This window comes from Fundulus heteroclitus, chromosome 4, assembly GCF_011125445.2.
Source record: "Fundulus heteroclitus isolate FHET01 chromosome 4, MU-UCD_Fhet_4.1, whole genome shotgun sequence".
NCBI lineage: Eukaryota > Metazoa > Chordata > Actinopteri > Cyprinodontiformes > Fundulidae > Fundulus > Fundulus heteroclitus.
The window spans coordinates 39432848-39716143 of record NC_046364.1 but is presented as its reverse complement, the minus strand read 5'-3'; the positions used below and the strand labels follow the sequence as shown (position 1 = coordinate 39716143).

Genomic DNA, 283296 nt, shown 5'->3' with positions numbered 1-283296 from the left:
TCTCGCGAGCTTTCAAGGTTTCACTGGCAGATCAGTCTGGCTACCCTCCGTTAAAGAAAATTTGGAGCCGTTCACCAAACGAACGTCCAATCAGCGTTGGCTTTGAGGCGGGTTGAGGTGTGACGCAACGAGAAGCGCGACAGTTCAGTCTAAAGAACATGGCGGCTTCAGCCGATGAAACTAGCGTTAGCGTGGCTATCGAGCAAGTTTTATCGGAATTACAGAGTATTTCTTTGCTGAGCTAACGAGCCTTTACCTGCAGCAGCAAGAGTAGCTTGGCTTGTGGTTGTGTTTTCGTGGTCGCTCTGTTACGAGCGACGACGAATCTGATTGGTTCATTTGGCCCGTCTATCACCAACATAGGCCAATCAGCTAACCAGTATTTTCGCCCCTTCCCAAAATTACTTCAACGGAAGGTTTCCAGATGGATATGCGGAGCAAATCTATCTGGCGGAGTCAGGTAAGGTTTTTACAGCACTAGTGGCTAGTTTTTCATATAGCAGGCTGACAGGAAAGGGGGTGTGAGAGAGAGGGATAGACATGCAGCAAAGGACCACAGGTGAGTCGAACCCGGGTCAGCCATGTCTCGCTAACCACTGCGCCACTGAAGCACACCCAAAAGTCTGTTTTTACATACTTATTCCGACCTGGAAAATCTTTAAATCAAAAACTTAACTCGATCCAACGTTGCCAGACTGCAGAACTGTGTATTTTTCACAGAATCGACTAAACGGTCCTTTGCTGTGTTGTCTGTGCACTGTGGACACAAACATCTCTCTTTCTTTAGTTTAGGAGCCGTTACATGCCTGAATGACTCATAGGACAATTTTAAGTGACTAATTTTTACTGAAAATAGTCAGGCTGGGAAAAAAAAGTATTTTTTTTTTTAAGAGTCTATTGATTTCCACCTCAATAAAATATCACAAGAAAGTCTGGTTCCTTCAAAACGAAGTGTATAAAAAGACTTTTGCACAATACTGGACCTTAGACATAAATATTAGCTGTGTTTGTAGCTCAAGACAAACATTGAGATTTTAAAAAGTTCTCTTAAGAATTTCCATACTTCATCAGTGCATACATGTGTGTGTTGTAAAAATAAATTAAAAAAAAGAGCTAAACATTACAGATAAAAACAGAAAATCTAGATCTGGTTTGTAAAGTGAAGCACTTAAAAGTTTCCAGCAGAGGCAGAATGCTTTCACTTCAGCTGATTATCTGACTGACGCTGGATATTTGGTACTAATCCTCACCTAATCCAACTTAAAAAGAGGCACGGATAATAAAAACTCCCCACCAAATAAGCTTCAGGTACACTAAATTTGTTTCTTTGATAAAATTAATGAGTGATTATTTTTTAAGGAGGTCCATGACTTGTAAAGGAAAAATCAGCAGAAATTTATTTAGCTTCAATTTTGTTGTGGTATTGATTTCATTGGCAAATTAATCAATTAAATGATCTATTTTCTTATGCTGTAACTAAACAAGGAAACAATGAGATGTGAGTAAAATTTATATCAGGTTCATGATTTTATGTCTCAATTATGATCTGAATGTATTTAAACAGAATAGCAACAGTTATCCCCACTGTTGCTAAAATGACATTGACTATTAGATTTCAGATTTTATATGAGATTTATTTATCATTATTTAAATACATAGTCCGTATGAAAGGTTTTAATGTTACAACCATTTGCTGTATATTATTGGGATTTTATGAAATTGACCAACACTAAGTAGTACTTAAAAGTATAAGTGATGTGATGCACGGGTTTCTAATTTTCTTTAACAAAAAAAAAAAATAAAAAGTATGGAATGCCTTTGTTTTCAGGCCCTTCAATTTAATACCACAAAATAAAGTCCAGTGCAACCAACTGCCTTCACAAATCAACAGATAAAGTAGATAGAGGACAACTGGGCGTTCTGTGAAGACCTCACTGCAAAAACTGAATTAAAAATAAGTAAAAAAAATTCTTGAAATTAGTGTATTTGTCCTTAATTTGAGCAGGTAAATAAGATGATATGCCAATGGAATGAGTATTTTTACACCTAAAATAAGATAATTAGGTAAACTACACTTGAAATAAGATGATGGAGATGAGTTGCTCCTATTTTAAGTGCAAAAATCTTATTCCATTGGCAGATCATGTAAACTTGCTGCTCAGGTTAAGGACAAAAACACTAATTTCAAGAAAACTTTACTTATTTTTAGTCATGTTTTTGCAGCTCAGAGGTTTGTTAGAGAACATTAGTGAACAAACAGCATCATAAAGGCCAAGGAGCAGCAGAAGAGGTCAGAGAACGTTCTGGAGACGCTCAAAGCAGAGCTAGAGTTATAAAACTACATCCGCAGCGTCAAACATCTCATGAAGGATATGTTTAATCCATCCACTGCAACCCGACCGAGACATGGCCGTCCACCTTTGCAAAGTTCGTCAGATACTGCAAATAGGAACCCACCCGACATCCAGCTGGCAAACATGTGGAAGAAGGTGCTCTGATCAAGTGAGACCATAATTAAACCTGTTTGGCTGAGAAACCACAGCTGTGTGTGGTGGAAAACTAGACATTCCCTTCAACATGCAGTCCTCAAAGACAGACAAGGTGGCGGCAGCACCGTGCTGTGGGGATGCTTCTCTTCAGGAGGAACATGGAAGCTGCTTAGAGTTGATGGGCAGATGGATGGAACAAAAATCCAGGAAAATCCTGGAAGGCTGCACCTTCCAGCAGGACAATGTAGCCAGAGCTGCCATCCAAGGATGTGGGTGAAAAAGTGGCCTAGTCAAAGTCTAGACCTAACTCCAACTGAGAATTTGATGCAAGACCTGACAGATGCTCTCCATCTAACCTGAATATAAAGAATGGACAAATAATTTACTAAAAAAAATAAATCACAACACGCTTTAAAGAATTTATTTTAACATATTTTAAAAATCATTTAACATTTTCCTTCTACGTCACAATTTTGTGCTACTTTGCGTCGGTCCATCACATAAAATCCCAGTAAAATAAACCAACGGCTGCAATGTAACAAAATGTAAAAATGTTAAAAGGAGTATAAATAAATACTTTCTGGTTTTTTTTTTTTACCATTCTGCTCATATTAGCGGGTGAATTAGCTGGGCTATCTGCTCAGGTAGCCAGTCTAAGGTTGGAGCTAGCCAGCTGTAGTTTTAAAACAGTATTACCTTAAAAAGAGTGATGGGAAGGCTCTTATTTCTGCATTTTAAGACCAAGGATGTTTCTAAACACTCGTTTTTATAACCTCTCTCCTGACAACCAGTTTCAACAGAAATGCAACCTTTTCAGGAATTGACTGGAAACAGACACGATCACATCACATTTTAAAAGACTACAAACTAAGCTACAGCTACGGCCCAACACACCGGCTCTGACGGCGTAACGTCGGACTTCGCTCGCCTGAATTCCCACCGCAGGGACCCCGCGACACCTGGACAGAGCCTCCACCGGAGAGCGGCTGTGGCGCGGCCCGCAATGAGGCACGCTCTTCATCGGGGGGGGGAGGAAGAGGAGGGACACATTGGAGCACTACTCCACCACTATCAAACAGCTACAAGGGCCACAGCCGCGCTCAGACACACTGCCGCCGCCGCCACACAGGCCGTCATTCACTCTCCTGGCGCCGGGGATCCCACATCCACACGGACCTCTGTGAAAACCCTCGCACGCTTCAGAGCTACGGCTACACACAAAACAACTGGGGAGCAGCTGAAACAGAGCAAGCCGGTGACATGACAGCGATGAGCAGCCAATCTGTGACATGAATCGTGTATTTACAGACAGCGGCGTGCAAAAGTAATCACACCCCTTGGACGGTTCCTCTGCTTCTGTCTTCAAAAGATGTGATTAAGACGTATTTTATTGGGTTATTATGCGATAGGCCAACACAAATTGTGAATTTAGAGAAAAACTATGCAATATTTTCTAAGTTTGTCTCCACCAACATGGCACACTTAGAGAATAACATTTCTCAGTTGAATCTCAGTCAATTTATAAGTCGAGAGACTGAACGGATATGTTTAGGATTTGCTCCAGATTCTAAGGTCTGCACTTTGACTAGTCCATTGCAACACACGAATATGAGTCGATCTAAACCACTGAAATGTAGTTCCAGCAGGTTTTCTTTCAGGTTTGCCTTGCGTTTAGCTCCATCCACCTTCCTGCGTGCCCTGACCAGCTTTCCTGTCAGTGCTGAAGACAAGCGTCCCCACAGCATGACGCTGCCTTCACCGTGCTTCAATGAGGGGACGATGTATTCAAGATGTGTAGTGTTCATTTTTATCCTCGTGTAGTTTTGCATAATGGCCAAAAAAAGGTAAATGACGGTCCCGTCTGACCACAGCATGTTCTACGCGGTTTGCAGTGCCCAGCATGTGGCTTTTTATGAATCACAAACGCAACTTAATTTGGTTTTATTTCTTTTTTCCTTCTTGCCACCAGCTCACCAAGACCACTTTGAGATCTGTGAGACGTTCAACGCTTGGGATACTGTTTTATCACCAAACCCCGCTTTAAACTTCCCTCAACTTTCTCCCCGACATGTCTGCTGTGTTCCTTGTTCCTCACAATGCTGTTTATTCACTGATGTTCTCTAACAAACTGATGGAAACTATTCTTTTAAACCAATTATTTATTCTCCTTTTACACTGCCTTTTGTTCTTTTACATAAAATCCCAATAAAATACAATGAATTGTCTGGTTGTAATGTAACAAACAGCTTAAAGGGACATATGATGTCTTTTAATGGCTTCCGTTTCACGTAAAACTCATTCAGTTGTGGTTTATATAAAGTGGAGTACTGCAATGTTAGGGCTCTTCTTTTCTCTCCTGTTCTGAGGTCTGTCTGAGAGCAACTCGTTGTGGCGCCGTCTCTTTAAATGCAAATCAGACATTCCACTTTACCCCGATTAGCCATTTTTTGTAGTATGCTGGGGGACGGCGTAGCTAACAGTTTGACTTATCAACTTGCAGCTTCTGTATCAATCAGCATGGGCTACAAAATTGCGGTGAACAAAAAAAAAACTAAAAAAATGGTGGATTCTAAAATTGGGTAAGCTGGAAGTCCATGACCTTGTTTAGCAGCTCTATGTCAAATACTGTAATCTAATTGTACAAAACATGTAATAGAGATTAGACAAAACTGAATGGATTGTATAAGAGTATCTATGCAGCACCTAACTACATACTTTTAAGTCTAATCTTAAAACTTTCTTTTTGACAAAGCTTATAGTTAGAGTGGCTCATGTTACTCTGAGCTATCTCTATAGTTATGCTGCTATAGGCTTAGGCTGCTGGAGGACATCAGGGCCTATTTTTCTCACTCTACTGATTTATACTGTTCTCCAATTATACATTGCTTGTTGTCATTTCAGCTTTTAACTTTTTGCTCTCTCTCTCTTTTTCTTCATAGTAGGTACACCTGGTCTGGCGTTCTGTTAACTGTGACATCATTCAGAGAAGACAGATCACCCGCTATTACCATCTAATGTAGAACAGATTACTGGATCAATGTGTGCTTCTGTGCTTTTTTGTCTCTCTTGTTGTGTCTCTGCTCTGTCTTCTGTAACCTCCAGTCAGTCGAGGCAGATGACCGTTCATACAGAGCCCGGTTCTACTGGAGGTTTTTCCTTCCTGTTAATGGGGAGTTCTTCTTTCCACTGTCGCTTCATGCTTGCTCAGTATGAGGGATTGCTGCAAAGCCATGTACAATGCAGACAACTCTCCATGTGGCTCTACGGTTCCCCAGGAGTGAATGCTGCTTGTCGGGACTTTGAAGTAATCAACTGGTTCCCTTATATAGGACATTTTTTGACCAATCTGTATAATCTGATCGAATTTGACTTTGTAAAGTGCCTTGAGATTACATGTTTTATGAATTGGCGCTATATAAATAAAATTTAATTAAATTGAACTACATTTAAAGTTGCACAACAAAACGGGCTAGAAAAGTGGATTTTGATATGTCCCCTTTAAAAGAACTAAATGGAGTGAACACTTTTCTGAGTCACTGTATATAAAGAATGTAAAAATCTGGTTGTCTGTTGGAAGCAGAAAATCAAAATGAAGTTCAAAAGGACTCACATAAAAGACCTGCTCTCGCATAGACGGCGTGTCAGGAGGGCTCTGATTGGACAGCAGTCGTTTGGAAACCGTGCTGGACGAGGACGTCTGGTCATCCCTATCAAACGGACTGAGAATAAAAAAAAAAAAACAACGTAGAGAGTCAGACTCTACATTAAAAGCAGCCGCGCTAAATGGACAGGTGATGCTGCAGGTGTATGTATGACCTCCAGGTGACCTCCAGGTTCAGCTTCACCGTCCCCAGGTCGTTGATGTCCACGGCGAGCGTCTGCGGCAGCGGGCAGAACAAATCTAGCATCTCGCAGGAGACGCTGCCCACCACCACATGATTGGCCAGGCTCTTCAGCTCCGTCACCTTGACAACCACAAAAACGAGCAAACGTGTGAGGCGCAGAAACCATTCGGCATGACAGACAATTATATAAATGCGGGCTGATTTTTCCTGTAATGTCTCACTGCTACAGATTATTTAGTACCCTGAAACCTGGGAGGACGGTCTGCTGCTCCAGTGTCGTCATTAAAAGGTCTTATGTGATGGACCTGTTTAACATTTCGACTATGATGTCTCGTCTATCCTTCAACATTCCTGTAAATTACCTGGAGTCATTTTATTTCAGGGTGTGCAACCTCTAAAAAAACAGGCATATTTGCTTTGACTGGGCATTTATTCGCCACTTTCATGAAACTTATGCACAATTTCAATAAGCGTGACCTGTTCCCTGTTACGTCTTCATTCCAGTTCGATGGTTATGGGTTATTCCAGCAGGTATTTTCTGATGAAATCAACTTCCCTTTTCCCACGCTGTCAAAGCACTTCCCGCCATGTCCTCTTCTTTCACTTTGCTTCTCTCTGGAGTCGTTCTACCTGAACTATTTCAAGAGTTTCTGTTTGATCTCTCAGTATTAAACCATAAATCAATAGGCCATATCATGATGATTTATAACCAGTCGGCAGCAAAAGCTTCAAGAGGAATAAAGAGATACTTTTCTTTACAAATTAAATGGCTTGTACAATATAGCACTTTATTAAGTCCAACGACCACAAAGCACTTTACACTAGCCAGTCATTCGCCCTTTCACACAAACATTAAATAAACACAGTTAAAAATAAAAACAGCCTTTTTGATGTTTTCGAGGCGAGATAAAATCTGATTATATTTAGAGAGAGAAAGACGTACGGCGTAGAGAAAAAGGCGAGTAAATATTTTTCAGTTCTGGTTTAATACATTGATGACATAAAAAAAACAAACAAACAAATAAACGCAGCTGTTCATGTTTGAACCTGTTGGAACATGAGGCAGAAGGAGTCGGCCTCGCTCCAGTGACTTCCTGTTTGTTACAGGATCAGTTTAATTGTTGGTTTCTAAGGTTCTGTATGGAGGATCTGGAACGGCATTGTACTCCAGTGAAAATAAACTTCATGCTTTAGATGTGCCAACATGTTTCATCAGCCCTTGGCTGATTTTTTATTTTTATTTTTTTTAGTGACTGCACTACAAAAAGAGAATGAAAAACAAGTAAAATTGTCTTGAAATGATTGTATTTGCCCTTGATTTGAGCAGGTAAATAAGATTATTTGCCAATGGAATGAGTATTTTTACCCCTAAAATAAGATTATTAGATATATTGCACTTGAAATGAGATGGAGATTAGTTGTTCCAGTTCTAAGTGCAAAAATCTTATTCCATTGGCAAATAGTCTTATTTACCTGCTCAAATCAAGAAAAAATACTTTAATTTCTTATTTTTAGTTCTATTTTTGCAGTGTAATGGACATAGAACCCTGAGACCTTGATTTAGTTTGAATGTTATTCTACTTCTTTTGACAGGGTTTAATAACTCATTGGCCTCATTACAAGAGATCTGCTATGTTTGATGGAATGTTATGATAAAGCTAATAGTTTGCTGGAATCCTTAAGTTTAAATCATGTTTTATGGATGAATAAACATGTCTACAAAATAGCAAGAAATAAAACAGAGTGATGATCACTAGGTCATAAAATAAAGGTAAAAACAAGCCCTGAATAAAGTGAAAAGGAAATAAATATATCCACGTCATTATTTACTTATTACTGGAGAAGCTATGTTTACTCTAATTGCTTCTGCAATAATAATGAACTATAACGGGATGTACCTCGTTTACACTAAGACTATTAGTAGTAAAACAACATCATATTTCTGCTGAAGTGTCCCTACATGCAGTGGGGGAAAAAATTCATTATAAAAATCAATAAAATAAGATGAGGTGGAGGTGCGCCTATGTTTTTATTGCTGAAAATGTATAGATCATGCAACTCTGGTTACTTAAGGGTTACTTAAGCTTAAAATTTTTCCAGACCTTTGGCAGATTTAGCTTTAAAATAATTTTTCATCAACAAACAAGTTTGTTTTTGACAGGAAACGAGACGGGCATCTCTCAAAAGTTAATAAAATAACGTAAACCCTAACGATATTTTCTTTCTACTGGTATTTTGAGGATTTATATTTGAAGTTTAACTAACCCTGATGTAAAAGCATAACCCCACTCCCAGACAAACTGAAAAATGCCACCAAAGTGGGCGGAGCCGAGACAGCGCTGTGGTCAGGATGAGGGAAAGCAACATGAAACATGGAGTGACTAGGGAGACACAGGTAGATTCAGCACAGATCTGCCCACGAGCTGTTTTAGTTCACGATGAACTAAAACAGCTACACCCTCACTAAATTTCAAATTACTTTTAAAATGTAACTTTTACAGGACATTGGAGGCATTATTTGAGAAGAATATTCTATCCCTCTGTACCCAGGCAGCAGCATTTCAGAAAAAGCAGTGTGAGTCGGGAAGCCAGTGTTGCCAGCTCTTGTGAGAGAAACAAGCAACCAGCTGTATGAAAACAAACAAGTCCAAAACCAGCCCAGCAACCCACCACACCGTAGTACAGAGGCTACCAGTAAACAGTGTAAATGAAGAAGGTCATGGTAGCGCAGGACTGAGCGTTTGCAGAGGTTCCTTTCCCCCTCTGTTTTCAGACTCTTTTTTTAACATACAATATTGCACTTTATCAGGTCCTGAGGACCCCGAACCACTTTACACTACAGTCACTCATGCAGGCAAAGCGGGTGAAGCGTCTTGCCCAAGGACACAATAACAGAGACAGTTGGAGCAGGGGTGTTAAAATATATTACACATGGATCCATTACACACAAAATGTGATTTTGATGATTATGGGGTACAGGTAAAGCCATCATTTTACACTCTATGTGATGAATCTCTACACTTTCTGAGGTCCACTTTCTGAAATGAGTGACAAGAAATAATGACATTTTTCCCTTTATTCTAGTTTTTGGAGCTGTACCTGTACATTTTTATTCCCATGCAGGCAAAGGTTATTCAGCTATGCATTTCTTGTATTTTTCATTAAGTTGAATCCAAATTAACAATTTTTAACTTTCAGTTTAAAACTTGAATTTGACATGTGGCCCATATGGCACTTGGTTTGGTTCAAAGTGGATGAAAGTATTGTTAACTTTACTAAGGCCTTCACTGACAACTATATCCTGCCTTACTATAAAAAAAAAAAAGCTGACACCAGCAAGTCTCCTTCCTGGATTGGGTGGTTTATTGTTCTGTCCCCATTTCGGAGAGTTATTTTCTGCTTAAAAAAAAGAGAAATGTACCAAATATTGACTTTACTATAAAAAAAATGTGTAACGTGTAATAGTTTGTGCAATTACCTTGATTTTTTTTAATTATTATTATTAATGAATTACCTTGATTGACAGAAGTTCTGTTACGAGAGGCTGGAAAGTGAAGTCCTCGCTGTCCCATATCTGCTTGTTGCTGACCTCCACGCGGCCTCTTAGCCTCCAGCGCTGCCGCCCATACCGCATCAGGACCTACCAGGGCCAAATATAAACAAGCAGATAATGCTACCGCAAGCAAAACCAGGGAGGGGGGCGGGGGGGTTGACCGTTTCCGCTCGTGACGGCGCAGCTTACCTCATACTGGTCACCAGCACAGAGCCGAGCAAAGCCAGCGAGGCCTGAGACAGCAGAGGACCAACAGAGAAATGAGAACTGGACCGGGAGCAGGAAGTCACAAAGTAAGTGCGAAGAGTGACTCACCCTTCATCTTGACATGAAATTCTCCCATCTGGCTTTCTATTTCGTTCTCGAGGGAGCACATGTGCTGCACAGACAAGAGGACGCAGACTCAAACTCCCTGGCATCGAAACAATTAGTTGCTACAGTAACCGATTAATAATTAAAACAACGATCTTTCTTTAAACTCTCTTTGCTTCTTTCTGCTGAACAAGTTTAGGATCTGTAAAAATGAATCAATGCTGACGACTTTCATCCTCAGCCGAGTCTGTCAGACGTTCAGCAGAGCTGTAAGATCACACACTTGCCTCTGTGTATTCCCTGTAGCCCTTATTGGCTTCACTCAGGCTCTCTCGGGCCTCCTTGCTCCCCGTGGCCAAGTTAAAGGCTGCCACCATCTTACTCGCTCCGTCACGCAGTCGTCGCTGTATACAGTACGCCTCATACAGCTCCTCCACCTGGGAATGTCAGAAAGATTTCAGCACACTTTTCTGGCTACTAATAAAACAATAAAATCAGAAGCTAATTTTTTTGTATCGCTAGATTTTTTTTTTTTTTTAATGGATTCCATGGTATAAAGTGAACTCAGGCAGGAAAGAACAAAAACAAACAAACACTCCAGCTTTCAATTAGAGCCATTAATTGATAAAAAAAAAAAACAGCATCTGCTTTTCAGCTCTGTATTAACTCATCTCTTTATCGGCTAAATGCTTCATTAGGTCCTCAGAACACAGAGATTGCATTTAGTGCAAAGTGAGGTTTTAAAGAAGGCTACATGCACACTGCTGATACATCTATTTAAAAACACTTTGGCCATAAAATATAGTAGCTTTTCATTGCAGGAGCATAATCGTACACTGGAAAACTTTCTACAGCTTTGGACAGGTTATTTTTATGCCTTTAATGTCACTCTGTGCTTAAGATTAGCTTAGGTACCCATTTGGTCTTTATTTGCCACACTTTCCATTCCTTCAAACTGTTTATGGTTTGGACTGCAGATACAAGCACATGTAGGCCAGTAACTAATTTTTGTAAGCATCCTGTGCGGCCAACACGTCTATCTTACTTGTTTAGCCTGTTCTCTTGTCTTTCCCATTTTAAAGGGTGGATAAGAAGAGAGGGCAAAGAAAATTATTAAATCAAACCCTTGCTCTGAATTATATTTATACCCTAAAAGAAACTATAAGTCTTAGAAAGCAAAATTTAATTGATCAAAAGACTGAAATAAATGGGAAAAAATGACCATACGTGGTTTTGCAACAATAACAGCAATAATAAAAGGATATTTCTGCCTCCTCAACCAATAAATCTACTCAACTACAACGAGAAGTGCAATATTTTAATGCCACAACAAAAAAATAAATTTATTTTCAGGTTTCTTCGACATATAATTTTGGCTGCAAGCATATCTGCCGCCCGCCGCAATGAAAATTAGGAATTTAAAGCGTGAACATTAAAAATGTCGGCCAATAATAGTACAAAATATGAGCCGAAAGGTGATAAAATTCTCCACAGAACCGTTGTTAGCGAATCTGTTTGTCTTTGCAGGCATTACATTTTGTATGACCTGGTGATTTGCTGTTATTACGCCTATTAAAAAATGCTCTTGTGTATCTATTAAGCAAGAAGTTATGATACTTACTCATGATACACAGAGCAAGACAACAAGTACACAGGCTTTCAGCTCTGAGGTTTAGGGTATAAACAAATACAGCTGCTTCTGTTTTAGCATGACCCATAAAGCGTGATCATTTAACGTGTGTTGGTCTCGCTCCAGATACTTCCAATTGATTGATTCCAATTGATTCCAATTTGAAGGTTTTAACGGTTTTAACATCTCTACAAAGATTTTCAAGTAGAGAATCAAACTGTAGCTAAAAATATAAAAGTTGGCAAAAACAGATTAGATCAAAATTACGTTAGTGATGAAAATGAAGACTTCAAAGTCTGAACATTTGACTATGTTGGCTAATAAATCTATAACAATGAGCTGAAAAGTCACACATTTCTCCACAGAAGACAAACAGCAAACCTGGTTAGTAAATCTGTGCATTTCTGCAAGTATCACTTTTTATTACCAGTTTTCTTTGCACAATTTCTCAAATCTAAGAGGTTTAATCACATCTACACACAAACCTTGCTGAGGTGGAACTCCAGGCGACGCATGAACCTCTCGATGGCTTTTACTTGCTGTAACATAAGAAAATATATCAGTTCTCTACGTCTAGTAGAGAGGACAGAGGTTTTAATGGCTTGTATGGACCAAATAAAACCCTCATGTGATGCTTTTTGTTATACTTATGATCAGAAAAGACCTATTAGAAATTCAACTCTCATTTAAAGAGTGCTGGGGCCAAACAAACAGCAGGCTATACATAAAAATCTAAAACATTATAAAAACCATAAAAAGCCAAATGAAATCAATGCCGATTTACAAACAATCTGAGCATTTCTACAGTTTAAAGTTTGTTTTAGTGCATTTATCTCAACAAGTTCCTTCAAATCCAGCTGATTTTGGAGCCATTTCCACAAGCGAGGTGCATAATATCTAAATGCCCCCTCAACACAGTACAACATACATGAGATTGCCAAAAATATATATATGCATACCCATCCAAATCCACTGAATTCAGATGATGGTGTATGAAACCCAGCGTGTCGGCATGCAGACCGTATTAATATAACATATAACCTATAAATATTTGTGAAAGAACTGCTCGCTCTCAGGAGCAGTACCATGATGGGGTGCCACCTGTGCAATAAACCCAGTCAGACGTTCCCCAGCTTATAACCGCAGAGCTGCTTCATGAAATGCTTTTCTATGGCCAAGCCGCTGCATCCAAGCCTTACGATGTGAGACGTTTGATGCAGCGGTGAGAAGCGTCCTACCACGGGAATCCAGAGAGGTGGAGGTGAGTCTGGAGGTTTTCCTCCCTGTTAAAGGGGAGTTTTCCTCTCCACTGTCGCTACATGCATGCTCAGTAGGAGGGATTGCTGCAAAGCTGACGATAGTGCAGGCGACTGTCCACTGTGGCGACACGACACTTTCAGGAGGAGTGAATGCTTTGGGTCTACAGCTCGATTCAATCTGCTAGGTTTCCTTAGATAGGAAACGTTTGAGCTAAAGTGCCCTGAGGTGATATCTTTTGTAAATTGGTGCTATATAAATAAACCGATTTGATTTGTCAGCAGTGACAAATCGTGCCTCTCTGTCTGATGAATCTGGGTTCGACATTTGCCAGAACAGCGACTCTGCATCGCGTCAAGTTTGGTGCACTGCAAAAACAGAACTAAAAATAAGTTAACTTTTCTTGAAATTTGTGTTTTTGTCCTTGATTTGAGCAGGTAAGTAAGATCATCTGCCAATGGAAAGAGTAATTTTACCCCTAAAATAAGATAATTAGATATCCTGCACTTAAAATATGTTGCTGGAGATGAGTTGCTCCTATTTTAAGTGCAAAAATCTTATTCCATTGGCAGATTATCTTATTTACCTGCTCAAATAAGGTACAAATACACTAATTTCAAGAAAAAAATACTTATTTTTAGTTGCGTTTTTGCAGTGTAAATGGACCGAACTCATTTAGCGCTTTTCCAGTCATACTGAGAGCTCAAAGCTCTTTTACACTACAGCCACATTCGCCCAATCGCACTCAGTAACGCGCACACATACGCAGATTGGGGTTAGGTGCCTTTCCTAGGGGCACATCGACATGTGACAGGGAATTGGACCCACAACTGTCAGATTGCAAGACTACTCTACCCATTGAGCCACAGTCGCGACTTAGAAAGGACTTTGGTTTGAGTTCTCCCATTGAACCCGGACAGACCTCCTTTATGGTGAATAGGAGCAGAAGAGGCAGCGAAGCCTTCACGTCTCACATCACTGTCTGACCTCACTAATGCTCTTGCGGAACAACGGTAAAATGTAAACCTCGTGGGGAGCCTTCCCAGAGGAGTCTAAGCTGTTACAGATGCAAACACAGACCACTGAATACCTCTGACAACACGGCGGACATCTGGTTCAGCTTCAAGTGTTCAGGCAATGCCTCAGATACGCATAAAAACAGATTTGAGTGAAACTCACCTTGTCACACTCATACAGAGACCCCTGCAAAGAGATAGAGCATAAAAAAAACAGTTAAAACATGAAGCGCCCGGCATGATTAACGGCGATAATCCACTCTGATACTGAATAAAACAGAAACTGGAGCTGGTTTGACTGCGGCGACTCTCACCAGACGACTGTTCTTCTTGTTTTCTCTGATCTGCTGACCCAGGCTGTCCAGCTCCAGCTGGTGGACCTGCAGGTATGACCTGACATGGAGGGGGGGGGGCGAAAAGCAGAACATAACAAATCTAGCGCCGGAGGACGTCCCATCGGGGAGCTTTCCACTGGAATCAGCGTCCGGTACTCACTGTAAGCCTTTGCGTAGGGCGGCGTAAACTTCATCCAGCCGCTCGGGCTGGGGGGTTTTGGCGGGGGGCAGCTTGGTGGAGCCTGTGAACATCCTGCTTCCTTACAAGGCACGTTTTCTTTTTCGGATCAAACTGGGCCGGTAGGGGCGGAGGAAAAGGAAGAGGGAGCATTATCTTCTCTGACAGAGGGGTGTAGGGTTTATTCCAGCCGAAAGCACCGGGGCGACGGAGACACGGGGCAGAAAGAACGCGCCACTCACCTGCTGAGAGGAGAAATGCTATCGCTGCACGCTCGGGGGGGGGAGTTGAGCGTAAGCTTTGCAGCTCTAACAAGCCCAAGTACATGTCCTGTAATCACACAAGAAAGGGCCGCATTAACGGGAAAAGCACGTCTGTCTAGGGCTGAACAATTAATCGCATTTTCAATATAATCGCGATTTAAAAAAACGCAATTTCCAAATCGCAGAGTCTGCAATTTTTGGCTATGTAACAATTAGGGAATTAGACACGTCCATTAGGTGTCAGTAAAATGTTTAAAGTGGGTTTGCCTCCACATGGAAGGGAAGACAGTTGCAGCAGTGAGATAATCTAATTTTATTTATTTTTATTTATTTATATAATCATACATAGCATTAAGTTCTGGTCAATCAGTTTAATACATAGACTTGCTATTTGGTTGCACTTTATGTTCAACAAGGATTGATGTCCAATTAAATTAAAAGCTGTTCTCTTGAATAATATTCTGATTAATAGAAACATTAAAAAATCTTGTTTTAAATAGTCCTTGTTTACAAACATCTTTATTTAGAAGCCATTTTTGTTGCTTGTGGTTAATGCAGAGAAAAGTCAAAATTGCAATTTTGGTTGAAATATATCGTAGGCAGAACACAATCATTACTGCACCGAGTTTAGATGCTGTGGGTCTTTTAGCAACTAATCCACACAGCGAGGAAACAAGTTGATTTATTGTTTGTATATGTTTAAAAAGACATGATAAATTAAAGTGGAAAAAAAAAAAAAAAAAAAAAAAAAATCGCATTAAATCGCAATATTAAGAAAAAAAAAATTCGCAATTAGATTATTTTCCAAAATCGTTCAGCCCTGCGTCTGTCCGTATCCAACATGTTTATTCTGAGACTTTTTTTTTTTTTTTTGCAGATTCTGCTAATTACAAGGGTGGAAAAACGGAGGACGTGTGCAGGGTTTCACTTCCTCAGTCTGCCCAGGCCGCTTTGTTCAAACGTGTTGAGATGGCGAGCGGCGTGTCACTAGCAACCACAGAGGCCACAGCTGACAGCAGCAGGGGGGGGGGAGCACGGTCTGCTTATGCTTCTCTTCCCCTTCCTTTCCCCCGGCCCCCACCGCGTCCAGCGCCGGAAGCCTCATGGCCGACGCCGCACAGGAAATCCTCCGCCGGAGAGAGTTTGGCCTCAGAAGAAGACGGCCGTCCCTCCGCAGAGCTCAGGCCTCCAGCTCGGCAAAAGAGCAGGCGTCATGGAGGGAGGGGGGGGGAACTACAACAGGAGAACTAATAATCTACTCGCAACAGAGATTAGAGACTTAAAGCACGGCAAATCTGTCCAGCAGGAGCCGGGGAACGGGACGCGGAAAGCGTGGCATCTGCTCGGCATTGTCGGGGAAAAGTGTCACGGCTGCAACAGATGGATGGAGGTCGCTCCACCTTAGTCGCAGTGGAGAGACACGACTTTATGCTTTTTACCCGATCAAAGCATCATTAAGCTTAGTCGGCCTACTTTCTCAAGCTCAGACCGTGGACATGCCGACTCTCTATAACCAGCGACCTGAGCTTCATCCCTGGAGGGACAGGTTGATCAATAACAGCGTCCCAGATTTAATCGTCCCCTCACAGACAAACTCTGCCGTGGAACCACCAACACGCCACTGTACGTCCAGCCCTCCACGTCTAAACAGCTTAGAGCCACACCATGTGCGGCTCTTATATTAATAATGATCAGAGCTAATCGCTGCATTCGCTCCCCGTTAGATGTGCGTTTATCCCTCTCTTCACACCGAGGTCATTAGCTGGATTAATCCTCTCTCTCTCTCTCTCTCTCTCTCTCTACGGAGCAGCACACACAAAGAGGACACTGTTCACAAACACCTCACAAGACTGGAGAACTTTTTTTTTTTTTTTTTTTTAAACAGAAAAGCTTTTTAATAATCAGCGAAGGATCAAGCCAGAGTTTAGACAGCAGCTTCAGCGGGAAGAAACGCCGGGTTTTGTTTCTTCTCCACGCCTTCGTGAACAGATGACGCGCGTCAACATCACAAACCTTCCTCGTCTGATCTGTATCTGAACAATTTTGGAGAATAATCTAATTGCGATTTTTTTTTAATCTTAATATTGTAATTTATTGCGATTATTTTCTTTCTGTTTTAATTTATCGTGTTTTTTTTAAACATATACAAACAACAAATCAATCTGTTTCATCGCTGTGCAGATCAGGTGCTAAAAGAGCCGCTGCGTCTCGACTCGGAGCAGAAATGATTGCGTTCTGTCTTTCAACCAAAATATATTGCATATGTGGTTAATTTCTCTGCATTAACCACAAGTAACAAAAACCGCCTCTAGATAAAGATGTTTGTAAACAAGGACAATTTAAAACAAGAACTTTTTTAATGTTTTTATTAATCAGAATATTATTCAAGAGAACAGCTTTTAATTGATTTGGACATCAATCCTTGTTGAACATAAAGTGCAGCCAACAAAAAAGTCTATGTATTAAACTGATTGACCAGAACTTAATGCTATGTATGATTATATAAACTCTAAAACAAGTAATAAAATTAGATTATTTCACTGCTGCAACTGTCTTCTCTTCTATGTGGAGGCAAACCAACTTTAAACATTTTACTGACACCTAAAGGACGCGACTGATTCACTAATTGTTACATAGCCAAAAATTGCAGACCTCTGCCATTTGGAAATTGCATTTTTTTTTTTTAAATTGCGATTATATTGTGATTGCAATATAATTGTGCAGCCCTGTTCTGATGGTTCACGGTTTCATTCATGTTTGAAAATAAAAAGTTTTTCAGAGTACAGAGTTTTATATTCTTCTGTGCCAGAATGGCTCAAGCTCAGTCGGCTTGGACCGATAGCGTTTTATCAGTTTTTAAAGTCTTGCCTCAGATTCTCATAAATTAAATTTAGCTATGAACTTCGACTGGTCCATATGTTTTGATCTACACCCCTCCATTGCATCGCTGCTTGGTATTTAGGGTCGTTGAGCTGCTAAGCCTGTGAACCTCCATCCCAGTCTCAACACTTGGAGCCTCAAACAGGTTTTTTTTTTTTTTTCTTCATATCAGAAGGAAAGCCTCCCCTTACCATGAGGCTGCTGTCGTGTTAAGAATTAAAAAAAAAAGGTTAAAAAAATAAAACAGCTGGACTTCTGTTCTGAAGCAGAAGACGTTTTGCTTCCCATCCAGGAAGCTTTTTCAATTGTTTTTCCTCAGCTTCAGAATAGAAGTCCTTTCTATTACGTATAGAATAGAAGTTGTTTCATTTTTTTAACCTTTTTTTTGGATTGATCGTAATCTGGATGAGTGAGAATCTCCAGCAGCTTGTTGTGCTAAGCCTGACGTACAGCGTTCAGGTTTTCTGCCACACACAGCATTGTGTGAGTTTGATCTGATCTGACCAGAGCGGCTTCTGCCACACGTGCGCCGCTTTGCCCCGCAGTTAAAAAAAACAAAACAACGAGCGGTATTTCTGACGTCCGTCTCCGTTCTGATCAAAGATCATCGTTCGATAACCTAACCCTGCCTTAAACTTCTCCAGGACTTCATAATGCTGTTTGGTCACTGCTGTTCTCCCAAAAAAAAAAAAAAAAACCTTCACAGTGTAGCTGCATTCATACTGAGATCTAATTAAACACAGATGGACTTCTGAAGGCAAACACTGACTTTTGTTTAGGCTCATCCTTTCCTTCTTTCTCGCAATTACGCGCAAGACCGTGTTGGTCTAATATATAAAACGGGTTTAAACTGTTTAAGATGCATTTTAATGTAAATGTGTGCATTTAATCAGGGCTTGAACTCTCGTTTTTAGTCCATATATTTCCTGTAGCAGGGGTTGCTGCTGCTTGGACAGGTTTTCCCTCCATCCCAGGACAACCATGCACACACACTCACACCTAAAGGCATTTTAGAGCAACCCGTTAACCTGACAGTCATGTTTTGGGGCCGTGGGAGGCATGGGCGGTTCTAGACGGGGGCCAGCAGGGGCCCAGTGCCCCCCGCAGAACTGGTCCTGTTATGGCCCCTGTACTGAACACATAATACTGAATCAGTTTCCTACGATGATATGTGCTGGAACGGAAACCGTAACTGGTCGGTCCCATTTCATTTTTTTTTTACTCTTTACATTTTTACTTTCATAATGATTTTAAAATGAAAGCGTTTCACTTTTAGCTTCAGCGGCATTGCGACAGGATCGCGTTTTTCAGGGTTGTGCAACCTGCAGTTTGGCTCTGTAGCTCGCTTAATATATCAAACGATTAAATTCTGCCCATTTATTTCTGATTTAATTCTTGTTTTTGTTTTTTTGTTTTTCTTCCAGTGCCCCCATGAAAAAAAACAACAACAAAACATCGGCCTCACCCTGGCAAATTTGGTCTATAACCACCACAGGTGGGAGGAACCCAGGGTACCCGGTGAGAGCCCATCCACGCACAAGGAGAACATGCAAACTCCACCGCAGGCCAGGATTTGAACCCAGGACCTGTTAACAATGTCTTTCTATAATAAAAACATTATTTCAACTTTCTAGTCAGTAATTTACTTGTGACGGAGTTTGTTTTTTCCTTCTTCTTTTTTTTTTTTTTGGTAACTTTTAAGGGCGGATACATGCAGCCATGTCTGCTCCAGAGCAGCAGTCATCCTGACTTTTGGAGGAAGAGGAGGAGGAGGAGGAGGAGGTGGAGAGGAAGGGGAAGTGGTGTTACAACAAAATGCAGCCACCTCTTCCAGATTACTGGATTAGCTTTACCCGGCGGCAGCAGCAGGCCAGTCGGGCGGATAAACGCACACCCTGACCACAGGCAGACCCCCCCACCCGCACTAACACACAGGGATGGAGCTCAAAGTTGTGAGCCTCCCTCTTCACACGCTTCCTATTCCCTTCATATCCCACCGCACAGCCAGCCGGAGGGGCTCATCACAGGCCACAAAAAGCCCCCCCTCTCCCACCGACGTCCTCACAAGGAGCCCCGCCGGCTCTGAACACTGAACACAGGGAAGGGAGGGGATAAGACAGGCTAACGGAGCCCGCAGCCAGGCTGGTGTTATGTGGGGAAAACATCACAGCGAGGCAACTTCTTCACGGCCGACGGACAAGACTCCTGTCCGGAGAAAAAGCGCCAGGGCTCCTGCAGTGACCTTGGTGGTCCGGTGAGCGAGCAGCGTCCTACCTCTGCGGTGATGTCCGACGGCCCGGAGGGTCCACCCGGAGTCCCATTCTCCGCGAGATGCTGCTCCCACTTCGCGGAGGTTTACAGTTATTCTGGGCGCTGCCCTTCTCCCTGATTTCGCAGTTTTTTGTGTCCAGAGCCAAGCTGGCCGCGCGCACCCAAAGCTACTTCCGGTGGCGGGGTTTCAGCATAAAAGCTCGAAAAATTCTTCCATATTGTGAGATTATTATTATTTTTTTGGTATTATTTATAGCGTTTCCTAGGTATGTACAAAAGATTCAAACTATTGTTATTTTTTTTTTTGTACTTTCCATGTAGCTGCCAGTTTTTTTTCTTGTAATAATTTACTGTGAGATTATTATTTTTTTGGTAAAAAAATGACAGTTAAAGGGTTTAAACGGCCATTATTACTGAATCGGACAGTTGGATGTTTGACTATATCAGCGTTTCCTAGGTATGTACAAAAGATTCAAACTATTGTTATTTTTTTTTTGTACTTTCCATGTAGCTGCCAGTTTTTTTCTTGTAATATTTTACTGTGAGATTATTATTTTTTTGGTTAAAAAATGACAGTTAAAGGGTTTAAACGGCCATCATTATTGAATCAGACAGTTGAATGTTTGACTATATCAGCGTTTCCTAGGTATGTACAAAAGACTCAAACTATTGCTATTTTTATTTTTATTTTTTGTACTTTCCATGTAGCTGCCAGTTTTTTTTTTCTTGTAATATTTTACTGTGAGATTATTATTTTTTTGGTTAAAAAAATGACAGTTAAAGGGTTTAAACGGCCATTATTACTGAATCGGACAGTTGAATGTTTGAGTATATCAGCGTTTCCTATATGTACAAAAGATTCAAACTATTGTTATTATTTTTTGTACTTTCCATGTAGCTGCCAGTTTTTTTCTTGTAATATTTTACTCTGAGATTATTATTTTTTGGTATTATTTATAGCGTTTCCTAGGTATGTACAAAAGATTCAAACTATTGTTTTTTTTTTTTTTTTTTTTTGTACTTTCCATGTAGCTGCCAGTTTTTTTCTTGTAATATTTTACTGTGAGATTATTATTTTTTTTTTGGTTAAAAAAATGACAGTTAAAGGGTTTAAACGGCCATTATCACTGAATCGGACAGTTGGATGTTTGACTATATCAGCGTTTCCTAGGTATGTACAAAAGATTCAAACTATTGTTATTTATTTTTTTTTTTTTTTGTACTTTCCATGTAGCTGCCAGTTTTTTTCTTGTAATATTTTACTGTGAGATTATTATTTTTTTGGTTAAAAAATGACAGTTAAAGGGTTTAAACGGCCATTATTATTGAATCAGACAGTTGAATGTTTGACTATATCAGCGTTTCCTAGGTATGTAAAAAAGATTCAAACTATTGTTATTTTTATTTTTATTTTTTGTACTTTCCATGTAGCTGCCAGTTTTTTTTTCTTGTAATATTTTACTGTGAGATTATTATTTTTTTGGTTAAAAAAATGACAGTTAAAGGGTTTAAACGGCCATTATTACTGAATCGGACAGTTGAATGTTTGAGTATATCAGCGTTTCCTATATGTACAAAAGATTCAAACTATTGTTATTATTTTTTGTACTTTCCATGTAGCTGCCAGTTTTTTTCTTGTAATATTTTACTCTGAGATTATTATTTTTTGGTATTATTTATAGCGTTTCCTAGGTATGTACAAAAGATTCATAGCTGCCAGTTTTTTTCTTGTAATATTTTACAAATGTTTACTAATCAATAGTTTATGATCTCTTAAGTTAGCTAAATGCCTTTATTTGGATTTCGGCTGCTTAGACCTGGGCAGGGCAAATATGTAAAGCAAATTGTCGAGTAGAGGTGAAAGAAACGTTATGCAAGTCTTGATACAAGGACAGAGAGCTTAAACACCTTGTTGGTACTAAATCTTTATTTGATATGTGCTTAACTCTGTCAACTTTCGTTAGTTTTTTTAAAGAGATGTCGTGCCTCCCATGAAGGCACAGTGTTTCTTTAATATTAAGCCCTGGATCAACTCAATAAGTGGTTCCATCCCTGCTGTATTTTTGCAGCGGGGATGGAAACATATTTTGTACATTTTTGAAAATCACCCAACCTAGTTGGACACTTGAATTTCTTGAGTATGCTATTTTTAGTAACAATAACTGCACAATATTTTCTCTTATGATGTAAATGTATATGCTTGTATTTGCATTTCGCTTAGCTGCTGGTAAACCTGAAATTCTCCACTGAAGAATAATAAAATATGTTTGTATTCTTCTATTCTTTTCTATTCTAATCTTCTTTTTTTTTACTTTTTGCCCTAGTTTCTATCACATTATGGAGATAGACAAACTCATTTACAGTCACACACTTTTTAGTTTTGCAATAATAAGTTATGTAAGTCAAATTAAAGCTTCTATAGTATGTTTAAAATCATCCAAGGTTGGCTAAAAGTGCTTTACAGGCCATACATGTGAGTGCAGTGAGGATAGATGGTGTTATGTTTTTGTATCACATTGTATCATCATTTTTCAAAGTTAACAATTATAATTGTCACCATTTGTTGTTACAGATTTGAGGCATATATCTGAGCCGTTTTTTGATGCATACCCAAACACAGCAATACCAGCGTAATCCTGGGGCCAGTGTGGCACAGCATGGTTCATGTGTAATTAGTCAAAGCAAGAGAAAGAAGACAGAAAGGGTGGATCTTCTCTATCCACAGCCAACATTTCCACCCACTAAGGTCTTTTTAATGTCTGTTTTGAAGAATATACTTCATCAAGATATCTTCTACTGTCACAGTGTTTACTATTTTCCTCTGAATATGGAAGCATAACTCATAACTTGCCTCCAGCGGCTGACTACTTTGCCTAACAACTATGGCATTCCACCATAATAAACACCTTGAAAACACGAGGAGAGGCCAAGTTAAACGCATATCTGTGTGAATACATGGCCTTGAACAGGTTTTCAATCCCTAAACAAGGTTATCAAAAACAAAAATGGCATTTATATGTTTTGTTTTTTTTATCAGTACAATGATTACATTTTGTTGTTGTTGTTCACACAGTTGTGCTTTATTAAAAAGTTCAAGCTCATATCGCTTTTTTTTAATAACTCTTATTTTGAAGTTCGGCTTCCTGGACCGGAAGTTGGGCCTGGCTAGTTGCTGTGGCAACAAACGTGTCCCTCAGCCTCAGTCACTGTTTTCTCCGTTGCTACCTTTTTTCTGTGCTGGTGGTGACACCACCGAGGAAGCGGGGGGAGAGAAACAGCCACGATGACTATTCCGAGAAGGAGGAAGGACCGACGGACGCGTGTTTTATCCGGGCAGCCGTCACTACAGGCCCGCCTGTTGAAACGTGGGGGTTCGGTTATGACAGATAAATCTGAGCTGTAGTTGTTGCCCCCGGGGGTTGTTTGCCCGAGTTGCCCCAGCGGGCTGGGACGGATCATGGGACGATGGGGGCGAGCGTCTGGCGCTTTTTACTCAGTAAATACTGCTGGCAAAAAGCGACAAGCTCTGTGTCATTTCGCCTAATTATTAAAGAACACAGAAAATGGGCAGATTAAAGTTAAAGGTACTCTCCAGCTGTTGCTGGATATATTATTCTTTAACCAAGTCACTGTGATGGTTAAAGTACAGCTGGGTAAGCAAGTCTGGAGCCTCCGTGCGGGAGTATACGTTATGTTTTTTTTTTTTTTTTTTTAAGGTGGGTAGAGAAGAGGGGAAAAAGGCCAAATCTGCTTTGTGTTTAGTTTGGTTGATGACGTCACAAGAGGCCATTGAACCGGGCTGATCAGCTGGCAGTAGTAAACACTATTGGGACTTTTCAGGTTCTAAAACCAGTCAAGGTCAATTTGAGTTGCAAAGAGGTCACCCTTAGGTTTTAGAACCAGTTCGACCGCGCCGGCCTGCGCTGGACTCATTCTTGGCGCTCATTTTTGGCAGAAGACAGAATCCTCGTCACCAAATGCATTGGCGAGCGCTTATGGTCTTCTAAAACGACTTGGCTCAAATTGATCGCTTCCGATCTTTAACAACGGCATTGGCAAATTCCTAGACTGCCCTAGTCCTCTTCACAAGCGTGCTTTGGTGGTGCCAAATTTCCCTAAAATCCGTGCAGCGTTCTTACACAGCGCATTTACTGCGTCCATGCACAGTACAAGGAAACGGCTTTGAAGAGGAATTTGATTGAAAACATGCAAATGAAGATAATAATAATAACAAGACTTTAAAATATGTGTGCTTTATATGATGTCAACAGAGGATTGTGCAATTTGAGGCTTGTTTAAAGAGTAGATTTTTATCTTAATATAAAATAAAACCGCAAAAACTGTCACTAGAATGTTTTCTGTAGGGAGTAAACTGTTACTAATGTGAGTTTGATATATTTAGAAGAATTATATCAATCATTCATTCAATAAATCAATCAAACACTTGTATTCAGACACAATGTCCATAAACAAAAAAAGCTTGTAGTTTAAACATTTTTAACCAATTTAGTGGTTTAATACATCTGCTCCTCATATATTCAGTTATCTGCTGAAAAGCATTTCTTTAGTGTGTTTGATTTAGCCTTAATTGGCTTTTATTTACAGTCCTGCATCACTGTTGTAACTCTAGGTGGCTCCTGTGCCTCGGAAACCGCCTACAATAAAAATGGAATTGTGTCTATTTATGGTCACACCCTGGTGTGCGTGGATGATTTTGAGCTATGGCTATTAAACGTCTTTCAAAAACAATTATCAGTCTAGACCTGGTACTTTCAATAAATGTATTTTTGTTTGAATTATTCACGCAAATGAATAAATTAATAAAAAGCTGCAAAGCTCCAAGGATGAAAAAGTGAGGCACAGGTGTAGTAGCACTCTTTCAGCCAGCTGACTGGCAGGAACAGGAGGGAGGGGTAGTGCTGCTTTACCCTTACAGACACCCTGAAATGTTTTGCCAAATTGTGATAAAAAGACTTTAAACCATAGGCACACTTCACCTTAACCTAAATAGGGAAAACGTTTAAGTTTTACCTGTGCTCACAGATACAGGTTATAAACTTCAATGTGGATGTGAGAACTAAACAACTAAAGAACAAAGGCCACCAGTGCCCCAAAAGCTTTTTTTTAAAAAACAGAAGAGTTATTTGTTATTTATTTATTTTTGACTTAGTGGCTGGGAGAAAATATAACACCTGTTATGCCTATATTTAAGAAAGACGCCAACCAAGCATTTCTTGGCCCATATTGAGTTTTTATTTTAATTATCGGACGTAAAAGCAAAGAAGTGCTACAGGTCTTTTGAAAGATGTTTTGAACCCACCAGAAAATAAAGAAATTACAGGAATATCCCCGTGTATGCATCAAAGCACATGTCCCTCAACTCTTCCTGATTGTCATCTTTAAATGAACGGTTCACAGTAAATGCTGTTGGTTGATTCGTGTTTGGGGGGTTAAAATAGTGAGAGCGCTTTGCTTTGATGCATTAAATTAATAGGAAAAAAAATCTGATTTATTCATAGTGTCTGACCTGCGGAATACAGATCAGATGGGAAAATTGCCCCTATCTATTTTATTTACAAGGCACTTTACAAAGTCAAATTCAACCAAATCATACAGATAGATTGGTCAAAAAGTTTACTGTCTTAGGAAACCCAGCAGATGGCATCTATTGCTGCACCTCTAATTCAGAGTCTTTCTGGAAAATCCATCAATATGAGCTAACTGAATTTTTTAAACACTTTTTCTGCTAAATATATTCTTAGTTTATAACAGTTCAATGGTGTATTCTGTGTATTCTTCCCAATTTTAAAGCCTAACATTTCAGAAGGATTTAAAGCAGATCTGCTGGTGTTCTATGGACCAGTGTCGATTGTGTAAAAGTCCACTATCCGTTTAACCGAGGCCTTCAAAGAGCTGCAGGCCATCTTCAAAAGCTTTGTGACGGGAACTCTCCTTTACCTTTGGGTCAGCTCTAGTAGAACATTTCGTTGGTCTTTAACAAACACGTCACCTGTTCTTTTTACACATTCATTATATAAAAGAGAAGTACTCCCTCCCCTAATTTCAAGGTTTAACATATTACGAACAATTTATTCTTTTACCAGGTTCTGCAAATTATTCACCTAAACCTGCATTACGAGCAGGGAAAAAATGAACAGATTCCTTTCATGAACAAAGGGAAAAGCTTCATATGAAAAACTAAGTCCACCAATGATGCAAAGGCTTGTAGAAACATCTTTAGCAACAAGTTGATATAACTTACCCACTTTTCTTTACATCACTGCTTCAGTTTTCTGCACACCTCTTCAAACATTCTGTAACGGTATACTTCTGGACTTTGACTGGGCCATTGCAGCATGTTAACAGTGTTATTTTTCACTCATTCTGAAGATCAGTAACCGCATGAAATGTGAACAATCTCTCTGACAGTAGACGGACGGATTTCCAGTTGTTTGGAAACGGCTTTATAACCCTTGACCAAACATTCTCAGAATGATTGAGCAGAAATAGCTCCTCATCCGTCATTCCTGAGGCATTTCCACACTGGCATTGTGTTTACACACACCTGTAGGCATGGACCATCAAACACCTAAAACACCTTTTATAAAGATGGCCACACTTACTGAGGATCGCTTAATCAAAACTTTTGATGAGCAGCAGCTGCTTCCCACTTTTCCCTCTCAAATAATATAGTAGCTTGTCTGTGTTTTTGCCACTGCCAAGCCAAAATTTCCCCATTGTGGGACAATAAAGGTATTTCTGTTCTATTCTATATAGACCTTTAGTCCAAGGAAATATCTAAGACAGCCTTTGAAGCATGACTTTGGGCAACATTTCACTAGATGGTTTGTAAATGGCCTGAATTAGCTAAATTATCGCTGTCAGAAATAGTAAAACTTGCTGATTTTACAGTAAAAATATTTGAACTTGTTGGGAAATGATACAAAAGCCCTTTAAGACCAATGATAATTAGTCCAGAGTCAACCGAAGCAAGCAGAGCTATACAAATGATCAAATTAATCTCCTTAGTTGAAACATCTTCAGTTTTTATGTTTTTCACTTCTGTGACATGTAGCCGATCGCTGCTGATTCATATAGTTGGCCGATTTTATAAGGGACAATTTCTGTAGCAAGAACATGAATTTTCCACCCCAGTAACACAAAGAGCACATTAAAAGTGACACTGCTTTGGCGTCTTCTTGCTAATTAATGGAATCAAAACTATTAAATGTAAACTTAACCCACATGAAACTGAGACACAATACATTTTGTTAGACGATAAAAAGGTGCTGAATATTACTAAAGGTACTGAATCTTGCACATAACTGATGGTATTTTGTCAGACATGCTTTGCTCATGCGAAAAGTTAGGCAAATTAAATCAAGCTTAAGGTACATTAAGCCAATTTCAGGGTTTCTGCACATTTTTCATGCAAAAAAAAAAAAAAAAAAACCTTACCTTTCCAGAGTTGTTACCCGTCTAACAAACATTCACAATGAATTTATACCAGATATTTTTATAGTGGGCATACTTCAAATATGAAATGGGAACAAAAAGCAGCGCAAGAGCAATGACACAAGGGGAGAATGGATAAGAGGAGAAGAGGGTGGAAATAGGTTGGGAAATAAAAAGGAGGGATGAGCAACAAGCAAGGACAGAAGTAAAACATGGCAAAGGACACAAGTAGGTAAGGGAAGCAGGGACATGAGGGGGGGACTGATGTCATATGCAAGGAAAGCAGTCATAGAGACAGAGTAAGGGACTTTGGATACAAGGACTGAATCCGAAAACGTGTTTTTGGTAATGACTCTTTAGCCAAAGCAGAAGTGTGTCAGCAGTCGCCATGATAAGTGCTGTCTGAATAGTGCAGGCAGTAAGGAAGGAGGTAGGAAAAGGAGACTGTGTGCTTCCTATCATAGTTCCTTTAGCCTAGGAACCTCTTGAAGTCCTTTAAGGAGCTGTGAGGAATCCCACAATCCTTTGTGTGACATGATGTATCAGCACAGCCCACCTCACGAAAAATAATGAAAATGTCCAGAGAGAAGAGAGCGTGCACTTCTAAGTAGCGCCATTCACCCTTTCACATCTTTCATGACTTGTTGGTCATCCATGTGGATAAGAGGCTTTTAATCATGTCTTTGATGTCTACAGCAAATAAGATCTGATAGATGGCGAAACAGCAAAGTTTTTAATCAAAGAAGCAATTAAATCATCAGCTACGATAAAACAATGTATATATATATACATGTGTTAACCTTGTAATTTAAACTATTGTCTTTTCATCTAAATCTGATTTGTTTGGTTTACACATCACTTATGTGTATACACTATTTTCTGTTGAAAACAAAGCCTGCTCATGAAACTACTGTACAAATAAAATACACGAAAAATAATCGGCAGTTAAAGAAGACCAGTTACTGTTGGAACTAGAAAGTCTTTGTAGGTTTACCTTCGCTACGTTTGTCCTGCAGCCTTGAGAAAAGGCGGCAGGACTCACATCATCCATGTGTGTTTCCGTGGCATAGTGACGGTTAGATGCTGTCTGAAATCGGTTCACCAGCCTGAAGCTCCTTTCCTCCCCACGATGGAGTTCTCATCGTTGACCCCATGACAGGTCAAGGAACAGGAGCTAGGAGCTATAATTAGACGTTTTCAGATGTAGCCAATAAAGGAGGAGCCAACAGAGGATGTTAAGACGAGGATGGAAGGACAGAAAGAAAGGAGGAAAGACAAGAAGGGAAGGTAGTACAGGACAAAAGGGTATGAGGGAGGAAGGACAAGGAAAAAGGAGGGAAAACATTTGACTAACAGTATAGTTTTGTCTGAAAATATAAATATTTTTCTGTACTCTGGTTTTGTTTTTCCGTTCTTATACAGAGCTGTTAAAAAAGATCAAATTCCATAAATTTTCCAGACTAAGTAAGAACTGTGTTATTGGATTTTAAGCTGCATAATTCTACCATTGCCTGGATTTTAAACTCTTACATCGCTCCCAGTTTGTGAGGGTGGGCGACAACTGTTCTGATATAATTTTAACAAAAACCGGTTTTATCTTTTTTAATTCCCACCATGAATTATTCACATCGTACACAGCCAACTATAGGCAGCGTTTTCCATATCGTCATCCACATAAGTTTTCAGATGTAACTGAATAACTTACTATAAAGCTTGGAACTCCACACTACTCCAGACATTTTGGAATTGTGAAAGCTTTCTGGATGGGAAGCGAGACGGCTTCAAACTTCAGAAAAAAAAGTCCAGTTTTGTTTTAACTTTTTAGGAAAAGTTTTCAGATGACACTGCCCTACTAGGCCTGACCTCTCAGAGTGATGACCTGCCTTTCCTTTGTTCGATGGTGTGAGGCCAACTTCCTGCAACTTAATGTTGGCAAAACAAGTTATTGATTTCAGAAAGAAAAAAAGAAATGTGGTCATCAAAAGTCAAACTGCTGAAATTGTTGAAACATACAAATATTCAGGGGGTGACAGTAAATTAAACTGGAAAAATAAGTTAAAAAGGCTCAGACCAGATTGTTTTTTCTTAGGAGGCTGAGGTCCTTTGTCAGAAGCAAGACTCCTGAATGTGCCGGAGAATCACTGCTATGGGGAAAAACAGACAAAATTTATCAGAAAGGCCAGCTGAGTGGTTGGATTAAATCTCAACTCAATGGAAATTATCATGGACAAAAAGCTGATTAGTAAAGTTAAGACCCTCTCCGGTGTCTTTAATGAACTCAGGAGCGACTGGTAATGCCTCGTTGTTCAACTGAACGCTTCAGAAACTCTTATTCCTGCTGCAGTGCCAATATAATGAACACTTTGTATGATCTAATGATTTATAGTGATGTTATGATGATGCAGTACTTGTAGTCTATAGCATAATCCAGTGTAGGTGTAAACCTTAACCTTAATTTAGAAATTACATGTTTCTAATCAAATATCTCCACAACATAACGTCGCTTCAAGACCCACTCAAAACTAAAAGACATCTCTCCACCCGTGCCATTCCTAGAATAAAATCAAAGAAAACAAACCAGTTTCTCCAATTTAATAAAATATATTTGCAAGCAAAATATGTGGACATCGTCATTTTGTTTTTCCCTAGCCAATTTGAACAAAATGTGTCAAGCGAACTCTTGCTGTAACTGTACCGATAACATATCAGAGGAGCCAAACCAGTCCCTTTAAAAAAATACAGATCATTCCAACTGCAGGAAGCTAAAACATCAGTCCCATGACTACTTTTTATTGGTGGTACAGTCGTACATCTGTTCTCATCTGCCACACAGTTATTCAAAGGTCATTCAAGCTGCTACGTAGCTTCGCCAATGGTACAAAAAAAAAAAAAAAAAAGGAAAACATTAACCCAAAGTGGAATGACTACACATGAGAGCAAAACTATTTAGGTTTTTTTTTTCTTTGCACTCATCTGTGACAATGTAAAGTACATACACGTCTTCTACAGGTATTACAGTAGCAGGAAAAGAGCATGAGATAAGCAGTCTATCAAGCTTTTAAAAACTAGAACATGGTTTAAAAAAAAAAGAAAAAAAGAAGATTTACTAACCACAGCAGAAGGGGAAGAAAATTCAAGATATTTTCATGGTTCATAATTTGAAGTGGCCGTAATTAGAGGCAGTTACTTGTTCATACAATTGCCTCTCTCAATTTGGGCTTTAAATATTCTATTTACACACTCCTTATCAGCCTAAAAAGGCAAAAAAGTTCTACAAAAGACTAAAAAGATCACCCAGATCATTTTGAAGATTCTTACTAGGGATTAACAAGCACTCTTTTGTTTCTCCTAAACCAAATCACCCAAAGATAATAAAAAAAACTGCTACAAATTACAGCCACCCCAAACGACAATGTACTAAAATTTTGGTTTGATAAATCCTTATTAACATTTTCTCCCCCATCAGGTCTTTATGGACAAGTACATTTTTTTAAATTACAACAGTGATGCGTTTTCTGTCTGTGCATGGTACAGTTTTGTTATCCTAAATGCCAAGAATTAAAATAAAGATTTAACCAAAAGGTCTGGGTGTTTTTTTTACAGATTCCACCTTCACATAAATCATCGGTCCATCATGCTGAGGATCATCTCAGGGGTCAGGTCTCCATTGGGAGGGGCCTCGGTCAGCTGCACCTCCTCGGCTGCTCCTTCTACCTGAGACAGCTCCTCCATCTCGATGGCCGACTTGCCGCCACCGACCACCACCTCCTCGGCGGCGCCCTCTTCCTGCTCCGCCCCGACCTCCTTCTTTACGATGATGTCGTCCACCTCTCCTGTGACCTCATCCTCCACGCGGATGATGGCGGCAGCTGCAAACAGTTTCAGGTCAGACTCTGGTGTCTCAACGCGGGGCTCACCATCAGCAGCCTCTGAACAGCTCAAATGATGCAGAAACTTACCGTCGGGCCTGTTCTTAGGGGGGCGCCCACGTTTCCTTTTCACCGGGGGCTCCACTGGTGCAGGAATCGGAACGACTGGTTCCGCCTGCTCCACCTCAATGTCGTGCAGCATTTCGTCTTCCTCGTCTTCATCCAGATCGCCCTCTGCGTGAAAGAAGGACGAGGCATAAATGTTAAAGCTTCCCACATTTGATGGTCTCAAGGGAACATTTTTATTAGTCTGCTGCAGGGTTAAAGTTTATTCTGACTCAAGTAAAAAAATAAAACATTGCCCAAATGTTAAAAAAGAAAAAAAATGGAACAATAAATTTAGAATTAAGAGGAAATGTGTACTTCATCTCCTTTAGTAAAAGTTCCTTAAATAGAGAACCAAAAGTGCATTAAACCCCAGTTCCACTGCGCACCACTCAGCTACATCGAGTGTTTCAGCAGCAACATTTTCAGGGCCAGCCCGGGTTTCTCTGACCCTACAGGGTAGAGCCGGGCGATATGGATTAAAAAATAAATCTCCGATTTTATCATACCAAATCCGATTAATCGATTTTTTTCCTCCTTTTTGTTTCAGAAAAAGAAATTAAAGAAATTATTTTAAAACCTTGCTTTTTATGTCAAGCATTTCGTCAGGGAGTTGACCTGAATTCAAAGTGCAACTAAGAACAAGCTGTTAAACAGGCTTGTAAAACAAGATGGTAGCCGTGCCATTATAAACAATGAAAATATAACACAACATTTGCTGCTAGTGGTATTACACATTGAGCTAAGAACAGGCTTCACTGCACTTGTGAACTTCAAACTAAGTAAAAAAAAACTAAATAAGTAAATTAAGTACCTCGTATTATGGTAAAAAAAAGTTTCCATTTAACAATATTTTGACAATAATGAACATATATTCAGCATCACATGCTGTTCTCCTCATAGAAACCCAATGAGTGTATTGGCAAAATAAAATCCAGATTTTCCAAAAAAGAAATCTTAAAGAATTGTAAATTCGAATTAATCGACTAAATCGATTTATCGCCCAGCCCTACTACAGGGTCAAACCGACACGGGAACTTTGAGCGAATCTCACTGCTTTTCAGTGATTGGCCGAGGGGCAAGAGCAAATTAAGTTTTTCTCCAAGACTTAAATGGTAGAAGGCAGCGGCTGTTATCTTTCAAACACAGCAGTGCTTTCGCAGAGTTGCCTGTTGAAAGCAGCCTGTACTCAGGGAACGCCTGAAAACTCTCCCCGCTGACACAGCAGGCAGTGAGTCGGCACAAAATCCAATCTAAACAAATCATTTCACTGCGGTTAAAAAAACTTTTGCGTTATTAATGTTCCCGTCGATCCCGCCATGGAGGCAAAAGTCTCAAAGCTGTAAATCTTAACTCCATGAGGCAAAGTTAAAGCCACATCAGGAGACATTTCCAGGTCGGTCAAAACAAAAACCACGCAGGGAAGAGCGGAGCTAGGAGAGCCAAACTGGGTTGGTGAAAGAAAATCAATCACGACTTTTTTGGGAGAATTTGAAAGAAACATATTTGATTAGAGGTTCCCAACCACAGGGAACACTGAAAATGTGTAAATGTTTCGCCAGCATTGACCAGAGGTTTTATTTGGAAAACGCCAGAAGTGTCCGCCTGCTTCCGCTGGTTTGCCCGAGAAATACTAAACACCAGATATTATTAATGCAGTTCTGACAAATAACCTTATAAATTTCTCTCTCTGGCTATCTTATCTTTAAATACTGAATCAGATGTTATGATCAAACTACTTGAGTAACCATTTCACCAAATACTTAAAAAGTAAAAGTGACCGTAATCATGTTTGCTAAAATAAGAACATTTACTCAATTTAACGAGCTCCCTTAAATTGTTGGCTGCTGGACTCCAGGTATCCGAGTGTTGGGATCAGATAAGCAGATCTGACTGAAAGCTGTCGTCTCAGACCATTCACAGCGATATCAGCGCTTTCTAAATGCTGAATGTCCAGATATCCAGCATTTTATGTTATTTTTTTTGTTTTGTATTTACAGATTCTGCTTCAAAGTTGCTGTTTTTAAACAGACTTTAACTGAGCCTTAAACTGGTTCTTTAGCTGCCAAGTGTTGCTAAATTACCAGAAGTGGAGCGATACGGACTAACCAAAGCTGATTGGCTGGCTACGTGTTTTTAGTCGCAAATACATTTAATAATAATACATTTTTATTTGTCATTGCAATTGTACATTGCAATGAAATTTGTATTGCATTTAACTCATCCCTTTGGGCAGCTATTACAGCAAAGCATTCTGGGGCAAAGGGTCTTGCTCAGGGACCCACAGTGGCGGTCTGCAGGGATCGAACCGGGTACTTGTAACCTTCTCAGAGCACAAGCGCGCTGCTCTAACCACTAGGCCACCACCACCCTAACAGAAAAGACATTTAAAATGTCAAAAAAAATAAAGATTTTAACATGATAATTCTATGAATTTAATTTTTTCGTAAAAGATTTAAGGCCTTAAATTCTGAATTTAAAATCTAAGACTTTTTAAGACCCCGCAGAAACCGTGGATTAAGACGCTGAGTAAAAATGAGAATCTACATGGAGTCTAGTATAAAAGCATGTTGCTGCTCTTGGGTTGTAAAGCATGTACATTAGCTTAATACGTTTACAATACCTGTGTTTTCATCTTCGTCATCATCATCGTCGTCTCTTCTGCTCTGCATCTTCCTCTTTCTGCCACGGCGACCCTTCCTGGGAGAAGGAGCTCCATTTTCATCCGCGCCAGCTTCGCCTATGCAGTTCTCAGCGTGACGCAGCATTGTGTTCTGGTGAGCACAGCAAACTGTGAGTTTCTCGTTACCAACAGACATACAACAGAGGGCATGTCGAAACCTCGGTGTCCTACCCTGCGAGTGAAGGTCTTACTGCACTTGTTGCAGACGAAGGCCGTGGGGACAAAGTTTGGATCGTGGTAACGCTTGAAGTGCATATCCAGAAGCTGCTTCTGACGGAAAGTCTTCTCGCACTGGCTGCAGGCAAAGGGCTTCTCCCCGGTGTGTGTACGCTTGTGCATTATCATGTGGCGCTCCTGCACGAGAAAACACCAGCATCATACAGCCGGTAGTTTGCAAGTAAAAGCACAATTGCAGACGGGACAGACGTTTGTAACAGACCTGCCTGCAGCAGTAATCACACTGGTCGCACTTGAAACGCTTCTCGTTCTTGTGAGTCTTCTGGTGTTGGATCAGAGCGTAGCGCTCGTGAAACACAGCGTCACAGTAGCGGCATTTCTTCCCCGTCTCGATAAACGAGTGCTGCTTTCTTAAGTGAACACCTACAGAAAGGTTGGCCAGATTATTATCAGTACACCACACAACCACGGTCTCAATCTATTCCAACAGCGGGTCTGATTGTCTTCCTGCACATCGACTTCACAGAAACACAGACAGGACCTACCTAGGTCGCTCTTGCGTGCGATCACAGTATCACAGTGCGGGCAGTGGAACTTGGCCACGTTTTCTGTGTGTTTCTGCAGAATGTGCATCTTCATGGTACCGCTCTGTGTGAAGCGAGCATGGCAGATGTAGCACTCGTATGGCTTCTCCCCTGCGACAAAAAGGAAGTAAAATTTGAAACTCAGTGCAAAACAAACAAACAAACCCAATAGGCTAAGCATCTTTTACCTGAGTGTGTCCTCATGTGCCTTTTCAGCTTGTAAGTGTCTCTGCTGGCATAGCTGCAAAGACTGCACTGGAAGGGCCTCTCCCCAGTATGAGAGCGGATGTGCCTCTTCAACTTGCTCACCTAAAAACAGAACAATTACAGTAACTGTCTGACTATTTTATTTTAAAAAGTAGTGACACTCTTGAATAAAAACAAGTACCTCCACGCTGGAATAGTCGCACATTGAACACTTGAAGGGCTTCTCATGCGTGTGTTTGTAGCGACGGTGACGCACCAGCTCTCCACTGGTCACAAATGCCATGTCACAATCCGTGCATTTATGTGGCCGAGTGCCTAAAATTTAGGAAAATAAGATTACATGGCTGAAACTATGTAAATTAATGAATGTACTTAACAGAACAAAGTCATTACTTTAAATGGGCTTTTTAATCCAGCTTCACCTATTCTGAATACTGGACTTGGTACTGAGGTTGCACCATATTTCAAGTGTGATAATGATCTTAAGAAAAACACTTGATACTATTTTAGAAACCGCAGCAACGTTTAAAAAAAAAAAAAAAAAAGGCACAGAACTCTTTTGAGAGCAAAAAAATACAATGTTTTAACTTTATCAGTGTTGGCGCATGTCATCTGGCAAGTTTACTTCTTCACTGTTGCAGATACAGGAGCTTTAGTGCTGTTTTAAAATTGCGCTCAAACATCAATGTCGTAGCATTAACACAAGCACGTGGCATCATTCAGCCGTTCCCGTCCATCTGCCTCATAAGGAAAATAGCTAAGAGCAACGCCTTTGTGTTTGCGTTGTTGACAAAGAGATGCACACACTTTCTTCTGGCTGTCCTCCACGTGTTGGGAGTTTAAAACTAAAGTTATTACAGCTCTTCTGCCATAAGAAGTGCGACAATTTATGCAATTGTGAACTGCTAAGTTTTTAATCATTTGTGAAGCAAATAAGTAGCTTTGAATCATTCATTTTAAGTACAGATTTGGGATGGGCAATATATTGAGATTGAGACTACACCGCTTCTATGTTGCGTTATAATTATACTTTTACGTATTCCAGTAGGTCATTTTTCCGCCGCTTCTCATATTTATCGACAGCTGTCTGTTACAAACTGTGCATGTGAGACATTTGGGATAAATCCTTGATTCAGAGATGTCTTTTTATAATTGATTTATAAAAGAGAAATGTTGTACATCTGTATTCAGCCTAAAAATATCGAGCCTGATTTTACCTGTGTGTGTGTTCAGGTGGTTTCTCAGCAGCGTGACGGTTCTGAAGGCTCTGCCACATAAGTGACATTTGTGGGGCCTCTCGTCGGTGTGGCTCTTCATGTGTCGATCCAGATTAGAACGCCTTGGACAGGTGTAGCTACAGAGCTCACACTGGAAAGTTTTCTTCACACCTGAGAAGAGAGAAATTTTAGGTTAAACAGCAAAATAAATACCAACACGTAACAATAACAGTATACAAAGTTGAAGCTTCACCTTTTTTCTTGATCTTGGTGGGCTTCGGAGGTTTCATGTTGCCCACAACCTTCTCAGCGTTGACCTCCGACAGAAGCCCCTCCTGCTGTTCTTCCTCAAAGTCATACACGGAAACATCCATGTCACGATCTCCCTCTGCATACCGAAGTCGGCTTTTTTTGCCCTTTTTTCCTTTGCGAACAGCAGCAATGGGCTGGTAGTCTGGATCCTTGGACCATTCTGGGTCTTCTTGCTGAGGGACAACAGCTTCAGGTTCTACCACTTCCTCTTCTTCCTCTTCCTCCTCCTGTGTTGCTTGGAGCTCATCATGGGCTGCCTGGAGCTCTTCTTGCTCTACAGTCTCCACCTCACCATTTGCCCCCACCTTTACAACCTAAAAGAAGCATGAAAGATTTATAAAACAGTCTCAAAAGACGGTTGGAGCAAAAGTCTGAACATGAATGACTTAAAGAAGTAGGAAGCCATTCCACACCTGGAAGCCCTCAGGCAAGGGAAGGGTGTGGCAGATAACTGGTTCGGCTTCCTTGTTGGCTCCTGACGCTTCAACATAAGTGGCCTGGAGCCCCTCTACAGTAGTTGTTGTGACTGGTACCTGCACCAGCTGAAGCTGACCAAGACCTAATGCGCCACCGGACTGCTCTTCCATATTCACCACCTAGAGCAAAGAATCCAACGTTACAAACAAATTCACAAGTGCAGTTACTTGCTATCCACCTCGGTACACACCTGAAGTGTGATGATCTGACCCTCGTCTCCACCTGTAACCGTCACCGTGCCGCCCCCCTCCAACACTTCTGTTTTCATCTGCAGCAACGTCGGGTCCAGCGCATCCATCACCATCATGTCCATGTTGCCGGCTACTTCTCCCTGCACCGCTTGCATCAACGCCTCTCTGCCCTCGGGTAGGACTTTTCCATCAGAGGCCAGGGCAGCGGCCTGAGCCGACTCCATGGAAACGACCTCGCCCTCCATGGCAATGGGCTAACCACCGCTCTACAAAGAAAGTTTATGAACGGTCAGTAATTAGATCGCCAATCACTATCCACAGGAGAAAATGTTTTGACAAAAAAAACAAACAAAAAAAAACACAACCTTTCATACATTTTAGTATCTATTGTATTTTTAATCTTGAACTTTGTATTAATGACAGTGCAGTGTATTTGAAAAACAGTAAATGTAAAACAAAGATTTAAACAACTGGACAGTAAAGTGAGGTATTCAGATACACCAGACCATCTGAAAACTGAAACAGCATTTCTTTGAATAATGTCAATAAGAAACAATTATACAATGTCACCCCAGCAAAGACAAGCCACAACGTTTGAAGGTGCATAGCCACGCTATTTGAATTATTTTTATTTATACGCCAGTAGCTCACTCTGGTTGCATACAAGGTTTTTATGAAAGATTGTCATGTCCTGCTGCCGTATTAGTTACTATTTTGAAGTTTTATGCTTTGTTTTTGCTTAATTTGTTAGTAAATAGAGTCTTTCATGTTTATTTTTAATAACTGAGGAAGTACGTACTGCTCATGCACAGCAGGGGATAAAACAAGGAAGCAGCTAGCGGCTATTAGCAGCTCCCAGCGAAACAATGCAGAATGGTCAAAGATCCAGTGAATAAATTCCCAGTGGGAAAAGGCAGGAATGTCGCTGGGAATATAGTATGGCTGCCGGTGTTCACTGAAGCTAAATCTGCTGAGGCTCAGACGTGACCGCTGAGTTGATCAACATGAGAAAATGCTCTGATATAAGGCTCTTAAAGTTGCTGTTAGATCAGTGTGTTTAATTAATAATGGTTGCTCTTCGATCGCACCGAGCTGCTGCTTTATTGCGAGGCATTGCAGAGGATCAGGCTCGGTACGGCATTATTTACAAGTGATTCATTATTTAAGCAAACTGGCATCATGATGGTTTTATGATACTGCCGGTAGCTGTCGACATGCCTGTTTATATCTGTTGATCACGCCCAACGCTGGATTCTTATCTAGCCTCAAAAAGTACCATCAAAACACTATCAAGATGGAGGCATGATGTATATAGCTTTAGTTTATCATGATCAAGCAGTTTTTAATAAGCATTTAACGTGGCTGTATAACTTTACATTAGCACAAAAAACAGGTAGTTTTATAAAACTCCTCTTCTGCTTCCACTCTGTGTGTATGCATTATTATTATTAATAATAATAATAATAATAATATCCCTTTAAACAGCAGCACCTGGTGTTAAGTAATGATGTTGCAACCAGTACAACATTTGAAATTACACAGCACCCCCCTGGTTTAGTGTCCAATTTGGCTGGCTTTGCAAATAGTTTTTTTGCACACATTTCCCCAAAATGCACTCAAATGGAGGGTGCCATCATTTCCTGCATTAAAAATCAAGACTCCCAGGATAAATGGGGCACAACATAGTTTATGGCTTTAAACAGCACATCTGCATTGGCGAGGCAACAACTGGCGTGCTTCATTTGCCAGACATTAACCTTTGTTAGCCAAATTACCTTCTGAAAAATCACCTTTACAGAAAGAACTTCAGAAAACCCCTTCAAGCCCCACCAAGAACGTGTTTCTGTCAGATCTTAGAGACAAGGGGAAGCACCGCAAGTTAACCCATTTCAAACGAAACAACACCTGAATTTGACGCCTTGATTTTTTTTAACCTTTTAAAATGTAGAAGTTAGAAGGTATTGATCATTTTCATTGAACTTTTACTACCCTTCACCCCAGGAAAAGATCAATAAATAAAATATTTGAAAACTGTAAGGCATTTACTTAATCAGTAGGCTACTTGAAAAAAAAAAAATAAATCTTCTCACCAAGAAACTGTTGTTTTACATTTTCAGTCTATACCGCCCACACCCTACACATTGCCTCTGGGTTTTCTTGCCCTTTGGTCTGGCTGTAATACTCTAAAGGACTTTCAACAAATCAATGCTTAGACTACATAATGGTGGGGGGGGGGGAAAACACGAAAGCTAAAAAAAAAATAACATAAATAAATGCAACTTCGCACTCTTTAATCCACATTACAGCTTTACTTTGTGCTAGCAGCACAACCGGGCGAGTGTAAATGCCTCTTAAATAAGACAAGAAGCCATGATCCGGGCTGTCTCGAAGCTCTGGGCTCGGACCGCAGCAAAACTACGGATAATGGAGGTCATACGGGGGGCTGCGCGTTTCGCTGGGTGGCGTTGAACGATCCCAGGGAGTTCAGATCAAAGCGACTTCAACGGTTGGCTCGCGCGGCTCCGTTTCAAAGTAACCGCGAAGCCGACGGTTTAACTGACAGACAGGAGAAAAAAAACGGTTAGCGCCCGAGTCAGTTCACGTCTTCCTGCGGCGATAAGGAGACGTTGATGGGGTTTGTCTGATTGCCAATCACCATCGGTCGATAAGCCGAGCCCCCCAGCCACACGCTTGTCTGTGTTAAACGCACGAATTGCCCATATTCTGGCTCCCTTTGTTTTAGTCCTAAAAAAAAGGGTGCAAGTTGCGCTTTTGAGCCGACAACTTGGTCAAGCTGCGCCGCGTTTAAGTGGGGAAGCGCGACAACGTCTGAAAACAGGAAACAAAGGGCACGATAAGATGGACGTCAGGCCTGAAAAGACTTAAATCAGAAATACCGATAAACACGGCCATCCCCACCAAATACGCCATTATATCGCCCGGAAGTCTCCAAAATACTTGACTGGTTCGCCGACTGGGGGTTTATAGAGGTATTTAATGTATTTTGGATAACGATAGAGGGAGACAAACACCCCCCGCCAGCCGCCAGGACGGTAAGCCCTACCGTGACACCTAGAGGCCGTAGACGGCTCCTACAAAAACCTCCCCTTGTCTGGGGTAAAACTGATACTTTCACTTACTTCTGGTTGGCTCTTTTTCCCGTTGTAGTCACTTTGAAGGTCAGCGCCGGCGGTTGCTTCTCTCAATCCTGCAGCAGACGGCGGCGTGTGCTCTGCGTCGAGCTCTTAATTTTCTCCCGCTTTGGAGGAGTAGGCCTAACACAAAATGGCGGCCCATTAGAGGAAGGGCGCGTGCGCGCTTCCAGCGGCCCGAGGGAGTAGAGGGGAGTGGCCCAGCAGCTGCTGAGGGGTGATGGGCGCCAGATTTGAAATGAGGCGTGGGCGTGGCGACCACAGACACATAAGCGGAGACACGGCTTTTTATTCAATAGAAAACGGGGGTAAATAAACAAAAATCTTTCTAACAAAATGTGCATAGGAGTTTTTGTGTAAAAAAAAAAAAAAAAAAAAAAAAACTACCCCAGATAAGCACTCAAAACTAAGTGAAAAACAATGGCTTAGGTTGGAGCAGTACATAAAGTTACCCACAAGAGGGCAGTGTGAGGCTTGTTAGAACCGTGGTCCATTTTAAATGAATGGAACAAGTGGCAGAAGTTAAAATAAAAGCATTTATGGACATCTGTTTTGTGCGTACTAAAACATGTTACATAATTGGAGTGGGGATTTGTGTGTTTCCCCTTGGTAAAGAGTTTTTAAAGAGTAAAGAGTTTTTCTTTAATCTCAGTGGGACTTTACATTTCAAGTGCACCATGTGTTGTTTTGATCCATTTTCATTGCAAGGAGAGGGGTACAGATACATTGGATTTGAATCAAGGCTGTATCATGTAGCCTATGGTGCGTTGTTGGTTTGTGTGGGTGGGTGAGGGTTCTCAGGGTAAGAGCAACATTTCTTAATTTTCGTTCTAAAATGCTCATGGAATGCATATGGAAGTCTGACTTTTCTGTCAGATTTATGCTTCTGCTCTGGCACAAATTTCCTCAACTCTTTGTTTGCGTTGTTCTGCCTGCTCTCAAACATTTTCACTGTGCAAGTTAAACCTGCTCCCCAACGTCTACCTCTGCTTGCAGGTTTTGTGTTCTCTCTTTAAATAAAGTGGTAGTCCTGTTTACCAAAGGGTCCTAGCTAAACAGAATGATAGAGTCTGACTGTCATGCGACTGCCTTCTTTTGGATGGGTGTGTTTTAGGACAGAGTTTAGCCCTGATGATGGCAAACTGGCGCAGGGATTTTGTTTGGCCGACTCGACAGGGTTCCTTGACAGGGTAGCTGTGCAGAGTAGTTTCTAGTGGTGGCATAACACCAGTATCCCTGGCGCATAGTGGGTACAAAGTGTCCCATTGGCAGACAGCTTTTTTTTTGTTCACAAAAAACTTACAAATGTTGGGCTGGAGAGGTTTCAGGTGTGTCTCCTTGGGTCTCAAGGCACTTTTCAAAGTCAACTTCAATCGGATTATACAGATTGGTCAAAAGGTTTCCTATCTAAGGAAACCCAGTAGATTGCATCAAGTCTTGACAAGCAGCGTTCACTCCTCCTGAAAGAGTGTAGAGCCACAGGGACAGTCGTCTGCATTGTCCATGGCTTTGCAGCAATCCCTCATACTGCATTGACATTATTGTGCAAACGGATGAACTTGATTTTTTACAGTTTTTCATACAGTGGGCTGACAGGAAAGGGGGTACGAGAAGACGGAGTCAAACCTGGGTCGGCCACGTTGAGGACAAAGGCCTCCGCACATGGGTTGTGCACACTAACCACAGCGCCACCGAAGCATGCCCCAAACGGATGAACTCGGCCAAGAATCAGACTACTTTGTTTCATTAAAATATTGTGCATTTAGTTTGTTGTTCAACAGGTGATAAATCACATTTTTACTATAAAATGTTTGCCATTTTGTGGCCTGTGTGTGTACTTTAAAGTGGACAGTTTCGGCCTGCAGAGCAAGAGATTGGATAGAACTGCGTTACACACATTTAATTGATTATGGTTTTAATCCCAGTTTAGGGAGCATATATGACAGACTATGACCACCATTCAATCAGGAAAGCTCTGATTAACCTTCTGCTGGTATATTTTACTTATGTGACAGTGTCACATCATAGGATTTCCTTACACACAATACTATGACTAGATTGGCCAAAATTACTTTATATTGTGGGTTTTCAAAGAGGATCTGCAATGGCAATTTTGATTAGTCCGTAGAATGTTATTTTCTCTTCTGTCGTTGAAGAGGTCTAAAGCTTCTGCTTCAAATGTGTTGTATAGAACTCATTAATTAACTCTAAATTAACTCTACTTCCCAACTTTACCGAACTCAAACAATGACATTACTTTGACCAGATGATGTCCATCAGCAAACCTGTGATTACCATTGACTGAACTGAATTAATGGATTTCCTTAAAGTTTGTATGTATGTTGCCACCTGGGACACATAGTTCTCCCTAAAACGCTCATACAAATGTTTATTTATTTATCTTCTAATGCAAAGATCAGTCGTGGCTCGAGTGAATCTAACTGTTTGCAAGGGAACGGTGAGCTCCTGGACTCTGTCACACTGGTTACATTCAGAACAGAAAGAGGAACCTAGCTTCTCTGCAGAGCGACTGAATGTACCAAAGGTTTGAAGCGTTTCAAAGGTCTAAAAATAAAATGCCGTTCATGAAGTGTCTTTTGTTCAAGCATTCAGATTTGTTCTATCCACTTTTTATGAGCCTTCAGGAATATATACAGAAGGCAAAGACAGGCTACTTTAGGTATAAAGTGAAGCAAATGTATGCAAGAGGGCCTTTTTGAGTGTGTACATCTCAAAGAGCAATTTTACTCAGGCACTTGACTTAGGTAAAGGTAATCAAAAACTCATCATCAATGTATTATACCATTAGTTGAGTACTCTTATGTGACATGTTACATTCAAATGGTCAAAAGTCAGCTCACAAGGTTGGAATAAGTAACTGAGACATACTTCACACCTGGTTGAACACATAAGTGACAGAGCGGGGCAATATATTGAACTACAGTCTTGATTACAATATCAGTGTGCAATATTGTGATCCCAAAAATCTGCTTAGGTGTAATATTTGGGAGGATATAATTATTAGACTGGACTGAATTCCCACCCTTAGCAAACAGTGGTATACTTGAAGTAAATTATATTAGTACAAGTCAAGTATGCTTCGCTATACTAGTGTTAAGTATATGAGATGTAGTTAAGAAAAGTAAATTTCAAGTACACTACCATCTTTCTAAATATGAAATAAGAATACTCTTAGTACACTTGAATATACAACATTTTGCTAAGGGCAGTTTGTGTATCGATAATATAGTTGAATAGACTCTAACTAGTTTTAGTCCCCTAACCCTGTCCATATGATGGGCAATAGCTCCCACACATCCCTGCCAGGATAAGTGGGTACAGACAATGGCTGGATGGATTAATATTTTGGGGGGGTTGTAAATTTTATTTATGGACATTTTTAATGTATTGATTTACTTACTGTTTGAATGTTAATTTGAATTCTCTGTGTCAAACAGATGCACAGACAGCACTGTATTCCCACTTTTTTGAGTAAATGCACTTGGTTATATTTCAACATTTTCATTTCTCTGTTTCCTCTGAGAATATCTAGACAGCGGGAGTTCTTCCTGCTCATTAGCCGAAAGTAAAGTCTCATCTGGTTTTCCTATTATATTTAATCCTTAGGGATTACAAGTACAGACAGGCTCTAGGTGGGATTAAACACATTTAAGCTTCGGAAAACACTGTCACCTGTGATCCAAACGTGCCCCCAGGTCAAAATAACCGATGGTATAGGTTTATTATACCTGCAGCTCGGCATTGAACTTGGTGACGGAATATTAATGCAAATGGAAAGCATTCCTTGCGGGATTTAAAGAAGGAAAACAAGTTATTTCTGGGCTGGAATGGGAGTATGAGATGAAAAGGAACAGTTCCTGTGATGTTCCCCCTCATTTGTGTAAATTTTGCAGAAAACAAATGGCAAAGAAATGTGATCCACATATAGAAATGCTCCATATGAATATCCTGAATGTCTAATTATCTCTCCTGGTTTGAATATCAAATATCCAGCTGGCATCCAGGCAACAAAATTCCCATGAAACCCGGGACACAGGTTCTCCAGAGAAATGAGCACTGTGATTAAAATATCTGGGAACCGGAGCTTGTGGGCGTGTGTCGTGTTTTTTTTTTACGGTTTCTGAACAAGTTGTGCAACTGTCGTCGTGTTGCACCTGACAAACCTCTCCAGAGCGTTTAGTGCAGGTGCTTCCATCAGACACAAGGGACCAAAGACAATGCCGGGTCAGCCTGTCAATTAATGCTTCAAAGATTCTTTTTCCGCATATAAAATAAATTATTAATTTGTTACATAAGCACAAACAGAACATATATATCTACTCGGGGTTTAAACCAATAGCTGATATACAGATGCACTCCAGGATGTATTGATGAAGCAGGTCTCAGAGTGGTGACTTTTATCCCTGTGTCAGAGCCTCTCCTTATTTTATCACCATCTTTTCCTCCTGGTTTTTCCTCTCGCAGAGGGGAGGGAGGGAGGGGGGGGGCAGAGAAAGGCGAGGTTCTGTTGTCAGATCTGTCAGTCCAGCCAGCCTGGTCCCTCCCACCACTGTGGAGGCATTACATACTGCTGGTGCTCTTAGCAACCGTGCCTCAGCAACAGAGCCACGGCAAGCAGCGTGCCGTGTCTCCCCAATGGAGCTGCCATTGGGTGGACCAGCTCTCAGGCACTACACCCAGAGCAGACCGAGACCTCACCGGCAAAAGCTGAACTACCGTCCCAGCAGACCGCAGGTACTGTGTCTGAGGATCAGATGGGAGGTTTTTTGGGGGAAAATGGAGTGAGAGGTGGCTGGTGTGTGTGTGAAAGAGAGAGAGAGAGAGAGGGGAGGAAAATGGAAGGGAGGGAGAGGATGTAAGAGGGTATAGAGAGGAGAGGCAGGGGGAAGGGAAGGGTGGAGAAGATGCCTGGTCCCTGCTTGAATTAGGCAGTCCCTTTGTACCGGTCACTGGCTCTTTGAAAAGCCCACTCTCTTTTCTCTCTCTGTGTGTGTGTATGAGAGGCTGATGAGGGCGGATGGGAATTTGGACTCAATGTCTTCCCAGGCTCTTCCGGCAAAAAAAAAGAAAAAAAAAAAAAAAGCTTTGGGCATTTCTAATCTCTAAATGTTAAAAAACGCAGAGTGAGCACATCTATTCCCCACTGAGCTGCTCAGGTTGTCACAGAGCCTCAGCGGCTTGTAGACGCTCAGTCACTCCCTCAGAGACAAAATTCACCCAGTCCTCCTGGCAAGAGATCGTGCAACGGTGACTTGTGCTAAATCCGTGTTCTGCAGCCAAACCCCCCCCCCCTTTTGACTTTCATCTCCACTTGTGGGCGCAGATGTTGACACGATCAGCGTAACGCAACTCAGCATTGCTGCGATTTTGATATCGCGTTACCTTTATTTGGCAAAACGAATCACGCTGCATTCATTCTGCATGTAAATGCGGACCGACGCGCTCGATCGCTGGATGTTACTGAGCAACCGGCTCCCAGGAGGCCTGGTTCCAAGCAGAAATGGATGAGAGAATCAAACCAGAAATATGTGCGGTGTGTGAGGAAGAACAGAGTGTGTGGGCTTTCAGAGATGTTTGTTATATAATCTAAAGTTACATGTTATATGGTCTGTTTGTGTCTGATCGCTGGTTATCTCTGTGTGTGTGTGTAATTAGGAGACGATAATAGAGAGTGAAAATGAAGTTCTTGAGCACATGGGCCGTGTGGATGAAGGAGTGGAGGAGTTCTTTACAAAGAAAGTACTTCCCACGGATACCCTGTGAGTATCACTCAGTAGTTAACAGACCGACTATGAATAAAAGCAGCTAGATTTGACATGTCGGGTTCTATGTGCAGGACCAAGCAGGATGAGGAAACTATCACGCAACAAGAAGTGGCTCCTGCTAGCTCTGTTGCACCCTGTCCTCCACCAGCAAAAACTCTCAGGAGGAAGCTGGGCGATTTCTTCACCCTCAAGAGAAAGCGGGGTCTGAAGTCCGAGCCGAGCCAGGAGGGTCGCCCCAAAAAGGCCTCCATCGCCGATTTCATCCGGCCTCTTAGGGAGGTGGCCAGGTCGGAGAAAGAGAAGGAGAGAGAGCGGGTGAAGGAGCTCGACAAGGAGAATGAAAAGGAGAAAGCGAAAGCACATCCCAGTGCTGTTACTGGAGAGGAAGCTGTCCAGGAGACACAGGTTAGCGGCGACGCGCCGCTGAGGGGCGAGGCTGCGCCTCCCCGCCGAGCTCTCAGAGAGGGGAAATCCCAGTCTCTCATTCTGCTGTCTGGATCAGCGGCAGCGGGAGCCACCAATGCCAGAAACACAGCGAAGGTGAGCGTCACTGCAGCTGGAATCTAGTACTTTTGCAGTAAAAAAAAAAAAAAAAAAACATCTGAGCATGGCTCACTGGTGATTTCTGGTGATTTCAGAAACAGTTTGAAGGCCAGCACAGCTTTGAGCAGAAACTCCATCTCATGCTTCAGCGCATTGGAGTCTCCAAACCTCCACTGGGAGAAACACAGGTGTGTAAATGTGCATGCTGCTGGTTTAGTGACGTATACTAAGGAAATATTAATATTGGAGTTATTTCTTTTATATTTATAGAATCAAGAGGGAGAGATGAAAAAGGCTGAATCTGAAGGTATGTGTCTTTATTTGTCATTTGTAATGTTTCTTTCCTTCAGGTTAATGTAGATAAAGCTGAAGTAACTTTTATGCCAATAATGCCAAACGTATAATTTCTGACAGGCTTAAAAACTATGACTCCTCACAGATTTTTCCAGTTTCCGATTTTTTTTTGTCAAACCTTAATGTTTCAGACCATCAAACAAATTTTAATATCAGCCATAGACAACCACACCCAGGCCTTATTACTGCAAGATCCACAGAATCAAGAAGTCACTTCAGCAGAACAACACATTTGTGCTCAAGTAAAAGTAAAAAAATAGTCAGACAAGAAATTACTTAAGTAAGAGTAAAAACTATTCAGTAAGAAGGCTACTCAAGTACTGAGTAACAAAGCATAACAACTGATGGTTTAATATTTAAAAAATTATGTAATCGGACTGACAAAAATATAAGGTTATGAGCAAATTCTGGTGCTTTAAAGACAAAAATGAGAAGTATACAAAGAACAACATAATTTCAAAACAACAAATTCTGGCAGAAGAAACTTTTCTCTGTAGTTTTTCAAGATTAAACTTGAAAGCAATACTTACAGCAGTTAATGTATGTACACTATGTTAGAACAGCACAAAGTGCTTGCAATGACAGCAAACAGGCTTAAATTGGAGGACAACAGGACTTTTGAACAGTTTTTTCTGAAAACACCTATCCTGGAGTCTTTGTCAATCCTGGTGGCTCGCATTGGAGCAACCTGCAGTGGTGCATTGCTGTTTTTAAAGCACATGGAGGCCCATCCTCCTAAAGCACATTCTAAGTCAGGCGCTTAGGAGGATGGGCCTCCATGTCCTTTAAAAACAGCAGTGCACCACTGCAGGCGGCTCCAATGCGAGCCACCACAAATAAGGACTCCTGGATAGGTGTCGAAACTTTTCAGAAAGAACCGAGCAAAAGTCTGGTTGTCTCGGATTAAAGCCTGTTTGCTGCTGCAATGATCTGGATAACTGAGAATTTGCACAAGCATACTTCCAGTGACAATATCCACGGTTTACTGTACGTTCATTCAACCTCCAAATGGCTTAATGAGCTCAGCAGATAGAAAATACATTTAAAATAACAAAGCTTTTGAACAAATAAGAAGTCTCCCTTTAACATGAATTCTAGCTTTTTGTCTCTAGTCCATTTTTGGTTGGAAAAGTATGTTCTTTATTTGTGAAGCTCCTCGCAGCAGGTAGCATAGCCAGAAATTTTACTCAAGTATGGGTAGCGATAATTGAGTAATAATATGACTCAAGTGAAAGTAAAGAGTGCAGCGCAGCAAAATACTCCTAAAACTTAGCTTTGTTAAAAAGTTTACTCAAGTAAATGTAACTGAGTAAAGGTAACTAGTTACTACCCACCTCTGGCCACTATTGGGCGCTAAGTGTTGTGAGGTTTCTATCCTTTTCACTATTCTAACAGCTTTGCGCCTCCGAGTCACAATTTCACAGACGCCTACTCCGCACACAGAAAGAAACACAGGTTCTTATTCCATCAATGTGGCTTGTCCACTTTGATGCTAGATGCCAGCTTCTCTCTGTACAGATCGCCTGAAATACAGAGACAGAAATTGTCGGGGACATAAAGAGCTACTTTAAGTTTTCATGTATATCTTATGGGTGAATGCATGGATTTCTTTTTTCACACAACCTATGTCCTCTTGGTTGGGGAAAATGTGTCAAATACCTGAGCACAACAGGGCTAATGTATCAATTATGACACAAAAATAAAACTTAAATCCAATATATTTTATTTTATGACTACTTTAATTGTATAAGGTTGGATCAAAAGGCAAGGCAAGGCAAATTTATTTGTATAACACATTTCAGTACACAGACAATGCTTTACATGATTGAAATACATGAAGGACATGGGTGGGAAATCTACCTGCTTCAGTCTCGGGACATTCTAAAACGCTTAACGTGAAAAAGCTTAACGTGAAAAAGCTTAACTTGGCTTAAGGTAGGAAAACAACGAGGAATCATCACAAAATTTCGCATATCTTGTCATGAAGACTTAAGCCTGTCAAAAAAATAAAATAAACCGAAATCCAACGATTATAGAAGATATCTCACATTAACGTTTTCTTCTTCATTGGCGCCTATGGCGAGAAAAAGGCTTTACGTGGTTAAATGTACCTAATCAACGATCAATGATCACCAAATTTCTCTTTCATATTGCTCCTAATAAGCACTTAAAACTGTCAAAAAATCGAACCCAAAGTCCAATTATTATGGACGTTATCTAACATTAAGCGTTTCTGCTTTCAGCCTCTATGCCTATGAAATATTTAATGTCATATAACGTCCATAATAATTGGACTTTGGGTTCGATTTTTTGACAGTTTTAAGTGGTTATGATAAGCAATATATGAGAGAAATTTGGTGATCACTGAGCATTGTTTAAGTACATTAAACCACGTTAAGCCTTTTTCTCGCTATAGGCGCCAATGAAGAAGAAAACGTTAATGTGAGATATCTTCTATAATCGTTGGATTTCGGTTTATTTTTTTTTGACAGGCTTAAGTCTTCATGACTTCATTTGGTGATGATTCCTCGTTGTTTTCCTACCTTAAGCCACGTTAAGCTTTTTCACGTTAAGCGTTTTAGAATGTCCCTCAGTCTCAAATGTAGTGCTTGATCTGCCCTCTGAAATAATTTGAGAATCTTTGCGCCTCAGGTACCATCATTGATAATAAACCCGAACCACCTTCTACTTTTTCAAAACCTCGGACAATGTCTGCGTCCTCAGGTAAACTACAAATTTACCCATTTTCTGCCTCCCTCCTGCCACGCTCCAATCAGCCAGATGATTTTCCTTCTTCGTTTTTTCTCTCCAGACACACGGCATCAAATTCGGGTGAGCGTGTCGGCACACGAGGCAGCCGGGAAACCCGCCCTGCTCCCAAAGCCGATAATCAAACCAGCTCTCCCTCCCGCCACGTCTGGCCGCAACACGCCCGAGAACGAGCTAGCACAGATCCGGGAAGCAGAGACGACCGCGTCCACCAAGCCCAGTCCGGCCGCGGCTCCGTCTGCCTCTGCTTCTCCTGACCAGGCCGTCGCCGCCTCCACTTCTGTCCCGACAATCTCTAATTCAGTCCCTCACTCCGCCAGCGTCACCGTTTCCTCTCCAAGCACCGACAGAGAGATATGCACCGACTCAGCGAACCCCGCTGCAGCAGCTACAACGTCCCCCAGCAGTGACAGAAGAACCTCAGTCCCTAAATCTGGTGCTCCCGACGCGGAAGCACCCGGCTCTACGATTACAAGCACCTCCACACCAACAGAGGCCCCTGACACAGCCTCTGTCATACCCACCTCCTCAGAGTCCATTACCTCAAGTCTTTCCGTCCCTTCCACCTCAAAAATGGTAACCACTTCTTCCATCCCCACCCTGGAAACTAGTTCAGCTTCCTGTCAGCAGAGCTCAGTTTCCAAAACGTCAACAGATCTGCCAACTGAGGCGACGTCACTGGAGCCAAACGATGCTCTCTCAGCCGCCGGAGGTGATGTTTCTGTCACCGACGCGGCTTCTTCTTCCTCCACCAGCACGTCAGATTCAGGCCTGCATGCTCCCCCTAGTACCTCTGTAACAACCTGTCATCCTCCTAATTCTGGTATCGTTACAGCTGCAGCTACACGTGATGTCCCCCTTACCACGGCCTCCCCTGTCGTCCCTGATCTGCCCCCTCCCACTGCCGGCGAAACCCTCGGCCCAACGTCCAGCGACCACGTGGACTCTGCCACCTCTCCTGCCACCCTCCAGTCAGCCGCTGAGCCCTCTGCCGCTCCCTCCACTTCTTCCAGCGACACAAACCCCACAGACACCGCCTCCACTGCGACCAGTTTAAATCGAGCAGACACCACCTCCACCAGCAGCTCGGCAGGCGCTGCTGCAATTAGCTCCCCGCACGCATCTGGGTCAGATCCAGTCTCCGCCGTTCCCACGGATGAAGAGTCAAGTGCCACTCCTCGCCGCTCGGGCAGTCCAGCACCCCCTGATGGTGATCCTCGCCAGAGCAAAGATTTACAGATGTTGCACGAAGAGCAGGGGGAAGGAGGGAAACCAGGAAAACCCACGAAAACAGACACTGGTGAGATTTCCTCTTAATAAATGTTTTGATGCTCAATGATTTTTTTTCAGAGGCCTCTGTCTATTTTACTGAGAGATTATGTGATAACTAAACGCAACGGCAGGGGATAATTTGGATGTGGAAGGAATGGATACTGCAGGGTTTTTTTAATTATTATTTTCCACACAGAAATATGAAATGTGCAATTTAGCATTTGTTTTTAGTCCATATTTACTCTGAATCGCCTAAATGAAATCCAGCTTCCCATGTAAACTTTCAGAACTCGTGTAATTTCAATTCAGCTTATTTATACAATACCAATTTTAAATAATGTCAATCTTAAGATACTTTACAAGATTAATAACACAACAAATTCTTTCCAGTTATACATCCATCCATCCATCCGTTTTCTGACCCCCTTAATCCCTCATGGGATCGTGGGGGTTGCTGGTGCCTATCTCCAGCGTTCACTGGGCAGGAGGCAGGGTTCCAGTAATAAAGTGAGATAATTATTAAATGGATGCCAATTGTATTTAATTAACTCTAAGCATAAAGAAACCTGTTCTGGGAGGGCATCAATGTTTTTTTGGAGAACTTAAGGGAACTGAGATCTGAAAAGTTAACCTGACTCCACCAGATAGATTTGCTCCGCATATCCATCTGGAAACCTTCTGTTGAAGTAATTTTGGGAAGAGGCAAAAATACTGGTTAGCTGATTGGCCTATGTTGGTGATAGACAGGCCAAATAAACCAATCAGATCAATGAAGCATATGACGTACTATCACGACAAGAGGAGCAAATTGATAGATCAAACTCTTGCCGAAACCAGTCGGGAGAAGAGCAAAAACATCTTTTCCTCTGAGAAAAGCCTCCAGAGCAGTGTTTTGCTCTTCTTTCAGTGAAGAAATACTCTGTAATTCCCATAAAACTTGCTCGATAGCCGCGCTAACGCTAGTTTCATCGGCTGAAGCCGCCATGTTCTTTAGACTGAACTGTCGCGCTTCTCGTTGCGTCACACCTCAACCCGCCTCAAAGCCAACGCTGATTGGACGTTCGTTTGGTGAACTGCTCCAAATTTTCTTTAACGGAGAGTAGCCAGACTGATCTGCGAGTGAAACCTTGAAAGCTCGCGAGATCAGGATGGTCTCACGAGGCTATTACACTGTAGCTTTGGCTCTGATTTCAGTGTTGCTGTCCTGTTGGAAGTTGCACTGTGGTTTTTTAGCCTCTAGCAGGTTGTCTTCCAGAATTGCTTGCATTTAGCTTCATTCATCTCCCTGTTCCCACAGCATGGTTCTGCCACCACCGAGTTTCACTGTGGAGTGATGTGCACTTTTAGTTTATGCAGCATGCATAACATACCAGATTTACTACATGCCTCCTGACTGCTTCTCTGATTACCGCTCTCCTTGCCTATCCAGTCGGTTTATTGAGATGGCAACTTCAAGGCACATAAATACTCTCGTCGGTTCCACATTATGTATTTCAGTAGTCGTATGTTTAATTGCACGTCTCTGTCTTTTAGCAGTAGATGAGCCTTCTGAGATGGTCAAACGGACCAAATCATCTGAGCTGGATGAAAAGAAAGAAGTCGTCCACGGTGAGAAGGAGAGCGACAGTGACGGCGACAAACCAGTGGTTGACAATGGTGATGTAACAAGAAATGAAGTGCAGGAAGAAAGCGTGAAAGCTGAGGGGGACGCTCTGTCCGAGCCTGAGCCGGTCACAGCGGGCGAGAGGAGCCGAGACGACACCGTCAATGAGGCTCAAGAGCAAGAGGGAACCACGTCTGCAGGTGATAAGTGAAAAATGATAACGTCGCTGAATACGGGACCGACAACTGTGACAGACAGGAGAGTCCACAGCGAAGAGTACGAGGGATGAGGAAGGTTGGGGAGAGAGCTGATCAATGGCACTTCCAACAGGGACCACCACATTACTGCAGCACACCACTAAGAGTGGGCCACTGGACCAAAGAACTACGATCCTCTTGGTGTGATGTAATCAACAAATCCAGCAGTGTCTTTGTCCTTTTTTTAACTTATGTTGAGATTTTGCATTGCACGTATGATTATGTGCTATAAGAAAAATATTGTGGTAAAATACATGATGTTTACAAAAGATGGAAAAGAGAGATAGCTATGACTATTAAATGGATTATTCAGTTCACTGAGTCATTGCTTCGGCTTTTTTACAAAGGGTTTTTCTGAAAGTCCTAACCACACCCTCTCATCTTTTTCACCTTCTCTCATGACAAGCCAGTTTATTTTAATCAATTCAATTAATTGGATTATTTGATCTTGTAACATTGTTAGAAAGCATTCAGTTTAACCGATCAGACAGCCCAGCAGCTACGCTTTGTATGGAGAAACTATGTTGAACTGATCCTAAAAATGTGATTAAGAATATAATAATCATTCATATAGTTGATCCAGTGATAATCTGATAGGTATTTTTTTACGGTTAACCAAGAGTCAATTATACACAACAGGATAAAGTTTTTGGATGTTTTTCTTGATAAAAACAAATTGAACTTGCCGATCTGCAGATGATCGTCTTATGACTTTTAATTGTATAGGGTTATGTTTAACATTATATATTCACATCTGATGGGGATGCTGTTTGATACAGTAAACACTGGTTTTCCAGACAGAGCCCTGCCGAGGGTAAGAAGACAAAGAGCAGCCTAGATGTCTATTTTATACAAATTCAGGAACAGAACAATCCACTGTCTACTTAAGTTAAATATGCACAATTAAATCAAGCTACTCCAACATTTAACTCTGCATTCGACCAGCGATTGGTATGATCTTTTTCTAAAGAGTCATCTTGCCTTATAATCAGAACGATCAAAAGGTTTCACGGTCAGACAAAATACTTTAATTTGCTTCACTTCGGCATGTTGATGGTTGACCTATTTTCTTAATATTATTCTTCCAGGTAGCTGTCTGAAGATATATCTTGGGCTTTTTTCTACATTATTTCATTCGTTTGTAGTAGGGCACAGGAGTCATTTGCCCTTCAAACCAACTAAACTGTCTTGGGTTATAGCTACTGTCACAAATGTTTGATTTTCTTTTTTTAAAGAATAGTTCCTGGATTTTGTTCCCATAGAACCTATGAAGATCACATATCTGAGGCTTGTTTTAACTCAAGACTTTTAAGTTTAGATACATATCTGAGGTGCACTATTTTCTTTTTTTAAAGAATAGTTCCTGGATTTTGTTCCCATAGAACCTATGAAGATCACATATCTGAGGCTTGTTTTAACTCAAGACTTTTAAGTTTAGATACATATCTGAGGTGCACTGGTGCCAAATGAATTATAAAATAAAACCCTACAACTTATCTGCGGTTGGTTGCCTGAACACGTTTTCTAATGGTTTTATGTGCAGCCAATGAGGAGTGGGTATAAGCCATGTTTGGAGAAGGTTTGTGCTGAACTGTGCCATTCATACAAGAAACGTCACTGGTGAAAGCTCACGAGTCTGTCTGAGAAATCATTTTAACCCTTCTGTTAGGTTTTTTTGATTGATGGACACAATCAGTCCATCAATCAATCAGCTTTATTTCGACAGCATATTTTAAAAACCACATGGGTGACCAAAGTGCTGTGCATTAAACAAGAAAAGGTTAAAAAAAACATGTTAAAAACATGATAAACATACACACACAACATCAAGAGCAAAAAAACAGGTTCACGGCAAGAGTATTTTAAAATGCCATACATAACTAGAAAGTGTGTTTTAAAAAGAGATTTTAAAAATAGGAAAAGAGGAGGTATGTCTGATACTCAGTGGTAAGTTATTCCATAACTTAGGAGCAGAAACAGCAAATGCTCTGTCACCTCTGAGCTTCAGCCTAGTTTTAGGGACCGTCAGCAGCTGATCTAAGGGATCGGGGTGTGCAGTGAGGCTGAATCAGCTCACATAAATAAGGTGGAGCAAGGTTGTTCAAACATTTAAAAACAAATAACAAAAGCTTAAAATTAATTTTGTAGCACACAGGGAGCCAGTGAAGGGACGCTTGGATGGGAGTAATATTCTCACGCCGACTGGTCTGAGTTAACAAACCAGCAGCAGAATGACTTTCGTTGTCTCGCACAGAATATTTTACTCGTTTTAAAATACATTTACCATTGTTTTTTAAATACTCTGGAATTGTCCATTAGAACAACAATCTAACGTGACTGATTTCTATTTTATTTTCAAATCTGAACTTTTGTTTCCTTCTGTTTAAAGAGCGATCAAACGAACATCAAACAATGCATCAAAATAACTCAGCACGACTATTTAATTAACCCAAACTTATTATTTTTTTTATTTTTTTATTGCAAATGTTACAAAATACAAAACAATGACAGGGTGAATTGTACATGCATTTCACGTCGAAACAACTTCTTTACAGAAAAAGTTGGAGAATGACGTGTCATACCATAACATGGAGCATCTTCGAGCAAGTATAAAATAATTAAAACCATGAAATAATACAGAAACAAGACATCATAAATATTACACCATTTACACACCTGAATTGTGTCTGAAATAAAATTATGACAAAACTGTAAAAAAGTAAAGTAATAGAATAAAAAATAATAACAAAGGGCAATTTTATATCAAATAAAAGTTTTCCAACAAGGATGATACTATAACAGCAGGTTTGGAATTAGTCAGTCTCAGAGACTTATAAAATGTTTCCAATGGCAAAAAGTGGGTTTTGTCTTAAAATACCTACATCTATGAATGAAACATTTCCCCAACAGTATAAGATAATTAACTAAATATTCAAGAGCCTTATTCTCATTTTCTAAACCAAATAAAATACTTGTTTCAGATAGTGGCGGCAAAACAATGATCTTCCAGTTTAGCCAACTTTGGAAATCTTTCCAGAATTTAAAAATTGGTTCACAAAAAAAGAATAGATGTTTCAAACTCTCCACATTTCTCATGCAAAAAACACAATATTCTGTCTCAAACTTAAACTTAGATGTCAAAAATTCTTTAGTTGGATATATTTCAAACTAACCCATGAGGAAGCGCTCGTTTTTAACCTTCCGGGCCAGTAGGTGGCGCTAATCACAGACATTATACACGTCCGTGGCGCTAATGAAGACATCAAACGCACCGCGCTGTTTCACCCGGAAGAGGAAGGACAAAGAAGGCGGACTCTGGAGGCTGTGCAGTGGAGCGCTCCGTCCTTTTTTCCACTCACCGTCTTTTGTTCTTTGGCAAATTCATCAGGTTTCCAGCCTGTTATCTGCGCAGGTTTTCAGTCCAGCGGGTAAAAATGTCGGTCGTGCAACCCAGTCGCTCGTCCGCCGGCTGGCCGCGCCGCGGCAGCGACCAGTTCGGGGCGAAATACATCAGCGGGCCCGCTAAACCGCTCACCCTGGAGAGGACCATCAACCTGTGAGTCCACAACACCCACCGCAGCCATCAGAGCATCAGTTCAGTGACAGACAGGCGGCGTGGAGCCACAGATGCTGTCCTTTTAGAGACAAATGTGTTCATTTCACACAGCTTCTCTGTGCAATTAAACCACCGCAATACCGACAGAAGACGACATTCATGGTCACATATGGGCTTGAGTTGGCCCTTAAGCAAATGTTGTATATCAGTGGAGCGGAAGGGCAGGCAAATAAAGTGTAATTTTGTCCTAAATTACACTAAATGTTTCTATTTAATTACCTCACGATGTGTAACAACCAGTTTAATTAATATTATGCGGCCATCCCGGTCTAAGACAGATTTATGTATTGAATATTTAGTGTTTAACTGAGCCTTTAATTGAAACTAAAATATTAATTATTACATCAGATGTTGGGTATGTTAATGAAACCTTTATAAGAGTCGTATGTCAAAGCAAACGATGCTCGGATCAAGCGTGTATATGATATGTTGTCAGTTGTAGGGTTTAAATAGTTAGCAAAATGGGTAATTTTATATACACTTAAAAAAGTGTAAAAAGATTTTGCCCCAAATAAAATATACACGAAGAAATTAGCATAATTGATAATTATTTTTTAGATGTTATGATTTAAACCTTCTTCTAATGCTTTTTCCTTTAGTTAAAGTTCCAACTTTTTCATTCAACGCAACAAATATTAATAATTTAGATTAAATTCCAATAGTCTTGTTTTTTTTTTACTGCTACAAGTCAAGTTTGTCAATGCAGAAAATGAAAGTTTTACCTTAAAAAACAGCAACAAAAGAATATTGTTTTATTGAACAGAAATGCACTGTGTATGAATGGTAAATTAGAAAATTATGGTCAAGAAAATATATTATTGATTTTTTTTTTGTTTGTTTCAAACGGATTTGAACGTAGCATGTTTTCTTAGATTAACATTTTACTTTCCATTAAAAAAATAATGTGGTCTCAGGTGGAATCAGCTGATGTTGTGTTTCATTGCCAGGTGCAGACATGTTGTGCAGGGAGTCAGGGACAGAGTAAAAGCAGGGCAAAGTTTTCACTGGACCGTTCACAAAATAAAGAAAAAAGGAAATACAGATTAATTTTCTTTATTTTTTTGTAGCACATTTCCAACTTTCTTTGTTTTTGTTCGATTTGAGAAGCTGCAAAAGCCTGCATGTCTGGAACTTGTCTGTAAAAGAGCTTAACACAGTCATTATTTGGTTGTTTTGTTCCTAAGAGGAAACCTTACATGCACAAAGTCATTTTAATCACAAGTCACTGATGACAAACTGAACCTTTCGTGAAGCTGTGTATAAATGGCTAATTTTCTGTTCTGTTTAAATAAAACACTAATACTTTCACGCTGACCGACCCGTAACGGCCATGTTTTAATCGTTGCTTTTATTGAATCAATTTTATCATCGTCATTGGTGTCATGGTTCAGCCACACATCTTTAAGGTAAAAAAATTAATTAGCCTTAAATCAAATAGCTAAATGGTCAACAACAGTCTCTTCTATCCCTGTATACCAGGCAGATGCAGCAAACGGCGTCTTCTATTTTAAAAATTACTCCCATGCTTCGCGGCGAGTTCTGGCTTCTTTCCTGCGGACGGACGCAGTCAGAATGTTATAAAAACTGCTTTGTTCCTGCAGCTGTTGTTGAATAGAATAAGACGTAGCGACACTTTTCACATTTAATGGACTATATAATATAGGCCTTTATTTTTATTTATATATATATTTTTAAATACAATATTTAATGTATTATGATGATTTAACTTGCTTGAAGTTCTTTGAGCATTTTAGATGTGTCCTTCCTCTGAAATGTCTTGATTGGTGGAGTCTGGGTACCTTTTTTTTCTCCCTAAATCGTGTTTTTTTTAATTAATTAATTTATTTATTTTGGTGGGGGTGTAATGCTATGTGTTAGATTTTACTGTGTGTGGTGCGTAAAGCGGATCTTCTGGGTATTACTAAAGTAACCTGAAACGTTTTTTCTCAAGCGCCCAAATGAAGCATCTTGTGTGGTTCTGCTCTCAGATACCCTCTCACTAACTACACGTTCGGCACCAAGGAGCCTCTGTACGAGAAAGACAGCTCCGTGGCTGCCAGGTTCCAGAGGATGCGTGAGGAGTTCGACAAGATGGGCATGCGTCGGACAGTAGAGGGCGTCCTCATCGTCCACGAGCACCGGCTGCCTCACGTGCTGCTTCTGCAGCTCGGCACGACGTTCTTTAAGCTGTGAGTGGCCCGATGCTCCCGCGTGAACCGGCTTCAAGCTGCTCGGCTGCACGTTTACAGTTGGTGTCTCTACTGCAGGCCTGGTGGAGAGCTGAGTCCTGGAGAAGATGAGGTGGAGGGTCTAAAGCGCTTGATGACTGAGGTAGCTATATCTGCACCCTAAGTTTCTGCCACTGTCGTTAAAAGTCGCTCAGCTGGTCATTAACCTTCTGACTGCTCATTAGATTCTTGGGCGGCAAGACGGGGTGAAGCAGGACTGGGTGATAGATGACTGCATCGGTAACTGGTGGCGCCCCAACTTTGAGCCTCCACAGGTTGGTAGGCAAAGGAATCTGTTTTGTTGCAGAAATCACTTGCAGAGTGCGACACATGAAGGATTCCTGCTGTTTTCTGCCGCACCGCCTTAGTGCCTCAGTCATGTCGGAGTCTTTTCTTGTCACTAAACTGAAAAAGCTGTATTTTTTTCACTTTTCTTACTAAAGTGAACTGATCCGATGCCTTTTTGTCTTCCAGTACCCGTATATTCCAGCTCACATCACTAAGCCGAAGGAGCATAAAAAGCTGTTCTTGGTTCAGCTGCAGGAGAAAGGTCAGCATGCCTGGAAATATGATGACCAAAGATTGCTGGAATTATGAAGTGAGAATAAACGAACACGGATACTTTGCATTTGAAAATCTAAAACTAATGTTTCCACAGCATTGTTTGCCGTCCCCAAAAATTATAAGCTGGTGGCTGCGCCGTTGTTTGAGCTGTATGACAACGCTCCTGGATATGGACCAATCATTTCCAGTCTACCACAGTTACTGAGCAGGTAAAGATCACTGTGTAATGTCAATTAAATTAAATGCAATGAAACCATATTTTCAGCCATAAAAATATACACACATTATAATCTCTGCATCCTATTTGTGAAAATATCCTTTTCTAACAATAGTTTATACATTTGTACACTCTTTTTATATATGTACCCGCCGATTAAATGGCAATTATTATTTTTTAATTTTTTTAAGCAAAGTAACCCAGCTGGTTCTCTAACACCAACCTTCTTTTGATACAGTTGCTTGCAAAAGTCTTCACACCCCCTGAACCTTTCCACACTTTGTCACATTACAACCAGAAACATAAATATATTTTATTACAATCTTATGTGAAAAACCAACACAAAGTGCTATACAATTGTGAAGTAAAATAACCTCGCCTGCAAGATGGATTCTTGCGGTATTTGTGCGTTTACAAAACACATGAGAATTCATGTTGTACCTGCCGACTTCAACCGTTTGTGACCGAACCATGAAATGGTTTTGGCCAATCACGTTGCTGTATTGTGGTTTAAGGGTACCTTTCACACTTGAAGTGATGTAGTACAGATACCCAATACCTGGGAATTGGTACTGGTACTCAACGGTATCTATTTTGGGTATTTTTATGTGGCAATAAATGTTATTTAATAAAATCTAAGTTTATTCTTAAATTTTATATATTTCACAATGTATAAACTTGTTTGGATCTACAAATGCACCTTATTAAATGATTTATGGATTTTAATACATTACCTGAAGCCACACCTCCATAAAAGACATTTTTACCTAAACAGTTGTCAGAGGCACACAGAGTGAATAAATGACTGCAGCTCTGTGTGAATAAAATTCAGGGAATTATTTTAGTTAATTTTCAGAGGAAAAAAAGACTGTTAAAACATTATGTTTTATCTCGCTTTGTAATCCTTGTCGGGATATATTTGCAATGTGGGAAGGAAGAGGCTCTGTTTGCTCTGACTGCAGGCGGCTTTCAGGATAAAGCAGCAGCTGCCTGTGAGAAAGCGTTTGGAGAAGTGGAAAGGAGCTCTGCAAAATGATTTCTTTCACAGGAAGTCATCTATAACACGGATTAGATTTGTCGCTAGTCACTTTTTTAACAGAAGGTCACTGGGTGGGTCTAAGAACTCGCTAATTATAGTGAGAAATTCACTAAATTGGCAGAACTGACCAGGTACTTCTTCAGATTAGAAGTATTCCCGCCGCTGGTCTTACATTTTAACGTCACAAATATTGCAGCGAGCAGAATCTGCATTTTGGAAAGTGGAGTCATACTGTCGAGCGCTTTCTATCAGCCATGCTCTGTTGACTGGACCAGCGGTGGCTGGCGTCATTAGACTCTTGTGCGTGCGATGCTGTGTTCAAGTCCAGCATGGAAAATCGCCCACTCTTCCACTCCCTCAGTGTCACAATGATGTGTTTAGGTACCGAAACATGGTACAGTTTAATTTTACGTGAATTGGTACACAGTAGAATCCTGTCAGTACCTATAACTACCAAATTCGGTACGGATCCCTAGTGGTGCTAAGCTAACACTACATAGCATCCAAAACACAGCATTCTGTAGTGAAACATGGTGGCGGCATCATGCTGTGAGGATGCATTACCTCAACAGGGACAGCACTGTTTGGTCAGTAGTAAGAACCCAAACACAAACAAATCACACAAGTTCTTGGCTCAAACTGGGAAAACTTCAAGCAGTAACAATGTTTTTGCAAGGAACTGCATGCATGTTTGGACTATATTTATGTGACCTTAAGGCAGACGAACAAAATGCTGACTGATGTCGCATGCTAAGCTAACACTATGATGCTGGTGTTTTTAAAGCAATGTAAAAAGGTCAGTAAATCTGTTTCTCCAACAGTAAAGAACAGGGTTCTCGCCAACGCATTTCAGCGTAATGGACCGTTATGCTATCAAAGTTATGAAAGTTACACTGAAATTAGACCGTTACGGTCAGTAGGACACGGATGTCGGAGAGCAACATTGAAAAGTCAATAAACAAAATGACAGAGGAGCACCAGATCCATGTTTGTTTAAAAACACAATTGATTATAGTTAAAGGGGTCACGACAACAAATTTCATCGTTCTGTCGTTTAGGGGATATTATATGATGCATTATGAGGAGCGGGTACCAAAGGACCGGCTCATGGTCGGTCAGCTTTGCTTCTTCAAAAACGGACAAATCAGAAAACAGTTTATCTTTCTACATAATTCATATTCTCCAATCAGAACACACCATCAAGCAAACATCTTCCCCCAGCCGATACACTGATTGGCTAATTTAATGGCAAGTCATGCTAGCATGTCTGACTGCTCTACTTGAGCAGAGGATGGCTGCTAAAAAAAAAAAAAAGGGAGTTCATGTGTTCGGCACAATTTACTGATGCTGTTTCCTGAACGTTTTCAAGCAACTGTCATGGCCCCTTTTAAGAGTGATTCTTTATTTGTCCCCCAGTAGTAGCATTTTAATTATATCAACAGCAAATTGATGGCCAAATGGAAACACACAGATGAGCAATTAAAATAAAATAATTGCATGACTGGGTCAACGGTACATGCTTCCATAAAGGATATTAACATTTTTACTGTCAGTATTATTTTTTGTGCCATTTTGCCAAACATGAAAGTGACACTTTAATTATATCATGCTTTAAACAAGGGCTGAATTATCCACTACTTATTGGTTTTACCTCAATAAAGGAAGTTATTGTGAATTAATCACATTTTTTGCCTTTAACCAGGAATAACCTTGTGCCTAGAAAGACTATTGCAGTGGTATTGAGTATTTTTCTTAATCTTGGTATCGATTTTGGAATTTTAGTGTGGCGACATCCGTAAAAAGTGTAATTTAACAGATTATAGTTAATAAATTAGTTAATTAATTATTTGTAAACATATCTGTTCTGTGTTTTTTCTTAGGTTCAACTTTATCTACAACTAACCCGAACAGCAGTGTGGCTGTCTCTGTGAGTGCAGCCAGGAGCATTGTGCCGAAAAGGACTTCCTCTCTGGTTTATCTTTTACAAAACAAGCACCTGTCATGTCTGGTAAATAGAAAGTCTACAGGGGGTTGCTTTTGCTACTGTCAGGAGAAAAATCATAACGTAAGAATTGCTTTTGTTTTGTTTTTTTAAACTTTTGTAACTGCAACTTTTTGTAGTATGCAGTTCTCTGTTCCAGAATGTCGCCAATGTTTTGATTAAAAAAAAAATTACGTTGTGTTTCCTGTAGTTTTAACCTGTAACAATCCTTTTTTTTTTTTTTTTTTAAATAAAGCTGTGTTTTGAGTATGTTTTTATAAAGCACTGAATGTTAAGTACTGTTTAAAAATCTGAGTCATGGGAATTAATATCCTGTTGGACACAGTGAAAGGACTTTGCTGTGCATTGAAACAAAATCATGTTAATACCATCACAGATGCAGACGTTTACACTGCAGAGGTCCTGCTCCTTAACACAGAACTTGATGCTGAACATAAAACCTTATTTAGCAGTGAGAAAATGTGACCTACAGTCAGAGCGAATAAAAAACCTTTTACAGCATTTGCTTAAATCAAACCACTTTAGGTGGACAAATAGAAATTATGCTTTTTGAAGAGACAGACCCCACTTGCAGTAATGCATGTTGTCTGAGTTAATTTTTCCCCTCAAACCTCATGCAGTGCATTTTTGTAAAAGCCTGAATTCTAGTTACCCAGTTACACATTTTGGATGCACCTTCTATGGCTCAGAATCCATTCCTTCATGGCCCCGGGTGAGGAGATTTACCCAAGCTTAAAGTGACTGAACAAAAAGTTCATGTTTGTGTTGAAAGATTGAAAATCTGATCCCAGGATTTTTATTGCTGTCACCCTGGAGGCAGGAAGAAATGGCTTTAAAATGGCTAACTGCACCAGTAAGATATCCTTAACACTTCTTTTTAAAATGTTATTCCTGTAGAAGTATAGATTAGATTTTTTTTTTACTGTGTACATGTTTTTTTACAAGTATTTTCAACTTTTCTGTGGATGGATACCATGCATTGTACTGTTTTTATGATGTAGACTAACCAGGTGATTGCATGTAAATGCAATGCTGAAATCAGATGAGAAATGTAATTATCCTTAAATTCATGTACTACAATGGGCCAGACCTGTTCTCCATAAGGCAGGAAGGGTTAATTTCGTAAGTAAATTAAACATGTCTGTGTTTTGTTTTTTGTTTGTTTCTGGAAGTACCATCCTATCTCTCACACAAACTCAGTGCAGGAAATGTTTATATGAATTTATCTGTTATGCAATTGTTTTGCTTGTAGGACCTTTCTCTTTAGGCGATAAGGGCCATTAAGTGATTCACTAAAGCTACATGTATTTATTTATATAAAGCATCACCATGTTACCAGTGGCTTTAGCGCCCCTGGAGGCCACTGGTAACACTGCACTGTTGCAAAATTAAACAGTCTTCCTCCGTGTTTTGGATTCTGATAGCAGACCACTTTGGATCAGCAGATTGAGAAGTCACAGAGTTACTTTAAAGGCGAGGCCACAGTCACCCCCCTAGATTATACTCTGTCCCATTGAGCCAGAGGGAGAGGGGGAGCTCAGGAGCCATAAGTAAGGCGGAGTACAACATGCTCAGTCATCTGGTTATGAAAGAGTCGTGGGACTTCAACAGAGTAAGAGCTGACATGCAGGTTTGTGAACTATATTTACTGTATTTTGTAATGACCATGGCCATGACTTGAGGATGACGTCATGTCAGGAGGGAAGACACAGTGCAGCGGTATCCTGGTCTTAGGTAAATTTTATTTTTCTGTTCAACACCAGGCAGGATATAAATATTTATTTCCACACTCCCTACGGTAACCCCGTAGGACAACACGAGCCAATCTCACAACATATGAGAAAAGTAGAAGCATGTAAAGTTCGCTTAAGGGGGCTCAGACTGCTGTAAAGGATGAAACCTCTGACCAATCACTGCCATTGGGACTAAAAGGCAGCGATTGGTTAAAGTTTTTACTGGCCTACAGCTCCCACAGAGATCAATTTTTTTTACCTCCTTTATCTGAATACATGTTTTAACTACCATCAAGATGGAAGAACCATTTCACCCAGTACAGCAAAAAGTTTCTGAACAGGATTGCCAACTATAGCTTTAACAAGGGATTCAAATTAAAGAGGCTAACATTTTTTGTTAGCCACAAACATCTGCCAGTGAAGATGATCCTGCTGAAGGACGCTCCCAGACCACCTGAGGAACAGAAGGAGGAGATGCAGCCAGCACAGGTGGAGGCTCGGCTAGCCGGAGGGCAAGGGAACAGACAAAAGAACCAGGAGAATCAGGCAAGGGGAGATGTTAACTTTGGGTTTTATAACAGTGACCCCATGTGCAAAATTCAGTTCTTCCGAAATACTTATGGCTTTATTTAAAATAAATAAATAAATCATATAGCCTGGGAGGTGGATTCTTTAGTCCGCAGATGTCAAGACTATTTTCACGTTTAATTAAACGTGTTCTCATTTTTGACATAGTTTTGTGTTTTGGATTTTTTTTGTATGTGTCAATATAATCCCAGTCTTCTCCAATTTGAGTCTTGTTCACTTGAACAATAGCTTAAACCAACAGTCAGTTTTGCAAACACTTTTTTTAAATCACTGATACAAACAGCTGGAAGCTCAGCCACTGGACATGACCATTACAGCTTCCTGAAAAGATCACACTTTTCCAACTTTTTTTTAAAACCACTTTTCATATGTAAGCTTTAATACATCACTGGATAAATAGAAGAAAAATCTAGTATAGTTTCCACATTTATGGTATTAGTCGAAATGGGCAAAAACATGATCCGATTGGTCTCTCTGTTTTAGATCTAGGGAGATGAAATATTCTGTTCCTTGTGTACTTTAAGAAAGGAAAGAGACGAATGTAGACGAATAGTTGTGTATGATGAGTGGAAGAAATTATGTTATTTCATTAATAAATCTACTGTAGAATCAGCCTCTCCAGCCTGTCAAAGGTGGTCTATTAACCAGGAGAACAGATTTTTTCAGGGGAACTGAATTTCACACAAAACCTGGATTGTGTCAAAATTAAGACACAAATTGACCATGATCAAGCATTCCGCAAGTCAGGATCCTCCAATTGATGTCAACCGGACATGCATCCTTCATCGTTTGAATTTAAAGTGTGTAGTCATGGCTTTTTCTGCAAAGAAGACAAGGGAAAAAGCACTTCTAAAAAGCTAAAATAGTGCTATATTTATTGATTTCCAGCACCCTGTTCAGGTTTTTAAAAGTTTTAGTTATGATTTAAAAGGAATATGCATTTGTTTGTTCTTGTTTGTTACCTAGAATATACTGCAAATCTTGTAAAAAAAATGGACCAGTGGATATACAGGTGGTACAGGGGTAGCACACAGAGCCCTTAGTCCTTGACCTAGCTGCCACGGTTCAATGCGGCTGCCTGTGTTTTACTTAAAACTGGGAAATATGTGCACATCACCACAGTGTTGTCATCTCTTCACTTGCTGCCTTGTCATGTTCCAGCAGAGTTCAAGATCCTGTTCAGATTCACTTTATTAGCCATTTGCAGTTTTACCTGCATTGGAAAAAATGCAGGTAAAACTGCCGTTTAAGGCCTTGTAGCTGTTGCTCAGCCACAAGGCCTTAAACGGATTGGGCCCCTTCTTACCTCTCGGACCTTTTGCATTTTTATATGTCCCTTCTCAAGCTCTCAGATCTCAAGGCACTATCCTTCTAAAAATCCCTAAAGTGCGAAGAAAAGCTGCTGGCAAGAATGCCTTCTCTTTTCGAGCCCCTTTCCTGTGGAATATCCTCCCTCAGGACATCACGCAGGCAGGTTCTGTTGGTGTTTTTAAAGTTAAGATTAAATACCCACTTTTTACTCTGTTCTACTCGTAGTAAATCTTATTTTCTGCTAGTTTATCTGTTTTTATGTTGTTTTTCTTTTTTCTACCTGGACTGTTTTTATTTGTCTTTTATTGCCTTGTAATTGTTCAGTGCTTTGTATGAACGCGTTTTATAAAGTATAAGTTATTATTATACATTTTAAGCAATTGTTAAGTTTATGTAGACCTCCTTCTTCTCCTTTTTATGATGTTGTTATAGGTATCACGTTTGTCTTTCTTTTGGTTGTTTACATGCATCCCCATCGAGAGATATTAAAGAAAAAAAAATCAACCATGAGCGTTTCCGTCGCGTAATGACGTCAGAGTTAAAGGCTGTCCGAAATCAGCACAGCAGTCCTGATCTCCTTTGCTCCCCACGAGTTCTTACTGTTAAAAGGTTAAAGATCAGGAGCTAGGGGCTATTATTGAGGATATTCGGGAGGACCCTGTGGGGATTACGCGTTTGGCCTCTGACGTCATTCAGCCGCGACGCCGCTTCCTTCTGCGTGCCCACGCTGCAGGCTGTCAGGTTTGCGTGAAGTTTGTGTTCTGAAGGCATTTCTCGGCTATGAGCTCCAAGCGAGCGCAGGATGAGAGCGGAGCAACAGGCAGGAAGAAAAAGAAGAGGAGCAGCAGCAGCGTGGAGGCGGTGGAGCTCTGTGGAGCTGTAGAGGAGGAGGAGGTGAAGACGGCAGTGAAGGAGGCGTGGAGCAGCAGGACCCACTACAGCAAAGGTTATTTACTGTGGACTGATGGATGGATGGATGGATGGATGGATGGAGGCCACGAGTAATCCTGGGGTACCACACTAAAAAAATTATAACTTTAATAACTAATTACCCCATTTCCGCACATCCTTACGTAGGAATGTTGTTCCTCTCCTCTTTAAATCATTGCTTGGGTTCATTGAACTTTATTTGTTTTTTGCACGGTCCTCTGAAGTCTTGGCATTTACTCAGATGCAACTAAGTCAAGTTCATTTTAGAGTCACACATAAAGCTCGTTGTTTGGTTTTGGTTTGTTTCTCAAATTCTTTGAACCTTCAGTTATTTAACTTTAGGCAGAGTTTTGATTCATTGCTGACGTCTTTTCTCTTGGCATTGTGTTACAACGCTAGTATTATTCAGGGAATCCATCAAGTGCATTTAATTAGAAGAACTTTCCTTTGTCCGCTTCACGGAAACAGCATGCTCGTGTACCATCAGTCAATAAAAGCTTATTTTTCCTGTGCATATTTAATTAATCTGGGATTCCATATTGAAACCTGAAGTAATTGTCAGTGATGCATCAGGACGGATTAAGGACCCGTTCAGGATTTATTCCACCTCTGACCATAAGGCGAACCTGCTCCTGCTCCTAAACACGGTTTTTAGTTTTCCTACGGTTGATGCCTGTAATATAAAAAAGTAAACTTACTTCTTCATGCATCATTTTCGTGCAGGAGATCTGGAGCTGGACTGCAGCCCTTTCCCTCACTGCATAATCAAGAACTTCCTCAGCAGCCAAACCTTCGTTGAGAACCTACAGAGAGAGCTGCTGGAACTCAACTTCAACGAGAAGTCGAATGATCTGTACAAATTTAAACAGGTGACCATCAAGCCTTCCATCACACTCGTTTATTCCTGCTGATCTGTGTTTTATATTTAAGTAACTTGTTTTTTTCCCTCCTTCTCTTTAAGTCAGATGATCTGAAGAAGAGAAAGGAGCCACACATTGCAGCAACGAGGTAACAAAAATAATATACGCAGATTTTGAAGAGTCTTTAAAACAGGACGGGATGAGCTGAATGTGTTTTAGAAAGGCTTTAAGGCGATAAGAATACATTTACCAAAAAAAAAAAAACCCAGATGACCTGTTTCTATTCACACGTACGTGGGTTACTGTTGTCTCACAGAGGAAACACTGATGTGACATTTAATGGGTGGTTAATCTCTTCTGCTCCGGCACCTGATCCAGAGTTTATCCCCACTAACCAGACACACAAACCTACTTTTACTGTAATCAATATTTCCTCTCTCACAGAGCAGCCTTTCACGTCTTTAAAGCCTCGTTTAAAGCAGGCGCATTAACGACAGCTGAGTTCAGCTGAAACATCTCCAGGGGTGAACAGAGGAAACATCCAGACCCATACAAGGAAAAAAAAAATGCCTCTGCTTTCATTGCTGTTGTACCTTTTCTAGATAAAATAGAATTTCTACCTTTTCTTGAAAGATACACAGAGCAAAGCTAAATTAAAAGATCCTTTCTTTTTTAGAATGTTAGTACTTGTCAGCTACAAACTAACAGCGGCAAAAGCTTGTTGTCCCTTTCACGGATTGAAGTACACCAAGGATTGCTAATCAGTAAATAAAATGGAATACGTGTATACTGGCAACATAAAAAAACCCACACCATTATATATAATAATTACCTATTTATGACAACCGTTTTAATTGCTTTACAAATATTTTAGTTGGCATGTTTATACATTTTTTTGCAACAAAATACTGTATACACAAAAACAAAACCTGAGCCACAACAAAAAACAACTTAATTGAAAAAATAAATGAGCAGTTAATATAGGTAAAAGCAATTTTAGGCGTATAAAGCCTCTTCCTTGATACAAAGAAACACATTTTAAAAATGTGGCTTGTTTATTATAAAAATATATGAAATAGGTTATGAACACTTACCTAGTTGTATAACACTCAGTTTGGGAATCACTCCACTTCCAGAACGAACCTAAGTTAGATTATAAAGACCTCACAGGAATATTTTAAAGCCTTTCTGACAGGAGAGTCATAATAAGTCTATGTAGATCCCTTCTGAAACGTGTTCACAGAAAAACACTCAATTGCCAGGTTTATATCATAATTCTGTGTACCGCGTAGTATATTTTTAGTAAGAGCACGACTTATTTGTGCATGTACAATATTATTCATGTCTTCATTGTTTACCAAAACATTGTTTATAACTAATATGATTATTATTTACCATTTAACCTGTATTTATATGTCCTTTACAACACACAAGGTGACCAAAGTGCTATACATAAAACCAAACATTATAGAAACAGAATTAAAAAACATAAACATAAAAAGCAAATACAAAATAAAGGACAAAATATGACACCATGCTACTGAATGTTAAAAGCCAGTCTGAATGAATAGGTTTTAATCCTGGCCTTAAAAACACAAAAGTCAGTAGTGGTAGGAATGCCAGGAGGCAATTTGCTCCTGGGCATCCCAGCTTTTCTACCAACCTCTACGGACTTTAATTTTTTGTAACCAATTTAATCATTCACAAACTCCCTATGTATTAACTTATTAATTAATGGATCTTAGAATTTGTTAATTTAATGAGACTTAATGATCGCTTCCACCAGGGGGCGCCAGAGATCACCTTTTATGTCCTCAGAGGACTGTTTCTTCTGTTGGGTGATGAAAGGAAAAGGGTTGAAGTTTGGTGAATGGGCTGTAAGATAATGGTGGTTTGAATAGTAAGTAGAAATGAGCTGCATGCCACAGATCTGTTAACACAAAGTGAGCTACCAGTGTGGAAGTAGAAAAGGTAGTTATCATGATAATGGAGGTGGTATTGAGCACACATGGCCTAGTTGTAGCTGCGTGATGAATGGGAAGCAGTTTATGCTTTATCTTTACAATTTAAAAAGGAGGATTTCTGGATTATACCTGAATCCATGTTGACACCAGAGGTTAATTTCTTGCCCTGAAATTGATTTAATACAGGTTTATTTATTCATTTTTCCCCTAACTGTATTCGGCTCTATATAAAATGTTTCTATTTTTTCCCCCCTTTGTTGTTGTGGATTTTAAATTACGCTCCATGTGTTGTTTTTGATTCATTTATCATGATCTTTAATCAAAAATGTTGCGTTAATCTTTATTTTAATGGACGTTACTGTCCTAATGTGGTTCAAAGGTTGTTTATGGAGGTAAAGTTGACATTTAACAAGCGGTCAGACCCATATGTTGATAATGGAAAACTCTGATAGAATGTGTTCCCATGAACATATAAAAACAAACATATTGCGTCTCTGTTCAGAAAGACTATAAGCTGCCAGAGCTACTAATGAAATCCAGCCTTGGGGATTAAATGCTGCTAATAAGCGTTGTCCCCCCCTGTCTGTCGTCATCTATAATTCATGTCGCTGCAAATGTCATGGTTGGCTTTTTGGGCATTCAGCAGTCATGTGGTTGTAGTTACTGAGTGTTTGTTATAATATAGGATATTAAATGTTTCCGCTTCTTCAGGGCAGCACTGTTTGGGCGTTTCCGCTCTTGGCTCGGGGACGTGCTGGGGGTTGAGCTGGAGCCCACCGTGGATATTTCTTGTGCCAAATATGAATACACAGGTGAGGTTTATCTACAAAGTCGGAGATTTGGAGAATATTCTTCCATCTGGCTTTTCGGTTAATCACATTTTATCTCATTTCAAGATGTTCTTTTGTGCCACGACGACGAGCTGGAAGGGAGGCGCGTTGCTTTCATTTTGTATCTTGTGCCTCCATGGCAGAGCAGCGACGGGGGCTCCCTGGATCTGTACTCAACAGACGGTAGGTACCTCACAGCGTGTGTGTGTGTGTGTGTGTGTGTGTGTGTGTGTGTGTGTGTGTGTGTGTGTGTGTGTGTGTGTGTGTGTGTGTCTGCAGCTGTTTTGTTAGATAACGGCTGCTGATGTTAACACCATCATCAGGTAATTTCCAGCCAGAGAGTATAGCAAAGTCACTCGTACCTTCTTGGAACACCCTCGTCCTGTTCGAAGTGTCCCCAGTATCCTTTCACCAGGTGAGCATATGTTTTATTTTATTTTTTTTATTTTTTTTAACCCATTTTGCTTTAAAGAGGAGGCTGGAATGAGCTGTTTTTGTTGTTTTTTTTTCCCCCCGCAGGTTTCCGAAGTTTTATCACAGGACAAATGCCGCCTGTCTCTGAGTGGCTGGTTTCATGGACCCTCTCTGGAGCGTCCTCCTCGATTTAAAGAGCCGTCCATCCTGAAGCATCCACACTTACCAAGAGACGTGAGTGCTTTTAGGAAAGGGTGTTAAGTTGTAGTTTCCGCACTTATTTAGTATCCAGACTAGAATCAAAGGGAGACAAAAAAAAAACAGATTTCCTTTGAATAAAGGTTTTAATACTTTGTAACATCACATTTTTAAGGTTTCTCAGTTTATTTACGCACTACATGTATTTGTTATAAAAAGCAGTTTTATTCCACTCAGAGTCAAAGGGACAAATTTGATGAGATTAGACGCACTTGCTGACATATTTTTCATATGTTCGACTTAAAATCACCTGTTGCACTATAATTCAATCTGTTACAAAGGCCATCCTTGCTCTCATATTGCTCTCAAATTTTTTGGGTTTGTAATCATGGCTGACTTTGGTATTTTCCTTTGGCATTTGCCTAAATGATAGCCTGACATCATCCAGGTTTTTCTGCTATAGAGAGAAATTCTTGGTTCCATTAAGTCGTCCAGATCCTAAAGCAGTAAAGCAGCTCCAGACAATTACACCACCACCACCATCGTGTTTGACTGTCATTATGACGTTCTCATGATGCTCACTTTTTAAAAAGTTCAATTTTTGTCTCATCTGTTTGATCTTTTTTTTAGATCGGGGTGGTGGTGTGCTGCTTTTAAATGTCTTTAGCCTACTTCATCTTGTCAGACGGGTTCTATTTAAGTGATTCCTTGAATCCACAGGTCTGACAGTAATCTGGTCTGGGTGTGATTGGTGAAGATTAAGAAAGTAATTACTTTTTAACACAGGCCCAGGTTAGCCTATTCCCCTAATAAAGGTGAAAACTGCATTTTGTATTTACTTACTCAAGTTGTTAAATTTGTTTGATATGAGTCATTTAAGTGTGACCAAAAAAAACCCCCAGAGGAAATCAGTAAGAAGGAATATACTTTTCACCACGCTGTGTTAAACTACCCGTTAATCCTCTAATGCACGGCTTATATTTGCTCCTGACAGGAGACTGTGCTGTTTGAGTGGATCAATCCTCTGTACTTGGATATTTCCTACCAAGAGCAGATCCAAACAGAGTTTGAAGACAGCTCTGAAATTCAGCTCAAGGATTTTTTGAAGGTAAGAGTTCCTCAACACCTCCCGCGTCCAGTTATCCCTCCAGGCTTATTGTCACATTTTCCTCCAGGAGGAGAAGTTCAGGGAAGTGAGTGAAGCTCTGCGACAGACTCGCATTCAGTGGATGAAAAGGGGCCCACCAAATAAACGGTACGAGATGGATGCCAGGTCTGATGCTTTAACCCCACTGTGAGAGCGGATCTGATGCTAAATGTTCTTTCAGGTGCTATGAATCGGCCTCTCTTGACTCCCTGCCTGAGTGCGTGAGTGCGTGCTGGGAGCTGCTTCGCTCAGAGGCCTTCTTCCTGCTGCTCTCCAATTTTACCGGCCTCCACTTGCACTTCCTGTGTCCGGCGGACGAGGAGGACGAGGAGAAAGAGGACGACGCAGAGGAGGGAGAGGTTGCGGGAACGTCAGCAGAATCATCCTCATCAACGGCAGCGGCCGACGACGGAGGGAGAAGTGTGTGAAAATGCGGGTCGAGATCGTTGTTTGGCGACAGGTTTGTTTATGTGCCGTTAACTCTGTTCTTCAGAGCCGAGCACGCCTGTGTGTTGTGGAGAGGTGCGTCGCTGGTCTCATGGCAGTTACACGCTGTTGCATGATGCTGAGGCTGCACAGGCAGAGTACGCGCTGGACCTAATCCTGCCTTTTGGCTGCGCAGGTGAGCGCACACACGCAGTAAGCAGGGTGGTTTTCACTGTCCCACTCATAGAATGTATGTCTCACAGACTGGCAGACAGAGTTTGGGGGTTTAACTTGCTACGTTGCCAATGAAGAAGATGAAGAGGTGGGTGTCAGCAGCTCTGATTGGCACATTTTTGCACAACACATCTGTGGATATGATTAATTTTTTTTTTCCCCTATCGTCTTACAGCTTCTGACTGTGTATCCGGAGGACAACTCCCTCGCTCTCGTCTACAGGGACAAAGAAACCCTCAAATTTGTCAAGCACGTCAACCACAAAAGCTCCCGTGTGGACAGTTCCACCTGCAGGGAGTTTTATGACTTCTCTTTTGTCTACTATGAATAAAAATATATTTATCACAGTATGTTTCAGTTTCTTCCACAAAATACTGTGTATATTGACAGATGGACTTCAATATATATATATTACACTACATAATTTAGATCCCCAGCTCTTTCAAAGCAATCTAGTATGAATATAAGTTGTGCCTTTAAATAATTAATAAGTATGCCCGATTTTATGAACAAACTATAAAAAGATTACATTGCTCGAATGTGAACTTCACCAAATCTTCAGGTAAATGATGCAGAAAGAACCCCAAACACAAATAAATTTTTGTTCTTCAAAATTGTTTTTGTAGCAGAAATTAAAAAAGGATTTTGTTTTCTATTAATATGAACCCCCTTTTACTCTGATTCCCCTCAATGAACAGTCCACTACTGCATAATTGAATCTCAGTATAAATCTAGCTTTTCTATGAAGGCCTCAGAGGTTTTCAGAGCACGCTAATTAAAAAAAATGGCATCATGAAGAACGAGGAACACTTCAGAGAGAAAGATGTGAAAAGGTTTAAAGCAGGGGTAAGTTATAAAACAATAGCCCAAGCTTTGAACATCTAACTTTGCATTGTTAAAAAGTAACGGCAGGCAAGGAGAACATTAATCAGAGACGCCTGCAGGAGGCCCATGGTAACTCTGTAGGAGCTGCAGCGTTATATGGCTCAGGTCTATTAAGGATGACAATTAGTAGTTGTTATTGGAAGAGTAGCAAGTAGAAAGCCAGGAGAGACATGCTCTGTCAGATGATACCAAAATATTTGGCCCAAGTACAATCCCATGTCTGTGGTGGCAAACTAACACTGCAGGTCACCCTGCTCTCATTATTCCTAAAGGGAAACATGGTGGTGGCAATATCATGTTGCGGGGAACCTTTCATTCAACAGGACAGGGAAGCAGGTGAGTTGACGGAAATATGGCTGGAGCTAAATATACGGCAATCCTAGAAGAAAACCTTTTCAACATGTCCACCTTCTAACAGGACAGGGACATTAAACATTCAGCCGGAGCAACAATGGTTTAGATCAAAGCTTTGTTGTGGGTTATAATGGTCCATTCAAAGCCCAGGTTACAGAAGCTTTCCTTCCAGTCTGACTGAGCAGGAGCTTTTTGCAAAGAAAAAGGAGGAGGGCAAAATATACCTTTGCAAAGGTACTGCAGGAGTTATTATAGTGCTCTCTGGCTGAGCCAATGACTGCCTTTGCTTTAGGAGCCGGTTAAAAGTGTATTAATGAACTACCAAAAAAAAACCTCACTAATAATATTTCATAAAAAAATATTTTAGTGAAATTAAAATCCACGTTTGCTAACCTAAACTAAGAGGGATAAAAGTCGTTTTTGAAAGAGCAACTAATAATATGATCCAAAATTGTTTATTCTTGGAAAGAAATATGTATGTACACTAGGAAATAAAGGGGGGAAAACCCCAAAGGTTATGCCTGCACTGCATTGATCTTTTTTTGTCTGGGCAAAGAAATCAGACCGACAGGATGTGGAGAGTGAAAGTTGCAGTGAAGCAGCATTTCAGCCGATCATGACGCTAAATGTGGCCAAACTAACAACTTAAAATCTTCCCTGTTGTGATAAACTCTCATTGAATTAAGACCCCGCTTTTAGTTTTTAATGATCACCAAAAACTAAGTGGTCACTGATGAGTTCCTGAGTGTCGTCCTACATTAACTGGAGGTTGGAACCGCCTTCTTCCTGTCGGCCACTATCTTCCCGTGCCGGATTTAACCAATCACAGGCAGCCTGGCTTCCATTCAGCCAATGGGAGGCCAGGAAGTCATTTCTGTGTCAAACAGTAATTTGCCAGGGCGGAAGCGCTGCCGAACAACATAAAGTTTGTTGTGTTTTTTTAACTCTTGAGGTAAGTTTGTTCCCACGATAAGTTTTTTTCCTCACGATGAATCAGAGGAAGAGTTAATTAGATACACTGCGAGTGTGTCTCGGTGGGTTTAAGCTGCGCAGTAACCATTTAAAACGGTGAGAAAATGTTTTTTTTTTTTTTTTTTTTTTTTTTTTGCTGCTGCTGCTGTACATGAGTTCCAGTACTAGCATTGAACCACGACGACGTCAAAACAAAGTTATAGAAACGTAAAACGTATGGTTTCAGGCGTAGCCCATCATAGTTAATGATGGGCTTTGATTACTGATAAATAGTTATGCTTTATAACAGGTTACTAACTTTTATTGTGACCTAAAATCACCTGTAGCTAGTGTAGCAATCACTGTTAAATCTCTATAGAAACCTGCTCGTTGGTAAATGTCTTATATTAACTCTAAAATTACAAGTTATTTTGCCACAGCAGCACGTGAAAAAAATAACTGCAGCCAACCGATTTAAAAACAGCATGTAGGTTCAAGTATAAACTAGTAAAAGGATAGTGTCATGAAGACAGCAGTCAAAGCAACGAGCTGTTTGTAGCTATTATTAAAATGTAGTCAATTAAAGACGTTCCACACACACTTTAATGGGCTTTATTGTGATTCTATCTGAAACATGAAGTGGTGCTTGATTTTGAAGTGGAAGAACAGAGATTTTTACAAATTAGAATAAAAAAAGTGGGGTATGCATTTGTATCCAGCCTCTCACTGCCGTTAAAAGCTGCAGGTCTTTTGGAGGTTTGTCTTTCTGCTTTGCACAATTTAAGGCGTCTGACTGTGAACGTCTGTTTCCAAGTTTTGGATTTAGGTCCAAGATCAGAATATGTTGTATCCGACTACATGTTCGGGGACGCTGTGCTGCTGCAAGGTGAACCTGCGCCTCTCTCTCAAGTCTTTCCCAGCCTCTAACAAGTTTTCTTGCAGGATTTCCCTGTCTTTAGCTCCATCCGTATTCCCGTCACTGCTGAACAAAAGCATCCCCTCACCATGATACTACCACCGGCATGTGCTCAGGAAGAAATTCACTGGGGTTTTGGACGAGAGCCAGAAAGTTTAATTTTGATTTCATCTTACCAGAGCACCTTCCGTCACATATTTGCCAAGTTGTGCAAAACTGAGACTGTGTTCTTGTGGCATTTCTTCTGGCTACTCCTCCGTCAAGGCCTGATTAGTTTTGTGAGTGACTAATAGTCCTGTTGAAAGATTCTCTCACTTTCGTTTTGGATCTCTCGGCTGTCTTTCTAAACAGTTGTGTCTTCTTCAGTTTTGGTGGATAGCCGTGTCTCAGTAGGTTTGTAGTTGTACTTTTCATGGTGGGATGATGGATTCAGTAGTGCTTTTTGAGGTGTGGAAATCTTGAGATAATATATAGCAAATTTACCATTATTGCAATATTACCCTATCTATGCACTATCCGTATTGCACTAAATATTGGCTATGTCATGCATTGAAACGCTGATTCAATTATGCATGCAGTGATGGACACACTTTTTTCTATATGAACGATATTTGTGGAAAATGAAATAAAAAAAAGCATAGTTTTCAACTTAAAGGAGACATATTTTGCTTTTCAGTTATTTCCTTTCGCATTGAAATCATTCATTTGTGGTCTATATAAAGTGGAACTGCGATGCTTAGGTCTGAATGCCGCGTCGTTGCTGCCCCACATCCCATATTTTGCCCCTGTTATGAGGTGCGACTGAGAGCAACTCGTTTTGGTGCGGTTTCTTTAAATGCAAAGGAAGTACTTCACACCTGCCTCTCTCCAGGTCGCAGAGCGTTCCACTCCAGCCCCTTTTGGCCATTTTTGTAGTACGCTGGGGTGCGGTGTAGTGAACAACCGGACATTTTGAGATATCCACTTGTAGCTTCAACATGTTTTAGCTTGGACTACAAAATCGCGGCGAGAAATAAAAATGTCGGAATGACGAAAATTGATTACCCAGACCTCCATGACCTGTTTTAGCAGCTCCACAGCAAATACTGTGACATAATTTTAAGAAAACATAATAGAAAACAGCTTAATTGATCATTAGCGATCTATCAGTATCCCTGTATGCAGGGCTGAGAGGAACAGCTAGGATTGCAATTAATGTTAGCTAATTATTTAACTAATAACTGCGCATGCGCAAGACCGCCTTACCTTGCTCTTCCGCTCCTCAGGGGGATCGGGTGGAAAAAATCTCTCAAATCTCTGGTCTTATTTCTTTCTACTGATGCTTTCCTCTTCTTCTCGTAAACTTGTAAGACACTTTGCTTATTGCAAGTTGCAGCCATTTACAAAGTATACAGTGAGAGCAGCAGAGCTACAATGAACGGCTAACAGCGAAGCTAACTGGATACATAAACACTAGAAATGTGCAGCCAGCATCCAGAAACTAACAAGGAACGAGAACTCTGGCATTACGTGATTGGCATGTGGGACAATAGATAAGGTGAAACCCCTGGAACATGTCGCCCAAAAAGGTCCACTATAGTTTTAATGTTGACTTGTGTATTTATCACAAGTCATATCGAAGTCATGACTTAACCAATATTGCATGTTTTCCTAATAGGCAGCCCTAACTTGACTCACTCAGTAGAAATATTGATATAAAATAGAAAGGAAAAAGAAGGTAGGAAGCCCAAACAAGACAGATTACATAATAATGTGGCAGACCCATCTCCAAGTTGGAAGATTTAAATAAAATGTAATAAAGGTAACTAATATCTTACCAAATTTAAGGTTGTCTGAAATAAATATTTAAACAAATTTTATCTGCTGGAAACCATTTATGATTACTTTAATCCTCCATTTATTACATCGGCTCCTAAGAGGTTTCTTCTGCAACATAAAAATGGTTTACGGTTTCCCTGCAGTAGCTTTATAGCATCTTTAATCTGGCCTCAAGTCTCAATATAGATTAATAATCTTGCACATTTGCACTTTCATCTTTGATACATTTAAATGTTGCAGCCGAAAACGTAAAGCGGATGTTTTATTGTTTACTATTGATTTTATAGGACGGCTACAAAAGGAAGGTTGAGTTTCTTTAAACTCCAAAATTCTTCACATCCCTGGTAGCTTTAGGGTTTAAAAGTTGATATTTTAATTTTACTAGCAGGTTTCTTCTGTCTCTGAGGAATATTCATTTTTTGGACCATCCAGCCACAATCCCAACTTGAATCTGATCGAGGATCTGTGGAGGGAGATTAGGCTGATGGTGACTAAAAGACTTGGAGCTCATCAGTAAAGACACATGGCTGAAATACAAGAGAAAAAAATGCAAAAAGCTTCTATGTAGTTATGAGAATGGGTCTGATTGTTGTTGTAATGCCAATGAGGATGTTTGAGGCCTTCTTAGAAAAAATAATATTAGAATGGAAATCATTGTAACTCCAAACCTGCCAGGATGTAAATACGTCCATAATTCCTGCAGTTGCATAAAACTTCTCATGTCTTTGCTTGTACTGCAGACGGGGGACGTTTGTACAACCGCTGAGATTAACTGGGGTCTTGCACATATTGCAGACAGCATCCAAGGAATAGCAGTCAGCCATTTTAAAAGCTGAGACTTTGTCCTGAAGTAGAGGAAAAGGCTGGTATTATTTTTAAACTGAGGAAGAGGTTGCTCTGGTATGGAGGCATGTGTTGGCTTTAAAAAAAAAAGGCCCTTCATTGATTACCTGAAAGCCCTCTGTGTGTGTGTGTGTGTGTGTGTGTGTGTGTGTGTGTGTGTGTGTGTGTGTGTGTGTGTGTGTGTGTGTGTGAGGGAAGCAGTGATTGTTGCTGCTCTGGTTTCCCTCTGCTGTCTCTCAAAGCCACCTGCAGTGTTACTAGTGCACTAAAACACAGTGTGCTCCTCGCAGCGCCTGGACGCACACCTCCAAGCTCTACCTCAACACGAGCAGAACAACAACACTAATGGAAACATGCACACTGGCAGGCGTCCAACCAGTCTCCACGGGCTCAGTGCACTTCTGCATATAAAGAGGGAGAGCTTGATTAGACAATGCCCTGCAGATGCTCTAATTAACCTCACCTGGCACGAGTCCCTGAGCCAGTCTGCACCCCCCCCCCACCCCCCACCCTCCTGCAGCTGAGCTAAAACCACACCCCACCACTGTGCTGGGGTGTCATTGTTCGGTCTCCGCCTGCTGTGTCGCACGTCGCCTGCCTAGCCGGTCAGGGAGGAGCTGGATAGTCGTTGTCGTCTTTGGCTTTAACTTTCCCTTTTAGGGCCACGTAACAAGACGTGTTCATGGAAATATTTAAAGATGGCCTCTATCTGTTAGGATTGTATCTTGTGAGAATATCTGGGGCTTTGCTAACAGAGTTGTAGCCCTTATTTTTCTTTCTTTCTTTCTTTGTTTTTGTTGTTTTTTACATTTATCACGACAAACCACTGAACTACAGTGTACTTTATTGGGATTTTAGGCGAAAAGATCAGGACACAGATGCACGTAATTAAGTGGCAGGTGTAGTTTTCTACACTTTTTACAAATAAAAATGTCTAAATGGTTTATTATAGGTTTGCTATCTTAGAGACTGATTTTTTTTCACCCGTTGTTCTCAGCCAAATAGCTCAGAATCAGTCAGATCGGATGGAGGATTGGCTTTAAAATCAGGTTTTCAGTTGGCTTTTGATCTGGCCTTAGTCTGGAAATCACCCAAAGTCATCTGTGAGCATTTTTCGCTGTCACTCCCTGCGGCGTGACGCTGCCGCCACCACCACGCTGAGCCGGGGGGGACGATGTTTATCTGCAGCTTTCCACCATTCCTTTTGCATGTAGGCCACCAGGTTCAGCTTCTGTCTCATCAGACCAGAGCAACTTGTCCCACGTCTCTGCTCAGTCCTCCATGTGTCTTAGAGCTGTCAGACTGGAAGTGGGACATCTAATGGTTTCTCTTCTTGCCAGCCTTCTGTAAAGGTTAGGCTGTAACCTTTGATGAACAGATTCTCCCACCTGAGCTGTCAGTCTCAGCATAAAGGAGGCCAAATACTAAAGGGCGTCACAGTTTTCAGATTTTTATTTGTCGAATTTGTTGGAAAAAAAAAAAAAATCCCAATAAAACACACTGAAAGCTTTGGTTGCAATGTGACAAAGCTGATGGTACTAAATGCAGTTTATATATATATATATATATATATATATATATATATATATATATATATATATATATATATATATATATATATATATATATATATATATATACATATTGTTTTTATGGATTTTTTGTAGCACTAGTGGCTCATTTTTTACAAAGTAGTCTGACAGGACAGGGGGTTTGAGAGAGAGGGGAAGACATGCGGGAAAGGACCACAGGCCGGAATCAAACCCGGGTCAGCCGCGTCAAGGACTAAGACCGTCGGAGCACGCCCTGACCTAAAAATAAAATATATTTTTAGGTGGCAATGAATAGCTTTGTCTCACTGACAGTTTCAATGTTTCATATTTTTAGTAATTTCCGTTTAAGACCTAGTCTGCTTTTACTGCACCAATAGACGGTTTTGCATCCAACTTTTAAAATGAGCACATTTCATGTGAAAACTCTAAATTCGTCACGTTTGTATAGTTATCTAGTGATTCCAGCCAGCGGATGCAGTCCCAGAGCATCGATTTGTCCTGAATGTGTCCCAACTTTTGCCTGACTGAGCTTTGGGAATGGCATCTCTTGTTTTTGAGCTTCTCCTTCAAAAATAGGTAAAGAAACAGGAGAATATTAGATAATTAACAAACTAATGTGAGTTTGAAGGGGACCAGTTTTGGAATAATCTGGTTTGCTGTGTTTTTTTTTTCTTTTCCCCCCAGTCAGGTTCAGATACTTGTAACTGAGAGGCACGGCTGTTTCCAGCTGCATCTGTTGCTACACATGTGACTTCATTTCCGATGCCTAGCTCTGTCATGAGGGATGCTTATGTTGGAAACGTGCCGGAGCTGAACGGATCTCTGGCAGCGGCCCAACCTCTAGGAAACCTGAGGTCACCCCCGCTCTCTTCCGCCATGACGCCAGGTGATCCTGGTGTCTGCGGCGGGGGGTTTGAGCAGCTGCCTTCAGCCGCCATCCATTTACGCTCTTTTTTTTTTTTTCTTAACTCTCTCTTTGCTTTGTAACGTGGGAAATAAAAATACAGCTTAGTGTTTAGTTTTCCTTCTTTAGAAAACGCCAGACCTATGCAGAATATTTCAACACACACACCTCTGCTGTTGGCAAAACAGGCAGGGCAGGGTCCAGTTTCGTCTTAAACGCAGCGAAGACTCCAAACTTTGCTCTGATACGCGGCTTTGTCCTTGACCTCCGTGGAAAGCTCCTGTTTCAGTGTTGCATATACAAACAAGCTAAGCACAGTGTAGCATGTAGGCTGACTCAATCTAATTAGTCAGCTAGAAATCAGCCTGCTCACAATCCCACCCAACTTCTGTTTTCTTCCCCTCCATGTGGAAGCAATATTTATTTCCCCTTTTTTCTTTCTTTCAAAACAAGAGTTTCCTTTCCACCGAAACATGGTTATTAAAGACCATCTTACACAAGGAAGCCTGATGGCCAATTTGTGAACGCTTTCCCACGTGAATCGCATATTTCTGCCGCTGGAACGTCGGATGATCTGTCCAGGGAATCCTAGAGGTAACCTTTTGGCAGCGAAAGATGAGCGATACGTTTTAAGCTCCCAGCGGCCGTGTAATCCTCATACAGCTCATGCAGCTGCTGAACTAATCTCACAGTTTACTTTCAGAGCAGATAGGATCGCATCAAACTGCACACCGGCTAAGTTGTCGGACATTCTCCCAGATCTAGTGGCCAAGCATGCAGTGTATTAGTGAAATATGAGGAAATGCATTATAATCCAGCTCAGGGCGATGCCGGTTCAGGCTGACGGCGCTGAGAGAGGCGCTGGTGGTTCATCCAGGGTACAGGGGTTAGCGGTTGGACCGGGAGGAGGGGGGGAGGGGAGCAATGAGATTATGAGTGTTTTTATGTAATGAGGCTTTTCAAAGCGAGGCGGGGGTAAACGAAAAAGTTTAAGGTGGACCTGGACCGGGGACACATCTGTTGAGTCCAACGGGAGCAGTTACTTTGGGTTATTTGATGCATTTCTCCCAACTACAGTGACAGAAATTCTAATTGATCACTGTGTGCTTCTGAATCCCATTTTGAAATGGCCCCACGGTTGAATAAAATGAAATAAAATATAATCAACGCTGGTCCGACTTGCATCGACGCAGCATGATGCTGCCACCGCTCCTTTTTCATCACGGTGATGGGATTTTTACTGTAATGTGCAGCCGGACTTTAGCATTTACTGAAAGAAAGTGAGATTTTGGTCTGCAACAGGACTTTTTTTGGCTTTCTTCCTACTGCTCTGCTATAAAGGCAGGATTTTGTGGCGTGAACAACTAATATTCGTTGTGCTGACAATGCTGCTACCTGAGCTGTGGATCAGGTAGGATCACTGCAGCTCCTCCAGAGCCGCCATAAAGCTCTCTAATGCTCTGCTTGAACAGCCTGGAGGTTTTGGCGGATGGTCGGGTCTCGGTCGGCTACCCCCGACCAGTCTGCTGTGCCCCTTGGTGTCCATGAAGCTGTTTGTTCTCTCATGTCTTCTATAGGGCTGAACGATTTTGGAAAATAATCTAATTGCGATTTTTTTTTTCTTAATATTGTGATTTAATGCGATTTTTTTTCCCAGTTTAATTTATCATGTCTTTTTAAACATATACAAACAACAAATCAATTTGTTTCCTCGCTGTGCAGATTAGTTGCTAAAAGACCCACAGCATCTAAACTCGTATTGCGTTCTGCCTACGATATATTTCAACCAAAATTGCAATTTTGACTTTTCTCTGCATTAACCACAAGCAACAAAAATGACCTCTAAATAAAGATGCTTGTAAACAAGGACTATTCAAAACAAGAACTTTTAATGTTTCTATTAATCAGAATATTATTCAAGAGAACAGCTTTTAGTTGATTTGGACATCGATCCTTGTTGAACATAAAGTGCAACCAACAAGCAAGTCTATGTATTAAACTGATTGACCTGTACTTAATGCTATGTATGATTGTATAAACTCTAAAACAAGTAATAAAATTAGATTATCTCACTGCTGCAACTGCTCCTTCCCTTCCATGTGGAGGCAAACCCACTTTAAACATTTTACCAACACCTAATGGACGTGTCTAATTCCCTGATTGTTACATAGCCAAAAATTGCAGACCTCTGCGATTTGGAAATTGCGTTTTTTTAAATTGCGATTATATTGAAAATGCGATTATTTGTTCAGCCCTAGTCTTCTAACAAACCTCCGAGGCCTTCGCTGATCAGAGGATAAAATCACACACAGCCGTGATCCATTTACAAATAAGGCAACTTCTAAACGCATTTGGTTTCATCAGAGTTTATTTAGTGGTGTCAGAGCAATGGGGGCTGATTACAAATGCAAGCCTTTTATTTGTAGATATATTTTGAAGACCATGTATGCCTGTTGCTATTTTAGGTGAACATCCTCATTTTAGACGATTTTTCCCACAGCCTTATCAGTTTGCTTGTTTCCTGCAGTCTGGCCCCCTGAAAATGTAACTGTGCTGTGTTCAGAAAATGGCGGACAAGACTGCGGATGGCGCGGCGTGGACGGGATGCGCGGTCATGTTCCTGCAGTCGCTCTTTCCCGGCGTGGACCTGCTCCACCTCTACAAAGACCAGCAGGGAAAGTTCATCATTTTCAAAGTTATCAAGCTGACTCTTCGAGGTAAAACCCGCCGGGGATGACTGGCGCGCGAGCGGAGGAAAGCTCTTCCAGGCTGTCGCATTAATTAATCAGTGTTTTCCACGGCCAGATTCTGCAGGAGGTCTGGGAGGCTACGAGATCCTAAAGGTCCATGATGCTGAGCCCTTCCTGGGGGTGGAGGTGAAATTCGTGGATGTGGCAGCGTGTCAGCAGTTCCTGGAGAGCTACAGCTCCGGAGCGGTGCGTCAGTCCCTTTCCCAACACGCCTGCCGGCTCCTCGCCGTTCCTCAAGACTTCGCTGTAGAAACCCAGCTGAAGGCCGGGCCTCAGAATCTGGACCTGTGTCTGGATCAGCTGGCTGTCTGTCTACAGCACATCCACCTTTCACAGGTATACTGATTCCCTGCGTTTGGCCTTTTTGGAGGCAGATTAGGAGTGAGTCTTAATTTCCTTCATGTCCCTGGATTTTAAACAAGTCCTGTGTAAAAAGCCTAGAGGTGATCGGTTCATCGGGCGAGCTTTTAAGCGATGTGTTGGTTTGCTGCAGCCGGAGCGCCTGCGCGACGAAGAGATTGATCATCTGGAGCAGCAGCTGCGGAGCCAGGCCTTGGGTCCCGCCCCACAGCCCCCCACAGTCACACAGGAAGAGTCTTCGGTCCCCAGCAACTGCTTCAAGTTTCAGAACAGGGTGTTTGGTGAGTAAATGGCAGCGGATTCAGGTTCCCCACCCCCGTCTGAAGAAGTCTGGATCACTGCGGAGTTTGAGTTAAGACATTTTTACAAGTCCAGTTTTACAAGAAGGGGTTTGGAAAATTAAAATAGTACTGATCTCCAGACCCCATCCATCCAATAAATTATTGTGTTTTTTTTTTCTGCAACAGATTAGTCCAGGTTATCTGTATTACATTGGCATGACCTAAAATTAGATTGAGGACTCCATTGATGAAATCTAGAAAGGTTTTGACATAAAAAATCTGTGGGAACCGTGCCGTTTTGTACTTTTCACTACTACAGGATCTCCATGGGCGCTGATTTAAGAGTTTCATTGTGTCAGGTCTGTGGCTCCACGCTGCTAAGCTAACTTCATGAGACGCAACCCCTAAGCGGTCAGGTCCGTGTCCCCTCTGCCTTTTTTTTTATTAAATCTTGTGAGTTTGGTGCTGTTTTCAGCTGACTCTAATCCAGCCGACGGTGACCCGTCTGTGGCGAGAGATTAGTCGAGACAAACAAAATGTGCTGTGCGTGCTTGAAATGATTTGCTAGTGGCTCACCCAAAATTCAAATAAAAAAATAAATAGATTGGAGCAGCTTACCTGTAAGCCTTGGACTGTGACATAAAACCTGACTTCCCATTTGAAATAAAAATCACTCATTAAGTTGTTTTTTTTGTAGAATTTCTTAATGGATACAACTGCTTTTATTTGATAATAAATAAAATATGTCTGGTGGCTATTAAAAAACAAAATATAACATTTCATTATTACTGGGACTCAGTGACTCACAGATAGCGGCAGCGTCACTGCCGCCTTCTCTCAGCTCAGGCACGGCTCTTCAAGGTGGTTGTTTTGTTTTTGGCTTGCAGGCCTGCAGCTACTTGTTTGATTTGTTTTCTAATAAGCGTTAATTGCAGCTGCTCTCCTCTGAGCACCGACTGCTGGGCTCCAAACAGACTCACAGCCTCTCGCCGCTGCAGCGTAGACTGCAGTTGTGGCCAAAAGCTTAAGCAGTGACACCCGTGTCGGGCTTTGCTAACTTTACAACTTCGGTTTTTGCACAGACCAGTGGCATTTATCATAGATCAAATGCATATGGATTTTCAGTGTATTTGGCCCTGTCGCTAAACGATCAACCTTTTTTTCCCCCACTGTAGTCCAAAACCAAGGGTTACGCAGTAAAACGGCATCACATGCATGAAATCAGTATAAGTATCAGTAACATGCACCTAGCAGGGCACCCAATGAGGAGGATGTTGCAGAATCACGTTGCCGCCAGTGCAGAGCTTGCTTAATTTTGGAAGTAAGAACCAGAATCAGGGAAGGTTTTCAAATAACAGCCTTGTGAAAAAGAAAACTAGAACTGACAGACTGAAATTTAGCAGGAGGGACGGGGCTGGTCGGCAGAAAGGCCGGTGCAAAAGGATGACTCATCCTAAGTGTTCGGGACATCTGGGAAATCGTTTATCGGGAGAGCAAAAGAGGAGAGCAACCACAATCTATCTGTGGTTGCATCTCATGTATGGAAGTGGGCTGGTTAACAACTCGCCCCGAGAAGAGTCGAGTGAATCGAGAGTGAAATGAAAAACCTCCGTCAAACAGCATCTTTGTCCAGACACAGTTTGTTGATCATCCATGTATTCTTCAGCATGACAGAGCAACCTGTCACAGGAAAAAACGTGATAATGAAGAGGCTTAATGAACATTACTTTCAGACTTTAAACATACTGGCAGGTTGCAATGAGAGCCTGCAGTCAGTTCCTTTACAAGGTGGGTGGATGAGCCGAAGCAGGAACGGGTCACCATCAGCCAGGATTTTTGACCACAAGTTGAAATCCACTATGCCAGGATTATGGTGGATCAATATTATATTTATCGAGTCAGTCCCTAAATTAACTATATTTGCTTATAAAAGCATTTAAAACTTTTGATAAGCTCTTATATTGTTCACCTGTATATTAAAGTTGAATACTTGGTCCCTGCATAAAGCCCTAAGACATCTGGACCACAGATAGAAATGTGTACTGACCCGTTTTACACCCAAAGAGTAAATACAACAAGTACAACTATGTCGCTGTTTAAGAGCCTTCTATAAAAATATTTTTTTTCCCGTTTTTGTTGCCATCTCCGCCCTGGTGTGTTTTATGGAGTTTTTTAATGCAATAAGCCGGTGTAGAGTTGAAAAGTGGAAGGAAGATTGGCATGGTTTTAAAAATCAGTGACTAATAAAAACCTAAAATTACTTCAGTATTTGAATTAGGACCCAGGACAGTTAATTGCCTTCAGCAATAATCTGATTCCTAAACAAACTCCGCCTGTGAATCTATTATAGTATATCATTTTCTGTGAAGGTATGAAAGGTTGTAAGCAAACAGCATCATAAATACCAAGGAAGACAGCAGGCAGGTCAGATATAAGTTGAGAAGTTTAAAACAGGGATAGGTTATAAAACAGCGGGCAAAAGGATCACTCATTTGAATTTTAAACGGAACATAATAGAGCTGCAAACCTATCAAGACATGGCGGCCACCTGGCCGGTGGTGGCAGCATCATGCTCTGATGCTGTTCTGGGGAGGCTTTTCTTCACGAAGGACCTGGTCAGAGTTTAAAGAACATCTGCAACAACTTGTAGGTATGGTAGAAGTTAAAAAAAATGAAGCGATGCATGTTAAAGGGCTGTATTTACGGGTCAAAAGACAAACAAGCTAGCTTCAGAGATCTCCTACCTGCAGTTCCTGCCATTGGCATCGGTCAACCTCTACAGTAACGATTGTTTATGGTTTAATCTTCAAAGTCGCGTCCTAAAAACTCGCTGCATGTTCCCAAGTAGAGACAGAAAAACGCAGAGACGTTTTTGTAACATGAAGCATTTTAATTTAATGAAACGGCTGCACTGCAACGCCAGCCTCTTATGAAATAAGCATTTTCATTTGTAAAGTATCCTGGGAAAAGTTTGCCGTTTACACGCAGTTCATGTAATAACGCTAAGTAGAATTTACATGACTGTTTTTCTCTCTCTCTCTCTCTCTCTCTCTTTGCGTTTCATCCTTCGGGCCCAACCAGAGGACCGAATGCTGACATCGGCAGATGTTCAGAGCTTTTCAAACGGAGTGGGCCGTCAGTGGAAACATGTCGGGAGGGCCCTGGGGAAGAGCTGTCGCGCTCTGAAGGGCCCCGCCATCGACAACCTGGCCTACGAGTACGAGAGAGAAGGGCTGTACGAGCAAGCCTATCAGCTCCTGAGCCGCTTCATCCAGGCGGAGGGCAGGGCGGCCAAGCTGAGCCGGCTGGTCAGAGCTCTGGAGGACAGCAAGCTCACCAGCCTGGCTGAGAACATGCTGGACATGCAGCCCAGGGAGTAACTCTGTGTGTGCGCGAGTCGTGAAACGAACCAAACAAACTGACGGCCGGGTTCCTGCGCGGGAGCGGAAACGTTCTGCCGCCTGCCTTTACATTCAGAGTCGCTGTTCCTGTTCAGCGCCCGTCTTCCTCGTGTTCAAATCAGAACCAAGTGTGTGCGGTTGTGTGGGAATTCACAGGTCGTGTGTGTGTGTGTGTGTGTGTGTGTGTGTGGGATTCAGATCAGCATTTTGTATTTAGCTGTTTGTGTCTTCGTTAGTTTCTGTTGTTTATATCTGTCACCTGTCATCACTGTTGAAAGAAAATGCAATTGCACTGTGTGGACCGTTTTCATTATGTGTCTCTTATTTCCCTGTCACAAGTCAAATCACAGATCAAACCTGTTTGGTCCTGCCTCTAGTGACGACACAGCTGAAGGATATTGATCCCCCCCCCCTCTATAAAACGAATTCTTGCAAATTAAATGGTTGTGGGGAAAAAAAGGCTTATGTTTGTGTTTGATGCATTAGTGTAATTAAAACTGAAATCACAATTTTGTCTAAATTCCCCCCAGGTGTAATTTGGCGTTAATCCTCCCTGCCTGTTTGCCGCCATCACTCAGACACGTGCGCCTTCGACGTACGGCCGAATTAGTGGTCGCCCGTGTCGTTGTGTGCGTGGGCGTTTGAGTCACGGCGTGGGAGCTTCGTGGCTGAGGTGTCTGCCTAAGTGTGTGTTTGTGGTGGTGGTGGGGGGTTATCTCAGGTTGGCGATCAAAGATGAGATATATGGCTGGGGTCTGAGCAGGGTGAGCTTTATTTAGAGCCACCCTCTCCACTCTCCCTGCCCCTCATACTCTGCTTGACTGTCCATCCAGATGTGATGGTTGGATTAGAAGCCTTTATCACGCACACTTTTTACAGCTTTATGGTATGGGCACAATCTCCACAATGTACACGCCGTCCATATAAACCAAAAGACCTATCTGGCCTTACATTTAGCTACTCTCAGTCAAAGAAACGCAAATCTCCGCAGCTCTACTAGCTTTATTTTTTGAAGGCCGGGATAGTTATTGTCAGTCTAAAATACCAACGCACTGCACATGCTTATCTTCTAAACCTGCTGTTAATGTCTTATTTAAATGATAAATCCTAATTAAGATAATATGGGAATAGCTGTTAAGGTTTTACTCTGACCACACACAGGCGCACCTCAATAAATTTGTAGATGTTATTATAAAGTGAATATATGTCAATAATTCTATTAAAATATACTAATTTATCAAATATAGTTATCACACAGAGTGACAGCCCTGGTTCCTGTTAACTCTGAGTCAAAAGTAGAAGATCACAGAAGACCATTAGAAAAAGAGATTATTAGTCCAGCAGATGGTCTTTGACACCCTCCATAAAAGTCATTGCCAAAGAAGGTAGCTATTAACAGAATGCCACATCTGAACAAATTAATGGAAAGCTTGGCAGAAGGAAAGGGTTTGGAAAAAGGTGCATAACCAAGAGGAGTAACCACAGCCTTGAAGGGATTGTGTTGGTCTAATGTGTTTTTTCCGAGTCCAAAGTCAATGCAGGTGTCCACCAAGACATTTTACAGAATTTGAGGAGACGTTGCTTAATTTTCCTGCAGGACTTGGCTCCTACCTGCCCTTTCAAATTGACCATGGTATCATTAAGCTTGACTAACCATCAAATGGCACTTATTGTACAGTAAATGGACTTTTCAATAGGGAGACACACTACCAGTCATAAATTTGCACCATTGCCATTCGATGACTTTTCTTTACTTTGTGATGTTCTACATTGCAGATACATAATGAAGATATCAAAACTATGACTCAAAAGTATATAGAATTATGTATAATTATTATGTACAATTATGTATTAAACACAAAAGTAAATGAAAACAATTTTATATTTTATCATTTTCTAAATACCATCCCTTTGTTTTGATCACTCCTTGGGTCACTCTTGATCTTCTCTCGATGAGCTTCATGAGGTTAGTCATCTGAAATGGTTTTCCAACCGTCTTGAAGGAGTTCCCAGAGGTAGTAATCAAAATAAAGACAAACCTATTAATGGAAAGGGGAGTCCAAACTTTTGACTTTGTTGTGGATATGGAGGAAAAAAGACACAAATAGCACACACACAAAAAGAACAGAAACACTGATCACGGGGTGCTTTCTATACGAGAGAAAAGTAAAAATGCAACGTTGATCCTTTAGTGGCTTCATCTACTAGAGAAACACAGCGAAGCAGATAAACTCAGAGTCAGTTATGAAGTCCATAGAACGAAAAAGGCGACATACAGCTAGCCGCAGTGAAGGGTTTGCCTATAGCTATGTCTAGTAGAGGGACATGGTTAAACTCTGAAAGACAGGGCCAACTGTATAATCTATGGCAGGACAACATGAAGTTGCTGGCAGCAGTAGCTCAGTGTGACAACTAAACAGAACGCCATTCCATGGATAGCCTAAGCCCCACTAACAGGAAGCGTTGTCAAAAAGGAAAGTCTTAAGCCTAGTCTTAAAAGTAGACAGGGTGTCTGCCTCACGGACTGAAAATTGGGAGTTGGTTCCACAGGAGAGGGGCCTCCCATTCTACTTTCAGAGACTGTAGGAACCACCAGTAGACCAGAAGTCTGAGAGTGAAGTGCTCTGTTAGGAACATACGGGGTAATCAGATCTCTGATGTATGATGGAGCTTGATTATTAAGGGTTTTATACATAAGAAGAAGAATTTTACATTCATGTTCTGGATTTAACAGGGAGCCAACTGAGGGAAACTGCATTTGGAGCAATATAATCTCTTTTGATTTTCTTCAGAATGGCGTTTGAAGGCTTTGAACTGCATTTTGTGGACTTCCTGATAGTAAGTCAAGAGGTCCATATATAACTCTCTCTTTTTGCAAAGGATTGGTGAAATTAAAATTAGCTATGATGATATTTTGATTGATCGAGACATGCGTGTCATTGATGGTTTTAGCTACTTTCATAAGATTACAACTTTGAACGCAGTAATTTGCCACCATTGATATATGTTTTTATTTTACTGTGTTCTTGGATATAACTGAGACTCGGCTGTAATTAGGCACCGTTTCTAAATAATTAAATATCGTATTTACTCCTGATGTTACTATTTAGTTTATCGGCTGTAGGTATTGCACTCCTGATAAGATCAGCCACATAAACGCTCCCGTCAGTAACTTGTGTTTTACTAATACGTGGATTTCCTGCCATATTATTGACGTAATTAAAGGTTCACCTGGTACTCCGTGTCCACCGCGGGTGTTTTTCAGACCTACTTATGTTGTTGACACGATTAAACGTCACCCTGGAGCTGGAGGACAAGTGACGGCGGTCGTGTTGGGTCATTTCAATACCATTTACACCTACACGACTTCCACCAACGACTCCAGATCCGAGGGTTACATTTGCCACTTGAACGGCTCTTTGATTTTAACAATCTTTCATCGGATGTGATTAGAGCTCGGCAGCTCTGACGCAAACCAGATTGTTAGGCGAGTCTCGCGCGGCCGATTCTTGTTCTATGGCAGGCAATTTTATCATATAAACTCTTGACATCTTTAGCGCAAACGCCCCACAATTCAATTGTTCTTGTCATTGAAAAAAATGTATACTTTTTCAGAAATTCAGATTGCTATGCAATCTAATCACAGCAAACATGTTTGGATGCTGGGAGAAAAATAAAATCCTTTCAGAACAGATGACAATGTTAATTTTATTTTTCTCTCCCTCATTTGTTGACAACTGACACAGAGAAATATACGTTGAATCCACAAGAAGAAATTTTATTTAGATTTCTTTCTTTTTTTGGGTGGCAAAATGGTTTTCAGCACGCCGTATGCAACTATAGAAGGTAGGTACGTACCTTCTATAGTTGCATACGGCGATGTGAAAATAGTATAATAATACCTCACTGTACCATAATGTATGTGGCAGTATTTAGGAACCCTCTGTGTAAAAAAAAAAAAAAAAAAAAGAACAAAAAAAGAACAAAAAAGGAAAACCAACCAATGCTTGAGAGCATTAGATTTTCCAGGTGAGGTTTCTGACTTCACTGACTGAGCCTTTGCTTTTATTTCTCTAACATATAGGTCACATTTTGGATCCCGAATACCAGCAGAATGTACTATTAAAGACAGACGTTTTGTTTTATTTTGTGTCATATGTCCCACTGAAGAAAATCACAGCCGCCTCTTTGATTATTTGTTACTACGGCCTGCCATAGCCTCCTGCCTGCCTCGGTGAAAAGATACGCTGAGAGCGCTCGTCACCGTCAGCGCCGCCCTGTAGAGAGAGAGAGAGAGAGACGGAGAGCTGGAGACCCCCCTCCCCACCTAACAACCCCAACCCTGCAGGCTCTGTCACAACGACCCCACCCCCCCCAACCCTCTGTGAGCGAGGGCACGGAGCGACAGGCTCGTATTCACGGAGAGAAGACCGCACCGGGATCCCGGCTCTGTTTCGCCCTCAATCCGGGCCCTAATGCTGTAGTGGCCAGCGCGGGAGGCGAACGCGAAGTGAGACGCAACGCAGCGACCGAGAGTCGGCGAGGGACAGGGCGGACTGGGGAGACGACGGGATTGCTCATTCGCCTGGAAACATGGGATGTACACTGAGCGCCGAGGAGCGCGCAGCTCTGGACCGGAGCAAGGCCATCGAGAAGAACCTGAAGGAGGACGGGATGGTGGCGGCCAAGGACGTCAAGCTGCTGCTGCTCGGTAAGAGGAGCGGCTGCAGCGCCGCGGTGCGCTTATGGTGGGGCGGCGAGGGGCGGAGGTGCTCTCCATGGTGCTGATCTCACTGCCTCTGCTCTCCGTTCTTTGCAGGCGGCGGAGAGTCTGGGAAAAGCACCATCGTCAAACAGATGAAGTAAGAGTCGTATACTTTTCTCTTTTTTTTTTCCTCCTCCTCCCTCCTCCCTCCTTCCCCATTTCGGGGCTCATTTCTATCCGCTGTCAAAGTCAGCCAGAGTGAAAGGCCCGAGATTGCGCCTCCCTCTGTCTGCACGGAGGCAGGCTGGGCCGCCATGTTTGGAGAGGCCGAAGCCCCAGAGGAGCACCGGGTGACTCCAGCACCTCCTGCAGACCGCCAGCGAGGCTGTCCCAGGGTGCTGTTCACCGCCGGGGGTGCTGAAATGTAGTTAACGAGGGTTTCGCTTGACTACAGGGAGTGTGCAGCCAGGGATATGTACTGGGTGTGTGTGTGTGTGTGTGTGTGTGTGAATTATACTGAGGTCACTACTGCTCCATTAGTGAATACCTCTGCGTTTAATCTTAATGGCTTTAAGTGCCCGATATCGCCGGGAGTACTTTGCCTATAAAGCGGATTTACTCAGAAATATGGCTTCTAAAACCGCATCTAAACCTTCCCCTGTCTAATCTAAATCACCCTTTTGATGTTTTAAACGACTGCTGTTGTCTTCCATAAACCTCTTAGTGAAGTTCCTAGATGCTTGAGCACGAAAAGACACAGACCACCCTACAATATTGGCATTGGATCCCATTTCCTGGGGTCATCCTCCATATACCTCTATCCCTAGGCCCTTTATTCAGGTTGGGGTTAAAATGGGCTAGAAATGGGACGCTCTGTCAAGCAGTTGATACAGTCTCAGTTCTCACTTATTTCTCCTGCATAAACACGTGCAACTTAAAATGCACATTATGTTCTAAGCATGCGTTTACAGTCCTGCAGCACCCGTTTTTAATGATTGCTAAGAAATAAGGAACATAAAATGTGAAATGTACCCTATTCACGACTCTGCTTTAATATATTTAAGTATATGGGTATTTATATAGATAAACTATACAGTATATAGTTGGTCCAAAATGGTAAACTTTACCATATATACTAATTAGTAAATACACCACCCATACTCATGTTCAGTCTTACTGCAATTATGTCAAATATCAGAATATTGTAATGGTTGTTTTTATTGTGTATATATATATATATATATATATATATATATATATATATATATATATATATATATATATATATATATATATATATATATATATATATATATATATATATATATATATATATATATATATATATATATATTAGGATTTTTCCTGCTAGATATTTAGTCATTATCTAAGATGTGGTAATGGAGAAGATATTTCCATTTGTGAGTGGATTTCCCCTTCTCCCTCCCCCTACTTTACATAAACAATTGGCTTGGCCTACCCCTTAGGCACCAATGAGGAGCAAGGGGTGAAGTGGGATTCAGCATTTATCTTGGGAGAAGTTTGCCCTGCCTTCTCTTGTTTCCATTCAACCTCATTACCCTCCCGGTGCTCCCAGGTTGCAGCATAACGTGCAGCTCTGCCCTGAGCCCAAGGCGCTTTTCAAAAACACTGTTTACAAATACTCTCAGGGCTTGCTCTGGCCCGGGTAAGCAGCGGATGGATGGGTTTTACTGCACACTTTGAGTCATAAAGTTCAGGTACTGGAGGTGAATATGATGACATCAGTGTCACATACTGTGGAAATCCTTTTCCTGATTATATTTACGAGAAAGAGATTGAGGTGTGGTATCAACAGGCTTAAGGAGTCTGTTCAAGCACATGAAAATAGTCGGAAAGGGAGGCCAAGTGATGCATGCAGCGGTTTGGGTTTGATGTGCAGATTTTATGAATAAAACAAGAATGCTACTGTCGACCGTCAGCTGCAGAAATGTCAGCGATGTCTATTTTTGTACTTTTCCACTCTAGCACTTTGTATGGGTCAGAAAGAGTTTCATTAATTAACTAACACTGCCTTCAAAATTTATACTAATTGTGTAAACCCACAAGGGTGCTTAGACCTTTTTTTTTTTAAACAGAAGAGACCTCATCAATCTGACTCTATGTGCTCTTTAATCTGTAAAATATTTTAATATCTCAGATTATATTAAATATCATGAGGCTTTTTGTGACGTAAAGCACAAATTTCAGTCTAAACCTTTGTGTGTGTTTCTATTGGAAATGTTTGGGAGTATTAAAACACAAACTGGTGTTTGATTTTACAAAGATACACCTGTGCTCATTCGCTCCCTGAAGGTGATTCTTTTTTTTTTATTCCATAAAACTGTTAATTTTGATGATGGCGCTGCAGATTCAGGCCATGTGGCTGATCTCTGCTGCGAAACATCTTTTCATAATGTGCACTGATGAGATGGAAACATGAAAACCATCATCCCTTATCTGTTTTCCTCATCGGATGGCAATCACTGTTTGCGAATGATGCGATGAGGAACTGCCCTAAAGGGTCTGAACGCTGGACCCTGGGTTGGTTTTCTGCAGGATTTCTTCTCGGTTCAGTCAGTCAGGGCGAGGAGGAGGTGCTGATGGACCAGCTCATAAGGAGTTTAACTGGGCCCGGTCTCGTGTGGCTGTGATTGACGAGTGCTCAGATTGATTTCACTCCTTTGCTCGTCATGCATTATAAATGACTTAAATATCACATTACTGCCAGATTACACATCACAGACTGAGGATGGGATCAATTTCTGCTTCACTTTAAGATGATGGAGAAGGAAGAAAGATGCAGGATTAGCTCTACATAGGAGCATACACAGTTCCAGAAAAAGCAGGAAAAGGGAAGCTTTTATTGTAATAAGTCAGCTGTTTTGAAATCCAGGAACATATGGACATGAGACATTTTTTTTTTCTTTTTGTTTAGTCCAGGCTTGTGCCTTTCTGATAATATCTCTGTACGCCCGCAGGATTATCCATGAAGATGGCTTTTCTGGGGATGATGTGAAGCAGTATAAGCCTGTGGTCTACAGCAACACCATCCAGAGCTTGGCAGCCATCCTTCGAGCCATGGATTCCCTGGGCATCGAGTTTGGAGACAAGGACCGAAAAGTTAGTCTCACTCACACCCCACCATCTGAAGAGTTGATTCGTAGAATAGGAGGTTTCATGAATGTAGTCTTGAAATGTGCGAGTCAGAGATGAACTGGGGCGAAGCCGGATCGTGACGAGTAATACGGGCAAAACTAAATCCATACACGGTTTAAAAAAGCCCACAGAACTGTCTCAGCTGGTGTTAAATAATTAACAAGATTATATTTCTCTGTCTGTTCCCTTGAACTTATGAAACAGGCTGACGCAAAGCTGGTCTGCGATGTCGTCAGTCGCATGGAGGACACGGAGCCGTACTCTGCCGAGCTTCTTGCCGCTATGAAGCGTCTATGGTCCGATCCCGGGACTCAGGAGTGCTTCAACCGTGCTCGGGAATACCAGCTGAATGACTCGGCTCAATAGTGAGTGCAGCAAAAAGTCCCTGTCCTCTACGCAGGACTGCAAAAATATAGTAATACTTAAAATTTTCCAATCTTTTCTCCTTTGGTCAACAGCTACTTGGACAGTCTAGACCGTATCGGGGCGGCAGACTACCAGCCCACAGAGCAGGACATTCTGAGGACCCGAGTGAAGACCACTGGCATCGTTGAAACCCATTTCACCTTCAAAAATCTCCATTTCAGGTTAAAATAAACAAATAAATAAAAATCTGCAGTTTGTAAGGAGTTAAAATGAGCAGTTTTAGACCCTTCTCTGAACACACGTGCTGTCTCCGTTTCCAGGCTGTTTGACGTCGGTGGTCAGAGGTCAGAGAGGAAGAAGTGGATCCACTGTTTTGAGGATGTGACAGCAATTATTTTCTGCGTTGCTCTGAGCGGATACGACCAGGTGCTCCATGAAGATGAAACAACTGTAAGTTGAGGGGAAAAGTTATGGTGTGACTTTTTGACCTGTAAAATGATTTTCATGTATGCCACCATACAGTCTCCATCAATCCAAGGGTATTTATGGATCACATCAAGCTGAGAAATCTAACAAAAAGGGATTATGTAGGCTGGGAATTACAAAACCAGGCAAATAAAAAAATAAAAAAAATAAAAAATAGATACATTTAACCAACCCTAAATGATGAAGAACCAAAGAACCACTATGGTGTAGCTTGGTGAGAAAACAAAGAAGATAAATTAATATAAAACCAATATTCTAAAACATTAGGAGTAAATATAGAAATACTAAGATAATACAGACAAACTACATCACAATCAAATAAATAATTCTTGGTAAAATTGGTATTTAATAAGTTAGAATGATTCAGAGCGAAAATAGTTACGCGAAACAAAAAAAATAAAGTATTCTAACATAAATGGAGAATATCTTACTTGCTGAAATCAAAACGTTAATATAATACTAGATCAAATTTGAAATAGAAAAATTGATATCTTGAATAGAATCCTTTAGTAAAGAAAAATAGAAGTTCAATAATTGAAATGCATACTATAATGGCTAGTTACTGAAATAACTTAACTCTTCAATAATCTAACATATTGAAAGTGATTGTAAGGACTAAAACTGGTAACGACGACAGAAATAAAAAAAAAAAGTTAATACTTGATAAAATTAAAAACCTTGTATAGCATGATTAATAACTGGACTTCAAATAAAGAATTAAGCATAATACTTATTAAAATTTAAATAAAATAAATAAATGTTTCATTATAATATAGAAACAAAATACTATAAAAAAAATCTGTATCTTTTTCTTGTTAAAACTATTGATAAAATAAAAATGTCAACAAAAAAAAAAAAACTACAATAGGAATAAAATTCAATTCAATTTAATTTTATTTATATAGCGCCAATTCTTGAAACATGTCATCTGAAGGCACTTTACAAAGTCAAATTCAATCATATTATACAGATTGGTCAAAAATGTCCTATATAAGGAAACCAGTTGATTGCATCAAAGTCCAAACAAGCAGCATTCACTCCTGGAGAAGCGTAGAGCTACAGGAAGAGTCGTCTGCATTGTCCATGGCTTTGCAGCAATCCCTCATACTGAGCAAGCATGAAGCGACAGCGGAAAGAAATAAAACAAAATAGCAGCAGCACAAACCGATACATAAATATTTGTATCAACTAAAGGCCAGACTGAATGAATCAGAACTGTCAGACCCTCAGAAAGCTGAGGACCACAGTAGGTTCCACGCTTTAGGTTTCAACACTTCCAGGAGACCCGAGGGGTCTGCTGGGGCCGACAACTAGGGTGAGCCGACACCGGTGACACCTGTTATAATCAATGTCTCCTCCAGGAGGCCCTGAAGGCAGAGCATTATAATAATCCGATCTAAAAGTCACAAAAGCACGAGGTGTCTGCGCTGCACCAAGACGGAGTGAGACGACCAATAACAAACACCTTTTTCCTGCAGAACCGCATGCACGAATCCCTCATGCTCTTCGACTCCATCTGCAACAACAAGTTCTTCATCGACACCTCCATCATCCTCTTCCTCAACAAGAAAGATCTGTTTGCTGAAAAGATCAAGAAGTCTCCGCTGACGATCTGCTTTCCAGAATACACAGGTGAGTCCCGGGGGGACGCCGCGGTCCTCTCCTGAGCGTCCTGAGCACGGCTAAACCGAGCGTCACCTTTACCCCTTTCCTCCCCCCCAGGTGCTAATACTTATGAAGACGCGACGGCTTACATTCAGGTTCAGTTCGAGAGCAAGAACCGCTCTCCCAACAAGGAGATCTACTGTCACCTGACCTGTGCCACAGACACAGGGAACATCCAGGTAGTGTTTGATGCCGTCACCGACATCATTATTGCAAACAACCTTAGAGGCTGCGGCTTATACTGAGGCCTCCCCCCCCCCGCAACCCCACCGAGCCAGAAGCACAGAGGTCATCATGGAGTACGTGAGGTGTTAATAATGATAATTTTGATTATTCTTAAATACTTAAATATGTAATTCTACACGTCCAAAACGGGACCCAAAGAGCTGCCGTCAAACACCACACTGGATCATTGCCATGATTTGTATCCCTGTCCTCTTATTTTAAATCTAACCCCCTGGCATACCCTCCCCCCCCACAATTTTTTTTTTTTTTGTCTCTTCTAAAACTGTGTTTCTAAGTTGAATGTTTTGTAAGGCTGGAAGCACCACAGGTTTATTCAGCTAAGCCTTGCCCAGAAACGCAGAGGAGGACGCTGTCCCATAAGCTCTGAATACAGCCTCTGGTGCTCGACGCGACGAGCTGCTGAGTGTGAAGGTGGAGATGATGGTGACTGGTCTCTTGTGGCTAAAAGGGGCGTGGACAGAAGCAAAAGCAGGAGGCTGTGTTAACTTTCCTTCAAACTCACACGTGACCGATTAAAGCCTGCAGGTCTGTTCCACTCTGTTTTTGTTCAAACATCACGATAGAGAGGATTCCTGTGTTCAGAGTAGCTGCTGGTTGCCACCGATCAGCCAGTCATAGCTTAAAAAAACAAAAAAAACAAAAAAAAAAAAAAACAAGGAAGAGAAAACATTGGTGCCAACCATCTGAGAATAACAGATAGGGGAGTAGAATCAGAAATTATAGCTCATACTGTGGATAAATATTATTTAAATAGCAGATTTTATTATAATGAATGATTTATTTATGTCTCCTTCTCTTACCTACCCAATAGTCCCGTAACGCATACGGTGCTGTGGAAATCTGCCCCCCTTACAGATTGTAGAAAATACGAGCATGGAGGACTTGCTCAAGATCATGCCATAGCATATTTATTGAATTTAAGCCTGGACTTTGACTAGGCCACTCCAAAACCTCCGTCTAGTTTCCGTTTCCTGCGCCGTGCAGATGAGTTGCTGGTGTGCTTCAGATCGACGCCCCTGCTGCCTAAGCAGAGCGTGTTTGACCTGAAGGCCATGAGCCGATGACCGGCTATGACTTTTCTCATGGAGAACAGAAACCAATGTGTCCATCCAGCGGTCCAGGTTCTAAAGCAGCAAAGCCGCCCCAAATCGTCACATTACCACCACCACGATTGACTGTTGATAAATTCTTGCTCTGAAACACTGTTCGTCTCGTGTCGGATGACAGAGCATCCAAAAAGTTCACAGAACATGTTCCTTCAAGTCCTGGGGATCGTTTAGATAATTCTGGTGGAGATGCGAGAAAGGCCTTTATGATCTTTTTGGTCAGCGGTGGGTTTTGCGTTGGGAGTCTTCAAAGGATCCAATTTTTGCCCAGTTTTTTTTTTTCTTAATGTTGAATCACGAGCTTTCATTGAGGGAAATGAAGGCCGCAGCACTTTAGATGTTGTTCTTGGTTCTTTGTTGACCTTTTGCATGATGCATCAGTGCCCTCTTCACAGTAATTTGGGCAGATCGGCCTCTCCCGGGAAGGGAAACCACTGTTCTACGTCTTCATCTGTGGACAATGGTTCCTACTGTGTTTTACTGGAGATAAAAAGCCCTAGTGGTGGCTCTGTAACTCTCTCCAGACTGATAAGCATGGCTTTTTTTTTTTTTTTAATATTGCCTAGTTCATGTTGTCAGACAAGATTAAAAAAAAAAAAAAAAGAAGCAAAAACAGAAGGAAATCTGTAAGGAGAACATTTCTTCACAGCACTGTATCCATTTCAGAGGTGCAGAGGGTGCAAAGCGGCTCTGCGACGTTAACATTTTCCGGCTGCTACACGGCCCTTGGATGTGAAATTTGTTTAGAGAAAGACAGCCTCACCTGAGGTGGTCTCTGTTGGGGAGTTTTTCCCCCCTTATTTGACCCCCCCTCCCTCTCCACCACCCATTATGTTTCTCTGGTTGCAGGGAAACCAAAAGTAAAGCCCCTCATTTTCACCCAGGAATTCACCCTCCAACCCCCTGTACTCTCTTTAATCCATCACATATCAGTCAGTCCTCACATCCTATCTCCATTTTCACCCTAAAAGCACCGTACTGTATATATATATTATGATTATACCAGATTTTTTTTTTACTGTGAATGTTTTTGTGCTGCATCCCCATCCTATTCAGTAGTTTATTGGTTGCTCTCATGTGGAATGTTTGTGCTGAGCCAATCGAATGTTGTGTTTACATTAAAGCCACACTTTTCCTAACTATCCCTGCTCTGGCGGTCTTGAGTTTTGATTGTGCCGCGATGTAACAAGCTGTTCCCACTGCTCTAATCTGCACAGAGAATTAAAGGTGGACCAGGAAATTAGGCTGAATATTATGAGAGTGAACCACTTTTAATGCTTCACTGCCTCATGAACAAAGCTGCGTGTTTGGAGTCAGAAATATGTACAAAAAAAAAAAAAAAAGATTGGGAGCAGGTCTGGCATGGCAGTGAAATGTGCTGGATGGCAGGGATCAGGAGCACAGCACAGCAAGCTCTCAATTTATTAGGTTAAAAGTGTTCCATCATCACCGGCAAGGAGCTATTCATATATTGAATGACTAGGCTGGATCAGCTGTCTGACCTGCTTCTGTCAGTTTAATGGCTGGGATGTTCATTACTGCTCTGCTGCACCCACGGCCCCGCAGCTCCACTCCACAGTCCCAGTGTGTCCCTGTTTTTTTTTTTTTCTCTCTCAGCCAGTAATAGGTTAAAAAAATGGTTCAACTCCACTGTGATACAGTCACACATTGATGATTTTAATTAAAACATTTTACAGTTAATTAGGATCAAACTGTTTTGCCGTCACCGCTGTGAAACCGCGTGTCTCTTGCAGCTCAGCTGGAACTGATGCAGACTGGGATCAGCTGGCCCAACTGCAAAACACGGCACCGAGGAACAAACAAGGCGTTTGTTCTGTGACGCGCACACATCTGTTTAGAGGCTGACCCCCCCCTCCACCGCCGCTGCTCCGTGTGCATCAGGTGGGTCGTGGTTCACCGTCGCTGATAGCCACTAGCTCTTGATCTAGAGTCGCAGCCTCTTGATGTCTTCGCTTCTGAAGTCGATCCGCAATGCCAGAACCTGACGCACCTCCGCGGGGGTCAGCCGCCACGTCAGCGGGCCTGAGTTAGGACCCCAGTAGTCCAAGATCTCAGTCACCTGCGGGACAGATCAGAAGACACCTCAAGATGCAACCAAACGGATCAAAAGACCATCTGGGCTAGGAAGTGTTGCTCTTACTCCACTTTTGTGTCATAAATTCTTTATTTTAGACATAATTTTAGTATAAAAAATTATTCTAGTCATATTTAAACTTGCCTCATTAAAAAAAAAAGCACCAAGAAGAAAAAAGGTTGATTTGGACACCATTTGGTACACATGCAGACCAGGGAAAGTTGATGACTATTTGTAAGGGAATAATATTCAGGACAATCGTAATCTCGTACCCACTTGTCACACCGGATGCCCCAACATAACGGACCGCTGGATTCAAGTAAAATCCACCTTCATAGAACTCATATATATATATATATATATATATATATATATATATATATATATATATATATATGTATATATATATATATAAATAAATAAAAAAGCTGATAATACAGTAATACTGTTAAATATATACGAGGCAGAAATCTGATAGTCGGATGCTTTGGTTACTGCCTGTTGTATCAGTAACAAGTTGTGATGACACCATCTATGATTTCTGACCTTTTCTTGACATGCAAAAAATAATGATACCGTATTTTTCGGACCATAAGGTGCACTGGATTATAAGGCACACAATCAACCTTATAGTCTTAGTGGTGCACCATATTATGTCCAAATCTGAGTGTTGCCTTCTGGAGGTTTATGTTGGTGTTTAACAGTCTTTTTAGTAAGTGCAATATTTTAATTCAATTCATAAACACCTTATTTAATTTCGCTTTGGGATAAGTAATTAAATAACTTAACCTTTCTTCATCATCTTATTTCCAGGTGGAGTAGCTTACACTTACTTACTTGCTTAAAGTAAAAATAACTTCCTTGAATCTAACTTTTATTGTTGAGTAAGGACAGCCTGACGTGTTACTTTAACTCACCCTATCAAATATATACAGCACACCGACCCACATCAAGGTTTTAAAAATGATTCAAAACGGTAAAAATCAAACATCGCACAGTTTAAACTCCGTTGAATGAGATAACATAGAGAGTACCAGAGGGATCAGAGATTTCTGTGCTCTATTGGACCACAGGATACGCAGGTGCCCCTCCCCCACCTGTTGCTGAGAGATGCTGATTTCTGGTTATAGAAACATGGACAAGCATGTTTGGAAACTTAAGAAGCACCACCCATCACTCTTATTTAAGTAACACGTTTTAAAACTACAGATGCTAAGTAACTAGCCGGGAGTCCGTGAAGCAGCTGATCTTATTCAGGCTCAATTGAGTTATAGCTTGACTAATTAAACAGCTAAAAGCAGCTTATTATTCTCCAACTCTTACTTTACGAAGAGCAGAACTGCAAAAGATTCAATGCTTTTGTTTAAGCCTATGTCTCAGAATCATATTACAAATAAATAAATGTTGTAACCTTACAATATACCAACAATTACTGTGTTGTTATTTTTGCAGCATCACACATAAACAGTTCTGTGTTCAATAAAATAATTTTGATCATATTTGTTCTACTTTTTTTTTTTTAAATACTGTGGCATCTGAGGTATTTTTACACAAGATTACCACAGTGAGAATTTCCTTCAGGCCCACGCATAAAGGCCGACTCTATATTCATCAAATTTGTGATCTTTGCATCCTTTTAAATTAGATATATCTTTATCTTCTTAGCAAATATTTAAAATATCAGAGCTTCTATGGTCAGTTTCTACATAAAAAACTAATTTTCATAAGAAATCTCCAACATTGAGCATAAGCTACTGATTTATTGCTGTACAACTACAACCAGTAAAAGTATAAAGGTTTCCTTAATCTCCTTTGAGTTATGAGTCAGCAGGTAATGCATGGTCTGACCCAAATTTCCTGTAATGAGAATAATACATTTTTATCTCGAAAATTCAACAACAGACTTTTTTTTAAAATGCCCCTAGAAATGTCTGGCTCCCAGGACCACATAAAACAATACTTAATGATGCACATTGAGACTGAATTACCCGCTCCAGGTTGAGGATGGTGGCCATCTGCGTGAGGCGAGCGAACTTGTCTCTGATGGTCCAGGTGGTGACGGTGGTGAGGTACGCCACCAGGGACCGGAGCTCTTTATCAAACTGCAGCCCTCCGAGCTGCAACAGGGTGATAGAGGCAAATAAATTAACTGTGGGCAAACCAGAAGGCCTACGATGGAGGCCTCATCAGGAAATCGCTGCGTTTATTCATCTGCGCAGAGGGGGTTTGGTGCCCCCTTGTGGCCAAAATCAGCTCCTTACCCTGCTAAATGAGCATTTCAGCACGGTCTTCTCCAGTTCAACAGAGATCAAGCTGGTCATCAGGCTCGTCAGCGTGTCGTAGATGACAGGAGAAAGCGCCGTCTGCGCGGAGGGAAACCATAATGGTTACAAGAACATCAAAAGATGCAGTCAGAGGTCTGCGGTTTTAAAAGGTAGATGCCTTAAACTCTGCCATGAGCTGTTCCAGGTTAACGATGAGCTGCTGCATCCAGGGGTCGTTGGCTTCATAGTCGTTAAACTCCTCCTGCGAAGACCACGAGCACAATTAAAACAAAAACAAAAACGAGAGCTGTGGCTCTTCTCCGTGCAGAAATGTGTGAGGATTAGTACCTCCTCTATGTTGTGGGAGATGGATAAAAAGCTGCTGATCCAGGGTTTGACTTGAGGCTTCACAGCTGTCGTGTTCAACTCTGTTAGACCCTCCTAAGTATTAAATTAAAATTAGGGGTTTAGTAAAATAAACTGTTAAATGTTAAAGCTTTAATGTGCCACAGTTACCAAAATGATCACTGAAAAGAGCTCTATCAGCTTATAGATACATTCTTTAACGGACATTTATAAGAAAATGCCCAACAGCTCTGCCAATCAGCAACCATAAATTACTGTGACCCAGTTTTACTCGAGCTATTTGTCATTTTGAGGGGATTTATTACAAATTCCCACAATATAAATAATTCTAAGTGTATCATTGGGACAGATTACTCGGCGGGTGTTACTCTGCAGAAAACCACGAGCGTGTCACACCTGTAACAGATCCTTGAACTTCGCGGACGTGCTGACCAGGTCGGACAAACAACTCTCGATCTTGGCTTTTTCACCCGATCCGACCCCCTGACTGAACAGCTTGGAACAGTCGTTCTGCCGGCAAACAAATCAGCTTTTTTACAATCAGGGAAATTTACCTAAGGAATTGGAGAGGAGCGAGGCAGAGCGCAAGTCCGACTTACCTCCAGGTTCCTCTTTAGAGTTGTGATATTCTCACTGCACACCTCCACGTTATTCAGCGTGACCTGAGTTGGAAAAGCAGGTTAAATAGGGATAAAATCAGCTAGATGTTTTCACTATTTGGGGCTCCGGTTGGCTGATGTTTGTTAAATGAATAAAAAAATATTTTCTGCCCATAAAGGCATCAGCCAAGAGCAGTGTTGTATAGTAAAGTATAAATACTGCACTACTGTACTTAAGTATATTTTGGAGTACTTTATACTTTCCTCGAGTATACATTTTTTTGATAACTTTCACTTTTACTTCACTATATTTTCGAACTTAATTGCATACTTTTACTCCGATACATTTTCAATGTTTGGTTTAGTTACTCATTACATAAAAGAGAGAGACGCACGCAATTTGTAGAGCACCGACCTTACTTGAAGAAGAAAAACTGAAAGCTTACAAAAAGGTTGTATTTTCTGTCTAAACTTGGTCTAAATTTCTCCTGCACTTGGTTGTATATATTATTTTAAGTGAATTTGACCTTCAAAGTTTACCAAAATGTACAAAATGTCATTCAAACTGCATTTGCTTTGTTTTACTTTTTACTTTTTATTACATTACTTGAGTACATCTATTTTTACAGTAATTTTCATACTTAAGTACAAGACATTTCAGAAACTTTAAGACTTTTACTCAAGTAAAATTTCAGTCAGTGACTTGGACTTTTACCAAAGTCATATTTTGGAGAGATACCTATACTTTTACTTGACTCCGAGATTTCAGTACTTTATACAACACTGGCCAAGAGTGAGTTTTCTAAAGGTCTGGTAAAGGCTGAGTGAGATATGTTTTAGTGCATAAATTAAAATAATCTTGCAACTCCGTCAGCACATTTCTACTCTCTGTTAAAGTCTCAACAACAAACAATTCACAATCAGTCTGAACGGGCCGGTCAGATGCCAAAGAAAACTGGACAGTTTTATCAGACTGCATAAGCCTGGCAGGTGCATCTCCACTTTTATGCTCCAGTTCATAAATTCAACTATTGCTTTTGTTTACATCTCAAATCCAAGGATTTTGCCACGAGAACGTTGGCTGGTAGCTATAATTGGGAACATTTATCCCCTGCCACGGTCTTGCCTACACTAAACAGCCCGAGAGCAGGACGGGGGTGGCCTCTCTGTTCATCTTACCAGAAAGGCAGCCTTGGCGTTCTCGGTGCTCTCGATGCCCAGCGTGTTAAACTTCCCCTGCTGTAAGCTGCTCTGCATCAGGCTGACCGCACTGCTGACGCCCCGCTGGATGTCCTGAAGCGTGGTGGCCGGGAAGCCCTGCCGCAGCTTGTTGTACAACACCTCCCTGACAGGAAGAAGGATCCCCGGCAGAGAGGAGGAGCACGGATGTGAGACGCGAGGCGGCGGTTTAAGAGAAAAAAAAGGCTTGTAATGCGTCCAGAGGAGGAGCCGGGCGGTCACCTGAAATCTGACTCCAGCAGCGAGTTGGCGTGGTTGATCATGGCGCAGAGGCAGTCTATGTTGGAGCTGGACAACGCCCTGCTGATGCACTTTTTCACGATGTAGAAGCAGTCGTCCACCATGCTGCTGGTCAGCTGACCCTTCTCGTATGTGTCCATGGTGACAGCCTGAAAGGAGGTGAGGGTAATTAATGGGTTACACGGGGGTATATTTTCATCTAAACAGGTCAAAAGAGTAACAATAGAATAAAAAAAAATAACTATAGTATAAATCTGGCACTGACATCAACATCAAGCTCCCAAACCTTTGCAGTCTGCAGCTGTTAGACTCAAACAATGACGAAGAAAACTAAATTATATTACTTCTTCTGAACTGTATAGGCTAAAACCTTTTTGTCAATGTGTAGTTGCTGCGTTTATGGTTATTGTACGTAATAATAATCGAACATGACGATTCTATCATTTTCTATCCTTTTCAAAGGCGATTGTCTGGTTAATATTCATTAAGTTGTATATGTTTATATTATATTGTCTAGTACATAGAGAATGTGCTTTTATTTTGAAGTCTAAAAGGGTTTTTGAGCTCTCGTGGGAGAAAGAGTTATTAGGGTTTTTTTTGTAAAGTTGAATGCTAAAGACGTTTATGGAAACAGCATCTTAAAGATTTTGAATAATTCCCTTTTTTGTGCAGCATGCAGCCAACGAGGTATTTATATATTTGTTTGCTGTAACTATTGTTTGTGTGCTCAGCAAGTTATTATTTGTCACATTAATGTTTATGTTTGTCAACGTTGTTTAGTTTTGACGGTGGATTTGGAGAGACCAAAGGCAACTTCAAATAAACCAGTAAAGGAAACCACTTGAGTCTGCTCGTGCTTGGAGGGAATTATACAATGTATTGGTAAAAAGCTGAATAAACAAAAGAATTAACAGTGTCTTACTTGTATCAAGTTATGACTTCTGATTATTTTTTATCTCTTCTTAAACTTTAGAAAAATACTTCTAAGCAACGCTGATTTGCTGAGAGATCGTCTCAGACCCACAGAACGAAGTTCTAACTCTAACTCGTTCAGAACCACGGCTTTACGGTCCGCCAAGTGCAGACGCACAAACGATTTTTGCATTACAAATTCAGGATGCAAGCTGCACTGTTTTTGTTTATTTCATGCCAGAAAGAGGATTTTAAAAGAATAGTAGTGCAAGAATATAATACTTGTTGTTAAATTTGTGGCCCTGATCTGGACGTCCCATAACAACTCAGGCAAGACGCAGCAGGACTAAAAAGCCCTGAATGCCCGTGGGGGCAGATCTCATAATGAGGCATCGAAACAAGTCTAACAAACTGGAACTAATTCGTTTCACTGGAATCAGGTCAGTAACTTGGGACGCAGAACAGAGCATCCCTGGGAAACCAAGACATTCAAAACAAAAATAGGTGGATTCAACAGATACATTCAGCAAGATATGAGAACTGGATTTTTGTCAACTTAAATGAAGTTATTTGAAGATATGATGGAAAGAAATGTTTTTTACATATATTAAAATGATTGAAAAAAAAGTATTTGTCCCATCCTTTTACTATAATAATAATAACAATAATAATAATAATAATAGCCCCATCCTGCCTCAATTTACATGTACAGACCTCTGTTTTAAGTACAAAAAACATAAAATAATTATAAAAACTTTCCTATACATATATAGAAATCATACATAAAGGTTACCCATTCTGTAATTGTAACAATGAGCAGTTTATTATTATTATTAATATTTTTTATTATTATTATTATTATATTATTATTATTATTATTATTATTATTATTATTATTATTATTATTGTTATTGTTATTATTATTATTATTATTATTAATCATCATTATTATTATTATGCCCAAGTATATAATTTGCAGTCTAATCAATTCTATATAAAATGCAGATAATTATACTATAAATATAAAATCACAGCTTAGGCTCTGCAAAAACTGCAACAAACTGGAACTAATTCAGTTGCTTGGCAGCCAGGGATACACAGCGCAAAAGTATTGATTCCCCTGAAACCTTTTCAGGTTTTCTTGCATTACAGTCACACAGCTTAATGGAGTTTCTGTATGTGACAGTCCAACACAAAGCAGTGTATGAGTTACAAGTGGAAGGAACAGTCCTAATAGCTTTCAAAAGTGTTTTTAAAAATAAAAATCTCAAGGTTGCGGCATGAATTTGTGTTCAGCGCCTTAGATTTATTCTTAGCAGAGCTTTCACTGCAAAACAGCTGCAGCTCTTCTGGCATTTGTCTCTAACAGCGTCGCACATTTAGAAACAAACATTTCTGCCCTTTTTTCTAAATTCTTAGAGACAGATGAGACAGATTTAGATAGATCCTCAATATTAAACTGCTGTCACAGATTCTCAATGAACATCCACCCCTGGCTCCAGTCTTTTGGGGGCTTTTGTCCTGAATTTAGCTCCTTTCTCCTTCTCATCTACTCTGACCAGCTTACGCAGTTGACCAAAGTGCTTTAGATGGTAAAAGGTCAACAGCTCATACAAAACAAGCGAAAATAATCAACATGATGCTCTACGCTGTCCATCACATAAAATCCCAATAAAATATATGAAAATATGTTGTCGTTAAGCAACAAAATGCATGAAAGTTCAAGGAGTATGTATACATTTTTGCAAAGAGCCATGAAACAAGGTCTTTAGGACAAGAGGTCAGTTATGATGGGTGATGAGTTTTGTGCTGTTCTGTCTTATATTTAAAAAAACAAACAAACAATAAAACTGTCTTTATCTTTCATGTGTTCTGTCCTTACTAAAAGTTCTCGTCAATTTATCCTGCATGTTGTTGAGCCAAAGACAATGATTTTTAAAGCTTTTAGGGCCTTATTGTCAAACTATTTCCCCTATTACCTGTTAATTTAAACAAAATCTCAATTAAGTTATAGTTTTTGTACACAGGTAACTGCGCCATTTCCTTTCTTTTACTAATCCCAGAGTTGCCAGTAGTCCTGGAAGGGTTTGAAGACAATTTTGACATCGGTGCACATGAACAACAGGAGTGACGCTTCGTAAGGCCGACCTTGTTGACAGACTCTCTCATGTAGTATTCCTCCATCGGAATGTAGTATCCAATCAGCTCCTGCATCGTCGTGCTCAGTAAACAGTGTTTGATCAGCTGCTCCACATTCTGCTGGTGCTCTAAGAGTGTTAGGAGGAAATAATTAGATTTTTGTCAAAATCTAACAAAAAGATGCCCTTCAAAACAACAACTGATAAAACTACCCTGCGTGATGCTCTGAGCGTCTCCAACTTCAAAGTCGGCCATTATGCGGCGCCGCAGGAAGCGCAGGTACAGCTCCGCCCGGGCGTTCATCAGGGTTACTTCTGCCAGAACCGGGTCCAGTTCCCTATTAGACATGAGATAATCACACAAACACTGCAGAGGCGAACAGGAGGCGGGGCTATACGTCAGACGGAGGCAGGCACAGACCTCGGCTCGATCCTCTCCCCCGGCACGCTCTTCATCATGCTGCCCTGGACTATCTGGAACTGGAGGAAAGAGGCTCAGAAGGAGCAGAAATCAAGAGCAGAAAGCGCACAGCTCTGACGGCGCACACACCTTGCTGTGGTATCCTCTCTGCTGGATGAACTTGTCGACGATTTTCTGGGCCTGGCGGTCGCACTCCTGCTGCAGGTGAGTGATGAGAGTGTACAGGTGGCCTGGGCCGTAATACGTCTCCACTATGGGCTGATGGGTCTCAACGACGCGAGCGATGCCTACGAACGGAAACCACCCCGTTAACGGGAGTCAGGTAACGAGCGAGCACGGAGGGAGGCGTACGGAGGGGTTTTCTCACCTTCCAGCAGCAGCGTTAACGTGTCTGCAAATATCAGCAGAGCTCTCTTCTCACCCAGATCTCCTCCTGTCGCCAGCAGCAGGTTCTCCTCGGCTTTGGAGGCAAGCTGGGTGAGAAGAAAAAAAAAAAATACAGAGAGAAAAGTTACTGGAATCACCGAGTCGACGTAATGAACCACAACAAGCAGCCGATGTTGAAAGAAGGCCATAAGCAGACGTGCCACAAGCTAAGTAAGGGACACCGTAAACGTAGAAGGTGGTCTGGTCAGATGAGAACAAATTTAACTATATGGCTAAAATTAATAATACTACTTAAGACTACCACTGTACGTCCCTTTGAACACGATCATAGCACACCATGGTGAAGCATGGTGGTGGTGAAATCATGCTAGTCAGTAGCAGCATGCAGTTAAATGCAATATAGAGCAGATTCATTTCAAGAATCAAGAGTCTTTATGGACATTATGTACCCACAATAATAAAATACTGGTGAAACACCGGCTCAGAATGCACATTTAAAGACACAAACACAAACCAAAAACACCCATGGAGAAACGAGGAATGAGCATTACTAGAGAAGACCTTCAAAAATGCAACAATGCAAAAACACCCCCAGGAAAAACAAAGCACTAAATAAATACCAAACACCCTTTTTAAAGCAGCACAATTGAATTTCTATCTACAGGACTGTCTCAGAAAATTAGAATATTGTGATAATTATTTTCTGTAATGCAATTTTTTTTTACTTGGTCTGAGGAAATATTCTAATAGTTTGAGATAGGATATTTGGGTTTCTTAAGCTGTAAGCCATAATCAGCGATATTAAAACAATAAAAGGCTTGCGATATTTCAGTTGATTTGTAATGAATCCAGAATGTATGACATTTCATGTTTTTTAATTGCATTAGAGAAAATAAAGAAGTTTATCACAATATTCTAATTTTCTGAGACAGTCCTGTAAATAACAAAAACTGATTAAAATGTAATTCATTATAGTTAGTCTGATCATTCTAAATGTTTTAATTAGCCATTGTTTTGTATGCTGCCTAACTGATCACCAGTTTTCATCAAATGTTGATGAACCGAGGACAAATGATATGGACCGATACGTTTTTTTAAGGCCGATGTGGATTATTTTGACATCCGTCTAACCACTGCCGATGTTTTTCCTTCTCCTTCAACATGATAAAAATTACACTGACAAATGTTACACAAGTCTCAATTTAAACAAAAAAGATTTTTTTTTCACTAAACATATAAACTATGGATATCAAACAACATAGAATATTTAAGTATATAACAATAAAGGATGTAATTTTTCAGCCATTTCTTTAAAAAAATATCCAAAAATACAAATTTTGTATAGTTCTATCTAGGGGCTACATCTTTTGCTTGATTTGTATATTAAACAGTTTGTTAATTTATATTCTACATAAAATAGCCATGTTGTACTATCCCATCTATAATGCGAAGATAACACACTACAGGAATAAATTAAACTGTCAAAGATGGAAACACAGACACAGACAGAGCTGCTGTGCCCCGCTCTGAGCTTCCTACTGGGCCAAAATTGTGTTTAAACCAGCAAACAGTTTCAGACCGCAGTTTGAAAGGTAACATAAAAAAGGTAAAAAAAAACAAACAAACGCATTGTGACTCTTACATGGTGGCACTTTGCTCGCACTTGATCCAAAAAAAAAAATAAAAAGATCTGTAGTTCAGTGGGGAGGAGCAAAAACACTGACCAGCACTGCAGTGTATGGACATTACTTTATGTAAAGTTAGAGGCAGTACAGTTCAGTACAGATTGGTAATTGTTTTCATGTGTATATATATGATTCTCCACGGCAACGCGTACAGGTGATCAGAGGTTGGGTTTTTAGACAGTGGGAAAGGAGTTTTATGCTCGACCACTGTTAAAAAAAAAAACATTGACGCGCTAATTTCAGTGGCAGAGCAAGAAAGAAAGAAAGAAAGAACGTAAAAAATTTACCACTCTGATGAGCAGCCCGTTCTCAGAGTGAAGCAGACACACACAGCTGCTCCCTTCGCTCACAGTGAGACAGAAACAGACTTTCAAAGGCCAGGTTCAGCTAAATTAGACAGTTAATACTACATTAAAAGCTGCAAACAAACCCTCGCTCTTATTGGCACTCAGTCTTACATTACCAGCCGTTCTCTGCCAGGGAAGGAGCGGCAGTGTATGTCATCCACGTGATCTCAATGCATGGCTGCTGAATGCGCTAATTGATCAGTGAACGCATGCACATGGCCAATGCCGATGAGAATCGCCCACAAATATCGGTTGACCTCTACAAATGACCATACAAACTCCAAAAATAACCACTTTCTTCTCCAGCATCTCTCCTGGAACCCACCTGACTGCAAAGGTATTGACCGAAACGGGCGAGACCCTGCTGGTGGAGCCCCAGCAGAGGGAAGATCTTGAAGAACCTCTCCACTTGAGCCAAGTCGACTGCTGCCACGGCCTCGTCGAGCTTCTCCGCGACAATCACCTTCAGCTTCTGCTCTGCCTCCTGCAGCATCACCAGACTGGCGTCCACAGCACTGCCTGTACGGACACGACGCATTCTGACTCTTAGAAAGTTCATCCACTGATAGCAGAAAAAGAGGAGCGGAATATTGTTGGCAGGAAGATTGCAAAAGTTAAACATAGTTATTCAATTTTGAACATTTAGGTGGGTGTTAATTGGACACACATTATCTACTAATACATATTCTACACAGTGGGGCAAAGAAAGACCAACTGGGCCCTACACAACACTGGGTAAGTGTTTTTAGTGTTAGCATGAAGACATCCAAAAAGTAGAAAATTAACATCAAGTGTGTTTTCACAGCAGCACAACGGATGAATACGAGGCCTCGTACTTTCTTCTCCCTGACGGCTCAGCTCAATCACCGACTGGTCCAGAGACAGGTAGCGATGGATGTGCGCCGCAGCCTGCTCGTAATCTTCATTACGCAGCGCCGTCTGTACGCCGTCGGTGCAGAACTTCAGGTCGAGGATGTCGTCAGCGCGTTGGATGACGTTATAGAGCCGTGTCTGCAGAAACAAACAAATGCATGAGGTTAAACAGGACAATCCGCCTGCATGGCCTCAGCATTAAATCTTAAAGTCTCCACTCTGGAAGGATAAAAGACCAAATTTACCTTAGCCAGGTCCAGCTGTCTAACCTTGCGACTAACATTTTCCGCCAGACTGCACGTGAACGTGATCATGCCTGACAGCTGACTGGCGTCTCCTGAAATCAGGTGTAGATTGGGTCTGCAAGGCAAAAATAAAGCCCCATCACGTATTGATTAATAAAAATCCCAGAGCAGCTGGTTTGAGACTCAAAGCGATCTATAAAGCCGGTACCCCATCCTCTGCAGTGCCAGCATCTTAGTGTGAATGCTCGCCTCCTGTCCCACCAGCCGCTCCAGCTCTGCTCCCACTTCTTTCTGTAACAGACAGAATGAAAAGGAACGTTTCCTTTAGGGTAAATTCAGCAGCGTACAAGCAGTACAAACACAGGATGTGGAAATACACATTGTGAAGACTGGGCAATGTCATTTATGGAAAAAACAAAGACAATTTTACCAAATGGGCTACTGGCACCATCAAAAATAAACTATTTATTTAGCTCAAAATAAAAAAAAGAATTTCACAAATTCTAATACAGTATTTTCCACCACAGACACCTTTAATTTTAGAGATGCACCGATCCAGTTTTTTCCGATACCGATACCTGAGCTGAGCATATTGGCCGATACTACTGTTGAATGAATGAACCGTATGCCTTACAATGATTTTGGTGTTGAATTTACCGACTTTATCGCCGCCTCTCGCAATGTTGCCGTTGCAGATATTCCCCGTTGCAGTCGGATTTGACTGGCGCATCAAGTTTTGAGACATTTCCAAGCAGCAGACCTGGCTCGGTCCAGAGCTTCCTCCGTGTTGCTCTGTGTTTGCTCATCGCTAGCCGGTCTGAGTGATGACGTAAAAACTGAAGAGACGAGGTCGCTGTAACTGCATTGTTGTTAATGATATTAGATATTGACTGAAAAAGAAACGGCTGGGTCTCTGTCATTCATTCGATATCCAATCCAGCTAATTGGTCAATACCAGAGGCAATAACCGACCCAGGTATCGGATCGGTGCATCACTAGTTAATTTCACCAGTAACAATATTAGACATGTATCGATCAAGGTAAATGTGCAGTAAGTTGATAGAAGTTGTATTATTATTATTTTTTATTATAGACATAGTAGTTTTAAATCCAACAGAAAAAGCAATGCACTGTGTTCTTTAGGTGGATATATGTTGAGACTACCTGGTGGGAATGGGTTCAAGTTAGATCACTGCAGGTTCTGCAGGAAACATTGGCAGGACTGAATCCTGTTTTAATTGACCGGGTAGAGAACAGTCGCTGCTTCTTCTTGTTTCGCCGTTTCCCTTTCAGGGGTCGCCACAGCGAGTCATTGGTCTCCGTCTGACCCCATCGTCTGCATCGTCTTCTCACACCAACTACCTTCATATCTACTTTAACTCCATCTATGAATCTCCTTCTAGACCTACTGCCAGGCAGTTCCAGCCTCAGCATCTCTCTACTCATGTTCTCGCTATCCCTCCCTCTGCACATCTCCTTCTCTCTAGATTTTCCTCCACCTGTTCCCGACTCTCACCACAAAGCACAATGCAAACATCATAGTTCATGGAGATTCCTGTCTAACCTTATCTGTCGACCTCTCCATCACCACAGCAAACAGGAGGCTCAGAGCCGACCCTTGATGCAGTCCCACTTCCATATGAGCTCCTCTGTCACACCTACAGCTCACCTCACCACCGTCTTACAGCTCTCGTACATGTCCTGCTCCACACTAACACGTCTCTGCTACTCCAGACTAGGGCTGAACGGTTTTGGAAAATAATGTAATTGCAATTTTTTTATCTTAGTATTGCGATAGCGATTTAATGCGATTATTTTTTTTCCAGTTAAATTTATCATGTCTTTTTAAACATATACAAACAACAAATCAATCTCTTTCACCGCTGTGCAGATCTAGTGCTAAAAGAGCCGCTGTGTCTCAACTTGGAGCAGAAATGATTGCGTTCTGCCTACGATATATTTCAACCAAAATTGCGATTTCATTCAGACTTTTCTCTGCATTAACCACAAGTAACAACAATTGCCTCTAGATAAAGATGTTTGTAAACAAGGACTATTTAAAACAAGAACATATAATGTTTTTATTAATCAGAATATTATTCAAGAGAACAGCTTTTAATTGATTTGGACATCAAATCTTGTTGAACATAAAGTGCATCCAAAACTAGTCTATGTATTAAACTGATTGACCAGAACTTAATGCTATGGTGAGATTCCTGAAAGTTTCTGGTAAAACAGTGTGATTATATAAACTCTAAAACAAGTAATAAAATTAGATTATGCTGCAACTTTCCTTCTATGTGGAGGAAAACCCACTTTAAACATATTACTGACACCTAAAGGACGCGTCTGATCCACTAATTGTTACATAGCCAAAAATTTGCAATTTCCAAAATGCATTTGGAAATTGCATTTTTTTTATTGCGATTATATTGCAAATGCGATTAATTGTGCAGCCCTACTCCAGACTTCATCATAGAATACCACAGCTCCTATGGCAGCCTGCCATGTGATTTCTCTAATTACCTTTTCTTTAATTCTCCATCAGCATCCTAAAAGGAAATACTGCATCTGTAGCACTTTTGCTTGGCATGAAAGATGTCCACTACAGTCCTGCTTCCACTGCTCTTTCCCATAACTTCATTGCATGGATCATCAACCGAATCAACTCTGTAGTTGCTGCGATTCTGTACATCTCCCTTGATGTGAGAACGATCATTGAGGATCTTTATTTAGGAATTTTGACCAATTCAATCTCCATTGGTACTTTGTAATGTACTATTTATTTATTTATTTATTGTTTGTCCTGGGGAGGGCTGCAAGTTCCCTGGTTCAAATCCCCCAGGAAGCTGCACCCGTGGCAGCCCACTGCTGCCTAAGGGATGGGTTGAAATGCAAAAGAAGAAACAAATACATTGGAATGTACAAAAAAGTTGCAATGACAAATTAAAAGGTTGATGGTGACGTTAACTATTATTATTATTATCACTATTATTATTATTAATGATATTTACACGCAGTATTTTCTAATAGGACTTATACCATTTTTCTGCAGCTGTAGAAAATACAAGGGCCTGCGTCTGAAGGAGGAATTTGGCTATAACGTGCAAATCAGGATAAAAGAAAAATACAGATTAAAGGAGCTATGATCCGGTGCCTTATGTGACGTCACCTTGGGGCAGGCACTCATCAGAGCTTGTGTATGGCACTGTACTTTTAATCTTGATTAAAAAAAAAAAATCACAATAAAATAGGAGCTCAAACAGAACAACCAACCATGCCACCGTTGCCCTAAAGGTGACGATTCGTGTCTCAAGAGGCTTTGGTTGATTTAACAGAAAAATAAGGCAAGGAGCTTTAAAACCCTGGTTTGTTTGGGTTGCTTTCCGTCAACGAGGCTCAGCGTCGCTGTTATTAACCGCAATATGAACTTTAAGCCCTGAACACCGAACTTGTGCCAAACAAACAGCCGCTCCAATATTCAATCAACAGCGGGATTTGTTTTCCCATCTGACTGCAGGCAGCAGCGTCGCGGAAGTTTACGCAGCGACGTACGCAGCTAAACTAAACGTCAACGTACCTCCTCGACACAGAGCTGCTGGTAAACCCGCTCCAGGTCCTCCAGTTCCGTGAGCCCCGAGATGGTCTCCATGCTCACAGACGACTGCGAGTCAGAGTCGCATCTCCTGGCAGCCAGCGCTCCGCTGTCAGCAGCCATCTTCCGCCACACGTAAGCTAGCCCGGAGTCAACGTCAGCAGTGTGTTAACGAGCCCTGGGTTCGGTCTGGCAGGTTGTGCTCCTGCTGCTACATCGGTTTTGCAGCTTTAACACTGTCCTGTAACGTGTTGGTATTTGTAAAGACTTGTTTTATTATTCACAAGTATACGTAAATTAAACCAAAACTATTTTTTATTGTCGGAGTTTAAACACGCAACCCGAGCAGACTACTTTTAGGGCGAACATTTCGCGCATGCGCGCGACAACAAACATAAATCCTGATTGGTTTTGAAACCGGATCCATTTGTTCATTGTTTTTGCACCGGCTTTTTAAGTATGTCTTTTTTCTTCAAGTTATAGATTTATTTGAAGAGCCGAGACTTGACAAATCAAATGAAAAATCCAAATTCACCCTTTATAATAATACCCCTGACAAATACTTGAATTAAACGGAAATTCACTATAAAAAAGTTAATCAAAATCATGTGGCAATTGAATCAACATAATACAGTTAGTTTTTTAGAAATTAACACGTTTCTGTCATATGAACAATTAAAAACTTTCATTATTTGATTATAAATGTATTTGCTGCATTTATTCTTGGTGAAGGCAGCTTACGTCCTCTTTACCACTTCGACTGGAATCACTTTAAAAAGATGCTACTAATTATAAACAGGATGATGCTACAAAAAGAAAGTTCTTGTGTACATTTGCAAAGTATCTAAAAAAAAGAGGCATCAGATTTAATGTAAAAAAAATTGATATGCCTCTTTTTCTCCATTTCTTTATCCTGTCAGTACATTGAATTGGATTCATGGCATCGAAATTACAATCAATACATAATCTTGTTGTAAACATTAAATGGTAGACAGAAAAAGAAAGCCTTAATCAAGACACAAAGCAGGGTCAATGAAACATGTTTATTTAAGAACGTAATCCAACAGAAAAAGGCCATAAAAACGATTTTCCAAAGGCTCTCTTTAAAATAGTCTTAACCGTGAACTTGAGTGTCTGCATGTTTAAATTGTTTTTAATGCAGTTTTACATCCGAGGATAGATCTGGCTGCATGAAAGTTTATTTGCCAAACTGCATTTAGGAAAACAAAAAAACAAAGTAGACATAACCTACATGCTACGTAGTCACTTGTGAGTTTATCTGAATGTAGAGTTCTTTGAAAGGTTGACATATAGCCGTAAATCAGATTAACAGTATTTTATTTATTAATTTCATGTAATGAAAACAGCTGGAACAGGAAATTGTGCATTGATTTTCTCGGAAAAACAAAATGGTTTACTTGAAAGTGAAGTTAATTACATATATATTACATCACCCAGTGTTAGAATTACTCCAACACTTTCAGAAAGGCCAGGGATCATTCATTCTCTTCAGGACAGCTGTCTTTGCCTTTGGAGAGCAACAAGAACTCTTCTCTTTCCTGGCGGAGCTCTTCCCATTGTTTCTGCAGCTCTGTCTTTTCCTTCTCCAGCTCCTCTCTCTGTCTGCTCAGCTCCTCCGCCTCCTCCTGCTGGGCTTTCCTCAGCGCCTTGATCTTCTCCCTCTCTGCCGCTGCTTCTATGGTGCTGAGAGTTTGCAGCTTTTCTAGCAGCTCCCGCCGCTGCTGCAGGGCCTGACCTTCCTCCCTCTGTGCTCGTCTTAGAGCCTCAATCAGCTCCAGCTCCCGTTCAAAAACCCGGATTTCTACTTCAGACTGCCTTAAGACATTCTGTCTAGTTTTAGGGAGAGAAGGTCTCACTGTAATAGATGGTTTGAAGCAGATGTGAATGTAAGTTTGTGCTTGATAGCACAGAAATAGAAAAAACAAAGCTTTAAAATTTGAATTCAGTCAAAATACAGCAATAAAAGGCTTACCTGACGACTCGTCATGTGTTTTTAATGGTCCTTTGGTTGTCCCACCATGACTATTCAAGTTTGCCGACAGCTGCTCCTTGTTCTGATTGGATCCCAGCTGAGAAAACACCCTCGGGTGTTTTTTTGACAGATGTCGATGCAGATTACCGGTGCCGCCACTCTCAAACCACTGCAGCTTCCTCAGACAAATGCGGCACTGAGCCGTTTCTGAGCCCTCGAATCTGTCAAAGTGTCTCCAGATCACGCTTCGTCTGCGGTCCTTGGCTGGTGGTTTCTCAAACGAGCTGTCACCCGCCTCAGAGTGCGTCGCTTCTTGTGTCGAACCTTCGTGCAAATGGTCAGGGTCGTCATTTATGCCTCGCTTGGTATCAGGTTCCTTAGACGGGGTCATGACGTCGGAGTTGTAATCGTCCATGCCAACTTCCACTGACGAAAAATAAAATAAATGTATTATTGTGGCTGTAAATGTGGTTGTAAGTCTCAGTGTCGAGGTCAATGTAGCTTTTCCAACACTGTCACTAACAATATGTTGGCAAAATGTGAGTGTAGCTGATTTAATAATACAAACTCAAACAATTGGAAATACGCCTTTTATTACTGCAGCAGTTGTTCTCTACTTAAGCTCTGGGGTAATATCAATTGTTGGTTTGGTGCCAGAGTCCTGCGTGTTTTATAGGTGTGACAGTTCTGCAGGATCCAGTTAAGGAAAAACCTCCATGCTCAAGCGGGGCCAAACCTAAAATATGCAGAAGTCTGGTTCAGAACAGTGGCCAGAAATGCATTTTTTTTTACCAACGCAGAACCCATTTAGGATCCTGCGGTCAGGACTAGTGAGGGATAATTAATTTTCCGGGTAAAATCCAGAGAGTTTTATTATTAAATTATTGCACAGCTGCAAAGCCGCAGTCCACACTTTACAAAAGTTTTCAACAAGCGACAAGTCACGTTTGTTACAAATTTCCAAACAATCAAACCTCAAATTCGTATCAATGTTGTCAGCATTTTTTATTTTTTTATTTTTATTTTTACCAAGATATCAACTTTGAATTGGTTCAAATAGTAGCTGGGTCTTAATATGTTTAGGTTCTGCAAATAATGAAACAAGCGAATACTAGAAAATGTCTTTGTGTTTTTCAGAGTGTTGAGGGCCATTTCAGAGTATCCAAGCCTAAATACAGATTCTTTAAACATCAGGATATTAATTAGGATATTTTGTCTGTTTTTTTTATAGTTAGGGTTAAAAACAATCCCAACAAATTTAGCTTTGGTAGTTTTTTGGGATTTAGACCAGGTTTCAAAACCGCTGGCCAAGCTCAAGCTAGGTTTAGTTGTCTAGGGACCAAACAAGTAGTAAAATCAAATGGCCCTTTTTCGGATTTTGAATGGGTATGTAAATCAGTAAGTCAAAAACTACAATACTAAAACTAATATACTGTAAACGTTAAAATAAAAGTTTGACTCAGAAAATGAATATACAAATACAATACAGCGTGAAAACCACTGTATTTATTACATATCATTAGACATTTGTCCTTCACAAAATAGAAGACAAAAGTCTGAAAAAATCTAACATTTTTCTATCATCTATTTCATACTTTATCTGAACAATTTTCAGTTAAATTCATGAAGGTTATTAATTCATACACTGTGCATTGCTTCAGTTTATAGGTTGCATTTTTGTATACGGGGATTGCAGTTAATGCAGATCAGCTTATTGAGCTCATCAGTAGAAAGGGATTCAAATAAATATTTTTTTCCCTTTCCTCTAATTTAGCTAAAGAAGGATGACAAGAAGTGCAGGAACTAAAGCCAGAACAGGTTTAAAGGAGGAATTTGTGATATTCTAGACAAAAACACTGTCAGAACATCAAAAGTAGTAAACAACAGTTCAGACTAAACTCTGGCAAAGTTTTATCAACAGTAAAAAGACAAGCCAGAGCAGTAAAAGATTACCTGGAACCACTTCCGGCCCGCTGTCCTGTAAGGTTTCCCCGCTTCCATCATCAGCATTTGAACCCTGCAAAAGAGTTCATGCCATAAACTGTAGTTTGGTTGACACAAACCAACTTTTCTACATGCAAATGCGGTAATGAAGAACACACCCCCAGATTGCAGATGGAGACCTAATTGTCTGATCTCACTGTAAACCAAAGTAATTTATCTTTGCTAAATGCCAGAACAACAAGGGAGACAAGATAATGCCACGGCTTTATAAGCTTCTGATAGGTTTATTTGCAACATCTGTGTTAAATAGACACACATGTAGATGTACTCGAAGCCAACACCTCAAACTGCTTCCTTGTGTGACATCATGAGAAATGTTAAGAAAAACAGGGATGGTATCGAGGAGATGGACCTCAACAAATCTGGTCTGATGTTCTATTCACCTGTTCAAATCCAAGTAAAAACAACATGGGGACATGACAAAAAAAAAAAAAAGTTGTATCATTATTCTGGCCTTTAACAAATATAACTAATTTGTTAAATGTACCTAAAAAAGGAACAGATTAATCTAATTTAATGTACAGCAGTGAGAAAAATTTATATTCTATACACATACTTATACACTGAATGCAAAAATATTTTTTTATCTGTTGCTGTGTCCAGTTTCACAAACCCTAACCCCTTACCTTTGTTTTTCTTATCATCTCTGCTGATTCTCCTTGTGGTATGTCTGGGAGGCTGTTAAGGATTGGATTATCAGTTTCATTCATTGTGGTCAGAAAGAGGGACGTCCCATCTGGCAAAAGCAATTTCACTGGAAAAGAAGAAGGAAAAAAAAACATAACTAAGAAGCTCTGTTGATGTGTTTTAGGTGCAGCTAGAGCAGAGGTCACGCAGTTCTCTCACTAGCTACGTTTACGTGCACAAAATTTCACGATCGGATTAAAATGTATTGGTATTAAATAATCGGATTGTACCGTTTATATGAGCGCACGATCAATTAATCCGATCATAATATGTGTGTATATGCACCTGGCTTTATTCAGAATATAACCACTCTGACATATGCAGTTATCAAATTCCCTTAAAAAAAATAAATAAAAACACAGAAGTACTTCCGTCCTTGCTAAACTACAAAAATAGTAAACAAAATAGTTTTATACAAGTTTGTTTGTCATTCCAGCATCCAGGCTGGAATTGCACGATGTGATGTTATAATTATGGTTCAAACATTACTGAATAAATAATAATTTTGAGCTCTCAATAGGGAGCCCGGACAGTTTTGCTACTTGACGCATTTCCACCACTCACCCACGCAGAAATACGTCACATTTTCGTTAGGCACACTCGGGTCAGTTTTCCACATTCAAAATAACTTGAGTCTGACAAGAATTTACATGCACGTTAATCGGATTATCAATCGACATAAACCATCACTCTCATTCAAATTACAAATTTCATTCCAATTGCTCTTGATCCGATCATCCTATTCCGATTGCCTTTTTTACATGACGCTTTTTTATTTTGATCGGACGTTTATTCCGACTACTTTTGTCCATGTAAACGTAGCTAGTGATAGCTTGCGCCACCGTAATGAGCCATGGAGTCACAGTGAAAGTATCTGTATTAGTCTCCCTTGGGAGAAATTTGCCTTGGATACAAGAATCAGCTGCATCGCACTACATCTTCAATCTCCAATTAGAGGAGTCTCAGTAAAACAATAAATAAATAAATAAACAATAGCGACAACAGTTCATAAATCACAGTTCGACTAAAACGATCATATAAAAAAAAAAAAAAACAACAACAGTGCAAATCAACCTTTAAAAATAGAATAATTTCAAACAGCACTGGCCTCCCAGTTTGCTGCTGTAGAACACAAGAGACCATAGATGTGGCTACCAACGTGTCCTTGCCCTTCCCCTGTTAATCTTCTCATCCCAAACATTAATTTACAAATTTGGATTAACAAGTCAGAGGGCCCGGTGTGCTTCTGACAGTCTGCCCCAGGGCAGCTGTGGCTACAATCTAGCTCACCACCGTCAGCGAGTGAATGGGTGAGTGACTGAATGTGGTGGAAAGCGCTTTGGGTCCTCGGATCTGGATAAGGTGCTTTACAAGTATCGTATTTTCCGGACTATAAGTCGCAGTTTTTTTTCATAGTTTGGCCGGGGGTGCGACTTATACTCTGGAGCGACTTATGTGTGAAATTATTACACATTTTTACCAGTATATCATTAAACCTGTTATTTTCACACCAAACCTTAAGAGGGCCCTCTAGGCCTGTGTTGAATCAGACATAAGTGACAAAGAAGCGGAAGTGCCGCATCTTCTACCTCTGTAGTTAACGGAGTTATTTGAAAGTGACACAGAGGATAAGGATTTCACTGGATTTTAGTTATTTGGAGTGACACGGGCGCTTTGGTTAACTTCTTCGCATGTTATTTATGCTATGGTTATCTGAATAGCTTTTAATATGTTATGTTAACATATCAGGCACGTTCTCAGTTGTGTCATGTAGCGTAAGATAACCGTACAATTATTCAGCCTGTTGTTGCCTCCGTTCTATTTTTATTTAAAATTGCCTTTCAAGATGACATGTCTGTTCTTGATGTTGTATATTATCAAATAAATTTCCCCCAAAAATGCGACTTATACTCCAGTGCAACTTATATATGTTTTTTCCTTCTTTATTATGCATTTTCTGGCTGGTGCGACTTGTACTCCGGAGCGACTTATAGTCCGGAAAATACGGTACAAGCAATTTACCATTTTGATAAAACCGTTTCACTACTGAAGAGAACTGGTCTCGTCCATCAAACTTACCCGGAGACTGACGCGGTTCTGTTCCTATATAGGCGTCATGAGAGACACTGGCAACATTTAGTTCCTGCGGGGACACAGCGGGACGTTGGTGGGAGCTGGACAGCAGCTCTGACAGCACCTTTGGGTGCCTCTTTACCAAATGCCGGCGAAGGTTGCTGATGCCGCCACTTTTGTGCAACTTCTTCATGCAAATGCGACAACGAGCGGCGTTCAAGCTGTCCAAATGTTCAAACAGCCTCCAAATCAAACTGCGCCTGCGCGTTTGCTTGTTGGGAATGTGGCTAAGGTCGTCTTCGTGGATTAGATGTGCCAAGGAGCCACGCTGTGAACCTTCGAAGAGCTCGCCCACGGCAGGACTGGGATCAGAATCCTTCTCCGTGGTCCCGGTGTTGGATTCATCGTTGTCCATTTCCACCACAACTGGAAAAACAACAACAACAAAGACAATATCTTAAGACAGATTTCAGTCTGTGAAAGCAGAAGGCTTCCCACATAACAGTCGAAGGCAAATTCTGTGTGCAAACTTTCAGAATCTAAAATAATAAATGGGCTCAATTTTCCTGCTGCCAACACTGGGGCGTACTTTGTTATTTTCACACGTAATCAGGCACAGAACACGCTTCAACAACGTTTAATAAATACTGTCCAAGTGCACGGTCTCTTATTTCAAACCTGATCAGAATGTAAGGAACACAACCCACGATGCTTTCCACTTAATAATCTTCTCTGAGCTTTAGTTTGGTTCTGAAGATGTAATTTTCACGTGTGCTTCCCAACAATGCTACAGTCTGCTAAAGAACATCAATTGTTTCAATTATTAACAGGTTTCGATTGAGTGAAATATTGATAAGGCCTTCATGTTCCAAAGCGAAGGTGGACTTTTGTCTGTGCTTAGATCATCTTCTCAGCTGATCCCGGTTTCCTTAATTTTAATAAATTGTTTAACCAGGAAGTCCCTTGAGAAAAAACAACAAAAACAAAACAAAACCCATGCTGCACTGAAAAAAAGCTGAAGTGTGGCAACACACAGAGAAAAGCAGAAGAAGCAGCAGGTTTAAAATGATGTCACTATTTCCAGGAAAGTCGAAGTATAGAGCCTAGAAAGGTTTTATCCAGATAAATCAAGACACCAAACAATCAGTGTCCCTAAGTGCCAAGGATCCTTCACAGCTCCCTCCTGATTTACTGGTACAGCTTTCCACTGGTTTAAATCCTACTTAAAGGACAGGGACTTTTTTTGTATCAGTAGGTAACTTTATATCAGAGATGACAAAAATCACATGTGGGGTTCCCCAAGGGTCCATCCTGGGTCCCCTCCTCTTCAATATCTACATGCTCCTTCTAGCTCAGATAATAAAAAACAGCAACATCAGCTACCATAACTATGCAGACGACACACAGCTTTACATCACCATGTCACCAGGTGACTATAAACCAGCTCAGGTACTGAGTAAATGCCTAGAAGAAATCAATACGTGGATGTGCCAAAATTTTCTTCAGTTGAATAAAAACAAAACAGAAGTAATAATTTTTGGACCAATAGAGGAGAGATCAAAAGTTAGCACAAAGCTTCAGTCGCTTCAGCTAAAAACCACTGATTAGGCCCGAAATCTGGGAGTAGTGATGGACTCAAACCTGAACCTCCAAAAGCATCTAAAGATAATTACTAGGTCGGCTTTTTATCACCTGAGGAACATTTCCAGGATTAAAGGATTGATGTCTCAGCAGGATCTGGTAAAAACTAATCCATGCGTTTATATTTAGTAGAATTGATTACTGCAACGGTGTTTTCACAGGTCTGCCTAAAAAGTGGATCAGACAGCTGCAGCTGATCCAGAATGCTGCTGCACGCATCCTCACCAAGACTAAGAAAGTAGAGCACATCACCCCAGTTCTAAAGTCCTTACAATGGCTCCCTGTATCTCAGAGAATAGACTTTAAAATACTTCTGTTAGTCTATAAATCCCTAAATGGCTTAGCACCTAAATACATCACAGACTTGTCATCAGTGTATCAACCATCCAGACCACTAAGGTCTTCTGGCTCCAGCCTACTCTGCATACCTAGAACCAGAACCAGACAAGGAGAAGCAGCATTTAGTTCCTATGCTCCACTTATCTGGAACAAACGTCCAGAAAACAGTGAAAGTGTGGAAAGCCTGAGTTCCTTTAAATCAAGATTAATAACACATTTGTTTAGGATTGCCTTCGACTGTTCTAGTTAAACTGTATTACTGACACATCATTAGTTCACATTGTAGTCCAACTGTCCAACTATTTTCGAATATTTTAATCATGTAAAGCACTTTGCATTGTCTCTGTACTGAAATGTGCTTTATAAATAAATGTGCCTTGCCAAATTAACATGAATCCTTTTTAGTTTACACTGTAGCAGCGCATTCAGGTTCCATCAGCCTGAAACAAGTGTATAAAATAAAACAGTGCCTCAAATAAAGCCAAGGGGGAAGAATTTTAGGATCCTTAAAACTTAACTTATATCCATCTAAATAAAATAAACTGTGCACAAAGTTTATACACCAGCTGAGCGTTTTCGACATTTTTTTTTCTTAAATTGCAACAGCCCAGCAGATCACGGTCACGTAAAGAAAAAGAAAACAAAGGGAATGAACTCAGGTGGCATACCAGAGATGATCTGTTCACCTTCTATCTCCATGTGCTGCTGGCGGTCGGGGCTGGCGGCGGCTCCGGTTCCTCCCTCGGTCACTTTGTAGACCTGTGAGGGGTGTTTGAGGCGCAGATGTCTTAGCATCGGAGTGGTGGAGCCGTGCTCCTTTTTATGAAGGTAACGATTACACAGCACACACTGCACCGACGCTTCGTCTATGTCTCGAAAAAAGCTCCACACTACGCTTCTCTTACGGTGCGTGTCCAGCTTTACCTTTCGGGGTCCCATCCCACACGGTACCGATGACCCAGCTGGGATTAAATAGCTGACCGCTGTCTGATCGCTAGCTGTCATGCTAAGTTAGCCAAACTGACCCAGAGGCAGACCATCTTCTTCTTCTTCTTCTTCTTTTCCTCCTCCTTACCCTTCTTTTTCTTCTTCTTCTTTCCGGCGGACTACATGCCAACTGGCGCACTGCTGCCCCCCACTGGTGAAGACGGCGAATTATCAACATACGGAAGAGAAATAGGATAAGAAGTCTATTCAGTTCTGACTTTTTTCTCAGAATTATGAGAAAAAAGTCAGAATTCTGAGATTAAAGTCAGAATTCTGAATTGAATAGACTTTTTTTTTTAATGAATTGCCCTAATCCTCTTCCGTAAAAATAAGACGTTGCTGCAATCAACAATAAATCTCAGCATCATCATCACAGCCTCAATATGGGGGTAAAAAACAAGATTTGTTTTTATAGAAGCATTTCTTATCAGCGAAATATATATATATATATATATATATATATATATATATATATATATATATATATATATATATATATATATATATATATATATATCGGTGACTGGTTTGTCCTAACTCAGGATCAGCAGCCATGGGTCGATTTATCCTCCAGTGTGTTGTTGTTTACAGGACTTAACGTCGTCTTTTTCCAATAAGTATATAGAATTGACCACCAGAGACTCTTTTCCAGCACCTACTAGAACAAGTATTTTTTTTATAGCGTATTTTATTCTAAATAAGATAATTATGTGAAGTAAAATTAGATTTATCAATTTCAAGCAGAAGAGCTGCTTGTTTGGCACAAAAGAGGCAACATAGCCTACAGTCTCCCGTTTCCTAAACTAATCCCAAGTTTCCTCCCAGTTAATAGTTTTCCTTTGATCTCATCGCCAGACTTCCATTTTTAATCAATCAATGGCATACATATACAAATACCCCCTTTAAAAAAAAAAAAAAAAAAACAGAACTGATGCACTCAGGTCAGAAAATGGGCTTTAAATGAAAACAACTGTTTTTATTAAAAAGGAAAATAACTGTCTCACAGAATAACAGTACAGTTTATCAACTTTGAAGCAGCAAATTAGTGCTTAAAATGCAATTAGTTAAAACAAGACTAAACACAGAAACAATAGATATATAAATATTACAGCATCAAAACAGAAAATTCACAGGCCAATAAACTTTCTACAGGGAAAAAAAATAAATAAATACAAAAAGTCTCTCTCTTATATATGTTAGAAGTCACATTTGCAGTAAGCCGGCTGGTGCAAGCATTAAACTGGGCGGCGTTTTATCAGTGTGAAGACAAAGGACATTTGCTGACAAGGTGATAAAAATCAGCTGGAATGCATTTTAGCTGTTATGGATCCAGCAGAAAGCAGAGGGGGTTTCTAAAGAAAGGTAATGTAAACTACAGCCATGCTGAAAAAGTGTAACAAGTATATTAATATCCATGTTAGCTGATCAAAAAGAAGAAATACCCCCACCAACTCTTTAACGCCTCCAACACTAACAATTAAACTGGAGCCGTGACTGGAACAAAAAAAATAGAAGCTGTGTGGTAGATTGGAGGGGAAAAAAAGCAAAACCAAACAAATGTAAACAAAATTTGGTATCTTTAAACTTAGTCGTCAAATATCCACAGGTTTTGCGTTTAAAGCTCCAGCTCTGGTTTATCTAAAAACTTCCCTGTAGCTCAGGATGCCAAATAAACCGAACAGGTTGTTGGGAAACGTTAGTTCTCCACACTTACATTCAGTTTTGATAGCTAAAAAGATTGTAAATGGAATGTTTTTCACCACAGTGTCCCTTATTACCAGAGCATGGTTTAGTTTGTGTTGCAACAATAGCTATAGTTTGTAATTTGATTTTTGTAAAACAAATCTTTTACCACATGGTTTTGGTGGCACTTTTAGACTTAACTGGTCCTTTTACAGGGGGACAATGCTACAAAAGAGACTGTTCTATTCTCTACATAGCTTATTTTACTTAATCCCTGGTATATTTGCCATGCCAAGTTGTAACAGGAAAAAAATATACATTTGTGGTTACCTTTAGCAACCTATAATGTAATAATTTTGCCCATTTTAAATGTAACGAAGCCAATAAAAACAACAATAAACCTGCCAATGATTTCTGAGTTATTTTTGAGTTAATAACATTCTGCCAATAATATAACATGTAATTAAACTGTAATATAGTAACTTCAGCTGATGATTTATTACTACCTAAATCGGATTGGTTGCAACTTTGGTGGTTTGCCCAGCAAAGATCAATAGTCTTATTTTAGGTAATTATTAATGGTGCCTAGGCTGCATTCTCTAAGTTATTGTCATGAGAGCTAGATTAAAAACGCTCACGGCTGAGATATCTAAATGTATGATTTGATGTTTGGAGGAATATATCTTTTCACATTATTGGCTGAATGTTACTTTATTGGGTCAAATACTTCCTTATATTGTTTGTAAGTCACTATGTTCTCAGCTTCATTACATTTAAAACGCTTAAAATTATGAATTTATTGACTCTCATAAAAGTATTTGTTACACCAGTACTAACATTGTCAACAACTAAACCAACCGAAATAAAACAAAACCAAATGTAAACTGCACACGGCGTCATTATTTCCATTGAGACCCGATTTCACTGTCAGAGGTAATTTGAATTGAAGTCAAATGCAAAGTCAAAGCACTTTGCATCCTCTTCTTTCATATTTAAACCTAAGGTAAACTGCGCTGAATGTCCCACAGACGTTAATATGACCAGTCTGAAGTCAAACAAACAAAAAAAATTAAGATATTAAGCACAATACAGATCAATTGGTCTTAATCTAAATACATTTTACAGTAATTGAAAGTGTGGAAATATGGCGCTAGAGTCTTTGTTGTAAAAATGAAGCCCATATATTATATTTATTATTGTAAAATGTGCAAATGCCTAGTTGTTTATATGGATATGTCTAATGTAGGTGTTCTGTCTTACTGACAAGATACAAATTATGAGAATGGAAAAATACATTCATTATTTTAAATGAGCCAGATTTAGAAAGCATCTACAGCCTCGCCGGCACATCTTGGTCACTGGGTTTAATGGGCGATCTATAGATCTACTGGTCAGAATCTAAATAGTAAGGCTGTGGACTACAATGAGTACATTTCGTGTACAAACAAATCAACCCCCCCCAGGCACCAGCACACAATGCAACTGTGTTTGTTTAGGTAGAATATCACTCTGCAGAACCTGAGAGGAAGTGAACATGTGGAAGAAAGTAGTCGCGTGTGATGTAAACGGCCAAAGCAGCTGAATCACAGAGAGACGCTCAGAGTCCCGTTCTGCCACGCATGTAGTTTTTGCACTGAGTAAAAAAAAAAAAAAAAAAAGGTTCGGCTTCAGTTTTTGTTTCTTTGCAGCCCCTCGCACAAGTTCTGGTTGGGATCCGGCTCCTGGCTCATGATTTCCACACAGACCCACTCCCCGCTGTTGCTGGACTGCTTCACCGCCTCCACCACCGTCTGCACATACAGGCCGTCCTCGAAGGTCGGAGCCGAGGCAACCGGTCCCCGGGACCACGAGCGCCGCTCCTCGTGAGCCTGGAAGGACTGTCTTAAGGCCTTCACCATGGAGCTCAGCCCCTGCCGGTGAGGGAGGGGCATCTCCTTCGCCGCCGGCGCGACCCCGCTGTGGTCGGCCAACAGCAGCTCCTCACATTTACTCTCGTTGCGCTGGCCGTACAGCTCCGTGCCCCTGACGACCAGCCTGCCGGCGGACCCGACCACCATGACCTCGTGCACAAACGTCCCCGGCATGTTGAAGTTCAGGGTCACGGTGGAGCACACCCCAGAGGAGCCGCTCCCGCCCATCAACATTTGGAAGAAACAAAAGTCGTCACTGGTGACGCGGCGGATGCCTCGGATTAGGTTGTTCTGTTGCACAAAGGTCCGCAGTAAGCCGTGCACGCGGTGAGCCCTAGTGCCCGTCAGGTAACTTAGCAGGTCGATGATGGCGGAGCCGGCGGTGTGCAGCCCGCCGCCGCCCATGAGCTCCTCGCAGGTCCAGCCGTACGACTGGTCCAGGAGGCTCGGGCCGTAGACCCGCACGTCGCACACCTGGATGTCCCCGACGTATCCCTCCGCCAGCCGCTGGCGCATCGCCACGAAGGCCGGCAGAAAGCGCAGGGTGTTACCCATCATGCTCAGCAGCTGGGGGTAGTATCTGGCTGCGGTCACCATCTTGAATGAATCCACAGCAGTTGCAGCTTTCTCGCACACGACATTCTTGCCGATACCTGCGGGACAGAGGGGAGACGCGCCCGTTAACGCTCAGCAGACGCGTCGCGACATAAACGCAATCAGCACAGGTGTGAGAAAATGCAGAGTTTGCAAAGGTTTTCGTCACACTATGATCTAGGGCTGAACGATTTTGGAAAATAATCTAATTGCGATTTTTTTTCTTAATATTGCGATTTAATGCGATTTTTCTTGTTCAGTTTAATTTATCATGTGTTTTAAAATATATACAAAACAACAAATCAATTTGTTTCCTCTCCATGTGGATTAGTTGCTAAAAGACCCACAGCGTCTAAACTCGGTGCAGTAATGATTGTGTTCTGCCTACGATATATTTCAACCAAAATTGCAATTTTGACTTTTCTCTGCGATAACCACAAGCAACAAAAATGGCCTCTAAATAAAGATGTTTGTAAACAAGGACTATTTTAAACATGAACTTTTAATGTTTCTATTGATCAGAATATTATTCAAGAGAACAGCTTTTAATTTAATTGGACATCAATCCTTGTTGAACATAAAGTGCAACCAACAAGCAAGTCTATGTATTAAACTGATTGACCAGAACTTAATGCTATTAGCTTCCTGTCGAGCCGTATATTGTATTAGAAAAAACTATGGATGGATTATCTAGACACGGAGCAATACAGTTTTACTGTGTAAACTGTGAATGACTTGGAAAAGGAAGAACTTCATTTTTTATGGATAAAGATTTTTTTTTGTTAAAATTCCCAGTTTGCACGTGTCCTTTACTTCCCGTGTCTAATGAATGACACTGAAATTTGGATCTCTTGACATAACAAGTGCCTTTTTAAAATAAAGTGTAATAATTAAAGGCTACCATTTTGTAGAATATTCTTGTATTTCACTTTTACTTGTCCCCATGTTCTAGTGGGTCCCGTGGAGGCTCTGATATAAAAGAACAAATAATATCAAATTATTAAAATGCAAAAATTCATACTGTAGAAAGTGATAGAAACATCTACCATGGACAGTATTTACGCATTAATTTGTCTGCTGCTTTTTGCCAGCCCTCTCTCCTGGCTTTAACAGATTTTGAGGTGTTTTAATTAATGACTCAAATTCGGCATAACCTTCCATTAAAAGCTCTTGTTCTGCTTGGGAGAAAAACTCTGGGCGTTCTTTGTCCATGCTGAACAGCCAATAGCAGCGCTGCTGATCAATGTTTCTACTATCGATACATTTCCCCTTTTAAACAAACGCATGAACGCGCAGTTGTCTCAGATAACTCAATCCAGCGATACTAATCATAAACAACAGGTGTGTTGGAAGAACCCAATTAGCCGGATCATGATTAGCCGGATTAAGTCATCTTGGATGTGTCATTTGATCTCGGATGTTTTAAGCAACGTACGAAGAACGGACCCCTGTAGTTAATGCTTTGTATGATTATACAAACTCTAAAACAAGTAATAAAATTAGATTATCTCACTGCTGCAACTGTCTTCCCTTCCATGTGGAGGCAAACCCACTTCAAACATTTTACTGACACCTAAAGGACGTGTCTAATTCCCTGATTGTTACATAGCCAAAAATTGCAGACCTCTGCGATTTGGAAACTGCGTTATTTTAAATCACGATTATATTGAAAATGCGATTAATTGTTCAGCCCTAGTATGATCCTTGTTGGGGTTAGGAAAGCAGAGCTATTCTAAGCATACCGTGGGACCGGCCAATCCAGCGCGTCCTTTCACGTATCATTTAATGGGTGTGTTGCGTATGCAGATAAAATCTTTCAGTAGCCTGTGAAATCAGCTTTTGAATGCGTCCCTGCTGTAGACGAGTCCTTCAGCGGGGAAACATTCAGGAAGTTGCAACCGTAACAGGAAACTGAGCTCAACACTGAAGAATTCCATCAGAAGCGTCACATCAACGCCCCTCTGGTACGGCGACGCGAAGATTAGCGTCGCAAAAAGCATCAGATCAGATCCTCCAATAACCCACGGGGGAAAATATTCTGGAGGATGCGGCCGATTTGGTGGGAAATATTGAACTTATCTTTTCCGCATTGTTAAGCGTCTCCTCTGCCACACCCAGTAAGGTCATATCAAATTGTTTACAGAACAAACAAGTTAGTTTGACAGATATGCAGCTTTTTTTTTTTTTTATTTTTAACCAGGACAACAAAATAAAAACCTGATGCTGCAGAGAAAGTATTTTTCATGTCTTACCCAGTGCTTTGACTGCAATTTGCCTCGTCATTGAGGGGGGGATGTAGATGCACACCAGGTCGACATCTTGGTGCAGGAGGACGTCGTCGGATCGGCTGGTGTGAAACGGGATGCCGAGTTCCTTTGCCAAGCTGCGAGCTTCCTCTTCGCTCCGTCCCCAGAGCGCCTGAACTTCAAAGCCCTCGGCTTGCAGCAGCGGCACCAGCACTCGGGCCGTGCTCCCGGTGCCAAAAACACCCACTCCCGGCAACATGGCCTTGCCACTTGGCATCACTTTTAAATGTGGAGCTCAGCCATCCATTCCAACTTCCCACCAGCAGATCTGCTTTTTCTTTTGCAGACTTAAAAAGGAAGTTACCTACGAAAATGAACAAACAGACAAGCTTTAAAGCTGAACGACACCAAACATTCCTGTTATTCGACAATACGAAGCAACGAACAGAGGCCTGGCCCAGTGTTCCCCATCAGAAAGCCCTTACATCATTTTCCCTACACATTCTTCACTCGCCTTTTTGATGCTCCACACCCACCAAAAAAGGATTATCATCCTTTTCACCATAACAAGGGTTATTTGTGTCTTGATGCACTGCGCAATATAAGAATCATAGTGACCAGAGTTGATTGGCTTGGACCTGTGATCTATTTGCTTAAATAGTTTTTTGGTTGTGGACAAAAAGACACTTTAAATAATATGGTAAATGTCACTTTAATGATTATTGGGTTGCAGCTATAGGACTTGGCCATTCTTTGAAAGAAACAGGTGGCTGAAAACAAGGAGAAAACAAGCTTGACCTCAGCCCCCCAAATGAGTTCCTCTGATTATTCATTTCCCATCTATGCTATACTGTTCCCAAAGACAAGTAGTATTATTTATACCAACCAAACAATCTGTTAGGTAATGTTTTCAGGCACCTACATCCCAAAAAAAAATCTTTTAATTTGATTGTGTGATGCAAGAGCCCTTAATCAATTAGCCTGCAGAACATCCAGATACCATTAAAAATGTAAAGTTTTTTTTGCAGTTTCAGAAATGTAACAAGATTTCTTGTTACATTTCTTGTTAATGGTGGGAATAATAATAAATAAAATAACAAACGTGATCCTTTGACTGGATGAAATGGGCTGTAACGAGTCTGCACACCGACGTTTATTTTTGACAAATAGGACAAGAAGAGAAAGAAAGAGAGATTATTTTAAAACAGCTGTTTGGATGTTTCTTTGCTGGATCTAAAAAAAATAATAATTTTAAGGTAATGATTGTTCACAGCTGACAATGTGAAATGGGGCCATAAATTATCTACAATTCCAGCTTTAAATATGCTGTAGCAATCCTAATATTTAGCCTACACGTGTGATCTCTGTGTCATTTAAAAAGGTGTTTTAATGCTCTTTCAGAGTAAATATATAGTATGACACGTCATTGTCACTAATCTAATCTACCTGCTGTGAGTGAGAATAACAAAGATTCCTTATTCGTGCAGCGTGCTGCAAAGGTTTATGCTATTGGATTATTGGTGGCTGGTTATGGAGGTCGCTTCGCTGAGACAGAGCTAATGAATTTGTATAATATTCAAACTGAAGGTGTGGAAATAGATGTGATCGCACCATCCAAGGCGAACAAAGGGCGTGTGGGCGAGCACCGGTGCACCTGCAATACCAGAGAAACCAGAAGTACTCTCCCAGCCCAGGAAACCAGGAACAGAGGAGAACAGCGAGTCGTCGCACCGCCTTTCAGCAGGTCAAGGCTTTTTTTTCCACCCCCCCACATACTATCATCACTAAGAGACAGCCGAAAATATGTCTTCAGTCAGGTGGGCTGATGATAAACCAGGTCGGGGGGAAAAGTTTAGCTGTCAAGATCCGAAGTTGCTGCCGAGAAAACGCGATTTTAAAACGGATTCCGCCGACAAGTATCACCACTATACGTGAATTGAGTATTTTATGCAAGAAAAGAGCAAAGCACACAGAGGGACTATTGATAACCATGTCAGCTAGCACGTCAAGCTAGCTGCACAAACCTAACTCCAAAAACACGCCATGAAACCTGATACTTTATATAGCTAACATCTGAATTTCCTCGTCGGTCCTTAAAAGGTGTACACTTAATATGACATAAGTACACGTAAAGATATAACAAAGTACCTACCGGTGGGTCATCGTCCGCGGCGGCGATAGGTTGAGCCGGGGCGCTGCCCATTTGCTAATAATGGTAACTTGGGCTGTGGGGCTGGACGGTTGGGAGGAACCGGAAATGCTAGGAACGGAAGTTTTATGGTGGAAAGAGATGCACGTAATTTGCTGTGTTTGAACCTTTCTCAAAAATAATAAATAAATAAACAACGGAAGGTGTGTTCCCGACTGGGATCAGAGTATAAAGGGGTATAAATGCCGTAAGTTGACTCAATCAACTGTGGAGGACCAACTCCGACATATTTAAAAATAAATAAACACTCAATTAATAAATGAGCAGACAATTAAGTGAACAAAACCATGCAGTAAATTAATACATGCAGGCAAAAATTAAATTATATGAATGTATATTAATTAACTTGTTTATTTATTCACCTTTGTAATAATTGTTTACCTATTATAATATTTTATTTTATTTATTAATTACTTATTGTTAATGTATTTATTTATGTGTGTTGTGTGTGTTTTTTTTACCCTGTTTATTTCTTCAACACAATTTATTTCTGCCTGTCCGTTTTACATTTCTGTCTCATTATGCAAATGAGGAGGGGACAATGTCTGCCTATTGGTTGGTTGGACCATAGATATGTAATACATAGATGCCTCATTACGTGCTGGAGTCACTGAGCTATATAATACACTGGAGTGCTAATCACCGTCTGTTTGAACGAGTCACTTTGAAGCCACCAGCCGCCATATTGGTACTCCCTATTTCCCCCCAGTAACTAAGGAATATGTGCGCTACAGCATCGAATAACGAGGATTTTCTCATGTTCAGGGGGAGCTTAAATCTTTTAAAATGTCAAATGCCATATAGTTTTATGTTATGTTCTAAAAATATCAAGTACTGAGAAAGTCATGTGCTGAAATATTTTGCATTTTATTCATTTAAATATATATGTTTAACATTTATAAATATATAAATAACAATATACAAAAACATATATTTACATATGTGTATACATATATATACATATATACATATACACATACTTATATATACATATATATATCTAATATGAATAACATGTAAAATATTTCAGCACCTAATTTTCTAGTAGTTGATAGTGTTAGTACATCCACTGACTGTAGAATTACCTGTGAAACGTTTTCACTCAGCCAGAAAACTGCTTGTTGTTGCAACCAAATCCTATGGGATTCTGTGAGAGTAGGGAGGAGCAAGATGGCGGCCAGTGACTTCAGTTTTTCGGCAAAATCAGCACTCCAGTGTATTATATAGCTCAGTGGCTGGAGTGCATTCTGCATCGCCGCCACCTTGGATGGGTATTTTCCACTGTAGGCTATAGGCATAGAAATATAAGAGTAGACCCCGCATCGACCGCTTTCGCCTATGGGCGCTGACGAGATTTGGTGGCACCATCTTGGGGCAGTCAACAGCTCAGCTCAGTGTAATGTGTTGACCAGGCGCAGAATCAATTTAATCAACTATAACTCGTAATTTTCAAGTTTTTTTTTTTTTTTTTTTGCTGGAAACTTTAAAACTATAGCTATAGTAACAAATGGTCCAGTGCATTTAAATAATCTTAGTGGGGTTAAAAGTAATAGAATATTCTGACAGGATGTATGTATGTTGCAAAACACAGCTACTCACAGTTTTAGTTTTTTTATTACTATATTCACAAACACATTTGTACACACACACACACACACACACACACACACACACACACACACACACACAAAAAAAAAATAAATAATAATAATAATAATAATAATAAATAGATATATATATATATATATATATATAGATATATATATATATATATATATATATATATATATATATATATATATATATATATATATATATATATATATATATATATATAATATATATATATATAAATTGAAATTGAACTTCAATTTGTATATCTTGTATTGATTATTTTAAATTGCATCCCTTTAGCTTTAGGGAGTGGAAAATAAAAATAAAATTGGTTCTAATATAATAATAATAATAAAATGTTTTATTTATAATACACGTTACATTTCAAAGAAAACTCAAAGTGCTACAGGGCAGAAGGCTCAAAGCAACCCCCGGCATAATACAAAAAAATGAAAACAGCATTTTACAATCATCATTGACCGAAAATAAATAATTCAAGTAATGTTTCTAATTCTAATACTGCAAAGGATAAAGGATAGTTATATGCACACTGAGGACTGATGTGGATGTAAGTGAAATTATTTTTAACCAGTAGGGGCGCTGCAGCCCCGGTTGTGTCAGAAAGGACGCGCAAAGGATTCTGGGACTTTTAGTTCTCAGTGAGCAACGGTAGCGTTGATAACGATCCGAAGAATAAAAACAGAGCTTAAAACTAGTACATCAGCGTTAAATTTGACGTGAGTACGAGACCCACAGGCTTTGAATTTGTTCAGCTTTAAGTGGATTTGCAGTGGGAAGCAGCTTACTTTGGGTCAAAAATAAACAGGAAGTTGTTAGCTTTGTGGGACGTGTAGTTCCGTTTGTAGGCCGCCAAGCTTGATAACAACGCATTCAAAACAGAAGTATCTGCAAATTAACCCAAAACACAGGGTGTGCTTTTTTTTTTAGCCTTTTGGAGGGAACATGCCCGGGTTCACCTGCTGTGTGCCCGGCTGCTACAACAACTCGCACCGGGACAAGGAGCTGCGCTTCTACACCTTCCCCAAGGACCCCGCTCTGAGGGAGCAGTGGCTGCGGAACATCTCCCGGGCCGGGGTCAGCGGATGCTTCAGCACCTTCCAGCCCACCACGGGCCACCGCGTCTGCAGCGTGCACTTCGCCGGCGGGAGGAAGACGTACACCGTGCGGGTGCCGTCCCTCTTCCCCCTGCGGGGCGTCAACGAGCGCAGGAATCGGCGCAGCAGAGGGAGGAAGCTGTCCGCCTCGGCCCCCGCGCCCGGCATCGTCGCCACCAGCCTGCTGGGCAACACGGCCGGCGTGGCCGAGGGCACCGTCGGCGGGGAGGCGAAAGACGACAGCATCACGGTGGTTCAGCTGGGCCACCACGGGGAGTACCTGGGCACGGCGCGGCTGCCCGGCGCGGCGCGGCTGCCCGCCCAGGCGGAGGCCGGCTGTGACGGCTCCTCTTCGGGTGGCTTGGTGGAGCTGAAGATCGAGGACGCGGACGCCGTGCAGTACCTGAGCGTGACCTCCAGCCCGCTGGACCACTCCTACTCCCTGACCACCGGCACCACGTCCGCGGAGCTGCTGCGCAAGCTCAACGAGCAGCGGGACATCATCGCGCTGATGGAGGTGAAGATGAAGGAGATGAAGGCGACCATCCGCCAGCTGAGGGTGACGGAGGCCAAGCTGCAGGAGGAGGTGCGGGAGCGGGACCGGCTGCTCAACACCAGCTCGCTGGCTGCGAGCGTCCGGAAGAAAAACTGACGAGGCGGCTGAAATTAGCCGAAGACCGACGACCACCCTCCAGAGGAAGACCCGGCCCCGTTCCGTCTAACTAAGCTTAAAACAAACAGATCAAAAACACGAACGATCAGAGTTAGTATTTAGTCTGTAGAGCTGGTTTTCATAGGCGTGATATGAAAAGAGACAGACTGCTTTGTTTTTTTTTAGTAGCAGATAGATTAACCCTGCCGCTAACCACATGGACCAGGATCAACACACAGACTCATGAGCTTGCACAGATTCACAAGTATATTTATAAGCAGAGTTGACGGAAGTTTGACTGAACTGCCTGATTGCATACGTATTTTTTTTTTTTTATTATTATTCTACTCTCCGTTTTGACTTCTGTCCATGCCTTTCAACTTCTAGGACTCTGACTGGAGAATCAACTCATGATTTAAGGGCGAAAGGGCACCGAGATGAAGAAAACACTACTCCTGACATGCCTTTCCATCATTTAAATGAGCTCAGCCCTCATCACAGATGCCTTCTGATGTACTTTGTTCACGTCATATTTTGTTGCTTTTTTTTAAAAACATTTGAGCGACCGAAGAGTGACGTTTAGGAAACTCTTGAGAAAAGAAAGCGTCAGTATGTCAAGAATGTCATTTTACTCAGCGTGTGTCCCATGGTAGTTTTGTTGTCGTTTCTTTTGTCGTGCCAGTTTATTGTTACGTGCTGGACTAAAGGCTTCTACGTGGCTTCGTCTTGATTTATTGAGTGTTTTATGCTCTGTGAGCTTCCTGCATTTCTTAGATTTGAAGTAAATTCCTTTTTGAAATTGTATGCTGACTCTCACAATAGGTTTTACTTTTTTTTCCCCCTCCTCCCCCAATTTCTCCCAAGGATTTCATGTCACCTGAGGGTGAAAGGAGCTTCTGCAGTGTCTCCTTTGCTTTCCACCTGCAGGTCGACACCATTAAAGCTCTCTGGACTGCACAGCGAGTTTCGCTTTAGGATCGACAAAATAGAAATCTGCAGTGGCTTCTGTCAACTATATTAAAGCTGTATTTTTCAGCCGGGTTGACTTTTTGTGCAAAACCTAATAAAATTTTCTTACAAAAGAACTATAAAGGTTTTTGCTGGGCACTGAAAGTCGGCTATATGGACACCCAACCCAGTCAGGTAATGAATGTCAGGGAGACCGGTTCAGGGAATAATTATTTTGCGGCTGTTGCATGCAGGATCCAGCAGATATTTACATATCAGTTATAAAAAAATACTTTTATTTCACAGATTTAATCAGTAAATTTTGTAGCTCAGTTGGGACTACCACAATTATTTATGTTTGTTAAATACCAGAATGAAGAGAGAGGATTTTAAAGCAATTTGACTCCTTTACCTCTCCTTCATGTTTGGCCAGATTGCCTCTTAAACTGCGTGACTTGGCTCAGATCTTAAGCTATTCTTCAACAAGCTTCTCCCAATCATTTCCTGGAATTTGGGCCCGTTTCTCACGCTTAATTATTAATCATCCATTTGTGTCAAAGACTTAACTCTTTGTCTGATGTTTGAGATGTTGCTTCAGTAACTCCACACTTTGTTCTTTCCTCGTAGCATTTATTTTGAAATGTGCACCAGCGTCTCCTGCAGTAAAACACCCGAGCATGATGCTGCCACCACCGTGCCCACAGTTTGGAGAGTGTGTTCGCTTGCAAGCATGCGACTCTTTCCTATAAATGTGATAACACAACTTATGACTTAAAAGAAAGTAATAAAAAAATCTCTTATTACCCAGGCATATATTTGCTAATCCAAACTGATTCCAAAACAGGACAAGTTTAGTGTCAGACAGGGAGAAATAAAGTTTTTTTTGTAAAGGTTTTCTAAATGTCTAAACTGTGCAGCTACAAAGACACGGACGTTTCGGGTCTGTGAACACAATTTCTGCCCAAGATAATTAGGTGCTTTGTTTCAGAAGGTAATAGTGTGTTTTCAGCTAGAATTGTTAAAAATTTTAGCTGAAAATAAAAGACACAAAAGCATGTTTTGCAGCACATTCCAAGATATTTGATAATATGATCTAGTTAAACATTACAGCTTGTTGGAAAAAGGAAAAACTTGATTAATTAACTTATAAAAGATTCCCTCCCTGAAGCTTTCTTCCAGCTGTGAACCGTCACAGGATCATCTGGACCGGTGCTTGGAAAATTCACAAACAATTTGCCAATAAACAAAACAATGAGGACAAGTGGCGCATTAAGCCCTGGTTAACTGTTTTATATGTCAGCGAAAACTTTGCAAATGAGGGTCTAGATGTGGACTGAATGCTATAAAAAAGATAAACTATTACAGATTTTTAGCTTTTTCAGCAGCCCATGGTGATATTGGTTGCTAAATTTGAAATTCTGATATTGAACATTGATTATAACCTTAGGGAAATGAATAATTTTGGAACGGTAATCAACAGAATCTCCTCCCGTGGCTCAGGCAGCATTTCACTCGTTCATTTAAAAAGTTTTACCAGCTTTATAATGGTTATATTATCATTGCTGTTGGCGTTTTATATTCTTACGGGGGGTTTTTTTGTGATAAAATGTCACATGAACAGTGCTCCCATTTAGAACACACCATATGTGTAAAAGGTGACAATGTTGACAAGAATTCAAACTTTAACCCGTGCATTTTCACTCTATAATTCATGTAATTCTTACTGAACCCAAATTTGATTCTCCGCATTTATACAATCATTGAAAATCTGGTTTTCTGCCGTTTCAGAACATGTATAAATATAGAGAAAGAATCTAATTAAATGCTATAATTGTAGATCCTGGAAACCAACATCCTTCCACCTTTAAAAAATAATGCAAAGATCAGAAGAGTTTGGTTTTTGCAGCACCAAAACCGACTTATACTTTTTCCAAATCATATGAGGAACAATTCGTAGCTGAGACCAACATTATTGCAAGCGGATAGTTTAAACCAAAAACTCCATTATCTGAATCTCAACATAAAATCTGCTGATAGACATAAATAGAGCTGAGTATGCAAGAACACACAATAATCCAGACACCTTTGAGTTTGTATTTGTTTTACATTAGCCATTGGTTTTTCAACATCAAAATACTGTATCTTCGTTAAAGGAGGATTAATGTTGGCTCAATCCCAAAATTAACATCTTTATCTTTAGTTTTGTACTCCTCTACAATCAACTTTTCTTGCTTTACCTGGAAAGAGTCATTAAAGTTTTGACCCAAAACCTTGCCTGACAGTGGAACAGTTCGCATCTAAAATTAATTTAAGGATCTAGGAACAAATAAATGGTTTCAGTGGACATATTGTATAAAGGCTGCATGTTTATTGTCCTGATAAGTAATTGAACCCCACAATATATTTGTTGTGTTTGACTCATCACTCTCTAAAGTCCTTTAAAATGTTATTTACTGGGTATTTTTTCAACACTTGTTACATTTCGGGAAGGTGCTAAATTAGTATAAAGGAAAGCTAAAAGTTGCAGTTTGATTTCCTACCTGTAGAGGGCGATAAGATAAAAGATCAGTTTAGCTCCTATCATTAAGGCCTAATTGATTCACTTCATCTGTCTGGCAGATTTAATAGCAGCTCTCTAATTATATTTAAGTGCTTAAAACCTTGGAGTGATACTGTGAAAGCTGCGCTCAGGAGTCACTCCTCAAAGCAAACTTAAATGGATGGATGTGAACCTTTCGTGACAGTGTGGACGAAACAGAAAGCGGGGAGAGATGATGAATGGATAGACAGAGCACACTGGTGAGAGCGAGGATCCAGATCCCTAATCTCATCTGGATTTATATTTTACTCCCCACACTGTTGCATAATTCCTTAATCCAGCGCCGTCAATCAAACTTACACAACTCTATTTTCTGAGGTGGCTGCCATTTACAACTCCAGTCTTCATGTTGGGACCAAAAACCGCTCCTCCTGTCTGGTTCTTCCAGACATTCAGAGAGCTGAGGTAGTGAGAGTGAATGCAAATCTCATAATTAACCAGAGGTTGACCTATGAGCAGGACGTGAAGACGGCAAACATTAGAAATGTCAGCAGAGGGAGAGATGCCACACAAAAAAAGGAAGAATTCTGTTAAAATTGGTGGAAATTAAAAAGCAATAAAGTTTGAAAAACTGGTTTGTTTCCTAACATTCGTGACGGTTTAGGACAGGCTGTGATTATAAACTGAGATCAGAATGGGTAATCCATGTGACGTAGAGAAATGAGTTTGAGGGATTTGTTCATGAAAACCCGACCAGGTGATGATTTTGAATACTTTTCTGCTGTGTCTCTGGTGAAAAACCTTCTGGTGCTTATTTCTACTTAATGTGCCTTTTAAAGTTTTACTTTATTTATTAATTTTTGCATAGATTCTTCTTGCTACGTGCATGAATGGCATTTATTTGTTCAGCTATTTTTTATACTTGAAAGATTATTGCCAATGCAGATGCTTACACTTGACAGTATTTTCCAGGTGAAGCTTGCAGGTTAACCCATGTAAATGATTTATGGCATTTAAACAGTAGCAGATGTCACCCAAACATTTGTTTTGCCTATACCAGACACGCGTCATTCTGAAGTTATTTTATTTACGGCGTCTTGAAAAAGTATTCATAGCAGTTGCACTTTATAACAGAACAAAACCAAAACTTTGATGCATGTTATTGGGATTTTTTGAGACAGACTAACACAAAGTTGTGCATAACTGTGAAGGCATGACTTTCAAAATCTCAACAGAGTGGAATGCATTTAATATTGAATCGCCTTTTTAATATAATGTCCCAAAATCAAATCCAGGTTAACAAATTATCTTCAGAAATCCCTGCTGCTGGTCAAAGTCTGTCTGCATATAATTTAGTCACAGTATAGATTTACCAGTTCTATGAAGGTCTCAGAGGTTTGTTAGAGAACATTAGTGAATAAACAGCATAAACAGGAATAAACAGGTCAGGGAGAAAGTTGTTGAGAAGTTTGAAGCAGGGTCAGGTCATAAAATAATATCCCATGCTTTAAACACAGTACAAAGCACTGCTCAGCCCATCATCTGAACATGGGAAGAGTATGGACCAACAACAAAAACTCTCAAGACGTGGCCAAGTGTCTAAACCGAAAAGGCCAGGCAGGGAGAGCAGCTTTAATTGGTGAAGCGATGAAGATGTTGAAGTTTGGGTTTAGACTTAGTCATTGTTTTCAATAAACATCCTAAAGCTGCTTTGGTGTGTTTGTGTCTAATTGCTGAAACATGACTAAAGTTAAGCCCCCAGGCCAACTGGTGCAAATTAAACTGTGTTTGTTAAAAGCTCACGTGACTTAATTGCAATCATCACAATATGTTGGTCCCATGTCAGTACTTTGTGGCACCCCTTGGGCCCAGACAACAGACAGCGATTTGGTGAAGCAGCTGTTTTCTCCTGTGGTAAATCAGCTCACAGCTGCTGTGACTGACCCTCGAGATCTGATGGAGTCCACATCTGAGCTCATCCCACGCGTTCTCCTGGGAAACGAGTGAAGGACCTGGGTGGCGACAGGAGGACGTCATCAGCGTGGGTGGATGGGCATGTCTTGTAGAAAAAATGTACCACGGTGCTGCCTCGGGATGGGTAAGACACAGCAAGTCCCTGATGAAGTGGTGTGTCATCACTACCAGAAGGGGACCTGAAGTCACACTCCACCTCCCAAAGCCAGGAATGCCCATCCACAAGAATGGCATTAAGTTGGCAACTATGACCTTAACGCATCACCCGCTGTGGAGTTTCACAATGCAGCCAACAGGACTCATGCAGACGCACAATGTAGCTCCATCCAGTGCTACTGATGTTGATGCCCTGTTAGGAGGGCCTGTTCCAAACTAAACACATCCTCCTCACACCCACAGCTTGTCTGCACAGTTAAATAATTTACATCCAAATTTTATTCAATTCAAGGCAAAAATACTTTATTAATTCCAAAAGGAAAGCACATTTTGTTGTAACTTATAGAGGCATTTTCAATGAGTTGTTGTAGATGGTGATGTCTGCAGACAGGAAAGCTCTCCTGCAGCGCTGCGTCCTCACTAAGACTAAGAAAGTAGGGCACATCACCCCAGTTCTAAAGTCCTTACACTGGCTCCCTGTATCTCAGAGAATAGACTTTAAAATCCTTCTGTTAGTCTATAAATCCCTAAATGGCTTAGCACCTAAATACATCACAGACTTGTTATCAGTGTATCAACCATCCAGACCACTCAGGTCTTCTGGCTCCAGCCTGCTCTGCAGAACCAGAACCAGAACCAGACATGGAGAAGCAGCATTTAGTTCCTATGTTCCACTTATCTGGAACAAACCTCCAGAAAACTGTAAAAGTGCGAAAAGCCTGAGTTCCTTTAAATCGAGATTAAAAACACATTTGTTTAAGATTGCCTTCAACTGTTCTAGTTAACTGAATCACCACTTGTGTTTTTTTTTCATGTTCTATTTTCTATCTACATTTTATTCCTACTTGCTTCTATTCTGTTTTATTTTTGCTATATTTTAATCATGTAAAGCACTTTGCATTGTCTTTGTACTGAATTGTGCTATATAAATAAATTTGCCTTGCCTTGCCTTGCCTACAGCGGATCTGGAGAAGCCTCTGACTGAAGACACTCTGATGTTCTACAATAGTCTGATTCAGAGGATGCTCACGACCGTCTGTGATGTTCTTCATTTTATGAAGAATATTTCTTTGTAAAATCATCCCAAGAGATTCTAGAGGAGTCTCCAGAACAGAGCCGGCCTTATTTATTAGCTAATTGTTCCTTCTGGGGACTTTAACGTATTTTATGTGAAGGTTCCATAACCTGGTAAGTCATGTTGATAATGTGTAGCTCTCTCCGTTCTGCATATTATCAATATGGATTTGCTCCCATCAAATCCATTTGGGGAAAAGAGGGACATGTAGCAGAACCTTCCGAGCTGATTGGGCAAAGCAACCCATAGTGCCCGCCTACCAAAGGTTTGTTCTAGCCAATCATGGTAACAAATGAAAATGTACGCAGCAGGGGTGATGAGAAACCACAACAAGGTAAACAAGTCAAGGCACTTCTTGCTGTCCTTCTTTCAAAGATGAAATTGTGGATTCACAGCTACGCGTGCCTCCTCCTGTGCGACCATGTTTGTTTTTGTTCTGGTATGGGACGTCAACAGCTGGATGTCGCGCCTTAAACCATAATACTGCAACGTGATTGGCCTGATTCATTTTTGGTTGGGTCACAAACAGTTGAAGCCGGAGCAGCACAAGGTGGATTGTTGTGTGTTTGTGAACTCACAAATACCGCGGGAATTCAACTTGTAGGCAAAGTTAAGTGTTTCACTCACTGGAGTAGAGTGAATCTGAACAAATCTACAGTTATCAAAAGACAAATATTTACCAAGATTACTTTGGCTAAGATATCACACTTCACTAGTAAAACATTTTAATCGTTTTTGTATAAACACGATTGACACAGTGGTATTGTGATAGAAGACCATATTTGGCTGGATAGATTTAAAAAATGTTTTGACGCCATTAAATAATTTACCTATTTGAGCATTTTTCGTGTTATTTGCTCTTATTTGTTTGAAATTAACCTGAAACACACCGGTTGACATAAGTTCAGTGCTCCATGTGCTTACATGGAAAGTGTAAAGTTTATTCCAACTTGAACTAAAGGACAGAACAATGGAAATCAGTGTAATCATCACCATCTATCTGCTATAACTATCCTAAGGTTTACTATGAGTGTCCCAAAGCTTCTGGACTTCAGGTAACTTAGGGTGCTGCATAACACGAATTAAGAAAATAATTTTACACCAAACTTATTTTTCTCAAAGCATCTTAAATGCTGTGTAGAGTGGAACACTCTATGTGCTTTTTGCAAAATCACTCACTCTTAAATAGGAAATAAACTAAACTTAAAAACCAGCTTGGAGGCTACAGATGTGCTCGTCCGTCTTTTGCCTTGACTGCAAGGACAATCTGGCAGTCAGCTATCACATCTGGCTCCCAATAATCGGACGGTTGAGTGGTTTCATCCACTGGATTACATTGACACAGCATTATTAATATAGTGACGACGGTATATAGATATAGATAACATACTAATGCTAAATGAATGAATCTTCAAAGTGTGAATGGAAGAAAAACAAAACTTTTAGAAAATTAGACCAGATCTCCAAAGGCTGAGCAGTCATCACGAAGCCGGTCAGGCAAACCTTTCTCAATAGCCTCTAAGGTTCAGTCTCAGTGTTCAGACTCAGCCCAGACAGATTGTCAGTGCACCTTCAGTGCTTTTTTTTTTTAACATGCTTAGTTGTTACAGGTTTTGAGAATTAAAAGGAGAGATAATTTTTCTCCAATTTTTAGCATCTCTTCCCAACCTAGTTCCCAACAAAGCACTTCACTCTCAGACGGCAGGTTTATTGGTGGTTCCTAGAGCTTCTAAAAGTAGAAAGGGCACCTTGTCTACTTTCAAGACCAGGTTTAAAACTTTCCTTTTTGACAAAGCTTCTAGTTAGAGTAGCTTAGGGTATCTTGAGCTATCTCTGTACTTTAAATCAGCCAAAATTTGACATGGACTGAAACGCATTCAGAGCAAATTTTCATGACAACAATAACTGGTGCGGTAATAAACTCTAATAAATAATAATTTATTTATTAGAGTTTATTAGATAATTTATTAGATCATTTATTAGATAATTAATAATTTATTAGAGTTTTTATTAGAGTTTAATACTCTAAACTCTAGTTTAATACTCTAAACTTTATTGGAGTAAAAATACTCTAATAAATAACAATAACTGATGCAGTAATAAACTCTAATAAACTCTGTTGAAGATCCTGGGACATTCCTCCAAAGATCTCATTCATTACAAAATTAGCTACTGAGATGTATTGATTGAGAGCAGCGGCTTCATACGCAGCCAGATACCTCAGCAGCTGATTGGCTGTTTTGGGGAGAAGATTAATGATTAATGGTTACTTTTCCTTCTGAGTCAGTGTACAGATGGAAACCAGGATTTACACTAATACAGTGAGTGTGAGCCATCTGCGGGGGCATAGTGGGGGGTTTTAAGGTCAGGAGGATAAGAAGATGGTTTACAAAAACATCTTAAAGCATCTTTTGTGTTTTGAAACTGTGTAGTCTCTTAATTACGACTGTTTATCACCTCCCAACTCTCAGTAAACCTTTCATGACCCATATGGATGCATAGAGGGATCCTCCCATGGGCGGCTGCTATTCTCCAAGGCCGGCCTGCATCTGCGTCAGACTCCCAGGTGAGCTGGGTTCTCTTATCCTCCCCGGGACGTCATCCATCTGTTCAAATAAAATCACTTCATAACTCAAATCCTCTTCCAAATTCTGACATTGTTTTAGTCCAGCACTGTGACAAAAAAGCTCCTTGTATCTGAATAATAGCAGGCATGTGGATATGTCAGCGGCCATGTGTGGCTGAGAACACAATCACCATTAAACCGCACATAATTCATTTGTGTTTCAAATAAATGCTCCAGATACTGAAATACCGGAAATGAGAATGCTTTAATCCACTGAGCTGTGTTGGGATGTCGTCATTGGTCCTCCATACACACGCACACACACACACACACACACACACACACACACACACACACACACACACACACACACACACACACACACACACACACACACACACACACACACACACACACACACACACACACACACACACACACACACACACTCTGACTGTCACAGCATCCTCTTTGCTCTTCGTGATGCATTGGTCTCAGTCACTGTTAATCCAGCTTGGTTGTGCCTCTGAGCATTGTCGTACTTTCTGCAATCTGCCAATTTCTCAACGGATGGACTGCATCAGAACCTTTTAACACACCAACTTTTCCTCTATTTTTTTGGGACCTCCTGCTATAGTGGAGGCTTCATTCCGGGTCGGAGGTGGTATTCAGCTCCTGCAGGGCTCTCCTGAACCCTACCATGAAGTCCCGTCCGGGAGCTGCGACAGCGCTGCTGCCCATCGCTCTCTGCCTCAGTAAGGATATTACTCTGCTTCAAGCTTGTTTCTTTTTGCCTTTCTCCCCTTTCCCCTCTAAATTATGCTGTTCAATCAAATTTGCCAAAGTAGATATGAAGTCTATTCAGATCATAGGCTGAGCAGGGAAAGGTCTTAGAAACGCACTTAACTTAATGAGAGGCTCATGTTCCGCTGATTTTTGCTTGGTTTGGACACTTTGAAGATAAATCCCAGAAATGTATGACCGAAGCTAAAAAACAAAAAGAAACAAAAATAAAAACGAGTCACAGAAACATTATAATGCGCATTTACGAAAGATTTGCAGATTGTTTATTGATAAAAAAAAAAAAAAATTATACTTGTAAAAAACAATAAGAACAGCTAAGACTGAATGAAAGTCTAATTTTGTAACAACAGACTTTTGTTTATGTTTACCAAATGTAGGGCTGGGTAGCAGGAAATGAAGGTGAGTTTAACACCAAAAAAAGTTATGTATGCTGTGTGCATGCATCTACAGTTGTCATGTAGGTTAGTTTTGGAAATGATTTTATAGCGTGTTTTAGAGAAAGTTGCAATTGTGAAGCCCAGCTGACCTCTGCTTTGTGTTCTGTGCTCAAAGGAAGGAGAGGCAACAGCGTAAATCCACAGGTTTTGCATTTGGCTCTTAAGTTTAGATAAAATTATACTCTTTAATAAACCGAGGTGTCTTTGGTAATAGCGTGCTATCAACCATATTGTTGAAAGATTGAAAAGAGCAAATAAAAGCTCACCAAACATATTTTGTGACTTTTAGATAGTTATTTTAAGCATCTTGTTGCCATTGTTGGGTTTGTAACCATAGAAGGATCACTACATAGTAGGCATGGCCTGGATTATAGGTATTAAGATGTGGCAATGTCTTTAAAAAGTGACTGTTTCAAAATGCCAATTTGTGTCATATATTTGTTACAGTTAGAATTTATTTTAATGAGATGCCAAAAAAGCAGAAGTTGTCTATGATCGTGTGGAACACAGAACGCTGCACCCTAAAGTGCCCTAATGCTTCACAACCTGTGACTTAAACCGGTTTGCACCATTTCATTCACAGAAAATGTCTGCAACTTTAAAGATTTTGAAGACTGTCAATTGTGAAGCAAACAGCAAACAGGACAAATCAACAGAGAACCCCGGCGTGTGTAACTCTTCACCCCAGTAAAGTCAGTAACTTGTAGAGACACCTTTTGCGGCAGCTACAGCTGCAGGTTGCTCTGGATAAATCTCTCTGAGCTCAACACATCTGGCCTCTGGGATTTTTGCTCATTCCTCAAGGCTAAACTGCTCCAGCTCCTTCGTGTTGGAGGGCGTTCACTTGTGAACAGTAATCATCAGGTCTAACCACAGTTGGATTGAGGCCCAGGCTTTGACTAGGCCATTTCGGCACATTTAAATGTTTCCTCTTTAACCACTCGAGCAGGTTGCTTTAGCAGTGTGCTTCGGGTCATTGTCTTGCTGGGAGTCCCAGTCTCACATTATAGACAGACTGATGGAGGTTCTGCTCAAAAATATTCCTGTATTCAGCACCATTTTCTCCGGCCACTCTTCCCTGAAGCCCAGCTCTATGGAGTGTCCCATCAAGTCCTCCAGTATCTGTTGTGGAGCCCTGCAGCTCTTTTAGGGTTAGCTTTGGTCTCTGTGCTGCCAGATTAATCTGAGAGATCTGGTGGGTGGCCCTCTGTTGGCAGGTTTGTTGTGGTACTGTGCCTTACATCTGAAGATGATGGATTTAATGCTGCTCTGGGGGGGAACATCAAAGATTAGAATATTTTTTACAACCCTACCCTGACTTGAACTTTGTCCCTAACCTGACTTGTTTTGGGAGCTCCTTGGTGTGATGCATCCTGCTTAAGTGGTGCTGCAGCCTCAGGGCCGTTCAGAAAAGATGTTGTTTATGCTGACAGATCATCATCAGATTGCACACAACACACTCCACTCAACTAATTGTGTGAGTTTTGAAGGAAATTGGTTGCACCAGACTTTTTAAGGGGTTTAACAGCAGATAAGGCGGATACATATGCACATATTAATTTTCTGTTAATTTTGTTTTTATTATTTATGTATATATTTTATGTGTACTCAATCTAAAGCCGTGGCACCGGTTATTTCTTAGGCCAACACTGTTATAAAGCTACAGGTGGTAAGATCAGTTTGCTTCACCTTTGCTACTCTATAAAGAGCAGAACATATAAAAGGATAAAGTCCTGTATAATAAGCATATTTACTTAAAAACCACTGAACTACTGCTAAACATATCATGTCTTTAGTCTTTGGTTTAGTCTGTACACCAGTACAGTAGAAAACCTGTTTATAACTTTAATAATTGGAATTTTATAGTTGGAATAATTGCTGTATTTTACTTTAAATGATAGCAATTAAGGTCACGTTGTACATTTTTATTTTAATTGCTCATTTGGGTTTGATGCAGGAATTTGTTGTTCAGTTTGAGCAGATTTGTCTGGTACCCATCTGGGACCGAGTTGACACCTAACTGATTCTGCCATTATGTATCATATTTAGTCACATATGACAAGCCCAGTGTGAGTCCAGACCTACTTTGTACCTATCCAGGCGATGCACATTCCTCATGGAGCCCACGTGTTGGCAGGGTCATACCAACTACGTTGTTCTTATTCATAACCTCTGTCCTATAATGAAAAATGTCTGCTGAGACATGTGTGGTCATTATCCGACCAGCCGACCAAGCTTGAATGGTTAAGAAAATTTAATACATCATTGCATTCATGGTGGTAGAAAATTTGAGGTAATCTTGTCATTTTCACCTCTATCATGAAAATGCAAAATAAGAAAATACATATTGGTTTGAAATAAAATATATCTAGGCACACTTTATATTGTTCTACCCTAATGAATTACACGTCTGTCCCTCTGTTAGGTTAAACGTTCATTCATAATTATCATAACTGTCGCGGTGAGAGAGAGACAGAAACTATCCAAATCTTTGGGGAGATCCAGAGTTCATCGCACACTGGGGGTAACAGATGGCGCAAACAGAACAATCAGTGCAGAGCCAAAATAATAGAAATCAACAAGCAGAGAGGCTGTTAGATGCAAGATGTGGTGCTCAGGATTCCCACGCTGAGAGCTGCACTCCTGACCCTGGAATAGGTTACAAAAGCTGGCTGTCATCAGCGAAAACAGGAAGAGATCTTAAATCTAAAGTACACATCTGACCCAAACTGTTTCACTCCAAAGCTGCATTCAGACAGTTCGGTTAAAGTGCCGACTTAAGCAGCATCAGGAATGTGTAATCTATGAGCTGATCGATGCAGCTTGTAGTCCAACACTGAATTTGGCTTTGATGGAGTTTAATCTGTCCAGATGAATGGGGTTCAGAATGCTGTATCTCTGTATTTGTTTGATCCATCTAAGCACCAAATGTTATTTTTCTTTTTTCTGTGCCGTCCATGTTCATTCACCGTTCTCCTCACAGAAAGACGCGAAGAGAGTGGTCAAAGCGAATTTCTCTGCTTTTTCTTCGCCGTCAGGTTTGGCTCCTGTGTGTTTGGGAGCTGCCATCCCAGCTGCTTGTGGGACCATCTACAAGAGCTTCGCTCAGTGTTTGCTCTCGCTCGGGGACAGTTTGGTGGAAACGCAAAAAGACCAGAACACACAGGATATCGACTCCATCTGCAGGTATGTGTGTGTTATGTGACTTCCTCTTATTAATAATTCAATTACACATTTCTGATCGACTGAAGTCGTGACTGAGAATAAAAGAACAGAATACATTTTGGGAAATTCAGTGTATCGCACAAAAACACGCACAGCATAAATACAACAATAGCAAAATAACGTGAAATATAATATGATATAACATTAGTATTTCAATGAACACCCAATGTCTTTGGATACCTTTTTATTCATTTTTAGCAATGTTGATATATGCAATAAAGCTTTTAAAACAATTTATATGTACTTTCTCAATAAAAAAAAAAAAGGCTAATTGTGTTTTGGACTGGCTGCTGGTAACAAAGGACCCAAATATCCAATGTTGGTTCTTTGCTAGGCTTTCTGTTATATAGACACAATGCTGGTTCATGTCTTTTTAAGCCTGTATGATTCATACGTCAAAGATAAAAAGCTTAATCAAACAAAAGCATTACATATGAAAAAAGTACAGTTTTACGGTGAAAATTGATACATTAGCAGCAAAAGTAGAAAAAAAACTTCAAGGCTCTCAGAAAGCCCAAAGAAATATAAAAAAAAGCCCTTTAAATTATGACTCCAAAGAAAATGGGGACAATCCAAAGTAAAAGAAAATGCTTGAATAAATGATGAGGGATGAAAAATACTTCTGACATGAGCAAGAAACCTTAATTTCCCTCAGAGTCGCCGAATTAAGATGTAAAATAGCCCGTCTAGGTAGCAAAACACGAAGTAGTGCATATTTCTGAGGTTTCTGTGCTTTTTTAAAAACTATTTATAGTGTGGTGTGCATTTTACTCTGATACCCCAAAAAGTCAAATACAATGCAGCAAATTATCTTCACTTTATCGGTAGACAGCGTTCAACCGTGTGTAATTTAATCTCAGTATTTACCCAGCGGTTCTGTGAAGGCCTTGGAGGTTTGTTAGAGAACCTTAGCGAATCAACAGCATCACAAAGACCAAGGAACTCATCAGTCAGGACGGGGAGAAAGTTACGGTTTAAAACAAAGTTCAGTTATAAGCTATTTTGCAAACTTTGAAAATCTCCCAGAGCTGTTTAATCCATCATCTGAAAATGCTAAGAGTCTGACGCAACTGCAAAACTAACAAGACGTGGCAGTCCACCTAAAATCACAGGCTGGGTAGGTCGAGAGTCAGTGAGCGAAGCAAAGGCCACCAGGGTAACTCTGGAGGAGCAGCAGGGATCTGCCGCTCATGTGGGAGAAACTGTGACTGAACAACTCTTCGTCAGGCACTCCAAAAATCATGCCTTAATAGAAGAATGGCACGTAGAAAACCTCTGTTGAAAAAAGAAGTCCCATTTGCGGTTTACAACACATCATGATGTGACCAAAATTAAATAGTTTGTCCTATAATGTAGAGCTGTCGTATATTTGAAAAGCCTACCCATCACTCTGAAAACACCATCCCAGTGGTAAAACATGGTGGTGGCGGCATGGTGCTGTGGGGATGCTTTTCTTCAGCAGAGAGACAGGGAAGCTGATCAGTGTGGATGGAGCTAAATAAAGGGCTATCCTAAAAGAAAATGTGCTTGAATCTCCAACAGACCTTAGAACGGGGGCAGAGATTCAACTTCCAGCAGGACAACAGACCTAAACATACCGCCAGAGCTACAGTCGAACGGTTAATCATGTGTTAGAATGGCCCAGTCAAAGTCTAGACCTAAATCCAACTCAGAGTATTTTGGCAAGGCTTGAAATTTGATCTTCAAAGTTGCCTTTTATCCAATCTGACTGAATCGAAGCTAGTTTGCAAATATAAAAAAATCTTTGTCTCAAGGTGTGCAAAGCTGGTAGAGACTTTGCTTGAAAGACCTGCGGCTGTAATTGCAGCAAAAGGAGATTCTTGACTCTAAAGGGTTGAGTACAAATGCACGGCACACTTCAGATATTTATTTGCAAAAAGATTTCCATAAACCACGTATTGTCATGATCGGAAACAGAGGACCCAGAATTCAGCCAGAAATAGGTGACGTTTATGACAGTTTAAGACAGGCAAATGGGTCGGAACCGGAATGACAGGCAGACAGAAAAAAGGATAACCAGAGTCCGTGGTCCAGAAACAGTCCAGGGTCAAGTCAATTAATCAGAAGCGCAGGGACTGTCCAGAAGAGGATCCGGGAGCAAAATCAGGGCGTAGAAACAGCTCCGATAACCGGCAGGCGATCAGATCCGACATGGGCTAGGCAAGACTCAGAAAACAAGAAACAGATACTGATCGAACACAGGCAGGCAGGCAGGCAGGCAGGCACGCAGGCAGGCAGGCAGGCAGGCAGGCAGGCACGCAGGCAGGCAGGCAGGCTATTGGATATTGACTCACCGGAGGATAGCAATGATCTGGCGACGAAGGGTAGACTGAGGCGGGTATAAATAAGGGGATGAACAGGTGACTGGAGCTGAATACTAATTACAGGTAAAAGGTGGAGCTGATCTAAGGAAGGGTGGCGGCTAGAGAGGTGTTCTGAACTGATTGGTTAGTGGTTGGTGACAGAGGAGTGTCACATTAAATGAACAAACGTCCAAAACTAAAACTAAACAAAACAAAATCTATGACAATAAATAAATATGGACCACTTTGTGTTGGACTAACCTAACAGAACACATTCATGTTCGGTTGTAACGTGCGAATTAGGGCTGCTGTGCTCATCCTGTCCTGGAGGCTGCTTTCTGCTCAGATTTACTAAAATATCTCTTCCTTCTCCTCAAAGGTCCTGGAATGCTTTTCACGTCTGCGCCAGCTCCGCCCTGGCTGGCTGTCCTGGGGAAGCGGCGGCTATCTGGGAGTCTCTCAGACAAGAGTCCAGGAAGACCCAGTTTTCCGGAAACCTCTACGACATGTGCGCCAGCCGGACCACCCTGCCCCCCAGCACCCCCCCGCCTGCACCCCAGAGCTCTGCCACCTCAGACCAGATGAACAAGGAGACTCTGAAAGGGCAGACGCACAGGCCCAGCCCCGCCAGCATCTCAGTGCTGCTCCCTGTGTGCAGCATGCTGCTGGCTTCCCTCAAGAGTTAGACCCCCTAAGAGAGACACTCACACAGCACAGAGACTTAAGAAGCTGCAAGCCTCTAAACTGGTTCAGCCGGGGAGGCCAGAGTGAACGTGTAGATATGTGTTTTTTTTAATACTCAAGATCAAAATGAGATTTTGTGGTGAAATGTTTATAGCAATAAAGTAAAAATTTTATCTGACAGGCTGCTCTGCCTACGGTCCAAACACAAAAGGTTCAGTTCACCATGGACTCATTCAGTTCTGAAAAAAAAAAGGGATTTAATTCACTGGATCCCTTGGTTCTGTTTCATTTAAGATGGAAACATTTCCGATGATGTGTAAAAGTCTTCGTTTCTTAATACTTCTCGGAAATGTAATCTTTATTGAAATTTGTTTTGCCGATTATATTGTGTTTTTGTTTTAAGCCTCTTATGCATGAAAGACCTCATGACATCCCACAGAGAGACACATCTCAACGTCTCCTTTATGGGAGTCTGTGAAAAAAATACATAATTTGTTGTCAATTTCTTTTGTTGAATCCTAAATAAAATAACTAAAAAGCACACAGACTGAAACTCAGAAAATCAGATTTAGGAACTTTTAGGTGGGGCTTGTTCACAAAGTTAATGACAAACTGAATTATGATGCATTTCTCAGGTTTTGTGTTTGTTGGATTTGTTCCCATATTTTTGGAAGTATAGGCTGACTGGTTCTGATCATGTGTCCTGAAATTAAAAAAGTAAAAAAAGAAACTAAAGTAAAAAAACAACAACAACAACAAATGTTGAAAGCTCTTAAGAAAGCCTGAATTTATCCTGATGAAGACTTAAAAATAGATTACAAAGAGGCAATTATAAAGAATGAGGGAACCAATAAATTTGCACCGCACTGTACTCATTTAGTCATCAGGTACTAAAATGTTCGTCTTACTTTAACAGAGCTTTTGTTTAAGCAGTCGTTTAAGCTACAATTGAGGAAGAAGGAGGTCCCAGATGTGAAATATAACAGGGAAAACGATGATGTAGATATTTGTGTAAATGTAATAATTTCATGTTTATGCAAAATGGTGCGAAATGTTCACTGTGCAGCAAGTTTTAATAATCTGAAAGTTATACCTTACTTGTTTATAAACTTGGAAGTGTTATCGCATTTTATCCTCTGCTTTAGTGGAACGTATTTTCCCAGGACACTTTTCTTTAAAAAGGTCCTTATTCTGATTTTAAATGAAGATTAATGAAAAGTGAAAGTGCATTTTTTACATGTAAATGAAACTTTTTGAAGCTCTATTCACTTTTGCATTCTCGTCATGGTTTCTCTGCCACTTTGTGTAAACTGGTTTTCAAGCCAAATGCTGATTTAAAGGTTTGTGAACACAAATAAAGCAGTTGTTTTGAGAGTGAATTCAGCCTCACTTGTATCGGCGTCTGTAGGTGAAACAAGTGTGTTAAACCTAATACTCTGTTAAACCTAATGCGCTTAAGCCGTTTTCATGACGGCAGATATTCACGGTCAGATTAATCCTGTCCTTCTCCTCTCGTGGACCGTGAAGCAGGGTTTACTTTGAAATCTTTGACATTTCTCTTCATCCCCTGAGGTGGAAGATGTTTAATGGGGCATCAGGTCCTCTGCGGTGAGCTATGATTGCTGACCAAAGCGCGAGGTCAGCAGTTTGGACAGGATCATAGGTGAAAAGTTCGCCACTGCATCAGTTCTTCTGCTTGTTCTGCTTTGTGTATCACTTAAAGTTCCCCACTGATGGATAATAGGCGATATTTGTGATGTGCCACAAAACAGGTCAACAGATTTTAAAGGTGTGGACTCCAGGCAATCCAATGATATCAAACTTGTGAAATCAAAAAAAATTGATTGAAAAAGATACGACCATTTGAATGTTGGCTCTCTGCAAAGAAGATTGGTGAGAAAACAGGCGTCAATGTTGCTTTAAAATCAACTGGGAAGCCAGCTGGGCGTCAACAAAATTAGTTAATATGAATGACTTTGCTTACCTTGCAGCATCACCTCCTACCAGCCCTGCCTGTCAATAGAGGGTCCATGTAAACTCATTGAGCTATAAGCATTTTTCTATGCAAAGATCATTTACAGCACCACATTACAATATTTGCGTTACATCTGTGCATTGAACAAAGATTTTTCAGCTGTCAAAAAACCTACAACACCAAATTTAACGGCAACACACTCACATACGACCCCGCCCAAAACAAAAACAACTAAACAACTTAAACACATTTACATAATTGGTAAATGTCAATTGTTTAAGTTGTTTAAAGGAATAGCCCCTCATTTTATTTCCCTTGAATGGGTTTATGCACACCACTGTTTGCTGATGGTAAAACGACACCCAAAAGGAGCAAACAACACAACTTCTAGTTTTAATTTAACACATTAAAGAAATAATTATTAATGCAAAAGGATTACTAATTAATCTAAATAAAGAGTCTTACAATTACCAGAAGTTGGAAACTCAAATTTATTAACTAAAGAAAAGTAAAAATGTTTTGTTTATTGATATAGATATTTCTAAGGAGTCTAAAATAATGGATTTATGGGGTGGTGCTGAGGAGGAGGACCTAGGGATAGCCACAAATACAAAAACAATTACTAAAGTTTTGGGAAACAAAAATAGCTATTACACTTAAAAACTCAAACACAAATATTTCCTGATTCTTTTTAAAAAAATCCAGAGTCTGGGATTTGGAAAAGGCTGTTTCAGCTGAAAAGTTAAGGCTGGGGTGTTTTAGTCCATTATATAACCATAGCAAACACATCGCAATAAAACAAAGTATGTACGTGTAAGTCATGTAATATGACAAAAAGACTTTCATACAAAGTTACATTTCCCCTTCAACCAGCAGTGTTACCAGACGTCACAACAAAAAAAGTCAGAAATTTTTTTTTACATCTGGTGATTCGTAGACTTTTCTCCAGAATAGCTTGACTTACACATTCATCAACATATCTAACTTCTCTAAACTTGAGCTCTATGTATGCACTCCAAACACCCTGCACACAAACCATTTAGACTTTTACCAGCAGGTTGGTGCTAAAAAGCACTAATTGCAAAAACCAACCACCACAGAGACAGATTCTTCTTTTCTTTTTTTATTCCTAAAAGATATTTAAGTAATACTTTACGATAGGGTACACAAAATGTGATTAACTACGAGGGAACGCCACAGGGGACTATTCATGTATTAATGCGTAGTAAACCAGTACTTACCGGGGAACACATAGCTCAGCATTATTAGCCAGTACTATAACATATAAATTTAACGGTTCAGTTAATGATATCTTTTATTTGTAAGAGATCAAAAAGACATTGGCTAATATTAGACACTAGTCAGACTGATTGAGTAATGATTGATAAAGGTCAGGTCCTGATCAATTAAAGATTGGTTCCCCAGTAAGTACTTGGTATGATGTTTCACTACATAAGGTTAACAAAATAATAACCAGGCACTGATTTGGTACTCAGTAAGTGAGGTTCGGACATAGCTAAGGTGACAGCAGTGCAAGAATATAAAATTGCTAATGTATTTTATCAATAGGTTTACAAAAGAAAGAATCAAAATAAAATCAGTAATCACTAGGAAACAGGTTTTTGGCAATTACGAGCCGTGACCTCTGGTGCAGGGTTTATTCAGAACCAACATTGATAATTTCTCTTCTCTGTCTTTGGTAACTAACCAGTAGTCCCCTAATAAGGCTGGGCTGTGTGTTCCCCATAAGAGAATGCATACTAAATGTGTGTAAACTGCAAGAGTTGTAAGTGAAATCAAATTCATTGATTGTGCACAGTTTCATGGCCGAATAAAGAGGATTCTGCCTCTTATTGTGGGTAAAGCCTCTGAAAGGGTTAATGTAGAATCCATATCATGCCCTCTGAGTGCCATAAGATGCAGAACAACAGGCGGGGGCTTTTTTTTTTTTAATGTCCTCCACTCCACAGCAGGTGCCATGCTGCCTTGAGCTTGGTGAGGGATTACAAATCCCACATGCAATGGATTGTTCTATCCATATGGAAGGATTTGTTTGTATCGAAGCATAAATCTGTAAGCTGTGTGTCACATCAACGCTACACAACTTTAAATGAAAACAAAAAGTACAAGAAAAGAACAACTTTAAGGGGGCATTTTTCAAACTAATATTGCAACAAATCACAAGTGTTTTTGTAAATTACAAGATTTGCATTTGTGTTATAGATTTCCACTGTTGCTTCATGCTTGCTCAGTATGAGGGATTGCTGCAAAGCCGTCAACAATGCAAACAACTGTCCCTGCAGCTCTACGCTTCTCCAGGAGGAGTGAATGCTGCTTGTCAAGACTTGATGCAATCTGCTGGGTTTCCTTAGAATTTTTTTTTTTTTTGACCAATCTGTATGATCTGACCCCATCTGTATAATTTGATTGAATTTGACTTTGTGAAGTGCCTTATGAGATGACATGTTTCAATAATTGGTGCTATATGAATAAAATTGAATTGAATTGAATTTTTGTTGCAATCTCTGAAGTGTGGTCTTTAGCAATAATTCTGGCTTTCTGAAGGTATGTTGAGCTTCTAGTTTAAAGGTTTGGCTGCATTTCTGCTCACTTTTGGTCTAGTCCTCATACTTAAATTGTTACAAGAAGGTATGTATTTGTTAAGGCCACTGAATATTAAATCATATGCAGTAATATTTGGGGGTGACTGTTGCTTGATGGATTGAGTAGTTGTCTGGCAATCAGAAGGTTGTGGGTTCGATTCCAGCTTCCCCTTGCCACATGTCAATGTGAGAACAAGCGAGTTAGAGTGATTGGGTGAATGTGGCTCTAGTGTATAACGCTTTGGGTGGTCAGCATGACTGGAAAAGTGCTATATAAGTTCAGTCCATTTACCATTTAAACTTCTCCACAACTTTATCTCTGATCCTGTCTGCCGTGTTCCTGGACTTCATGATGCCGTTTGCTCTCCAATATTCTCTCAACCAGCCTCTGAGGCCGTCACAGAGCAGCTGTATTTGTACTGATTAGATTACACACAGGTGGACTCCATTCAGTCTTTAGCAATCATCATCTTCTCCAGGCAATTGGTTGCACTCAGAGAAAAGAGGACTGAATACTTTTGCTGACGGCACTTTTCAGTTTTTTATTTGTAAAAAATGTTTTAAATCATGTATAATTTCTTTATAATTCACAATTGTGTACCACTTTGTGTTGTTCTTTCACATAAGATCACAATAAAATATATATTAATGTTTATGGTTGTAAGGTGAAAAAATGTGGAAAAGTTCAAGGGCTGTGAATACTTGTACAAACCACTGTATGTGGGTTATTTTGGCTTTTTTAAAAAAAATAAAAAATTATTGTCACTAACGAATTTTTGTGAAAGTTAAATTCTTAAATTTTTTTGGGTTCTACTCTCCGCATTTGGTTTGCATTTTGACATTAATCTTTAGGTTTTGGATTAATACGACCCTTTTGTATCCTTCCCTAGTTTTCTTATTTGAAATCTCTTAATCTCCTTCACAGTAATTATAGGCCAACCAGTTCCCTTAAAGGGGACAGATCATGCTATCACATTCTTTTTTACATTTAAGTCATTCAGTTGTGGTCTATAAAAAAAATTGCAACTGCAATTCTTTGGTCTGAATTCCTTGTTATTGATGTCCCACAGCCCCTCATTTGCTCCTGTGCTGAGGCATGTCTGAGAGGGACTTATTGTGGTGCTGTCTCTTTAAATCTATAGGAGTCATTTCACACCACGCCCCTGTCCAGGTCGCAGAGCTTTCCGGTTCACCACGTTCGGCCATTTGTACGGTAAGTCCATGGTAATGTCAGCACTTTGAATCATCAAAAACTAAAAAGTGCTTTATGAATAAACTTGCCTTGTTTAGCAGCTCTGCTGCAAATACTGTGATGTAATTGTTCAAAAAATTTTTACAGAGAAGAGAGAAACCTGAACGGACCCAAACAAATATATATATATATATATATATATATATATATATATATATATATATATATATATATATATATATCCATCCATCCATTATTTTCCAACACACTTATCCCTGATGGGGTCGTGAGGGGTGCTGGTGCCTATCTCCAGCATTCAATGGGTGAGAGGCGGGGTACACCAGTCTATCGCAGGGCACAAATATACATATAAAGATATCTATGCAGCACCTGGACAAACTACATTCACCTTTCTGTATTCCTAAAAACTCTAAGTACATAACAAAAGGAATTTAAGGATAAGAAAGGGGATTTTGCATAATAAGTCTCTTTTAACCGCTTGGCAGATTTATCCCTTCACCGCTGTCTGTTGTCCTTTTCCTGTTTTTTTTCCTCCAGTTGCTTAGGCTTGTTGTGTCATTAAGCTCCATCTACCTTCCTGCCTCTCTGCATTTAGGCCGTTTTTCCTGTTCCATATTACATTTGCCTTAATGAAAGCAATTTGAATTCATGTTATGTTTTATATAGCAGATATCGGCTGGCCGGTTGCTCCATTGTTGTCAATAATGAACATAAAAGGACGGCGGCGGGCTGAAGACGAGCAAACGCTCACTTTAGTGCCACATTTTTCACCTCCGTGTGAAATGCTTAACAGTCAAATTAAGACCATGTATGTGAGGCTGTGTGGGTATATATACATATGTTCCCCACACTCCACTTATTCATACTGGATTCCCTCTCAGGGAACGAGTCCTCTGGTTCTACTGTGAGTGTTTAATCTGGACCAGTGTCATGGAGGAACTGGCCCGGGAGAGCATCAGCCTGCTGGCCCGGTCTGCATCTCACGCCGATCCCCCGAGGCTCGGCTCGTTTGGAGCGGTGTTCATCATGCTGAAGTCCGCTCTGGGAGCCGGACTGCTCAACTTCCCCTGGGCCTTCGAGAAGGCTGGGGGTGTGAACACTGCCATCACGGTGGAGCTGGTGAGTTTAAAACAAGAGGGGTTAATTTCCCGCAGTCTGAGCTTTAATCGGGTCCATTAGAGTCCAATCAGAAAGGTTGGAGGGTAAGTTCTGATGTTGGCCTGCAACCGTGTCTCTCCTCGGTGTGAAAGAGGCCACTTTTTTCACAGGTGAGCTCTAATGAGGCTTCAGGTTTTCACTGAACTGCATCTGACTGCAGTTAGAGTTTGAGTGCTTAAGGGGAAATATGCTTTCTAAGAATAAGCAGCTCAGTCGGATGTTAATGACCCAGGATTTGGCTCCTAATTTACTGGGTCCTGGTACCTATTTAGGTCCACAATGTAATTTCACACATTCTTGTGTGAGTATGACGCACAAGAGGAAAATATTTACAACCCTTAAAAAATGTGCATCTTCAAAGATTGTGTATTCTCATGGATATATTCTTTTTTTTTTGGGTAAATTTGACTTTAAACGTTATTCGATTTTTAGAAATTAAGTCCCACAGGATTTTGTCTCACAGAGTCTAAATCACAAGTTAATGTTTTTTAACAGTTGTAATTCTGATAAGGGGGCTTGTTTGCCTCTCCTCTGCTACAGATTTCACCAGATAAACATTTGCACATTTTAAAGGAGTTTAGTTGATTTTACATTTGGGTGATATGTTAGTTACACATTTCTATAATCCTTGGAGGGAGTCAATTTACAATTCACAAGATATTATCTGTGAAAAATCGGTCAGTTTATCTTCTGCAACCTTTAGAGCAGGGGTGTCAAACTCATTTCTATATAGGGCCACTTTGGCGTCATGAAGTGATTAAAGGGGCCGGTTGCACGTGTATAGACGATACTTTTCATTTCATAATTTCATTCCAGTTCACATAGAAGTATAAAAAATGCACAGTAACATAAAAGTAGCACCTTAGGCCCAGTTTATACAGTTTATCTGCAAAAAAAGTTGATATTGGGGTGAGTTACACTTACAGGAGGCACAGTTTTAGCCACTTTATACACTTTAAAAGGATATATGCCTCTACTTTATGACATGAAGTGCCTTTTTTTTGGCTCTTGAGGGCCGAATAAATTACCTTGACGGGCTGGATTTGGCCCGCAGGCCTTGAGTTTGACATCTGTGCTTTAGAGTAATTTTACTCATATTTTAGATAGTATTTTCCATGAACCTATTTAAAATGAGTGCCATATTGATTTAATTTCACTGATAACGTACCATATCTGGAGTTTCAGCTCCTTCTGCGGGGAGATGTTGCTCAGATATCCTAACTGGAAAAATCTGTGACTTGTTGTCTTCACATATTGTTGTGTTTTATTATGTGAAATTTGTTTTATTTTATTTTTCTGTTATGCTTTCATAATCTTTGTTTTCTCATTCTCAAAAGATTTTGTTGGTGTGAAGGTTGGTGGTTCCATTATAGTTTTATCGTGTCTGTAACGGTATCCAGTACTTGGGGAGGATCTTTGGATTTAATTGAAGTCAAGCATGTAAACTTTTTCTGTGTCATTTGACATTTTTCACGACTGTCCTGATCGCTCTAAAATATTGCTGGGGTTTGATTGCAGCATCATCCGGCAGTGGCACCAAATGAGCATCAGTGCTAACCCCCTCAACGTTTTCACTGCAGGTATCTCTGGTGTTCCTCATCAGCGGTCTGGTCATCCTGGGTTATGCGTCGTCCGTCAGCAGACAGAAGACCTATCAGGACGTTGTGAGGGAGGTGTGCGGACGAGCTGTGGGACAGCTCTGTGAAGTCTGTTTTTGCTTCAACCTCTTCATGATAAGCGTTGCCTTCCTGGTGGTGGTGCAGGACCAGCTGGAGAAACGTAAGCGAGAGTATAATGAGCTCAGCAGACATTTTTCCTCTAAAGAAATCTCCTTCACTTTAGCTGTTTGTCAGGTGGACTACATGCACTGAGACTTTTATAGCTCTGTGTGACAGAAACATTGTTAGTACGACATTTTTGAACAAAAACTGTAAAGGTGGCCATGTATTTTGTTGATTTCTAATAGTACAACGTGTAATGAAAGAAGAATAACTTTATTTCTGGGTTCTTCTCTGTACATCCTCCTGTCTCATCCCTTGTCGTTGCTCTTCAGAGCTCCATGACTTCCCTCTGGTTAACTGTGTACTTTACCAGTTAATATTTACACAACAGCAATGAAACTATTGTTCCTGACACAGAAAAAAGGAAAAGAGAGTCATCGATGAACTTAGTAAAACAGAATCATAGAAATTAGTCAAGGGAACACAAAAACTAGGCTCCTGCACTGAAACAGCTTCCAGACATTTGATATTTTTTGCTTTTTTTTGTCTAAGTTCTTTCAGGCAGCAAATGTTCAGCTTTTTTGAGTTTTTCCTGATCTTTACCCTGTTAATCCATCCTAATACTTTGTTACATGCTCCACAACCTACTTGCAGCTCTTTAGGTAATGTAACACACTTTGTTGCTATGGAATATAGACATAAATGAATTGATCTGCGAAAACTTTTTGTTTTGGTTACAGTCTGGCTGCAAAAATACCTTTTTTATTGAGCATCTACTGCGGTTGAAGTACTATATTCAAGACCTATATATACTGCTCAAACAATAAAGGGAACACTTGTTGTTGCACTGTGTTGTTTAAGTGTTCCCTTTTTTTCTGAGCAATATAGCTACTGTAAGTGCAAATTGTCAGTCAAAATTAAGCTAGTGATGTCTACTTTAATGAACATATGATCAACTGCAATTTCCTCCCAAAACAAAATCAGTCCTGCAAAATCTTAACAACTGTATTAGTCACACAGGACAGACAACCACGCACACTCACTTATATCTATATCAAAGAGACCAATTAATCCAACATGCATATTTTTAGACAGTAACAGGATGCCAAAGTACCAGAAGAGAACCCATTGGGGAAGATCATGCCTACCTCATGTGGAAAGAACCCAGACTGGAATTTTTACCCAAGACCTTCTTGCTGCGAGGCAAAAGTGTTAACAACTGCACTGCAAAAACAGAACTAAAAGTAAGTCAAATTTTCTTGAAATTAGTGTTTTTGTCCTTGATTTGAGCAATCAAATAAGATTATTTGCCAATGGAATTAACATTTTTTTTTAGATATTAGATATATTCACTTGAAATAAGATGGTGGAGATTAGTTGTTCCTATTTTAAGTGCAAAAATTGTATTCCATTGGCAGATAGTCTTATTTACCTCCTCAAATCAAGCGCAAATACAGTAATTTAAAGACAATTTGACTTACTTGTAGTTCTCTTTTTGCTGTGTGCACTGCCATGCAGCTCACCCCAAAATCCATTCTTCATCAAAAACTCTTCACGGCAGAATGCAATACATCACTATTTTGGGTATCTTAAAGGCTCCTATGCTCTTTTTCTCTCCAGTGTGTATTTCTTTATACGAGACGGTGAGTGGATCGACGGAGGCAGACATGCCTTATCACTGGTACACTGACCAGCGCTTTGCCCTCTTCATCTTGTGTCTTTTCATCATCCTGCCTCTGTCCATCCCGAAAGAAATAGGCATACAGAAATACACAAGGTACTCTGTATTTCACTCACCTCTGTTAACGTGATGTTTTGACTTGTTTTCTGAGTGTTTTTCTTCACGTCAGTGTTTTAGGGACGCTTGCTGCAACGTATCTTTGTGTCGCAGTTGTCGCCAAGTATTATCTAATGGAGAGCCGCCCAGTTGTCACTGCAGAGCAAAGTCAAGGGTCGGTACCTCTCATTTTCCCTGGATTAGTGTGTGTATAATATGTGTAGCCTTGTTCTGTTACTTACATCAGTAAATGGGTGTATTTTTTCAGATTGAGTTCCTGGGCCTCCATGTTTAGTGTGGTACCAACCATTTGCTTTGGCTTCCAGGTACGAGAATCTTCAACTTCAGTCACGTTGTCAATGTGCAGCACTATGGTTTTTACTTTGCTATTGTTACTGTTTGTTTGTTTTTTCCTTTAAGACAAGATTTTCTCAAAAATGATTCCTATTTTAGTTTGGATGCTTTGCAAATCCTCTTTCATGTGCAAAACCAACAAAACTAATGAGATCATTTCCACGTCCAGGCGTGCCGAAATTATGAAATTAATGAGGAAATATAGAATTATCGAGGCCTTTTACAGTCATTTTTGTGACCCAGTCTCACAAAGATGGATTTTCTGACATTGCAAAACAATGCAAAACAATGACCTGCCAAACACATGTGTGAGATCCAAGTTTCTGGCACAACTTCCCCAACTTCCACGGTGCATGAAGAAGGTCAACGAACTGGTAGGATGAAAATTACAGCAACACTTCAAGCATAAAGACTTAGACTTAGAAAACTTTTTTGTCATTTTGTATGCACAGAGTGCGTACAGAACGAAATTTTGTTGCATACAGCTTGTAAATTGCAGTAAAATTAAATTACAGTGTAAGGTGCAGCAGTGATTTAAAAGTAAACAATTTAAATGTAGACAATGCAGGAGAAGTCACAGTGTACAGGTGAGTATTTTAAAAAAAAAATTTGTATGTGCAGAATTGATTGTGCAAGGGCATTTGTGCAAGAATACAGCTTGTAATTTACAGCAGATTTAAAATACAGTATAAGGTCCAGCACTGATTTAAAAGTAAAACAACTGAAATGTAAACAGTACAGGAGAAAGTCACAGTGTACAGGTGAGTATTTAAAAAAAAACATTTGTATGTACGGAATTTGATTGTGCAAAGGGCATTTGTGCAAGAATGCTTTTAAAAACTAAGAGTTCGGCAGCATTTGTAATGCTAGATGGAGATGCAATGATGCAAATATGCAAATGTTGTGCATAGTGTTTGGGTTATAGTTCAGCAGTTTAGCAGCAGTTCAACAGTCTGATGGCAGCAGGGAAAAAGCTTTTGCAGAACCTGGTGGACCTGCAGCGGATACTGCGGAACCTCTTTCCAGAGGGCAGCAGGGAGAATAGTCTATGGTGGGGGTGTGAGGGGTCCCTGATGATGTTACGGGCTCGGGACACACAGCGCTGTGATGAAATGTCTTTTATGGAGGGAAGAGGAGCCCCGATGATCCCTTCTGCTGTCCTCACCACTCTCCTCACGTTCTTCCAGTCGGAGGCACTGCAGCCTCCACACCACACAGAGACACAGCTGGTCAGAATGCTCTCTATGGTGCTTCTGTAGAAAGTTGTGAGGATGGGTGGGGGCAGGTGGGCAAATAAAGAGATTACTTTATTTGCAGACCAGCATGTTTCAGCTTGTGGCCTTCTTCAAAAATAACCCTGAAGAAGACCACAAGCCAAAACGCGTTGGTCTGCAAATGAAGTCTGCTCATTATACTTGAAGTGTTGCTGAAGTTTTCATCTTACCAGTTCACAAACCCATATAGGCATAGGAATCAGATCTAAAAGGGAAAGAAATCATTGCTTTCAAGGTCCCTGCAAACATTTCGAAAACCCGAACTGCACAAGATTTGACATTGTTTTAAACCAATTAAAGAACACCAAAAAGTTGACAAAGTTGCAAATTGGTGTTAAAGTTATTTTGGCTATTTCTGTTTCTATGGACTGACTCTAAAGTTGAAGATTTGGTCTGTGAGGATTTATTTGTGAAACAAAAGTTACAGCCAAGAACAAAGAAAGCTGTTAAATGGATGTCGGTGCAGTAACTGGATGAAATAAACCATTCTCTGTGTTCAACATAATAATACAGCAGACATTTTGAGAACAGATCTGGCTTTATGATGAAGAACCCTTCTGTGTTTGCGGGTGCAGTGCCACGAAGCCTGTATAGCAATCTACAGCAGTATGGAGAACCAGCGGCTCCTCCACTGGGTGGTCATCTCTGTGCTCTCCATGTTTTTCTGCTTGCTCGTCTACACTCTGACTGGTGGGTTCACTTCTCAGACAGCGGTCTTTCCCCATAACGTGCTCACCTGAACGCTGCTGATCACGTCCACCGTCTCTTCCACCAGGTGTGTATGGCTTCTTGACGTTTGGGCAAGACGTGGCCTCAGATATTCTTATGTCATATCCTGGGAATGACGTGGTCATGATCATCTCCAGGCTGCTTTTTGGAATATCGATCATCACGATATATCCCATTATTCTTCTGCTGGGGAGGTAATCCACGTCCCAGTGGAGTTTGAACTCTTGCTGCGGGGTTTCATGTGTGAGGGTCCTGACATGCTGTCTCTCTTGCTCTGTGTGGAGCAGATCTGTGATCCTCAACCTGGTGCTACGAGTTCAGAGAAATCGCCGGGGAGTCGTGACGCATTCGTTTGAGTGTCGCTGCAGAGTGCTCCTAACGGTGGCCTGGACCTCCTTCACGCTTCTGATTGCCATGTTTGTCCCAGACATGGCCGACGTCATCAGCGTTATCGGAGGAATCAGCGCCTTTTTCATCTTCATCTTCCCTGGTACACAGAAATTGTAGTTGGTCACTTACAATCTGATTCAACTCTATTGTCTTGTTGGAAACTGGTTTATGTTTAACGTTGGAGTCCGATCCCACACTCGCATGTCTTTATTTGTGCAAAATCTCTATGCTAACCAACTTGTCAATTTACCAGATGTGAGTACTTTCAGGTACTCCCTCATTCCACAGCGAGACATTTACAACTCCCACCCAGACTTGGCAAAGTTTTTACTCCGTATGTCTTTTCTGACACAACCCGGAGTCAAATCCGGGTCTACGCATCAAAGACTTGGACTTACCCTGTTACATTACAAAGGGATCTGGATTTATACTTTTTGTTCAAATTCAATTTGTAATAATGCATTAAGTAAAATATAACCCACACGGCAGCCTTGTGACAAAAAAAGGAGCCAGAGATTGAACCTTCAGGACAATAAACAGGGGAGCAAATGCACAGTAAAAAACACAGATATATGTTCATTTACCGCTACTCTGCAGCTTCACAGGGACTTAGTTAGTAATTCACAGCTTTAGTAGTTCTAAAGAGGAAACTTGCTCTAGTATTAGAGATACAAGTTAGTAATCAAATGTTTGCTCTTTAACTTGTAAAGACAAACTTTCAACATAAAAGCTTTTAATTGTGTTTATGGAGACAAAATAAATTATATGTTTTTTTCTTAAAAATAGGTTTTTTTTTCAAGTCAGCTTAGAAGAAAAACTAAAAAAGATGTCTAAAATGTTCTTTTAGCAATTACAATGCCATGCAAAAATATTGAACATGTCTACATTTTGTCGAGGTATATTGTTGGTAATTTATGACAGACCAACCAAAGGTAGCATATCATTGAGAAGTGGAGGGAAAATGCACAATTTTTCAAAATGTTTTACAATAACAAATCTAAATGGTGGCTTGTTATTGTATTCAATCCCTTTACTATGTTACACCCAAATAAAAAGGGTGACCAAGTGTTCAGAGAGACATTAAATAAAGCCCACTTGTGTGATTTAAACTCAGTATAAATCCAGCTGGTCTGTAAAGGGCCTCAGAGGTTCATTAGAGAACATCAGTGAACACCTGGCATCACAAAGACCAAGGAGCACAGCAGACAGGTGAAGGTGGTGGATAATGGTTAGATTGTTAAACAGTATTTCAAGCCTCAATCTTCTCACTGTTCAAGGCTAGGTGAGGCTTGAAAATTGACATAGTTTTCTAAACCATGTTGCTCATGTGTTCATGATGCGGTTTAGCACCGTGGTTCTGAATCCAGGTCTGTATGGGGGGCACGGTCTCTCTGCTCTGGCCCAACTAATTCAAATGATTGCATTATCTACACTCAAAACACACATGTCCGATTCAAATCCAATTCAATCTAAGTTATTCCATTCTATAAACTTAAAACCCCATTTCAGCACACTCAAACCAACCACATTCAGTTCAATACAATCTGATTCTAAATATGTTTGCTATAAAATATGTTTATCTAATAAAACGTTTAAATCTTTATTTCTAATCAATCTTTCATTCATAAAAAAGCACAGGGGGACAGAGGACAGTAAAAACTCCCTATTTTGAGCCATCTGGGAGTCAGGACTGACACCAGACAGTAATATCTGTCCCCCATTTATGTTTAATCAAACCAAAACATCTGTTTCTAAAATTCACCAATTGTCCAAATGGATAAATGTTTACAAAAACCAGATTTTCTTTATTGTTGGATTGATTGTTATATAGTAAAAGCCCTGTGGTGTGTTTTGTGTGCTGCAGGTCTTTGCTTAGTGTTCACAATGCAAACTGAAGACGTATCTCCAAGAGTCCGGTGAGTGTATCTGCTGTATTTAAAGTGCGGACAGGGTCCCAAAGCAGAGTTTATAATCCACCAGTTTCTGAAGTTATTCGAAAGAAATTATTTGAAAACATGTAATTAATGTAAGACAGAGAAATTAAAGATAGAGAAACAGTGGGAGTGAAAAGTGATATATGGCATGCAAAGTTTAGAAAGTGGCATGCTATACCACATCATACATGCACATTTGTTTTCATAACTGCAAAAAATAAAATAAAAAAATCAAGTCAATAAAACCAGAATACGACAGTCAGTGCCTCTGTAGGGCGTTTGATGAAACGATCAAATGGCAGTAAAAAAGTGTCATACTGGCATGCCAGATGCTACTTTTTGCTCCAGGTGCTGCTGGAAAGATAGTTAAAACAGCTGAAGATAAAAAAAATATAACACTGCTTTCTGCAAGCAAACATATTCAACCAGCCACAAACAATTTACATTAGTAGTGGTTATAATAAATAAGCCTATCCTTAATAATCCTAATCCTTTTTAGAAATGATTTGCTTGTAGTTTTTCTCTATATTTTATCAGCCAGGTGATGGAGGTCTACTCATGAAATCCTGTGGATATTTTTATTTTTAACGTGAGACCAACTGTAAAAATAAAGCTGGAGCAAAACTGGACCCTGCAGGATGACATTGGCCCAAAACATGTCAGTAAATCCACCAAAGACTGACTGAGAGTTAAGAAATGGAAAGGCCTGTACTGATTTAACGCCCAGATCCTGATCTCATTCAGATCCTGAGGTGACTCTGAACGGGGCGGTACACGCAGGAAACATCTCAAACACCTCGTGGCTGAAAATGAGAAGCAGGACAAGCTTTCACTGAGCTATTACAGGGCATGTGTCCTAACTTTATTCTCATATGATTTGCACAAATCTTGTGTTTAAATGAAAATTAGTAAAACAATATTATTTTTGGGCCCAAACTGTAACTGAATCAATCCCATTTTCCTAAGAAAAATAAATAAAAGAAAATCAGATGCAAACATTTCTTTTGAAAGAATCAAATATTTAATACGGTGACTTTGAGATACGTATTGTGCAAAGGTTTTTACTATTAACATTCATCATTAAGGGCATAAGGCACAGAGACAAGTGCTGCTGTAAAACAGGTCTGGTGTAAGGCCTATACTCGGCACTGCAGTTAGGGTCCACCTTTAAATGTCTCTAATTTCCTTCTTTGTCAAAAAGCGCGTGTAAACCGATCAGCATCTTCCTTAACCAGAGAAGTGGGTTCACTGTCCAGTTGAGATGTGTGAAACAGCAACTTCTTTTAACTCTGCAGCCTCGGGAAATATCTGCCAAAAAGAGCAGATTTCCAGCATATTGTGGAGTTAAACAGTTCTGAAAGACGTAAAAAATAAAGCATCCAGATAAATATAGATTTAACTCAGACCTTACTGAAATAATATTTTGATAAAGTCAGCTTTTCTTTTGACTTGGGGAGTTTTGTTTGTCGTTGCAGGGATGCTTTGACCATTTGGGGGATTGTGACGATCGTGGTTGGAGCTTTCATCTTTGGACAGAGCACCACCATTGCTGTGATGGAGATCTTTCACAAGTTCTGAGCTTAACCCACCAGTTCCTATCTATCTATCTATCTATCTATCTATCTATCTATCTATCTATCTATCTATCTATCTATCTATCTATCTATCTATCTATCTATCTATCTATCTATCTATCTATCTATCTATCTATAGATATATATACTACATCTGTTTGATGGATTGAATGGATTGTATTTTAGAGAACATGTTTCTGTACTAAGTTATAAATATATGTCTGATTATAGTTAGGCGTCTGTTTGAATATTGTTATTGCAGCTGAACCCTGCCAGGGGGCGGTATTGCCCCATCTATAAAATACTGAACTATTAGATTTTTCATGTCCACATCATGTATGAAACTGTTCGTTTAGGCAAGAGTTAACAAGCTCTTGTCCTGTTTGCTCGTCCCTGTGATAAATTTGACATGCAAAACGATGTTTAAGTGAAATTAGCAAGACGACGCTCTTTTAAATGCAAAACAATGATTTCAGCATTCTGGAAAAGGTTCACACTCCAGTGAATGTTTTCCTGTCTCAATTTTTTTATTCCATTTTCTCCACTGCGAATCACAGCAGCGGTATAAATCTGCAGCTGAGGTGTGCAGAACGGAGCCGTTTATTTGTCCACTTCAAGCTTAAATGGGTTTTGGGTCACAGCTCCCAAGCGTGCGCATGTGAAGTGATTTACAGTGAATCCACAAACTGGTTGTGACAGAGCTTTGGCTCAGAGGGGGTGAAATTATCAGCATCATATGAGCCAGAGGTGCAAGAAGCCTCGACACGGCGCCTGTCTTCCTGAACTCACAGTTGAAGCTGAAAATAATTGTAAAGCATCAAAATGCAGAGCAGCTTTTATGGATTCATCTGTTATGTAATGGATGTTTTCATCTTGTGCAGAACTACTTATAGGGGCAAAACCTGTGACACTCTGCTTGTGTTTAGTCCCCGGGATTATAGTTTGACCTGGCCAAATGCCTAAATCCATTAAATGCAGGAGGGGGGGGGGGGGGGGGGGGTTGCTTGAAAATCACACAAAGCCCTTCACAAATCCTGCAGCTGCTCTCTGTGAAAACCAGCCTGCTGGTTTTAGGAAACCAGCAGGAAAGAAAACGGAGGTATAACTAGCATGCAGCTTTCAAAAGATTAAAACCTCTGTTTTCTGAGCAAGTCTGAAAACATTTAAGACTTTCATGGTTAGAAAACAGGGTTTAATCGAAGACTTTTAATCTTTCCAGGCATTATTTAGTTTTAATGTTGGCATGATGACAGCTGTTACTTATCACACAGATGAGAGGACTACCATTACTTTCACAGCTTTCTGGTGAGAAAGAGATAATAGACAAACTAATTATTTATGGTTTTGTTGCTGTACAGTGGAACCAGACCCCATGTTTTAATCGGCTCAGGTCAACCTGCATGGCTTTATGTGCATTCGGACCAAATTGGAGCTTTTAGATGGTTATTTTTAAGTTTTAAGACACTTAAGCAACTAATTGTCGGAAGATTAAACAGTCGCCATGGGCTCGATAATGTTAATTGGGGGATTTCAATTAACCATTTGAACACTGAGTTACTGAACTGTCCTGCATGGAGGTGGTAGCCTCATGCTGTGGGTATGTTTATACAAGTCGTTCTCGTGCATTACAGAAAGTAAAGGGAATAATAAAAACAGAGGATTACCTCTAAATTCCTCAACTTTACCTCAGATAAACAGACGGTTAAAAATTGGACGCAGTAGTGTGTTCATTCATCTAGCCAGCACTACGCCAGGGGCCTGTTGATAGCTACTGTGGGTTTCTCTGCCAAAGGACATTCAGCCGAATATTAGTGGGAGTGTATGTATATATTTGAGCCTGTCCACTTAGTTTGATCCTCTGGGAATTTGTAAGTTGTCTCATTTTACATGCAAAAAAACAAACAAAAATCTTTTAAAGCCTAAAGTTAATATGATGTTTATGCACACAATGAGCGTTTTTACAGTAATACTGTAATCCAAAATTATTTTCTGCATCAGATTATTTCAGTTTCAGAAAAACAATTTCTAGTCCTAATCAGTCCCCCCCTTACAGAAAGATTACTTGCTACACAGGCTTGTTGCAGTGCTAATTAGTTAAATGGTCTTTTTAACATTAAATTGCTTCTGATAAGAGCCTTAGCGGGACGCCAGAGTGAAAACTGATGGTGCTCCTTTAATTTCCGCGTGCTCGCTCCCCCATAATGATGTTAATCTGCAGGCCTTTTGTGTTCAGAGTGAATAAAACATTTTTGCAGATAAGTCACAGTTACTTGAATTAAGAACCGGGAGGATCCCTGCAGCCTCAGATGAAGTGCATGTTTCTGTATGACCTTGATTTGTGTACATCAAGGTTGTGTGTGTAAGCCCATCCATAGCTTCCTCCAGTTTGCCCGTCCTGTATTGAACTGGTGACTTTAGATCTTTGATCTGTGGGCTAACCTCTGAGAGATAATCGATTCAGTTCTCAGGTACAGGAGATGACTGCCTGCCTGATCTTACGTGCTTTGTGATTTGCTTCGCCGGTAATCAGCTGTGCCTTAGTACAGTCTGTCTGTGAATCTGTTGACTCGGGCTTGTTTCAAGGTCTTTCACAGCCAAAGAAAAGTCTGTGAGACATCAATTGCTACATATTCTCAATTGGATTAAGGGCTGAACTTTGACTGGGCCATTCCAATTTACAAATCTGCTTTTATCTAAAGCATTTCTTGTAGCTCTGGCTTAATGCTTCAGATCAGGGTCCTGCTGGAAGATGAACCTCACCCTGGTTACAGCTTCAAACATGTTTCTTTTTTCAGTATCATCCTGTAGTATGCTCCATCCAAATTTAAATTCAATTCAAAAACACTTTATTTATCCCAGAAGGAAATTAAATATTGATGTAACTCTTTTGGTTAAGGAGTTGTTAAAGATGGTGATGGCTGTGGGCAGGAAAGATCTCCTGTAGCGGTCCGTTTTACAACCTATATGAAGAAGCCTTGACTGAAGAGACACTGTTTTCCAATGACAATGTCACGAAGAGGAAGTTCAGGATTGTCCATAATTTTCTCGATTTTATGCAAAATCCCTCTTTGCATCATCGTCTCCATGGGTTCTACAGTCGTCCCCAGAACAGAGCCAGCCTTCTTCATCAGGCTGTTGAGCCTTTTTAGCTGAACAATTATTACAACAACTTTTAAAAATGTAAAAGCAATGGCTCTTTAGAGTTTTAGGGGCCATTTTATTAAAAAACATCTTTCTTTCTCTGATAGTGGAAAAAAAAATCTCGATCCACGTTTCAATTAAAAGCTCTGTTGGTAGGAGGCAACACCATCAACATTAATGACGTCATCCGTGTATTGCTCAACATACACCTACAGAGGAAGAAGGTTTTAATCAGCAATTTCTTTTGTTACATTAGAAACGGTGTCAGGACAGTAGAATAGAAATAACATTACTGTCCCTCAGTGGGGGAAAAACATCACAACAAAACAGCTGCTTGTGCCGTCGTAGTGTCTAAGCAGAGGAAGCGATAGTGGCGCGCACAAAGCAGGCCTCTCTGTCACCATTTCTGATAGTCATCAGATATTCAGTCACACAGACATACCACAAACTGAGGTTTTAAACCAGGGATCACCAACCTTTTTGAAACTGAGAGCTTCTTCATTCCTTCTGTCATACAAAGGGCTATCTGTACTAACCTTGGAACTAAAGAGTCAGAGCTTACCTTTACTGCATGTAATATGAATTATTTTTAATGCCTTTAAATGTGAATACAAGTATGATTAAAAAGGAAGAGCAACTGAATACAATAGCATTTTAGATGCAGCTCACTGGAGGGCTGTGCTATTTTTAACAATATTGAGGGCACCACATATTGCCCTCGGGGGCTACCTGGTGCCCACGGGCACCATGTTGGTGATCCCTGTTTTAAATACTATCTCCATTTCAAAAAACTTGTTTTAAAATGTCTTTTTATTTTTCCTCACCAAAAATCTTTTATTTTGCTAATTCCATGTATTAGTGTGGCTAAGGCTTCCTGTAGGAGCTAGCTGTGCTGCAACTGCAAATGGTTCGGAGACACAAATGCTCAGCCAAAACTAAACAGGCAGTCATCATTGTACGCTCAAATATTAGGACAGCCTTCTTCAACGTGAGGCTCACATCTTTAATTAATCTACATAACACTGCTAGCTCGGCTTAGGTTGAACAAAAAGTTGGAAACAACTACTTTTAAAGTAGGTTGTCTTATTTGTTTGTAGATTTACGGGGCAATTTTAAAGGGTAAGGCGAGCCGAAGGAGGCAAAGTAAACTGAGTACTGGCGGGAAATTAGGGCTGGGGTGCCCTTTCCCAATAAGAATATATGGGGCTGACTTCTTATTTGCAGGACACATTTCATTTTTTAAAGTCACACATGACCTTTATAACTCCATCCTCTTCAACAGCCACAGTGATTTAAACAGTCTGCTTCTGCAGCTCAGTTGAACACTATAAACTGCGTTATATTGTGAGCTGATATTTTATAGTATTTAAAAACTGTTTTGACTCTGTTCCGTTTCGTGGTTCTTCCAGAAAAGTAGTTTTTTTTCTGCTTTTGTTCAAATTTCACATGCAGAGCCAGGATGATGCAGAGAACAAGCTGATCTAGCAAGGTCTGACACACTGAGCTTTCCAGCTGGATGCAGCTTAAAGGCCCCCATTGGGACATTTGTTTACTGCAAGCCTTAATATCAACTCTCGCATGCAATATCACACGTTTAGTTGCCATTATGAGAAGTGTCTGAATGTCCATAGTTCCGTTTAGACCTTATTTAAATATTAAAAAGAAAAACCTGAGTTCATGCAAAGTTTACGAGTTCATAGTCTGATCATTAAATCCCCAGATTTAACAGCGGTTGGTATCTGCTACAGAGCTCAGTAGAAACACTCAGATAATTGATTGTGTTCACCTTTTACCTTCACACATGTAGCCAGGGCAAGAAATATGGCCGAGTATATTTGGGCCGCACAATCCAACCCAATCCCTGCCTTTGTCCGTCTCAGACCACGCTCAAAACAAACACAACCAGATTTTATTTATTAAAAGTAATAGATTTTTTAGACATTCATTTAACCATTTTTATGTCTCTGATGAGGACAGAGGGAAGACAAAAAAAAATACATTTCCTGATTTATGAAAAACAGGAAATGTCTAAAAATATATGTTTATATAAAAATACATTATTTTTAGTTTGTTCCTAAATTCATTGTGCTTAAGAATGTTAAATTTGGAGTCTGAGGAAGAAGCACAAGAAAAACATCAAAATCATTTTCAAAGCTACTGGATTTGTGTGACCTTTGACCCTTCAGGCAGCAAAGCAAACCAGGAGCTTCTAGGAGCTTATTAGAGATGGGAAATGTAGGTCCTGGTCCCATGTGCTAAGATCACCAGAATCACTTTATTGTCAGGTACCATAAAAAAAGGCATTTATCTCCATCTAACCACATCTTTTGCATATTTTCCAATAGTAATCATTGTGAACCCAGGACTCGACCGATCCGGTATGGAGATCATGTTCTCGACTAGCATGGTAAATTTGGCAAGCATTTTTCGCCGGATACTTTTCCTGATGAAATCACTTGAGGCTTGGGACTGGCAGAAATAGGAAACAGGACATCTGCTACAGTTAGACCAGTACGGTTCTCCTGGAAACTGACCAGAGAACGTGTCATGGTTTAAGTTTTGTCCGGCTTCTTTTTTGTTATTTTGCAGTTCACTCAGCCCTTCCACGCTCAGCTATTAGTCACACCTGTCTGGACACTAATTAGTCTTTATTCCCGTCACCTGTCAGGCTCCCTTTATAAACTCACCTCCGTTGTGTTCTCGTCGCCGGTCCATAGTGTTCACTCCCGCTCCGTCTCTGCCAGAATCCTTTGTCAGCTCAGTTTTTGTTACAGTCAGCCACAAGACTTACTTCAACTTTGTTTTTTGTTCCAGTCACTGCCAAAGACTCTGCTCAGCTCTGTTCCTACTCAAGTTTCCAACTCCTGTTCTCTACTCCTGGTGAGCTGTCCTGGTCCCAAATCCTCGGCTCTGATGTTCTGGTCTCAAGTCGTCGGCTTCTCTGGAATTCTCTGGACTTTCGGTTCCCCAGAGTTTTCTAGCCTCTTTGGTTCCCTAGTGTTCTCTAGCCTCTTTGGTTCCCTAGTGTTCTCTAGTTTCTTTGGTTCCCCTGTGTTCTGTTTTTTTGTTTGACTCAGCTTCTGCACCCTACACCTCCGTCTGCTGTAAGACTCTGGGTTCCATCATCATTCATCTTCCACACTACTCAATAAACTCACTCCTAAGAACTAGCTCTGCGTGTGTGTGCTGTGTCCGGGTTCATCCTATAAAAATATCATAACAGAACGTGTCTCCACTGCTCTAAAGTCCAGTGTGACCTGTGTCACACTGTTCACGTTAATAAATGCAAAGTCCCATGCAAGTCTGGTTTTACTTTTTTCTTTAAGGGTCATTTGTGTCAGACAATGCTTTGAATATGCAGAGGTAAAAATATATATTGAGCTAAAGCTTCATTCCATTGCATAGCCTCCGCAAGAACCACTGGTCCAGCCCTGCATCATGATAAAAACATTAAAACTATTACCTTTTGGTGGGTGTATTTCATCAGTCTTAAAAACAGTTTATTTCAGTGCACATTTTTTATTTTTAAGAAAATAAGTTATGACTTTTACAAAACAAGAGTAAAGTAAACCCAACGCCACAGAAACTTTCATGATAAATAAAACTGCTTAGTGGACTAGGTCTCCCACGGGGCATTAAAAACAGAAATTAAAAGCATTAACAGGAATTTAACTTCAAAATCCATGACGGCCAACAGATCTTTAGCACCGTGGGATGAAATAATTCATAACAATACAAACGGTACTTTGGGGGAAACTCAGACTGTTTGGTGCAGAGGCTTGGATAATTGATTATCCAAGGGCCCTTCAAATCCTCAGACTTCACCCACAGATCAGCTCTGTTGATCATGTTTTAAAAGTAATCTGCATTTTCATGCTTTGCAGGTTTTTATCATCAGTTCAGTTCTCACCTGCAGGTTCTCAGAAACTGGAATAAAACAAACAAGGAATAAAACAAATTTAAAAGGCTAAATCAAGTTGACAAATTGTGTGCTTAAACATCAGGAGCACAGACTTTATCAGACAACTTCAATCAATAACATATCTTTTTTTTTTTACTCATTAAACAAAATCAGCATTTAGGAACTCAGCTGTTTAGCATCTTGTTTCATATCTTAATCAAATGAGACATAACCTGTACTGAACAGGAGTTTTCACAAATGAGAAATATGCTCATAGGTCCAGCGTAATAACTTCAACTACAGGTTTTCTGTTTTTTTAAAAAGGGACATCGTTAGAGAGATTAAAGTTAGTCCAAATTTATTTTCTCTCTGTAATAAATGACTCTCTGGCATCTAAATAACAAGAACAAGGGTTTAACAATTTGGTTAATGCAAGAAAATACTGAATTTAGCGTCAATCTCGGATCGGTGGAAGGCTGCTCGACTGTAAACAATAATCACGGTTATGCCGGTCATTATTTTCATTGTGATTGTTGAGCAGCATTTATAAAGACTGAAGAATAAAATATGACTAAACTTGCTAAACAGAATGCGGCCAAATGGGTCTCACAGTAATCTGATTATATTGCTCAAATCATTTTCGTAGCTGTTTGGAACCAAAATTAAAGCTGAAAGACAAATTAGATTAATAGTGTGGGCCTAGACAGGTGGCAGCGACCACATCATTGTCATTGTCGTGGAAAATTTACGTGCTGCCCAACTGACTCTGGTCCATTTGTCATCAGCACAGCGAAGGAAAAGAAATCAGCTGCTCATAATGCTAAACTATAACTGAATGAAGCATTTTTCTCATTTAAAAAACGTCCTAATGTACAGGTAAATATAAAATAGAATAATATTGATAGGTCACAGAGTGAAATATATCAACTCATTATTTGTTCATTTATCAGAATTTAAGAATATTACATAAGACCAATATGAAAAGTGTTTTAATTCAGAAATGCTATTTCATGGACAGGTGATGTCCTCCACTATCATGGAGAAAACTGTTTTTATCCATTGTAATTCTTAAAGGTTCGCAGAATAATGTATCCAAGCACATCGACAGAAAGTTGAGCGGAAGGAAAAGTGTGATGCATCACTGTGCTTGATTCGACCGCGAACTCACCTGACATAACCTCATGGGTAAAATATGGAGGTGAGAGACATCCGACCGTACAATGCAGACAAGCTGAAGGCTGCCATCACAGCAGCCTGGGCTTCCCTGACACATTGGCAGACGCACAGGCCGATCGGCTCCATGCCACGCCGCACTGATGCAGTAATTCAGCTAAATGAAGCCTATAGAGCAAGTATTGAGTGGACATTTATAAATTAAAAATACATTTTCATTGCTCTTATGTAATATTCCGTCTTTTCTTTTCCTTTCTAAGTGATAGCCACCAAAATGAAAACAAATAAATGTTGAAAATAATATATTGCACTTTATGTAATACGGGTTCCATTTTTTTATATTTAATTAGGAAATCAATTTTCAATGATATGCCAAACTACTGAAGTGCATGTTTAGTTGTGTTCTTCTAGTTGTCTTAGAAAAAGACAAAAGAAATAGTATTATTATGGAGTGATGCTCAAATGGGCTATCTTGATTTTAGCATAAGGTCAGAATGCTCTGCAGCTCCAGCCTCTGAAACAGTAACATGTATCCCGGACCTCACCTCACCGCTCTATGACTGCATGAGGAGGTGCAGCTTCCGCTGGGTGATTTCAGAGTTCATGGTCCAGAGGAACTCCGTCAGGCCTCCTTTGAGCATCTCCTCCATGGGCACAAACTGCAGTACCTGTCTGGCACCGGCATCTGGTCGGTCCTCCTCTCCTCCCATGAGCTGCCGAATGCTGCCCTGCACGTCGGTCAGAAGCGGGAGAATCGGGGCAGCTGCTTCGGGGCAGAACCCTAGACACATCAGCAAGGCCCCGACGCGAGCGGAGGGGGGCGGACACCTGTACGAGACCGAGCGGAAGCAGGCGTGAAGGCAGAACACCACGCCCGCAGTGACTCGAGTGAGGGCAGAAAACAGCGGCAGCAGCAGGGACTCCCCGGAGCTCAGGGTCTGGAGGGAAAACAGGACGCAGCCTAGAAGCTGGTGCTGGTACTGAGGCTCCCCATCGTGCAGCAGGAGGCAGCCTCTTTGGGGAAATGAAGGCTCATCACAGAATGTTAAACCTGAATCGTCCACTTGGCTCTCGCCAGACGCCCAGGCTGAACGGCTGCCAAACACCAGACTGGGTTTCTTCTCTTTGCTCCCCTCAGAGCCTTGGAGCATGCAGAGACCTGCAGCGTCGGACAAAATGGAGGCTGTGCGAGCCTCAGGGCAGGAGTGACAGGGGGTCACAAGAGTCCAGTCTACCACTGCATCCTGCAGGGCTTCATTCAGGTAGTTCAACAGCCCCAAGTCACAGAACGGAGAGTTTCTGACTGCAGGCAGCGCAGCTCCAATTATTACATACCACGACTCTACCTGACAGCTGGACCAGGGTCCTTCCAACACGCAGCCCGTCCCTCTGTCCTCAGCGCAGTGACTCTGTATCAGTGTGGCGTGGCAGCTCCTCATGATTCTCTCCCTCCAGCTCAGGTTCTGCAGCTCCCTCCGCTCATTGAAGGAGCCCCTTTGCTGCTTCTGGCCCAAAGGTCGACCGGCAGACACGCTGCAGCAGGCAGGACTCACCGTGTTCAGAGAAATCCACCGGCTTCTTGGAAGAAAACTCACCTACACACAGAGACAATCAAATTAAGAAAACACCCAGACGTGACACCACAGACAAGAATAATGTAATATATTTTTCCTGCATACTTTTAAAGGACATTTAAGGGTATTTAATACATTTTCCTAATTTCTTAGATTGTAAATGTATGTAAATGAATATAAAACATTTATCTGTTTATCACTACAGCAATGCAGTAATATAGTAGTCCCTCCTCCTGCGTTGTGATTGGTCCGGTCTGTTTTGGGCCGGCGGGAATGGAGCCTTACCAGACTGACTTTTGCTCAGTGTAATTCAGTCTGGGTGGCCTTTGATTACAATGCGGGTTAATAAATATTAAGTACATACAGTTTTTAAAAGTAGTCTATTTTGTCTCTGAAATCATTTCACCAAAATAAATCCCTGAATTTGATTTCCACACAGCTTCAATCACATCGTTCACTTTGTGTGCCTCTGATAACTGTCTTTTTGGTACAGTTTGTTTCATGTAGTGTAGAATCAGGCAATGTATTAAAATTCATAGTATTATTCGTATCATTTTATAAAGTTCATTTTAGTTCCAAACACATTTAATTGCTTTTTCCAAAAAAAGTAAAAAACAAAGCAACTGGACTTGTTTTCCATAGTTGAAGGCTCAATTCAAAAAGTCTGGAGTAATGTAGAGTAACATTTAATTGCTGTTTTTATTCACTTATTTATCTTAGCAAAAGCTTCTGATTCCTATAGCGTGGGTCAGAAATGTATGAATTTTAAAGTTTTTAAACCCCCACCACCAAAAAAACAACAACCCACCACTAAGATTTAAAAAAAAATCCTAGAGGAGACCCTGTTAAACTGAAGCGAGGGGAAATAGAAAGGAGTAAGTAGCTATTTAATAGGCAACTATTTGCTATGACATCACTAGACAAGTCTGCCGCTCAGTCTGGCTGCATAAAAGTGAGAGAGAGCAATACTTTCAGCAGATAACAGAGGCTGAATCAAGCACTGCAAAACTGCTCTCCCTTTAAAATGAGCTTCAGTTGTGAATCAATTATGGATTCTCTAAGGAACAAAACAAAGGTCAGAGAACTGCAAACAAAATTTGATTGCAAGTGCCAAACAAAATGATCGGCGCTTCACTATGTGATACAGATGCCTTTTTTAAATGGATCTTTGCAGTTCTATCAGCTCATATATTTAATGAAAATGTAAAATTATACCTTGAAGCGCCGCAGGTATTCTTGCACAACGCAGTCTCTGATGCGGTCGAGCCGCTGCCTCTGCTCCGCGCCCATGCCTTCAAATAGTCGCAGGTTTTCACCAATGGTCTCCACCTGCAGAGTGTGGAAATAGGAGCACAACTCTTCGTGCTGCTTCAGAAACGACTCCGGGATAACCGAGCTGGGAAAAAGAGCTTCTCGGTCAGCCAGAGATGGTCCATAATTGCGGACCAGTTTGGAGAGCAGCGGCCTCACCGCTTCCTTGCCCTCATAGTTCAGACACACAACATAAACCTCGGAGTTTCCCGCTTTGCTGGTGGCAGGTTTGAAAACGCTGACGGAGCGGAAGCAGCAGTTCAGCAGGTAGAGTAAGCAGACCGCCGAGTGTTCATACAGGGTGAACATCTTCAGTACGAAGGAACCTCCGGGTCCCAGGAGGAGCAGCGCTGCTGTGGCCTCGCAGTAATGCAGCGACGCCACCAGCGCCTCCTGCTCGTCGGGGTTCTCCTGGCAGTCAAAGCTGCCGTCTGCCGTCACCAAATCAACTCTGCGCATGTTGGACACAAACAGCTGCAGATCCAGCAGGTGCTTCTGGAGCATGATGTTCCCGGTGTTGTCCGAGCCGAAAAACCACCACGGCAGCGTGTTGGCGATTAACCGGTCGTCTGCGATGGTCGTGCTCCCACCGTTAGCCTCGTGGTACGGGTTGAGCGTGTTGGCGACCCAGCTCCAGTCGCAGTAGCGCGTGGACACGTTGGTTTTCATGTAGTGATTTAAAGCGGTGATGAAGGCTCCCGGAGCTTCACACAGATGGACAGAGTTCAGTTCCCCGTTTTGGAGAGCCTCCACCGGAAGAAGGTTGAAGGTTCCCAGGATCTCGTAGAACTTGCACCAGGCCTGAGTGCAGATCTCTGCGTTGGCAGCAGAGCGAACGGCAGCGATCACCTTCCCGGCTCGGTTGGTGGAGCTGGTGTGTTGATGCCACACTTGTATGTCCTTGTCACTGAGCTGGTTCTTCACCGCATTCAGAGACGCCTTCAGCTCCTGCAGACGTCGGTGCTCCTCTGACGGGTGTTTGAGGGCAACGTTTGGGTCGGGGATCTTCCATTCCCCCCTGACCGACTTCACATAGGTTTTAACTTTGTTGAAAAGAAGCTGCATCTCCGCCTGTGTTTCAGGGTCCGGCTGCACCACGCTGCTGACGTGGTGGTGCTTGCTGACCTTCCTTCGTGAGCCATTGCCTGAGCTCATCCTCCTCACCTGTAGAGTAAAAACATTGTTGGAAATATTATTGAAATCCATTTCTGCATATTTATAACTTTCTGATATATAACATCTGAACTTTTAGTATTTACAAAACAGGCTAACACAGAACAGGCCCATTTTAACTTCACAAAAAAAAAAAAAACTTGATTCAAATTATCAGTCATGCAAAACTGTTTGGATTGACCCTGAATACAAGTAGTTAACCAAGCACAAATTAATTTTTTTCTTGATTTTATTGAATCCTAACCCTAACCAATCAGGGTTATTTTTTTCAAGTTCTACCCTTAAGTTTATTTTTTCTAACTCAGATATTGCATTACACTAAATATTTTCTATTTTAAGTCAGGTAAGATTACCAGATTAAAGTATTTCTGAACTATTTGCTTGCTAGAAACCCTAGACCTCAACCAGAAAGTTAAAGTTTGGGGATAAATGGGTAATTTAAATGGACAATGAGCCCATGCAAAAAATGTTTTGGAGGTCACAAAGCCCCTGATCTCAGTCACTCCCACAGGACGTCTGTGAACAAGGTAACCTACAAACCTCTCAGCCTGCGGTGCGTTCACGGTCAGCCAAAGCGTTAGTCAGCTGCATATAGGCACACATAAAACTTTTCATGCTTTGGTTTATTAAAGAATGTTAGAAAACAGTGGATCATATTAATTTCACTATTATTTAGCTACTTCACACTGGTCCCCTCCGATAGATCCCAATACAATACACTGACGTGTATAAATGTGATGGAATGTGAAAAGGTTCAAGGGGCGTTTATAAAGTTTTAATCAGAAAAATGCTTGGCTTAGGTGGTAGCGTGACGGGACTGACAGGTTTGATGACAAACTTTTGCTTGTGAGACTGAGCTGATTTTCAGATTATTCGTTATGTTTTACAGTTTGCAGTAAAATGTTACAAATCTTACAAATGCACCCAGGGTTTTGGAAATTGTCAATAGGCTAACATGAGAAATGTAACGACGCAACTAATAAACAAATGCAGCCGCATATTCGAGCTGTCAGGACAATGAAAAAAATAATAATACTGTAACGTGAAAGTTTTTCCTAAACTGGACGTTTCATCAAAGCTGTTGTGCTTTTAAAAACTTTACTTTAGCAGATACAATTGTCTCTAACAACGTGCTTAAAACTTTATTCCTTTAGAGAAACGCGTGCGTCTCTCTGCTGAGTCAATTTGAGCCAAAACAAGCAGAAAGCAGCGAACAAAACACTCACCGAGCTGTCTGCGCGCAGCCAGGAAGCGGAACACACTTCCCACGTGACTAAAAACGTACAGTGCGCATGCGTGAAACGAGGCGGACAAGGTTGTTCTTAAAGGAGCCCCTCTGTGACAAGACGAGGTTTCACATTTACGTTTCAGATCATTTCCCTTCAAACAAGAACTTTGGTTCTGATAGGAGATGAAACACACATCTCATAAAATATGATACAACTATATAAAAGCAGTATCAGTTGTGAATAAAAAATTAAAAATGTCTATCAAAACATTAGTTGCCCCCTTCTCAACAATCTATTAAAAACTGTTAATTGGCATTTAAGCAATCAATCAGTTCATATAAACGATCCTCTGGAGCACTCAAAAAATGTTATCGGCTATTATTCCAGTCGGCTTTGGCAACAATTTTCTGAAAAGGTTTGACATTTATCCAGGAGTCTGTTGGTTCTGCTGGCTTTCACTTGAGCAACCTGTAGTTTTTAAGCACATGGAGGCTCATCCTCTTCGGTGCACTCCAAGTCTAGCCTGGCCAGCCACACTGACCTACGCTGTATACATGGCGTATCAGTCTGGTAAAGAGCTGGTAAAGCCCAATTTCAAAGGTGGGACTAACAGGGTCAGCGTCAACAGGTTAGAAGCAATTGGATAACTACGGATGTGATGCAAAAAACTCCAAGCAACGCTTAATTTTATTCCGCGAAACATGTCGTACCATCGAGCAAACTCTCCAGTGAACAATTTTTCCCCCGCTTTTCTCAAAAAAATATACATGGTGTACTCACATGCTGCTGCTGAGTGTGACCACTGATCTCTATTTATTCACTGGATTGCTGATTTGCCCGAAAAACTGAAGTCACTGGCTGCCATCTTGCTACTCCCTACTCTCACAAAACCCCATAGGATTTAGTTGCAACAACAAGCAGTTTTCTGACTGTGTGAAAACGTTTCACAGATAATTTTACAGTCTGCGGATGTACTAACAGTACCAAGTACTAGGAAATTATGTGCTGAAATATTTTGCATGTTATTTATTTTATATCTATATCTATCTATCTATCTATCTATCTATCTATCTATCTATCTATCTATCTATCTATCTATCTATCTATCTATCTATCTATCTATTTATATATATATATACATATATAATGTGTGTGTATGTACACACACACACACACATATATATATATATATATATATATATATATATATATATATATATATATATATATATATAAATAACATGCAAAATATTTCAGCACATTACTTTCGCAGTACTTGATAGTTTTAGTAAATAACATAAAAGTATATGGCATTTGACATTTTAAGCCCACCCCCTGAACATGAGAAAATCATTGTTGTTCGATGCTGTAGCGCAAATATTCTCTAGTTACTGGGGGAAAATAGGGAGTACCAATATGGCGGCTGGTGGCTTCACAGCGAGGTGTATTATATACGGCCAATGCGCAATGCAGTGAATAAATAGAGATCAGTGAGTGTGACGCATCGTAAAGTCACGCTTCCTGTGCTGTGATTGGTCCGGTCTGTTTTGGGCCGGGGGGGGGAATGGAGCCTTACCAGACTGACTTATGCTTCATATAATTTAGTCTGGCTGGCCAGGCTACTGCAAATCAGATAGAAATCCCATCCGTCACTCCTGGGTGGTTTTTGCTTGGTGTGAGTGGAGTCACCTGAATCATGATGTGACACCTTATGTTATCTCTGTGATGAAAGACCGAGTTGTCATTTTGTGTGGATGATGCCACCACCACAGGAAAACACGGTAGTTTTCACACACCACGAGGGTGGCATCAGCAATGTTTCATTTAATTTTTTTTTTTTACTTCCTACAAAACCTATGGGAATATTGAAAGTTAGCACAATAGGATATAATGAAAAACTTATTCTGCCAACAGGCAAAGCAGGTAAAGTGTCTTGCCCAGGGCTATCAGTTGCTGTGGATGTTTTTGATCAGACTTGATTATGTGTAAATCCTTTTTGAGAGCTGAAAAGCTGCATTCAGCCTCTCTCTATATGGTGTATGATGCCGCACCCATCTATTGAACAGAGCGTTCATATATAACTTTGTCACTTCAATGGATATGTTTCATGGTAGCTGGTCTGCTGAAGACTGTCATGCTGAGACAGATGCTTTCCCAGATGCTGTGTAGCTTAACAAAACTGAGATGGAGGAGTCAGACAGTCGTTTTCCTGTTAAAATCTTTTGACTGATTAAATATACTTCAAGGATCAATGGTCCGATTAAATTATGTGTAGCAAATTCAATTCTCTGAGCTTAAATTGAAAGTAAAATGTGCAAACTAAACAAATGTGGAACTGCCGCCTCCTTATCGAGGGATGAATGCTGAGGGTGACGGTTGTATTTTAACTGTGTCTAGTTGAGGGAGCAGAGAAGGAATACACAGCAGCCACAGTGAACATCTGTTCTCTGTCACAATGATGCTAATGAGTCCCTCTCTCTCCTCCTACAGCTGCTGTCTGACAACAAACCCTCTCAAAACCTATCTCAGTCAAAACGTCGTGCATCTTCTGAAAACTGACAGAAATAAGATCAACCTCTGAATTGGAAAAAGATATATCTGCCACAACACATCTGGAGTTGTGGATACGGACAAGAATTTACAATGTAAACAGACACACAAATTATTTGCACTAAAATCCATAGCTTGAAAAGTTATAGTCACCACTGAGAATTTTTTTCTTCTTCCCCAAGTTAACCACACAAACAAGAAAAAGAAAAATTCTAAGTGAAACATCAAACAAAGCTACGAGGGCTTTAAACATAGTCTGCCTGGGGAACTCAACTCTTCTTGGAAAATAGTTGCTACAGTGACTCTTGTACAGTCTTATACGAAATTTTGTAAGGGAGAAAATGCCACAAATGGTGAAACTCCAAAACTTCAGTTTTGTAGGTGTGCACACTCCCAAAGGAATACTTAGCTGAAGCTGCATTGGTGTTATTTAGATTATTCGGTCTTCTTGCAGGAGTGAGAAGCATCCGCAGCAACAACCTGACATGGCACTGTTGGCCCACTGTGCCTAGCAAAGGTTCTGCAAACCTATTTTCCACAGCCCTCTTCCAGTGATACCACAGATATTCTAACACATTTATTTCTGACCCCTGGCTAGGCCATTCCAAAACTTGAAATTTCTTTAAAAACCATTCTTTCTTTGATTTGGATGAATGCTTAAGCTCACGGCGAGGCTGAAAATCCATCTTCAGGTTTCACTCGAAGGTTTTAGGCCACAACTGTCTGGTGTTTGGAAATGTTCATAATTTCATTCACCATAACAAAAACTTTGTGTCAAAAGTTGCTGCACATTGTCGGTGGTTAAACATCTTGGTGGACCCCAGCTATTTACCCCTCAAGCAAACTCCACTTGTTGGAAAAAATATTTTGAAGGAACGATGCTAGAAACAGAAACTATATTTAATCTAACAAGGAAGAGGGATGGTACAACTTCAGTACTGGACTCTCATACATAAAAAAATGCGGGTTGGGTAAAATCAGGAAATGGAGAGCCACGATCATCTCTTATGTAAGCATTATATAGAACAAAGTGTGTATACCCTTGCAAGGGGGTTTACTGTGTGACATCAGTATTCCTCACATGACACTGATGGAGAATATCACACCACATTCTGGACATGATTAGGCTGACTCCTTCTCCATAATCAGTCCATTTCATCCAATCTAAGCATGTCAACCTCTGAGTCCTTAGTGTCCGTGAGTTATCTGTTGACTCCCCGTTAACTGCTTCCTGCCACTATAATCTCATAATCCTTAATATTTAGCTCCCTACATCCAAACAAAAGTCTCCTCAGAGCATAATGCTGCCTTTTCAAACCGTGGCCTGGAAGTTCATGTGTGGTTTTGTCCAACCACAACACATTTTCCCACAAAGTTTGCAGATTTCTGCCATGCTTGGATATTTTTTTGGGGGAAAGTGAACATGCCACGTTGTTCTACAGCACCTCTTATTTCAGATAAATTAAGAGTATAACAGCTTGCTGTCATGTGGAGACAAGCAGTACTTTTCATGTCCTGCAGAAACGTTCAGCTTTCATACTTCCACTGTGTTGTAAGGTTTTCTCTTCAATAATATCTGAAAGTGTTTGTATTTATAAAATCAGTCTTTGTCCATCATAGCTTTTATCTATTGAAATGCTGTTTCTATTTTCAAAAGTTGTTTAAATGTCCCTTTTTTTGAGACAAACTTACAGAAGTGTTTTCAAGTCTCTGTTTTCAAATGTTTGTCATCTTTAACTTAATTAACTTTTTTCATTTTGTGCGCAACATAATGGGACATTGACTGTGCGGTGATACTGACCAGTGTCCGTATTCACAAAGATTCTCAGAGCTTCTATCTTAGCCTAAAAAGTCCTACTTAGGAGTCTCAGCTTCAGAGTGATTCAGATGCTGCTGAGAACGACTCTGAGGAAAGAGATGGCAGACACTTTTAGCTTAGTAGTGATGTGGTCGACCCCGTTGCTAGGTGTGATGCTGTCTTTTAAGAGCTATAATTGGTTGATAGTAAAAGAAAAAGTGCACTCCCAGTGATTAAAGGAGAGAAATTAGTGTATCATGATGATAAAAAACTAGCAACATCTATTGACTGTCACACAGCATCAAAATGTTTTGAATCACCTTATTGAGAATTCATCTTGATTTGCAAATTTTTATATTTTACTCGGCAGTCAATTTATTACTTTGTCTGTTTGATGTTAATGCGCACTCACCTGTCAGCTGTTTACTGAGACTTCCTGCTTGTATAAAGCAGTCGTATTAGGTAAAATGACCAATATGACATGGATAAATAAAATAAAAACAAACAGCATCTGTCCGGTCATCTCTGGGAGGAGACGGAGTGTTGAAATTAAATTGGTCCCTGGATCATGGTGCAAATAGACGGACTCTGAATCGTATTGTAGCAGATCAATGCGCCTTTTTCTCTGCGCGTCTTGGAAGCTTTTACGCACCAGCCTGGAAAGTAAACGCTGCATACAGCTACCAAAAACAATGTCATCACACAAGTGAACTTCTAAATGACCATTTGGGCTACTGGCGTTATCATGCAATACAGAAAATACTTTCTCACCTATTTTAAATATGCTTTGTAAATTTCTCCATTTTTTATTTATGATTAGCCAACACTTTTCCTATTTATCCTCAATAATTTAACAATAGGTAGACCCCTTAAGGCCACTGAAACTAATTAATTTCCCTTTACGGAGATGATAAAGTTTATATTATCTACATAGTAATACTTGTCTGATTGTTAAAGAAGTTTATGTGCTCATTTCCTCCACTGTTTAGGTGGTGGATCAGCCAATCAGCTCTCTCTGTTTCCACCATCCTCTCTGCTTAAGACACTCTTAGGCTCGCTAAAAGTCCTCCTCACTATTCACAACATGTTTTAACTTTAGGAGCTCTCTTAAGGCCTAAGATGCTCTGTGAATAACTTTTATCTTACTGAGGTAAAATTCTAAGAAAAATTTTAGAATTCTGTAAATTCTAAGATTTTTTTTCTAAAATAACGGCACTTTAGTCTTTGTAAATACGGGCACTGACCTCCAGTGAGGTGCTACCTGACTGACCTGGGTTTGAATCCTGTCCCTTCTGTGTCCAGTTGAGTTTTTGTTGCTGCATTCTGTTGTTTTTCTTGTGAATATGTTTTCCCAGTCTTATTTTGTAGATGTTTGTCACTTGTACCCTTTGATTAGATTTCCCGTCTGTCTGATGTTTCTCCCGTTTTACTGGTCCTGATTTGCGACTTAAGTCACCGGCTTTTTTTCTATAAACCTTTCCTATAAACTCCTCCATCTATTGCCGTCATGGTCAGTTTTAGAACAACTATTGCTCTTTGGTTTGTGTTTAGTTTGTATTTACTTTGCTCATCCTGCTCATGCAGCACCTTTTTGTTGGATTTTATTAAAGCTCTTTCTCTGTCTCTTTCAGCTGTCTGCATTCGGATCGTCACGGCCTACCTGTGCCTGGATTTGTGACAAAAGCAACAACACATCTAAACTCATGGAATATTCTTTTCTTTTTTTGACAAGTATTCACAAGTTGAGGCAACTGCTTGAACTCTAAGTTGATTGTGTAGCTACTTGTTAATTTAAATGAAATAAAGAAATGTGAAGACAAAGAGCCTTGGATGGCTTAAGCAGCCGGTTTTCCAACGGTTAAACTGCTGAATCATGTTCCAGATCACTTTAGTTTTAGTTTTACTCCCGTTCTTTAAACTGCCTCGTTCTCATTCCCCGATGCCATCTGAATCGATTTGACTCAATAAATAACCGGGCAGAAATGTTGGGCAAAGGTCACGGATCGGGCCACAGGGACCTTTGTCATTTAATATGTGTGCACACACCCGCAGGCCAGTCACGCTTACAGTACATCCATCCGAAGACATGTTGACTGTACTTTTAATATGTGCCTGCGGGAGGGTGTGCTGCGCCTCCATGCGCTTTCGTACAGAGCCCTGTCAACTCAATGCAATTCATCACATCGACGGGGCCCCTGGAGTTGAACTTTCTCCCTCCATGCGTGTGATCCACGTTTCTCTGCACAGATTTGTATTTCTCCTCCATGACACATTGATGATGAAGGGTGGTGGGTGCAGACTGGGCCGTGGCATAAACCTTTAACTCAGCTGTGGCTTGCACTCCTGCTGAGAAAAAAAATAAAAAAAAATAAAAAAAAGCCAGCCACTGTGATGCACAGTTTACTTCTTCTACAAATGCAGAACAACAGGATGGGAAACCTCACTGGTAATAGACAATTATTCGCGAAAAAATTCCCCTGTAAAAACTCTCAGCGTTATTCCAGCATTTTGTACGCAACATAGCTATGTTGCATTTGTGGATCAAATAAGACATTTTTATTTTTTTTTAAATAACGCTTTACTTCTTAATTTTTTCATGTAAGGTAGAATTTATTTAGCACAAATTATACTTTATCTTAATTTGACATAAAGTGATAAATAAGTAAATATTCAAAAATCTATTTTCTTAGTGTACAAGAAAGTCACGTGACTTGCTGAAAATGTCCCGTTAAGGAACATGCACAATCAGCGTCTAAATATTCATGACTTCCAGTCCTCTTATGTTGAGTCAGGCAAGACTACAAATCTGTGTGCAAAGTTTATAAAACCTTTTTTTTTTAAACAGCTAATTTTATTCAGACACCTGATACTGGCTGGGCTCCATACAATTATACAGCCATGGTCAGAAGTTTACATACCCTCATCACAGGCTTGTATTTCATCTTATTTATGGAACGTTAATGATTTATGAAGAAAGATGAAATTTTCTCCTGAATTCAGGATGGATTACATTAGATTACATGCTGTACATGTGTACCTTACACATAAATGAGACAGAAACATTACTTACAGGTAAAAAATGAATGCGTTCATGCCCCTAATTCTTTCTGATGGTGGTTTTTCTTTGCCTCAGGCTTCTCTTTAGAGCAGGCGTCTTTAACCCTGTTCCGCAGGACCCTCTGTCCTGCGTGTTTTCAATGTGTCTATGCTCCACCACACCTGAATCATGCATGACCTCCTCAGCACCCATTTATTTAAGTCAGGTGTGCGGAGGCAGGGAAACATCTAAAACGTGCAGGACAGTCGGTCCTGAGGACCAGGGTTGAAGATTTCTGCTCTAAAGTGTTACAGTTTGATAAATTTGAGTAATATTTGTGTCCAGAATTCATCCATTTATATCAATTACATTTTTATGTATTTCTTTGGGATTTTACGTAGCAGACAAACACAAAGTATGAGATAACTGTGGTAAAAAAGTGATGAATAGTTTTCAACTTTTATTACAAAAATCTTACAAGCATGTGATTTTGTGTGAGTGCAACTTGGTCTTTCTCTGCCAGTTTTGCACATCTAAAGACTGAAGGTTTTTGTCCATTTATCTTTGGAAAATGGCTCAAGTTCAGTCAGATTGGCTGCAAGGCATGTATGTATGGACCTTGATTTTCCAATCTTGATTATTTAGCATTTAATTCTGGACTCTGTAATGTGCTTAAATCTAAACCATACTGTTGTAGCTCTAGCTGTATGTTTAAAGTTGCTGTCCAACGTTTTCTTTCATAGCTGAATTTTATTTTGCTCCATCTGTCTTCCCGCCAACATACAGCGGGTTTCTTCTCCTCGCTGAAGAAAACAATCTCTATAGCACCTCCATGTTCTTACTATTGGTTGGATGACTGCAACATTAGTGTTTTGGATGTTGCCCCAAAAAGTTACATTTTAGTCTCATCTGACCAGATCACCTTCATCCACGTTTGTTCCTCTGTAGTGCTTGGGACAAACTTTGAAAAATAACTTTTCATGGCCTCTTTAAAAATGTATGCCTACTATCTAGCTACTCATCCATCAGGTCTAAGTGTGTAAAGTACATAAATAATAGTTTTCCTGTCAACAGATTCTCCCACATGAGCTCTGGAAATCTGAATTTCCTCCAAAGATACCCTGGGCCTCCTGCTCGTTCTCAGGTTAGTACACTCCTTGTCCAGCCTATCAGTTTAAATGGACAGCCATGTCTTTGCAGGGATATCCATACTTTTCCATCTTTGGAAACAGACTATTTTAGTTCTCTGTAAAATGCCTTAAGCCTGGAATATTGATTTCTAACATAACCCTGCTTTAAAGTTACAGTCGGCAATTTTTCCAGGAGCTTCCCCAAGTCCCTTTTTGAATAACTGCGCATGCGCAAGACCATCTTACCTGCTCTTCCATTCCTTAGATCGCATAAACAATCTTCTATATCCACTCTGGTCTCATTTCTTTCCACTGAGGCTTTCCTCTTCTCATAAACTTGTACACGGTATGCTTCTTGCAACTCTCAGCCACTTTCAAAGTCTACGGTGAAAGCAGCAGAGCAACAATGAACGGCTAACACTGAAGCTAACCGCTAAGCTAACCGGATACATAAACACTAGAAGTGAGCAGCCAACAAGCGGAAACTAACAAGGACACTGGCGTTACATAAATGCGTCAGAATGATTGGCATGTGGGACAACCAATAGATAAGATGATACCCCAGGAACTTAAGGGACAGAGTGGGGTGAGGGCAGGAACAAAACCCTGACCAATCTCTGCCATTAGAACCGCACAGCAGGGATTGGTCAGAGTTTTTACAGGCCTGCAGCTCCCACAGAGACTGTTTTTTTTTTTAACCTCCCTTTTCTGAATTCATATTGTACTGGCTACTTTCAGGATGAAAGGACCATTTTACCCAGAATAACAAAACAGTTTCTGAACAGGATTACCAACTATAGCTTTAAACCTCTGTTTGTGCTGCTCTGTTTGTAACCAAAATAGTAGACTCAGAGTCCTGATAGCAGTTTACTACCAACCAGAATCTATTAATACATTTCTGGGAACGAAATACTCCACACCTCAGTATCTCTTACCATTTATTACTGCACAGTAGTTTTAAAATAAAAGAAGAACAAAAAGGCAATGGTATTTAAATTAACCTTATAAAAACATCCAGTACTGTTACACATACAAAATAAACAATAAATTTCTTGGTTTTCAAGAAATTTCCTTCAGTTCAGGAGTCTCTACTCCACAGACAAACAAAAAGTAAAAAAAAAAAAAATCCCTGCTCAGGTGTCCAACAAAAAGTCTCTCAACTGTCCTTTCAAAAATATAAAATGAATAACTGGCCAGCAAAAAAATAAATTAGAGCTCTTTATATTTATATCGTGGTGTGTGTGTAGTGCAAAGGGGAACTTGGGGCTATGTCTGTGTTTTTGCCTGCTAAAATGTTAAACAGTTCAAGTCGTAATTATATTTTTGCAGGAATCTGTTGTTCTTTTGTGATCTTTAAGCAACTGTTGCTGAAAGTTCTTATTATGTAAGTTCCTATAATTTTGTGGGGCTTTGAATGAGTTTTGATTTCATATCAGACAGATTACTGAGTTGTGCTCTGAACGCCAGCACCTTCTTCTTCCTCCATGTTGCATTCCTGCACGTTCTTTTTCTGTGTAAACATGTAGCCTCCCAGTACTCCAAGACTCCCTTTTTCATCACGAGGATTAATTTTTCTTTCTCAGGTGACTCAATTCCTCATGGCGGAGTTGTTTTTGCAACCACAGGCTCAGTAAGTCCAGGGTCTTAATTGCTCCCCATGGATTGGGGGGAGATCATGTTATCCTGTTTGCCTTCAGACAGATGCTTTCCTCCTCCTGAAGGCGCAACAAAAATAGGCGAAAAGCCCAAATTTATGATGGGGAAACAGGCTGATTGGATTGTGTGCATGTCTGAGTCGCATTATGTAATTTCAGCTCCTCTCTCCCACTGTGTGATGGTGGCGAGCCTTGTATTTGTTGTCTGCACACACGGCATGCAGGGAATGATGATGCAGTTTATTGTCACCGCAAGGTGTTTATCTCCTGATGCGTCGTGCTGAAGAAAATCCCGGGACAATCTGGCAAAAAAAAAAAAAAAAAGTCCACAAGCTGGATTCAGCCTTATCTGTTTTCACCACAGCTTTCATTGTGCGGCCGCTGCGGCACTTTTTATCTCTGACGATTACTATGCAGTCACTCAGGCTGGAGCTGATGAACACAGCTGATTATTGCGATGAGGCGCCGTGTCACTCTAATTTACACAAACGCTACACTCCCACTCAGACTGCTGCTCGGCCACATTAACACAAGAGCAAAATATGTGACAGGGGGCCTGGTTTAATGTACATGCACACTTCCACACGGATAAACCCCACAGTGACATTCATTGTCAGCAACGGGAAGTTCTCATTGTTCTCCGGAGCGTATAACGATGCAGTTTTGGAGGCAGAGGCTTCCCATCGAGCGAGGAGAAATTCAGCGTAAGGTGTCATTCCAGTGATATATTTCTGCTGATAGTCCCGATTGGCCGCATGATTAAAAAAGCTTGTTGGCGATTTGTTTTAAGGCTGTTCTTCAGACAGCAGGTGGAGCAGATGATGATTGTCCAAACGGGTCACAGACGTGAGACCTGCAGGGCTCAGGCGTGTTGTTGCCGATGACTTTGGCGTGGAAATGCAATTACACATAAAATTATTCAAATTACGCAGCAGTGCAATTGGTCCTTTTAAGCTCTTAACTATACTGCTGTCAGAAATCTTGGAGTGTTTCGTTTGATAAACTGACCAGTGTGGTAGTCCAGTCTAACTTTGAGGTTAATTGGTGAAATCAAACCTTACTTACATTATAGTGGGTGATGCCATTACTTCTAGACTGGATTACTGCGACTGTCTTCATGCGATGTTGGACAGCTTCTGTCTACGTCGCCTGCCGCTGGTCCAAGACGCCGCTGCCCGTCTGCAAATGGGTAACAAGCAACGTGAGCACACTACCCCCGTTCTGTCTGACGGAAGGCACGTGTTTATTATCTGAGTCACATCAGATGTTGTGACAGGCAAAACCTTCTTCTTACACGGCGTATGGGTTTGAGAGGTGGAAGGAAAATGATTCATGGTTTAACAGAAACCTAAACGATAGATGTTGAATCAAAGCCACAAAACCTTTGGGTTTTTTCTCTTCCAACATTTTCCAATCTTTGCAAAATAAAAAGAAGAGCCTCATGGCCTTTTTTAATTTTTTAGCAATGCTCTCCTTGCTCAGCATGTTAGTTTAGGTATCGGCCATATTAGGCCCCAACTAACCCGTCTTTGCAGTTTGCACAACCTTCTCCCCGTCTGCTTCGTTCCTTGCTCTTCATTATGCTGTTCTCTCACTAACTTCTTCTGCAGTTCTGGCTCTTCAGTTGTGGAATGACCTGCCACTGGTGGTTAGACAGGCTCCATCGCTTGATGTTTTCAAAACTCATCTGAAAACACCTTTTTTTCCTTTGGCTTTTAACTCAGAGTGAGTTTTTTTTTTTTTTTATCTGTGTCTCAACTGAACATGATGTTTTCTTTCTTATTTTTTGTTCACATTATAGTGTGTTTTATGCATATATATATATATATATATTTATGTATTTGTTTTTTGTGCAGCACTTTGGGCAGCCCTATGTTGTGCTCTAGACATAAAACGGTATGGTATGGTATTTCTTATACTATTTTCACTAATTAGGAGGGATGTCCGATAATATCGGCCGACCGATAATATCGGCCGATATTACAATAATTATGTAATATCTGTCCATATCCTTATTGGTTTTTCCCTCCGATAATAAAAAGACGATAATATAGTGAAATATGCTGAAACGAGCGCTTTTGCCAACACACGACGCTCCCTGATGACAGTATCTAGTGGGGCGTCACAGTGGAGGTGGGTTTTGCTTAAATTTTGTGACTGGCATCATGTGAAATTAGTTTATATCGGTATCGGAAATGCACCGTTTGGAATATCGGCATATCGAATATCGGCAAAAAAGGCAATATCAAGCATCCCTACTAATAAGGTGTAGTCTGAAGGTAATTTCCCTGGAATTGTGTTCAGGGGTGTTAGAGTAAAGAGGGGGCGAATACAGGGGCACGTGGGACAAGGTGTGAAAAGCTCAAAGGGTGTTAAAGTTTCTGCCAGGCTCTTGTCAAATAAAAACTCTGTGTTAACCCACTGACTGATCAGACTTTTGACACACAAAAAGCATAAATCCTAAATCTGTGTCCACTTAAAATTAGGCATCTACTTTCTGATAAAGCAGTGAAGCAGAGCATAGCAGGGAGAGGTTAAAACCTTTTCCACCATGCAGCACAACAACGCGTGGTCAGCAACAAGGCATTTCAACATCTTGAGGGCTAAGTCAAAGAAAGTTACATAACTAGGCTTGCAGAAACAATCACCAGCAAAGGGAAAGAAAAGAAGCCAACCTGTAGGCATGCAAAAATATTTTTTTGTTGTTGAAAAAAACACACATCTTGCAATCGCTGATTCGTGCCTGTACACCGTCACAGATGAGTTGTTTGGATCTCGTCTGTCATTTACCAAACTCACCCAAATGAGTAGCATTATTGATGTCTTTAAACAGTTTTTTTTTTGTCATTTCATCTTCGTCAGCGTTGAGCGCTCTGTTCTCCTTAATCCCTGTCAGGTACAATTAACGTGCCATATCGGTCCGCACAATTGCTTTGCATGGTGCTGTTTGATCAGAGAGAAGAATTAGCCACAGACAGATTATCCTGTAACGTCTTGCTGGAGGTTAGCAGGGGAACACAAACCTCAGTGATGTTTTCACCAGGCAGCTGCTGTCCTGGTGAACACACACACACACACACACACACACACACACACACACACACACACACACACACACACACACACACACACACACACACACACACACACACACACACCTTTATTTAAACTACAAAACAAGGACCGTGCCTTAACTTCCATAGACTTCCATTAATCTTCAAGCCTTTTTATGGCCTAACCCTGACCCAAACCCTAACCTCTTAAATTTACCACTATACATATGTAACCCTAACTTAAACCTACACCTAATTGACACCTCAGTGCTAAGCCTAACCCCCTAACTTAAAAAAAAAGCAAGGACCGAAAAAAGGTCCCCACTTTACGTCAAAGTCCTCATTTTTTGGTTAAAATTACCAAAAAAACAACATTCTCATTCAGCTCAGAGTACAAGAACACACAAACCCTGATGAATCTCAGACACTAACCACTGTACACAATTATTCATGCCTTTGCAACATTGGTGCTTCTTGTTGGCTGCAGTTGCTGATGTTTATTCAGCAGCTGATTCTTTTTTTTCTTCTTTTTTTTTTTGTAATGTGAATAAGCGAAGAAAAGCCATAGGCTACATTTCATCAAGAAAAAGCAGCTGTACAGCTGTGTTATGTGTCTGTGCTTTTTAGAGGACATGTTGAATAAAATATGTTGCTTTTCCCACATTTTGCTCACACATGACTGTCCTGATATATGAACCTCACGCAGCTCTCCTAAAGATACATGATACTTCCTTTTAGGTTCCTCTTCATACAGACTGTTACATTAGGATTTATGTCAGTATGTGATTGTGTAAAAGCCCCTGTTGTTTGAACAGAAACAAGGTATAAAAATGTTCATAAAACATGCAAAATTTCTTAGCTGACGAATTGGACCTAAATGATTAACTCAAAGCTCCTGTTTATATATATATATATATATATATATATATATATATATATATATATATATATATATATATATATATATATACATATATATATATATATATATATATATATATATATATATATCTATATATATATATATATCTATATATATATATATATATGCTTATGATTATTAAAATGCATGGAGTGCTTTACCTGCTGTCACTGAAAGAAACCAATTCAAATCCATGACTGCTAAGCATGCATAGGATTTCATTTAATTACTTTTGAACTAATCTGTTCTGTTTCTATATAAACACAGTAGGATCTGACAAACTTGATCCCTGAATTATTCGACATAAAAACCCATTGTTGCTGCCATTTGGGGAATTACCTTCAGTATCAGTCAAACTAAAAGCTTTTTAAACTCCCGGGCATCTGCAACATTTCGTCACGCTGATTTTCACTCTCCTGGTTGAATGTGAGCATTATGCCACTTTGAATAATCTAAATTTCATGATGTGGTTAATACACCATTAGCTGGATTGCACCATTATCCATTATCTGCATGAAAAGTGTGTTGGACATGCAAAACTAACACAACAGTCCTAATTGAAATTCATAATGCATAAATGTGAATATGTGTGTAACTGCCTTTCTGCTTAAATAGGTCCGCTTTTTGATTGCTTCTTTATAGAAGCAATAAAAATATCTTATTATTCAGGTTCATCTCCCGGTGATAGTTGTTCATCTGACAGGTTTATAAAGAGTTTTCTCCTTCTCTTCTTGAAGGGATTTCCATGTTTAATGCTGTTGTTTAATATTTATACAGTGCAGCGAAAAATAATGTGGCCCCCAAAAGATTTCTTGTGTTATACTTTTTGTCACACCTGAATGTTTCAGAGCATCAAACTAATTTTAAATGGAAGATAACCTGAGCAAATGAAAAAAAAAAAACATTTAAAAGACAATTTCATTTACTAAGGAAAATATGTACTCAAACCAACCTGGCCCTGCATGAAAGCATGACTCTTCCCACCTTGTTAACCCAGAAATTACCTAGAGTTAACCACATTTTAAAAAGCAATTTAACTAGCCATAGCAAGGCTGCATTACGGTCAGACCAACAGAATCAAGAAATCAAATAGGACCTGTCAAAATATTGTGTTGCTGTTTGATTTAAAAAAACATTTAAAAACAAATTTGTTCCAAACATCAATCAACCTGGAAAGCGCTACAAAGCCTTTGGGTCTCCAACAAACCACAGTGCGTTGTTAACAGTGGTGAACCTACCTTGAAGAGGTTGGCCTGCCAGAAGTACCCGAAAATTGTATAAATGACTCATCCAGGAGGTCACAAAGGAAGGATGGATGGATAGATAGATAGATAGATAGATAGATAGATAGATAGATAGATAGATAGATAGATAGATAGATAGATAGATAGATAGATAGATAGATAGATAGATAGATAGATAGATAGATAGATAGATAGATAGATAGATAGATATGATGATCCAGAAAACTTTTGGCAAAATATTCTGTGGACTGAACAGCTTCCTGTCATCGATGGATCTATGAATTATCCTCAGAAATTACTACAGGAAAATGTCCTGCTATTAATTTGTGACCTTAAGCTCATGACTAGTTGGATTATAAAGGAGGTCAACGAGTTGAAGCGTCTCGTTGACGATGCCAACCAGTTCAAGGGGGATACTTACTCACATAGAGCCAGGCTGGATGACTTTTCCCTCCTTCATTCAAAACTGCATTTTGTATAAACACAACAAAAGCTTTTAGTATTTATTCAAGTTATTTATTTCTGGTATTAAAATGTGTTTGATTATCTGAAACTATTAATTGTGACCAAAAAAAGGGGCCAAATTGCATATACATTTTTCATGTTCAATCTTAAACTCATTCATCTATCCTCCCGTTTCTCTCTGTTCAGCGATGCAAAGCTCTGCAGACAAGTTTCATCTCCTCCTTCTTATTGCCTCCTCCCTCCTTCGCAGCATCCATCTTCGCCTGGTGCGGTCCAAACAAGAGAGGGGGATGCAGCAGCTCTGTAAATTGGAGAAGATTAGAAAAGGGTGGGGAAATGTATCCAGGAAATGAACAAAAACAATTTGCTGATTTTGTGGCCATTGAGAAACTACTGGCTGTCAGGTTTTCCCCAAACTGTGGTTTGAGACTGAGATAAGACAGAGAGAGAGAGAGAGAGAGAGAGAGAGAGAGAGAGAGAGAGAGAGAGAGAGAGAGAGAGAGAGAGAGAGAGAGAGAGAGTTGAGAGAAGAAGATAAAAGCGCAATGAAAGAATGGAAGGAGGGTCATGCATCTTTAGACTCAAAACTCAGCAGGAGTGATTTATGGGGATTTGCAGCAGCTTTAACTGCTGCATACCACGCACGTCAATAAACTCTGTCGTCTGTAGCTTTCCACCACCAGTGTTGTGGTCCCTAAAATCAGAGATCTGTAAATTATTTTCACCCCACAGCAGATGAAGGATTGTGAACGGAAATGCCAGGGTTGACTCAGAGATCCTTATGGGTCCTCTGTAGATTAAAATGGGTAATGCAATATTCCTTTTCGTTTCAAAGGAGCGCCATGACAGGGTGATATATTAAAAAAAATACCTAACGAACAAAGGAGTGCCTTTTTTTCCCCCCCCCCCTTCTGACTTATTTGCTGTCTTGGTTGCTGCGCCCCCGTGCGGTGGGCCGAGGAAGCGCGGAGCACGGCGGGTGGTTTAAAAGGATCCGGCTGAGGAGGAGCCGCTCACAGATCTGAGGAGCTCTGCACCGGGAAAAGTTTTACCTCTAACTACCGCAGACCACCCAAAGGAAGGAGAACCCCGCAGATATGGCAACCCAGGCGGAGCAGCTACCCCACCTGCACCTGGCGGAGCTCACCGCGGCGCAGTTCATCGACATCTGGAAACATTTTGACACAGACGGTCAGTGAAGAAAGCTGCGGCTCCAATTAATTAGAGCAATTAGGATTTTTAAAAAAAATCTATTTTAATACTTCAATAATCATCTGTAAAAGGAATATTAAGCATCAGATCAAAATAATTAGACGCAATTCATTTCAGTTGGCTTGAAGTTGGTGTTATGAGGCATTTCTATTACAAATCATGTAGATTGTCGTTGGTTGGCAACTTTATTTCTGTATTTAAGTGTAGATGGGGGGGGGGGGTTCTTGTTTAGAGCTAAATGAGGAAATAAAGTTAAGTTTAAAACAGAGGATGTCAGAAAGATAGGGGAAGAAAAAGTGAAATAAAAATTACGTAGGGGGAGATAAAAGGTTGAGAAATGTTGAAAGCTGAATAAAGAGGGAGGGAAAGAAAAGGATGCAGGAGGGGGGGGGGGGGGGAGTGAAACAAAGTCAGAAACAAAGAGACAGAGGAGAAGATGGGAGGATGGAAGGGAGAAACTGTCTTCTCTTGGATCTTATTGGATGGAGCTTTTTAACCTGAAAGCTTATTGGTTAGGAACTGGAGTGTTTTTCACTTTAATAAAAGTATAAGACATGAACGTACTCAATGTACAGACAAGGACTGACTTTTAATTTACCGTAAAAGATCACAATTTATGACAGAATTGTACAGATATGCCGTTTTCCTATCTTCTGTTTTGGTTTGTGTTTTAAATCCATAAACATGAGGACACAGCTGTCCCATTTATTCTGGCCATATAAATATATACATCATATTATCACGCATGCATGCTTAGAGGAGGAGACAGGGATGAGTTTTTTCTTTTATTGGCAACGTAGTTTTATTTATTTATTCATTTAATTATGTATTTATTTATACTAATGTGCTTTCTTTTTTGTCTTGATGCCCTTTTTTTAAATTTTCTGCCACTAACGCCATGCCCTGTCCTTCAACGACACCAGAATCACATATTAACATAGTAAAGTCATTAATTTGGAGAGTTGGATTATACTTTAAAATTATTTACGATACTCTTTCTGGGGCTAAAAAAACAATATTTTAACGTATCAAATCGTATCCAATCAGTTGATTTGTGTTGTACTTACAGACTATCAGGGTTATGTTTAAAAAAAAAAAAAGCCTAAGGAGGGTAAGGGTTTTATTTTTTTCCGATGTAAATTTGAAGTGCTATCATCACAACATACCTAAATTGAAAGCTTGGAATTCCAATCTTGGTTTTGTTTTTTTATGTGTCATCTGAAAATTAATAGTAGCCCCCATCCAGCCACTGCATTCAAGAGGTACCCCTATTTATAACAATATAGCACTCATCAGCCAAGTTGCCAAATCAACAATGTTAATTAATAATTAAGCCAAAAAGCTAAAATGAGAAATGTTCATGCAAAGTAAAAGGTTAGTTGTTTGGTGGATGTACTTCTTTCCTGACTGCATACTGCATATTTCTTCACCTCAGGGACAGCCGTACTGTAGAGCTCTACTGCAATTTCTCTCTGCCACTGTAAGTCATTCCAGCTTAAGCGATTTCCATGTAGCAACTTCAATAAGGATTATTCTGCGCTGCCATTCAAAAAAAAAAGCCCCTCACCTGTTCCATTAAACCCTTTTCAAACCGTGACCTATAAGCTCAACAGCTTTTCCTGCCTGATGGTTTCTTCCACAATGCAGCCATACTATAAAGCGCTCATTGTGTTCTGTTTTATCCCAGTAATCAGGCTGGTTTGTCTCTCGACCATGACCACGGTGCTTCTTTTTTAAAAAAAAGGACACAGAAAACAGTCAAGGTTGGTCCCTTTTAGACAGTAACTTCCACAGTTCCCAGTCCATTTTTTGTACTTTTAAAGCAGAAATACTAAAGTTAAATTGACTAATATGTGGGAAACCAGAGAGATGGACGGATGGATGGATGGACAAAGCAATGGTTTGAAGGATGGGTAGATGGATTTATTTATGGATTTATTATCGTCATAACAGTGCACCCATTGTTGTGTTTTATGCTTTGGATCTATGTGCTCCAGCTACTACCACAGACCTCCTTGTAATAATCAGATGTTGATGGACCCTCAGTCCTTCCTGAGAACATTTACACCTCTTACCACCTGGACAGGAACTGAACCAGCTAATGTGGGGAAATTCAGCTGCAACGAGACATTTTGTTCATTGTTAGATAGTTAGAGTCATTGACAGACATCACCGCATACCACACATGTGCAGTGATGTTTATCCTGTGGGGTTTTAAAGGGTCTTGGGTGGTCTTCCTGTTAGTTCGTAAAATGAAGAAGCTCAAAGCGATACTTGACCCGAAAGTGAATCTCTCTCAAAGTCTGAAACATGTTTTAATCTCACAGATGAGTTACATCTTAACAGTTGAAAGAAATCCTCCGGCATTATTTCATGCGGCAGTCTGTCCCATGAGCCTTTATGTCATTTTCTGCCATTATGTGCTGGACCTCTGACATGGCTGAGGTGCCGTTGAGCAATCAGCGGTTTAATCTGTGTGTGGAAACGTTATGGGGGAGAAAAGGGACGGCATCTGCTCAGTGTGCAGTGGTGCGCTCCATGTGACAGCTGAGATTGAGATCCCAACCAAACTCTGGCACTGAGCACCAATGAACTGAGAATGCGGTTATTTCTGTGGGACTCTGTGAGCAAACACATGCTCACTTTTTCAGATTTGTCACAGATAATTGGTTCTTTTCTTCAACCTGCAACCAACAACAAACCAAATCTACTAATCTACACTGAGATTAACAAAACCTAAAAGGATGCACTGTCCTTTTTTTTAAGAGTAAAGTTTACGTTAGGCAATTAGCTTAAAGAAAAAAACGCTCTAACTGAAAAATCCCAAATTTTTGGAAATTATTTATGAATATACACAGCCTTATTATTTTCACCCCTGGTAAAAATGAGTAGCCTTCCAGTGAGCAAATCTTTTATTGCACTATATCCAACTAAAAGTGTTCACTGGTGTCACTCATACCGATACCCATGATGCTGATTCTTTGCACAGACAACTTTCACCAACAGGACAGCACCTATTCCTCTCCTGCGACATTTTACAAGCTTGGACCTTACTGAGGGTGAATTTAGGTTCCCTCCTCTCATAAATGTTTTCTATATGTTTTAGATCAGTGAACATAGATAGTCCTGAGCTCTAATGTAAAAGTACACTTCGGCAACAACAGGTTATTTATTTCAAGGCATTTTACACCTTTATCAGCCAATAAATGTGGAAGATGATGTAATTTTCCAACCCTATACCTTCTAGTGCACCTGCAGTGATTATTTCTTTAGCAGATGATGCTATGGTAACATCAAAATGGTCATATTTCTGGTTAATGTGAGATTTCATTCGCTATGTAATGCAACATATGTTTGCAGACAACATGGACAGAACAGAGCAGATGAATCTGACTTTGCAGAATTGGCATTTTAGTTTCCCTTTCAGCATTTGGAAACTTTTCGAGTATTCTGTCATTACATTATGTTTATAATATCAATATTTGGAAATAAAGCTGGAGATAGGCACCAGCAACCCCCGCGACCCCATGAGGGATTAAGCGGTTTAGAAAATGGATGGATGGATATTTGGAAATAACAAAATTGTGTCCAATATTTTCATACTTTTAGGTGGGACTTTTTTATCTCTTAAATAAATGGTAAAATGGTAAATGGCTTGTATTGTATAGTGCTTTAAGTAGTCTGACAACCTCCAAAGCACTTCACAAGTCATACAATTTGTTATGCACTTGGAGTCTCTTGAAGCACATACAAGTTGAATGTAGTCTCTCCAGGTACTGCGTAGATATCTTTATGTTTAATCTGTTTGAGTCAGATTTTTCAAGCTGATCAGTCTTTTGAACTTTCATAGTACAGTATTTCCTGCAGAGCTGCTAAACAAAGTCATTGACTTCCGGCTAATCAGTTTCATCAATCCGTCATTTTTATTTTTCTCTGCAATTTTGTAGTCCAAGTTGAGGGATGCTGAAGCTACAAGGGGAGAAGTCATCGGTTGTTCATTACAGCGTCCCCCAGCATACTAGAAAAATGGCCGAACAGGTTGGAGTGGTACGCGCTGCGGCCTGGAGGGGGGCGTGGTGTGAAGTGGCTCCCTTGGATTTAAAGAGACCGCACCAAAACGAGTTGCTCTCAGACGCACCTCAGGACATTGAGGAAAGGAAATTTAGACCAAAGCGTTGCAGTTCCACTTTACATAGACCACAACTGAATGATTTAAATGTGAATACGAATAACTTAAAAGCATGATGTGTCCTCTCTAATGATCAAATTTTGTTGCATTGATGTACTAATGTGAACTTTTTAAATTATTGATTTTATCCAATTGGTGCAGTAGCTTTGTAGCTGAGGTTTTATAAATGGTCCGCTGAAGTAATAAATGATTACATCAAAAACATGACATTGGATTAAAGAACTGCAATCTATATAAAGGCTGAATGATCTTTGGCATGTTGTCTGTGCTTTTTTTTAATTTTATGTTTTTTGGTCTCAGCTCTGGTTTGTCATGTCTGAAACAGTAGTTCGCATAAGCACAGATGGCTGCACCAATCGGATACATTGTGCAAAGGGAGCTGAGAAGAGAGAAAGGTTAGGAAGGGGGTAGAAATGATAAAAAAAGAGATTAGAGGATAAGAGATTAAAAGATGAATAAGGCATGGGACACATCGCTGCATTTAATTCAACACAGGAACAACAGTTTGTCTACATCTCCTATTAAACATTTAAAAGCAGAAAACCTCCCCTCCCTGTGCCACCCATGTTTAGAACGGTGACAGGTGGGACTCGATCTAATGATTAAAAAGGACCCCTGGATGTCCTCTGTGACCTCCAAAGAGTAAAATATTTGTTTTTAAATGTAAGCATACACATAAGTGGTACAAATTCAGAGTGAGGGACTGAATGCTCCAATAAGCATCAATCTGAGCGCCCTTGTAGGCAAGAAGATGCTCATTATTCCGCTTACACTCCAATGCCACTTCACTCTGGTGGTGTTTGTTTGTCCCAGCTGGAGCATACATATCTGTACAGCTCCTGCTATAAATTAATCCCCTTTCCGATGAGATATGGATATCCCTCTTTGACGTTGTTTTTATTGGCCGAGTCCACTTTTAATTGAAGATTGTATAGATATAATATGACATTTGACTTCTTTTTTTCCTGCAGTTGTGAAGCTCTGGGATTCACTTAAGGCATGACTTGGACGTCGAATTCATGCCCAAACTAATCAAGTGCCAGACATAATGAAATGGGCTTAAGCACAGCTTTAAGTGTACTCCACATTAGCCCATAAACTGATTATTTCTGTTTAATCGCAGAGGACTTGAGGCTGGACCAGTACTCAAGGTTTGGCAACTGCTTCAAAACTTAAAGACCCTCTGTGGTTATTAAACTTTCAGTCTTTAATCAAACATCAGAACATTCAACAAAGCTTGAAGTGACTTAGAGGCTTTATGACGTCATTTGTCCAAAAGCAATTTCGCTCCTCTGGTGCTCTGCAGGAAACGGCTACATAGAGGGGAAGGAGCTGGAGAGCTTCTTCACAGAGCTGGAGACTGCGAGGCGAGGCGCTGGCGTGGTGAGTGCGTTCTCATGAGGCGTGATACTGCTTACCAAAATGAGGCCTTGCTTGCACACCTTTAATCTCTGCAGACTGATGTTTGAGATGAAGGCCTTCTACTCTAAAACGTTGAGGTCGGTGGCCTTAAGCCACTTTGTAACTAATTTGATGAAATGCTTAGCATCATTGTCCATTTGGAAGACATGTTTGTGCCCAATCTTTGACTACCTGATATCAAAAGAAGTTGCTTCAGTCACCCACGTACATCACATTGGGACGATGGTGGGCGACCCTCTCTGAGCAGGTTTGTTGTGGCACCATGGGTTACATTAAGAGATCTGAGACAACCAGACACCAGTGTTACGTTTTAAAAAGCTTATTGAAGAGGATGAGTAGTGGCCGGTGAGGCAGGCAAGCAGAATCAGACTGACCAGGGGTTGCAGGCAGTGACAGGCCAAACCAGTGATGAAGGCAGGGGCAGACCAGAACAGGCGATGCGGACCGTGGAACCACCAGAATGGGCAAAGCAAGTAGCTGGAACTCACAGGGAAACAGTGAGGGCTGAAAACACGAACGAAGCAGGCAAGTGAGGCTGGCTGAGCACACAGGAACTGGTAGAGGCAGAACACATCAGATAAGATGAGACCTTCAGGCAGTGAGTGGATGACTGAGGCAGGTACAGCTATGCAGGGGAATAGGTGAGCAGAGCTGACACTAATTGATTAAAACAGATGGAGCTGATCAGGTACAGAGTGGCGGCTGAGCTGATTGCACTGCAAAAATATACCTAAAAATAAGAAATTTTTTCTTGAAATTAAGGTATTTTTCCTTGATTTGAGCAGGTAAATAGGATTATTTGCCAATGAAATAAGATTTTTGCACTTAAAATAGGAACAATTCATCTCCATTGTCTTATTTCAAGTGCAGTTTATCTATTTATCTTATTTTAGGGGTAAAAATACTCATTCCATTGGCAAATAGTCTTATTTACCTGCTCAAATCAAGGGCAAATACATTCATTTCAAGAAAATTTTACTTATTTTTAGTTATTTTTTTGCAGTGTGGAGGATGAGTGGTGACTGAGGGGAGTGGAGCAGATTCCAGAAAAGTCCACAAACAAAAACAAACAGAAACTTAAATCATGGCACCATGTGCTCCCATTTAAAGATGAGGGATCTGATGGGGTCCAGGGGGAACATCAAAGATTAGGATAGTTTTATAGCCCCACCCTGACTTGTTTATATATTTTTCCTGAATTTACTACATCACTTTAGGCTATTTTGTGCAGATCTGTCTCATAAAACAAGGGTAAGTAGGTAAACATTTAAGGAGAGTGAATTATTTTTCAAGGCATTGTAAATTCAGGTCAAATCATGTATGGATTGTGGATTAATGCAGATTCTTCTTCTTGTTGAATTAAATTTGGCTTGGTCCGTGCAAAATGAAAACATGAGCGAGCTGAAACATGTATGATTTAATGTACTTGCAGGATCCCTCACATGCTTTGTTCAAGGAAAAGTTGAAAGAGTTCATGGCCAACTTTGACAAAAACTCTGACGGCAGAATTGAGATGTCTGAGGTGAGACCAATTCAACTTTTTGGACTTTTATGTAAACCTGCTGCATCTTCACAAGACTTTTTCAACAAACAATAGCTATTTTAGTAAAGTCTTACCTATTCTAGATAGTTGCTGTAAGCAATGAACCATCATTTGATTATCTACCCATGTTTTTGTGCAGTTGGTCCAGATTCTGCCAACAGAGGAAAACTTCCTGATCTGCTTCAGAGAGTTTGTGAGATCCAGTGCTGAATTCATGGATGTAAGTTGGTCCTTCACCTTGTTAACAAGTGCTCCAATAGCTGCGTACATCTGATCTGCTCAGTCAACCCTTTAATAGACTCAGTAAGCCCTCCAGTTTAACAACTGTAAAAGTCAGCCATGCTTTTTCTCAGTTGAGGTTTTCTGTTTCTGTTTTCCCGTTCGCTCACTGAATATCTGATAAACCTTACTGAGCTGTGAAATTTCCTCACAAACGCCTCCAGCAAGCTTCGCTCTCACAGTCTGTCCTGTGGGACGCACGTTCAGCTGCCCCGTCGTTCCTTCAGTTTCCGTGCCAAGTTGGGACGTCTGTTTTTAATGTGGCAGTCCGGTCAGGATGTAAACGCTTCATCCAGACGGCTGTTTTTTTTTTTTTTTTTGTGCGTCAAACATTCACAAAGGTTTAAAATGAAACGGAGGTAACATTCGCTGTTTTTATTCAGTGTAAATTCCAAAAAAAATCTATTATGTATTTTAACCTTTCACATTGATAAAACTGCTGCATGTTACGGCCACCCTGGTAGGTTTCAGCTGTATGTTGGATGTTTAAAGTAATCTGAGGGAAAATGGAGAAGCATCAAACATAAGCTTCGCTGTGACTGAACACACACACACACACACACACTGCATTTATTTCTTTTAGGAGGATTTCATGCTGGGATGTTCAGGCTGTTCCGTGTATTAAAGCTATTCTCAGAAAATCCATACATTATGGATGTTTTGCAGCTTTCTGTGTGTATGTGTGTATGAGAGGGGTGTGGGGGGGCGGGGGGAGTCAGTGAGTGCTGCAAGCATTTTAGGTATCCATCTTTGATAAGGGGGTTTAGCAACTTCTATATTTACGCAAAGGTCAGACAACATGTGCATTTTTTTTTCTGTTCTAGTTTGCACATGTGCAAAGGTTTTAGTTGTTGTGGCCGAAGAAGGGTGATCTTCTGTGAAAAACATGAATGCTCTTCTGCAGGCTTGGCGGCGGTACGACACTGATCGTAGCGGATACATCGAGTCCAATGAGCTGAAGGTAACGCAAACTGTTAATGCAGTATTTGGGGCACTTTGTGCATGCTTTATGTGCAAGACTGCACATTTTTATTCCCTACCTTTTCTTGTATATACACATAGATTCACCAGGCCATTCCAACAGTTTTACTTTCTTGTTTTCTGAAACAAACTAAGGTTCCTTGAATGTGTTCCTGGCTATTGACTTAATTGGAAAATATAATCATTTAGTCTTCAGACTCTTGGAATATTTGGATACATTTCTCCAATCATCCTTCAAACATATGAAGTCTGATTCTTCCAAATGCTGTAAGACGGCCCACAGATTGATGTTTTCCATCCAACTAACTTCACTTTTGGCATGGTGTTGTGCAAGGACACCAAAAAGGGTTCAGCTTCATCTGCATCTGACCAAACTGACATCTTGAAGGCTTGCACTGCCTTATCCAAATCTTCTGTAGCAAACCTTTAAATAAGCCTCATTATGCTTTCTTCAGCAGTGGAGTCTTCTTCATTGAGCGTGCTTAGAGGCCATTGTGGTTAAATGGATACCTTATTGTTTTAAAGGGAAACATTTTGAGAAGAGTTACACTGCAAAAACAGAACTGAAAATAAGTAAATTGTTCTTGAAATGAGTGTATTTATTCTTTATTTGAGCAGGTGAATAAAATAATCTGCCAATGGAATAAGATTTTTGCACTTAAAATCGGAAGAACTCATTTCCATCACCTTATTTCAAGTGCATTATATCTAATTATCTTATTTTAGGGGTAAAAATACTCACTCCAGTGGCAGATAATATCATTTACCTGCTCAAATCAAGGACAAATGCACTAATTTCGAGAAAATATTACTTATTTTTAGTTCTTTTTTGCAGTGTATAAAAAGAGGTTTCAAAGCAGAACACTTCAAGAGGCTTAACAGAAGAATCCAGCAAGGAGCAGGAGAAAATATAAAGCTTAAACACAGGGGCATTGATTACTGAAGCATGGAACAGGTTGGTGTAATTATGGGAAAACACTGCAGCTGTGTATGGGCAGGAACATTACTTTTAAACAGTTAATCCACAGTGAAATCCAGAGTAACCAACTAACCATGCAAACACAGGAGTCATGATCAAGATAAGTCAGGTAACCACAAGGAGATCCACCTTAAGACCTATCGTGGAGGGCTGGTGGTACCGTATAGGTTGACATTGAGGTGTTGAATTCCCTGCAGCCTCTCCAGCTGATGCACTTGATGAAAGCAGGTGTGGCAGACCACAGCTCAGTAGGAAAGAAACGCCACACACTCGGGTCCAATCTTGTGTGAAACGCCAAAGAAGAAGGAGTAGAGGAAGAACCCCATCGAACACAGCAACACCTCCCAGATCCCCGACAGAAGCATACTGAGTCTTTTCGTGTAACTTTTCTGTAGATATTAATCCAAAAATAATGTTGGGGGTGTTTGTGGTGGTGTCTAAACAATGGAGCAAGTAGGGAAAACTGCTCGCTTTTAAAAAACTCTTCTTTTTTTAACTCAAAATATATATTTGATCCTCCTCTGCTGTGAGAAACTTGTAAAGACTCTCTTACTTCTCATTACACATACATAAACAAACAAGCAGACAAAGGTTATGTTTGAAATAATTGCACATAGATGCATTTTAACCATCTTCACCTAAAGGTTACTTATGTAAATAGGCTTATTAAACCTGCGCACATCTGTGGCAGCATAAACAGGCAAAAAAGACTTGGCATTGGGGTTAAACATTAAATCTTCTGCACTGCACATTAAACCCTTCTGCCCCTAAAAAAAGCATCAGCCGTCTTGGACACGCTGTATGTCAAATGTGTTTTGGGCCCTAATCCAGCGGTCCCTATGCCTGCTCCTCGGGACCCAGTATCTTGCTGCTTTTACTAAATTCCCTGCGGCCACACACCAAACTGAAAAGAATGGGTGATTAAGTGATGCTTATGCAACTTAATACAATAATTTTAACCAGGCGAGCTGGAGCCACCTCCAAAATCACACAGCGCATTGGGACCTGAGGACCAGGGTTGGGGTCCACTGCCCTAAAGTATATTTCAAACCTGTGTTGAGTACAGGAAATTTGATTTAAACATTTACACACAGTTTTCTTTTTTTTTTTTTCTTTAAAACAAAATAAAACACAAAAGTCTTTCATTCTGTTGTTGAATTTTGGAAGAAAAAACCCCCCAAAGACGTTTAAAGACTCCATTAAACATGCAGAACTATTATTAAATGAATGCAGCTTATAAGTTCTCACCAGAATCATGTGTTCATGCCTTTTTTTATGTAATGTCTGAATCCCTGTGTTACATTATTATACCCATGAGGAGGTTGACTGGTCTGTCATGCTGGACATTTCACACTCCTGCCCTGTTGTGTGAAAAAGGAAATAAAGAAGTCCTGTATTTAATTTCCACCAACTTTTTATCAAAATTTGAGTGGGCTGGAAATGTTTAAAAACCTGCCATCGCTGACTTTTCTTGGTTTCTGTCTATTCTGAGGGTTTCCTGTCGGACCTGCTGAAGAAGGCCAACAGAGACTATGACGACAAGAAGCTCAACGACTACACACAGACAATAGTGAGTGCCAAAAAGTTGAAAATAACGGTATTATTAGCCACTCAGAACGTAACTGCTTGTGCAAAAGTATATCAAGCATGCTGTTTTATTCCGGTAAACTTGAAGCTTCAGATTCAGCGATCTGACTCAATAAATATAAAATTTTAAGCTTGATGTTAACATATCTTAAAAAGGTTTCTTCTTAATAATGCCATATCAGCAACTTGCAGTTAAATGCTAGTTGTGTGGATGATGTAGCATTACGTGAAGGCTTGAATATGAATGAAATTTGCTGCGCACAGGTCAGTCGGGCATCTGTGAGCTGAACACACTGAACCGCTGCCGTTTAATTTCACTTTACTGGCCATGTTTAACACGTGATGCATATTTTGATCTGATCACAGCAACTTTTCTCCTCAAGCTCCATCTGATTAATTCCCTTTTAATTTTATTTCTCCATAGCTGAGGATGTTTGACCTGAATGGTGACGGTAAGCTGGGCCTCTCCGAGATGGCGAGGTGAGTCCCACTGCTAATTTGAGTTGTTCTTCCTGTTTGAATATTCCCTAAAGGGTTTCTTCTGAGATTAACTCTGAATTTTTCGTCCTCTCCACCAGGCTTCTTCCTGTCCAGGAGAATTTTCTGATCAAGTTTCAGGTAAGATTGCAAAAGTATTATTTAAACACCTTGAAATGCTCGCATTTAGTTACGTTGCATCCACAAATATCTACAGTACATCTCAAAAGAAATTATATTGTGCAAAAAGTGCAGATTTATATTTTTTGCCAGTCACCTCAATAAGTAAAACTCTGTGATTTATTCCAAGACTGTGTTTCTTGTAATATTGATGATTATGGCTTACAGATACAGAAAACACAAAATCCAGTGTCTCAATAAATTAGAGTACTGTAAAAAAAGTTCCTTATTGTAAACTGATGATGTTGAACCCTAATCAGCTGATTAACTCAAAACTGAGCTCACTCTGGGTCAGTAGGCGACACAATCATGGGGAGGACTGCTGACTTATGAGATGTTCAGAAGACGGTCAGACACCCTTCACAAGGAGGGGAAGCCACCGAAGGTCGTTGCTGATGAAGCTGCTTCTTCAGAGTTTTGTATCCAAGCATATTAACAGAAAATTCAGTGGAAGGAAAAGGTGCACCGGCAACAAGGAGAACCGCAACATTGAGGGGATTGTCAAGCGAAATCCATTCAAGAAGAGCACTTCATGCTTCCCTCTGCTGACAAGCTGTATGGAGATGCTGATTTCATTTTCCAGCAGGACTTGGTACCTGCACTCACTGCCAAAAGTACCAAAAGCTGGTTCATTGACTTACGGTGTTCCTGTTCTTGACTGACCAGAAAACTCTCCTGACCTGAACCCTTATGGTCTGCTGTCAAGAGGAAGATGAGAAACACCGAATCCAACAAGGCCGATGACCTGAAGGCAGCTATTAAAGCAATCTGAGCTTCCGTTACACCTACGCTGATCGGCTCTATGCCACGGCGCTTTGATGGAGGAAATCATGCAAGGGGAGGCTTAACCAAGAAATACTTTTCAGAAGCCTGACATTTGTGGTTAAAACATCCTATTTTGATTGGTTTAATGTGATATCTAAATTTTCTAAGACACAGAATTTTGGGTTTTCCTTACCTTTTAAGCCATGAGGATCAAAAGCACAAGAAATTGAAGCTTGAAATATTTCACAATGTGTGTTAGGAATCTCTATAAAATAACTGTTTTGCTTTCTGAAATGACTTTTGAGTTTGTACTTTTATACTTTTGTATATTATAATTCTTTGAGATGTACGTAATTTTTTGGGATTGTATATTGTATACAATTTTCAAACATTTTTAAAAATGATATTCTGAAAAGTGTGTCTTTTAATCTTTTACCTCTAAATTAAATCCAGTGCAAGCACTATCCTTCAGAGGTCAACCTAACTCATAAATAGAGAACTAATATGGGTATAAATCCCAGTGTTCAGTGAAGACCTCAGAGGTTTGTGGGTGACGATTAGCGCACAAACGGTATCAAGAAGACCTATGAAAGCATCAGACAGGTTAGGGATACATTTGTGAAGAAGTTTAAATTGGTTAAGAGTTAAGTTATAGAACAACATCTCATCTTTTGAACATCTCGGATCATTGTTCAATCCATCATACAAAAATGGGCAAGAGAATGACAGCAACAACCCTACCAAGACACAGATGTCCTCTTAATCTAACATGCTGGGCAAAGACAGGGCTCTAAAATAGGCAATTACGTATAAACAAGAGTTATAAAGAGACCTGTTAACGTTATTTTAGACAGTGTGAACTGGCTAAAATATCCGTCCGTCCCTCTACTCCACCTGGTGACAATAGCTGCACCGATATGGACTCTTGTTTTCTCTCAGTTACTTCTTTTTCTTTTTTTGGTTATTTTCTCTTCCCTCTTGCTGGACAAAGAGTATAGATGGTCCCCCGTTTCAACATAAAACGGCAAATAGAATCATCCACGGTCGTCTTTGCTTGTTTTCTACTCTTCCTCCACCGACAGCACGTCTTCATATAGAAGACAGATAAGGAAAACACGTATGGCTGACAAGTTTGTCCTCTTTTCTACTGAAATCACAAATAGTGATGCAACGTGGCGCCTCCCAGACACCTATTTATATATACTACTAATTCTAACCTATCAGAACGCTTTCATTTTTGATGTGATGTTATTAGACTTTGCCATAATATGTATTTATAAAAGTAATACTAGATATTTGCTAATTAAAAGCCAAATTAGTTGCACCATGTTCTTTTTAAAAAGTAAAAAAAAAGAGTAAATCAAGCATGAATTGTAAAAGTAAATAGAACTTAAAGAGACAGCATGCTTTTTAAATCTTACTCTTTTATTGCCACCATGTCAGTCTTCAGCTGTTCTGGTTAAGTAGGCCAGACCCAGTTTGTCTGGATGCAGATTTTGTCCATCCTCAGCATTTCATGCATGGCACAAATCCTACTTAACAGTGGCCACACTGAAGATTAAACTAGGTGGAAGCACAACGCGTAGAACCATCTTCATCATGTTGCAGATGTGCAGTTCAGTAATCCTTTGGCTTTAACATTGTGATCTTTATCTGTTGCATTCAAGAAGGGACAATGTTTGTTCAGAGAAATCAGAGTTAGAACCTAAACCTGCTTTGATCCTACCCCCCCCCCCCCCCCCCCCCCGCCTCGTGCCGGTGAAATGTAACTTTCTTTGAGTAGTCGGCCCTAAATCGCTCATGCAGAGGAGAAAAAAATCGCTTTATATTTTGTAAAGTTAAGGTGAGCTCGGACTCTTCTAGTTCAAAGGTTAGTACAGGTATAACTCTGCATGACACAGTACCAATGAAGTAGGTCTCAGTTTCAGGAAGGTTGGTGATCCATGGTTTAGGCTTACATCTTGGACCTGTTACCCCCCTGTCCCAATTTCAGATAAATCTCAGACGATGGATGGATGGATGTATGGATGGATGGATATATATGTTCTAGCCTGGATCTACCATAGGGACAATGGGGTCCATGTTCAGGGGCTATTTTGCCCCAAGAGGTGAATGAAACAAATCATTACTTTATCTAGGAAGAATTAAACAAATTTAATCTAATAAAATATTTTGTTTGATTCTCTTTTTCTTAATACGTATATCTAGACAGGATTTTCTCCAGTGGGTGAGAAGATGGGTCACACCCAGGACAACTCACCACTGCATTACAGTTTCAGACACTAAACTCAGTTGTATTTCTATTGTACTTGTAAAATACGACTCAGTTGGCCAAAGTGCTTTACACACACTAAAAAGCTAATACTCTAAAATGTCACAATAGGAAAACAAAAACACAATAAAACAAGTAGAATAGAGAGCTGATGCATAAGGAGAAACAGTAAAACCACAGAAGCCAGCATCTCAAACTGGGTTTAAAAGCCAAAGAGAACAGAAATGTTTTCATGGGCAAGATTTAAAAACAGAAGGTGAGCCAGCCTGCCTGATATGTAAAGGTAATATGTTCCATAGTTGAGGTGCGAAAACAGCAAAAACAACTACATGTACCTCCCTGCACTTTGTGCAACTAATAAAAGATTATCTGCCAACCTGAGCAAATCATTTCCTGCTAAAACAGGAGAAGTTTGCTCTTTTTCTCTGGTACCAGTTAGAAGACGAGCAGCAGCAGTCGAGCCACTAAAGTTTTGTTCAGCCCAACATAAAGTGCAATGCAGTGATCTAAACGAGTTTTAATAAAAGCATGGATTAAAATCTCTAAATAATGCTGTGATAGGAAGGGTTTAGCTTTGGCCAGCTGTTGGAAAATCGTGGACCTGTTCACAGATTTAATCTGGACATCAGGGTTAAGATCACTGTCCGGTCTTATGGTACGTTCACACCAAACGCTTGGCTTCCCGGCTCCTCCTGTTTGTTCAACTCATGGAGCAACGAAGATGGATTTTACCAAGCGAGTGGTGGTGTGAACGCAGCTTTACACCCACACCTGTGGCAGTACGCCTCAGATATTGACTTAAAGGACTCGGCTCCTTTACGTCGTCTCTGGGCCAAAACAACCTGACCTTCATCTTTTTATTGTTCAGATGTAAGAATATTTATTGACATCTGTGACTTGATGTCTGTGATACATTCAAGTAGTTGACCAACAACCATGCAGACACAGAGTTTAGCACAACATGCATATTTTGAGACTGAGCATGAACTGAGAAACTAATTAAAAGTCTGGGATTTCAGCCAGGGTATTATTGCCGGAGCAACAACTTTTTGGCTGTGCAACTGTGTTGACTGGTTAGCGGTAGAAAAAAACTAAACTAAAACAAAAACAAAAAAACGGTCTGATCTCTAGCTGTAATGTTACCACCAGCAGGTCGGTTTTTGCACAGCTAATTTTGTCTTTTAGCCAGTCAACAAGAAAACACGTCACAAAAAGAAAGCAGCAAGCGCCGGACATTTTTTAAGGCAATTTTTATTTGTTTTGGGAGATGTAAGCCAGCTCATAGCAGTCGAGTCCTGTCGAAACATGAATCACATTCTATGCTGTCAATATTTTCTAGAGAATGTCATCTGCTTGCAACAACTTTATTGCCCCAGTCTCCCTGAATATCAAAATCAAAGGCATCTCATTACAATAACAATAAAGTTTAAGGGCCCCCCTGATTTTAATTGCCTAGGGGCTCCTGGTGATGTTAATCCAGCTCTCTGCATGTGTACTGAAAACCTTATTTATTTGGCTATACAGTCTTTATTACATTGCCGTAATGGTGAGTGGAAGAGATTTTTTAAATTGAACAGTTTCCAGCAATAATTAATTTTATGTACATTGTTTATAAGTGTGGAATATCATGCGACATGACCGTGATGTGTGCTTATAGAAACAGAAAAACATTGGTAGAAACACACCATAAACTTCTTTCAATGTAGGTTTCTTTATGCGTACAACATTTGGATCCTTTTTAAAGGCTTTAACATTTGCAGCACACAAGTTACAACATTTTGTAAATCTACAACTATCTTGTCCTGTTTGTTCCAATTTAAATGTGCTGGCCTGTGAGAGCAGATCAACAGTTTCTCTTGACAGAGGATTAGTCAGTCTGATGAGGATTAACTCAACTCTAGTCCCAGCTATCATAATCTGCATGGATTAATATCTGTGGTGGATCTGGGGCTTTTACCGCTCTCGAGAAATAAGTATTGGTTTCTAATTATTCTCACTTTTCTTTCTCTCTCTCTCTCTCTCTGTTACACTACAGGGTATCAGACTCACCGTTAAAGAATTTGACTCGCTCTTCGCTTTCTACGATAAGGTGAAAAATGTGTTTCGTATATATATGTGGAAATTAACTAAACTGTAATTGTTGTGGTGGGTTTTCGTGGCTACATGCTAACCAGGCATCTTTGCAAGGGGCATCTGTTCACTCTGAACATGTTTTTCAACGGTGGGGGGCGGCAGAAAACACAGATGATCAAGTCAAGTCATATGGATTCATCCTCTGGAGAGCAACTCATGTTAATCTATTTAATGCACGTCGAGCTCAGACAGACATCTAATGCAGACGTTGACTAAATGCTGTCTGCAGACTGAGGGTGCATGTGTACAGGAACGCCATTGTCAGTCCCATTTTCCCATTTCTAAATTACACTTGCAGATATTTGGTGTTTTAAAGTGACATATTCCACTTATTTCTAAAACTAGATATGTAGCTTTATTAAATTATCATATTCAGCAATCATGCATGGTGTTCTAATTCCAACAAAAAACAAACAACTGAATTAATAATTGTTTACATTTGTCAGAATAGACATAAGGTTTGAAAAAGATACATAATTAGGTAAATTTATTTATCTATGGTTAATTAATTGCAGTGGTAATTATACCAAACTAAATAAAGGAATGTAGAAATATTTTTATTAATTGTGATTTACTTATTTCTGTATTTCTTGAACAATATAACATGTGATATAATTTAGATTAAAAAAATTATAATAGTTTTTTTTCTAGCAATCATGTAATAAAACAAATGTATACATAGTTGTATAACATTATCTATTTTGCAGCACATCTGCTCCATGTCCAAACTAGTGATAGGTCTGAATTGGACTATCAAGCTGGCCAATCGGATGTTTGAGTTGATGAGATCAGTCATGATGATGGGTTAAATCATTTAATACTGTACGCCACGTGCACTGAATTAAACAATGAGACATAATAAATTCTGAAGGGGCAACTCATCCCCAAATCAACTTTTTTGCTAATAAACTGGCAACACGGTTGTCTTATAGTAGGCTACTGTCTACATATCCTGGTCATTATTTTTGACAACATTTGTGCATTTGTTTGTTGAAATCTTGCTTTTGCATCTAAATTGTCAGCGTGGCGCTCTCCTAGGTTTAAATGGTCGACTTGCATTGAATTTGAAATCCGTATTGCCATTGGTTCAAAAGTTTATGTGATGTAATTTGGAGACACTGACGTCAGTAGCTCTGGCGCCGTGGGGTATTAAAGCTGCTGCGTCATAAAAAAAACAAAAAACAAAAGAAGGAACAGCTTCAGCTTGTGCCTTCATGCGAGCACTGTTGACTTTTCAGACACCTTAAGCAACATTTCTTAAAAAAAAGAGACTAGCAACAAATCTAGCGACTTTTTATGTGTTATTTGCGGATTTACATAACAGCACAGATTGTTCTGAAGTTACTGTCTTGAGGCAATTCTTCCTACTTTCCTGCTGTGTCCCCCCCCCCCCCCCTCCATGCTTTTACATGGGGGGAGTTACACTTGAAATAAATAACTAGGCTTTCAAAATATAAAGCCAGTTTTTCATACATTATGTCAAAATTAAATGATATTTGTGTCTTTGGTAAACATTAATTAACTTACATTGGTTGAAATTGTCCCCAGCAGTCAAAGGAACTGACCGTGATAATTTAACAGATTTGTTTATATTTGCCAGAAGCTAATCTACTGAAACACTGTGTCTCAATGACCACAAGATCAAATTAATTTAAAACAAACATTGTTGTTTCAGCCTTGTATTGTCATATTGCTTGTCCGCATTTTTTTTTGTATCTTCGTTGTGGTCCTGACTAGGCTGAAATCCACATTAGGGCAGCAACGTCTTCAAGACCCAAGACTTGTCAAAATTAAAAACTTGAAGCGAACTCTTCTTTTCCATAGATAATGTTTATTATATTTTCCCTTTGATCAGGATGGCAACGGCTACATTGATGAGCAGGAGCTGGATGCTCTGCTGAAGGACCTCTGTGACAAGAACAAAATGGTAATGAATACTTCACCTATTGATTGAGCCGCTCAGTCCCTCTCCTGCAGGCCAAATATAGCAGTGAGATGGAGCAACACCCTGAGACTCTGTGCTCCTGTCTGACTGCGTCGTTTCTGGCAGGACCTGGACTCGACCGGGCTGGTGGACTACAAGAAGAGCATCATGGCTCTGTCCGACGGGGGGAAACTGTACCGCACTGAGATGGAGATCGTCCTGTGCCGGGACTCCACGCTGTGACCTGCCTGCCTGCTTGCCTGCCTGCTTGCCTGCCTGCTTTGCCTGCCTGGGACCCTCCTGTCTTCCTGCACTGCTTCCTCCTTCCTACCTCTCTATGTAACCCGGTGCATGTGTGACCTCTCGCCAAAAACACTTCCAGTAAAGACGAAAAGTGCGCCTGAAGGCACAGAAAACACCCGCTGATCTCGCCATTTTTAGACTTCTGAAATTCTTTTCTTTTAAGACATAAAGCTGTGTATTTACATTTTATCGGCAACTGAACAAATATTGTGTATTATGCGTTGTATTTTTAAATGATTTGCATATGTTCTCCGTAGGTTTTAAGAGGAATAACTGTTCTGTAGCATCTCCTTGTTTGGATTATTTCAGGTTAATTTGTCATAATGTTCTTGTTTTATTTATTGAGGCTGGTACTGTTCTATAGAAATATATAAATGAGATAATAAATAAATCGACCATAAATCCAGAAGCCATCGCAGCGAACGGTTTGTCTGGTGCTGTAAAACACTAACCTCTGTGTTGAGTGTAAAGATGACATCTCCGCCCCAGAACGCCAGGGTTTCCCTGTGCCCTAAGTGCCGTGTAATCTCCTGCAGACAGAAAGTGTGCTGCATGAGGAGCTTGTGCTGATCCATTTTTTATAGACTCTCAGGGGAACCACTGCAACTCTTTTTTCAGGACCATTTTTGAGAGAAAGTGAATAAAGCAGGATCCGATCACACTTCCTTTAACACAAACGGGCCTGCCATGACACAGCATGAGGAAACACAACCAGCGTTAAAAAGATTACATCTCAGAAAACAAAACACCCTGAGCCATACATGTTGGAATGACATGAGCTCCTTAATATAGGTGAACTGGCTGCAACGTGAAACAGGTTGTCTATTAAACATGCTGCTTCATCTCTAGATCTAGCCCTCATGTGTGAGGGAAACAGTCTTAGTGTCCATCAATTAATCACTAGCTCTTAAAAATTTAATTAAATTCACTATCACACCACTTTTCTCACGCCAACACTGCAACCGCACACAGGCTCGCTCAGGGACACTGAGAGAACACCGTTTAATCAGAGTAAGATATCAAGTCAGTTAAACTTCTGGAGAAGCCGACCAGCTCAATTCAGTAGAGGGGCTGATAATCAGCGTCGGCTGGTTTAGTTTTAATGATATTAGGAACGGGTGCACTGAAGGGCCAGCAATGAAACAACCCCAAAAACAGGAATGGTTTTGCACAATTTCCCCTCTAAAGTTTCTGATTTAGTTTCAACAGTTTTGCATTTGACCAGGGTTAGCGTCGCTACATGAGGCGATACCTGGACCCTACAGAGGTTGCACAGGCAGTCCGACCCCACAAGGACAGAACATCACCACATGCCATAGCTAAGAGAGTTGCTGTGTCTCCCAGCACGGTCTAAAGAGCTGGGAGGAGATTCCAGGAGATAGACGGTTTCTCTAGGAGAGCTGGAAATGGCCGACGGAAGTCCTTAACCCATCAGCATGACCGGTATCCGCTCCTTTGTGCGAGGAGGAGAAGGATGTACTGCTGGAAAGCTACCTCCAGCTGGCGTGAATGTCTCTGACCAAACCATTAGAAATAATCTTCATAAGGGAAAGCCTGAGGATCTGAATGTCCTCTAATAGGACCTGTGCTCACTGCCCAGTACCGTAGAGCTTGACGGGGATTTGCCAGAGATGACTGAATTAGCAGGTCCTACACTGGCACCCTGTTCTTTCCCCAGAAGAGAGAGCAGATTCACTCCAACGTGAAAGGGTGAGGTGAACCTTATGCTGCCTGGAACACTGTTCAGCATGGTTGGTTTGGTGGTGGACTAGTGTTAATCTGGGGAGGAATATCTATTGAGAACAGGATAAACGATGGCGCCCTGACTGCCATTAGGTGTCGTGATGAAATTCTTAGACACGTTGTTAGACCCTTTGCTGGTTCAGTTGGTCCTGGGTTCCTCCTGGTGCATGACAATGTGGCTGGAGTATACAGGCGGACCCTGCAGGATGAAGGATTGATACCTTTGACTGGCCTCCGCTCTCCCCTGACCTATAGAGCAACTGAGGAGCATGCTGCGATGTTTTCAGGCATGCCTACAAGCACATGGAGAGGGGGCCATGTAAACTACTGAGTACCACTTTGAGTTGCAGCAATGGCATTTCATCAAATTGGACCATCTTGCCGCATCGGTTTTCCCAGTTTCACCTTCTCTGGGTCTTCGGATTAACTATAATTTTTTGAAAAGTGTTTATATACACGGTAAATAGCACCACTGAGGTACAGAGGAGCACACAGTGAAAAGTGTAGCTTCAGACCAAGCTGTTAACTGCTGACAACAAGGGAAAAGAGAGTTATATCCGCTCTGATTCCTTCACACACATCAGTCCCACTCAGACCAGAGGAATGGGGCAAGCAGATGAGATTACTTTCTGCACAGCTGCACAATACAGTGGAAATGCCTTCCTTTCTTCCCAAATCCAAGGTTATAAACTTGCAATGCAGCTTAAGATAAAAGGTTACATTTAAAGTTGAATTCTAAGCCAATATGGTCTCTGGTTTATCAAAATAATGCGGCCTTTTCCCTGTTTGAAGCATGGTGGAACAAAGATGATGAGTCCAGTATTATGTGTCAAAAAACGTTATTTAGGATATTTCAACATATAATTGTAATTTAACTTCAGTGAAATAAAAAGTCTAATCCTTCAAAACAAAGTATTCATGCACCTTGCTCAGCTTTAAAATCCTTTTACTGATCATATATAGTATATCATTTTCACTTTTGAAATTTGATTACTAAAATAATCTTTCCACTTATTTTTTTTATTTATTAAGAAAGGCATTCCCTCTGTGTTGTTATCTCTGTCTCTTGCTGTCAGCTCTCTGAGGATGATGACCAATCATTCTAAGCCAGGTTCTGCTGCAGGTTTCTTCTCGTTAAAAGGAAGTAGTTCCTCTCCACTGTTGCCATATGCTTGCTCAGGATATGGGGCAAAGTCAAGATTCAGCAAAATCTGCTGGTTAGCTTAATTGGATGACAGGCCACTTACAAGCATTTTGTGATCAATTAAATCAGAGTGTGCTGTATTATGATTGGGTTGAATCTATCGTCGTACAATATGATGTACAAACAGTGGAATTTGATTGATTTAAAATAATTTGGACTCAATTTGATTTTATGTAAGTGAATTGGAGCAGTTTACATAACTAAATGCCTAAATATGACAATTGTTGTGAGAGTGCAATAGTCCGATAAAAACTGTCATCTTTTTCTGTGAGGCAGGAGGTTTAAACAAAATAAATCATAATATCTTCAGTTCTAAGGTGAGGGAGAGCTAGTTTTGACATACCGATCCCCGATGCTTCCTTTCCGTTCTTTCTCGGGTATGCTGAGTAAATCCGTATCTTCAGTGCACAGATGCACAGCCACATATAAGCCAAGGGTGAGCCTCTTTCAGCCACTCTGTTGGTGTGCCAGCAGATGCTGTTGTTGTCCACTGAGTTTGAGAAATGTGTTTCATGGACTTCCAGCGTCTGGAGTGTGATTAACTTCTTCTACTTCCTCTAAGGGCTTTACTTTGAGCTGTCGTCTCTGGCAGCTCCATTAGACACTGGAAATTAAAAGAAAACAAATCTGCACATTTGACTCATGCAGCACTCACAGCACAGGCTTTGTCAGTGGTGTATATTACGAATTAAAGATAACACATTTGCCCTCTACATGTACAGTACTAAGAGTTAGACCCCTTATGGCTGTCTTCTGTTTTTATGCTTTTTGTTACATTTACTTCTTTCAGATCCTCAAACAAAATCTATTATCAGACAAAGATAGCCTGATTAATTATAAATAAGCACTATTCAAATGATTATTCCACTCCTTAAGGGAAAAAGCTATCCAAACCAATCTAGTTCAATGTGATTAACTTATTACCCTACTTGTGAAATCATGAATTATCTGTGATTAACCAAATTTGTGATGTAATGAATAAAATCATTATTTAAAACTACATTTTGTTTTTAAACATCTTTGTCTGGTATTAAACTATGTCTACTTGTTGATACTATGTAACAATTAAGTGTGATGAAAAAGCAAAAACAACAGCAAAATAATAATAATAATAATAATAATAATAATAATAATAATAATAATAATAATAATAATAATAATAATAATAATAATAATTGTTCTCAGCTCTTAAAGGGATGTTTCTTTTTATTTTGGTAGTCTACATTTTATCAAGAACAAGAAATAGATTTGGCTGAGCTAAGAGTTGTAAGTAAATTGTCAAAGCTTGTTTAAGTTCAACCAAAAATTATATGATTGCGTTGGATTAGGTATTAAAAATAAATATAAACCTTTATAGTCCCATAGAGGGGAAATTTGCCTCTGCAATTAGGGTGCAGATTGTAGGGAGCAAATTGTGGTCAAGGGTCTTGCTGAGGAACCCGAGTGTCAAACCGGCAACCACTAGGGTACCTCTCCCACTTAAGGAATAGTCTTTCTCTCTGATATTGGCGCAGTGTTATTTAAATATTTAAACCTAAATTGGTCCAGCACCTAAATACACCTGAAAGTCAACTCTACATGTTGACACTGATAGAGCAGCTGCATAGTACAAGCTCTTTGAATTTCAATAGTTTCACTGTGCAACACTGCCCTCTAGCGGAGTATCAGGAAACAAAATGATGGTTTATGAAGGTAACCACTGTCAAAGGTAACAACATATCTATCTATCTATCTATCTATCTATCTATCTATCTATCTATCTATCTATCTATCTATCTATCTATCTATCTATCTATCTATCTATCTATCTATCTATCTATCTATCTATCTATCTATCTATCTATCTATCTATCTATCTATCTATCTATCTATCTATCTATCTATCTATCTATCTATCTATCTACAGCCCCAGGTGCCATGTAGGGCACCACTGATAGGAAGGAAGGCTTTTGGAGGTTAAGCTGACTATCCCATCTGTCACAAGATGGAGTGATGTGCCAGAACCGCTGGGAAAGAATGCAAGTGGTTCTGAGAAAGTAAGTAGCTGTGTCTGACCTACAATGGACACCTTATTTCCAATCCTGCTAATTAATTAAGAATAAAGGAAAAAGAGGTCCAGAACTATTACACAACAATATATCATGAAATATTTTTTGGATAAACTTATATTGAAACACAGGAATCAAGAAAAAAATATATACCACAAACAACTTACCAGTATACACAGTAGAGTTAATAGCAATACTTATAAGTTTAAACTGGAACGGAAAACAGAATGATCAAAATAATGTAATGCCGGCTGATAGTATGGCAGATTGGTTAAGTCAAATAATTAAAAAAGAAAAGATATTATTAATCGTATTTATCATGCTCTATTCAAACTTCATCTAAAGAAGATAGCAGTAGAACTTGTTTGGGTGCTGGTTGACATTGTGGCAAAGCAGGCACTAAAATCTAAAAATGTTGACGTTCAAATTCCATTATGCAAGGCTGAATATAAAATGGCAATAACTAATTATTCTAGGAAGATTTGGCAGAAAACTGTGACATAAGTGATACAGGATGACATTTATAGAGAATTCAGAACAAATTGGGCTATACTTGAAAAGCAAGATGGAACTGAAGAATAGAATCAATTATTTCACTTCGCAGAATAGGTCATACAGGTTTGAATAAAGTAACGGGTAAACATGCAACAGGTTTATGTGAACATTGCAACCTACCTGTAACCATGCAACATGTGTTTATGGAGTTATTGCATATAAAACTGAAAGTAGAAAGTTTAGAGAAGCTATGAATAAAATAAAAAGTCAGTTTGTTTGCTGTGATTCTCCTGTCTACCCTCCAGTCCAGCAGGTGGCGGTAACGCGCCTTAATAGTTGGTCTGGCAACCGTCATAAGGTACAGAAGTTGTGACGTCAGCGCGTATTGTGGGCGTATCAGCGTGGTGTCCCCTGTCCTTCACGTCCAGTCCGACTCCACATCCTGCTAGGCTCCTCTCCGCAGCGCAGCAACTATGGCCCTGCTCAAGTCCAACAAGGTGATCCTCTGCCTGGGCAACATCTCCCCGGCCCTGGGAGCTCTGTCCAGCCGCAACAGGTAAACTGCACCCCCGAGCCGACACACACGTCAACTGGGAACAGTGAGGTTTTGCACTTGTATCAGTTTGCGTCTCGTAGGGGGATTTTCACCTCACACAGGACGCTTTCGGGTAGATTATTATACGTCTTTGATTGCTCATTCACTCCTAAATCTCATGAACCAACTCCGGAGGTCGCTGGGTACTGGGGCCATGTTGTCCGCTTAAGCAGCAGCAGACAGGGGTCAAATGGTTTCAGCAGGCCCCGGTGTGGTGTCTGCTTACGCCGAGGCATCGGTGCGGTGGCTCTCTTCTTCCGTCAGGTTTGTTTGGACTCTCTAGCTTCACACTTTATTTGCCGAATCTCCATCTTGACGCTGGGAAACCCCTCTGGTTTCAGATTACTCATATTTTAGCGGCTGTTGCTAACAAAGACAGCTGGTTTGATGGAAGTCACGTTGGTTGATCCAGCGCACACAAGCACCTCTGTGTGGAGCCCGAATTATTATTTTTTTTGTAATAAAACACTTAAATTGCCTTTTAATAACAATTTTTATTATTTATTTAAAAAAGCTATCTCACCAGAGGATTTGCATTAAACCCCACACGAGGTTTGAGTAACGCTAGCTCCTCGATTTAACCAACCGCTGAGAGTTGATTGGCTAACCTTTTTTGCTTCTGTCCGCTGATTGGTGGGCGGTTTCCAGTTCTGGTCTCTGATTGGTTAAATGCAAGAGGCGGAAGACACGCCGGTGCGTCCTTTCGGGCCGTGTTTGGAGGGCAAACTTTTAGTTTATCGTGGCGCGTATTAAACAATAAAATGCTTAAATTAGTGCGATCAAACCAAGATTATCTTAAATGCGTGGCTTTTAAATTCAAAGATGTATTAAAAGGCAATAGAGGATTAATGTATAAAAAACAGAATGGAAATTAATGTTAATAAGAGAGCAATCAAGATGTTTTGTGCATGTGGATTGTTTGATGACAATCCACATCATTCACATCAATCCAAGTCTTGTTAACAATACCATAAAAAATAAACAGGAAAGGTTCAACAAATGAAGAAGTGGGACTTATTATCACCAGGTGATTTGTCCCTAATTCATGTATATTTGCAACCTTGTATTGTTTCATAGATTAGTAATTAGATTTTTTTAACAACATTTTTCCATTTATGTGCTAATCTGAGTGACCATTTGTCAGTTTTAGTTTGATTGCATTTGCTGTTGCTTCCAATAAAACACATATCACATTAAACAGGATACTTAAATGAGACATACAGTAACAAAAAATAAACATTTATCTTGCCAAAAGGCCTTTAGTCTATTGATTACTGAAGTTAAGTTGTGCAAAGTTTGCGTTCCCCTACTCTGCAGGTTACAGCCGGACAGCCGCTTTAACCATGACCCATCGATTTTTCTGCACTGACAGTCTGTATTTGCAGTATTAGAGTTCTTTTATGTATTGTTCAGAACATTTAGGGACATTTTTAATTACTTTAGCTTTATGTCTGGGTATTTACACTTGCACTTTGTAAATTTTGCATTTGCAGTATGTAAAACAGGTACAAAAATGGGCCAAATGGATAACACAGAATATAATGCCGGTTTAAACAACTACATAAAAAATACATTTAAATTATGCACATAAATGCCCTTGAAAGCTGTTTTTTTTCCCCCTAAATTATTTGCAGGAAATTTAATTGTAAGGTGATAAATTCATTTCACATTTGACCATTAATTTTAGACTTTTGCCCTTTGCAGAAAGTTCTCTCCTAAATTTAGCTCCAAAGTTCAGATGTTTCACAAAGTAGAAGAAACCTGAGACAATGCATGAGGGAACGAGTGCAACTAAGGTCACAACATAACATGCTACTTTTTTTTTTTTTTTTGTTTCTCACACAACAGACATGCTCTTGCATTTAAAATTCTAATTTATTTTCTAGCCAACTTTCAAAATAACACTTGTCCCATAGGAGCAGGAGAAGAGTATAATACTTTAGAAACTAACTACGGTTGTATAAGGAATAAAAGTTTCAGTGCAAGGAAAGGAAACCTTGCATGTCTGTTGTTCATGCATATCTTTGAACACCTGTCTGGCTGCTGTGACCCCTGCATTCTAAATATCCTTAAGGTCTTATCCCAGCCCCCTTACAGGGCTGAAGCCCCTGTCCTTAAAATCCCCTCAGTAAAGCTGTTGCTGAACCATCGCTGCCATTTTCAGTATCCACTTAAAAACCCTGTCTCTTTGTCACTGCAGCACTTCTCCTTTACTTGTTCTAGTGGGTGAATGAAAGAAAGAACTTCTGGACCAGCTTGTATTTTACGGCCAGATTTTTCTGTTTTTGGACTTTGAAGCTGCTAATTGGATTATGTTTTATTTCCTGAAACGCTGCATGTGTTGTCACCAGATCAGTGGGGTCACATGAAGGGGAAAAACTTGGGCAGGAGCGTTGCTAATACTGTTGTGTAAAGGTGATTTGGTGTTTATACTCATGAATGTAAAACCTTTGCTTGGTGGATGGTGTCCAAACAACCTTTTTTTTTTTTTTAATAGTTGCAGTCCAGTCAGCATCTCTTATTAATGGGGTTTGATTTGTTTCTGTGCAGCTCATGGTGGGCTGGAGTGCAGATGGGTCCCCCTGATCCCATCCTGGGGGTCACAGAGGCCTTCAAGCGGGACACCAACCCAAAAAAGATGAACCTCGGTGTAGGAGCCTACAGAGATGACATGGGGAAGCCTTTTGTGCTCAGCTGTGTTCGTAAGGTAAAATTAAACAGAGAGACTGTCATTTTTTTTTTTTTCCCACAATGTTAGTTTAAAATTAAGTTTTCTAACTTCGCTTTGCCCGTTTTCCAGGCGGAGGCTTTGATTGCAGCCAAACAGCTGGATAAGGAGTACCTTCCCATTGGCGGTCTGGCTGAGTTTTCCAAGGCCTGCGCCCAGCTGGCGCTTGGAGGCGACAGTGAGGTGTTGAAGAGTGGCAGAGTGAGTAGTGGTGTCTGACAAACTAATCTAAAACTCGGCCTGTTGGATTGTGACCGCAGTCCAAGTCAGCGCTGTGATATTTGTCTCCCAACAGAGCATCACTGTCCAGACCATCTCAGGAACCGGATCCTTGCGCATTGGGGGCAATTACTTGGTGAGTCCTCCTTGCGCTGCCGGCGTAAAGCGAGACCGTTTTGCAGGGTAGGGCTGGCGGTATGAACTGTTGTATCTTTTTTTTTTTTCTCAGGCTCGGTTCCATACAGGTCCACATGACGTGTACCTGCCCAAACCCTCCTGGGGAAACCACACACCTATCTTCAGAGACGCCGGCATGCAGCTCAAAGCGTACAGATACTACGACCCCTCCACCTGCGGCTTCGACTTCAAAGGAGCCCTTGACGACATCTCTGTAAGTCTGGGCGGGGCTTTCTCGACGTGATGCTTGGGCACATTATTCAGCGCAGTAAGAGGATTTAAGCTGTATGCTAATTCACCCTCAGATCATTGCCACAAAACACAAGATTTGTAGAAACTGACCTACAAGCTCCACCCAATTTAGTGGTTTTACTATAGTTGGTGTGGAAACACGGATGTAATCGTCAGTTAGAGGATGACTTGATTCAGACTAGGTAAAAAGCAGATGAAGTGCCACCGATTTTCCCTGTGTGTCCCGTGTCTGCGGTAATTCAATTCAATTAAATTTTATTTATATAGCGCCAAATCATGAAACATGTCATCTCAAGGCACTTTACAAAGTCAAGTTCAATCATATTATACAGATTGGGTCAGATTATACAGATTGGTCAAAAATGTCCTATATAAGGAAACCAGTTGATTGCATCAAAGTCCCGACAAGCAGCATTCACTCCTGGGGAAGCGTAGAGCCACAGGAAGAGTCATCTGCATTGTACATGGCTTTGCTGCAATCCCTCATACTGAGCAAGCATGAAGCGACAGTGGGAAGAAAAACCACCCATTAACGGGAAGGAAAAACCTCCGGCAGAACCGCTTCTTATGTTGATTTAACTCGTTTTGTGTTGCAGAAAATCCCAGAGAAGAGCGTGATTTTGCTGCACGCCTGTGCCCACAACCCCACCGGCGTGGATCCCAAGCCAGAGCAGTGGAAAGAGATAGCCGACATTGTGAAGGTGAGAAACGGTCGCCTCGCTCGGACTCTGGGGACATCTTGATAAAACGTGCCGTTATCTAGGTCCAACTAAGGCCTGCGTTCAGATAAGGGGCCGTGCAGTAGGAAGCCGTCGTGTCAACATTTTAAATATTAACAGGTTGCTCTTATCTGCTTGTCAAACCCCACAGAAAAGGAACCTGCTGGTCTTCTTCGACATGGCGTACCAGGGCTTCGCCAGCGGTGACATCGATCGTGACGCCTGGGCCGTCCGGCACTTCATCGAGACGGGCCACAACATCGTGCTGTCTCAGTCCTTCGCCAAGAACATGGGACTGTACGGTGAGTCGGGCTCCCCCGTGCATAAAGATGGCAGCGGACTGCAGCACTTAGATGAAAGATTGGGTTTTGTCACCACCTGGTGGTAAAATTTAGTAGAATTTATTTTAGGAGGCATCCTGAGTTGAAGTTGGCTCCCAACTTTAAATCTTAACCCAGTATTAGGTGATTACCATGAGTGTCACAGACAGGCTTCTCTGTCACGAGCTTATCTGACCCGGTTCTCTTGGGGATGACAGGTGAACGTGTGGGAGGCTTCACGGTGGTGTGCAGCGACGCGGAAGAGGCAAAGAGAGTCGAGTCCCAGCTCAAGATCCTGATCAGGCCAATTTACTCCAACCCACCGATGAACGGCGCCAGGATCGCTTCGACCATTCTCAATACACCAGATCTGCGCTCTCTCTGGTACGACTTCCTCCACCCCGAACTGACGTGTTCCATTAACACAAAACTACCTTAGATGTGCCGTGCCTTGAAAAAGTAGTCATACAACTTGAGCCTTTCCATGTTTTGTCAGGTTTCAGTCACATACGTCGTGTAATTCATTGGATTTTGTGGTATAGACCAGCGCCATAAGTTCTAATAGTGAATCAGAAGGAAAGTGTTTCACAAATAAAAACCTTAAAAGTGTGGCATGCTCGTGTACTAAGCTCCTCACTGTCAATAGTTGTTGCTGGTGTTGGCATCAGCTTTTACTGCATTTACAGCGGCTAGTCTTCTGGGGTACATCTCTACCAGCTTTGCACATATGGAGAATCAGGCTTTTTGTTAAATAAGATTGGATGGAGATCATGTGTGATGTCTTGCCATAAATCTATGTCTGTACTTAGACAGAGCCATTTTAATGCATGAATAGGCCTGTCACAATAATAAATTTAGCAGGCCGATATTATTTTCTAAAAGTTAATTGTGATAAATCATCATATTGTCATTTGGAGACCTTTTTTCAACTAATATGATAATGGCTTAATAACGCAAGTATATCCCGTCGACCTACCGGCCTAAACAAATTAAGCCGGTGGCGTCATTTGTTTTAGATCCAAAAAGCTTCCACACTGCAGTCGTGTTTAATTTCTTTTGAAAATAGCGTTTCTCTGGCTCTGCCTCACCAGGCTCTCATATTAACTTTTATCATGTGCCTACCTGACACAAGCTGGGTTTCCCCCACTGTATTTAGCCTCTGTAGCCCGTTACGAACTGCAGGTTAGACTTCTCGTGGCCATCTTTTAGCAGTTCTACAAGCTCGTGAGTTTTCCACGGAGGCCAGGTTTGGTGCACACGACTGTCCATAGACTCTCCTACCTGAGCTGTGGATCTCTGCTGCTCCTCCAGAGGGACCATGGGACTTTTGTTTGCTTATCTGGTCAATCCTCTCCTCACCTGACCAGTCAGTTTAGTTGGATGGCCGCGTATTTGTAGTTTTTCTGATGATGGTTTGAAATTACACACAGCAGGAAGGTACTGACTAGGTGAGTTCTGAAGGTAAATGTTGGTGTCGGATGTTTTTCAGGGTGTCAGAGTAGAGGCCTTTGCCACTTTTTTACGATAAATTTTAATGTTTCATTTTCTTTCATCTAAAACAAATATCTGCTGCTTTGTGTTTCTGTCATAAAATTCAAGAAAACACATTAAAGTTGTTGGTAGCTGTACTGTAACTAAAGGTGTATTTATTTATTTTTTTTCCTCTTTCCCTAACGGGTTTTCTTTGATCTGTTGATGCTGGCAGGCTGGAGGAAGTCCATGGCATGGCCAACCGCATCATTAAGATGAGGGAACAGCTGGTGACGGGTCTGAAGCAGCAGGGCTCCTCCCACAACTGGCAGCACGTCATTGATCAGATCGGCATGTTCTGCTTCACAGGCCTCAAACCCGAACAGGTACAAGCTGGAAAAATGTGTTTTTTACTGACATGTCCTCTGTAAAAGTCTCAAAACTGCCTCTTTTTATTTATATATATATATATATATATATATATATATATATATATATATATATATATATATATATATATATATATATATATATATATATATATATATATATATATATATATATATATATATATATATATATATATATATATATATTTATTTCATACAGCAAGACCTGCTTGTGATCTTATAAAATTGCCGTGATTAGTAGTATTTTTTTTATGTCTTCCAAAGGTTTCATATTCTCTTGAATAATAATATTCTGACTAATTGTCAGGTTCAAACACCTAAAACATTCATTAACAACACAAGGAGAGACAACAATGAGATGGGTTTTCAAATAATCTTGCAAGGAGATCGAACGGAGATGCTTAATACAGATGTCCAAATTCGATCTGAAGCAAATCCGTCGTCCCCTCTCTATTTATTAGGAAAGGGAATCCCTGGTTCCATTTTGAATCTAAGGGGTAGGGATAAGCAAAATAACTGTGACCTTCCAGATAAAACCAAGCAGTTCACACAGTGCAGCACTCCAGATGGCTGAATAGAGTTCATAAAAACACTTATCATAGTCACAACATATTTCTCTGCTTTCTGCAGGCCTTCTGCAAATATAAGAGAGAGATCTAAAACCTTAAAACGTCTTAGTAGTAAAGAGTAAATATATATGATAAACGAAATGAAAATGGTAAATAACATAAAATATGTAGACATAGTAATAATAATTCTATCACTAATAAAAACAGTTGAATTTCTTGTCTTAAATAGTCCTTGTTTACAAACATCTTTATCTACAGGTCATGTTTTTTGCTTGTGATTAATGCAGAGAAAGGTCAAAATTAAATCTCAGTTGCAATTATGGTTGAAATATGTCACAATTTAGATTTTTGGCAAAATTGTACAGCCCTACTCGCAGGTGGAGAAACTTTAGTCGAATTGATTACTGCAGTGGTGTTTTTCGCAGGTCTGCCAAAAAGGTTGATCACTTTAAAATACTTCTGTTAGTCTATAAATCTCTGAATGGCTTAGCTCCTAAATGCATCAGAGTTGTTATCAGTGTGTCAACCCTCCAGACCACTCAGGTCCTCTGGCTCAAATCTACTCTGCATATCCAGAAAACAAACATGGAGAAGCAGCGATCAGTTCTTATTCTCCACTTATCTGGAACAAACTCCCAGAAGACTGTAAAAGTGCGGAAACCCTGAGTTTCTTTAAATCAAGGTTGAAAACCTAGAGTTGCCTTTAAATGTTAATGTTAAATTTAATCTTTTGTAGTTCACTGGTACATCATTTGCTTAAGTTTTCAGTCCAACTTATCTTGTGCTTTCCTCTGTATGGTTTGTTCATGTACAGCATTTTGAATTGTTACTGAAATGTGCTACACAAATAAACTTGCCTTGCCTCTTTGGTTCATACTGTCGGATATTAAATCAAAAATTAGAATAAGAAAAACACAAGTCTTACCAAATAGCACCACTTTGGTAAAAGCCTGCCTCCTTGACTCCTCTGCCTTTTTTTTTTAGCTCTCATTTAATCTCTGCTGCACTTTTCTTTTTTTTTTTCTGCAGGTTGAGCGCCTGACGAAGGAGTTTTCGGTGTACATGACCAAAGACGGCAGGATCTCCATGGCGGGCGTGTCCTCCGGGAACGTGGGCTACCTGGCGGAGGCGATCCATGCCGTCACCAAGTAGAGCAGCTCTTATTAGAACAACAGAATCAAAGCTGCTGTGTTGAGGAGCTTTTCGTGTCACTCCTCTGTTCCACCTTCAGAGGAGGGATCGATATTTAGTTTTACTTTTTTCTCTTCTGGATTTGGTCATGATTTCAACATGGAAAGGTTATTTGTGTTCTGCAAACTTCCACTGAACTGATCCCCTATGCCATGTTTAAAACATTTATGACTGAGCTGATTATCTGTATTTATTCTGAGGAATCAGCTGCTGGCTCTGCACTTCTATCCCTCTGAATGTTTTGCTCTTGACACTCGTGCGTTACGCTCATACTTTGAGATGATGCATGTAAGCTTCTGGTGCAAGGTGAGATCTCTGTTGCTTTGTGAAAGTCTTTAGAAAATAGTTTTTTTTTGTAAATTTACATTAGTGGTGTTGAAGCACTTTATCAAATCCATTACCCAATTTGAGTTGTTGCTGGGCTTTACTGTAAGAATAGCACTTATCAGATCATCATTTCCCTGTAATTTCATCAAATACGGTTATTTAGTCTGTCTTTAAAATGGCTCCGTTATCTCCTTTGTATTCGGTGCTTTTCCTCTAGATTTGTGAATCTTCAGTTTTCGTTCACAGAGCAGCAGTCTCTCGGTTGCTCCTTCTGAAAACCTTCTAGTTAAAAATATGAGCACAAAAGTCGAGAGTAAAACGGAAGCATGGAGTGTAAGCCACACTGGATGTACCGGTAGCTAAATTATGTATGGGTATTTTTCACATTTCATCAACCCATGAAACTTAAGCCCATTCTAATAAAAACACCATTACTGTCTATCTACCCAGATCCAGATGGCATTTAGAAATGTGGTCATGTTTGCTCATATTTCTGGGACTTTGTCTCCATGCTCGGCATCCTGTCTGAATCTAAACATCATGTCATCAGGTCATCCACCTTACTGAACAAACAATAAATCCTTCCAGAGAACTGTTTGGTTCTAGTGTTTTTCTTTTTCTCTGTGTGCATTTGGCTAAATGTACAGTCATTTTCAATAAATTTGAATATTATCAAAGAGTTAATTTGCTTCAGTACCTAATTAACGGTAAGGTAAACACATTATATAGATTAATTACTCCCAGACTGATTTTTTTTTAGCCTTCATTTCTGTTAGTGATTTTTGTTTATGCTTACACATAATGACATCTAATTTAAGATTTTAATATTGCATTAAATGGATAAAAAAAAAAATAATAATACAGGGCTTAATGAAAAGTATAATTTAATAATTGCTTAAAGGTTCTGTTCAAAATGAGCCTCATTGGAACCCCTTTTCTAATTTATTAAATATGCTTTCACCAGTGTGCTAAATGTAGCCTATTTGTGCAGATCTTTTTAATTTTAAATAATAGTTTACACCTGAATTGTAACTGATTCGTCATCCAATGCTAGATCAATAGATAAGCCTTCTAATTATTAAATGTTAGGATAAATATGTAAATATAATTCTTAATATTTTAGTCATTTTTCATATTAAAAAAGCATACCAATTAACTATTTTTATATTTACAATAACAGACTTTTTTAAAAATAGCAGTAGTTTCCTTTTCATATTTTGTTAATTTGTCAAATTTAAATAGTAAAACATGTTTTATGGGTGCTATATTAATCCCAAAGCAGTTTTTTTATACACTACTGCTGGATTTTCACACATTGTTTAGAGCATTGATTCATTTTAGTTATCCCTTTTAATTTCAATATAAATTCCAACTTTATTTGTGCAATAAAATTGAAACTTACAATATACTTGACATTTTCTTTAATTTTAAAGCCAGGGGTTTTAAAACTATTTCCCCCTCTTTCAAGTGTCTTTCACTGACACCAAATTGTAGAGGACTGTTGAGGAAAATAACATTTAAGATATTCCTAAAAACGTATATGTTAAAAAAGCACCACTAAAGGTGGTGGAAAACCTTTTTAAACCCACCCAATACGATAAAGTCGCCACTCTTAGTAAATGATTGAATCTAATCATGGAAAACTACAACAACCAGGATTCCAAATCCCGTGGAAAACAGTCACGTGACTAGAATCACATGTTCCTCCGCCGTCCTCGAGCCGCAACAGGCGCTGAAGGCTCATTCTCTGCGGCGGACCCAGACGGTGAGGTTCTCCGCTTCTTACCCGCGCTTCGTTCCCCAGCAGCGGACCGGTTGCGACACATTTAAATCAGGTAGGTGTTTTGTGGTGTTTAATGTGTTTTATATCCGTATTCAGCGTCCGGTTGTCGTTTTGCTAGCTTAGAGGTGCTGTGGGGAGACAACAACAAAGGGCATGGCTGCCTTAATAAATGCTATCAGTCTGCTGGTGAAAGAGCAGCGTTGATTCAATCAAACGAAACAATAAGCTGCCCGTGTGGTGTTTCTTTTAGGAAGCAGAACCATATTTAGGTCAGCTGGTAAAATCTGTATTCGCTTCCGTTTAGTGACAGATTCACATAAATCCCGTGGCTAAAAAGGGCGTTTGTTGTCTCTTTTTTTTAAATGCATGTCATTATACGGTAACATATTATCTCTGCGTTAAAAAAGGCCTTTTTGAGGAGTAAACAGAATGCTGAAGGCAGGAAAGTGACATGCCCTTAATATTTAAACAAATTAACTTTCTTGGTAAATATCAACATTTTTTGTTAGTTTGCGTCTTATCTGAATTCTTTACACCAAATTCAAATTCCTAGTTTGTGTGCACCAACTTGGCCAGTAAAGCTGATTCTGATTCTCAGTATTTTTGTTAGCAGCTTCCAAATTGTACTTTTTTTAAGCATAAACCAGAACAGTGGGTGATGGGTAATTTAAAGATAACATATACGTTTCCTTACAAATGAATGCGTGCCCCTTCAAATTGTTTTGTCACATCACCATGACTAACCTCAGTGTATTTTAATGAGTATTTAAAAGTTTTAGGATGACAGACCCTCACAAATTAGCTCAAACCTGAGGTGTGGAAAGTAAAGTACACATGCTTAGACTAAATATTTGTCCCGTTCTTCGCAGAAAAGCTGAAACGATTGGATTAGTTCAGTCAGATTGGAAGGAGGGCATCTTTGAACATTGCCCTCATCAGCGAGACGCTTTCCTCTCCAATGCTATCTCCCTGAGGGGCTAGTTTTTGTAAATGCCGCTCTTTAGCTCCGACCTGAAGGTAGAAGTCTGAACAGTTTGTGCGCAGGATGCGTGGGGTCTGCTAAAACGTTTTTCCTGAGCCTAGACCTACCTGTACAAGTCCTGCATGGAGGGCTTTGAAGGTTTAACATTTTATTTAAATAGCGCCAATTCATGAAACATGTCGTCTTAAGGCACTTTCCAAAGTCAAATTCAATCAGATTATACAGATTGGTCAAAAAAGTTTCCTATCTAAGGAAACCCAGCAGATTGCATCAAGTCTTGACAAGCAGCATTCACTCCTCCTGAAAGAGCGTAGAAACACAGGGACAGTCGTCTATATTGTCAATGGCTTTGCAGTAATCCCTCATACTGACCATGCATGAAGCGACAGTGGAGAGGAAAACTCCCCTTTAACTGGGAGAAAAACCTCCAGCAGAACCAGACTCAGTGCGAACGCTCATCTGCCTCGACCGACTGGAGGTTCGCCAATGTTCCCTAAATATCCTCTGAAACGGTTTAAAGGATTGACGGAAGATGTGGATCTTTTTTATTCTTAAACCATTTTGTAAATCAAAAAAATTCTCTCCATTTCAAAATTATGCAAAGTTGTCTTTCTCTGTCACATAAAATTGCAATGAAATTCATTAAGGTTTGTAGTTTGGAAAAGTTCACTTAGACGTAGACAACTTTATTTGTCATTTTGTATGCACAGAGTGCGTACAGAACGAAATTTTGTTGCATACAGCTTGTAAATTGCAGGAAAAAATAAATTACAGTATTAGGTGCAGCAGTGATTTAAAGGTTAAATCACAATTTAAATGTAGACAATGCAGGAGAAGTCACAGTGTACAGGTGAGTATTTTTAAAAACCATTTGTATGTGCAGAATTGATTGTGCAAGGGCATTTGTGCAAGAATACAGCTTGTAATTTACAGTAGTTTTAAAATGCAGTATAAGGTGCAGCAGTGGTTTGAAAGTAAAGCAATTGAAATGTAAACAATGCAGGTGCATGAATGCTTTTTGCAACGATCCGTTCCTGCTGAAATCGGTGAACAGACCGTTTCTCATACATGGCTAATAATCAATATTTGATTACAGATGGATCACTACAAGTAATCAGCCTCATCATTCCTGGATCCTTCCAGTAGGCAGAGAAACATCAGCTGCTTCCTGACCTCAGAGGAAACTCACCGTCCTCCAGGTGACCACCCCACCCGCATCCCTTACTGCTTCACCCAGCCTCTCCTTTCCTCATGGCGATCAACACTAACATCGAAGACTGGGGCGGCGTCGGAAGCAGTGACTCGGGAGAACGAGCATGGCTTCTGCAGAGCCCCAGCGTGGATTCCGCCCGGCACCCCGAGGAAGACGAGAGGAGCCAGGGCGTGTCGCCTTTGGCTGCTGTCTTCATCGTGGTGAACGCCGCCCTGGGCGCGGGGCTGCTGAACTTCCCTGCGGCCTTCAACATGGCCGGCGGAGTGATGGCAGGAGTTATTCTGCAGATGGTGAGGAGATACCAGAGCTGTAATGTTCACAATGTTCCTCTGTTGGCATTAGACAATATAACGCTCCCCTTGTGTTTTTGCAACAGTTCATGCTCATCTTCATCATCAGTGGGCTTGTGATCCTTGGCTACTGCTCTCAGGTATGTTTATTTTTTATCCTCATGCGCTCTACTTGCCATGCAGCAAGTACTGCGACCACGAATCTAAAGTTTATTAAGCCCAGCCAGAGTATTTCTACCTTTTGTACTTTTTCATTGTGCTACCACTAGGGCTGAACGATTTTGGAAAATCATCTAATTGCGATTCTTTTTCTTAATATTGAGATTTAATGCAATGTTTTTATTTTTATTTTATTTTATTTTTTTGTTTCCTCGCCATGTGGATTAGTCGCTAAAAGACCCACAGCATCTAAACTCGGAGCAGAAATGATTGTGTTCTACCTACAATATATTTCAACCAAAATTGCAATTTTGACTTTTCTCTGCTTTAACCACAAGCAACAAAAATGGCCTCTAGATAAAGATGTTTGTAAACAAGGACTATTTTAAATATGAACTTTTAATGTTTCTATTGATCAGAATATTATTCAAGAGAACAGCTTTTAATTTAATTGGACATCAATCCTTGTTGAACATAAAGTGCAACCAACAAGCAAGTCTATGTATTAAACTGATTGACCTGTACTTAATGCTATGTATGATTATATAAACTCTAAAACAAGTAATAAAATTAGATTATCTCACTGCTGCAACTGTCTTCCCTTCCATGTGGAGGCAAAACCACTTTAAACATTTTACTGACACCTAATGGACGCGTCTAATTCCCTAATTGTTACATAGCCAAAAATTGCAGACCTCTACGATTTGGAAATTGCGTTTTTTTTAAATCACAATTATAGTGAAAATGCGATTAATTATTCAGCCCTACCTACCATAGACTTTAATGGATTTTATGAGATGAACTAACGACTATAAAAATGAAGTTGAAAGAAAATAAAAATCGAAACAGCGTGACATTTGCTTCTTCCCGTTGGAGTCAATAGTTATCCAAGTTATAAAAGATCGTTTTACATGTAGGCCAAAAAGTTCACGTTTGATCTCATCTGACGTCCGCTTCTCCTAAGCCAGGTGAAGTGAACAGGTGAGTGCAGGCACAACAAGTATAGCCAGGTGTCGCCACCGAAGTGCACACACAGCAGCTACAGTAAAGAGACACATTAAAGTGAACAGATTCTCCCACCTGAGCTGTGGATCTCTGCAGCTCCTGCAGAGTCGTCATGGGCCTCTTGGCTGCTATCAGTTTAGTTTGATGCTCATGTCGTCACAGAACAGCTGAATTTGAAATTACACTCAGCTGTTCATTAACATTATGACTTAACGGGATTGGCTAAATTAGATTTTATTTAGGAGTGTATATGTAACATGGCATACTTTTTTTTTTTTTTTTTTCATGTTTAAAGGATAATGGAAATCAATATGCATCATTTTCCTTTCAATTTCACAGCTATGCTATACCTTGTGTCACGGTTTCACATCCAATCCCGATAAAACCTGTTAGTTTGTGGTTGTAATGTGACAAAATATGAAAAAGATTGATTGAATTGATCTGAAAAGTTTAATGAGGCAAAAGCTGAGACTATGATTCTTTCCTCCTGTTGTGGTTTAAAAAAAAAAAAAAAGGAAACGCCATTGTTGTGCAATGAAGCCTCCAGGCTGTCTTTCTGCCCCTTATTAAGACGAGCAGATCTTCGCTTAACTTGGACTTTCTGTTCCTGAATAAGTCAGACAAATATCCACGTGCTAAATAAAATAAATAAAGTTAAACCCAGAGGACTTATTTCCATTCTTACTGATGTTGAATCTTGGAGGGTAGATGTCCTGTAGGACCTGCAACACACAGCGACTTAAGAGCCTGGAACAAATTCCCCATGAAAAGCTTTCCTGTTTAAATCTGTTCATTATATTCACTGAGCTTAAATTAATCATATCAATTTGGGGTTTTGATGTAAAATCATGTGCTCTAAAAAACCGAGGTGCATTTCTTAGTCTTGACAGGAAACTTTAATTTTTTTTTATATAAATGTTTTTAAATCGGCTCTCTGGTTTCTGCAGGTCAGCAATGAAGGCACCTATCAGGAAGTGGTTCGAGCCACTTGTGGGAAAGTCACAGGAGTCCTCTGTGAATTAGCCATCGCCGTCTACACATTCGGCACGTGCATCGCCTTCTTTATAGTCATTGGAGACCAGCTGGATCGCTGTGAGTTTCCTCTCAGACCAATGGGGCTTCATGACTGGAGAGCAGTTCAGCTTTTAGGATTTAGCTGCTCTGACTTCACTCAGTTATCTGTCAGGACGAAGACGTTAATCTTTGGTTACGCAGTAACATGTGAAAAATGCAGAATGTTGATGATGAGGGCAAAGAGCGCTCACTATGTCTCTGCTCAGCCTTTTCTCTCGGTAGATGCGTCTCTCATGTGACGCATTTCGTCACTGAGATGCTGACACAGCAGGAATCCTGAGATCTTTTCTGGCTTCACTCGTGGATGTTTTTTTTTTTGTGTGTAGATCTGTACGTTTCCAGTTTTCTTACACAGTCTGGAGAAAGTTGGGAGTTTGATTCAGTATTTCTTACAATCAGCATGATTATTAAAAGGAAAATTAAGTATAGAAAAAAATGGTTTCAGGCTTTATTCTCCCTCCCAGCCATCCTGTTGTCCTTCCTTTCTTCCCTCCAGATGGATCTCAATCTTTCCTTACATTCTTCTATCCACCCTGCATTGTTTCATCCTTTTTATTCTATTCTTTCTTTCGCCCTTCCTTTATCCATTCAAACTTTCTCCCTTGTGCATCTGTCCATCCTTCCCTTCTTTCTCTCATCCTGTTTCCTTCCTTGTGATTCATTCTTCCTCCTTTTTGTTTGTTCCCCTCTGACCTCTATAGAAATGTCTGCCATGAATTAATGGTGATGGTGAACTTTTGCGTTCGTATTTGACAAAGAGTTGATAACTCTGTGAATCTCGCTCAGGAAAAGCATATAGACCAGGGGTGTCAAACTCATTTTGGTTTAGGGGCCGCATACAGCTTAATCTGATCTCGAGAGGGCCACACGAGTTAACTCATTGCAAGATTAAATAGAACTAATAAATGTGGACTTGTTGCTGATTTTTATATTAAATGAATGTCACTTTTACACAATATATTATGAATAACCTCAGCGTTTTTAAGAAAACTATGTGCAATTTCAACAATACTTTTACTCAGTTAAACATTTACTTGTGCATAAGAACTGATCACAGTGATTGTACAATGTTGAAAAACATTTATTCACATTTTTTGGAACTTAAAAACACTGTCCTGCATTACAAAATACATCAAACATATAAAAATTAAGAAATGATTTAAAATCAATTTTCCACATCTGAAGCTCAGTGCTACCATCTGCTGATTAAAACACAGCGCCCCTCGTGGACAATATAGGAACTGCAGATTTTCAATTAAAAGAAGTACATGTTTTTTTCAATAATTGTTTTATCATTCTCTTCCTTTTATCTCCACTTTCTTTCACCTTTTCTTTTTTTGTTCTTGTTCTTCCTTTCCTCTCCTACTTTCCCATTGTAGTGTCCAAATCATTTGAGATAACCCACGCATGAATCATGATAAAACTATTCACATTCATAAATCAAGCCGAGCACTATGGCAAAAGCAGTACCGCTCCACTTTTTGGCATTAAGACAACAATTTAAAAAAATTTTTTTTTTTAAATAATGATAATGCATTTAGCCACCGGGCCAAAACCGGTTTGACACCCCTGATTTAGACACAGAAAATGTGTAGGACCCCGACTTACGTTGTCTTACTGCCTCTGAAGCTTCTGCTTTTCTTTGTAGTGATCGCTGCCGCGGCTCATGAAACAGACGGTTCCCCTGACGGCCACTGGTACACAGACCGCAAGTTTACCATCGTGGTCCCTGCAGTCCTGGTAATTCTGCCTCTGTCCATCCCCAAAGAGATCAGCTTCCAGAAGTATGCTAGGTACAGTGGATCTAACCCCCTTTTTTTTTGTTTTATTTAAAAAATAATTCACACCAAATTTGCTGTCACCTTTGGCTGGCGTGATGACCATCTTGCTTGTTCCAGTGCTCTGAGTGTGATGGGAACCTGGTATGTTACCGTTGTGGTCATTGTGAAGTACATCTGGCCGAACAAGGACATGAACCCAGACCACGGTCCAGCCGCGTAAGTCTCAAAAAGATTTTATTTATAAATCAATTTCAGTGTAAAAGTTATTGTTTTATTTTTTTCCCCATAGCTCATTTGCATCCACATCATTTTTGCTTTGCTGGTTGTTGAATCATTGTTGATGTTTACAGTTCTGCTTCCTGGACCGCCGTTTTCAATGCAATGCCCACTATATGCTTCGGTTTCCAGGTATCACCTCATTTGATATCATCTATAAAACAATCGTGTTTTATTTTTATTTTCATGGTCTGGGGTCACAGTACTTATGGTGTCGTTGCAGTGCCACGTCAGCTGCGTGCCGGTGTTTAACAGCATGAGGACGAAGGCGATCAAACCGTGGGGGCTTGTGGTCACCCTCAGCATGATAATCTGCCTTTTTGTCTACACTGGAACAGGTGAGTTGTCTGGTTTACATCGGTGTGCACAGCAGGGTTGACCTGCTGCGAGGCGAAACCCCGTCTTAGCTTAGCTCTGTCTTGCACACGTTTCCTGTTAGATTATTCGCAGATGTTGGTGTGTAACTCCTTTTGTGCGGCTCGTTTATGATCAGGCGTCTGTGGCTTCCTGACCTTTGGCTCCAGTGTGAATCAGGACGTGTTGATGTCTTATCCTCCTGATGACGTCGCCGTGGCCATCGCCAGAGCTTTCATTGTCGTCTGCGTGGTGACCTCCTACCCCATTTTACACTTCTGTGGCAGGTAAGGAACATTTTGGGGGTAAAGCACAGGCATTCGGAGGCCAATGTGGATTTCTAATATTAAAACACACAATTTTTTTAATTTAAGGCTCTCCTAAATTTGCTTGTAACCAATATTTTTATGTTTTTATGCACTGTCAGCCATGTTTTTCTTTTCTCGCTCTTGCAATTGTTTCGTCTTTAGCAGACTGTACCACACAGAGGTCCAGGTCTGATGCAGTTTTCCTGCCAAACAATCAGTTTTTTTTACTTTTTTACCTTATAATTGACCAGCTTATGGTTTAATGAATTCCCATAAATTGTCCATCTGTATTTTTAGTCCAGCTGCCAGTTCTTTTGACGGTAGAAAGGACCCTGACAATGATGCTACCCACACCATACCCAACTCATGGTTTAGTTCAGCCACAATGTTTTAAGAAATTGAACACCTCTTTTTGAAACCTACCTCTGATTATTGCTGCTAATTACCTCTTGGACTTCAGAACCTTCTTTAACAGTGATGCTGGTTCCAGAGCAGCTGGCAGGTTTTTTATTAGATGGTTCCTGAAGGTCTTAAAGAAATGCTCCCTACATAATGTCACTTTTTCTTTTTTTTTCTTTTTAGTTTGAGGTCTTTTTTTTTTTTTTTTATTCACTGCGTCTGTCTAGTCGAGAGTCATCAGGAAAAAATGGTATTAACGCTGACACAAAGAAACTATGTGCTGCGGTCACAGGAAGTTAGCAGAAGCCTTCTTATAATGGGGAAACATTTTTTATATTATTTTTGAGGCTGTATGAATAACTGTACGATTACATTTAGAAAGTTACATTTTCTATAAGATTCACAGAAATTACCCCCCCCCCCCCCCACAATGTTTGCAGCCATATTGAAAGCATGTCAGCATCTGAGGATGGTTGCTTATTATTGAGGTTACATAAAATGTGAAGCTGTGTCAACATGCCTTCCTCTCTCCTGATACCAGAGATGCTTAGAATAGTTATAAAAGAAAAATAATGAGAATGTGTTGTAGAGAGAGGTTAAGGTTTCACAACCGTTTAAACACGAGGAAAGCACGCGGCTACATGCACAGGCGCCTCCGCCGTAGAAACACACAGACTTTTATAACTAGCAGAAAAAGTTAATTTCAAAGAGCATCATTTAAATTGTATTGACGTCCATCTAAATAGTTTATCATAGCTGCCTCACAGCCATAAACATTGTGTTTGGACATGGTTTAATCATTTCAGGACCATTGCCTGTGGGATAAAAGCTCATGCTGAATGTAAAGTCAACATTAAGACTTTTTGCTTAACTTCTACTCAGTGTGGTGCATAGCGTTGTTAGTTTCTGCACGTCTACTGCTACAACATGCCTCCTTGTTGAAGAGTTAAGTTGGGTTTTCCTGATTTGCTTTCCCTCACCCTGCTGCTCTGCTGTCACGCGTCCCTGCAGGGCGGTCATAGAGGGACTCTGGCTGCGTTTCCGAGGCGAGCAGGTGGAGGTGTGCGTTCGCCGTGAGCGGAGGAGGAGGATCCTGCAGACGCTGGTGTGGTTCGTCGTCACCCTCGTCCTCGCTCTCTTCATCCCTGACATCGGCCGCGTCATCTCGCTGATTGGAGGGCTGGCAGCCTGCTTTATCTTTGTGTTCCCAGGTAACGCTGCGCCTGCTGAGCTTGCATTAGGACCGAACAGCCATCTTAATGTGTCTCACAATGTCTCTCTGCCTTCACAGGTTTGTGTTTGATGCAGGCCAAACTTTCAGAGACTGACAGTCGATCTACAAGGTGAGGTTACGTTTGTTATCATAGACTGTAAAGACGTGGACACAGACATGTTCCTGAACTATTTTAGTAATTAGTTTCCGCTACATGTAATAGATCGTGGCGCACCGCCACAGCAAAATAAAAGCTGCCACACCTTCAGAAAGAATAAAAAAAAGTCAAAACAAGCATATTCACTGCAAAAACGGATCTAAAAATAAGCAAAATGTTCTTAAACATAGTGTTTTTGTCCTTGATTTGAGCAGGTAAATAAGATCATCTGCCAATGGAATGAGTATTTTGACCCCTAAATTAAGATAATTAGACATTTAGCACTTGAAATAAGATGATGGAGATGAATTGTTCCTATTTTAAGTGCAAAAATCTTATTCTGTTGGCAGATCATCTTATTTACCTGCTCAAATCAAGGACAGATACACAAATTTGAAGAACTTATTACTTATTTTTAGTTCTGTTTTTGCAGTGTGATATAGCATACTTTATATTTGCGCTCTATTTCTAATCATTATCAGTTTGAAATTAATTTAAATGCTCCCGATATGGTTAAAAAATGTAAAGTATTTACATTTTGCACTGTTGGATTTTAAGAAGGCTCCAAGTAGAGCTTCAAAATTCAAAAAGAAGAAATGGGAACAAGAGACCAAAAGTTGTGAGAAAGTTATTGAAAACAATTTAACCAGGCTGTTCATCAGCTGATCAGATGTTTAAGACCACCGCCTTTAAAAGCCATGATCTGTGCAAAAATTATTACCTGATAATTACCTGATGACCACATCGCTAGAATCGCTTATTCACCTCGTTCAATGCACGTGCCTCTTATGTTTATCTTTTTGGTAAAATTAGATGTATGCCGTGTGGATTCAGACGATGTATAAAAATTCATACATCGTTTCATAAAGTAATCTTAACATATGTTGCATATCAGGGACAGTGACGTAGTTAAATATAGTAGTTGTGTTTTAGTTGTGCCTTCAAAAGACATTTATACTGTCATATGATAAAATTTTAGGCCCATGTCATTCATCCTGTATTGTAAAACATTAATATCTTTGCCTTCTAGACCTTAAATTCAAACTTTTATTAAGTTAATCTTGGGGGAGATTATTTTTTTTCTACCCTTTAAAGATAAGTAACACTCATATTTAGGCAGAAAGTGAAATTAAACCTTCGATTTAGCCCTTTTTAAGCTCTTTTCTGTTATTTTTACAGCTGGCACGGACTGGTGATCCTCGGCATTGCCATGGTCACGCTCGGGGCTTTCATCTTCGGCCTCACCACGTCTAATTCCATCTATCAGGATGTTGTTAACTAAAAGGGAAGCTGTTTGTGGCGCCATCTCTTCAGAACGAGAACTGGGGAGAGCTCAGAACTGTGCTGCTATCCTGGACCGCTGCTCCATTTCCCCGAGAACGGAGGTCGTGTGGTTGGGCGACCACGGCGCCAATATGACAGATTTTATTTTTCTCAGTGAAGTTTAAAGACTTTTTTTTTGTTTCGTTTTTGACATCTTCGTTTTCCAGAAGGAAACAGGCTGACTTTACCCCGGCTGTCGGTGAATTCTGACATATTTTGCAGGAGCAGAAGGACTTTGATTGGAGGGGTTTTATAATCAAATTGATTTTTATTTATGAAATTGTACCAATTTGTGAGTATTAGCCCGCATGTCATCGTTCATCACTGAAAATGTGAAGACTTTCCCATGGCCAGACCTATAGTACAGGCACTGTAGATAAATCAAGTGAAAGGTGAAGCAATATGCTTTAGAGGTTAAACCTGATTTGGAAACTTTAAGAAAGCACCTCTGAGCCAAAGTTAAACTGTGGGAGGGGGGGGAGACGGATGTATGTTTTAAACTGTGCAAGTCATTTATTTATTCAGATTTTCTGTTTACTTCGGATTGCATTTGCACAAATGAGTGAAGATGCTGATGTCTGTTGGATGTAGCTCTCCTCAGGAGGGCAGACTCTTCTTATGCAGTAGAGCCCAAAGTCAGTCTTCAAAGCCTGGTGTCTTGCATGTTCTTAGATGTTTCTCAGGCTAAACGCGTAATGAACAGGTTCCTGTACAACTTGTGCTGAGGAGGTCCCTTGAATCAGCTGTTGGAGTGGGAAGACATTTAAAACACGGGGGACAGTGAGCAGGTGGCGAGGGCTGGAGTTGGACACTCCTGCCTTTATTGTAGGAGGTAGCTCAACAGTGTTTAAGACCCAAACTAAGCTTCACAGAATGTAACAGGGAATCATGTGTACTGTGGAAAAAAACAAAACAAGGGAAGAAAAGCTAATCTGTTTGGAAAAAATGGTGCAGATGTCTTTTATTTTCTTTTAATAGCTTTTCTTTTCTATTAAGCTGTTGAAGGAAGCTGTTGTACAAAGAATTAGCCCTGCTAGCATGACTTTAATATAGTCATCAGCTTTGAAGCAGTTTTAATTTTGCCTTTTTCCTATTTTTTAAATTTTTTAATGAGGGACAAAGCTTTAAAGGGGTCTTTGTAATTGTTTTAGTAAAAAGGTGCATTTGTTTTGCTGTAATCAATGCAAGAAATGGACTGTATTTAAACCTTTTTTTTATGCCATATAAATTGCTTGAACAATTTTTGAGCCCCAACCATTTGGGACAATTTTCTTTTGGTGCTGCTTTACCTGATTTGAGTAGAAAGATCAACACTATAATCAAATACTAATCTGTCATCAGACTCATGTTTATTGTTTTCATTTTTTATTTTATTTGAAAACATTTCAAAGCGACAAAAATGCATGAGAAAAATGTGACAATTAATAAAAAGACAATGTAAAAGTCAAAGCATTTGTTTATACAAGTCATTGAGGCAACAAGCTCCACCCAGTCCCACGTTAGTTACATGCACAGTAAGTAATTTAGTGTAGCAGCACATTACAATAGAAATAACGTAGACAATGAGTTGGCATTGGAAAGTTAATGCTCATTAAGAGAACAAAGTTAGGTTGACATTTTACAAAACCTGCTGACAGAAAAGCACAAATTTAAATGAATTAGTGCTGCAAGATTTATCATATAATCAGCATTCAAGGAATTATTAGAAACGGATTGTTTGGAATAATTGGTTATGTTAGGTTGAGTGTCAAATTCACTTTGTTTCCAATAATACATGCAGATTTCAGGGTAACATAAGCTACTCTATAAGCTTTATCAAAAAGGAAAGTTTTAAGCCAAGTCTTAAAAGTAGACAGGGTGTCTGCCTCACGGACCAAAACTGGGAGTTGGTTCCACAGGAGAGGAGCCTGATAGCTAAAGGATCTGCCTCCCATTCTACTTTTAGAGACTCTAGGAACCACCAGCAGACCTGCAGTCTGAGAGCGAAGTGCTCTGTTAGGAACATACGGGGTAATCAGAGCTCTGATATATGGAGCTTGATTATTAAGGACTTTATATGTGATCATTTTAAATTCTATTCTGGATTTAATGGGAAGCCAATGAAGGGAAGCTAAACTATATGATCCCTCTTGTTAATTTTCCTCAGAACTCTTGCAGCAGCATTTTGGATCAGCTGAAGGCTTACAGTAGTCCAGCCTTGAAGTAACAAATGCACGGACTAGTTTTTCAGCATCACTCCTGGACAGAATATTTCTAATTTTGGCGATGTTCCGGAGGTGAAAAAAGGAAACTGTGGAAACCTGTTTAATATGGGATTTAAATGAAAATAACACCAAGATTTTTTACTTTATTACCAGAGACCAAGTTAATGCCATCCAGATTAAGTGAATAAAAAGTTTATTTTTTGAGGACTCTGGTCCATAGATTACAACTTCTGTCTTGTCAGAATTTAAGTGCAGGAAATTTAAAGTCATCCAGCTTTTGATGTCATCAAGACATGACTGCAGTCAAAGTAATTGATTGGATTCATCAGGATTTATGGATAAATGTAGCTGAATGGTATCAGTATGACAGTTGAAATTAATCCCATGCTGTCTGATAATTTTGCCAATTGGAAGCATATATATAGTAAAGAGAATTGGCCCAAGGACTGAACCCTGTGGTACTCCACAAGTAACCCTAGAGTTTGAGGAAGATTTATTATTAACATGAACAAACTGGAATCTGTCCGACAGATAAGATTTAAACCAGCCTAATGCTTTCCCCTTAATCCCTACAGTATGCTCAAGTCTTTGCAGGAGAATATTGTGATGAACTGTATCAAATGCAGCACTGAGATCTAACAGGACAAGTACAGACACAAGTCCATTATCTGAGGCCATGAGAATATCATTAGTGACCTTCACCAGAGCTGTTTCAGTGCTATGATGAGCTCTAAAGCCTGACTGAAACTCCTCAAGTAGGTCATTACTTTGTAAATGTTCACATTTACAAAGTGATATTCTTGAGAAATATTCTTTCTCAAGAATATTAGATAAGAAAAGATTAGATATAGGTCTGTGATTTATTAAGTCATCTTGATCAGGATATAATAATGAAAGGTTCCACTCAATCTTTTATCAATATATTTTGACAGCACTCTGAAAAACGAGTTCAATCTTTTGTTGCTTCCCCTGTGGATGATGGCCTGCTAGCAGTCTTCATAATTTTGCAGGCTATAACAACTCTGTATCAAAAATAACTTAATTGGTTATTCTGGGGTTTTAAAATTAGCTGAAAGCTGTAATTGAATGAAGAGTGTATATAACTATGTAATGAGTCCATAAATTGCCATTTTTTATTTCACTTACGAAAATAACTTCTAGATGATTTATTTTTAAATGCACCAGTATATTTTCAGGTTTTTGAATCATTGCAAATGCTAAAGATCAGAGTAAAAAGCATAATGGAGTTTACAGCATAAACTGTAAATTTATATATCAACTGATATGGTGACTGCAATATTAAGCAATACCTCAAATGTAATTCAGTCCAGAATAAACATGTTTCACATTACAGGAAAGTAAACACTGGTTCATTAGGATTTGAACCAGATATTGAGTTCAATTAGTATAATTAGTGGAATCTCTTGCTGGATCTAAAACTTTTAGGTGGATCCAAGATACATTTTTAAGTCCTTTTCACAGAGAGGTACAAGATTAATAGAATTTATTTTTATTTACATGTTCCCTTTACAGCTTTGTTCAGGCTAATGACAGTCCTTTTATAACAGAAAGAAAAAAAAACAATAGAACCACACAACCAGAAATGTGAGAATCTGCCACAAACTCAGATTTAAGTAGCAATCAACTGCTAAGTGTAGGTCAGTTTGCTCTTTTAGCACAATGAATGTATTTTCCCTGAGACAAACACAATGTACAGCTTGATGAGTGAAGGCTGCAGAACACGGTCTCCATCAGGGTTCAGTATGGTCCGTCTGTTACGAAGGACTGAAACATGTGGAGAGCTTGACCCGGCGCCCACTGGGGAACCATGTGCCCTGCACCCTGAAACACATGAAAGACGATATCTCTTAGTTTTGACACGCAGCGTGTCAGTACATCTCTTTATGCAAAACAGCAGTGCATACCTTGACTGTCAGAAAGGTGATGTTTCCAAACTGCTGATAGAAACCGGCAATCTGGTCATCGTGAATCCAGTGCTGGTAGCGGCTGGTGGCCTGGAAAAATATCGGCACAGTTAAAGTAGCAAATTGTAAAACTGTGGTGCCTAGTTTGGTCTAAATCAGTAAAACTCACCAGTTCTCATAGCAAAACAAAACAAGAAACCCCTACTACTCTACTGGTACATGCAGAGGACAATAGTTTGAGAAGCCCTGTGAGAACTAAGGTTAAAGGACGCATTTTAAAAATGATTTCACAACTCTTCTAAAGTGTTGATGCTTGTAGCTTACCATAGATGTAGATATATAGAAATTAAATTAAGAAATATGTAAAAACTAATTATGAAAGGGTTAAAAAATAAATAAAAAGTAAGCAAAATGGAGCTAAAACTTGCCAGAATGGTAATGTTTGGATAATCAACCTCAGGCATCAACGCATAACACTGCACCCCCAGAGACAGCAAAGTACCCAGGTTGAAACGGTGTTCAAAAAAAATATTTTTTTATAAATAAAAAATATTTATATCGCAATTTATCCAGTAAGGATAAATGCTGTTCTAGAGCAGTAGCTTGGAGATCTAACAAACTGGAATCCAACAGAGATTTAAAAGCTCCATAAGCAAGACCCGTTACCCTTAATTCACAATGATGGCAAGACTGCTTTTGACAAAATAAAAAAAATGTAACTTTGAAACAAATTCTGTCAGGATTGAGAAAGTTGTAGTTTCTGAAAAAGTTCTGAACAGTATTGTTATCCCAATGTACATAGGCATGTGCCAGCGTGCTCCTTTGAGTCACCATATTAACCTAGGTCAGATTCAGTGAGACATGCTCTGGTGTGCACATCTCACTTTTCTCCACATATTCCAGCCTTCCAAGTTTGCTGGCTGCTGCTCTTTTGCCAACATAAAATACAAAATGCTGTGCTCTGTTTAGGGAACTCTGGGAACTATCACATGATTGGCTCAGGAACCAGGAAGTAATCGCGGGCTACACTCTGAACCAAAGTAATTCCAGACCGCACCTCTAGGTTTGAAAGGAGAAGAAGGCTCACTCTTTAGCCAAAGCGGAAGTACGTCAGTGGTTACCATGATAAGTGCTGTCCGAATAGTTAAGTCAGTAAGGAAGGAGGTAGGAAAAGTAGCCTGTGTGCTCTCTCCCGTGGTTAGTTTTGCCTAAGAACCCCGTGATGTCCACTACCGGTGTACCCACAATCCTTTAAGTGACATGACGGATCAGCACAGCCCACCTCACGGAAATCAATAAAATGTCCGGAGAGCAGAGAGCACGCACTTTGTAGTTCATTTTCAGAAGTATCTAGCCGCATTATATGCTTTAAAAAAAAAAAACAAAAAAAAAAAAAAAACAGACTGAAACCATTTGATCATAATAAAATAAAGGTTATATACACCAAGCCTCCATCCTGATGTTTTGATGGTCCTTTTTGAGGATAAGTATAGCCCCAGTGCTGGGTGCAATTACCTGATATAAACAGTCGTGGCGCCATCTAGAGTATTGCAGAACTATCATAATGCCGGTTTACTTAATAAATCTAAATGCACAGTGTTGAACTTCCTTTAAAATTGTCAATAAACACTAACAAATTCAGCAAAAACAAAGCATAAAAGACCAAAATAACAACTAATATGCCAGCGATAATCTTTCATAAAAACTTTGTATGCAACCAGAGTAAGCTACCGACATAAAAAAAAAAAGGAAAGTCAAATAACGTGGCTATGCACCTTTAAGTACACCTTCAAATGTCCCGTAGCACATGGACCAGAATATAATTATGTGACCTCAAAAGCAAACCATTTGGTAGTTTCCCTGACAGTTGCATCCCCTCCACCACCAGGTGGTGGCAAATCTTTTCAGTAAATAAAAAACGAGGCACAATCGCATATATTCAAATTAGTCGGTCTAGACAAGGTGCTTTTAAATTCCCATGACACGTAAAGAGAAATAAAAGTTACTGAAAGGATGAGATAAAAAAAAAAAGCTGTACATTTAAAATGTATATGTTTAGGATGTACCTTAAAGCCCAAGTCCTCCACAAACCACTGGTCTCCCAGGAAGTTGCAGGCCATGTCCGTGTCTCCGTTGTAGACGAGCGCTCGGAGGCCCAGCGACAGCAGCTTCAGATAAGTCTCCTTCATTGTGTGGTACAAGATCTTGTAATGTTCTCCAACAACATCACTGCAAAAGGTAAATCTTATCAACATGAAACCTATCTCAGAAAACCAATAATCCACACAGCACGTCTATTACACTGCAAAAATGGAACTAAAAATAAGTAAAATTTTCTTAAAATTGGTGTATCTATCCTTGATTTGTGCAGGTAAATGAGATGATCTGCCAATAGAATAAGATTTGTGCACTTAAAATAGGAACAATTCATCTCCATCATCTTTTTTCAAGTGCAGGATGTCTAATTATCTTAATTTAGGAGTCAGAATACTCATTGCATTGGCAACTGATCATATTTACCTGCTCAGATCAAGGACAAAAACATTATGTTTAAGAACATTTAGCTTATTTTTAGATCTTTTTTTGCAGTGTACTGCTACCCCCCTCCCCCATATGAAAAAAAAGGTCCTACTTAAAAATGATCTATAAAAAAGGTAAACAAGACCTACAGTTTTATAATATCTAAAATTGTATGTGAGCTAAATGATGTCCCGTCAAGAGTGGAGGACCATTTGCCTTGGGGAGGCTACCTGCAGATGTCCCATGGGGGCAGAACGTCTGGGATGTGCAGAGCTTTCCTCACGTCGCCTCTGTTCAGCCAGTTCGTCTGAGCTGTGCTGTTGATGCAAGGAGGCACCTCTCCCAGAGACATGGAGGACGTTGTAACATCTAAAAGCTGCATTTGAGACACTAATCAGTAAAACTACATGACGTTAAGAAGACTTTGATGCATGCATGAAGTGGCCTAAATGCAGAACACCTTGTAGCTGTGCAGGTTTTTCCTGTAGTTCCTGAACAGATGACTCATGGCCTTTTCATATCCTTGGTGGTATGATCTGCGGCCCTCGCAGTCCAGGTAGAGGGCGTACTCATTGAGTCCACTTTCATACACGATGCCAAAGGCCACGTTCACCTACACAGACCAGAAAATAAAACCGATCATTTTAGAAACGCCATAAACTTCCTGCAGAACGGTCCACACATACCAGCGTCTTGCAGTTCTCAGATGTACTGTTGTAAAAGTTACAGCTTCCCTTGTCACAGCAGTTTGTGTTCAGATCACGCCACAAGCTGCGCATAAAAAAAACAACACAAAAACAGATCTTGTCAGCAATCGTCAGCAAACTTGACGTCATATAACAAAAACATCTAAAAAAAAGGGTCAGTGAACACTTGCTTCACTGTAAATTCATACGTCATATTTAAGGTTTAAAGATGTTTTTCCAGAAGAATTGTCAAGCATCAAAGTGTATTCATTTTTTACAGGACATAAAGAATTGCTGCAACCCTTTTCACAATTAATATAAAGGTTTAACTAGTAAGTTGTTTATCTTTGCTAGCAGCTCAACTAAGGCTCAGAGTTGTTTCCAGGTTCAAGCTGGGAGGAGATAAAGTTAAGTGGTTGTAGTTGTAGGAACGATCCCGCTCCGCTCTACATCTGATCAGTAAATATGTACACCCACTTTAACCACAATAGCCATTTTCCCAGTTTTTTGTTCAGAGTGTTTGTTATGGTTGCATGCTAACAAAAGTGCATTTCTCCAATTTCTTTAAATGCATCTCCACAAAAGGGTAACCCACCTCTCAATCAAATTGTTTTTGCCAATAAACTGTTAACATGGTTGCCTTATAGTACTGTCAATATATCCTGGTCATTATTTAGAAAAATTTGTGCATATTTGTTGAAATCCTGCTTTTGTGTCTAAAATCGTCAGTGTGGCGCCCTCCTAGGGTTTACTGGTGGTCGTGACGTAATTCTGATGTAGTGATGGCAGTGGCTCTTCCACTCTGGGGTATAAAAGCATAACTCTGCTCACGCTCCAAGAGTCAATATGGCAAAAATCAACCTAACTGCTGCTTCCACCCCATACTGAACACGGCCCCCTCCCTTCCCGTTCCCACGTATCCTCGCCCACTTTGATGGAGTTTTTCCAAATATGCTTTTATATGGAGGTGAGTTACACTTTAACTAGGAAGGAGCTCAGATAGAAACAGAGGGATTTTTCTCTAGCTCAAATACTGCTCTCAAACCACTTAACCTGGTCTGTACTCTGCATTTTATTTTGTTAAACTAACAATATCACCAAATTTAAAAATGTTTGATTTGAGCTCCACAGGTTTGAACCAATCAGAGCCGAGGGGACCTCAAAAAAGACAAGCACTGCAAACCCGAGTGTTATTTAAAACGTTTGCTATAGATGCCCATTTCTCTATTAACTTTGTTGCTTGTAAACTAATGTAGCTGGTGGATTCTGTTATTGTAGGTAACGCATTTCTAGAGTGACGTACAGAGCGCCGTGGACTGGTTTCACTTTAGAGAAGGTAAAGGCAGTTTCTTATTACCTGGCTACTGAAGGTGCTGGTCTAACGTGATCTTTTGTGTGTAGGTTGGCCTGCTACTGTTTCACTTCCAGTTTTAGTAAAGGAAGGGGGGAGTTTTTAATTGTTTAGCCCTCTGGCCTGTTTTAAACAAAATGAGGACCTATGCTGTCCCTGGGTCCTATGTTGGTTTTATCTAGATTGAGAAGACTAGTGAAAGGGGAGTTTTTCTTTTCTTTGTTGTATTCACTAGGGTTTGTGGAGTGTTTTTGTTGGGGACACCAAGGTGCATTTAGTTGTATTTGTGTTTTCCTTATTGTTCCTCCCCCAAACAGTCTAATTAACTTAATTGGGTTTTAACTATCTTTCTCAGCTACAAGGATTCCAGGGCCAGCATAAACGCCTACTTTTAAGGTAATTTTTTTTGTACAATAAAATAAATAGATATCTGTCCATAGGAATCTGTGAATTTAATAAACTGTATTCAATTTGCAACATGGCCTCTGTTAATTCTTACAAACTCTTCTGTGGTTTGGTAAAAAGAGGATTTAAGGTTCTCAACACATAACAGAAACCGTGCCTAAGGTCACACTAATTATGTCTAATTTCAATTATTATGCAGAAACAGGTTCTTGAAACAGAGTCGGCACAGTAAAACAGTTAAAGTCCATATATTTGTGTGTAGATTTCTTCAAAAACAAGAACTAGAAAGAACAGCTTACTCTTCTCCAAACAGGCCGTGGTAATAGCTAAAGTAGATCAGAGATTGGTCATTGAGAGCAAAGCTGCTGAGACCATTTCCCACTGCAAAGCCCTGAAAGGACAAACAATAACATTCATTTAAAACAAGTTAAAACTCTTAATTTCTATGCATTTTGGTGATTATTAGCTTACAGCTAATAAAAAACAAAACTGTTCAGTTTCTTAGAAAATAAGTGTCACGTAAAACTAAAAAAAAAAAAAAAAAAGTAACTGGGCCAAAATGAATTATCATAGCCTTCATTAGTGGTTTCAGAACCTTTCTTTCTTTAGACCCATGAAATGTATCTGAACTTTTCTACAAAGTCAATTACACAACGGTACAAAAACAACAGCCAATTTGTTGCTTTTAAGTACCGTTTCTTCTCCTATAACAGATACAGGATAAATATCCATTAGCAGTCAATTTTTTGAGATTTAGATTCAGAGCAGCACAATATTCAAGCTGCTTGAGGTCCAACATGAAGTTTCCAGTCGGTTGATAATTTGGGGAGAAATGTCTTCTACTGATGTCCGTTCATCTGTTTTATCAAGCCAAAAGTCACCTCTGCCATCAACCAGGAGAGGTTTAAGCCAGGGTCGTCCAAACTTTTCAGCACATGGGACAAAATTGTCAAGTCAAAAGCCCTCGAAGGCCAAAAATGTTATAGAAAAAAAAACTATAAACGGACCTCTATAAAATGTGATAATTTTAAAATAAACAAATTAGTTGGATTTTCTGTAGGAAAGGGTTGTGTAAATCATTGTAGATCTGAAGGTCATAAGCCTTATTAAAAGATGGTCATCCAGCTTGCAAATTATTTTGGACTCATTGATAAATACATTCAAAGCAGATTTTAATGCACGATAGTCTGCATATGAGTAAAAGCCAATGGATTAGAGGTCCTATTTACTATGACAATTAAAAGTGAATGTAAAAATGTGGTCCATAAAAGACAAATGCTTCATGTTGTACCTAACATTTTGAATTCTATGAATTCTAAGATTTTACCTTGTCTAATCATTTTGAAAAATGAAAAAAAAGTTTCCATCAGCACTAGCCACCTGTAATGGAGGGACAAATCTTTGGAGGGACAATCTTTGAAATGCTGGGGGGGAGGGGAGTCACAAAATTTGTACAAGGGGCCGCAAATGGCCCCAGGGTTGCACTTTGGACATGCCTGGATTAAACTCTTCATGCATTCTTCTGCTGACAAGCTTTATCTTGATGACGTTACTGGTTTAAGGGCCATGGTGTGACTATCCATCCACAGAGAATCTATTCGCTGTGGTCCAGAGGATCTAACAAACTAGATGAGCTGAAGTCCACTCCTGAAGCAACAAGGGCTTCCTGTACTCATCAGCAGTGCGACAGGCTGATCACCTCCATGCCACGCCGCATTCATGCAATGATTCATTCAAATCAAGTCCAGACAGTATGGATTGCATACCCTGTGCAATACATGAACACACCTTTCAGTGGACTGACACTTCTAAATTAAAATATATTTCACTGGTCTCGTGAAACGTTTAAATTTCTTGAGAAACAGAATTTTCAGGTTTTCATTGGCGGTGGGCCTTACAATGAAAAAACAGAAATAAAGGCTTGAAACTATTCAAGCTTTGCCTGCAGCGCCTCACCTTGAAGTTGATTTTAGCCTTTCCTGTGGCCACACGCAGGCTCAGCGTTGGAGCATAAATGCCGCCGTAACTCTCCCCAAAGATGAAGAACTCGTTCTGAGTGAAGTTTGGAAACTTGACAAAGAAGCTCTGAAGAGCTTTGTAATTATCGTCAGCGACCTAAGACAAGAACATTTAACACATTTTCTGATCCGGTACAATGTCAACGCCTTGTTAAACTTTATATTTTGTTCTAACGAGAGAAACAAGCACACCTTATCGTCGTCAGTGTCATATGTTTGGGAATCAGAGTAGGAGTATCCCACTCCTGCAGGGGATTCCAGGTACAGCACATTGGCGATCTTGTTCCAGCTGAATTTGTTTTCGTAAAGAGTGGCTCCATCGTCATTTACCTGCAAATCATTCAAAGAGCAACAACTTAGAGTCCGTCTGAATGACCGTAGCACACATGCAGGTAGGCTCGCAGCTAGAAAGCGTACGTGGAACGGGCCGTTCTCTGACAGGAATCCATCCAGAGAGCTGCAGCCCGGACCGCCGTTCAACCAGAGAACCAGGGGGTCTTTGGCCGGGTTCCTCTGAGACGTCACGAACCTGCAGGACATCAGAGTAACTGGGTCACGCTCAGAATGAGAGCTAAGGTTTACATATTTAATCCACAATAAAAAAATCTGACATTCATTAGGCCACAGACTACAAGCTGGTCTTCTTTAACCTTTAATATGAAATGTTCCACTCAAAGTTTTCTTTACCTTTGAAAAGGTTTGACATTTTTTTCTGTTCTAAAAATGCTAAATACAGCAATAAATTCCCGACTCTATAATCACAAAAACAAACTTTTAATAGTTGGTAAAAAATAATAAAACCTCCTATATACTCCTGGAAAAATCTAAAACAAGTCAACAATGTCCAAATTATTTTGAGCCAATTCAGGCTTAAAAAAACGTGAGGAATAACATTTCAGCAGGGCAGGGATAAAGGGGACAGATAAAGCCAAATCAATAAGTTAGGAGACACAGTGCTGCTTAGGCAGAAATCCCTTCAATCCAAAATCAAGACAACAGAATGATCCAAACTCATTCTGATTAAAGAAAAACTGAAATAAAATAAATAAAAAAACATCCCTCCAATTATTAGAAACAAGGTTGGGGTTGTATTAGGAGCAATTCAGTGCACCGAGATCTGTAATCATTTAAGCACAGATGTGGTGCTTTTGCCCTTTACTGTGACTAGAGTTAGTATGACGATGCGCACTAAACCATAACACTTTGAAGAAGGACCCCGCCCAGCCATTTAAACCTGGAGGCGCCCATTGTGAGTTATAGAGAAACTGTATAAACCAGAATGTTATTGATAGGACAGAGTGGCGCTGATGAAGCAAGCTGAACACACTGAAGAGGAGAGGGAGAGCGGTAAAACTGGTATTCGATCTGTGGAGGATTACAGCTGAAGACTCATTCATTCCTGCCTCAATCTACACATCGACAATAAAGGTGGGAACCTTAAAAATCCAAGTAAAACAATCACACTGTCATTTCTTTTAGCCATCTCATCATAAGCAGTGCTGGCTGATTTTCTGATCAGCCCCAAGTTGACACTTTGGACCAGATTCTTTTTTTTTTTAAACTAAACACAGACACACACATACAGATTTTTTTTATTTAAATCTAAAAATGTGTTTCAGTGTACTTTCACTTCTGTATTTTAATTCATCTCAGAGAGAGAGAGAGAGAGAGAGAGAGAGAGAGAGAGACAAAACCTGAATGTTTAGTTGTCATAACTGTCACGTGTTTTTCTACAGTACAAAGGCCACTAAAAGTCAGCTCAGAGATTGCTTTTATTAATAATAGGGCGAGAAGCAAAAAAGGATAGATAGATAGATAGATAGATATCCAGCTATGCATCAATTTGAAAAAAAAAAAAAAAAAAGTCCAACATGATGTCCATAATTTGGCAATTAACTGATTAAACAACTGATCAAACATTTTTCTTCACCGCCAGTGAGTGACTGTCTGCCACCCCGTTCTCACCAGTAATGGAGAAACTTCCCAGCTCCAGCCTGCAGGTACCCAGACCACTGCCGATAGTTGATTTTGAACGTCATGCCCGGAAGGTGACCGACCTCATCGGGAGCGTACTGAGCCCGGGAGCCGAGCTGAAGAGCGGACAGCAAACACAGCAGGAGCCCCCCGGCGTGCATCGCTGAACCTCAGTTGTGCTTCACAGGGAAACCTCAAAACCCGGGAGGAAGGTAAGCGCTTCCTGCACCGCCACGAGCCGCTCCAGCGCTGAGCTCAGCGTCACATGACTGCTGCGGAGTCACGTGGCCTCCGCCTGATCGTACACGGAAACAGAAAAAAAAAAAAAAATAATAAAAAAAAAAAACTAGGGTTACAAATAATGGAGCGTAGAATACTACAGTATCCATACTTTCCATATTTTCATAATTTGAAGCAAAACTGTCAAAAGTACTCGAGGGCAAAATAAATAAATAAATAAATAAATAAATAATATATTACCCCAAAACAAAACTGTTTTTTTAATCTGCTCCATATGAGCATGTACTATTTTAATTAAGCAAATTAGTCTGTAGTAGTTTGTTTTTGTAGGAAAGAGATGTGTAAATCATTGTAAAGCCAAAACTTTAAAAGGGTTTTGCCCATGTTTAAAAATGGTCCTTCTCTTTAACTCTGACAACAAGGTCTAAAATGTGGTAAAGAAAGATCCTCTGTTTCCATGACAAGAATATTCTGATTGTTATTTTTTTTTAACACAAATTATTTAAAAGGTTCTCCTCTTAGCTTTTTACCGCACCTGGTTCCAAAATCTTTAATTGGATCAACAATATTTAGTTTTGGACAGAGAACAGTCACCAAACCCGTTTATTCAGGATATCACTAAAAAATAAGAAACTGTCTTAAAACATGAAGTTTTAAAGCATTTAAAACCGCAACAGCAGCACTTAAAGTGGAGACGAGAGAAACGGCGTTAAAATTATAAAGAACAGAACTGGCAATAAATTACTGAAGAGAGAGAAGAAAAACATTTTTTTTGGTTGGTTGATAGATAAGAAGGCACTGTATTTAAAATAGACAAACATGATACAGGAAAATATCCAAAGAACATATTAAATATACTGCAAAAATAATAAGAACATAATATTATTCAAATTTTAATAGATTTTTTTTTAGGAAAACGAAATTGATCAACAGAATATAATTAGGATAATAAAATACCCAAATTAGAGTACAGACATTTTGTATATGATGGGGCTAACAGTAAATTTTGTATGGGTTCCAGCACATAATGGGATTAAGGGGAATAAAATGGCAGACATGATGGCTAAGGAGAGTACCAATATGGTAAGGATAATTAAACGAAAAACAAAAGAGAGGTGGCAAACGTTATGGGAAGAAGAAAAGAAATGAAGGTAGTTTTATAAAATCCAAAAGAGAACTGGACAAATGAGAGGAACAGAAATAAACAGGAGAGAAGAGATAATTATTTCACGACTTAGAATAGGACACACTGGATTGAATAGATAGGGAAACATCAGACAGGGAAATGTGACTGCGGAGAAGATGAGACAGTGGAACATGTTATTTTGAGTTGTAGGAATTATTTGATTCAGAGAAACAAGTTGATTAGGAAACTTAGTGAAATTTGATATTGTTGATTTACTGCAAAAGGAATCGGGAAGCAGAGGATATCAGGCTATATTTGATATTTTGAAACAAAGTTGTATAATAGGATATAGCTTTTTTTTGTCATGTGGTTCACACTCCATACCAGTAGGTGGCGGTATCACATTGAGTTTTTTACCAACCGCCAAACATAAAACTAAAAGGAGGAAACAAAAAAACACATCCAGAAGAAGAAGAACACAAAGTCCAGCATGATGGATTCGGACATTCCAGATGAAGAGGTCCTTGTTCCAAGCCAGAAACCCAGAATCCAGCGGAAGTCCCGGAGCCTCAGCCTGCTGACCAAGAGGTTTATCAGGCTGCTGGAGGAGGCCGAGCACGGGGTGCTGGACGTTAGACACGTACGTTGGGCAGTGAACGCAACACGCTCCAAGTTTAAACAAAGTCCTGTCTAACTTGCTTTATTTATTTACTTTAGTCAAATTAGCTTACCAGCTCTGCACGTGTGATATATTAATTACATTTAATGTTCAGGTGTCAGTTGCTCGCACTTTATGTGCAAAGCCACCCCTGAATGTTTACATCCTTGTATGTTTAGGAAGGAGGAGGTTAGCCATTTGTAATATGTAAGAAATGAATAAAAAACTGTAGTCCGAACCTTGACAATCTCCCCTAAACTCTTAAATTGGATTTTCTTCACAATCATTTCAATCTTAAAGTCCTTTCCTGACGCTCAACGTTCCTGTGATACCTTTGCATAGGGTGCTGTGTGATCAGCCAGGTTCTTTAGCAATGACCTTTTGGAGCTTTCCTTCCTTGTGGAGGGTGTCACCGAGCCTCTGCTGCACAACTGATCCAGTCAGCGATCGTCCCTATGATTGTGGAGGCTATAACACAACATTTATGTATGGAAAATCCTTCATTGTGCTCAAGCAATGCTCTAATTTTCTGAGAAACATAATTTTAGCTGTTTAGCTGTGAGCCATAATTATACATACAATTTTTTTAGGAGTAACAGTTGATATATATAACACTGTAATGATCCTATATGGGTTTCACATTTTAATATGGAGTGCTGATTAGTTTAAGTTTTTCAGTGGTAGACTACACACATGTTTTGAGATTAACCTTTAATTCACCCTTTTGTAATTGTTTTTTTAACGTGTTGTGTAGAGCTAAGAATTGCTTTCTTAGTGCCAAAGGGAGCCCAACAGATTTCACAAGTGGAGCATTACTTCCTTTGCTACAGTACTCCGCTTGATACAAATGCAGAAATGTTTAATTGGACATTATTTTGGGGTTATTTCTAATTCACTGGACACAGAAACATAAAGGTAAAAGAGAAAGACAGGAAGAGAAAAAGATGATACAAAATGCTAAAAGGGAGAAAAGGTGACAAAAATAGAGCAGAGGAAAAAGAGAGAACAAGGTAACATCCTTGGAGTCTGCTTCTACACCTATCTATCTATCTATCTATCTATCTATCTATCTATCTATCTATCTATCTATCTATCTATCTATCTATCTATCTATCTATCTATCTATCTATCTATCTATCTATCTATCTATCTATCTATCTATCTATCTATCTATCTATCTATCTATCTATCTATCTATCTATCTATCTATCTAATATAATATATATATATATATATATATATATATATATATATATATATATATATATATATATATATATAAACAGCAAAAACAACCTATAAAGTATTACAGATACAAACAAACAATTCCTTGCCTGTGCAATTTCTCAGTTATCGGGGTCATTGCAACAGTAAACAGGCTTAAATCGGAGGCAATTGGACTTTTGTTCAGTTCTTTCTGAAAAAGTTTGGACACCTATCCAGGAGTCTTTGTCAATTCTGATTACTAAGAGGTGAGCGCAATGAAAAGTATGTTTAATACCTGATTATGGGTTGTTATATTCAAGTTATTTTTAATCTGACAAACAAGCTTCCTCACAAAGAATAATCTAATTTATTGAGTACGGCTGTACATTCACATCTCTCAATATCCCTGTAATGATGTCTAGTGCATATTTAACATTATTTAATTTTTTATTTTATTTTAGCAAAGGCACTACTCGGAAAAAAAACAATGAAAGACTATAAACATTGTTTAACGTACAATGAAACAAATCTCGACAAGCTTTTCAAACAGCTAAAGCTGAATAGATTTCTTAATATTTGTAAGAAAAGCTTCAGCTTACATTAAATTAGATTAGTTTGGAATATAGTTAAAATGAGCATTGTTCTCATCACCAACATGTAATGCCTGATAACAAAACCAACATCCAAATGATTCAAGCTATGCTAAAACACCTCTTTTATTTTATTTTGTCCGATATGTCTTAGGTTTTTCACAGGCGGGTTTTTTCTGCCTTTTGAGCTTTAAGTTTTTGTTAAAAAATGCACTGCATGGGCTTCAAGTGTAATCCAAAAACTGCTTTTTAAATGTTGTAACTGTTAACATGGTGAATGTTGACCTGAAGACAAAAGCCAACTTTTTTAAACATCTGCTAGTTCTGTCGCTGCTGACCAGGCACACCCTTTAGGAAATGACTTTAGTCACATGACTGCAGTCGGTGGTTAGGTAGGCATCACTTTGGTTTATTATGGGCTGGTAATTGATGAAGCTGAATGAGGAAGCGTTGAGATCGTTTGCACATGTGTGACAAAGCACCGATGACAATAGATAGTTTCCATGTAGATTCACACAAAACTTTGAAAAGTCTGGATTTCAGTATTTTCCTGGTTTGGATAAGGTAAAAAGATTAGCGTTTGCATTTGCAGTCTTGATTCCCTTTCCAATTATAGAAAAGTTTGTTTCTTCTTTCCAGTGTTTTTCAGATTCCATATTTAAATCCTGTCAATTGTAGAAATATCTGCCGTAAATGTTTATCGGCCTTCTTGAAATGAACATAAAGAGCTTTGAACTTTGCAAAGTTGCCTACATCAAAATGTGTGGGAACAACTAATTCACTGAGCTAGAGGCTATTCAGAAAAACACTTAAATAGCTTTATGTTTTTCTTAATTATTGTTTTTTTTTTTGGCACACACGTTATTGGAAGTGTTTCTGATGTCAGTTTAATTTTTCTTTGGATTGCCGTTTACAGGCATTCACGACTCTGGCTGTTAAACAGATAAGAAGAATCTATGACATCACAAATGTGCTGGAGGGCATCGGTCTTATTGTCAAAATTTCCAAGTGCCATGTAAAATGGGTGTAAGTTTTTACCTCTGCTTTGTTTGCATGCTTGTGTGTCAGGGCAGCAGAGCAAAGCAACATTTAAGATCCTTAAACTTCTGCTTTTTGCTTTACAAGAGGACGACCTTATGATAAAAGACTCTTAAAGCTGAAGTCTGAGCTGAATGACTTGAAGCACAAGGAATTCATCCTGGACCAGCAGAGGATCGTGGCAGAAGAAAACATCAGGAGCCAAACAGAAGACTGGAGGAAATATCCTTTTTTTTTATAGCTACATAAACAAGTTGGTTTAAAATCTGTTTTACATTTTCAGGTCTTATTTGCAGCTTCTGTAGACAGAAAACAGTCTTTTTTTATATAAAAACTCTGATTATTTAAATTTGATACTAGAAGCTTAAACGTTTGGCAGCGGACTGACCAGATTGAAACTGTCTAATAACAAGTATTCTATCTGTGTTGCATTGATGCTTGACCATAGTGCCTTGCATAGTATCATCCTAGTACTATCCTTGATACTTTGCACTATTTCTTTTGCAGAACCTACCTACAATTTAAATAGGGATTATTTGATTGTGAAGCAAACAACAAAAAGGACAAAATAACAGAATACTTCAGTGAGCATAACTGTTCACCTCCCCTAAAGTCAGTGCTTTGTAGAACCACCTTTTGCAGCAGCTACAGCTGCATTAAATCTCTGAGCTCGCCACATCTGGTCACTGGGATTTTTAGCCCATTCTTTAAGGCTAAGCTGCTCCAGCTCTTTCCTGTTGGATGGTTTTTGCTTGTGAACAGCGATTTTCAAGTCTATCTAGGGCTGCAGCAACAACTCGATAAGCTCGATGAAAATTGATCGAAAGCGCTGGCAACAAATTTTATTATCAATTTGTTGTGTCGCTCGATTAATGCGTCACTCGTCATGTCGCCGAGATGTTTACATCTCCTGCAGAGTGTTGCAAATGCCGGCTGGTTGAACGGGGCGAGGCGGGGGGCTGTCTTTTTAAAGGAAATTCTATAAATTCTATAAATGGCGACAGTTTGAACTAAGTCCTCAAAAGGTAGGGAGCACCTCGTGCTTCACAAATTCAAAATATAAGTTAAATGCGAGCTTTGCAAAAGTAATTTGACACGGCACGATAGCATCATGGTGATGATTCGGGTCTGAAACAACATGGTTGAAGGGAGCTCAACAGCACGTTAAATCATTTCAACATCTAAGCGCCGCAGGTTTGTGTTTCAACCGGCCTACAAATGGCTGGAAGAGGGAAACGTCCCCTGGGGGTGGCTTTTACCCCACGCCCTGTTTGCTATAATGATACTTTAAAGAAATCTGCAAGAAATGGAAACTTAATTTATTTTTTTTAGAAACAAAACAAAGGAAAAATATAAATAACGTTTGTATAATTATATATGCAAGATTGTCTTCATTATATTCTAAGGGCAAAGTAATCGACCGGGATATATATCTGGATCAGACATCAACTTAAACTAATAATGGCTGGAGCAACGAGAACAGGTTAATAGCACAAAAAGATTTTTAAATTATCTTTACAGATCAGATTTCACGCTGCCTCCCCGGCTGCAGGCGGCTGTGGCGGCGGGGAAAGCTTTCAGGTGTTCCCAGAGTATGAGCTGTTTTCAGTGGGCATGTCTGCTGCCTCCGCTGCCGTCTACCACATGAGGTGGACGGATGGACGCTTCAGAGACAAAACACAACAGCTTTTAGTGTAAAATGAGAGAGAGCCTGGTTAAAGCCGCGGCTCTGATCCTGGATCCTGCACATTTTTAACTGAGCATTGACGTTGGCCTCCTGATGCTGCTAGGTTGTTAACTGGTTTATGACAGTAGCTATGTTTACACGCACAAAATTTCCTGATCATATCAAAATTTGTTCTGATTAAAAATGTATTCTAAATTCATTGCTAATGTGGGCTGAAAATTTAATGATCCGACGTGGGTTTACTTGCACTGGACTTTATTCAAAATACAAACTCTCTCAGATTCCCAGAGTTATTAAATTTCCCTAAAACAACTGCAGAAGTTTTGTCCTTCTGCCCATGTGTGCGGACAAAACAAGAAACGCTGAAGTGTGTTGGCTGTTACTGTTCTGAGCACATAGAATGGACCCGCGCCAGGTTCACAGAGTAATTGCTATCCATAATTAAGATACAGGCTCAGCAACTCATGCTGATGAGAGAGCAGCACTGCTGCCCCTCCCTCCACATACCCGTGCAGTAAATTGATCAGTATTAATCAGAACAAGTATGCACGCTGATCAGATTATCCTTCAGCATAAACCAGTCCCCTCAATCACAATACAATTTCATTCTGTTAGTTAAAGCTGTACGTTTTTAATTCGCTGACAAAGTCTGAGTGAAGGCACTGGATAGGAGTGAGAAGCAGGGCTCTAAACTAACTTTTCTGGAATCAAGAATCTTTATTGTCATTATGTAACCATAATGAAATTTTGGTGAGACACTCAGAATGATAAGACGCAGACACACTTAAAAACATGTATGGAAGACAAAAAGATAAGCATCCTTGGGGGCCACCCTCAAAAAATAAGTAATAAATATCAAACAGAATTTTTGACTCTTCAAAGAAAAATTAGAAATGCTTATAGAAGTTATAAACATCCTTGGAAGACAAATATGTACAAGGACCTATAGCAGGGTGTTTTTGCCCTGGTTGGACCATTTTGTCCTGTTTTCCCAAGGTGCACCAGCACAAAAGTGAGGTGACCCAGCAGTTTTTACAGCTTCACTTTTATTTGTTAAATCGCTGTTCAAATGGACAACATTGGCTATTAAACAATTGACTTACTATCTAGTCAACGTAAAGTTCTTTATTTGAAGCAAATATATTTATTATTTAATGTTCTTGTAACAGAACAACAAAGTAGCAACTTGTTTTCGTGTGCTAATTTCTTATTTACTATTTCTTTTGTTCTGTTTTGGAAAAAAGAAGTGGGACTGAGACACACTTATGTGTCCAGATCTTTACCCGAGACTCCTCTACAAAAGTATCTACCAAATTTATAATAGCATCCCACATTTTCAATTTCAAGAATACATTTCAAAAATTGTGCCATACTGTGCCAAATTGGCAAAACAGTATGGGTCCGCTCAGACTTTTTTCAATCTAAACATGTATACCTTCTCAGTTGCTTGTTGTGTGGACTGCTACAATCTGCTACAGATGTAACCAAGATGTTGTAGTTACATTTTATTGTGTTTATTTCATGCTTTGCAACAAAAGTAAGAAGTTTTGTATTTAAACATCTGTTTTTTTTAAGCTAAATTATATATTTTTTGGGCATTTAAATCTTATTTAATCAAGGCCCAGAATAATCTACTCTGAAATTTTTATATTCACAGGACCTCTATGTTAGTTGATAACAAGATTAGCAGTTTAGGCATTGTACAAGTTGAGAAATGCCTTATAAAGTATGAGTATGCATTTTTTTTTTTTTTGGAAAATAGACCCTCAGGTTTTAGAACAGGTTGGAATATAACAAAGTCTGCAGGTAAAAGCCAAGGAGGCTGAATTGTTTTCAAAGGCACTGTAGTTCTCTCCTTCATATTTCTTAACTCCAGTCAACTCTGACCTATGTGACCCATGAGGACATCTGCAACTGCTTCTGTGGTGAGGCTCGTTTTTTTTTTTACATGCCGCTTTTTTTTTTATCAAAAAGATTCTTAGGGAAATTATTTTCTCACAGTAAATGACATTAAGATGAAGTTATACAAGAGAAAACATAATTTGAGTTTTAAAACATAATGCACATTAGAATAAAAATAATTTCAAAACATACAATTAGTATTGATTAGAAACTCTGAAATTTACACTGGCTATTTAAAGCAGTAATCCAAAAATCAAGAGCATTTAAAGGAGATCATGCAGTAAATACATGAGGAAACAGATATTGGCTGATTAATTAGTGGAGCTAACTTTTCCAGTATTTAGCCTGAAGTCAGCTGCTCATCACTAACCAAGTCTCTATACTTAAATTTTTTTCCAAGCATCCAAATTGGTCTTTTTGTAAGCAAGGAAAAGGTGTGATGGCTTTCTTTCACCCAGCTGACCGGCAGTGTGCAGCAAAAGTTAGGGGTGAGGCAACAATACTCTATGCTGTTTGAGTTACCTGGCCTATGCTTACCTGTGTGGCAGCCTGACACCTTTCCTTTTGCAGTGTGCAAAGATTGGAAACCTCAGATCACGCTTGCAAAACGCTGTCCTTGCAAAAACCTGGTTTGATCCAACCCCTAAGGACGCAACATTTTAAAGGGGCTTCTGTTTATTGCACATCCAGCCCATAGATAATTGAGTTCTGAATAAATGAAGTGTGAAGTTATTTAAACAACCTGCAGATAAAAATCGGTTGTTTTGCTGATTCACTAGTTGGCAAATATTAACCCTGTTGGACAAATACAGCAGCTGAAGTAAGCAGCTGAGGTGCAGTAATAAACTTTTTATTTGCTTGAAATTGCATAAAAGTCATCATAATAATCTGGTTTCCCTTCAGGTCAGATTCTTTTGGCAGCACAAGCACCACCAGGCACTCAGCTAGACGTTCCCATTCCCAAAGCTGTAAGTTCTGCTCCATTAGGAATCCTTATTGCTTCCTCTGTGCTTGATGCCGTTCATTCAGATGAGATAATTCAGTGTTGATGCGTCTTCCTGCAGATCCCAAAGTGCCCGGCAAAGTATCAGATCTATCTGAAAAGCATCCGAGGGCCTATAGACGTCGTCCTTCTTAACAAGAGAACTGTCGGCTCTGCTGCCGTTGTATTTCCAGTCCCGCCGCCTCAGGAAATTTTGCAGCGTGCCAAGTCAGCTATGTCTGTGTCGGAAAATAAAGAAAACAATGATGGACTCTGTGAGGCATCAGCTTTTATCACAAAAAGCACTCCGTATAAATGGGGAGCTGAGCACAACGGGCAGCCGCTTCAAATACCATCTTTTATAAACGCTAACTTCAACAAAACAAGTGAGTATACATGTGAGTATTTATAGTGCCCTGCAAAAGTATTCATGCACCTTGAAACATTTCATTTTTGGTTACAGTGCAAACTGAAACCTCACTGTTGTTTATGGGGATTTTTTTTTCTTGTAACAAATCAACACAAAGTTGTGTATTGTTTTAAAGGTGAAAGGAAAAGAAAACATAATTTTAAATTCTTTCTACATAGAAATATGGAACAAACTGCTAGCATTCATGTCTACACTGGCCTTCTGCTGTGTGTATCTACTAGCATTGCCAATTCTTACTTGCAAAATGGCTCAGTCTCAATTAAACTTAAGAGACCATTAGTGTAGAGCAATATTTAAGATTGTCAGTTAGATCCAGGCTTTTGGTGATTGAGGCAAATTAAGTATCCTCCCCCCTCTTTGAAGGTAAACGTCAGTCCCAGCCTCCAGACTTTTGTCGCCTCTAACAGCATTTCTTGTAGGACTGACCTGTATTTGGCTCCATCCATCTTCCCATCACCTCTGGCCAGCTTCCATGACGTTGTCCATGGCATTGTGCCATGGGCAATTTATTGAGGATGATATGCATTGTTAATTTTCCTCCGTATAGCATTTTACATCTATGGGCCAGAGAGTTAAATTGAGCTGACCAGACCATCTGGCTATGTCTTGTGACAAACTGCAAACTGGACTTCCAGTGAATTTTTTTTAAACTGGCTTTCTTCTTGACACTTCCATAAAGGCCAGGCTTTGAACTATTCAACAGATTCTGAACTTTGGATTTTTTTTCCTTTCCAGTCTGTTATTTTAGGTTGATGCCAAGTCTTGTTTGCAGCTGCTACATGCTGTGTTGATAGTTTGAACACTGCTCTATGAGATGTTGATGAAGCTTGGGGATTGTATTTTATAACCTAACACTGCTTTAGACCTCTCCACAGCTTTATCAATAAAATCTCTGCTGTGTTCCTTGGTCTTCTTGAAGCTGTTTGTTTGCTAATGTTCTCTATCAAACCTCTGAAGCCCTCAAAGACCAGCTAGGTTATATGAAGATTAAATTGCACAAAAGTTAACTTTATTTACCAATACCATGACTATTGAAGGCCATAGGATTTACTAAGGGTTGCTCACCACACATTGCAGACTTGTATAACCATGTGTAATTTTCCTTTAAAGTCAGAATTATGCACCGCTTTACATAAAATTATTTTATTCTTAGGTCAAAACATTTCAAATGAGCTTCATAATCACATAGATTCATCCAAAGGTTGGTCTCCGCTTTCCTTCATTACTCATACTGAAGATTTATTGATTAAAGTTAGACTCGTTGACTTAATATGAATGAATGATTTAATATGCCAATTCTCTTTTATAGACTTAATGAATGCAGATCACAACACCCACTTCACACCCTCAGAAGGTAATTGCAATGCAGTCTTTCTTTATGTTTGTGTTTCTCACATTGATATTTGCATTAATCATGTTAATTTGTCTTTCAGCGTTCTCTCCAATCATACAGCTGTCTACTTCCCTATCTAAGGCATAAGGGTCACTCTAATTAAAGGGTTAGGGTTGAAAGTGACCCACTGTACCGTTTTTGGGGCATCAACTTCTGTAGTTCTTCATAAAAATGTTTTTTTTTTTTATGATGTATTTTTTAAATATCTGTTCTAACAATAAAGTTTGAATTTCAGAAAGTTGATCTTAATTCAGTTTTAAAAGCTTGGAATGAAACTGTGTTTTGTTGTGTGCATTATGCTGCAGAAGCATCAGACCCCCCACAGTCAACAGAAATCAACCTTTATCTACAGGACTGTTGAAATTCTTTGAATTCCAGCGTGCATTCAATAAAGCTGTGCTTGTGCTGGTTTAAATGTCCATCAACATACACTGTGGAGCTCTGCCTATTGCCATCAAAACTAGAACTGACGGGAGTGTCACTCTACTAGGACATGAATCTTCATGGATATTTCAATTGTGGAGGTCCAAATGTGCCCAAATTCAATAAATGTTGTTTAAATGTGGCATTTATTCACTTTGATTGGAAATATAAACAATTTATTAGATACATCATTACATGTTACTATCAAAAAATATTCCTGAAAAGGGTCATTAGTATCTCACTAATTATTTCATGTATGCTGCAGTAATGAATTTATTCAATTCTGTCATTATTACTCATCAAAGGCAATGAGGGGTTCTGATACTGATCTTGTCAAGATAATTGTTCTGAAATACACTTAATGTGCTGGTCAACCTATCAGATGTTAGGCTATGAGGAGCCAAATTCATTTAAACAACTCTGGTAATATCAGCATGGAACAAAAACTGAACTAATTAAATTTTAAGATGCAATTACAACCTTTCATTTTTAAGGTGATACACCTAGATTCAATTTAGTTGGATAAATTGACAGATAATTACAAGTCCTGTACATGATTAAATATCTAATGATTTTCTATATATTACATTGTGGCACATTTGACATGCTATAGTATGCATAAATTGTAGTTCTAAAGCAATCAGACATACAAATCAGTAAACAATAGTATTGGGGCAGGCAAAATGAAGAAGTTGAAAAACCATTTTATTAAAAAATAAAATTTGAAAGATACATAAAGCACCTTTGTTTTAAGGCTATCAACGTTTTCAAAAATCTATTTTTTAATCCATTTTCACAAGGCAGCAGCCTTCACATAACGTTAATTTAAAACATCCGTCAGGGTTAGTTGGTCAGCATTTTTTTTTCTCATAAGGCGTGGTTTTATTCACCACATTGACGAAACATGAACAAAACAACCTAAAAAAGCATCCTGAAGCGTTAAAAGCAGCGTAAATCAAAAAGCTACGCAAGCACTGGTTACTTCTACATGATGCACTACGGTAACAAGTAGTAGCGCTGGCATAGATTGAAATTAGGAGGAAAAATAGTAGCATAGTCCTCAGAAAATGTATATCTATGACAAAACTATTATTTTCACAAATAAATACTGTAATCAGAATAATAAAAGTCTGTCATATTGCCTATGCGAGATAAACTATATATAAACTTTTGGAATTAGTTTCTCCAAAATCTCGATGTAACCGTAATGCACCATGTATGCGCGAAGCTAGTCTTGGCCCAGTATTTCCGAGCGTCGGCTCACTTGACCTCGTCTCCAAGGCAACAACGTTGCTATGGAGACGTTAGTTTAGCCCGCTGGACCTGTTGCTGCCGACGTCCCTGTTTTATCTAAAAAAAAATGACCCCAAAATAAGCCTTCCATCATCATTGTCGACTCTGTGAGAATTATGGTAAGCAATTTCACGCTTAAAATGTATTTGGTTGTTGGTAACAGCTAAGCTATGGCTTGCTCTGACAAGTTAAGGCCATGAAAGTCACGACGTCGGCTAGAAAAGTCGGATTTTACGCAAACTTTTTGTCTTTCAGCCGCCCAAAAAGAAAGAGACTAGTAAAAAGCCGGAGGCTGCAAAGACCCAAACTCTGATAAATGGTCTCACCAAGGAGGAGTTGTCCAAGGAGCAGGTTAGATTATAACCTTAAATGTTTCATAACAAAATATAAGTTTGAGCGCATAGGCGACTCTTGCAAGGCTTTTATTTTTATGGGTAAAGAGTTAAAGGAGGGACTACACATAAATGCCTCACTGTTTCTAAATGAAAATGCAGATTAAATTTTTTTATTTTTTTCAAACCACATATCATTATCACCCCCTCCACCTTAAACATAATTTTTTTTCCTGTTTTATGACTTGAAATAATAATAATAATAAAAAAAAATGGTTGTGGTCATAATGTGAAAGAATGTGTAGAAGTTCAAAAGGTATGAATAAAGTTTGTCTCTTTTAATGTCCCCCCCCCCCCCCCCCCCCCCACCCCCACATACTTTTCTATCTTTGTTTACTACAGGATAACACTGTGTAAACGCTTTGATCAGGATTTTTTGTTTTTACACAAACATCCACCTGTCTTTCAGATAGAAGAGCACATTGTGCGACTTCGTGAGGAGCTGGAAAGGGAGAAGGAGGAGAGGAACTACTTCCAGCTGGAGAGAGATAAGATTCAGACCTTTCGGGAAGGTACAGACAGAAAACTAGAGAGGGTTAAGGCCGAACTTAAAAACTTGGAGAAGGCCATAGAAGATGATGAGGCGCATCACCAAGTAGAGATAAAGGTATAACCCCATTATAACTACACCGTGCAGTCACACATAATGCTTGGATTTAGTCTATAAAGGCAAAATGTGCTGTATTTTGCACCTTATATTGCATTGGAAAGTAAATATACTATCATCACAATATTAGTGTGTGCAACATTTGCAAAAGACTGTTTAGAAGCCAATATTGGTTGGTCATTATATTCCAAGTGCTTAAACAGAGCTTTGTTTGGCAGAAATATAGTCAGACTGTTGAATGGCGTTCTACTGCTGTAGATGAGCAAACCTGATACAAATGAGAATGATCAAAATGCTGAAGCTCTTGCTGACTAATCAGTAGGCAAGAGATCAGAATCTGACAATTTTCCCTCGGCCGAGTCTGAATGGCCATCAGCAGATTAAACACTGACTAAAATCTGATTCTTCGCCCTCCTATTTTTTGATTGTGTGAAAACTAAGAGTTCCCGCCACATTTCTTTGTCTTTAATGGCATCAAGCAGCAGGAAAGTTTGTTTCATACACTTTTTTTTTGAGTTTAATAAAAATCAGAAGATCTCACCTGGTACTCCTGATTCATTCCTCAGTCCAAAAAACAAGACTTTAATTGGTTAATTGGTCTTTCTAAATTGCCCTTAGGCGTGTGTGTGTGTGTGTGTGTGTGTGTGTGTGTGTGTGTGTCAGACATTATAAATCAGGCATTTATAAACATGTGTGTTGAGTCATATTTGGGAACAGTGTTGTAATTCCTTAATTTTCTGTTAGATCAAAATCTACTATGTCTATAGTTTTTCTCTTTGTTGTGTTTAAAATCTTTTATAGAAATGATTTAAATTGGTCGGAATAGGAATTGGCAGGTCAAAACTCAAGGAAAACTAGAAACTGGGACAGGAAAGAAAAGGCCTGGCCAGTACACCTCTAGTACGTCTTTAAATATGATAAATTAGAAAGGGAGGAATGAGGAAATTTGATGTTCATGTCATTACAATAACCAATATTAATAATGTGAGCTAAGATAAGAAATTCCTTTATTGCCCCACAATGAGGAAATTCAGGCGTGGCAATGGCATAGAGACAGACAGTTACATACAGTTTCTAATTCTAAAAAAAAGCTAATCTAATCTAGAGTTTGTTTTAAAGCAACAGAGGATGATCTTTATCAGAAAGACCAAAGAGTATAGAAAAAATAAATACCAGTGTAAATATTGCACAATTATTGACAATATGGACTGCTCAGGTAAAATATATGAAGTATTCAAGTTAACAGTGGAAAAAAAACACACCAGCTTATTTACAGCACAATATAAGTTCATAAATATGCATTATAGTACAGCAGCATTAAGTAGCTAAAGAATGTGCAAGTGTACGTTAGCACCCAAGAGACGGTGCAAACGATTCTTTCGTTCAGCGCAGAACCTGTGCAACCATTAGCATATTGTAAACACTTTTTGAGTCTCTTGTGAGCAGCAGAGATTATAAAGTCTAGCAGCAGCTGGGATGAAGGATCTGCGGAGGCTCTCCTTTGAGCATCTGGGATGCAGCAGTCTGTCACTGAAAAGAGCTCCAGCTCTGCAACAGCTCCATACATGGGGTGGGAGACATTGTCCATCAATAATGTTATTTTCCTTATAGTCCTTTCTGTTGCCCACCATCTGCGCTGGGTCCGGGGGGCATCCCAGGACAGAGCTGGCTCTCCTAATGAGTTTATCCAGCCACTTTCTATCAGCTACATAAGCTACTGCTGCTAAAAACCACACCATAGAAGATAGGGCTGGGTATCATCTAGGATGAGCCGATTCGATACGATTCTCGATACATAGCTCAGCTTGCTTTGATTCCAATATCGATATTTATTACTTTGAATTAATGCTCAGTGATTCAATCACCAAAATCAGCCAAATATTATGTTTATGTTCTATTTATTGATCACAGACATATTAACAGGAAAATAAAGTGCATTTGCTTCAATGCATTTAACGTGTCACAGAAACCAAAAATGTGCCCAAACATCTGATTTTAGGGACAAAGTAGCTTCTAAAATCCTGTCGGCCGTTCCACAAATTCGTCTCACTTGCTCTCCTTCGCTGTGAACTGTAATGGTTGCGCTGTAACAACGCCCCCTAGAGGTTGGGAGGTATATCGATATTGAAAGCTAGAATATCGATATTAAATCGTTTTTAAAAATATCGATATTAATCTTTATATCGATTTTTATGCACAGCCCTAATAGAAGATGGCTGATGCCACCACAGAGTCTAAGAAGGTCTTCAGGAGCGCCCTCTGCACTCCAAAAGACCTCTGCCTCCTCAGCAGGTAGTCTGCTCTGACTCTTCTGGTAAAGAGCATTAGTGTTGTGAAGAGTCCACTATCTCCACATCAGTTCCCTGGATGTCCTGTGTCAGTGGGGTGAGCTGCGCCTGCCAAAATCCATCACCACCTCCTTTGTTTTTCCTGCATTTGGGCGGCTCTGTTGGCACCAAAGCTCTGGATTCACTGTCTGTCCTCTTGAGTCGTCCTCGTCTGTGATGAGACCGATTATGGAAGAGTCATCTGAGAACTTCTGTAGGTGGTAACCTGCGTGTAATCCCACAATTTCCTAATATCCTGCCCCTCTAATAATCACACTGATATCCTTAGTGTGCACGGCTCTTTCTTAGGTTGCTTAGCTTCAGCATTAGAGTATAATTAATGTGTTGTGACTTACATTTGACACTCTTTCATTTCTATTAAATAAAAACTGCTTGATTTACATGTTTGTATATAAAACCCAACCCCTCCTTTTACAAAGATTTCTAATATCAGATATTTTAGTTGTTTCCTAACAGGATTCAAAAACAATAAAGCCTTCATTCTGTTCGACAGATTGTATTTTTCTTATTTTACAATAAAAAAAAATTCCGGGTTCAGAAGTTGGTACAGATGATCCGATAGGAAACTAAAACTGAGTATGTTTTCTTTAGAGCAATGTGGTGAAAGAGCGGATTATTCACATACATTATAGGAATCATTTATTTCCATCTGATGACATTTTATAATTGAAAACAATATCCTGGTTAAAAAATGTTTTGTTTTTTTTTCACTCTGTAGCCCAAACTGTATAAGAATCCTTAATATGCTTTAAAAATCCCACCTATCTAAAAGAGATCATAATTTAACATAGAAATAAGGTGTGATTTATAGTACATCTTTATAAAGCAAAATGTCTTATATGACATCTCTGTTATTTTTCCTTCCAGGTCTTTAAACAGAAGATGAAGCACCTCCTGTGTGAGCACCAGAACACGATCTCTGAGCTGGAAGCAGATGTTTCCGCATCGGCTAAGAGGCTGCAGGATGAGCAGGATCAGCTGGAGGCAGAGCTGTGTGAGGAAATCTTAACCATCCTGACTGACACGCAGACGATCAACAGCGAAGACGTTTTCAGAGAACTTCAGCTGGTTCGTACTGCATAAAAGCACTTCAAGCTGCGTCGATGCTGCTGTGCATTTGATTCATTTAGACTTGTGCTTTACTGTAGCTTGGCTAGGATCCGCTTGACAGTTTTTGAAGCGCGCTTCCTTTTTCCTCAAACAGAAACACGACGCGGAAATGGCTGCAGCTAGGGACAAGTGGGAGAGGCTAGTAGCAGGTAAGCAACTAATTGACTACAAAATTTAGCATTTTGCAATTTCAACAATTTACTGAGCTACATTTTTGGTCCCTGTTTAATTAGAAACCGTAGCCAAATATAAGACAGAGAAACAGCAGCTGGAAAAAGATCAGGACAACACATTGAAAAGTTTGATCTGTGAGCGTGAGCTGCTATGGAATAGCCACCTCAGCGACCTTCGAGAAGACCTCAGAAAAGGCTTACGCGAGGCAGAAGAAACGTTTCGCGTGCAGGACGAGGACACAACAGCACATTTTGAAGAACTTGAGGTGAACATAAATACAAATGCGAGCAGATTGACAGTCGATGCTTCAATCAGAGCAAGAACGACTTACCAATTAATCTTTCTTTTATATTTCTTTTCTTTATATTTCTCAGCTGTAGCAACATTGAACTTGATGTGTCCTGTTTTTTTTTTCCCTGCATGTCTTTTTTTTCCATCCTAGAAATGCAGATTTAAAACCAGCAGGAACGTGGAGAAGGTGAAAGAGACCTGGTCTGCTCTTTTGAAGGAAAATAAAGAACTTACTTTAGTTGCTGCGGAAGCCAACGATGAACTTAGCCTTCTGGAAAGAAAAGCAAAATTCTCCCCACTGAAAAAGGTTACGTTGATAATGCTATTTGTGGTTATTTATAATTAGATGTAACTGTTGCTGCTATGAGTATCTTTCTTAATGTTTATTGAAGTATAGTTGGTCACAATGTTTTTCGCAGGCTCCCATTAGAAATCCTCATGAAAAGGCACTGAAAGACTTGAAGAGAGACCACGATGAGCTGGATCAGAAATTCTGCAAGGTAAAAGCTTTTTGAGATGTCCATGCCCATACGTAAGCAGCATTCATACGACTGAGACACTTTTCAATCCTCGTGTAGCTTCAGATTGAGTTGGACGAACTGCGCTCGTCCGTCCCCCGGAAAATCTATATGGCGCAGGACCAGGCGGATGAGTCGCTCAGGCCTCTGGAGGATGAGCTGCAGGCTCTGGCAGGGCAGCTGGAGGAGACCCAGGCTCAGCTCCACTCCGTGCTCTCAGCCCCCAACCTGGACCAAACGGCTGTCACTGAGATCACTTACCAAGTCGAGGTACTGTCGGAGATTTCCACCCATGTGGTCACCCTTCTAAGTTCTCTGCATAACCCGAAACACATTTCGCTTGCAGAAAGATCTGGAGTCCAAAAATTCTGCCATCAAGGACCTAAGGCATCGAATATATCTCATTTCTCAGGTCAGTCAAACTGGGCATTGTTCAAGCTGTTGCACAAAACGTGGATGATCTGTATACTTTGGTTTTGATCTTTTTCGTTTATCAGTACATTACCAGCAAGACATGTAAGTTCCTGACTTATCGTATTCATGCGAGACAAATGTGTGTCCTACAGAGTCGCAGAGCCATGCTGCTGAAGGCTGAAGCAAAACGAAGAGCTCCTCTCAAGTGAGAGCTCCAACTTTGCGTGTTTATTCAGTAAAATCGAATTAAAATGTGAATATTTATTGCAGTTGTTAGCAATAAATTCCCCTGTCAAAAAATGTGTACATTTAATAAGGCTTGCAATAACGGATTTCAGTAGTTGAGTAAAACCAATCAATGATACCTGTTATGAAGCATGATGTTAACTGTTTGATGGCATTTACCAAGTATAAAGGGGCAGGTGTCACATGACAGCTGAAAAACACACAAAACCTTATATTATTACCTTTAGGTAAGTAAAATATAAACTACTAGTTTAGTGAGTTTAAAAATCATATATATGTATAAATGCAAAGGAACTATTTGAATACTTTTAATGAAATGAAATGGCTTTATGGTCTTGGCTCAGACTACATTTGCAAAGATTATAAAAGGAATTGAATGCCTCTGTCTTAAACTTCAATTCTTTTTCTTTATGTACATACTCATTAAATACGTTTGAATATTATTAAAATGGTCTTTTAAAGGTATTTCAGTAACTCCAATCACTAATTAAAACACATTTTACAGATTATTTCCACAAAGACTGACATTTTCAAGCCTTTATTTCTGTTAATTATGATGATTTTCTGTTCACTAAACTAAAGAAAACACAACATGTAAGATTAGAATATTACATCAGACCAATTTAAAATTTGGATATGTTTAATACAAAAAGTTTTTGGTTAATAAAAAGCACATTTAAGGTTGATATTTTCAAAAGGTACTTTTAATCCAGCAAACGAGCCTCATCGGAATGTATATTCTAATTTATTAAAAATGACTGTGAACTCTCCAGGGTGCAACTGACAGGTTGTCTAAAGAACAATGTCATCAACATTTGGAATATAATATTGTTTCTATGGCTAAGTACTAGTATCAGAGTTAATTTTGTTTATATATAATAATATTTATTTTTCTGCTAAATAATTTGTCGAGACTAAATGGTTTTGTATTGTTTTATTGGTGAGAATTTTAAACCTTATATCATAAAGCTGTTTTTGCAAAGGTTTAAATGTATTTTATTTCCATTTAATGGATGGCTAAACCCTCTTCCATGTTTAACCCTAAGCTCAAGCCTCCTGGGGTTATGCACTAGTACAATCAAAAGAATCCTGTGTCTCAGCGTGACAGCGTAGTATGGCAGCTGCACAGGAGAGGAAGGATCTGGCACAAGTGATGAGGTCAGTGCAGGGGATTGTGGGATGGAATCAACAAGGTCTAGACATGGTTCATGCTGCGAGACTCCAGAAAAGGGCCTGGTGTATAGCCACAGATCCCATCCACCTGGGTAGTGCACCATGTCCCACTTCCACCAGGAAAACGATTCAGAAGCATTAAATCAAAAACAAATAGACTTAAAAACAGCTTCTTTCCCAAAGCTGTGAGGGCTATCGTCCCCTGCTGAGAATCAAATAAACCACCTGCCCAGTTCATGGTATGCTACATGTTTACAAACATGATACTGGTTTCACATGTTCTCATATACACTCTCACATCCTAATATCTTGTTTGTTTGGACATCCATGCAAATTGCACAGGTTTTTTTTTTAGCATGAAGATTAATTTTTTTTCCTAATGACTATTTGCACAGTTTTTAAACTTCTCAGGGAATATTTGTCTGATACATTCATGCAAACGCACAGTAATTTACATTGTTTTGTACATGTCACTGCACGTCTCAATGATCCTGTTAGAAAAATTAAATAAAGTTGAATATGTCTTTTGGACAGGTTCTTCTTAGTTGAAATGTTTCATCTCTTCTCCAAGTGACTTCTTCCTCCTTGTCCGATAGTTCCCTCTTCATGATGCTGTTATTACGAGCCTGACTCAGCCATCGGGGAACTATAAGCAACCATGAGAGCACTGGCGATCAGCTGTTTGGCAGATGGTCCTCTTTTGCATGTTAGCAACCAGTTTTGATTGTCATCGTCAAACTTGTTGAGCCACTATGCAATGGTGCTACGGATAAGGTTGAGTTTACCTGAAACACGCAAGAGGAAAGGAGTCTCTTAATGTTTCAACCAAGAGGAGCCCATCCAGAGGACCTGGTCAACTTCTTTTATGTTATGATTTAAAAAGACTGAT

General features: G+C 40.1%; 20 protein-coding genes across 27 annotated transcripts in view; 13 read left to right on the top strand and 7 right to left on the bottom strand.

Moving 5' to 3' along the window:
• Positions 1-20165, bottom strand: part of LOC105939017 (rho family-interacting cell polarization regulator 1) — a 23817-nt gene extending 3652 nt beyond the window's left edge. Inside the window, exons 1-12 of the mRNA XM_036136546.1 lie at positions 20033-20165; positions 14858-14945; positions 14598-14729; positions 14417-14495; positions 14266-14289; positions 12315-12368; positions 10487-10636; positions 10203-10266; positions 10077-10120; positions 9849-9974; positions 6306-6454; positions 6100-6208 (exon numbers count right to left, since the gene is read on the bottom strand). Of these exons, the coding sequence (XP_035992439.1) occupies positions 6100-6208; positions 6306-6454; positions 9849-9974; positions 10077-10120; positions 10203-10266; positions 10487-10636; positions 12315-12368; positions 14266-14289; positions 14417-14495; positions 14598-14689 (891 nt within the window). The 5' untranslated portion in view covers positions 14690-14729; positions 14858-14945; positions 20033-20165. The remainder of the gene's footprint in view (positions 1-6099; positions 6209-6305; positions 6455-9848; positions 9975-10076; positions 10121-10202; positions 10267-10486; positions 10637-12314; positions 12369-14265; positions 14290-14416; positions 14496-14597; positions 14730-14857; positions 14946-20032) is intronic.
• Positions 20166-30061: 9896 nt separating this feature from the next.
• On the bottom strand, positions 30062-40544 carry ctcf (CCCTC-binding factor (zinc finger protein)). 2 transcript variants are annotated; one of them, XM_012880988.3, is made up of 13 exons: positions 40447-40544; positions 37306-37572; positions 37052-37234; positions 36580-36952; positions 36327-36497; positions 35291-35424; positions 35091-35211; positions 34864-35013; positions 34581-34741; positions 34313-34495; positions 34082-34232; positions 31444-31587; positions 30062-31353 (listed from the first exon to the last, which is right to left on the bottom strand). In XM_012880988.3, exons 2-13 carry the CDS (start codon positions 37549-37551, stop codon positions 31106-31108), a joined length of 2265 nt encoding a protein of 754 aa, XP_012736442.2. In that variant the 5' UTR covers positions 37552-37572; positions 40447-40544; the 3' UTR covers positions 30062-31105. The 2 variants fall into 2 exon arrangements, with proteins under 2 accessions (XP_012736442.2, XP_035992438.1); XM_036136545.1 differs by lacking the exon at positions 40447-40544 and adding an exon at positions 40204-40225 and having other exon boundaries at positions 31106-31353.
• Positions 40545-44988: 4444 nt separating this feature from the next.
• Positions 44989-53359, top strand: LOC105939008 (mucin-5AC). 2 transcript variants are annotated; one of them, XM_036136544.1, is made up of 8 exons: positions 44989-45213; positions 46135-46238; positions 46316-46784; positions 46883-46975; positions 47058-47094; positions 49794-49865; positions 49954-51210; positions 52719-53359. In XM_036136544.1, the coding sequence occupies exons 1-8, from the start codon at positions 45115-45117 to the stop codon at positions 52994-52996; spliced, it is 2409 nt and encodes an 802-aa protein (XP_035992437.1). In that variant the 5' UTR covers positions 44989-45114; the 3' UTR covers positions 52997-53359. The 2 variants fall into 2 exon arrangements, with proteins under 2 accessions (XP_035992437.1, XP_012736447.2); XM_012880993.3 differs by having other exon boundaries at positions 44990-45213; positions 52716-53359.
• A 2965-nt stretch (positions 53360-56324) lies between these two features.
• On the top strand, positions 56325-63861 carry nudt21 (nudix hydrolase 21). Its single transcript, XM_036136543.1, has 7 exons — positions 56325-56598; positions 58647-58847; positions 58926-58989; positions 59072-59161; positions 59361-59436; positions 59545-59659; positions 62587-63861. Exons 1-7 carry the CDS (start codon positions 56477-56479, stop codon positions 62606-62608), a joined length of 690 nt encoding a protein of 229 aa, XP_035992436.1. The 5' UTR covers positions 56325-56476; the 3' UTR covers positions 62609-63861.
• Positions 63862-66901: 3040 nt separating this feature from the next.
• On the top strand, positions 66902-73690 carry ogfod1 (2-oxoglutarate and iron-dependent oxygenase domain containing 1). Its single transcript, XM_012880995.3, has 13 exons — positions 66902-67286; positions 67994-68139; positions 68232-68278; positions 70806-70906; positions 70991-71107; positions 71248-71339; positions 71444-71572; positions 72531-72644; positions 72712-72791; positions 72865-73103; positions 73177-73305; positions 73373-73431; positions 73519-73690. The coding sequence occupies exons 1-13, from the start codon at positions 67121-67123 to the stop codon at positions 73672-73674; spliced, it is 1575 nt and encodes a 524-aa protein (XP_012736449.2). The 5' UTR covers positions 66902-67120; the 3' UTR covers positions 73675-73690.
• Positions 73691-75449: 1759 nt separating this feature from the next.
• Positions 75450-88883, top strand: tradd (tnfrsf1a-associated via death domain). 2 transcript variants are annotated; one of them, XM_012881019.3, is made up of 5 exons: positions 75450-75534; positions 84131-84284; positions 84373-84653; positions 84811-84958; positions 88040-88883. In XM_012881019.3, exons 2-5 carry the CDS (start codon positions 84134-84136, stop codon positions 88336-88338), a joined length of 879 nt encoding a protein of 292 aa, XP_012736473.2. In that variant the 5' UTR covers positions 75450-75534; positions 84131-84133; the 3' UTR covers positions 88339-88883. The 2 variants fall into 2 exon arrangements, with proteins under 2 accessions (XP_012736473.2, XP_012736474.2); XM_012881020.3 differs by lacking the exon at positions 75450-75534 and adding an exon at positions 75541-75650.
• A 3768-nt stretch (positions 88884-92651) lies between these two features.
• gnao1b (guanine nucleotide binding protein (G protein), alpha activating activity polypeptide O, b) lies at positions 92652-101252 on the top strand. The gene is made up of 8 exons (XM_012880979.3): positions 92652-93070; positions 93179-93221; positions 96064-96205; positions 96446-96606; positions 96700-96828; positions 96928-97057; positions 98572-98725; positions 98816-101252. The coding sequence occupies exons 1-8, from the start codon at positions 92953-92955 to the stop codon at positions 99001-99003; spliced, it is 1065 nt and encodes a 354-aa protein (XP_012736433.1). The 5' UTR covers positions 92652-92952; the 3' UTR covers positions 99004-101252.
• A 514-nt stretch (positions 101253-101766) lies between these two features.
• cog4 (component of oligomeric golgi complex 4) lies at positions 101767-117732 on the bottom strand. Its single transcript, XM_012880978.3, has 19 exons — positions 117502-117732; positions 114130-114212; positions 113922-114036; positions 113640-113814; positions 113129-113322; positions 110752-110857; positions 110514-110671; positions 110385-110443; positions 110177-110301; positions 109974-110092; positions 106896-107062; positions 106614-106779; positions 105435-105497; positions 105232-105345; positions 104818-104910; positions 104648-104731; positions 104467-104568; positions 104194-104322; positions 101767-102190 (listed from the first exon to the last, which is right to left on the bottom strand). Exons 1-19 carry the CDS (start codon positions 117637-117639, stop codon positions 102056-102058), a joined length of 2325 nt encoding a protein of 774 aa, XP_012736432.2. The 5' UTR covers positions 117640-117732; the 3' UTR covers positions 101767-102055.
• An 808-nt stretch (positions 117733-118540) lies between these two features.
• LOC105939001 (zinc finger BED domain-containing protein) lies at positions 118541-127341 on the bottom strand. Of its 4 annotated transcripts, none has more exons than XM_012880986.3 (7): positions 127178-127340; positions 126940-127012; positions 124280-124699; positions 122140-122267; positions 121463-121526; positions 119510-119935; positions 118541-119392 (listed from the first exon to the last, which is right to left on the bottom strand). In XM_012880986.3, the coding sequence occupies exons 1-7, from the start codon at positions 127256-127258 to the stop codon at positions 119013-119015; spliced, it is 1572 nt and encodes a 523-aa protein (XP_012736440.2). In that variant the 5' UTR covers positions 127259-127340; the 3' UTR covers positions 118541-119012. The 4 variants fall into 4 exon arrangements, with proteins under 4 accessions (XP_012736440.2, XP_012736439.2, XP_012736437.2 ...); XM_012880985.3 differs by having other exon boundaries at positions 126922-127012; positions 127178-127339; XM_012880983.3 differs by having other exon boundaries at positions 126922-127341.
• Positions 127342-128201: 860 nt separating this feature from the next.
• Positions 128202-136295, bottom strand: gfod2 (glucose-fructose oxidoreductase domain containing 2). Its single transcript, XM_012880987.3, has 3 exons — positions 135826-136295; positions 133680-134037; positions 128202-131486 (listed from the first exon to the last, which is right to left on the bottom strand). The coding sequence occupies exons 2-3, from the start codon at positions 133948-133950 to the stop codon at positions 130591-130593; spliced, it is 1167 nt and encodes a 388-aa protein (XP_012736441.2). The 5' UTR covers positions 133951-134037; positions 135826-136295; the 3' UTR covers positions 128202-130590.
• A 1568-nt stretch (positions 136296-137863) lies between these two features.
• thap11 (THAP domain containing 11) lies at positions 137864-140348 on the top strand. Its single transcript, XM_021307779.2, has 2 exons — positions 137864-138233; positions 138445-140348. The coding sequence occupies exon 2, from the start codon at positions 138460-138462 to the stop codon at positions 139261-139263; it is 804 nt and encodes a 267-aa protein (XP_021163454.2). The 5' UTR covers positions 137864-138233; positions 138445-138459; the 3' UTR covers positions 139264-140348.
• Positions 140349-148988: 8640 nt separating this feature from the next.
• nrn1lb (neuritin 1-like b) lies at positions 148989-157374 on the top strand. Its single transcript, XM_012880966.3, has 3 exons — positions 148989-149276; positions 152801-152948; positions 155691-157374. Exons 1-3 carry the CDS (start codon positions 149222-149224, stop codon positions 155995-155997), a joined length of 510 nt encoding a protein of 169 aa, XP_012736420.2. The 5' UTR covers positions 148989-149221; the 3' UTR covers positions 155998-157374.
• A 5292-nt stretch (positions 157375-162666) lies between these two features.
• Positions 162667-173682, top strand: slc38a8b (solute carrier family 38 member 8b). The gene is made up of 10 exons (XM_012880967.3): positions 162667-162905; positions 164525-164723; positions 166286-166442; positions 166516-166617; positions 166711-166768; positions 168646-168760; positions 168846-168993; positions 169087-169289; positions 171054-171105; positions 172599-173682. The coding sequence occupies exons 1-10, from the start codon at positions 162717-162719 to the stop codon at positions 172699-172701; spliced, it is 1326 nt and encodes a 441-aa protein (XP_012736421.2). The 5' UTR covers positions 162667-162716; the 3' UTR covers positions 172702-173682.
• Positions 173683-180554: 6872 nt separating this feature from the next.
• Positions 180555-186249, bottom strand: cmtr2 (cap methyltransferase 2). Its single transcript, XM_012881006.3, has 3 exons — positions 186197-186249; positions 183702-184961; positions 180555-182507 (listed from the first exon to the last, which is right to left on the bottom strand). Exons 2-3 carry the CDS (start codon positions 184950-184952, stop codon positions 181467-181469), a joined length of 2292 nt encoding a protein of 763 aa, XP_012736460.2. The 5' UTR covers positions 184953-184961; positions 186197-186249; the 3' UTR covers positions 180555-181466.
• Positions 186250-203150: 16901 nt separating this feature from the next.
• On the top strand, positions 203151-222722 carry LOC105918404 (calretinin). Its single transcript, XM_036136541.1, has 11 exons — positions 203151-203244; positions 208761-208837; positions 210309-210398; positions 210559-210639; positions 211603-211659; positions 214151-214228; positions 214670-214725; positions 214824-214863; positions 219975-220028; positions 221928-221999; positions 222123-222722. Exons 1-11 carry the CDS (start codon positions 203151-203153, stop codon positions 222237-222239), a joined length of 816 nt encoding a protein of 271 aa, XP_035992434.1. The 3' UTR covers positions 222240-222722.
• A 5482-nt stretch (positions 222723-228204) lies between these two features.
• got2b (glutamic-oxaloacetic transaminase 2b, mitochondrial) lies at positions 228205-237358 on the top strand. The gene is made up of 10 exons (XM_012853490.3): positions 228205-228345; positions 230935-231091; positions 231185-231313; positions 231408-231467; positions 231561-231722; positions 232357-232461; positions 232631-232781; positions 233018-233183; positions 234505-234655; positions 236278-237358. The coding sequence occupies exons 1-10, from the start codon at positions 228263-228265 to the stop codon at positions 236398-236400; spliced, it is 1287 nt and encodes a 428-aa protein (XP_012708944.1). The 5' UTR covers positions 228205-228262; the 3' UTR covers positions 236401-237358.
• Positions 237359-238439: 1081 nt separating this feature from the next.
• On the top strand, positions 238440-250019 carry slc38a7 (solute carrier family 38 member 7). Its single transcript, XM_036136540.1, has 12 exons — positions 238440-238601; positions 240628-241034; positions 241121-241174; positions 243146-243290; positions 244921-245065; positions 245171-245269; positions 245404-245461; positions 245553-245667; positions 245823-245970; positions 247402-247601; positions 247682-247733; positions 248940-250019. Exons 2-12 carry the CDS (start codon positions 240783-240785, stop codon positions 249040-249042), a joined length of 1371 nt encoding a protein of 456 aa, XP_035992433.1. The 5' UTR covers positions 238440-238601; positions 240628-240782; the 3' UTR covers positions 249043-250019.
• A 2755-nt stretch (positions 250020-252774) lies between these two features.
• Positions 252775-262438, bottom strand: si:ch211-122f10.4 (Cathepsin A-like protein). Its single transcript, XM_036136539.1, has 11 exons — positions 262158-262438; positions 260610-260721; positions 260385-260522; positions 260131-260289; positions 258474-258565; positions 256419-256503; positions 256193-256345; positions 255963-256108; positions 255279-255441; positions 253213-253302; positions 252775-253129 (listed from the first exon to the last, which is right to left on the bottom strand). The coding sequence occupies exons 1-11, from the start codon at positions 262325-262327 to the stop codon at positions 253046-253048; spliced, it is 1392 nt and encodes a 463-aa protein (XP_035992432.1). The 5' UTR covers positions 262328-262438; the 3' UTR covers positions 252775-253045.
• Positions 262439-263977: 1539 nt separating this feature from the next.
• On the top strand, positions 263978-273647 carry LOC105918412 (transcription factor E2F5). 2 transcript variants are annotated; one of them, XM_036136538.1, is made up of 9 exons: positions 263978-264172; positions 266903-267012; positions 267112-267246; positions 270593-270636; positions 271517-271581; positions 271678-271981; positions 273179-273226; positions 273335-273379; positions 273459-273647. In XM_036136538.1, exons 1-9 carry the CDS (start codon positions 264023-264025, stop codon positions 273503-273505), a joined length of 948 nt encoding a protein of 315 aa, XP_035992431.1. In that variant the 5' UTR covers positions 263978-264022; the 3' UTR covers positions 273506-273647. The 2 variants fall into 2 exon arrangements, with proteins under 2 accessions (XP_035992431.1, XP_035992430.1); XM_036136537.1 differs by having other exon boundaries at positions 271678-271993.
• A 94-nt stretch (positions 273648-273741) lies between these two features.
• On the top strand, positions 273742-282954 carry LOC105918414 (dynein regulatory complex subunit 4). Its single transcript, XM_012853493.3, has 11 exons — positions 273742-275253; positions 275390-275485; positions 275936-276133; positions 279349-279549; positions 279686-279740; positions 279825-280030; positions 280208-280363; positions 280476-280556; positions 280635-280844; positions 280921-280986; positions 281141-282954. The coding sequence occupies exons 1-11, from the start codon at positions 275251-275253 to the stop codon at positions 281195-281197; spliced, it is 1329 nt and encodes a 442-aa protein (XP_012708947.2). The 5' UTR covers positions 273742-275250; the 3' UTR covers positions 281198-282954.
• Positions 282955-283296: the final 342 nt, after the last annotated feature.

Excerpts from the sequence above, each read along its gene's own strand:
- thap11 (XM_021307779.2), top strand. The coding sequence starts at position 138,460 with ATGCCCGGGTTCACCTGCTGTGTGCCCGGCTGCTACAACAACTCGCAC.
- nudt21 (XM_036136543.1), top strand. The coding sequence starts at position 56,477 with ATGTCGGTCGTGCAACCCAGTCGCTCGTCCGCCGGCTGGCCGCGCCGC. Across the intron at positions 56,599-58,646 it reads CTGGAGAGGACCATCAACCT|ATACCCTCTCACTAACTACA; the intron begins GTGAGTCCACAA and ends TTCTGCTCTCAG. Across the intron at positions 59,437-59,544 it reads GGTTCAGCTGCAGGAGAAAG|CATTGTTTGCCGTCCCCAAA; the intron begins GTCAGCATGCCT and ends ATGTTTCCACAG.
- cmtr2 (XM_012881006.3), bottom strand. The coding sequence starts at position 184,952 with ATGAGCTCAGGCAATGGCTCACGAAGGAAGGTCAGCAAGCACCACCAC. Across the intron at positions 182,508-183,701 it reads AATACCTGCGGCGCTTCAAG|GTGAGTTTTCTTCCAAGAAG; the intron begins GTATAATTTTAC and ends CTCTGTGTGTAG.
- got2b (XM_012853490.3), top strand. The coding sequence starts at position 228,263 with ATGGCCCTGCTCAAGTCCAACAAGGTGATCCTCTGCCTGGGCAACATC. Across the intron at positions 228,346-230,934 it reads GCTCTGTCCAGCCGCAACAG|CTCATGGTGGGCTGGAGTGC; the intron begins GTAAACTGCACC and ends GTTTCTGTGCAG. Across the intron at positions 231,468-231,560 it reads GCATTGGGGGCAATTACTTG|GCTCGGTTCCATACAGGTCC; the intron begins GTGAGTCCTCCT and ends TTTTTTTCTCAG.
- LOC105939008 (XM_012880993.3), top strand. The coding sequence starts at position 45,115 with ATGGAGCTGCCATTGGGTGGACCAGCTCTCAGGCACTACACCCAGAGC. Across the intron at positions 45,214-46,134 it reads ACCGTCCCAGCAGACCGCAG|GAGACGATAATAGAGAGTGA; the intron begins GTACTGTGTCTG and ends GTGTGTAATTAG. Across the intron at positions 46,785-46,882 it reads ATGCCAGAAACACAGCGAAG|AAACAGTTTGAAGGCCAGCA; the intron begins GTGAGCGTCACT and ends TGGTGATTTCAG.
- slc38a8b (XM_012880967.3), top strand. The coding sequence starts at position 162,717 with ATGGAGGAACTGGCCCGGGAGAGCATCAGCCTGCTGGCCCGGTCTGCA. Across the intron at positions 166,769-168,645 it reads CCATTTGCTTTGGCTTCCAG|TGCCACGAAGCCTGTATAGC; the intron begins GTACGAGAATCT and ends TTGCGGGTGCAG. Across the intron at positions 171,106-172,598 it reads GACGTATCTCCAAGAGTCCG|GGATGCTTTGACCATTTGGG; the intron begins GTGAGTGTATCT and ends TTGTCGTTGCAG.
- LOC105918404 (XM_036136541.1), top strand. The coding sequence starts at position 203,151 with ATGGCAACCCAGGCGGAGCAGCTACCCCACCTGCACCTGGCGGAGCTC. Across the intron at positions 211,660-214,150 it reads TCGAGTCCAATGAGCTGAAG|GGTTTCCTGTCGGACCTGCT; the intron begins GTAACGCAAACT and ends GTCTATTCTGAG. Across the intron at positions 214,864-219,974 it reads ATTTTCTGATCAAGTTTCAG|GGTATCAGACTCACCGTTAA; the intron begins GTAAGATTGCAA and ends GTTACACTACAG.
- ctcf (XM_012880988.3), bottom strand. The coding sequence starts at position 37,551 with ATGGAGGGCGAGGTCGTTTCCATGGAGTCGGCTCAGGCCGCTGCCCTG. Across the intron at positions 36,498-36,579 it reads CACCAAGATCAAGAAAAAAG|GTGTGAAGAAAACTTTCCAG; the intron begins GTGAAGCTTCAA and ends CTCTCTTCTCAG. Across the intron at positions 34,233-34,312 it reads GTAAGACCTTCACTCGCAGG|AACACAATGCTGCGTCACGC; the intron begins GTAGGACACCGA and ends TGTGCTCACCAG.
- ogfod1 (XM_012880995.3), top strand. The coding sequence starts at position 67,121 with ATGAGCTCCAAGCGAGCGCAGGATGAGAGCGGAGCAACAGGCAGGAAG. Across the intron at positions 67,287-67,993 it reads CAGGACCCACTACAGCAAAG|GAGATCTGGAGCTGGACTGC; the intron begins GTTATTTACTGT and ends ATTTTCGTGCAG. Across the intron at positions 73,432-73,518 it reads CCAATGAAGAAGATGAAGAG|CTTCTGACTGTGTATCCGGA; the intron begins GTGGGTGTCAGC and ends ATCGTCTTACAG.
- cog4 (XM_012880978.3), bottom strand. The coding sequence starts at position 117,639 with ATGGCTGCTGACAGCGGAGCGCTGGCTGCCAGGAGATGCGACTCTGAC. Across the intron at positions 104,323-104,466 it reads TGAAATGCTCATTTAGCAGG|CTCGGAGGGCTGCAGTTTGA; the intron begins GTAAGGAGCTGA and ends ACCCTGTTGCAG. Across the intron at positions 102,191-104,193 it reads CCATCCTCAACCTGGAGCGG|GTGACTGAGATCTTGGACTA; the intron begins GTAATTCAGTCT and ends TCTGTCCCGCAG.
- LOC105918412 (XM_036136537.1), top strand. The coding sequence starts at position 264,023 with ATGATGGATTCGGACATTCCAGATGAAGAGGTCCTTGTTCCAAGCCAG. Across the intron at positions 264,173-266,902 it reads GGGTGCTGGACGTTAGACAC|GCATTCACGACTCTGGCTGT; the intron begins GTACGTTGGGCA and ends TGCCGTTTACAG. Across the intron at positions 270,637-271,516 it reads CATCTGCAACTGCTTCTGTG|GTCAGATTCTTTTGGCAGCA; the intron begins GTGAGGCTCGTT and ends GTTTCCCTTCAG.
- slc38a7 (XM_036136540.1), top strand. The coding sequence starts at position 240,783 with ATGGCGATCAACACTAACATCGAAGACTGGGGCGGCGTCGGAAGCAGT. Across the intron at positions 241,035-241,120 it reads CAGGAGTTATTCTGCAGATG|TTCATGCTCATCTTCATCAT; the intron begins GTGAGGAGATAC and ends TTTTTGCAACAG. Across the intron at positions 245,462-245,552 it reads CTATATGCTTCGGTTTCCAG|TGCCACGTCAGCTGCGTGCC; the intron begins GTATCACCTCAT and ends GTGTCGTTGCAG.
- LOC105939001 (XM_012880983.3), bottom strand. The coding sequence starts at position 127,258 with ATGACAGCTAGCGATCAGACAGCGGTCAGCTATTTAATCCCAGCTGGG. Across the intron at positions 121,527-122,139 it reads AGATGATAAGAAAAACAAAG|GGTTCAAATGCTGATGATGG; the intron begins GTAAGGGGTTAG and ends ACTCTTTTGCAG. Across the intron at positions 119,936-121,462 it reads CGGGCCGGAAGTGGTTCCAG|TGGAAGTTGGCATGGACGAT; the intron begins GTAATCTTTTAC and ends ATTTTTCGTCAG.
- si:ch211-122f10.4 (XM_036136539.1), bottom strand. The coding sequence starts at position 262,327 with ATGCACGCCGGGGGGCTCCTGCTGTGTTTGCTGTCCGCTCTTCAGCTC. Across the intron at positions 256,346-256,418 it reads CTGAGAACTGCAAGACGCTG|GTGAACGTGGCCTTTGGCAT; the intron begins GTATGTGTGGAC and ends TGGTCTGTGTAG. Across the intron at positions 253,303-255,278 it reads TGGAGGACTTGGGCTTTAAG|GCCACCAGCCGCTACCAGCA; the intron begins GTACATCCTAAA and ends ATATTTTTCCAG.
- gfod2 (XM_012880987.3), bottom strand. The coding sequence starts at position 133,950 with ATGCCAAGTGGCAAGGCCATGTTGCCGGGAGTGGGTGTTTTTGGCACC. Across the intron at positions 131,487-133,679 it reads AATTGCAGTCAAAGCACTGG|GTATCGGCAAGAATGTCGTG; the intron begins GTAAGACATGAA and ends TCTGTCCCGCAG.
- nrn1lb (XM_012880966.3), top strand. The coding sequence starts at position 149,222 with ATGAAGTCCCGTCCGGGAGCTGCGACAGCGCTGCTGCCCATCGCTCTC. Across the intron at positions 149,277-152,800 it reads GCCCATCGCTCTCTGCCTCA|GTTTGGCTCCTGTGTGTTTG; the intron begins GTAAGGATATTA and ends CTTCGCCGTCAG. Across the intron at positions 152,949-155,690 it reads GATATCGACTCCATCTGCAG|GTCCTGGAATGCTTTTCACG; the intron begins GTATGTGTGTGT and ends TTCTCCTCAAAG.
- gnao1b (XM_012880979.3), top strand. The coding sequence starts at position 92,953 with ATGGGATGTACACTGAGCGCCGAGGAGCGCGCAGCTCTGGACCGGAGC. Across the intron at positions 93,071-93,178 it reads CGTCAAGCTGCTGCTGCTCG|GCGGCGGAGAGTCTGGGAAA; the intron begins GTAAGAGGAGCG and ends CGTTCTTTGCAG. Across the intron at positions 93,222-96,063 it reads ACCATCGTCAAACAGATGAA|GATTATCCATGAAGATGGCT; the intron begins GTAAGAGTCGTA and ends GTACGCCCGCAG.
- tradd (XM_012881019.3), top strand. The coding sequence starts at position 84,134 with ATGGCGGACAAGACTGCGGATGGCGCGGCGTGGACGGGATGCGCGGTC. Across the intron at positions 84,285-84,372 it reads TATCAAGCTGACTCTTCGAG|ATTCTGCAGGAGGTCTGGGA; the intron begins GTAAAACCCGCC and ends TTCCACGGCCAG. Across the intron at positions 84,959-88,039 it reads GTTTCAGAACAGGGTGTTTG|AGGACCGAATGCTGACATCG; the intron begins GTGAGTAAATGG and ends GGGCCCAACCAG.
- LOC105918414 (XM_012853493.3), top strand. Across the intron at positions 280,845-280,920 it reads AGATCACTTACCAAGTCGAG|AAAGATCTGGAGTCCAAAAA; the intron begins GTACTGTCGGAG and ends TTTCGCTTGCAG. Across the intron at positions 280,987-281,140 it reads GAATATATCTCATTTCTCAG|AGTCGCAGAGCCATGCTGCT; the intron begins GTCAGTCAAACT and ends TGTGTCCTACAG.